Below are 288,358 nucleotides of genomic sequence, written 5' to 3'. Positions count from 1 at the left end.
TGTACCAGCGAAGGCGCACGCGCAGAAAGCCTTAGTTATAGCTGCATTTCGTAGACCTGTATGCGTTCCGCCAGCGTCCATTTATTTCTTTTTATTTTATTTTGTTGTTCTTTGTAACCCGATAAGAAGCTTGGGAGTACTATACTTGGGGTAATACGTTCTGCGGCAATCGAGGGGACGTTACGGCGGCAAAACGCGCACAAGGAACGGCGCTCGTGGAAATATATTTCCAAAGTCTCGCTCGCATCAGTCTTAAGCTGAGGAACAAAAAAAAAAAATCTTAAGATCGTAAGAACCACTTCTCGAATGTCAGTTAACGACGTTACTATTACCGACGCCGCTTTCAATTCCCGATCTATCATGTCGTGTGTCCAAGGGTAGCTTATTATTTAAGAGAAATATAGTATAGAGAACTAGACTGCGTTCATCTTTCTTCCTTTATTATTATTATTTTGCTAACGGGGTCTGGGAACGCAAAAAGAACCCGCGGACAACGCCTACCCAAGCACCAACAGATGTCCAGCGGGAGGCCTAACTGACAAGCCCAAGACCTGCGGACCAGCTACGGCTGGTCAACGAGCCAGGCTATCAGCACAGGGCCACAGCTACCTCGAATAGCGTAGCCGCCCACATTCGGGCATCTAGAGCTTGGTCTCCGAAATAAAGTTTATTCACTCACTTGCTACCAATAGAGAGCTTTAGGTTAGGGGACGCAAGCGACTTGCGTACGCAAGAACTATATATATAGGCGTCACGGAAAGGGGTATTAGAGAGTTTTAGAATAGGGGCCCCAATAGTTTGGGGCCCCAAAGAGCTTTGCAGGTGTTGGCATTGGGGCACCCACGACTGAAGAGTTTTGCGTTTGCGGATAGCGTCTTGCGCTGACAGCGCCACTACGGCGTCAAAAAAAGCTATTAGAAATAGTTAAATAAAATATACCATTTTATGATAGGAATAGTAATTTTGGCTTGCGTGTATTCGCGTTTAATTGCAATTTAGAGGTTATTCTGTAAGCAACAAACAATTAGTTGCGCTTAGTTTTGAGCAAACCAACTTTACGTGCCTCCTTCATCAGCCAAGATTAGCCGTGTTAGGCCTACGAGCCATAAAATCCAGAATCGAATTCGGAATCGGCGGCGTCTAATGAATCAATCTTCATAACACACGCTAGTTGAGAGAAAGCGATAACCACAGTCACTTTTAGCTTGCGAACTTAACGCGTTACCACGAATCGAACGCAATTTGGTGCTAGGTTAGAGCCGTCGCTTCGATGGGTGCCGCCATGTTTTCTAACGCAAAGCTTTTGGGGCCGCTATTTGGGCTCCCGCTGAATCGGTGAAATAGCGTTCCCAACGCAAAACACAAACGCAGTTTGCGTCTCGCGCATGCGCAGTGGCTTCGACGCTATTTCTTTGGGGCCCCAAAACGTTTGGGGCCCCTATTCTAAAACTCTCTATTGACCAAGAAGCAGGCGGTTTTACAAATGCGCGTGCGAGTACGTGTTTTTATTTAATTAAAATCAAATGAAGTCTTTAGAGTTGTGGAGTATGACTGAGATATTTTTAAAAAAGCAGAAATGAGGAGAAAGCTAGGATGAATTTTTCGATAAAATAATTTAAAACAAATAAATGAACTGAAAATAAAAGCGATAGAATATTTCTGAAATTTAGCGAGGTAGCCATTTTGTGTCGCTAATAAAGTCGTGAACTGCAATACAGGCGTCCCTGGGGTTGAAGTCCAGTGTAAACGCCAACGTAGCCCAAGATTTCTGAAAGTTTCCATGATCTTGAAGATCGGTGGCAAGATAGAAACAAATATATATATCGATAGACTCAGGTACGTTCCAGAAAAAAACACAGGCGGGACACAGCCAGATCAGAGATGTGTAAATGGAAATTTAACGGCAAGAATACGGCAGCGCAGTCTCGAAGCAATGGGACGCTGAATATGGCAGATAAGTTCTGCAGAAGTGTATCGAGTTGTCGAATAATCCGCCCTCGCTCTGAGATCTGCCGGACTCCTGGTTAGCTCAAATGGTAGAGCAACCACCCCGGAAAGGAGTTCGTTCCTGGTTCAAATCCCGGACCAGGACGAATGCCTTCCCCGATTCGTTTCCATTAGGGTTCGCATTTTTTCTGACAAGCTCAGACACGCAAATATGGCGGAATCCAGCAATGTCGTGATCTTCCACTGTGTAGCTGGTGTGTCCATCACACAGCACCACAGCCCAGTCTATACGTACAACACGCTAGTAGAGGCTGGAAACGCGAATATCAGGCTGCGTTGCGAGGCTACGGAGATATTCAGCTTGTTTCTCAGATCACGTGGTGCGCAAAATTTTGTGGTTGACTGTACGTTTCACGGAGCAACGTCCTCCAGCGCGCGCTGTCGGCTTGGGACCACTGAGATACGCACGTGGAATCAGCAAGTGGACACTAAAGGAAAATACTAAGTCAAGCTATATTGGAAAGAGTATATAGGCTTCCGTAATAACGAATTCGTCGTTCTTGGCGAGAACGGAGCTTCCGTAAGCGATAAAATGAGAGAAAATGGAAAATAGGAGCGGCGCCAGCCGTTTAAAACTATGGCACATCTCGTGTGACGACAGCACTGGCTGATTCACAGAAATCGGCAGAGAGGGAGGTCACGCGAGGATTACGTCTTCTCGGCCGTTTCGGCGCGGGCAATTCAAATTGAAAAGCAACTGCGAGAACTTCGGTGGAAATTTTATACGCAACAACGTCGTATGCGGTTTGCAACGCAGGAAACGATGATAGACTTCGAAACAAATACTCCAACCATCTATCCCGGATTATTATTTTCATGTAGTGTCCCTTTAAACAAGGGACACCAGAAGAGCAAATCAGTTTAGGCTGATGCTTCCGAAATCCCATTTCCATTAATTTGGAGGAAAATGGTTAATAATGGAGTCAATCAAGGCCAAACTTTATTATTATTATTATTATTATTATTATTATTATTATTATTATTATTATTCCGCGCGATACCTGAGCGACGGTACGTCATACTAAGACTGAACTCGACCCGACTAGTCGCCGTCAAAATCCATGACGTCACGACGAGTTGGTTCCCGAACTTCAGGGTGGCGTCGCCACTGGTTTTTCGTTTTCGCGTTCTTTTAAGGCTGACCAATATCACTCTTTAAAGAGTGCTCGCTTATCTATCGCAGAAGTGTAATTTTCATAACGCAGCTTAACACTAATCTTTATTCTCCCTTTCTAAAGGGGCGTGGACACATTTTGGGAATTGTATAAAAACTGCCCAACAGTATTCTCGCACGTAAACGGGAGACAACTGGCATAGTACGAAGATTGGAAAACACTAGTTTTTTTTTTTTTTTTTAACTAAATTTGATACCAAACTTCGGATCTCGAAATGCCGAATCTGGTGTCATCGACATTGTGGCGACGTCAGGACACAGAGCTAGCAAAATCGGCTGGCGCTATAGGTGTAGCAATAACGCTAGATATGATGACGTTGCTAAAAAAAAGAATAAAGAAGTAGATAGGGAAAGGACAAATGCGCTCCCTTGTGGCAGCGCATGCACGAACGGAGCTAGCCAGTATTTCATGACGTCATGACAACCTCGCGGGTACAGAATCCGAAACTAGTTTCGTAGAAAATTATTACAGCAAACGAGCACAGCAAATCGTTTAGAGAGCTCTGACACTTGCCAACGTGTGTGTGTGTGTGTGTGTGTGTGTGTGTGTGTGTGTGTGTGTGTGTGTGTGTGTGTGTGTGTGTGTGTGTGTGTGTGTGTGTGTGTGTGTGTGTGTGTGTGTGTGTGTGTGTGTGTGTGTGTGTGTGTGTGTGTGTGTGTGTGTGTGTGTGTGTGTGTGTGTGTGTGTGTGTGTGTGTGTGTGTGTGTGTGTGTGTGTGTGTGTGTGTGTGTGTGTGTGTGTGTGTGTGTGTGTGTGTGTGTGTGTGTGTGTGTGTGTGTGTGTGTGTGTGTGTGTGTGTGTGTGTGTGTGTGTGTGTGTGTGTGTGTGTGTGTGTGTGTGTGTGTGTGTGTGTGTGTGTGTGTGTGTGTGTGTGTGTGTGTGTGTGTGTGTGTGTGTGTGTGTGTGTGTGTGTGTGTGTGTGTGTGTTCCTGGCGTGTAGAGAAGCCTTGTACCTGCATAACGGGTGTTAGGAATTTTTTTCAAAATCACCTGCGGCAGGTGGCCCGACTCTAGCCCTCGAACTGGATTACTCGAAGAGATGAAGACTTCGTTTGCACGAGAAATCGAAATGCACAACCGACTAATCAGAGAAATATAACTAAGTTTTACCCGTTACTTTGAGGTACCTATTGCAATTTACGAATAACAACACACAACAAAGCAGCGCGGGGGGGGGGGAGTCAGTTAAAAAAAAAATGTGCCATTGTTTATGCTATATTGAGCGCCACGAAGTACAACGAGCATTGCAGCCGCTTGTCCGTCACATTATGAGCTCGCCCGAGAGTCATTACCGCACCGCACAGCCTGTCAGGCCATTGACCATGAGAGCCACCCGCCGTGCAGCCGAGTGGCCCGTGCTCCGGCAACCCGAAACGCATTAGTGTGTATCCATTCTAGGGCTCTTTTCGAACCATAACCGTTCGTGAGCGCGTTATTTAAGGCGAGACATTAGCGAACGCGGCCAAGGTTGCAGAGCGCTGTCGTCCCTCACTGATGACGCAAATGTGGGCTACTACACACACAAAAGGCGCCTATTGCTGAACAATCACATCGGGCTTTATTCGGAGAAACGGCGCTAAATTCGCTCCCGAAACTGCGTCAAGCAACGAGCGAGAGCATTGCATACGTTGTGCCTACGTCGGTAGCTATACTCCATTGTGACCTCACGCTTCCTGCTAGCTAACGGACTGTTGTTACATTTTTTTTTTTTTCCCACTGAGGGCTCTTTGAGTATTGCATTGTCAGGAACATGGCGACGGTCAAGCAGATGTGGACATTAAGCGAAATCGGTTCAGCATTTATGTAGCAATCGAGCACGTGGAGACTATAGAGTGAAGCACTTGGACTGGACAACGCATTCTTTCGAAACTCTATATTCGTTAATTTCGCGGTAAACGGGTTGAGAGAAAAAGAAGGTCGAACCTCAATTTTTCGAATTTCGTGCAGAAAACCCAGAGCCGGTAGGCCAGGGTGACGTCACGGATTTCAAAGTAAATGGTCGCTTTTGAGACGTTGTGGCTCACTAAAGTTCTTGAAACTTGCAAATTTCAGCCTTTGGTTCTTTTGGAATACATTAGAGTCCTCGTTTAGGGATCAATGATTAACTAGGCCCGAGCTGACATTTCCAAAATCCATGACGTCACGAGAAACTGGCGCGGAAACTTCAAGGTGGTGTCACCACCAGCATTTCGCTCTTCGCGACTTTTCTGGCTCATCAAGGCTGTTCCAACGATAATAGAGGTTATTTAATTTTGGTATTATAGAAGAGTAATGTAGTAATACATCTCAAATTATTTTTGTCTCTAGTGTCCCATAAATGTTATCGAAGTTGTGTTTTATTTGTCCATATTTTTTTTTTCGAGTGACAGAAGCTCGGCACGTGATTTTGGCGCAAGAGAAGCGTATACCCATGACCACGCATGCCACGTTTGCGACAAGAAGCTGGTAGAGCAGAATAAACCCACTTCTCCTTCGCATCAAGTGCCCAGTGATCCTTGACGTCGGCGCACAGATGAAGAAAAAAAGAAAAAGAAAGAAAAAAAAAATACACGGCAAGCTGCCGAAACGTACTCCAGGCCAATACTCCCATTAAAACGGAAAGACGAGAAACGTACGCTCAATAAAACGTATGCGTTTGAGGGGGAGGACGTTGAATTGTAGTTTGCCGGAGAGGGGACAGCGTGCAGTTGTCTGGTGTCTACGTCGCAGATCACGCATTCCAAAGGGTCTTCTGCGAGCGACAGCGCCCAACGAGTAGTACAGCAGAGAAAGTAATCAAAATAAGGAAGAAAAAAAATCGCAATTAGACGCGCACGGTTCACAACCAAAGCGAGGGGACTGTCTCGCACACTTCTGCCTCAGTGCATTCCTAAACCAGTTGCCGGCAGCGTCGCTGTACTTCGCTCGAGTTTGCCGCGACCCAGGCAACAGCAGCAGAAGCAGCCGCTGCGAATTCCAGCGTGCGGACGAAAAGGACCCCGACTGCTGCTATATTTTACGACTGTTGTCGCTGCTTCGCTTCTAGGGTTCGACGCCCAATAGAACAGCGACAAATAAAACCTAAGGACGGGACGCGCGCGCGCTTCCACCGGGAGAGCAAGAAACAAACGCGGCACCGTGGCACAAGAATTCTCTGGCGCGCGAACCACGCGGTTATCGGGTTACGCTTGCTCTCGCTTCGAAAAGCAGGAAGGGAACACGCAAAGCAACAACGCTGCTGGCAGCAGGTAAGCTGCAAGAACGAAAACTGCGTCGCGCTTTCTTGTTTCTTTCTATTTTCATCGTCTGCCTCCGTCCCCCACTTATTTTAGACTCGTGCCGCCGCATCGCGAGCGAGACAGTGCGGCCTCGCCGCTTCACTCGAGCCTGTCCCTCAAAAAAATTTGCGCCGCACGTCGTTTCGGACAAGCTCGCTGGCATTGCCGGCAGGTCGTTCAGTGCGAAACGATCCCTGGAGCGCGGCGGAACATTCTTGCCAGGCAGCCGCCAACTTCAAGGCGAAAAGGCACAAAAGCGAGTCTCGTCGCCGAAAAAGAAAAGGGGGGTACAAGAAAAAAAAGGAAACGAAAATACCGTTAACCTGTGTGCCCCCTTGCAAGCCCAGCGACCCTCATCCTGACAAGGCGCAGAGGAAGGGAGCGCCGACGAAGAAACGAGCCTCGCTCACCGCCGTTCACGTGGGGTGGTGGGGGACACTGCGCAGCGCGCTCGCACGAGCGTATTGATCTACTTTCGAAAACTTTTTTTTTTCTCAACTCTCTAGACAGCCTCTCCGAGCCAACAGCGACTCAGCCAGCGGCGCACGCTGTGGGAACCACGCGTGCACGAACTACACGGCACGGACCGCGCGAGAAGGTACCGCGTTTCCCCTCCACGACATAAAGTCCCCACAAAAGTGGGGTGGGGAACGCATAGTCCCGAAGACGAGTTCGAAAAAAAAAAAAAGACAAGAAAATAAATCAACTCAAAGGCGCACAATTTTAGATACGGCGACGCGTCCGCCGCGTCGCGCGTACGCCTTCACCACACCGACTGACGAGCTCGACCGCGGCGTCCGGTAGTAAGCGGTCGGTACTTTTCTTACCGCACTGCCACTGGGCCGACCACAAGCCAGATCGCCGCGACCCAGTTTATTAAGGCTCCTGGCAGCCGCAGCAGTGCGAGCCAATGAAACCGAAACGTTGAAATCAGTCTCGAAGTGCGCGACGCATACCTACTGCGGCGGCGGCCGTTTCATTCGATCACGTTGACCCGCTTGGACGGCTAGCTGCTGCGGCGGCGCATCGCGTAGTACGGGAACGACCCGGATCGCCTCTTTCGTACTGACGTTTCCTACGTCGGCTAAGTATACTCGCGACAGGGCTGTTGCCGGAGAAACGTCGGGCAGGACGCGGTGTTGTCGGGTATCATCGCAGGGGCCACAAACCGAAAGACGGTCTCCTATTGATCGCGCTTGTCCGCACGATGTGTCAGCCAGCCCCACGGAGTGGTACTGCTCCCTTTTCGTTCGTTCAACGCCGTCGACGAGGCTTACCTTTGGTAAAGGGCTCACGGTGGACTGCATGGCTGGTGTGCGTAATCCCAAGTTGGTCCTTCATATCGAGCGCGGTGAGGATCCGCGGTTCCCAGGGGCCACAAAACCTAAAGGTCAACAAATCTACAAACTGCAGTAACCCGATCGCACAGGTCCGCCATATTTACCCTAGCGCCACTGGAGGCGAGAGTAGTCGAAGGAGTGAGAAAAGAGAGAACGATCTCCTGTGTACTTTCTTTTTGCTTCGTCTCTTTCCTTCCGCCTTCGCCAGCCTTCCCTAGAGCAGCGCTTAGTTGTGGAAGAGGGCACGGGTTTTAAAGAGAGCACAGGGGAGGAGAGTACGCCTTTCAGGACGCGTAGACGGTGTAGAGCCGTAGAGCACGCGACAGTGGCGCCGCTTCCCGTCACTTTTCACAAGTTCAAATCGAAAAACACGGCCGGTGTGGAACATATTTAGAGCAGTCGGGAGTGCACAGCGCGTGTACAGACCGCAATGACAATACTGACTAAAGTACTGACCGGCTGTGCGGAAGGGAAGCTTCACATAACAAGCATCCAGGCAGACCAGTCAAGACATGGAGAACATGGTCAGAAGTAAAACCGCTCTATATGCGCGTGGACGGAAGGGCTTTAGGTTTTAGTCGGAACGATTGTTATGCTCCGCCATACTGTCAGCTCTGATTAGCACACAATGCAGCGACGCCCTGTCTTATTGGTTCAAAATATAACCATAGCGAAACTTGACGATATGACTTTACTGCCGAACAAGACAATTGGTTGTCTTGTAGTTATGTAACAGTTAGATCTCTCCTTGGATGCGTCGTGTTGGGTTACTGAACGAAATTTTTAGGAGGCGCCTCGATCCCTGGGCAGGGATCAAAATCCTTTATCACGAGACCTTAACAGAGGGAGTATAAGAGTGGTGTTGAAGATTAATATGCAGAAGACAAAGATAATGATCAATAGCCGAACAAGGGAACAAGATCGAGTTCAGGATCGCCAGTCAGCCTCTAGATTCTGACAAGGAGTACGTTTACCTCAATTACTCCCAGGGGACCCTGACCGTGAGAAGGAAAGTTACTGAAGAATAAAAATGGGTTGGAACGCATTCTGCAGACATTGTCAGATCCTGACTGGAAGCTTGCCATTATTATTAAAAAGAAAGGTGTACAATTAATGCGATCTACCGATGCTGACATATGGGGCAGGAATTGGGAGACTGACAAAGAAGCTCGAAGACAAGTTGCAAAGAGCGATGTAACGAAGAGTGTTAGGCGTAGCGTCAAGAGACAGGGAGAGAGCGGTGTGTATCAGAGAGCAAACGGGTGTAGCCGAATGTCATGCATACGTTAGATAACCGGTGGACCATCAGGGTTACAGAATGGGTACCAAGAGAAGGGAAGCGCAGTCGATGAAGACAGAATGTGGGGTGATGAAATTAAGAAATTCGCAGGCGCTAGCTGGAATCTGTTGGCGCAGGACAGTGATAATTGGAGATAACAGGTCTTCGTCCTGCAGTGAACATAAAATATGATAATAATGATGATGATGATATTTATGAAAGCGTAGGTTGAATGGCGCTAAATGTAGCATGGCCGTCGAGAGAGTTAGGCCAATGGTTAGACGCACGCCGAGAGCGTGCCAGGCGATGTCGGAGACTCAGAGTCCAAACGCAAGAGGACAGCACGAACGCGAAGGCGCTGTATTCGATTTTATCCGATTTCATCTCCTCAGTGCCAAGTATAGTGCAGAGAAAGCACTGGGATTTAAAAGACGTCACGGAGAGATGTGCAAACAACAAGAACTGGCTGGAGCACGAGTGAATATATATAATGCATGGTGACAGGAAACTGCACATGTTTCACCACTCCGAAACTACAAAAAGAAAAGGAGAAAAAAATCAGTATCCATGTTCCTGTCTCTTTCTTTCGTTTTTTTTCTCTTTTTTTTCTGCGACATATGGGATTTCCTCCATTTCGCTACCCACCCCTTTTCTATTGTATTTCGTACAATGAAGTATCGAAGTGCAGAGGAATTGAACAGGATATAGAGCATAAAGGTTCCTATGATATCAGGCGACCGGTTGCGCGTCTGGGATATCGTCGCCTTGTTGCTGCCTGATGGAAACACGTACGCAGCACTTCCGCATGTTTCCATTGAACCGCCTTGGCCATAAAGTACTACTACGAGGTTCGCTCATGCTAATTAGCCAGGCCTTCTATCATATTCTATGCTGAAAACTTTATCAGCGGTGCAAAGTCTAACTTGAGATATGCACTACAACTAGTAGCGCCCAAGCAAACGTTGGTCCAGGCTGCATCTCCATATGGGAACTTATGTACAACCCTGACCTGGACGCCAACTCGTGAGACGTAGGACAAGCTTATATGTAAAAGCTATAAAAACGTTGCTTTTCTGCGCTGCAGCAACAGCAGGCTCTGAACCCGGGACTGCGGCATGTTAAAACAATGGCCTCCGAAATTACTCCTCTCTGCGCATATTATAATTTAAAAAATTATTATGCACTTACCGCTGCTCTGTTCTTGCTCAAATTTCGCTGCAAGATCGAATATTATGGCCTGCATCGTCCACTATTGCACTTGGAACTCTTAGGTGTCTAATATTCAAGAACAAAAAAATTTGCCTTCGCCTGTGTCTTTGCTAATGGCCACATCACAGCCACCAACGAATAGTGATAGCGAATCTCAAAGGCCATAATAGCATACATTTTAACGAACGCGTGACGTCATAGACGCCTTGTTTGGACATCGATGAATGCAACCTGGCGTTATTTTTCTGGAAAACCATACCAATAACAGGGCCAAGTATTATATTGAACAATCCAAGCCATAAAATGTGAGCTTCACAGAGTTAATATAGCTACTCTTTTCTGCGAGATTTGAGCAAGAACAGAGTAGCGTTAAGTGCGCACGTCTCCTTAAGACTAGCCAACCTAGTAAGGCCGTCTCCGATCTCGGAAGTTACCACAGCCACCGAACACGCAATGTTTTGACAGAGTTGTACTATGTTGGAAAGCGTTTTTCAAAAACATGATGTCTATGTATCGCTTCCTGACACGTTTTACTATTATGACTAAGCAATACGACAGGTCACAGCCACTCCTACCAATGCTCCTACATTTGTTTTTTGTTTTAGTTTTCCCGCTGCTGCCGGCATAGAGTTTCTCACTATAACGTAATGTAGTGAGAAGCTCTATGCGTGCCGGATTGCCCTCAATATGGATCTATACTCAAGCCGGTCGCCTTGAGTATGTTGGTTCATAATCATGTTCATGATGCTCCGAGTGGCTCTGAGTTTCTCTATGCTCTGAGGCATTGCCCTGACTTGGCTCTTGGCTCTGAGCATCTCGTGCAAAATGGAGTAGGCCGTCGTCACACCCACTGCGTCATGCCGATCCGGGGCGTGTAGCTGGTTCATGTAGTGCAAGTTTGTATTTCGCGGCTTCACCACAGGTGTTCTGTGACTTCACGTTTCATACTACAAGCACTACAGATGCCAACTGACAATGAAGTTCCGTCGTGCTTTGCGCTCTTGAAGTTGCATTTATATTCGTCGGACTTGGCTGCGGTTGAAGATCCGCGCCTCGACTGTGCGAGCTTCGCAGATGCCGAAGATGCACCCTTCTCAAGATGATAGCGCGGAAGTCAGAAAATGCGACCGGTGTGTCGAATCACTCATTTCTGTAGACTTGTGGCGCCTCATGTGATTGCACGTGTTCAAATGAACGCCACGGGATGTTCGTTTCAATTATTCGCACCCTACATCAGCGCAACGTCGATTGAAAAATGCCGGTCAAGCTGTAGTCGGCGTACTGGAACGAAAACTAGCGCTATACAGACACAAAAACCAGTTGTGCATACACACCGATAGCGCTCACACAGGCCAGAGACAGCCCACCATGAGCGGTTGGATGAAAATGCCAGAACTACCGTATGTTAACAGTCTTATCCCTTCAAAGCAAAACTGATTTCTTCGTGTGGGGCCATATATACTTCACTGCAGCGGAAAACGGGAAGAAGCTAACATGTACACCAAGCAATGGTGCATTCTCTGGTTCGTCGCGATCACCTATATGATCGGGCTGGCTCTATTCGGGTGTGGCTTCTTCGGTGTTGTAAAGAAACCGGCAGGACACTCGTCCGCAGAGGAAGTAAATTATCCTTATGAATTATGCGGAATATCTGAAGCCGCCAAGCCGGCGACAGCAATTGCCGCTAAACCGAAGCTTAAGTTGGTGTTCGTTCTAATCGACGCGCTCCGGCTAGACTTTGTTGCATCGCGCCCCAACTCCATGCCCTTCGTCGCTTCCCTGCTTCGAAGCAACGGAGCGGCACTGTACCGCTGTCAGGGTTACTCGCCCACTGTGACGCTGCCGCGCATCAAGACGCTGCTGACCGGCACGGTGCCAGGCTTCGGCGACGTTGTGCTCAACCTGAACGCAGCTGTCATCAGCGAGGACAACTGGGTGTACCAGGCGCGCACTGCAGGCCTTCGCGTCGACTTTTACGGCGACGACACCTGGCTAAAGATACTACCTGGCCACTTCGATCGTCATGACGGCACCACGTCCTTCTTCGTCTCGGACTACACCGAGGTGGACTGGAATGTGTCGCGGCACGTGCCATCCGAGATGGAGGCTCGTGACTGGGACGTCCTCGTCCTGCATTATTTGGGACTCGACCACATCGGCCACTCCCACGGCCCGTCGTCACCACTCGTCGACCGCAAGCTCGCCGAGATGGATGATATATTGTCTGTGATACATGCGTCCTTGAGCAAAAGGACAGACGAGAGCCACCTCATTTTGGTTACGGGAGACCACGGCATGACCACAGCGGGAAACCATGGCGGCAGCTCCGAACTTGAAGTTATGACTCCACTTATACTGATCCCAACGCGTGGATGGACGCTTGACCCCTGGCAGACGGCAGCCCCAGAAACAGTGGCTCAGGTAGACGTCGCTCCTACACTGAGCCTTCTCATGGGTCTTCCTATTCCAAAGGGCAGCTTTGGAATCGCCATGCCAGCTGTCCTTGGTGCTGCCAACTACACAACTGCGGAGAGACTGTTTCTCCTACAGTACAATCTGCAGCAGTTGCTTACTGTGTATCAAACAGAGTTTGGAAGTGACAGCAAGCTTTTTGTGCAGGCTAAGGAAGCCTTATGCACATTCCTTAATGTAACTTACAGTAACCAGAACAGCACTCGGGAAGAAGCTGCAGCAAGACAATCATTGTTCTTGAACATTATGTCTGAGATTCAGAGTGCCCTTCTAAGTGCCAGTACCGTGGTTGATATGACGCTTGTGGGGACTGGCATATCCGTCTCACTGAAAGGTTCACTGACATTATTCATGATGATGTTGTCTGTGGTTCAGGGCTATAGCCATCGTATTCCCCAGATACGTCAGACTGCCTTTGTCCTAAGTGCAATGCTAGCCTTCTTCGAGTACTCCACATTGTGTGCCTTCTTCCCATCCAGTCAGAGCTGTAGTAACGGTACCTGGTCAGGCCTTCTGTCACTGCTCTCAGCCACAGTTACGGCCCTGACAACTTCATTCTTATTCTGGCCTTTTCACCGTCTCGAGATTCCAGAGTTCCCACAGCTATTCATTCTTGCTTGTACGATCCTTCATGGAATCAGCTTTGTGTCTTCCAGTTTTATTGAGGAAGAACACCTTACATGGTACTTTGTCACAGCGACTGTTGTCTTGATTCTGTGCTTCTATTACTCTCGCCTCAGTGTACATAGCCCACTGCTCACTTTCAGAAAGGGCTTTAACGTCATGGCTCTTCTCAGGGTACTCCGCTCGTGGAACAGTACTGGTGACAAGTGGGCCCACGTTCCCGACATAGGAGACTGGCTTGGCGAGAGCAGCCGTCGTCACATACTGGCATTTCTCATTCTTGCGGGTATAGTGGCAGTCATCCTGACATCTGTGCGCCAAGGAAAGCAGTTCTCTTCATTCCTCCTCTACCTCGCACTGTTAGACCTGTGCCTGTACAAGATGAAGCTTATATATTACGGTGATGCCGAAGGCGTTGAAAACTTCTACTGGTACCTGCCCCTTCTGGTGGTCCTTGGCGTCTTCCAGCAGTACCGCTCGGGCAACGTCTGCGACTTTCTGATAGCTGTGATTCAGTCATGGGTTCTTCTCTGCCTGCTCCTCCATGTGCCTCAGAATGTCCCCATGTTTGCACTTGTCATTGTCCTGGAGAATGCTGTTAACAATCTGTTAAGCGAGCTTCCCTTGACTGCGATCTACAGAGCACTGCTGTACCTTTGGTTTGGCATGTGCTGCCACTTTCATCAGGGAAACTCCAACAAGCTGTCCACTATAAGCGTTTCAGCTGGCTATGTTGGAGTGGGCAGTTATAATCCACTTCTAGTTGGTCTCCTGATGGTATCTCATACGTACAGTAGTCTCATCTTCTGGTTGCTTATGTTCTGGAAGTGGTTCATGCAGCCCCAAAATCAAGACCTTAAGCGGGACCATGGTAGGACACGGCTACTGGTGTGTTGCATGTTCTTGTTGGCCAAGTTAGCCACCACTGCCTGGTACTTGGTGTTGATGGTGATCCAGAGGTATCACCTCTTTGTGCTGACTGTGTTCAGCCCAAAGCTCATATATGAAGCAGCACATACCATAGTGGTTCTTGTCATTACTTTTGTAACAGCTGTGCTGCTTTGTTGAGCAGAGCTGTCACCGTCTAAGACATGTCAAGGTTTGAAAGTGCTGGCTCTTCAGCCTCTCCACCCGCTGCTACTATTCTAGTCAATCCTGGCACAATATAAGACAAGCTTCCTTCAACTTGTACTATGCACATGTATTTACTAAGGTCCCCAGGATTTACAACTTACGGTCACAAGGCTGTGTAAAGCTTAATCAAACTTATGTGTGCTGATGTGGATCACACCTTTCACGAGTTCTTTCCCATTAGTTTGTTTTACAGAAACATAGTGAGTTGTCAAGATAATGCTAGTTGTTCCAAATGACTCTCACCATTGTCTTGGCTGAAAATTAAGATCTGTGAATTTGAAAGTGTGTTGTCTACTAACCCACTACCCCGAATTTCAGGGGTAATTTAATATCGGGGTTCTGAATCGTGAAATGTTTCTGTAGTGTAGTTACACATACTGCCTATGCAAATTGTGATGATACACAGATAGTGATGACATGCATTTTCTCATGCAATATTTCCTTGTTAGTGATTCTGCCTTGCATTTGACAGATTTAGAAGCCCTTGGAAGGAAAATATATGAATAAAAGCTTCCACAAACATCCTTGTCTTCAATGAAGCGCACTCCACATTTGTACACAAAGTATATGCCTCAACAAGAACACCTTAGTTTCCATAGGAAAATGAGTTAAATGAACATAAATTGTGCCAGCAAGTACTGTAGCTTTATGGGTAGGTGCACTACGTTAACTCTGTCTTTATCCCCAAAAAATGTGCTCATTTCATTGCTTTTAATGTGTTGTCGTTTTATTTAGAGAAATGAGTTGCAACATGTACTGTGATACATGAAACCTTATCTTAATCACTTGCATTTTTAGTACAAGCAATGAAAACGTTGCTTGTACTAAATAGGCTCAGAATTTTTGATAAATTTTATATGAAATTGTGAAGCATCCGAAAAGCATGAACAAAAGAATTTGCTTGCACTGAAATGGAAAAAAATCCGAAATATAAAAATATCTGCCTTTTGTTTTTTACTCCTCTTGAAGTTATACCACACTAAAGAAATTATTGTAAAGTTTGCTGGTGCTGAGGTCAGCAGCAATGATGGCCACGCTACATGGGAAAACCATCACTCTGTAAACATGAAGCAAAGGTACAATCTAACCTCATTACAATGAAGTCGTATGCAGCACAAAAATGCAGTTTGCTTGATTCTAATGCACTCTCAGTGGTAATGTGCACCCAACTTTCCACGACGAGAAATGGAAAATGCAATGCCCTGAATTGTTCCCTCACCAGATTTTCATTCCGAGGGAATGAAACGGCAATTTGTGCCCAATTGGAAAAAGAAAATTTCAGAACGAGGTGCAATCTGGACACCAGCTTGGATGGCATCCAATGAAAACTTGCGGTGCTTGCAGGAGCTTCTGGCACCTATGTTTGGCAATGCATGGCCTTTGAAAGTGAGGGTGCGGGATTTCAATACCACCTATTGTATTTTTGGCTTCTTACTCTATTCTAACACGCATGTCACATTTTGGTTAATTTTTACGGGAAAAAAGTGTGTTAGAATTGAGTGAATGTGGTACTTCTGTTATAAACAATAATCATTGCATGCGCACATTCTTCGCTTGCTGATGTTGCCAAGAATCATTTTGGATTTCCTGTGTTATGTCGAGGTTTGATTGTATGCATCACTGGTAACGAAGTGCGACTTCAAGTAGCCAAACTGCTATTTCCTCTCTGCATCCTTTTTGGTTTTTGAAGCAATGACTGTCAAGGCAGGGAACATTTGATACATTCCTCGTTCTTGATTGAACATGCTCGATCAGTTTCTTTCTGAAAGAAAAGAACCTAGCCATGCACCTTAAACAAGTGCCAAAGCCTCTGCACGCTATGTCCAGTATTCGCAGTAAAGAATAAGCACAGTTACACAGGCTGTATTAAAGTACCAAAAGATTGGTCAACAGGGAAAACTTCAAAAGGCCAGGCTGGAGACATGCAGTGGCATGGGGCATGTCTACTGTCTACAAGAGGAAGCACTGAAAGCAAATTGTGGCACTCTGCACTCTCGAAGCAAGTGGCCCCACAAGGAACATTATTGCTGGAAGGTGCTGGTTCCAATGCGGGAACCGATTGGAATGGCTAATTAGTGTGCAACTTGTGTAAAATTGTGTAACCATGCAGTTGAGCAATATTGTATAAGCATGCAAACAGCTTCATTCTAGACAACAATGTATATTTGCAAACATGCAAAAAGCCACATTTTTTTTCTTTTTCCGGTAACCACTTTCCAATGCCGTCCCGCTATCTGTTAAAAACCATGCTACAAATGTGCAACTTTCTCTTTTCTTCTTTTATGCACCGGGTTTCACAACTGGACTTCAAAGATATGGAAGAAAGCAAACCCTAAACCAAATTGTTTGCAGTACTGCCCTTTGAAGGTTCGAGGCGCACACAAGTAATATCCTTGCACAGCGGAATATAGTTTCGGGCATAACTGTCCGACTATTGATGGGATTAGAGAGTTCTATTTTCGCTTGGTAGATGATACGTTACAGTGATACGCGACATGTTAGTACCTTTGCACATGTTTGTCATATACTGCGAATTGCTGAGCCATTCAGCAGATGACGCGGTGCAGGCGAACACGTCTCGCGGGGTATTCGGCCTTCCTTTTGGCTAAAGAGTCCTGCAGCTTCCGCAGTCCTGCAAACAACTTGTAAGTTAATCAAAAAGTTGACTTCCCCACACACCTATAATGCGCAGTGGCACAGCGCATAGGATGGCACCAACACGAGTATTTTGTAAGGTAGTGCTGTAAGCAGGCATCAAGAGTGTGGCATATGTAGTGCATGTGACTCGCTACTCTATGACAGGTAGGCCATTGTTTTACAAGTATTTCAATGAATCACTTCCATCTGCCAGAGCTGTGGTTTCAGTTTACAGCATAACGTCACATTAAAATAGTAATAATTAATGTGGTTTCTTCTTTTTCCTTGACGTTTAATCTGTTTCATACTTAGCAGGCAATGTTGTAGAAGCTGTGCAAGCATAGAGTGGTCATAGGAGTCTCACTCCATGCGTTTCGCAATGCAGTTTTTAATGTGCAATGCTTTTTACAAATAACTGGCTTCATGTCCTACATCTATGACTTATGGACGTATGGTCACCTAAAATTACACATTTCTGCACCTTTGTGCTTCCAGTATGCAGCGCGCTCCACTTCCGTTACAAGCGGTGCTCTGCGGCCGCTGGTCACAGAAATGTACTTGACATTCTGCTCACTTGGTGGTAATTAGGCTCAGATCTGCTATGCTTTTTTTATGTAATAAACACGCCATATTTTGTGACTAAATGTATTAGACTTCGTGTTACACTGAATTATGTGGCTTATACCTCCATCTCTCTTTCTTTTTTTTAATGTGTGACTGCAAGTGGCTGCATGTGGCTGCAAGTGTCGAGCAGTGAGAGAAGTCTTCTGTATAATTCATAACATTGACTGCTGTGTACAGAACAGAAAATAGAAAGTCAGCGCCTATGGACATGGTCAGTCGTCATGAAATTTCGAACAAAAATTCTGAACCTAGGGCAAACAAATTTTTTTGCAAACTACATGAATGTGCAGCGATGAGCAACCACATTTTAACAAACGTGCAGTGCTTAATCACACTGCACATTTAATCATTGGTATTGCATAGGGGAGCGTCACAAGAGCCTTCCATATGGGTGGCAACAGTCACCCTTTCAAGCCATGTCTGCTGATGCAACTGCACGCCTTCCTATTTGCTCTTCCAACACCTAAAGCATGTCTCATATGTTTGGGTTAATCAAAAGTGTTGTTACAGTCTTATAGTTCTAAGGTAGCACTTTTTTTCAAGTCATAGTGTGTCTCCAACAGCACCTTTCAGTCACACTAGTGCCAACAGGCAAAAGGACAACTTACAGCAAGCGGCTGTTAAAGGGCCCCCCGCCATGCCTGGGCATTGCAAACAAACAAGTACTGCACCTAGATCAATGGTGGCGATCGTGTCTGCGAAGCATGAAGCAGCTGTGAGGCACGAAAATGGTTGATATTTCAAAAGAAGGCCCATGCTTTCAGTGAGAGCCAAGGTCACATACACAAATGCCTATATGCAATACACACTGCTTGCAAGATCATGAACCACAGCAAGTAACTGCGGTTAATCATCCAATGCAGAACATGCAATACTGCCACTGGTGATGCGTCATGCAGCATAAAAAAAAAAAGGAGGCATGGCTGGTCACGTGACCATGAACATGAGCAGTCCCTCGGCTCTGGTATGGGAGAAGACAGGGAAGGAATGCCGCTTGAGGACGCTAGTTGAGGCAAAGAGGGAGAGTGCGTCTGTTTACAGTAACGCTTGCCTCCTGGTAGCATGGTAACAGGGCAGTTCAATTTCTTCAATCTCCTCCAATAATGAACAGATTTGAAAAATTATTCAACTATAACATTCCCTAGACGGTGGATTATAAAGCTATATAACAAAAATTAGCAATGGAGGTTTGCGAGGGGCCCTTTAAAGGGCTCCTTATGAGGTCTGGCCATCTTGAGCTGACAAGTGCAGTGCATACAATGCGTGCTAACAATCATGTCTGCTAAGCATTACATCGCTATGTGCCATGGAAAGAGCCGAAATTTCAAACCAAATGCCATTTGCCCTTCTCGTGGGTGCCGCGCTCCTAGCCAGAGAGGTGACGTATATGCGCAAGTGCGCCTATATATGTGTCTGTGCTGTGATGTCGCTCATAGCAACACGCGACTTCGAAAATTATTCAAGGCAACATCTGTTATTTGTGTAATCTGTTGCTTCAATAGACAAATTAAGTTTAGAGAAATAAAAGAAACCGAATGTCTGCGTGTTTTTATTTTACTTCGTACCGCACCAAGAGAGATGTAATACCGTTTCGCCTGCTTGTTTCCATATCGTTCAGTCACGCGCTCCGACAGCAAAACTATTACTTTCTACCATGTTCCAGCACACGATCATGCTTTGTGATCAGTTTGCGTCTGCCTCATTGTTCGAGTAGCACTGATTTATACCGCTAGCCAGGGGTTCTCATGCACAGCGTGCAAAATCGTGTGCTGCACGAAACGAAACTAATGCAACAGCTTGCATACGACACCGTCAGCGGAAATGTGGCGTGCAGCAAATAAGCAAGAGAGAGGAAAAAAAAAGAAGGCAGAGCCTGTGACATATGCGTCACGCGATCCTCGAGCTCCTGTATGGGAGAACGCAGGAAAGTAATTTCACTACTGGAGGCTGATGGGGCAAGTAGAGAGAGTGCCTATGTTGGCGATGGTGCTCGCCTCCTGAAATCATGGGTTCGCAGCACTGAAATATTTTTGTTTCGGCTATTAATGAACCAATTTGAAAAATTCTTGTGGTAGAACGCTCCCAAGAGGGCACGTAACAACTTCCAGCATATAACTAAAATTTTCTATGTGTCATGGTGACGAGCTCATTAAAGGTTTACGACACAGCTTTTACGTTCTCCATGCGTAACCAATGGACCGTTCTAGACACTACATATACATTTTTACATTTTTGCAATACTGCTTTAGCAGAACACTGGCATGGAAACACGAAAAACAGTGCTCCTGGCGACGTTTGGTGACACAATGCTCAAATGAACCACTTAGGATTGTTATTGCTTCCTATGGCTCTGTACTTGCATCAAACAATGTGAAAGTTTTCATTGTGGCATGAACTCCCTAGTGTCCGACGTTTACCTGCCAGGATGTTTTGCATGACGAAAACATTCTACTACATTCTGGCTTGAACAAGGCATTACAAGAAGTCCCTACAAGCACAGAGATTTGCATTTCGTAGCTGGTATTTCGTAAATATGCAGTAATGTCAAAACACATATGCACCAGCTAAACCTTTCTTGTATTCAACTGCCTTTGGTGTTAACTTTTTGCAAAGCCTGCATGAGAATGCAGGATGTGAAGGTATTAGATTACAGGCACACACCACCAGCAAACCTATTTTCCAAAATTTTCTCATGCATTAAGCTGCTTATTATTTATTGAAGAAATGTTTCGACAAAGGAATGCAAAACAGGTAGAGCACAAATGATTTTTATATTATAGCATACTGGAGCACTGCACCTTTAGCTCCCCACAGAACTGCACAGGATTACAAAGCATTGAAAGGTAAAACAGTGATGCAATATGCATGACTCTGTGCAGCACCAACACATGCGCACAGGTTTCGGGTGCTTCTTAGTGTGTCATGAGAAAAAACACTTGTACTGTACATACAATACATTGCTATTAGAGCTTTTATGCCTATCGTAATTTATGATGAAATTTATCTTCTTTTTTTGTATTTCTGTACATGTATGGTGAAACTGTAATAGTGCAAATGAAACTTGCAAATTATAAGAGGCTTGCTTGTCAAAATCAATTTTTATTATGATTCCCATTAATTACTGTCGAATACTATAGATGTTTGCTTTGTGAAACAATGGTGATGAGGTACACAATAAGCTAGTAATTTTAAAAAACGAATGCTCAGTGAAGTATGCTTATTAAAACCGACTATGTACAACAGGACTGCACACAATGATGCTAGCGTGGATACCTGATGAGCCAGTCTAAACGTCATGTCCCAAATGGGTAAAGCATGTTACTGCTCCTACTTAAAACAAGCCAAAAATGATCAGCATCCAAACAGCAGTCAGATGCAAGCTATAAGCACATATACATTAAAACGAAAAGAGAGGGGGCAAAGAAAAAAAAAGGGGCCGTAAGATGGCCATAAGCAAAATAATTACAAAATAACCTAGAAAGAATGGCACAGATGTGCATGCATGTGTACAAAAGAGCACGCTGCCATGCATGCCATGTCTGTGGCACAGCGAAACCTAAGACAAGAGACTATCACTTGCAGCATAAACAGTTTTGCTCAGTAAAAACAAGCGAGAAGTTTCTCTTCTTATGTACACATGTTGACAATGTAGCAGTAAGTCACGTGCACGCAATGTCATGTGCCGCTGAGGCTTCCGCACTCTTATGTGCAAACACCAAAGCACCATGGCAATGTCACACGGTCGATGTGGGACAGGGCCACAGGTCACACCACTGAGTAGTCTGTTTGCTTGCCGTCGCCCCTCTTGTGTTCGCAAGGTACACCCTAGAACATACGTTGTCATGGCAATGGCAGTCCATCCACGACATTTGCCTCCAGAGGAAGCATGTCGCAGCACTCGGGGGGGGGGCCATGCCGTCGTTCCATGACTTGTCATCCCTGTTCGAAGACTGGAGAGATGGAGGCAGCGGATGCTGCGCAGCTGCCCTCTTAGGTCATATCACAGCACATAGTCTGTCCTTGGGTTTTCTACGGGTACAGCTGCTATCACTTCTTGTTTTTCAGCTGTGAGTACACCCATTCCAGCCCCTGGTATAAGCTGCAAGGAAGCAAGCAGAAGATATCATAACATGACTATCTCCACATAGTTTACAATCACGACTGTTGATAAAAGTAAAGTCTCTGTGCTTGTTCAGAATGCATAACAGAACCATAGCAGAGAAACAAGGAGCAAGGCAATGATCACTGTTCCCCTGCACGTGTCCTATGACGAATTCTGAACTGATGCATAACCAGACTACTACTCTCTGCTAATGCTGTTACGTTCTGTTATTCTAGCTGACTTTCATTAATTTGATGCTGGCCAGACAGACAAAACTGATCGAATTACCCAGCACCACTGCTTCATTTCAACACACCACATTTTCATTTGGCAGTATTTACCTGATTTGTATGCGCCCCGGAATCAAATGCACTCCCAAATTAAATGCTCATCACATTTTTTAACACATAAAAATGTAGCTTGCCTCCAATTCTGGCAGTCACAAATAAGATCAAATCTGTAGAGCAATTAGTAGAGCTTTTTATCACTGTATAGTACCAGGTCGTCGAAACTAAAAGTTTTCAGGTTCGGTTCAGGTTCATAACAGTTCAGAATAAAGAAGAATTAAATGTTCTAAAAAATAATCTTTTTCAGCCTTGCCCACAAATTTATTTCGACGAACAGTAGTTTATTTCTACCCTAATGTGGCACGCGCCGTTGTATGTCTGGTGTCCTTAATATTATGCATGAAATAGCATACACGGTGACCCAAGGCACACAGACATACTGTAATTTGCTTTTGAAGGCCACAGTGCTAAATGCCTTGCAAACAGATTTAATACCATTTAGTTGTGCCGGTAGGCTGCTTTACATGTGTGCACACCTTGCCTGTTGAGGTTTGAGAGTCCAGTGAGGGACTAATATATACAGGCCGATACGATACACACCTGTGTGACACGCATTGCCCTTACAAAGGATGTTGTTTTGTACAGCCTGCAACAGAGTTCTAGCGACACACACATGCAAGTTCCGTTACTTAGAAGGGCTAAAGTTAGACCCTGTCACATGTTTCTTGCTCATGTGTTTGCATTATGCCAGTACACCTCTCCTACTGACGTGTCACAGTCCGGTGGCGAGCGTGCAGACGCCAGTGACAATGGATGCCTACGTCCTAGCCACCTCAAAAGGTACTGAACCATGACGACATACCGGCAAGCAGGACAGTACATGTGTGCTTAGGCATGTTGAAATTATAGACATTCTAGACTATTACTGTTATCTTATTGTTCAGTTATTTGTCGAGTGTAACATATCGTGCCTCTGCAATATAGACTGTGTTGTCTGTACAAAGCACCAAAATGCCGTGTCAGCTTTGAAGGGGCCCTGAGCCACTTTCTATCGAAGTCGAGAAATGGATTTGATGTTAAATTAGACTATTTCAGAAACACTTTGCCACAAAAAGATCTTCAATGCGTTCAGCAGAAGCAAAGTTATTGGCAATCAAACATACTGTTTGTGGTTCTTCTGCTCCATCTTCAATGATTTGCACTGCGAAGGCTACGTCGGTGCGGGGTATGCCGACAACGCTCTGCCTACTGAACATCACCATGGTACACAGTTCAAATTTGATTTTGGATGTTCATGCAGATGCAACGATTTTAGATTAGGGCACCTACAATGCGCCAAACACTGCAGTGCACTCAGCCAATGGACTCGTCGCAACCATGGAACCTATGCTACGTAGCAGACCACAAGCTACATGCAACTGCAGCGTTTGCTTTGTGCACGACAGGGCTAGAGTGCGTGCTGCGCTCATGTGCTCCTGTCTGACTGTGCTATGTGGTATGGACTGGCTTTGTCCTGCACCAGCTTGACAGACAGATAGTAGCCACATACATCTTGTGCATTTTGAAGCGCTCTCATCATGAAGTCTACGTAGGCGTACCCAGGAGCAGCCAGGAGTGAGTGCGCTGGCAAGTGTGCTCGTGGTCTGACTAAGTTTTGTGTGGTTCAAGGTTTCTTTAGTGTTCAAAACTAGTTGAAATTAGCAAGACCCGATGGCTACAACAACAATAAACAGGGCAGTTGTGGCTGAGCGTGAGCAGATGATAGTCGGATTTTTCTGGAAGAACGTAATTATTATTAAAATTCGAAAGGAGATTTCCGTTTACTTCAGCCTGTTCATTAAACTAGGTCAATAAATATGCACAGTAACTGTAGTAAGAAGTGCACTGATGCAAACACCCTCCTTGATTGATGCTACTGGCCAAAAGCAGCCATGTATGGGAATCTTCTATATTATGAAATAAAGTGTCCAGAAAAGAGTGAGAAGCAGGCTTCTGTTTAAAAGAGAGCGTTTAAGAGAAAGGTGACTCTGCACTTCTCTTGCAGGATCCACACACCGCGCACTACAGCAAAATTTGGCTGAGATGTTCCCAGCAGCGTATGCTATGCGTGGATTGTTTTCTTTCAGCAAACTCAAGGGGTGGTTCAGGGCACCTTTGAATGATACTGAGCGGACATCATTTATATCTTATCAAACGTGCTTATCACATTAGGAGTTCTTGAACTAATTTGTAGTTTGGTGCACAGTTGATGGAGAGGAATTATTTCATGGCCATGTCACAGTGCACCCGAAAAGCAGCTAATGAGGCTGTGTTTTCTTCTAGTTACAGTTACATGAACCTACACCGATGGGCCTCGTACCACTCCATGTACCAGTACGAAGTAGAGCAAACTTGTACCACACCGACTTTCTTTCAGTTCTAAATAAACATATTTATTAATTATGCACATAACTGGGCCCATATTCAAAAAAAAAAAGTTTGTGTGCTAGAGACGTTTGTAAGAGCAGCTGCCAACCAGTCGTGATATGAGTGGCCAGCCTATGGCAAACATCACTTATGAATTAAAAGCTTCGTGAATTCGGCCCCTGGTTTGTAGATTCAACAGAGGGATTTCCCTCCCTCTTTCAATGTCGTCACATGAAGCATTGCCTCGTCACAAACGACACCAAGCACAACCGAAAAGAATGTCAGGAGTTTCAACGCTATAGGTTTTTTGTGAGTACAGTGCGATTACAACTGCAGCTGAGCCGACCGTGCACAGCATGAAAAAACAGAACAGGTAGTGCTGCAGAAGAATTTGCAAGCACATGCAACACCCTGCTGTATACAGACTGCAGCACATCATCTTCCGCGTGGGCCACTGTTTTATATTCTGCATTTCTATAATATTCCTCAACCATCACAAACACGGTGATGGCCTATGCCTAGGCCGTTGAACCCTCCCATTTTGCCAGTTTGTCCTGCGATGCAAGCGTTTCTTTGGAGTCGCAAAAACTTGTGATGTGACTCTTCTGCAACTACCTTAGCACATGAAATAAATGTTCTTTTGAATAAGCCTGCACCCACCGTGATAGATAGGCCAGTGTTTACGGCGTTGCACTGCTGAGCTCAAGGTGACAGATTCGATGCTGGCCGCATTTTGATAGGGTGTAACGTAAAAATGCTCATGCACATAGATGTAGTTGCATGTTAAAAAACCCCAGGTGATCAACATCTGGAGTCCTGAGAATTTGATTCATTTTTAATTAAAGTCTGAAGGCTGCACGTTGTTACTGCCACCATAAGCAGAAACTTGTTGTGTCGCCATCTTGTGATAACACTGGCGACAGCGCTGGCAATACAGAAAGTGTTACTGTATTCACAAGCAAGGTGCAGCTCTGGGAGCAATGGTTCAGTATGGTGGCAAACCAGTGAACATTAACTTACAGGACACAAGAAGGTGCAGAGCAGTGGTGAACCTCAATAAATTTTATTGACAATTGAGTATGTTTTGTGCATCGCTTAAATAGCACACTGAATGTGTAACTTCACCCTCTTTTCACTCCAAGGAACCGCCCTGATGGCCGCACTAAATATGCCTCGACGCGTACGCCTTTTAACTGCAGATGTCGCTAACGAAAAAACAAATCAAAATGTAAAATAACAAGGAGCAAGAGAACGAAACCAGGAATACGACAAAGAATGCACCAACAAGACATAAGACTTACCCAGTGATTGCAGCCTGTCAGAAATGTAGAAGAAACTACAGCCAGAAAAGGAGTTCAGCTGTCTTTTATGTGTCGGTAGGCTGCAGTCACTTGGGCTTGTTACGTCTATCTGGTTGCCTTCTTTACCAGGTTTCTGGTTTAGTTTTCTTGTTCACTTTGTTCTCTAGTTGTTGCTCTGTTTTCTTATTATCTGTAATAGGCCATACATAAATGTACTGAGATAAAATTTTGGTGTATGTTCAGCGCTTGTGTGCGTTCTGCCAAGTCCTCTGCTAAGCTGATACAAACTGGCTTACCATAATGCGTCTGCAAATTAAAATGCACAAGTCACACTAGGCCAAAGACCATTTGCTGTACCACACAAAGGACTTGGTCATCATTCATAAACAGATACTAAAGGACATTTGGTGGCAGCTTCCAGTTACAATTAAATGCCAGCCCTAAGAATGCAATAATGCAAACAACCTCATGTTTCTGTACACCTGCTGTATTTATTCGATTATAAGGCGAGGGTGCCAGATAGAGGACCCAACAATAAATGAATTAAGTATGCATTCTAATAAAGGGTGATACAGAGTAGCCGCCGAATTAGTCAAACTCGGCAGGGATTGCCCAACATAACCAATAATCAGAAGCTCCCGGAATAAGCAGACTAATCGGTGCGGGTTATTTGTGGATTTTGCCTTGAGGTGCAACTTCACGGCAATGCAAACTTCACCTTACGATATGGCTTTACAGCAGCACAAGCGGCGTTGCAACGAAGCCACACCATAAGGTGAAATTCGCACTGCCATGAAACTGCTGTTCCACTGGAGCCATATGAGAAAGTCTGCTTTGCAGCAATGGCCAAATGAATTGTGTAAATTGCCTCTTGAAGTCAGCATCTGTTATTGAGGTTCAAACACTGACAACACTTTGTTGAGTAACACTCATTCCCCACTTCTGCCCGACAGCGGCACCATAACATTTGCTGCCCAGATGGCCTCTAGAAAAATATGTCCCTATACCCATACATTCGTTTTTATAAGGTTTGTTTCCTAATGTGTTAAATGAGCCGCTCCAGAAATCTCTGGCTAACCCTGCCCAATTTTCGTCAAAAGGACACATTTTTCCTTGGAGCCTAATACAAAGGATTCATCAACATTGGAGGCAACACCAACTTCCCTTGTTCGGTTATCCAAATCACATATTCAAAGTTTAGCGCAAGAGCCTTGCAAATATATGTATCACAACTATTTGCACAAGTAGCTAGTGTGAAGAATCCCATTCACGACAACCAGCTGCGCCAAAGTTAATGCTATATTTACCTTTCACCACACTTCAGAAAATAATCTCTCAGGCCACACTACGGTTGCCAACTCTCGAGTGGACCAAGCCTCGACAGGAAGGGGAGGGGAAGGCAGCAGCTGGCGACGATTGATCCTGTCAGTGATAGGAGCCGCCAGTCCGTATGTGCAACGAAGTTTCACAATTTCTTTTGACCTATCATGTTGCAATTAAAAACAAGAAAGATGCTTCATCTTGTCTTGTCCGTCCTCGTTTTCTGTTCCCGCCGTTGAATTCAGTAAGAAAGGTGCAGTAGTTGCCTGGCTAACACGACTACCTATACATATAGAGGTACTGTGAATAATAAGGGCCAACGACAAAAGTAAAAGCATGACAAAACGGTTACTGCCATTAAGTTAGTTATAATGCAACAGAAGATGAAACAGAGTGTGCAACTGGGCTGTCAGACATTATAAATTATTGATTGTTATCCAGAAGGAAAAACGCAGAAGTTGGGACATTCAGGCTTCCTCACTGGGTCAGGTCAGGACTTGGGATGTTTGGCAACTCTAGTCCACTCAAATGCGTGGTTGATTGCGCATGCTGGCATGAGATTTTAGAAACCTTGGTACTGTGCACTATATTTGCAACTCACATAGTCAAGAACTCAGCACCTTTACAACCAGCTCACATCGATTTCAATGAAGCCCTCACAGCTTTTCTCTATACCCTGGCTCAGTCAATTACTTCACTGAGATACACACATAACCACCTAAATTAAATCTCGCATTTCCTTGTGCCCTGTAGGGAACCAGCGCTGGCCAGGAGGCGCTACGGCAGTTTGAGTGCGCAATTAACGCCAAAAATGACAGAACATTTTGAACGATAACAAATGCACACCCTGTATCAAGGCTTGCTTACGCCCAATGCATCTAGCCAAGCTCTCTTTGTGGCCATGCACATTCCGAGGAGTGCGTGCACTCCTACGTTCTAGCACGCCGGTGCCCAGTCAGACAAGACACTGGACATGTGTGCCTCAACATTAGCGGTGAATTTGCTGACATGAAATTAAAGCATGTTCTACTAAAAAATGTTTTCTCTGCCTGCTAGGCTGTATCTTATGGTGCTGCTGTAAGGATGCAAAGTTTAAGTGCTGGATGCCCATAAGGAAAAGATGTCATCACTTATATACCCCTCAGTGTTTATGCACACGGCAGGGAGCAGCAAACTACAGCAAAATAACATGAAACTCTCGCATTTTTACTTGGAGATGCAAATGCAGCCTGATCCAAGCTATACTAAGCCAGGGACTGGAAGAAAGCTTGCATCTCAGACATGTGCACAAAACGAAATTGTATTGTATTGTATTGGGTTTTATGGCGCATAAGCAACTAAGGCTATCATGCGCCAAACACATGGTATAATTTATTTCAAAAATTGGGTATCCTCAGCGAAGGTCCTTGTCCGGACTAGGACTCTGAGGAGCCCAACAAACCAAATGAAGACCTCAGCCTTCTTCTCAGGACTGAGAAAATGGGCGAGGTCCATCATAAGATGCGTGAAAAAACTGGGTAATAATTTTTAGAATTAGTAGTTCTGTGATATATTTCTTTTAGGATCGCTGCGTCTTTCAAAAAACTAAAAACAGATGAGGTTCCTACAAGTGGGTTATCTCCTAAAAGTAGACTGGGATGGAAGGGAATGTGCTCATTGTAAAATAAAGTAAAATATTTTTTCGTTAGCCGTTCGAGTTGTGTGCACGAGAATAAAATGTGATTTACAGTGAGTTCATCTCCACATTTCTCACATAAGGGTTTGTCTTGTTTTGTCAGTAGAAAGTTATGTGTTAGGTGTGTGTGTCCGATGCGCAGGCGGCATAAAATTACTTCTATAAAACGTTCCTGACGCCTGCATGATCTCCATTCTCCTATAACAGGTTTTACTAAATGTAGTTTGTTATTTTCTTCGCTATTCCATGTACACTGCCATTTTTCTTTAAGCTTGTTTTTTACTAACTTCATGCAATCTGCATAGGGTATATTTACAGTACTGACATCCTTATGGCAGGCTTGAGCGGCGCACGCGTCAGCTCTTTCGTTGCCTCTAATTCCGTGATGGCTTGGTATCCAACAGAGCTTAATTTCGTGTCCTTGTGTTTGAGCAGTTATTATGTTATGAATTATATTTCCTATTAAAGGTTCCCTTACGTTTCTGGCTTTCAGTACTGTGATTGCACTCAGCAAGTCCGTGTAGATAATGCTCTTTTGAATGTTCATCTCGACTATTTTTGATACAGCCACCGAAATGGCATGACATTCGGCTGAGAAAATTGACGCGCACTGAGGCAACCTGACTACCTTTTCCCATTTATCTTGCACTACAGCACTTCCGACGTAAAGTGATGTTTTAGAACCGTCAGTATAAAATGCTGTGTGTTCTTTGTACTTTTCGTCTAGCGCCAAAAATTCTTGTATTATATGTTCACGTGGAGTTTGCTTTTTATGAAATTGTGTCAGTGTGTAGTCACCTACACTGGGAAAGGTGTGCCAAGGTGGCAGTGGTTCAGGTCTCTGGGCAACATCAGGCAGTGTGTCTAGAATACCTAATTCCTCGCAAATTTCTTCAAATCGGAGAATAAGGGGTCTCATCGCATTCGGTTTGTTGTTAAAAAGCTGCTTAGACGGGCACTTCGTAACTATGGAGTAGCAGAGATGTTTTGGTAGTGAACGGGTTTTTAGGACATATGCACATGTGAGCATGGCTTTTCTATCTGCGAGGGCTGGTTCGTTACATTCGACATATAGGCTGTTTATGGGTGATGTCCTGTATGCCCCACTTGCAAGGCGCAGACCTGAGTTATGAACTGGATCTAATTGCTTCAGGTAGGACGGTCGAGCTGAGTTGTATACTATGCACCCATAATCGAGGCAAGAGCGAACTATACTGCGGTAGATGTGTAAAAGGCAGGTCCTATCAGCCCCCCAGCGTTTATGTGAAAGCACTTTTTAATGATTGGGAGGTTTTCTTCTTCAGGTTCTTTATGTGTGGCAAGAAGGTCAGTTTTCTGTCAAAAGTTATGCCCAGAAACTTGTGTTCACTTTTTACCGGCAATTCCGCTTCATTCAGGTATAGTATAGGATCTGTCTGTAGGCCACGTTTGAGTGAGAAAAGGATGGCCATTGTTTTCTGTGGGGAGAACCGGAAACCATTTCGGTCAGCCCACGTTGAAAGTTTATTTATTGTTAACTGCACTTGTCTTTCGCATGTTGCTATGTTTGTGGACGTGCAAGCTATCTGAAGATCGTCGACATAGATTGAATACATAATTGACCTTGGAATTATTTTACTGATTGAATTCATTTTAACAACAAAGAGGGTCGTGCTTAAAACACTCCCTTGGGGCACTCCATTTTCTTGAATGAAAATTCTCGACAGGGTTGAACCGAGGCGTACATGGAATGAACGGTTTGACAGGAAGTCTTTTAGGCAGTTCAGCATCCTGCCACGAATGCCAAGTTCAGCCAAATCATGAAGAATTCCGTACCTCCAGGTTGTGTCATAAGCTTTCCCTAAATCGAAAAAAACAGCAAGGCATTGTTGTTTGTGTATAAAGGCTTCACGGACAGTATTTTCAAGACGAACCAGGTGGTCTGTTGTGGAGCATGCCTTTTTGAAACCGCACTGATGGACATCGAGAAGCTCACGGGCTTCTAGCACGAATGTTAATCTCATATTCACGATACTTTTTAAAGGATTTTGCGAGGCAGCTGGTGAGCGCTATGGGCCTGCAACTACTGGGAGAGGTTGGTGGTTTTTCGGGCTTTAAAAATGGAACGATGATGGCCTTCTTCCAGGCTTCGGGTAGTCTACCTGATACCCAAACCTTATTAAAAAAAAACTTAAGAGTGCCTCCACGGCAGGTTCAGAGAGGTGGGACAGCATTTGATAGCGTATGTACCCACACAAAATATTTCTATGCTTACGGTTCACAGCATTCCTGAATAGAAAATTCAGTGAAGCAAAGCTTCTTCAAACGAAATTGGAACTGGCTGGCACAGCTAAAACTAACCCTTCGCCTGTCAGCGCACAGCAGGCTTGAATCTGCCACCGGTTCTTCTTGATGGAGGTCAGGTTGAGCTGCTCGGAGATCTCTCGCGGTGACATGCAGCCCTTGATGTCCTGCTTGTTGGCGAATATGAGCACTGCTGCCTTGGTCAGGTCCTACAAGCACATAAAGCAGGTGATGAGAGTGAGTGACATGTTAATCTTGAAGAGGACAAATGGAGATGTGACACACTAAAAATACAAAAGAAATTCTTTCCACAAAAGCCTGCCTCTGCATACCTACCAGCCTGTGGACTCAAATTCTCATGGTCACAACACTAGAAGATGGGAGGAGGTAAATAGCAGACATTAAAAAAGAAATATTGCCCTCGGCATGCACTTCTTGCAGGATATATATACAATTTATTGATGATAATCCGCCTTTAGATGCAGCACACAAGCAGCAACAATCTTGGAACAGCATCGTTGGTTACAGTAACTTTTTTAGTGAATTTACTGTAGCTGATTTCACCTCCTTCAGAAAGTGTTTGCTCGAAACACGTACCCCTCTGGTGTCCTTTCACAATCAGAAAGAAGACTCAAGAGTGTGGCCAGACATTCAAGAGCAAAACATTTTCGCGAGCAGAATTAATTCTTCATAATACTTGAAGAACCACTTGCAAAACTGTAGCAATACAGCTAGGTTTAGCGTTGTGCTGAACATCCTTGGACAGTGTTTTTAACTAACTGCATGGATGTGTGACATGATGCTGCAACACAGCAGCTAAGGCAACGCCTGCTGGACAGAAGGAACAGCACCCTGGCAGCTACCAGGCATCTCATAATGCTGCTGTGATGAGTGCTGCCAGTGGTGTTGCAGGCATTGCACCTCAATGGTGCACAAGACGAAACCGAGGGGAAATTGTCCGCATTAGTCAGCACCTTGTGAAATATCAGATAATATTAGCTTGATGTTCCTGCTATGGCCAGCACATGCAGACGGCAGCTCAGTACAAATTCTAGCGTGCTTATAGCGTGTGTTCACGCAACACTGCCCTAGCTCCGCCACCACAGCAACTGTGGGTGGCCCTGATGGTGCATCCACTTCGCTTCGCCACTTTCATAGTCAAATGCACTCCACGCTTGTGCCGTCAGCAGGATAGAACAACGTTGTGGTGGTGGTGCTGATGGCGCACAAGCGACTCGAGCGTCCATATAATTGCTAAAGCAATAAAATTATCCTGACCTCGTGTCCAAGGATCCTCCAAATCAAGTGCCAGAGAGAAGGCGCACCACAAAAAGACTTAAGCTGATCCCTTCGCAAAAACGTGGCTACCATTTATACCTTGCAAAACAAGCAACTTTCTTCTTTTAAGCAAGTACCAAATAGTGCAACAATATGTCCTCTGGAAGCAACGCTTTCCTGAGACATCCCCAAGCTGAGGTGGTTTGTGCTTACTGTGGAAGACAAGGCTAACAGAGAGATGTAGACAATAAGAAAAGAAAAAGAGAGGGATAAATAGACATAGCAATTAACTGGCACTAGTATATATTGTACCTTTGAAGGGCATTGGCCAATGCACTCTTGAGCTGCCACCACCTACATGTGGCTACAACATACACTTCAGCAGCAAATTAGTTCATTTACAGAAAGCACAGCTTTGTTGTGCCAGAAAATAGCCCCCATGTTCAAGATGGGGAAGCAGTGATGCCACTTATAAGATGCTGTAGCAGTTCGCTGTGCCTGTACAGCTTGTGGGAAAGCGTTGCTGAGACTAAGTAAATGTTATTTAGATTTTAAAAAAGGCAGATCGAACTTGACATGACAAAAGTTCTAGCCTAGCAGCTATTGAAGGTTTATTTTACCAGCAAAAAAAAAAAAAAAAAAGAGAGAGAGAGAGAGAAAAAGAAAAAAATAATATCTCCAAAGAAGATCCAGAAATCTCTAGGTAGAACTTTGTAAAATTTCAGTTTCAAATTTAAAATACCATGTTGAGCGTAATTAAATTTTTTAATGCAAATCAATGGTGTAAACAAACACCATAATACATCATAACGAGGTATTTGTACCTTGCATTATATATAAATGTCTGATTTGGTGCAATTTTCCCCCCAGCACACCACTGCACTCAAATTTCTGATAAGGCAACTGAATGTGACTGCACATGCTCCCGAGGTTGAGGATGAGACAACTTGCATGCAAAAAGCCACAAGCACTTCAAAGACAACCCTGCTCATGCAACGTGCACTAAATAAGTGCTTATTCAAATTCCATAATGTTTAAATCAACGAGCATGTCAACTACTACACAAGTGTTTCAAACCAAATGAAAATTTTCAACATCAATTTACTGTTCCACTGATGAAGACTGTCAGCGGGACTTGTTATTAGAGTATTGAATGTCTAATGACAACACTGTAGCCTACATGGAATTTGCCACATGCTCCATTAATTGAATATCAACATAATGACAAGTCAGACTATGACTGCTTATATTAAGACCACATTTTGCAACCTCTGCTATCACTTTAAAAGTTTACGAACAGAATCACCTACTGCTTGGAAAGGCATGTTTTAGACATGCTTGCAGAAAAAACTTCTTTGTAGTCGCACTACTGCTGCTGTCCCCATCCTTAAAATGCTCTGTTGCTGGTGACCAATAACTGGCAACTGATTGCTAAAAAAGGTAACTGATTTGCTGCTACCTCTACTGCTTAAAAATGATTATTGATCACAAGTAATCAATGGCATTGTGTTCATTACTTATAAATTAGGCTAAATTAACAAAACTCAACTGCGCAACAGCAGAGGACATATAAGATTACCTCATGTGAAAGCATCTTCCAGAGCTCCTCTTTCGTCAATGGTAGCCGCTCCCGATCCATGCTGTCCACCACCACTATGAGGAACTGCAGAAGACGAGGAAAGGTAAGCACTTGTTTCAATATGTATAAAAGTGACATGAAATTCAAGAGTGGGCAGGCTAATTTTATGGGTTCTAGGTGCTGCATAGAGCAAGATCCACTGCCATGGCTGGGGATTCTGTACCGCAATCCCACACAGCACAACTTCAAGTTGCAAGCATTTGCAAAAGTCGCCTTTTTATGCTATCTGTGATTCTATTATGAAGCAGTCTCATCCTTCCGATGGAAATAAAATGCTATCATTCTATTGTATAGTACTGTGATAGCGCACCAAGAATGACTGAATTAGTGACACCTCTCACACTAAATACCACAATAATCTTCCCTCAAATAGGCAAACAATGAAGAAGAAGGAAAAAAAAAAGGTGACCGAGGATAACTGCTTTGCTTTTAAGAAGCATAGTCGAAATGTTGTTCAGATATATTTTGTTTCATTTAGGTAAAAAATGCGGCAGCCAGCCTACACATTTCAAGACAATGTTTTATTATTATGTAGGAGACTGGTAAAGCTGTGGGAATAAAAAGTGCAAGGAGATGCACAACAGTGGTATGCTACTAAGTGGCTAATCAATCACAGAAGAAGAGATCTGCAGCGACTCAATTTGTTCAGTATTTGACTATTAAAGTGGACGTAAGTGTTTCACATGTATCAGCATTTCGAGGATGCACATGTGTTTTACACTGCAGCAGCAGATAAAAAATAAGTGTGTGGGAATTTTTGTGAGACATTCAGTCTCTTCTGGCCCTGGCTGCCATCTTCAGTACGAAGGCGTCCCAGAGGGCCAACTTTTAAAAGGACACACTGTAATTGTCTTCTTTCTTTTTCTCATTATCAATTATGACACATAAATGTTTTGTTTCACTGTAATACTGCTTTTCTGTTGTGAAATGACACTTTCTGGACTTACTTCCGCATGGCACACACTGCAGCAAATACCAGGCCAATGAAGCATACATGCATAATTTCTTTGCACCACGGCAGTGCAGCGCAATGTGACGCAAGAGCCGAGTTTTCAGCGGTTACACACCTTTTGTGAGTGTGTTTGTCTGTGTCGAAAGGCATATATTAAGACGCGTATGTATGTATGTATGTATGTATGTATGTATGTATGTATGTATGTGTATATAGATAGATAGATACAGACACACACACACACACACACACACACACACCATACTTATTCGAATCTAAGTAGATAACTTTCCTACAGAGAAGCTGTATATGGCTAGGGGGGGGGGGGGGGGGGGGAATAAACTTTCATTGTAGAAACAGCACTTTATGATGGCCGGGCCTAAGGCTCCTATGAGGGAATGTCGAGGGCTTGCCTCGCTGCCGCCTCACGGGCGTGCTGAGTCGCCCAGGTTTGGTCGTCGAGGGCAGAGCTCGAAAGGCATATTAAGAAGACGCATATGTATGTATGTATGTATGTGTGTATGTGTGTATGTATGTGTGTATGTATGTATGTGTGTGTGTGTGTGTGTGTGTGTGTGTGTATTGATACAAGGCAGAAACAGTTAAACAACGCGCGCAGGTTTGTGCGCCCCCTCATGAGGACAACGGCGTATTGGAGGAAAAGACGACGAAATATTGGCACGTGTTTTTGCCGCACGCACTCGCATCACAGGTGGTCGTTGTCGGCGTCTACAAGAAGAAGACGAGGTGAAGCGACGCTCGAGAGAGAAGAAGAAGACCTTCCTGATCTCCCGTTTAGAACGCGGCAGTGCTTTTTATTTACCCCCAGGGCACAAGTTAGCCCACAATAAATAGTTGTATCTGGACTCCCTTAACTGTCCGTTACAATTCTGGTGGAGGTGCGGGGTAATGATTTCCAGCCCAATTCGAGTTAGAGAAAGCAGCCCGGAACCATGCCATTTCAGACCCAACGAGCTTACGCCTGTCCACGAGCGCACGTGCCGTCGCCTACCTGGTGAGCCGCCCGAGTTTCCTCTTTTGCCGGAGCAGACTATAATAGCAGCAGCAGACAATACTGAAATGACATCGCAGACAGCCTCAACCCGCATCGTTGTTGATCAGCCGCGAACGCCCGAGCCTTTTCACGGCGACACCTTCGAAGACGCCGAGGACTGGTTGGAAGGCTTCGAGCGCATCGCTGACTATAATGGATGGGACGAAAACCGGAAGCTCCGCAACGTTTACTTCGCGTTGCAAGACTGTGCGCGAACATGGTTTCAAAACCACGAAGCTGTCCTCCGGTCGTGGGATGACTTCCGACAGGAGCTGTTGGCCACGTATCCGAGCACAGACCGCCGGGAAAGAGCTGAAGCCATTTTGCAAGCAAGAAGCCAGCGAAACAACGAAAGCGTGGCAATGTATCTCGAAGATATGTCCCGCTTATTCCACCGAGCCGACCCGAGCATGAGTGAGGACAAGAAGCTTCGGCACCTGATGCGCGGTGTGAAGCAGGAGCTTTTTGCTGGTTTGGTTCGCAGCCCTCCACGCACCGTCACCGAATTCCGCTCCGAGGCGATAACTATGGAAAGGACTCTTCAACAGCGTGCGAGACTCTACAACCGCGATATGAACGTCACCTCAATGGATGCGATGTCGGCAATGTTCGGGAACAGCGTCGAGGTCTTAAGAGAACTCGTAAGATCTGTGGTTCAAGAAGAGCTCCAGAGGCAACAGCTGAACAACGGCCCCACAGCGGTCTCTTCATTAGCAGAAGTGGTTCGCGAAGAAGTGAGACAAGCAGTCCGCGAACAGCACCCGTCACGTTATATATATATATATATAGAGAGAGAGAGAGAGAGAGAGAGACACACACACCATACTTTTTCGAATCTAAGTAGATAGCTTTCCTACAGAGAAGCTGTATATGGCTAGGGGGGGGGGGGGGAATAAACTCATTGTAGAACCAGCACTTTATGATGGCCGGGCCTAAGGCTCCCATGAACGTCGAGGGCTTGCCTCGCTGCCGCCTTACGGGCGTGCTGGGTCGCCCAGGTTTGGTTTTCGAGGGTGGAGCTCCGCAGAGCCTCATGCAGCCTCGACGAAAGGGTCGTGGTGTTAATATGTGTGTACTGTGCTGGGCACTCCCACAGCATATGCGGAAGCGTAGCCAGGTGAATGCCACAGCACCGGCAGTTGGGGGTAGGGTTCCATGCATTTTTCTTCTCCATGAACAAAAACTATCATCATCCATGGCTCATACCCCCATAAGCATTCATGCTCCCGTAAGCAAGCAAGAAATGCAATGGCTCATAGCTCTGTAAGGCAGAGGCTACAAGCCCTCAGCAAAGTGAAGCGAACTGTGCTTAAATTCTTTCTAATCATGCATGCAACATACAGAACAGCACGTTGAAAACTGTCATCATTACCGGCTTGTACCCCTGTGAGCAATGGCTCATACCCCTGTAACCAAGCAAAAAATGCAATGACTCATAGTCCCGACAGGTTCATGGCAACTCACTTTGCGTGAATTAGGTGCGATGACACTACCCCTGTTGTCGTTGTCAGTGATTTCAATGTGGATGTGTCGTTACCGAAAAGGTAGCGTTGCGCTCTGTGTTGCCTACATATCCCTTGCAATGCCACACCAATCTGGCCCAACCGACCACGCAGCAGCGTACGTGCATAGATTTGACATTATCAAAGCACGTGTTTGCAGTTGCAAGCGAAATAATGACCTCTGATCAAGCCGATCACCCAAAAACCTTGCGCCGTTTCTTCTTTCTCTTCCACGCTCCTCCGATGCGGCGTCACATTTTCCTCCAGGGCAGACGAAGCTCACCAAGCGAGTCAGAGTGCACATTGATGGTACGGTTTTAATCGTGCAACGTGTACAACTTGCGCATTGCGTGAACGGCAGTTATCAGCCGTCACTTTAGCGATGACATAGGTCACTTCACTAAAACGTCTGACATGACAAACGGGCCCGAATACATACTCGGAGAGAAGCTTTCGGCAAAGTGCCCTTTTCCGAACCGGTGTCCACAGCCACACGAAGTCACCGGTGGCGAATCTGACAGGCAGATGTGTGTCGTAGCGAGCCTTAGCATTAACATACGATGATAGGTTTCAGAGCCGGGCAAATCGATGTGTTTCTTTGGCAAGACACAATACCTGCATGACAGAAACATCGTCGTTATGTGAAAAAGGAAGTATGGTGTCAAGAAAACTTTGAGGATGGCGAGCGTAGAGGAGAAAGAAAAGTGCGTATCTTGTGACTTCATGCTTGGCTGTGTTGAAGGCATACGTGATGAACGGTAATATGGCATCCAGTTCTTATGATAAGCTGAGACATACATTGAAAGCGTGTTGACGAGGGTACGATTGGTGCGCTTGGTTAGACAATTGGTTTGCGGGTGGTAAGGCGTGGAATAACGATACCGAGTTCCACAAAGGCGTAGCAACTTTTCCACAATGTCAGCGGTGAACTGCTGGCCGGAATCATTTATCACCACACGAGGAGCTTCGTGGTGCAGGATAATCAAATGCAGAAGAAACCCAGAAACATCGAATGCTGTAGCTGAGACAAGTGGAATTGTTTCTGTATAACGTATAATCCACGCACACGATTATCCAACGGCAGCCAATGGAAGACTTGGGGAAGGGACCGAGTAAATGTATACCCACTTACTCAAAAAGGTGAAGTCGGCAGTCTAACCGGTTGCAGAGTTCCTGCAGGAGCTGTAGTCGGTTGTTTGTGGCATTGGCAGAGATCGCAGCTGGCAACATACTGTTTGGTTGTCTTCCATGATTGAGGCCAATAGAAACGTTGTCGGAGGTGGTGGAGCGTTCGAGCGAATCCAGGGTGACCGGATGTAAGGTCGTCGTGCATGGCCCAAAGTACAGCAAGGCGCAGGCATTTTGGGACAACGAGCAGCAGTAGAGCACCGTTGTTTGAATGATTCTTGTGGGAAAGCATACCGTCACGGATCACAAATGGTGTAGCCCATTCAGATCTGTGGGTCGCATCAATAATCGGCTTTAGTTAAGGGTCCGGTTGTTTGTTCTAGAAGATGGCAAAGTCAGGAAAGTCCAATGAGATTGTAGTTAAGTAGTCGTCGAAATCGTCATCATCAGTACCATTGCTCTGAGAGGGAAGACGAGATAAGCAGGCGGCATCTATGTGGCACCGACCGCTTTTATAAGCAACAGAAAAGTCGTATACTAGAAGACGCAAGGCCCACCGAGCCAATCGCCCAGCTGGGTAATGCAGTCCAACGAGCCAGCGGAGAGAATGGTGGTCGGTGACAATCTTGAAATGGCAGCCATACAAATAAGATCTGAACTTGTGGGTGGCAAAAACAATGGCTATTCCGATTCTGTGACTGTGTAATTGCTCTCTGCTTTCGTCAAAGTACAGCTTGCATATGCAACAACGTGTTGGCGTCTGTCATGAAACTGGACAAGCACAGCACCAACACCCACACCACTTGCATCAGTATGCAGTTCGGTGAATGCCTCCTGATCGAAATGGTACAGAAATGGCCCAGAGGTGAGCAAAAACTTCAGCTGTTGGAAAGCAGTCTCGCACTGAGCAGACCATACGTAGGGAGTGTCCTTGCTGAGCAGGTCAGTCAGAGGACAAGCAATCTAGGTGAAGTCTTTAATAAACCTGTGAAAATAAGAACAAAGGCCCAGGAAACTTCTGAGGTCTTTCACTGTCTTCGGCTGCTTAAAGTTGTGAACAGCAGAAATCTTTTGAGGATCTGGCCGTATACAGTCCTTGTCAACGAGATATCCTAGCACAAGGGCTTGACGCTCATCGAAACGACACTTCTTAAGAGTTTAAAACGAGGCCAGCCTGTTGGATGCAGTCTAAAACAACGCCGACCCACTGGTTGTGCTCACGGAAAGTTTGGCCGAAAATAATCGCATCATCTAAATAACACATGCAAATCTCCCGTTTGAAACCACGGAAACTGGAGTCCATAAATCGCTTGAAGGTTGCTGGGCACTACATAAACCAAACGGCATGACATTAAACTCATAGAGTCCGTCAGGTGTAACAAAAGCGGTCTTTCCTATGTCAGACGGATGCATAGGTATCTGCCAGTACCCGGACCGGACGTCAACTGACAAAAAGTATGACGCAGAGTGAGGGCAGTCAACACCATCGTCAATGCGTGGTAAGGCATACAGGTCTTTCTTTGTGACGGCATTCAGGTGGCGGTAGTCGACACAAAATCTCCACGAGTTGGCTTTCTTCTTCACTAGTGAGCAAAACAAGAACAAGGTGAAGAGAGAGAGAGAGAAACAACTTTATTTGCCACTGCAGGGTAGGAAGTTAGGGCAGGTAGGCCTAGAGTGGCTCCCAGGTGGGGGCGACGTCTTGGGCCCACGAGACGAGTGCGAGTTGCGTTTTCTTGTCTGCTCTTGTCAGCAGCTGGTTTCGACAAGTGGACTTGTCTTCTTCAAGGCAACATGTGCTTTCCTTGCCACAGTATGTATAGGTGGGGTTCTTCTAAAGGGCCCTCTAGTGAGCAAAACGAGAACAAGGTGAAAGCTGGAGCGAACATTTCGACAAGTTGACTTGTCTTCTTCAATGTGACATATGCTTTCCTCTCCACAGTATATATAGGTGGGGTTCTTCTAAGGGGAGAGGGCCCTTTAGAACTCCACCTATATGTACTGTGGCGAGGAAAGCACATGTCGCCTTTAAGAAGACAAATCCACTTGTCGAAACGTTGGCTCCAGCTTTCACCTTGTTCTCGTTTTGCTCATCGTTTTGAATTTCAATCTTCCAACTTCCCCCTGTTTCCCCGTTTTTCACTAGTATAACAGCAGCTGCCCAGGGACTGCAAGACTCCTGAATAACCCCTTTCTGCAGCATGTCGTCGACCTGTTCGGCGATCACCTTTCTTTCCATGGGAGATACACAATAGGGTTTCTGACGTATCGGAGTCGCTTGCCCTGTGTTGATGTGGTGGTACATGCAGGATTCCAGCAACATCTGAGAACGCTCGCCTTGAGTAAAATCAAATACTGACGTGTAGCAGGCAAGCACTTGTTAGAGTACAGCCTGCTCGGAAGACGATGACGACTTGTTTATCATACGTCGCAAGTGATCCGAATAGATGGGCAATAGTCGACTGAAAGACGCTGCAACTGTTCATACATCAATTGTGGCTTGCTCCTTAAATGTTGCCAATTTAAGGCCAACTGGCAGGGTAACAGACTCCGTAGAAGCGCTCACTGTCCACAAGAAAGCATGCTCATCGATGGCTTGAACGAGAGATTGAGGGATCAACACATTCTTCTTAACTGCGTTATGATTTGGCTCGACAAAAGCGCTACATTATCCCATCCGGACACGTGAAGAACTCACAGGAACAAACATGGCTGTCCAACCAGGCAGTAACACATCTTCAGACAGCGAAAACACATCGGCTTGATCAGTCTGCAAATCATCAAGTATGGCGATTGGCAACGTGCTCCTTAGTAATATCTCACCAGTCTCACAGTCAAGTGTAGGGCTGCATTCACATAGAAAATCTATGCCTAAAATAGCATCATGAGTTGTGTGGACCAATGCAGTGTATTCGACTCTAAAGTTCTGTCTTCCGAACGCAACCAAAACCAAACAAACACCCACAGGGTGCAACATTTCACCTCCAACTCCACAAAAAGTTTCTTTGCGATCCCACGCCAACATAACTTTGTCCTAAGCGATCTTTGAAGCAAAGGCTCATAACAGAAAGAGTGGCACCCATATCGACAAGAGCAGTAGTATTTACACCGTCTACACACCCACACACATTATTCTTCAGCATAACAGACGGAGGAATTGGCGAGTCTGACCGTCCCACGACCGCACCTCCATTGGCAGCACCAGCTAGTTTCCCAGCTGCTGCGGGAAAGGCGACCGAACGGCGCAGTTGGGTCGGCGGTGGTATAATGCTGCACTCAGAGACAGGGGACTCATCACGCAATTGGTACGACCACTGTTGCCACAGAGGATGACTCCAAATGGCGCAGCGGCATGTCTTTGTCCACGTGACCTGTGCACGCCGAAAAACATGGCGCTCGCTGCGGGTAGCGACGAGAAAAGCACGCAGCGTGTTCTTGGGAACCACAGGCGTAACAGAGGGGTAGGTCGCGGTTGAAACTAAATGGAGCAAATACACGTGGTGCTGGGTATAATTCCACGGGAGCATGTCGTGGCACTGAGTATTCCGCAGGAACATGTCGTGTCGTTGGGTAGTACTACGTAGTGTCACAACGGACTGATGAGGACTGGCGGCGACTGAGATTCGCTGGGAGAGACTGAAAGCTTGTGTTATGTTTTTTCAGAAGGCGCTCGGCGCTCAATGAGATGTTCTCGCAACCACAATGGTGGTTCGGGAATGCACTTGTCAAATGGACACTGATAACCAGCGTCTACTCCCTGAAGTCGTGCTAGCTTTTCTTGAACCACTTGAAGCACAATCGAGGCCATGTCATTGCAGGCAGCGACGTCCATACGTCCAACTGTGGTGACGTTGTCCAAGCACCCGAACTTCGGTAAGATCCTTTGGGTCTTCAGAGCTTCGATTGTGCAACATTGCTGCCTGAATTCGGAAGGAGTGTTCAAGTTTTCTTTCATTATAAAAAATTGTAGACGTCTTCAGCAATGCCTTTTAACAGATGTCCTACTTTACCTTCATCCGACATATTCGCGTTTACAATTCGGCATAGCTTCAATATTTCTTCAATATACATTGTACATGTTTCACCAGGCAATTGGGCTCTGCGCAAAAGCATGTGTTCCGCTTTCTTAATTTTTTGTAATTGGAGTCGCAAAAGTAGGCTTTCAATTCCTGGACAAATGCTTCCCAAGTGGTCAGCTCGCGTTCACGATTGTCAAACTAAAGTAAAGCGGTACCAGCAAGAAAAAATGCAATGTTCAGAAGCTGCGTTGACGTACTACTCCCCGTTATGCCGGCTTACTCTTTCGTAGTGTCTCAGCCAGTCATCCACATCTTCATCTGTTTTACCTGAGAATATGCGTGGTTCCGGCGTCCAGTAGCTACGTTGCCTTGGTCGCTGGCTGGCTTGAACGATGCCTTCTTCAATGGTGTTCGTTGACCGGCCTGCTTGGGTCTCGGCCATGCTTGTTGGCTCTGGTGGTAGTCCAGCCAGGCGTCTGCTTCTTCAAAGATCTTGTAGGACTGGGTTGTCCAGGGCATCCAGCATCCAGCGCTTGTTACAGATGTAGAATAGATTTATTTACCGTGAAAAGGGTAGAGAAGACACGGGACAGTCCGTAACAGCCGATCACCCAAAAACCTTGCTTCTTCTTTCTCTTCCACGCTCCTCCGATGTGGAGAAGAAGCCAACAAACACTGACACCAAGGACAACATAGGAGAAATTACTTGTGCTTAATAAATGAAATAAAGAAACAATAAATTCGTGGAAATTAAAGTGGATGAAAAAACAACTTGCCGCAGGTGGGAACCGAACCCACAACCTTCGCATTTCGCATGCGATGCTCTACTAATTGAGCTACCGCAGCGCCGTTTCCCCATCCACTTTCTTGGGTATTTATGTGTCCTAGTAGAACCCTGGGAGTGTTAGCCAGCGCCACCACTCACAGACCTTGGCGGCGGCCGTGGAACGTCCTTTTCTGCCGCAGGCATCACGAGAATGTGATCCTTTTGGGTGAAGGCAACTGGTCAATAAACCCACACATGCTACCTGAAGGCATCAATGTTGCCGGATTCGAGACCCTTGTTACGTAATAAACAAGAAGATAGGGAGTTAACCGAGGGGCCCGATTTTGTGATATGACTAATAAAAATTGGGCCCCTAGGTTAACCCCCTATCTTCTCGTTTAATATATTTATATAGACACACACACATGCACAAAGTATGTGTCTTTCAAGTATATGCCTGTTGATAGCCTGTGCTCATGTTCTTCTAGCCTTGTCCCATTTTCTCACTCAGTTTCCAAGAAGTCAAGTCATAACACAATCATAACCATCGGAATTAGTGAAGCTGATATTGAGTCACAAGAGTTACAAGAACTTCGACAGAGTAAGTCTAAATGTCCTTACATGGCAACAAGTATCACATGAAAAATTAACCCCAAATTCCATGGATGGTTGGAAACAACTTCACTGAAAATCTGGCTAAGTTAAATTAATACCGTAGCAATCGCGCACCAGAGCCAAGACCGTTAAATAGTTACTTGGAGAAGATTACTTCAAGCAGTGATGTCCAATCTGGGCTTAACAAAGCTCTAAATACACTTTAGAACAACAACAAAGCATCCGTGAAATTTCATTGCGCCAGGCTGACATAGTGGCAAGTGTGGAAAACGTGCCTTTTCCTTCTTTTTCTTCTTCTTCTGGCATGCTAAGATGACCTGATTCCCCGTTATGCATGTTCAATGCTGATGATGATCGTATCAGTGTGCAGAAGCTGGGTAGATGTGTCACAATTAACTCCATGAGAACACACATGAAAGGCTGCATGTCTCAACGGTCTCAAATGTGTAAGCGTAACAACATCCATATGAAATAGTCCAGATGAATTGGAGTTTCTTTTCTTATCTCACGAGTGAAACAAATTTTGAACAATGAATTAGTTTAGTCTTGCAGTTGCTGTGGCCAAAAAACATAAAAAACAAACTTGTGCAGCACAACAACAACGATACGTTGAACAAGAGAGCATAATAAATTGTAACAATAAAATGGAAAGAATGTGCCCTAATTATTTACGATGTGAGGACAAGTTCAGTAAAAGAATTTTTTTGTCGAATGGGAAGAATACAGATCCATCTTACAGAGTACATTTTTCTTGGCACATCAGTTTATAAAATGTGTAAAATTGTTAAAAGTATAAGCTTATTCCAGCACTTATAATTTTAATTTGGCTAATCACAATGAAACAGTTCTTGGCAATCACATAGGAGAGGTTTTGATCAGTGCAATGAACAAAAACTAATGAGATTTGAAGAATCCTGTGGGCATAATGATGATTAAAAATTTTTTTAAAGAAAACATGCTCTTCCGATAGATATGCCTTTAAATGGAGCCATATCAAAAGTATTTGAACAATTTTATTTACCATTATTCTCTGCAAATCCAACTATGTGAGGAACTGCATGTATCTGAAGTTTCATTTGAAGATATTTACTAGAAAAATTGTACGTAGAGTATCCACAGTGAGTTATCTGAATTATGCGCAAGCATTTCGTAGTAACGACTTGGTGTTGAGTGGCCATGCCCTGATGTGTCTGGTATAATTGTAACAACGACCGTGAAAGAATTGTGAAACGGAGAAGCGCGGTTTCAATACCGAACTGTTAAGTGAGACCTGTACGAGAGGACATAGAAGAGATGAGTAGAAGCAATGTTCACTCATGTTATAGAGAGCCCGCAGCGGATGTGGGTTGAAATGACGAGCAAGATATAGGAAATGACGGAAATGTATGCAGCTTTCCTTGGATAGGTACCAGGCGGCATCGGTACCATGTCGTTCCTCTTGTTTGTTGCATTCGGCAGTGTGTTAATGTAGTTCCCTGCTCTGCAAAGTGTCGTTCATTTGTTTCTGGCGTAATCTGTATTCAAGCTGATACTCTGCATTCCTGTGTTTCCATTCTTCTTCACAAAGTGGATGCGGTTGTCTTAGCGCCATTACAATGAATGCGACAGTGCTGCGGCGACATCAACTGCTGCGGAAGGCGGTGCAATGTGAACTGATGAGGCAAGCAAACTACTGCACGTGGTAGTGCCAGCTGTGCTGATGACGTTCCGATCCGAAGCTGTGGCTGCTCCACAGTTCTGGTGCGTGCCCAATTGTACACGTCACATGGTCACACAGATCTTCGTCTTCTTCGACAGCTGGCTGGCTCTATCTTGAAAGCGATCGTCTTACACGAACGAGGCACAGAGGAACAGTTTTCTCGTTGGGTAACCATAGGAATGCTTACACATTTAAAAGTTTTGCTTCTTGGCATACTGAAGAATTGCGAAAATATAGGCGTTGAGACAATCAACAAGTACGATCTTAAAACTGCGCAATGTGCTCAAAAACACTCAAGAAAGCTAGAATTCAGCCAATTTTGTAGCTTATATTCTCCAGATTCTTGTTTTTGTCTAATTTTAGCCATGAGGAACCTGAGCTTTTTTTCTAGCTTGCTTTGCAGCATCAGTAATGTAATGGGAGGCCTTCGCACTGAGCGGCCGGTGAATCGTGAGACAAGTTTTGATTGTGTAATGGCCAAGTACTTTTCTAGCTGGTTTCAGAATATCTAGTATGCCTCTTGACGTTGCTGAAATGACCGAAAGTGTAAGATACAGTAAACATGAGAGACAGAAAGTTTACGTAGGTGTCTTTGGCTCCACATTGCCGAATCGTACCACTGAAGTGCTCATTCAGCGCAAGACAACGCTCAATAGAAAGTAAAGATTGTGATTGTTTCATTCTAGTATAGAGCTTGACTCCACAATACTGCAGCCACCCTCCACACTACCAAGTTTCAATACACTTTCTAAACAACTCCCGTTGCCGGGTCTATCACACACTATGGCTTTTGTGAATTGATTTTCGGTAAACTTTCACTTCCCTCACCTTTGCACTTGGAAGTTCACCCTTCTTTGGCCTAATACAAGTATAAATGAAAAAACTGCAGTGTATAAAAACAATTAAGAAAAGCAAATTGCTGTTCCTTCGATGCGTAGAAAGCCTGCAGAGTGTATGTAAACAATGTGTTTTAAACATTGTGCATCCCCATTGTGAGAGTTTGTTTCTTAGACATGGAAACATGCTAAAAAATACCCTTGAACTCCTAAAACTTGTTTAAGATTAATAACAACATTAAAAAGCAAGAAGAATGCTATACACTTAAGGCACCTTTATTTTACACATGAAAGCGCTATATTCAGTTTCAGTTTCAGAGGCACTAGGTGCAGTTACAACTTTTGCTATATCTAAACAAATAAACAATGCAGGTACATAATTTCATCTGCAAAACTGGCAAATTATACATCTAAGAAAAAAAATATATATATATACTTTGAAAAAAAAAAATTGAGTTTTCAACTTGGTCTCATACCTTAACATAACTGAATTCATATGTAAAAAAAAAAATTACCTGGAAAACAAATTTCAGCAATACTAACCAGTTTCGTTTGAACCGGAACCTGCTTTTTTTCATGGCCTTTTACCTTTATCATACACAGAGTGATTGCCACTTCATTCTGTGCAATGCCACGCATCCTCTGACAATAATATCAGTTCTTCGTCATATACAAATACTGAACTTATGATGCTGTGATGCAAACAAAATACTAAGAAAATCTACCACCTAACGAGCAACATGGTTCAGCAATACAGTGCTTCAGGTTTCAGCCCTCTGAGCATTTTTCACAGTGCATTTCTTGTACAAAGTGCCAAACCGTTTGCACTTTCCTTTTTGCTATATCTTTTAATGACACTCGGGACTCAACAGGCTCAGCCACATTCAAGCTCAGCTTCATCAGTGACAAGAAAAGGGAGACCTAATGTGGCCACACCTTGACACAGGCAGCTGTAGCCGAGCCCCAGAGAGGCACGAGCATATAAATCATGCCCGCGTTTGCGCAAGGACCAGCTGTCAAGCGCTAACAGTCTTGCGAGGAGTGACACGGGTGCGCAACTAAGCCTCCAGGCAAGCCAGGTGTTAATGTTAATTATGGTGCTGTAAAGAAGTACATGAAGCGCTGAATGGCAACTGGAGAGATGAGGCATACTTACAGTCTTGGACAAATGAAATGTAAACAAGACACTAAAAAGAACACCTTTTGCAAGTAATAAATAAAGAGCAAGATCTTGCAGCACTACTTAATCTGACCACTAAAGATGGTACAGGCCTCAAACTATGCGTACAAACTGAGCTCATGCTGATATTAAAGATACTGTTGGCAAACGTAGAAATGAAAGAACACTTTATAGTTAGCCCTAACTTGTTCATATTCATATTGTTCATATAAAAGAGCCAAGACAGTAGCTGCACAGAGAACTGTCCCCAAAAACTGTTGCATGACATAACAAAAATGCCACTAATATTTTTTCTCTATCCCTGTGCTTCCAAGTTTTTGTATGGCCTCGTACCAGAATCTGTTAGTTTCCTGGTTAGCTCAGATAGTAGAGCAACCGCCCCCAGAAAGATGTCGATCTCAGATTTATTCCTCGAACCAGGACGAGTTTTCTTCAACTGTGAAGCTTTCTCTCCGAGAAATCTTTACGAGTTTCCCTTATAGCTTCATGCTAAATAAAGTTGGGCAGCTCACAATTTTTCCTTTCATGGCTTACTAGAATTGTAACTCATGGCAGCTAAAGCTGACCTGAGTTATCTACCCACCTAATTCACAAAGCTGTCAGCATGATTGTTTTCAGAACGGTCAGCTACAGGACGGTGCCTTACCTGTTGCGTCACTGGGGAACAACTGCCCAACACATTAGTTGTTGGTCAGTGGCAGCATCGTGCAATTCTAACAAAAAACAGTTACGAGGACAAATGCACACTAGTGAACCTAGCAACCCAGCTGGGAAAAAAAACTTTTTTTTTTTCATGATTTGTACAATGCACTAATCAAATTTCCCCCGCATCATTTGAGTACTAATACTGCACTAATACACAAATAGATTTTTTTGCTTCACAATGAACATCTTCAGCTCCTCTGTGGCTGTAATTAAGAAACTGGAAATGCACATTGTTGAAGCAGTATCTTGATAATTTGTGATATCATTTCATGCAACTACTTACTCCAGCCAAATAAAACTTTTTGTCATTCTGCTCTTTATGCAGATGACATGTCTTTACAGATTATACTCATTGGTACACAGATATACCAACCGGGCAACAAGACTGCCATGTTAATCTTTATCCTGACAATGCATAACCATGTATGTGTATGCTGCTCAGAAAGATACTTATTAGGCAAACAAACTGCTTATATTTTTTTAATGCTGCATTTATACTTTGAATAAAGCATGCTTCATGTAATGCAGCATAATGACAATAACATGAAAATGTGAATACTACAATATTAAGGTATTTTCCTATTACTGATAAAAAAGACTGCCCATTATTCAAAAACTGTCTGAGAAGCATTCAACATTCGATTTGATTCACTTCCAGCACTACTACTCAATTTGCATTTGACTCAGTTTCAAAAATTACTGTTCACAAAACCTTAGTTCCAGCAGTTTATGCACAGAGAACTGAGATTCCACTTTTATCTGGTGCCTTTTGGATGGTTCAGAGAAACACAGAGTAAACTGAATAGGCAGCCACAGGCCCTCTGGTCTGTTCATATTCTACACAGCTCCATGCAGCAAGACAGCAGTGAGTCAGTCCACTCAAACCTTTGGTCGACAGCAACACAAGACCACTGGGACAGCACCCAGCCTCTCATTCAATGCAGTGCACAGGCGAGGTATCCACCCTCACACAAGCCACAACAGATAGCAGTCCTCTGGCACTGCATACACTCTTTTCCTGTTACTAAGCAATTACACACCGATGCACACTTACACAGTCAGTACAACCGGAAATTGACAGGATGTTGCCCACATAAAGTAAACTGTAGAGTTTGCCCTGCTCACCTCAGCATTGCTGTAATACGTGTTCCAGGTGGCCCGTAGAGACTCCTGGCCACCCAAGTCCCACATGATGAAGTGAACATTCTTCCAGACCACCTCCTCCACATTGCTCCCTATGGTGGGTGATGTGTGCACTACCTCGTTCATCAGGCTGCGCCACAGAGACAAAAAAAAATGGAAAGGCACTCAGTGGTCGTTCAGCTTCACCCTACGCTACAGCAACATGCAAATGACAGCGTAAACATCCCCTTCAGTTACATGTTGCACTCAAATCTTACTCAATTCATTTCACCCCTCCTGCACATTCACTGTCTGCTGACAAAAGATGTGTAACAAGTGGAAAGCATTCAAATCCAGAATGAGTCAGCACTATTATCAGTGTCACTATAAAACCACATCTACAAACAAAAAGGGATTACACACTGCTCACATATTAAAGTGTCCACTTGCTTCATGCACTCTTCAAGCAGTATATAGCAAGTAAGTTATTGTTTTTTTTAATGCCAATTGACCGATTCCAAAAATCTTTCTGTGCATGTGCCAAGCCGGCGCGGCGTGAGTCCCCCTTGCAATGGTTATCGTAACTAGACATGGTTGGAAAACAACGCGAGGCAAGGCGGCCACGCGGCTACTCTGGACGGTGTTGCTACAGAAATACTGATGGTTGCTCTTGTGGTTTTTTTCGGGTATGCCAGTGAATTCTGTTGCCTTTGGGTGCACAAACTACTACTGTGGAAACGGAAACTTGACATTCTTCCGATTTTCATCTGCAAAAATGTATGTGAAGAGGGCTCTGTGGATATCTGCAGCGAGGCATGCAAACCTGGACGGCTCAATGTGGCAGCCAGCAGAGCATTCTAGAATCTGAAGTGCGCACTTCATCACCGGCAAGTTTCCTTTAAAAAAAAAAAAAAAAAACTCCGAGTGACCATCGTCTCGTAACCTCCCTCTCTCAAACGTATGCCGGCCGCTGAAGCTGATAAATCATCCGGACTATGTTCCAACAGCGACTGATTTGAAGCCAGGGCTGGGATAATGCAACAATTACAATGCTATTTCCTTTCATGATTCATCAATGGTCCGAGCACTGCACAACCAACATCAGCCAGATCAACAGGATCAGCCAGCTGTGAGTGGCGGGTGATAAGAGAGAAATAGAATTAAGCAAAAGGTATCTTTATATTATATCAGCCTGGAGTGCATCTTATTATCTGCAATGAGGAAGGCCTGTTTGTATACACACTATCATGAATGACAGGTGGCTGTAGCAGATGATGCCTGAAAGTCGGAAAGACAATGACAAAACACATGGAGTCTTTGAAGACTGGCAACCAAGGATGAAGAAAAGGGGGCAGACAAAGACAATCATATAAGAAGTGGACAGGCACTAGCAGAGTTTTCTGCAGGGGCTGTGACCTTAAGGTGCTAACTTCCCCAGGGCTTCTATCATTAAAGCTGTACCCAGATGAACATTACTCTCAGAGGGTGACCCCAACAATTTTCAGTGACTGACACTGAATGCAAGACGGGTGCTGCATGTGGCCAGAAAGTGGAAACAATGTAATTTGACAATGTAATTTGACAAGCAGTGTGGATTCCAAAGCAAAACGACCAGTGCCAAAACAGAATAATGAAGGGGTTGCTTCATACCATACAATGTCATGTAAATTGACATGACATTGAATGCTAAGGTCAGAGTAGCAGCACAGAAGACGGAAATATGGTGTGACAAGGGCAGGGCAAGCACTCACAACTGTTGCAAAATGTCAAAGGCACTAGAAAAATTACAGAAGCTCGCTGAATAGCTATGCACTATGGCATGCACATCAGCCCAATGTCAACCAGGCTTTTAAACGTGCCAAAACCACAATTTGATTATGAGACACGCCATAGTGTGAGACTCCAGATTAATTTTGACCACCTGGGGATCTTCAAAACGTGCCCCCAATGCACAGGACACAGGCATTCTTCGCCCACATCGAAATGCAGTCACCACAGCCAGGATTCGATCCCACGACCTCGTACTTAGCAGCGCAACACCATAGCCACTAAGCCACCATGGCAGGTCCTTTAAAAAAATAGGATTTCAACCTTGTCTGGCCAGTCTCCTTAAAGGGGTCCTGAATCACCACTTGAGCTACGTGAAAAAACAGTCTGCGGATAGCATGTGCTGCTGTGAACATCTCGGCCACATTTCGTAGTCGTGCCTGACACATGGAGCTTGCAAGCAGAGCGCGAAGTAATTTTTTTCTCAAATGCTCTCCTTTCAACAGAAGCCTGCTGCTCACTCTTTTCTGGATGCTTTATTTCATAATGTAGCAGAATGCCATACACAGCTGTTATTGGCCAATAGCTTGCATCAATCAAGAAGGGTGTTTGGATCGGTGTGTTCCTTCCTACTGTACTTTGTATATTTATTGATGCAGTTTAATAAACACACTGAAGTAAGCAAAAATCTCCTTTCTAATTTTAATAATAATTACATACTTCTAGAAGAAGCTGACTACCGTCTGCACGCTTGGCTGCCAACGTAGGAATTAAACTTTGGCCACCCTGCTTATCGGTGTTGTTGCTGTTGGGTGTCAATAGTTTCGACTAGCTTTGAACAATCAACAAGCCTCGAACCATGCAAAACTTAAGGTCAGACCCCACACACACTTGCCAGCATGTGCTCACTCCTGGCCACTCCTGGCTAGAAACTTTGCTTCATAATGAGCTCCAAAATGTACAAGTTGGATGTGGCTACTATCTATCAATCAAGCTGGTGCAAGACAAAGCTGGTCCACACCACATAGCACAGCCAAACTGGACCATATGAGCACGAGAACACACTCAAGCCCTGTCGTGCTGTCATGCACAAAGCTAATGCTGTGCATATGCCCTACAGTTGCATGTAGTTGCGGTCTGCTATGTAGCGACGATACCATGGCTGCCATGGGTTGTCGTGACGAGTCTGCTGGCTGAGTGCACTGCGGCTTGCTGAGAACAACTGTGTGTGGCGCGTTGCAGATGCCAAAATCGGAAATAGCGGCTTCTACGTGAACATCCAAAATCAAATGAACTGCACGCCATGGTGACGTTCAGTAGGCGGAGTATTGTGGGCATGCCTCGCTTGGCATGTAGCCTTCGCAGCACAAGACACTGAAGAAGGAGCGAGAGCACTGGAAAGGGGATGATTGCTTGCCAATAACTCTGCTTCTGCTGAACGCATTGAAATACTTTTTGTGGTTAAGTATTTCTGAAACAAGCTATTTTAACTCCTGACTTTGATAAAAAGTGATTCAGGGCCCCTTTCAAAATGTCATTGTATTTTGTTTCCTTTTGCTTTTACAAGTACAGGTTATAAGGTATCATTCTATTATTTAGCAGCTTCTCTACGTAAGTATATAGCTCATGCAGTTTCAATAAAATTTTTAGTTGTTGACAGGCACTTGTTGCATATGTATGTCTGTCATTGCACTTTTGTTTTTCATGCTGCATCTACATTAGCAAAGAACCATTACTAATGCAGTCAACCTTCCGTGCTCCTGAATTAACTTTACTGATTTGTAAGAGTGCCTCATGTACCCTTAGATGCTGTAAATTTGTGCAATTGCAAAGGGCAAGTTTTTTGCATGTCATGTGCTGTGAACCAATTCGATGCAATAACCAAGGGAGAAGTAGATAACAACAAAGGTTTCACACCACTCTTTTCTGTCTTCTCTGTCCATTTTTGCATGCATTACACACACAATAAAATAAAATGCAGACCTTCTTCCTGAAGACCATCCTTTAAGATTCGTATTATAGAGCCATAGCATGCAAGAGGAGGTTACGAAGCAAGAATATCAGCGAAACACACACCTGTCTGGTTGATTCCCAACAAAAACTGACAGATGTCATATAATCTTTACAGTTCTACGAGTAGCTTTGCAGTACACAAGAATTCCAACTCCTTGAAACTGCTAAAGCCAGGCACAAGAGGGAGTTGCTAACTTGAACAGTCACGCATCACAAGATTATTGCGTTGTAGCTGATTTAAAGTACCAACATTTGAACTAAGCCCAAAAATGCATGCGGTGATAGCATACCAATTAGAGCTTAGCTAGAAGCAAGGAAGCTTATTTCTTTAACACAATGGCTCCTTTTACCCTAGAGCATTTGCAAGGAACATTCAAGGAAATAGAGTGCCAAGGCACCAATCTTTCCCGATCACCAAAATCATAAAATTAGGAGAGCAGTAAACAATATTCAACCAACTGAAACCTGCAAAGTGAGCCCACTGTATCAGAGGGCACTGCACATATGTGCCTACTTCAGACACAGCCTCACTCTATATTGTATATGAAACTGGAAGGAGCGTCAAAGTTATATCATAAAATGGTCCACAATATTTGCACTTTGAACGCAAGAAAAATATTGAATGGCTAGAGCTCCTCGTTTTTCCAAGGCTGCTTACCCACGTCTTAAAGGCAACGACAACTGCCCAGAACATGCCATGAGATGTTGGTGGAAATTCATGCAAACAATTTATAGCAATAAAATCAAGCATGCTGTACACAATTTAAATAGGAATTATAATTTTAAATTGGCACAGAAAGACATAAAAAAACGATGTGACACACCAACATACGGTGAAACCTTTGTACTACACTATGGATGCACTCAAATTACTCTATGTAAGCTGGCTGTTATTTAGTGCACCATACTTCTTGTTTAAAAAAAATGCAGTCTTTATATTATATAGGCATTTACACTTTATTCTAGGTGTATTATGAGCTAAAAAAAGTTCACGCTAGCAAGCGGCACTGCCTACGCAGCAACGAGTGAAAGTGCAGACACATGGTGCGCCAGGATGTCCCCGACTGCATGGCAGTGCACTTGAGCACATGCGTATGCCCACGAGTTTTCAAGCGAGTATCCAAAATTCTGCAGTCTCCCTGCGAGATACAATGAAATCGACTAATTGTGCTAAAAATGGGTGCCGGCACTACATGAATAGCACTACTGGCGTACAATCATTGTTTTCCTTTTGAAAACTTAGCTTGGCTTTGCTAAAAAGAACTCCTTGACTTGTATATGACCAAAGCATTTGGACAGGAAACCCCGAAAGCATGCAGCTATTATTGTAGAAATAATTCAACACTTTGGAAAACGTGAACTGCATGAACATCGGCTTGATAAACAAAATATTACTTTCTTACTGCTACGGCTGCACTTCTCTGTTTCCCGCCAATGCCAGTGTACAATAGCTATGGCATTCACTAATTGCTGTTTCCAGCATGCTTCCAGTGTACAACTTCACCATCACAATAGCAACTGCAGATCAGAAAATTCTAATAAAGAAATGTTCCACGCCATTTTTCGTGTTACCGCAGTAGAGTTGGACAGTTTAATGAGAAAATTTTCCTACTGCACTAAAAAAATTCAGTGCCCTTCCACTCTGTGAAGGAGGATGACCAGCGAAGCTGTACTGTGTGATAACTATATTGATTGAATAAAGACACATACACATAAATTTGTTGTTCTCGTCTTTTATTTCTACCATTGCTTTGTGATCACTGTGATAAACTGAAATCACTTGCACTTGCACACTAGCCATGTTCTTGCTGAATACCAAATCGATACACAACCGGTGACATGTGGTCAACACGTTCACTTAAGTGTAAGACCTCACTCCAAGCCTTTCCAACACAAAGGAGATTAACTGCTTTCCATCAGGTCTGGTTATGTCTACATTAAAATCTCCTAAAATGACGATGGATGTAGCGTCATTGAGAGTCACCCAACCAAACACATCCGCCAGGAACGTTTCGATGTCGCTCTTGGACGTAGCCAGAAGGTTGTAGACAGTCAATACCACGGTGCTATCTTCCATCCTGATGGCACAAACATCAGCACAATGGTAGACGGTGGTTTCGTTCACGATGGACAGTGTGTACGGTGTGACTGTCACGTAGTCATTCTTCACGTAAATTGCAATGCCGCCAGCTCGGCATTCCACACTCTTAGTTTTTGTTCGCATTGCCGCTTCATGAGGGCCCGTTCTTCTTCTTTGAAGCGAACAAGGTGTGCCTTGCCCATAGTGTGGTGTTACGGCTGGCATCTAGCACTTCGTGCAGAAAGGACTTTCACCCACCATGCCTCGTCGAAATGAAGCGCGACTTCTGTTACGGCTGGCATCTAGCACCTCGTGCAGAAAGGACTTTCACCCGCCATGCCTCGTTGAAATGAAGCGTGACTTCCTAATTCGCCATGGTCATCTCGAGTGTCTGCCGGTCTGGCGGAAGCTCCGCAGTCTTTACAGGCCTCTTTTGTGTGTGTGTGTGTGTGTGTGTGTGTGTGTGTGTGCGTGTGTGTGTGTGTGTGTGACTTTAGAGGGCCCCTTCCCTCGAACTGTCAAGCTCTACAGGGGAACTTTCACGAACCAGCAACGGCCAAAAGAGAAGGACAAGCGTCTGCAATTCCTGGACCTGAGGCTTGGTATAACCGGAGGCGGGACGTCCTCCTCCTTGCAGCAGACTCAGTATAACCAGAGGCTCAGTATAACCGAAGGAGGAGGGGCCCTCTTTCCGCGAATTAGACTCTGTGCCGGTCCCTCCCACAATTGTAGAGAGCCTATTTAAGGGGCTCCGAAATGTACTTTTGATCACTTCATTCTCTTCTCTTCATCTTTCATCAACCTTTCAATAAACCGTGCAAGTTTCGCACTAGAAATCGTCTCGTCCTTGCCATGGTCTACGGGTTGCCTGCAGCCCGCCGACAACGCCACGCTACCCAATAGTAACGTTGGTCGAGCTTCAATAGGCAGGTGTCGCTACAACTCGGCAGCAGTATGATACGCTACCCTGGAGTACGCAACAGTGGCCGGTATGCAACTGCTGATAACATCGCTAGGTGATGTTGATGTCACAGTAAAGAGGCGCACACATAACATCGGACTATAAACGAGCTTTAGCGTTCATAGTCCGACATTATTGATGCGCGAGCAAGCGTCGCTCAATGCCGGGCGCGCCGGAGACGGACAGATATCCTACAAGGAGAATTCTCATTCAACACGGCTCAATAGACACAAACAACTTTTTCCAGAACCTAGCCATATACAGCTTCGCTGTAAAATATGGATGCCATAAAAATTGGTCGTCAGTAACCTCTAAGCCTCGATTTCGTTGTACAGCTCACAAGAGATATACACGTGGTGACTAATAATCATTTAATAAGTTATTATCAGAATTAACCAAAATGCCAGAAACGTGAAGTAGTTTTTGCTAGGCTGTACAATAACCATGTGCTTGACTCTTCACATTTCACCAAAGTTGTGCACTGGACTAGTTGGTGCTGCATAATTGATGTTTCCCAGCACATTAGATAAGGATGACATTAATTGGATGAACATGAACTGCATGAAGATTGGCTTGATAAACAAAATATTACTTTCTAATTGTGTAACATTAATTGTAAATATTACCTTAAAAATTGTGATGGTTTACTGAATGCCTGTGCCCTCTTGTAACCATAGAGACACTGCAGGAGGACTGCCTAAGATTTTTATATCTTGAGTTGCAGTTTATTCAGTCGCATGTATGTTGGTCGTATGCTCCGTGAGGCAACACAGCACTTTTGCCATTTAATTTGGCTCACTTGAAGTTAGTGAAATGGAGCGCCACTGGTTTGTGTTTTAAGAGCGCTTACTAAATCCTGTATTCACACTATTCAGTCAAGTTTCATGACCCTGACTGAGCATTCGGCACCTGCTGGTTACCCACTCCCATGTCCCGAGATCTGTTGCAAAAGAAACACTGGAGTCCCTTAAGAAAGCCAGCCAAGCTGGTGCCAATTCCTGAGATGCCACACAAAAGCAAGAGACAAGAGTTGCAGTTATTCTCTACTAGCATCAGATTAGCCACAACATAAGGTGCATTGGTGAATGAATGGGTGTAAAGGTTGCATTTTTGGCAGCTGATATAATCTAAAAAAATGTGCCTTCAAGTCAATGCTAGCTCCGGCCCTAGACGTGGCAAAAGTGTGGTTTACTATATCCCGCTGTTGTGCAGGAGTATGTAGGTTAAACCGGGCAGTGCCTAAATGAGCGTCTTCGAGAACACAGGTGTACTATCAAAAGGAGTATTACCGAGTGCCTAGGTAATTGTCACGACTGTGGTTGCCAGCCTCTTTTTGATCAAGCTCGTGCAATCCCAAAAGGCAAAGATGCGTGGCAGGTGGTCTACTGCAGGTTACAATTTTCGGACCTCACCTGTGTTGCTGTTTCCCATTTCCCTGGTGAAAAATACATTTATAACTGCACCCAGGAAAATAAAGTGCAGCTGAAAGTTCGACACTGTGTTGTCTTTATATATTGTGCTGAGAAACAACCGAGTTTGCATTTCATTTGGTTCTAATGGCCCTTCAAAAGCAGAAGTTCTGCATAAACTAACAGCTTTAGCAAACAGAAATTGTTTAGCACAGCATCCACTAGAGCGAATTTCATCGAGTTTTGTTGCAGTTAAGATAAAAGCGGAAAGTCTACCAACTGTTGGGTGCATTTTTTTTACGTATGTCATAAAAAATTATGTAAATATTGCCAAAAATTTCAAAACGGAACTGAAGTATGAAGTTTTGATTATATATTTTTAATTAAAGAAGAATATGACAATTCTGTAAAGTACATCTATTTGGAGATCTAAAGCAGACAAAATGGCATAATATGCACCACTTCAAGATATACCATGAATTTGTGAACTTTTTTAAAACTCCTGTAAACAATTTCATGTAAGCTTTAAGCTAGTGCATCATACTTGTCTGCTTCAGGTGCTCTGACAAATACAGTTTATGGAATTGTCAAACCTGCTTTTGGTGCAGAGTTCTCAAGCTGAAAACATTGTGCTTTCATTTTATTTAAATTTTTATTTACAGATTTCAGCAATTAAAGAAATAAACTAAATGCGAACCTCAATATCTAAATTAAAATTCTTTTCCCAACATTCAGTAGCTTTCTTTCTTGAAGGAGTACCGACATGATATTTTCGACTCGTCATTTGCTTTTTTTATAAATTAAAGTCCAAACCCCCAAAACATTAGCAAAAATACTGGAAAGCGCCAGAGTGCCTTTAACAATTTGCCATCCTCCTCAGACCCAACACAATTCAAGCGACACAACAGCTTTTAAAGTCAGTTCTTATTGGCAACCAGTCTGTTGTGAACCTGAAAAGCTAATTCTCTGATCAGGTGGTACGAATGCACGCTAGAAGCAGCATCTCCATATATGTAGACAAAGAGGCCATTTCTCCAGCTTGTTGAGATAAAAGCATCTTTTTGTAGGCTACAAAAACATACAAAATGTCTCAACAGCACATGATGGTTCATTGTCTTTGAAGGGTTGTACACTAATTTTTTCTTGTCGGTGATGGTGCAGTGGCACATGCCACACCAAGTATCAGCTTTCTCGAAACCCGACGCAACGAAGAAATTAAACGATAGAAATATAGTGCCACCTACGCCTAGCTTTACAATAGACCAGAGTAGAGAGCTTTAGCGTGTCCAGTATTCCGGTATGTGCAATGGCATTTGCATAATACCACATTACTGGATGCTGGTAGCAACACCTTAAGATGCTTCATCTAAGCACGATGCCTTACAGAGACGTCTTCATATTATACAAGTGCTCTTGTCGAAAAGTCATTTAAAAAGGCAATATGTTCATGATTACACCACCGCAAAAAGTTTAAACCAGCAGCGAAGCAGAATACACCTGGTTACAGCAATAATAGCATGGTGTCTGTCTGGTAGAGCTATGAGCCACCAATTCAGCTGCTCACATTTATACCTCCGGTAACACGGTAATCCGCAAATGCCATTACGTATGCCAGAACACCAGACACATTAACCCTCTCTATTATTGTAGTTTGTCTTCTCTGACCTAATCTTGAAAAAGATGAAAACCAATGTCTATGAGGATGGACACTGTATTTGAGGCGGCTATAAAAGGTACTTGTTTTTATAAACCAGTTTTGTTTACGGTACACAGGAGGTGAATGCGTCATTATGTCAAAACACACTGATTCGCGCCATTCCCGTGATCACTCGGTTTGCCATATGCCAAGCAGACAGAAGAAACACGTGGAGCACTCTTTCTCATTTTTTTAATGATTCCTGCCATCATATCGAGCCTTAAGAGGAAGCTTTAGCTCGGGTGCTCCTATCTAAATACATGTAAAAGGAGAATTCGTTTTTCTCGGCAACCAGTGCACCAAAATTGACGGGGTTTGCTGCATTTAAAAGAAAAGCTTAAAATCTAGTGACTGTTGGTCTTGAATTTTCGATTTAGGTCGTCAAATTTTTATAAAAATTTGGCGAAAATCGCAAATTTTCAGAAAACGAAACTATCAAGTTTACAGCTCCGTAACTCAGCAAGAAAAAATGATATCGCAATTCTGTGAATTGTACCTGATAGCACATCTAAAGCGGACAAAACTGATATGTTACACATGAACCTCAAAAAATGGAGTAATGTGTAATTACAACTTTTGCAGAACCTTCGTAAACAACGTAACGAATTCACGTAAGATGCAAACTGACACATCAAATTTGTCCGCTTTGAATGGTCTAATGGATGCCGTTTACAGAATCGCGATATCTGTTCTTGATGCAGAGCTATTAGCTTGTAAACTTCGTGCTTCTATTTTTTTCAAACGTCTGAATTTTTGAAAATCCTTTTAACAAAATTAAAGCGCTAAATCAAAATTCCGCTTCCAACAGTCACTAGAATTTAACTTTCTCTCTCAAATGCAACAAATTTCATTAAAATCGGTCCAGGGGTTATCTCAGAAAAACGTTTTTGCGTTTTTACATGTATTTGAATAGGCCGCGTCGGTGTTGGGCCCGAGCTAAAGCTTCCTCTTAATGATACACGTACTCACCAAATTTCTTTTTCAGGAAAAAGCCTTTCTTCTTTGTATATTCATTCAGCATTAGTGCACTTATACTGCATCATGATGGCACAATAATGTTTATGACGCCATGTCAGGCATTTCGAGACAGCTTTCATATCATATTTAAATATTAGTGTTTGCCAACATTCATACTTGCTAACTGTGATTCTTTTATGTCCAAAAAGTTCTTGGTAGATTGTACAACTCCAAAAATGTGTGTTAGTAAGTCTTCAAAATGATACAGATTTACTTCACATACACTCAGTAGTTGGCTAATAGGTGCATTTCTGTGTCTCATGTGCATTTGAACAGGGAAATTGGAGTTTCCCCTCAGCTAATGCTTCCTCTTAAATAATTCAGTGCCTTGTGAAACTACCTTTACCAGTAATGACTTCCCAGGAAAGCTTTTGTGAATGACACTAGTGATGTTTCACATTGTACATATTATTACCCAAACTTTTTTTTTCTGCGATATCTAGATAATGATGTGGTGTGAGGGTTATGCATTATCTGAAATGGCACTTGCCTATATAATAAGTCCTGCTAAGAATAATACAACTGAATCATATGGTTCTTTCTGCATTATAAATCAAGATTTGTGCTTCCTTTTTATATTTTTCACAGCTGTGTTTATTAAGTTCACATTTTCGTTTAGGTCCTAGCAATCTCATCAATTACTTCATTTCACATCAGTAAAACAAATAGTTATTCATAAGAAATAATTAGCTATTATTTCACTGAACAGCCTGTCACAATAAAGTAAGGGTCAGTCACCCATTGCCAAGTGACCTTCGCTTTGTTGCAATAAGCTGTGCATTTGAACTCTGCTCTATGCATCAATAAAAACTGTGCTGTACCTCAATTCTCTAGCAAAACAACAACAAAACAAATACTGGGATGACAACTGCACTGACAGATATGCAATAGCGCATGCATACACACACTGAAAGCTTGTCAATTCAAGAAACTGTCAATTCCTCACATGTGTAAAATATGTGGTCGTTGTGTTCACAACACGTCTAAACCCAGGGCAAGAGAATTAGGAAAAGTGTTTGGACAATGCTTCACCATCAATTAATCTATGCTTTTATGCTGCCTCCTCTGTAAGTCCTGCAACCAAGTTATTAATTAGGGAGCAAAGAGCTCTCTGTTCAAAAGGCAGCAGCACTCACAACTGGTAGAGTATTGTTGTCTTGCCAGCATTGTTGAGGCCGACGATGACAACCTTGTGTTCTGAAAGGCAAACACAGGATCATGGTAAGCCCAAATATTGTAAAATATCAGCACACACAGACAAACTGCAAAGCTGGAGCTTAAAGGCCAACTGCAATAAAATATTACTTTGGCCAAATTGGTTATAAGTGAATAGTATATACTCCTGAATGAATCTTGGCAAACAGCACCTAAGCAGACAACACATGTGCCTGGTGATTAGCAGACATGGAGCAAATCCCAGCGCCCCGCCAAGGAGATCTACAGCACTTTGTGGCCGCTGTCCAATTTTAGAGAGGAGTCAAACTGGTTCTCAATATTCCGCGTTCTGTGTCGTTTTTGGGGAGCGATAATGGTGGTGTTTTTTTATGTTTTGGCATCAGAAATTTATATTTTTGTGAGCCTTTTGTGACACATCCTTTCATACTTCAGTAAAATTTTGCACGCACATTACACCATATCTACACTATTTGAGGGTACACTTTTTATGAGGTCAAAAATTTTGCTGCAGTTGCCTTTAAGGACAGCAACAAAAGACCTGTATGAAATATGCGACACTGTAACACCGTAGTACCTCTAAGTACTGTGAACTCAAGTGAATTCCACTCCAGCTATCTCCACTAATCTTATCTAAACTAGTTCCACCTATAGGCATTACTAAGCTTGCCTAATTACAATGAATGCTTTTTTTCTTCCATGTTCCTTTAAACGGATGACCTGGCTAATCCGGTTTCAAGAGGTACAAAGATAATAAAACGGTGTTTGGCTCTAACAGCTCAAGGTAAGCATGCATGCAATTCCCGCTGTCTGTCCAGAACAGTTAAAACAGTACAACACATTAATGCAAAGAAATTCATGCCAAGGTAAGCAGCAGTTTTCTTTACCTCTTCTTAATGTGAAATGGGCTAACTGCACAAATAGTTGCACAGTGGGAAGCCACTTAACTAGTACTTGCCTACTGAACTGCACTAGATCGGATTACAGAACGTAGAAAGGCAAACACTCAAATTCCATTCCACTAGCCTATGCTACCAAGTTATTAAAAAAAAAAAAAAAAGCTTGTTCATTTTGCCATGCCAGTGCAACTGTCTCTGGCCAAAAAAAAAAAAAAAAAGTGAATTCAAATGCTGACACATTCTGCAAGCAAAACGCTTCAGTGCAAAGGGCCCACCGCTGCGTACAGCTCAAATCTAATCATGAATGCAACTCGAGTATGCAATGCGAGCCCATTGAAACTGAACAGTATAGCAAGAAAAAAACATTCTCAAGCTCATCAAGAGAACTGTTCTCAAATTACATCTCTGCTGGCTGCTGTGGGGCACGCGGATGGCACGTGTCTGAGGTCTGAGTCACGAGGGCTTGACGTGCCATGCCCATGCACCTATGTGGAGTGTGGATGCTGCAAGTTTAAAAGCCACTTGTTCCCGCACATATCATGTTAGCCATGGCAACACGCCTGTTGTGAGAGGCATAAAAGTCAGTAAATTAGTTATACATGCCAATTCCATCCCCCCCCCCCTCAATGAATAAAGTGAGTAAGTGAAACAGCAGCTGCATTTTTGAAGCACAAGCCTCTGCAGCAACTTGGCTTTTTTAACTTTTTCCCTACCCCGTTTTAGCACTGGGGAATCCCACTGATACAAGAATACTGGAGTGTGCCCAATGTGAAACTACCCCACAGAAACCAGAGGGGAAAAAAAGAAACCAGGAGAATGCAAATGAAGAATCCATGGCTTTTTCTTTTTCACTTTCTTGCTACAAAAGGAAAAATTTTGATATTTGAAGGAAACACAATCGTTCAATGTCACACGATTACACATGCCTGCCTTGGTAGTACACTACACATTACACATGCCGGGCCTCAATGGTACTACATGATAGAGAACTTTGTTAGCTATAAAAAGATTGAACTGGTTTTGTTTTTGTTTTCCAGCACATTTTATCTAACATTTGCTAGGGATAGTGAAGGAGATGTCTGGGGTGATGCAGTGCACTATCTTTTTATGTTGCTTATGTGGTTTCGATTGTTACAGTAAATGCTCATCTGTAGTCTGCCCATGTGCCTTGTCTCCCTTTTTTGCATCGTCCCTCATTTTAAAGCTTTTTAAAGATGAATTCCAAAGATGAAATTTTCAGATGGAAATTGGTAGACAAATAATCTGCTATACTTTGCCACAAGTTCTCGACACAGTAAGAACCAACAATCTTGTTGTAAAAGACTGCAGCATAAGAGATATTAAACACCATTTTTATTTTTGTGATTTTCAAATTTCAGACAACAGATATATGTGCATGTCTACATAATATATATATTTTGTCTGTATTTGATATGTTATATGCATTGAACTATTGATGAAGTCTGTAGCACGTGTGTTTAAGAATGTTTTTTTTTTTCTACTTCTTTTGTGTGCTCAGTGCTGCACACATTTTTGTTATATAGATATATTCGAGCATTTGCTGTATGCCATGTACAAGGGGGCCTCAGGTTTCCTTCAGGCAAATTTGACACTCTTTGCCTGGGCTATCCTGCATTTTTGCAAGCACGCAAGCAACCTTGCAAAAGTTCATCTGACGGCATTTTCTTATGGCAGTGGAATACGGTAAGCGGTTGTTTACAATGGCACCATGCAGACCATCTGAGTTTCCAGCCATCAGTAGCAATGGACTGTTAATAGGAGCACAACCACACAGTTGAAGATATCTGAGCCAGGATAACGTAATAGTGAAATATCATTCATCTCTATACAACTATGTTACTATACGTAAACTGGACCCCAGCATTGTGGCTTGGAGGTGCAGTGGGACCTGGCTATGTAGGTTTTGGTAAGAGATATATGTCACACGCACAAAGGAGGCCAGCCTGTGTTTCCCGACAAATACATTTTCGGCGCCTAAACTGCGTGCCGTAACGGCCAATCCTTTTCTTTTTGTACTGCAATTTGATATTACGCATTGGGAACACGTTTTGAAGCCTGCGTATGTATCGACGACGCAGTGGAACCGCAAACAGCCGGTCTGGAATGCAGCAGGAACCTACACAAGGACGCCGAGGCGCTCGACCCGACGCACCGACAAAGGCGCGGCGCATGGTCGCGCGATCGGTTAGCGAGCCAGCTGACTGAAGACATTCGAGGTGTTCAAGGTCTTGCTATACTAAAACCAGTTCTGGAGCGACGACGTGACGAAATCATCTCTGTCCAACGAAGCAGATTTAAAATTATCCCCTGGCAACACACCAGCCAGAGTTTTGCTATCGAAGCCAGCAAAACAATTGTTGACGCCTGCGTGACATAATACCAGCGCATTCAAGACGGGCTATTAACAGAAACTGGACCGAGCGATTCGATTCGGCAACGAATTACCCCAACTGACTCGAATTACATAAGACGCGGATATCAGCGCCGTTCCATGGCCGTTCCGTTGACCCTTGCCACGGTTCATGACGAAAACAACCAAACGTTACGGCCGATTGTTTCTGCAACAGGTGCACCGTTCCTGAAAGTCTGACGTCGGCAGGCCTTTGTGCCGCGCATGTCGATCGTCCGGTGCTGACGCCAGACGACCGGGGCTTATCTCGCCACGACTGGCAGCGGAATCCATAAACCGTAGCAGCGCAGGCTCGCCCGTTCCGCACAAGAGCCGAGTCGCGATCAGGTAAACAATGCCTCAAAGTGGGATCGCTCTTGACGCGCTTTCCTGACCTCTGACGGGGTAAAACGAGCGATCTCCCGAGAACTACACAGACGTCAGAGGCCGAACGAATGCGCCTCGGGGCAAATCGCCGCGTCTGCGTCACGGCGCGATAACGGCTTACGAAAAGATGCGCCCCTTCAGCAGCTGTAGCAGCGTTCTGCTGCTGGTCAGCAGCAGCTAGCGAGGCTCTCTTGCCCGCTGGGGAAACTGGGTCAGGCGGAAACCATCTCACCGGCCTGAGAACTGGCGCTTTCACAAGCAGTACTTTCTTTTGTCGATACACAGCTGGGAGTACATAGATACACGCGAGTCATCACTCGCTGTCACGCTTAGCTAGTTTCTTCCGGGGCTTGGAAAGGGTTAACCCCAGGAGGAGCCAAGAAAAGTTGAGAACCTGATTAATAGAAAACAGCGTCGGCGAACCAAGATGAGCAACCGAGTACCCAAAAGACCAAAATATGCTACATAAAAAGCGGGCCGCATTGTTACCTAGGGCGATCTAGAATAAAATAACGTAAGTCTAACTGACAACCACTGCACGTGAGACGGTAAGCAAGGCAACAGACAAGCTCGGTCCGACGCAGGAGCTTCCCGACAAGGCGGAAAGAAACATGCGCGATATCGCGGGACCAAGTTTTGAGTCACCCACCAGACAAGAGCACTCACCTTCGTTTGTGAACAAGCTCCACAACTTTGCAAACAGTATCCCCATTTCAACACGTCCGAAGCACAGCAACCAGATGACGGCGAACCTTATCAAACGTCGTGAACTTCCATTCAGCGAAGCGGAAACTAACTCACGAAGCAATCAAAGCGATCTCCTGTGTGCCGTAAGGAGTGGTGTAGCGGAGCACACAGAGCATTGCTTGTGGCGCCGTGGCGCTTGCGGCGGCAGTGGCTCACTGCTAGATGGCATAAACAAAGGAGCACTGAAGCCGCTGCCCTAATGTTTTCGTAAAAGTCGTATAGCGGCGCTGACTACCATGCTACTTCTAGATGAACATTAAATAATTTAAGTGATTTTGTCCAGGAATGCCAAGGAAAGGCAACGCAAACGACGCGTGTTCGTTGAATTGCGTGAAATAAATATTGGCTAGTACAAATTAGAGTATGTAATCTTATGACGTTTTTAATACCAGCTTTACGTAAGCAATGAAAATGACTTCTTCAGGAAATTCGGAAGACACCTCTCAAGCGGATCTCTCAGCGTATCCTTGATCAGAAGCCTGTACAGTCAATCATACTTTCTGTTTTTTCTGAAGTGGCTCAGTTGCAATGTAGACATTTATATAACCAAGAACAACGTCAATGATTCTAAGGTTTCTGTTTACTCCGTGCTTCTGTTGGAAATGCGGCTTGTACCAACCAACTCACAACTCATTCCTTATCGTCAAATTCTCAGTCGTGTTTCTGTGCCATTTCCGTCGGAGAGAGACGCAGAGATAGTGTACAACTCGCTCCGAATTGACTCTGACCCAAAGAGATCTGGCTGCTCCAAGAAACTGACCTTGGAAGGACGCGTGCTCGCAGCGTAAGTTTGCAGCGTTTTATTGCAAAAGCTGTTTTTAGTCGGACTAAATTTTACGGCTAAACAAGCCTGTTTAAGATTAAGCCTCTACCTCTCATTTCCTAAGCAGAGTCGTTTGGCCATGTGAATTGCTGTCACAAGGAAAGCAAATTTATTTACGCAATCTAGACAGCACGTTTAGAGACATACCTGCTGGGAGAGTAGGTAGAATGAAATATGTGACAGAAAATGAACCTTTGATTTCGGCGGACAAAAAAACAATACAAAAAACAAATACGCCCAAAAAGGAAACCTTTTCTGAAACTATGTAGAAAGTGCTAAGTGAACACTGACAATTTGTACACCACATTTATCTGCTATCAACTGCAACAGGCATCACTCATGTGGCCTCCCCTTCTGTACTTAAACAGCGTGTTAGAAGCAATTCAGAATGTGGCAGCTAGCATTACTTGACACATGCCACCGTCACCAAGTACATCCATCACCCAAGACTGCATGGACTACTGTTTTGTGACATCGTACGATATTTTTCAAAACCTGCAGCAGGTTATGCATATGCAGCACAATTGCCAACAGAACGTTGTTCACTTCTTTTCTCTGCTATCCTTGTTCTTCAAATTTTTCTGCACTACATTTCGCTAACTGGCTCGAAAATACTCTTCCAAACAACAAGGGTAGCCATGTGGGCTTGTTGGTACATCTTGACTAAAGGGGAGTTAAGTGCAGAGAAACTAGAAGAAAAAGAAAGCACAGTGGAGGCACAGTTGACTGTGTGTCCACTGTGCCTTCTTTTTTTGTCCTCGTGTTACTCTGCACTTTCCTTTACTCTTCCAAAGCCTATTTCTGCATTGCATAACCAGCTATGGCAAAGTTTGGCACATGTGTAATTTCAGTATTTGCTGCCTTCTAGCTGCTGAAACTTCTGTGGGCTGGGTACAGGTTTAGACGTTCAACACGTTGCAAGAGTCTCAAAGAGAGATTTATTCACAGCAGCATCAGTTGCCAAGAGATGGAAGCATTCTAACATTGAATGCCAGAATTCTGAAGCAATACCAACTATCCAAGCAGGTCTGGTTTCCTGTTACCTTGCTTGTTCCAGTTTAAACTTTCATATGAAACATCAGTCTCCATCATGTTGCAATTTATACTAAATCTGGCCGTACTTCAAATTTTTGAGAGGCATTCATAAAGGTCCAAGATTGTCTACAATTAAACTTCCCACAAGCATGGATTGCTGTAGGCTTTTTCTTTCTTTTCTTCCTGATTTTCTTTTTCCAGTAAAAGCTTAAGAGATAATGTAGGAAAGGTTACCCAGCAAAGTAACTTGTCTGATAAGCAATTGCGTTGTGAAGGTCTCCTATAGTTGAGCAGGTACATAACAAAAAATGCTTGCTTCTTCAATAACACTATGGAGCCCTGTGCGATGGGAGAGCCAGTCAACATTCTTTACTTTACTGGGCTCAAATAGCTTGTTGTCACTTCTGTAAAGCTTCTTTAGTGTGGTGCATTTACATGATACCCAAATAACAGTACATATATTAGCCTGCGGAATGTCCGCAAGTAATATTAGGCTTGCTTACAGCTGTACCGAGTTTGCAATACTTTCTATTTCATGCTACCTGACCTCCAACATGAAATCGGCCACCGTAACAAACATTCATTTGCTAGGAAATGAATGTGAAGTATTAAATAAATTTCACAGTTCTCTTGCTGCCTGTGCTGTCCGTGCGGCCCACTGTCTTGGAGCACATTCCGATTTAAGTTATGCGAAAATACTGTTGACAGGCCTGCCCACAAATTTCTGTTCTCTCATTTGCCCCAGCTGACTTAGCAATCTGTTGCACATTGAAGGTGATATGCATTCAAAATATGGTTCCTGTGTCATCAGCTTTGCCAGTGACTACTGCGTCTGTGCAACATGCTATGCAAGGTATGCAGCCAACAGCAAGAGAACTAAATGAACCTCTTTTTCTTTTTTTTTGCTCTTGCAGGAGCTTCACTGCTAAGGAAGCAAAACAGTTGAGGGTCAGTGTCAACTCCTTTTTTGACCTTCTATTGCTTGCCATCAACACAGTTCACCGATTTGGCCCTGCCTCCTGAGCCATTTTGCTGTGACAGCTTGAGTAGGCCACTGCAGCAGACATTCCTGACATGGCCATCAAGACACCGGCGCCTTTGGCCAGCCGGGCGATCTATGGCTATGTTTTGTATGTGTCGTGCCACTTGGGACTTGCTCTTTATGTGCTTTGGGCATACATCCCAAGTTCTTGGCTGAAGGCAATGGGCATCACCTACTTTCCTGACAAGGTGTGGGCCATTGCCGTGCCTCTGGCTGGTGTCGTGGCCATATTGGTGTTTGGCTTCTTCCTCTATCCCGCCATCATCGCCTTTGCTACAGCCCCAATGGACTCTCCATCCACCATTTGTGATAAGTACTCTGTTTATGACTACAGAAAGCCACCCATCGATGGTGCCATACCACCAATCAAGGACATCCACATTTCACAGGTGTGCAATGAACTGTACCGAAGTGATTGCCAGAATTAAAAGCTCCTGTTACTGCTTTTTAAAAGCAAATGGCTTTCAAGCTGTAGTTTCGCAGTCAACAGAAATGAAGAAGGCATGAATTATAGGTAGTTAAGGGGACACTGAAGAGGAACACAGAATGAGTTTTGTCTGGTAAAGTATTGTTTTCATTCGTTTGTTAATGTAAGGTTAATTACTTGACAAAATGAAGCCCAAGCTTCCGTTTCATGAATTTTGTGCCTATACACAAGCACCAGTATGTCACTGTGACATTGTGAATGTAAAAGTATTTTGCTCATTTTACTAGCAGTAAAATTCTTAAGACTTGCGAAGTGGCTTTTCTTCTTTTTTTTAACAGACTTATGCAACCGATACTTGCTGAAAGCAGCTATTAGTCATAATTTCAGTGTTACATAAAGTAACCACTCCTGCGAAAACCCTGTGCACTTCCAGTTTTCAATTTTACCGGCATGACATTGCCATAGTGCCCAGTAATGAGTGTCCGGGATGTCTACACACAGATTTAAGAAGAGGCTACATGGATTGAAAAATTCTAGTTCAGAAATTTCTACTCACTTTCCATAGAACCCCTGCGCGTTTAGACACTTAGAATGGTTGACTTTCTATTGCGCTACAAAATAAGAGGTCCTTGAATGGTATACAGTCCCTTTAATTTAGCTCAACTTGGTACTCCTCTTTAGAGTCTCTTTAGTACGAGCACGGTGGTGAGAAGCACTGTCTTTGAATTGTAGACAGCAAAAGAGCCAGACTTGCTTTATAGTTTTTATGCATCTTGCTTTAATTTTCTTAAGGTACATCCGACTGCATGGTTCCTACAGCACTCCAACTCGGTTTGCAGCGATGCGGAGCCCTTTCGGGTTATAGAGGCAGAGAAACATTTAGTTCCTCCCAGAACAATCGATGTCGACATGTGATCAAGATTGTGTTAGACATTGCTCAGCGCTCCCAGCTCAAAGGTGAGAGCTCCTTCAAGCACATTGAGCTACAGTACGATACTCTGAATGAACCAGGCGAGTGTGTTTTAAGCACTCGATTTCAGACCAGCTCAGTGTCAGACTGATCCAAAGACTGAACTTGGCAAGTTCCTGAAACATTTTTCTGAGTCACAATGTCTCAAATATGAGAATATTATGAAACTCTTAAAGTCACACTGACGTATCAGCACTGGGGTTATGACGCTAACATAAAATAATGGAATGTCGACCTTCATTTTCTCTTAATCATCAACCTACAGCTCCAAAATTAACGTGGATAGAATTTTGAAGTAATATTTTATTAGTCTAAACTGATTTAGTATTTCTCTTTAGTGTCCCTTGGAAGGGAAATTAAAGAGCATGTAGAGCTGTGTCAGTAACTTACCCTTCTATAATACCAAAACATATAAACATCCGACTGAGAGGAGGCTTGATAAGGCAAAAGAAGAAAATGCAAAGATTAAATGTGGGTGGCAGTGCCGCCTGTAAAGTTTTTGTACCAGCTCATCCTGACGTCATGGATTTTGACAGTGTCTGTTCAGGGCCCTTACTCTGTTCGCCAGTGTTCGGGTTTTGAAACATGGGGCCTATGGGGAGTTCCACGGCTAGAACGCGTGAAGAGCTCTGGGCACATGCATGCACAATGCCAGAGACAAAACTCTTGCAGATTTCTTCTAGAAGCTTTATTGATTGTAGAGACAAGCCTTCTTCAGCCATTTGGTTGCCATTTCAAATTGTAGAGCCATTGACAAGCGCTCGGCTTATTCAGGGTCAGGACTCTCCACGAGACCATACCGGAGGACGGTGAATAGTAATGAACCCTTCCAACTTATTAGAAAGAAAGCGTGAAGTAAAATATAGACGACGATGGCAGAAAGCATATGAAAAATATTTCCGACACCGGTAATCAAAGCCGGGCCTCCTGGTTGAGGGCCAGGTATCCTAGATAAGCCAAGCGTTGTCAAGTGGCCCTGAATGGCATTTACTGCTTCCTGGGCTACTCGTGCAAGGCGACGATGCTGGTAGCCGGAGACCCATATGCAGATATCATCGGCATATGTAGACTGCACTGGTGTTCGATGGTTTAGCATTCTTCGAAGAGTCGCCATAGCATCTTGAATAATAAGGGAGATATAACTAAAGAGAAGTGCAGTGGTCAACTGTACCAGGGATCAGTTAAGAGGCTAAGCCTTGCTACTATTTGTGGCAAGAAACTTTTGTGTTATTGGCATCGCACCTCTGTCACCGTCTATTGCTCCGCATCGTTGCCTTGGCGAGCACTGGATGGCTGTGATCGGGATTGCGGATGCGTCTTTAAAATTGCTCTAAGAAGGTACACACACACGCATAACTCTCAGCCATGACGTTTGCCACAGTTGGCCTTGATGCCCGGTAGTAGGTAGTGAAAGTTCCATGAGGGTTGTTTAGGTAATCGCAGGAAAGTGCATGCGCCTCCTTGTTGTCCGCTGAGTGCGAACTGTATTTGAGTCTTGGACGTATTGCAGGAAGGCTTACGAGAGCGTGCATGTTAATGGGGAATGCGAACGCTGCGTGGTGTGTACCTAACGCGATTTTTCTGTAATACCCTGTTTCGAATCATAATGCTAGCTATTCAGTGAGCGCAGGCCTTTTGCCCTTTGTTATCCGGGAGGTATTCCTCCAAAAGATCGGAGGTACAAACCAACACCACGTGGTCACGTAACTTCCCAGACTGCCCTTGATCGAAGCACTGTGACCGTGCGCTTCCACCATCCACTTGTTTTCCGGCTGCAGTGGCCACATTTGGATGGATGCGAAGTGCGAAGAAAAAAAAAATGTACAGAAAACGTTATGATGATTCGGCTGTTCAATGAGCAAATAGCCAGTTGTTTCAAGAAAGTTACTCGCTTTATTAAAGGAATGGCCTGCTTGGCGACGTACGTTTGTTGCAGTGAGTTGCTGCATATGGCTGTGTAGAGCAACTCCAAATGCACACCTTCTTGCGACGGCATTGCTCCAACCTCCGACCGTCAAACGCTGACCACAAATACAGGTGAAAGAGCAAAATAAATCTATTTGTTTAAAAACCTTGTATGCTTATAAGTTTATGTGCACACTAAGAACTCCATTGTGGTGGGTCAAAATTAGTCTGAAGCTTTGCTTAGTGGCGTCAAACCCAATATATGAAACAGTCCCAACTCCCCCGGTACTGGAAAACAGTGTAAGCAAGCACATACAGCGCAATAACTTGAACTAAGCATGCAGCTAGGTATTTATGTGGGTCGCTGGACAGTATTCCACCACCTGGCAAAGTTGACAACGGGTGACTGATAAGTCAGTGGCCTTATTGTTTCATTCAAGGGCAGATGAAAAATCGATGCTTCTGACAGTGCAGCTATGCACATCCAGCCATTGTGGCATTCTGGGTGACAACTAATCGCCAGATACGGGACAAAATTAACTGATGCGATAAGAATAACTATTATGTGACAGGGATGTGTCTTTCATCTGCCATGCCTCTAAATATGAACTCGCCCTGAACTGGTCCCGACGGTTATAAGAACTTTCTTGTTACATTACGCATTTGGCAAAGCCGTAGTTCTGGCCTCCACTCCCTGTCGAAATTATCTGATTAGTGGTTTATGGTGTCTTGTGTTTGGTATATTATAGGTGGTATGCACAGTACATATATTGTCACCTGTATAGTATTGAGAAGCTGCTTGGCCACATTGTAGTCTGCCTATTAATGCTACGTTTGCGTGACTTTTGCTAGAATCAATATATTAAAAGCATGGAGTACTTGCAGCAGCAGCAAAATATGTATAATGTTGTGATAGTGATCACTGATATTGGCCTCGTGCTTTGGGCAGTATCAGTTGCAGTAAACATTCGCTGCCACACCAGAACAATGGGAGCATTACTCGGCCACGTGCGGAAGGATATGTATATATAAACAGTAGAGGACAGGCTTTATCACTGCTTAAATTCTGAATTATTTAGAAAAAGAACGAAGTATACAGTAGCTTGGAGAAGACACGACTGTAGTGCAAGTAGCAAAGATAGCATGCTGCAAGCTGGTTGTCACTGCAAGGTGTTTAGTTATGCCATCTTCACATCACGTATGTGTCTGGGGACAACTCTAAGAGTGATGTAGCACCAAGCCGCAATATTTCTTAAAATGAAAATTTTAACGCAAATGATTCTTAGCCTCATTCGAGACACTTTGCGTTAGGTAGGTAGGTTCCTGTCTCACCTCATTTTAATTAAAAGAAAATTAATGTGTGAACAAATATGAAATGGAATAGCACCACAGCCTGGTGCTCTAACACATAGGTTGCACGCCTACCTCTCTTGTTCCAAGGCCAGCCAGCTCTAAAATATATAGATGGGTAGATGTAGAACTTTGTGATCTACTGGCACATACCTACTCTGAGGCATTGGTCAAAAATCGGGTAGGTTAAAGTAAAGCGTATAAAATTATTAGCTCTGAAACATTTGGCGCTTGCACACCGTGCCTCTTTCTTGTCTTCTTTCCTCGTTAAAACTCGCATTTTGGGGCACTGTGTTAAGTGGCACATCTCCAGGATCGGCCCACATTCCACGGTATACTTACCTCATAGCAGCTAACGCCACATAGAAACTGTGTGGCATTGTGCCGACTTCATGATCAGCATAAGTTAATCATGCTTCAATGTTTATTTTCCAGAGTCAAATGCCATCATAGTTTTAACAGATAATGTACATGGCATGATAACCTTAGGTGCTCTCTTGAGCAAAAGTATGCGGACCACTGATTCCGTGATAAATACGATTTTCCAACCTTTGCATAGCAAACTTTCCAGTGCACTAGCCAATTTGTTTGGTCGTCTTAATTACAAATAAATTAAGTTTTTCTTTTTTTTTTGTGAGCGTGTAGTCCATACTCTTTTGCTCACGGATGTACGTGCTGTTGTATAACATGTAGTCACTGACGACTTCACAATCTGCGTTTCCCTTGCTAAAATGAGTACTGTGTGTACCGTCTAATAGCCTGCATGTATATAAGTTAACGTCAAGCGGCCACCGTAGAAGTAATGTCGTTGCCACTTTATGATCGTCCGCAACATGGTCGTCTTCGCACTGCTTGTAAAGGTGAGGGCCTGCTGTGCGACTGCAGTAGTCACACACGCAGTTACCCTATTTACCGAAATGCATTAAAAGTTCAATTATGGGGTTTTACATGCCAAAACCACGATCCGATTATGAGGCACGTAGTCGTAGGGGACTCCGGAAATTTGGACTACCTGGAGTGAGAAACACGTTGGTCCACCCAGTAACGCTCTGCTGAACTCCAAACAATGTTTGATAGGTACCTGCAAAATGCTATGCATAACATTGATTGTCACACTGCCTTGGATCTGCACAATTCTTTTTTTGTTTTTTATTTTTTTTACTACCTCTTCGGCGTTTAGCGTGGCTGGTCGGTGCTCATTCTCGTCGAGCAAATTCTGCCGATACCGGAGACTGCAATCAACCATAGGTGGGCCGATCCTGACACCAATGATCGGATTGCGTCATCGCAAGAGTTTAATACCGATGTCACACGGCGCACTTTTGATCGCGATCAAGCCCGATGCGGATCGAATTTCTCTGTCCTGATTGGCTCCTTTGCGCGATGGAGCCAATCGCAGTAGCGAGTTTCGATCCGGATCGGGCTTCATCGCGATCAAAAGTGCGCCGTGTGATGCCGGTATTAATGTGGCTGGTAACGCGAGCCGATCCTGGAGTCAGCGCAATCTTGATAATACTGTATCATCTCGGGCGTAGCATGCCTTTGCCTTTTTCTCCGGGTAGTAGCGGTGCACATGCTTATCTGCGGTGCGTGTAAATAAAGTGGAAATAAAATGCAATTGCGACCCATCACTATGTCTCTTTGCATATCTAGCTTCGCTTAACCTAAATTCGAGCAAGTGCGTTGGATCTGCCCTCCTTTTCTCTATTTTTATTTTCTTATTCGCATGCTCAGTGTGGGTATGTCACATTCACTGCGTATTGTGTAAGTTAATTGTCCCTAGCCTAGGTACAACGTGGCCACACGCGGGGCCTTATATGCTGTGAAGCATGAGTTGCGCCGCACGACGACTTGCCGCATTCCAGCGTCATGCCGTCACTATATAGTAGGTCGCGTATACGTAACGCTCTTGCTGGCGTGCCCTTTGCGTCGCGAAGCCCTTAGAGACGGCACTCTACGGCAGTCACGAAGAATGAGGCTGTGAATCACCCCGACCGCGCGCGCATGCAGTGTCGCCGATTGCACTGCATCGTGACTCGACAGGCAAGGTATATACGCACGGGCGACGTTTGCGCGAGATAAACGTTGTAAAAAAAAAAAAAAATACTGCGCAACGACTTTTACGTCGAAACAGATGTTCGCGGGACACAGACAGCCGGCTCTTGGGTGTTGTTTTTCTGGAATTCCAGCGGTTCTGTTTTACGAGTGAAACGATGGCGCGCGAGTGGCTTTTCGCGAGATGTCATCTTGCTTCAAATCGTCAAGTCGAACGCCGATACCTCGACATAAGGATAATTTCATGCACTTAAAAAAAAAAAGAAAAGCAGGCGTACATGTACAAAATCGTATATCGGGTAAATAATTAAGCGATTTCATTTTACAGGTCCGGCATACAATCTAAAACAATAAGTCCAGGTTATTGAAGAAGTATTTACGCAGTTAAACTGGGAAAGAGTAAAGATCAACGGCAAATATCTCGGCAACCGTCGGTTTGCAGATCACATTGTGCTGTTCAGCAACACTACAGACGAGTTACAACAAATGATTGAGGACCTTAACAGAGAGAGTGTAAAGGTGGGGTTGAAGATTAATATGCAGAATTCGACAAAGATAATGATGAATAGCCGGGCAAGGGAACAAGAGTTCAGGATCAGAGTCTGTGGAGGAGTACGTTTACCTAGGTCAATTACTCATGGGGAACCCTGATCATGAGAAGGAAATTCAAAGAATAAAAATGGGTTAGAACGCATTCCGCAGACATTGTCAGATCCTGACGGGAAGCTTAATTACCATTATGATTGAAAAGGAAGGTGTGTAATCAGTGCATTTTACCTGTGCTGACATATGGGGCAGAAACTTGGAGACTGACAAAAAAACTTGAGAACAATTAAGAGGAAGCTTTAGCTCGGGCCAAACTCCGACGCGGCCTATTCAAATACATGTAAAACGCAAAAACATTTTTCTGAGATAGCCCCTGGACCGATTTTAATGAAATTTGTTGCATTTAAGAGAGAAATTTAAATTCTGGAAGCATAATTTCGATTTAGGTCCTGAATTTTGTTACAAGAATTCCAAAATATTCCAAAGGTTGAAAAAAAAAAAAAAATAGGAACACGAAGTTTACAAATTCATAGCTCTGCATCAAGAGCAGATATGTGGTTCTGTAAACAGCATCCATTAGACCACTGAAAGCGGACAGATTCGGTATGTCATTTTATATCTTACGTGAATTTGTTACGTTCTTTACAAGGGTTCTGCAAAAGCTGTATTTACATATCACTAAATTTTTTGAGATTCATGTGTAACGTATGACTTTTGTCCGCTTTAAATGTACTATTAGATGCAATTCACAGAATTGTATTATCATTTTTCGTTGCTGAGTTACAGAGTTGTAAACTTGATAGTTTCGTTTATGAAAGTTTTCGATTTTTGTCATTCTTTAATAAAAAATTGATGACCTAAATAAAAAATTCGAAACCAACAGTCACTAGATTTTAAGTTTTCTTTTTAAATGCAACAAACCTCGTCAAATTTGGTGCAGTGGTTGGCGATAAAAACGAATTCTCCTTTTACATGTATTTAGATAGGGCACCCGAGCTAAAGACCGCGCTAAGATCGCTGGAACGATGAATAACGTTAAGAGACAGAAAGAGAGCGGTTAGGATCAGAGAGCAAACGGGTATAGTCAATATTCTAATTGACATTGAGAGAAAAAAATGGAGCTGGGCAGGTCATTTAATGCGTAAGTTAGATAACCGGTGGACCATTAGAGTTACAGAGCGGGTGCCAAGAGAAGGGAAGCGCAGTCGAGGACGGCAGAATTAAGACTAGGTAGGGCGATGAAATGAGAAAATTCGCTGGCGCTAGTTGGAATCGGTTGGCGCAGGACAGGGGTAATTGCAGATCTCAGGCAGAGTCCTTCGTCCCGCAATGGAAATAAAACAGGCTGATGATGATGATGATGATGATGATGAAAAATTTGTTATAGTTTTTTTTCGCCAATAGTGTCATGCATTCGATCCTATTGCAATATAAACTGTTGAGGCCCAACGTCTGAACAGTTACAATTGTAACTTCAGGCGTTGGGCCTCAACAATTCCCAGTCTGGAAGCGGTTAACCGCTTCCAGACTGGGAAAATTCCGACAATTTTGCCCAAAATATTTACCCTGATAGTCGCGCTCTTCGCCATTTCAGCTTCGCTTTTCTGTGTGAAAACTGGTCGGAACTAATTATTACGCAGAAATTACCAGCATCATCAATTTTCCAAGCCTGGAAGCGGTTGTGAACTCTCCGGACGCCGCGATTCAGATCCTAAAATGTTGGTCAACTTTTTATTATTATTATTATTATTATTATTATTATTATTATTATTATTATTACTTGCCTAATTACTACCTCGATATATGCTTTGCAGTGTCACCGCTGTTGTAAAAACAATCTCGGGGAAACTGCCTAATTATCTCGTCTTTCTTCAGGAAGTTCGAGGAGGCGCTTTCTGGACGAGTCACGGAGCAGTGGGATATTCTGTAATATATGGCGGCGTTTTGAGCCTGTGAAATAGGCTGTATCCTGGATTTGGGCCAATCCGAGCAGACGAGACAGCTAATTCGACAATATTTTTGACAAATTAATTTTACAATGTCCTGATCGAATATCATTCCTAGAGACGACAATGCTTTGAGAAGCGCTTGCGCAGTGCGTTCCACGCATGCTGACGTCGTGCAGTAAGTAGGTCGTGGAGTTCGATTGATGTACGAGACTCCGTATACCTGGAACAAAATAAAAGTTTACCTCTCTATCTCTATCTCTCCCGATGTACGCGCCAGCGTTCAACGCAAGATGCTCGGAGCGCCTGGACGTGACCACCAAGTGACGGTAAAGCAAAGGCGCAGCCGATAGACATTTACCGACGAAGCACTGCTCCAGGCTCCAGCTTCATGCGCCCGTGGACGGCACAAAACATGGTAAGCGTGAAATTACATGCAAATCCAAGGAGGAGGAGGAAAGAAAGCGAGAAGGCAAGGGTATTAACCAGAATGAAATGCGTCTAGTCGGCTGGCCTACGGCGTCGGTGGAAGGGAAAGGGGAATAGAAAGATGACAGTGAGAGAGCGACAGAGAGTATAAGCAAATCCAAATGTTACAGAGAGAACGTATGTAAGAACTCGACTGCGGATTGAACGATTGCCGTAAGCTTGCAGAAACCGACCGCAGATTTTTCGCGGGAAGCGAGCCTTCGGGCATGAGAAGTGGTTGCTTTGCAATTAATACGCGCGGATGGAGTTCGATAAGGCTTTCACGGCCAGAGCTGAACTCTGGGTACATTGACCCACGGTATACAAGTGTGTGAATTTCCAGAGAATATAATCAGGTGAAAATAAACGTAATCGTGGTGTTTATCTTCTTGTCCTTGATTGGGACATGCTGGGTCATTCAGCACATCCCAGACCCCAAATGAATCGTGCGTTCTCCGATTCCCCTTTTTTGTATAAACATCGTTAACGTTTCAGCCACAGTACACGTGACCTTTCTTCCCCGTTGCTATAGCTTATGCTATAGATAATGTTCAATTATGAAATAAAGTACTTTTCCAGAAAATTACTTCCGAATTTTTGACGATGGCCCTCCAGATAAAGATACGTAAGATAACTCTAATGTACCTATACCTTTCAGCTTAATTGTGCTCGAGCATTCTTAACTCGAGTAAATTTTGTTTGACTCGAGAAGAAAAAATTGAATTTCACAATCAATCTCACCGGTAGGCACACATAACTCTTTGTGCCTAAAATATGGGCGTATGCTTTTGTTGCGATAGCAATTATATGGACACTCCAGGCGCGCGTATTTCCAATTGCTAGTAGCTACAACGAGGCGTGGCACTTGCGGAGACGACGGACATTTGAGCGCACGCGCGAGTAAGAGCGGGTACGAGAGAGGAAATGTGGGGACTTTTGCTCCTTGAATATACGACTCTGCCTAGGCACTACGGAGGAGTTTCTTAGCGCGTGTTGTATGCGCTTGTCCCGAGGCGCGCCGGCAGAAGTCGCGGGGCGCGCCAGTGCTGAACCTCGCATCGCAATTTGGCGGCTCGACGCAATTATATTTATTCAATCGTGTCGCTTCCTAATTAAAACGACGTGTCACTATTTCGCATTATTGGCGGCGCCTCCAGGACACCAAAGCGGCAACGGGGACATCAAAGCTAAAAGCCGGACTGGTCCGTGGGTTGGGGCTCGCAGAGGCCTGCGAGTGCCAAGGGAGTATAAGATCGGCTTTCCGCTATCGCGTACAGCCGCTTTTTTATGCGAACACCTCCTGGCACGCTTCGGCCTCCGCAACTCCAACCTACGGGCCGCCCTGCTTCCAGCTTTGATCCCCGGCTGCCGCTTGGGTGCCCCGGAGATCCTGCGCCGCCTGCTTTATCATAACCTCAGGTGCTCTCCTGAGGCCTGCGTTTGCCGGTGACATGTGCCCTCCTGGAGCAGTGCTTGTAAAAAATGCAATCTATCGTCGCGACTAACAAAGTGACCCGCGACTTATACAACACCAGTCAGAACATTGCCCCTTCAGAGACAGTGATCACCAAACGGGGCGTCCGTGCCCACTGCCTCACCGCGCGGGCAGTCAGCGGCGGAGCGTAAACAAAATCGACGCCCCTCCGCCATGCCGGCACGCCTAGGGACAAACGCACGCTACACGCGCAAAGCAACTTCTCCACCGTAGTGCCTAGGCAGAGACACATTCAAGGAGCAAAGGCTCGCAGATTTTCTCTCTCGCACCCGCTCTTACTCGCGCCTGCGCAGAAACGTCGAGCGCCGTCAAAAGCGCCATACCCCGCTGTACCTACTAGCAATTGTAAAACGCGGCCCGGGCGCGTATTTCCAACTGCTCGTAGGTACAACGGGGCGTGGAACTTGCGGAGACGACGGACGTTTGCGCGCATGCGCGAATGAGAGCGGGTGCGAGAGAGGAAATGTGGGGAGTTTTGCTCCTTGAAAATACGACTCTGCCTAGGTACTACGGAGGAGTTTCTTGGCGCGCGGTGTATGCGCTTGTCCCTAGGCGTGCCGGCAGACGTCGCGGGGCGCGGTTGTGCTGAACATAGCATCGCAAGTTGGCGCTCGACGCAATCATATTTAATCGATCATGTTTTTACTAATGAAAACAACGTGTCATTATTTCGCATTATTGGCGGCGCCTCCAGGACACCAAAGCGGCAACGGGGATATCAAAGCTAGAAGCCGGACTGGTCCGTGGGTTGGGGCTCGCAGAGGCCTGCGCATGCCAGGGGAGTATAAGATCGGCTGTCCGCTATCGCGGACAGCCAATGTTTTATGCGAACACCCCCAGGCACGCTTCGGCCTCTGCGGCCCCAACCCACTGGCCGCCCAGCTTCCAGCTTTGATCCCCCCGCTGCCGCTTGGGTGCCCCGGAGATCCTGCGCCGCCTGCTTTAATATAACCTCAGGTGCTCTCCTGAGGCCTCCGTTTGCCGGTTACATGTGCCCTCCTGGAGCAGTGCTTGTAAAAAATCCGATCTATCGTCACGACGAAAAAAGCGACCCGCGACTTATAAAACACCAGTCAGAACATTGTCCCTTCAGACACAGCGATCACCAAGCGGCGTCCGCGCCCACTGCCTCACCGCGCGGGCAGCCAGCGGCGGAGCGTATAAACCAACTCGACCGAACTCCGCAATGCCGGCATGTCTAGGGGACAAACGAATACAACGCGCTCTAAGAAACCTCCTCCGTAGTGCCTAGGCTGTCATATATTCAAGGAGCAAAAGCCCCCAGATCTTCTCTCTCGCGCCCGCTCTTACTCGCGCCTGCGCAGAAACGTCGAGCTCCGTCAAAAGTGGCACGCCCCGTTGTACCTACGAGCAATTCTAAATACGCGGCCCGCAACGTCTGGACTCGTAATCAAAATGGCGGGCACAGGTGTTTGTGGCGTGCTTCAATGGAACTGTAGAGGGCTCTCCACGAAAGTGGGGGAGCTTAAATCCCGTCTACGTATGAACAAGTTGCAGGTGTGGGCCCTGTTACTACAGGAGACCAACGCCTTGCCTGCCATTCCGGGCTTCAGTGGATACGTGTCTCCTTCGATGAGTGACCATCGCGTGCACACAGCTGCCCCTCCAGGAAAGGCGGCAGTGTATGTGGATACGCGCTATCCTCAGGTCTGCCTTTCTCTTGAAAACTGGTGTAACTCATATCAGGAGGTAGTGGCAGTAGCTGTGAAGTTACCCAAGGCAACTGTTGTGGTAGTGTCATACTACATAAGACCAGCCGGTGGCTCTTCTTCAAGAATTAATCTGGGCTGGTTGGTGAATGTCCGTCGCCAATACCCAGCGTGTCCTATTTTAGTTGGTGGTGATTTCAACGCCCCTCACCCAGATTGGGGGTACCCTACTTCTAGCCCTCGAGGTAGGCGTGTGCGGGACGCCTTCGCGGATGCGTTGTTTGTACTACTGAACCATCCCGATTCAGCAACGCGAGCTGTGCCTCAAGCTCGACGTACAACATACGCACCGGATCTTACGTGGTGGTCGGGTCCCGGCTCTCCCACTTGGCACCTGGAGCCCGACTGCTGGGGTAGTGACCATCACCCTATCATCATCGGCCTTCATCCGTCGCAGGCCCGCCGATTGCGCCGCAAGTGTTCTGTGGTCAACTGGGACAAATTTCGCACCGTTCTCCAAGATACCTCTGTGGACTCGTCACCACTACTTGTTGACCGCATACAAAGCGCGCTCAATGAAGCTACAACCATCAGCTGGGTAGACGTCGATCGACCGGCACCGGATATCGGCCTGCTCAACTTGTGGGCTGCTCGCAGACAAGCTGAGCTGGCAGCATCCCGAGACCCCACTTCTGTACAAGCACGTACAAGACTGAATTTCCTTACTGCGAAGGCCCGCAGATATGAACGCGACCTCTCGCGGAGGCACTGGCATACGTGGTGCGAGCGTTTTTCATCCAAGACATCGAATGCTTCTCTCTGGCGAACCTTCCGTGCCATGGAACACGGTGGTCGCCGTCCAGACGCGGCAGCCACAGCCTGCTTCGCTGCTGGCTTGTCGCCGGATGATTTCGCCAGAGAAGCAGCCCGGAAGTTTTTCCCGCAGTACGACGTGTTGCCTCAAACAGCCAATGGTGCTCCCTTGGCAGGCATTCCGACACATATCGACAGGTTACCATCTACAGCAGACTCCGAGGGGATTGCAAGCCCTTTCACCATGCCTGAGTTGCTTGCAGCGATAGATGGTACCAGTCGCAAGACAGCACCAGGTCCAGACTCTATAACTTATGAGGCCTACAAGAACCTGAGTTCCGCTGTGCTGCCTCAACTCCTCGACACCATTAACAAGGTATGGCTAGATGGCGTTGTCCCTCCAGGCTGGAAGTCAGCTATTGTGATCCCGATTCCGAAACCAAGCAAGCCGCCGACTGACCTTGGCAACTTCCGACCCATTTCCCTAACGTCAACGTTGTGCAAGCTTGCTGAGAAAATGCTAGCCACACGAATGTCGTGGTGGCTAGAGCACCACGGTTTCTACCACCCTGCTCAAATTGGCTTCCGTCCATCCATAGGTACTGAAGATGGGCTGGCTGTCTTGGCATCCTCGGTTTTATCGTCAACTCGTAGCCACAGTGTCCGTACTGTCCTCGCTATGGACGTCGAAAAGGCGTACGATAACATCAGTCATGCTGCCATCTTGGCTTCAATTGACATACTGCATTTTCCCCCTAGAGTACGGAATTTTGTGAAATCTTTCCTTGAAGACCGACATTTTGCGATTCGCCTCAGTGGTAACGCCGTCGGCTCATTTGTCCCTCTTCGTGGCGTACCCCAGGGATCTGTATTGTAACCTACGTTATTCAATATTGCTTTCATCCCGCTTGCATGGCGCTTGCACGATGTACCCGACATAAAGTTCTTGTTGTACGCTGATGACATCACGGTATGGAGCACTCATCAGGACCTGCAGACTCAAGCCGCTGCCCTTCAATCAGCTTTAGATATCACGGCAACTTACGCCTCTTCGGTCGGCCTTAGGCTTTCCGTCAGCAAATCTGCTTACATGTCAGTCGCCAATCGCTGGGGCCGGCGTAAACTCTCTGGAACACCCATTCGTCTTCATCTGTCCGGAACCCCTCTTCAACAATGTTCAGCTATAAAAATTCTGGGTCTGATGGTACACGAGTCGGGAACCGGAACTGCTTGGCTCTCCAGCGCTAAAAAGCAGGCAATTCAGACGTTGGGTCTGATTAGGCGCATTGCTCCTAAAATGGGCGGCGCCCGCTCATATGTTGCGCGACAATTGGTGAAGGCGGTAGTGCAACCACGCCTTATTTATCAAGCCCAATTCCAGCATTTGACGAGGGCACAATGGGATCGCCTTGAGGCTGTTAATCGCGAGGCAATGAGGGTCATCACTTGCCTTCCCCGCATCACCCCGATCGTGGCTCTCCAAGAAAATGCACAGCTCAACACACTAGATGAGCTGGTGCAGCAGCGACGTGATGCTCGCAAGCTTAAGACCAGCCTTTCACACGCACCGTGTGCTCTCAGGGCTTACGCTTTCTCGAACTCGCTTCTACCACCACCATCGCCAGTTCTTCCTCCCTGGAGTTTTGTACAACTGAGTGATAACAAGCCAACTGATATACATCGCCCGACATCAACTCACGCGGCGGCGTCGCTTCGTGACCGAATTGTAGCTCAAGATGCCCACCTGCCGCTTGGCTCCATCGTCCTTTACGTGGATGCAAGCATTAAGGGCTGTGAAACAACCACTGCAATTTATTGCCCATGCGCACCTGCCCTTAATAAGACGACCCGGTTTCAAGTCCAAGAACCTCCTTCCTCCTTTTGTGCTGAGCTCCTTGCTATCCGAGAAGCGTTGTGCTCTGTAGCCGCCTTTCCCATGGTCCCCACGGCCCGCATCGTCATCCGCACTGATGCCCTCCAGGCGACGCGGCTTCTGCGACGCGTCAGTCGCAGCCCTGACATATGCCAAGAGATCCATCTTCTGGCGGCACGCATCCCGCAGCCAATATCTGTCGAGTGGATCCCACGCGACCTTCTAAGCTTCCAAAGCCGTGCGGATTCTGCGACCCGTCTAGCGACCTCTCCATCGTCACTGCCTCAACTCTTTCACCTAGATGATGCCACCCTCCTTTTAACAAGAAAGGAGCACCTCCGGCGCCGCACACGTGCTCTCATACCTCCGTGTGCGGTAAACCTCCCCCGCGGTCTTACCCGTGCAGAGGAGGTTGCGCTTCGGAGGATACGGGTCGGGGTAGCCCTCACTCCTGCCGTGACTAGGAAGTGGCCGCACTTTCGCCCGCTATATCCTCGTCCTGAGTGTCCACTCTGCAAGTCGCGAAATGTTGAAGCCGACATCCACCACCTGCTGTGGGTTTGCCCTGCACTCAAACCGACGAGGCTCCGGCACCTCGCAGCAGCGGGACTCTCGCCGCATAATCTGAGCCATTACGCTGCTTGGACGCAGGGACCGCATTATCGGTCCCTCTTGGACTTCATTAAGTCAGCAAATCTTTTTTCATTCATTTAATCATCCTTATTCACCCCCATCACATACCCTTGTATGCCCTGAGGCATTTATCCTCGCATTAAAAAAAAAAAAAAAAAAAAAAATACGCGGCCCGGGCGGCCGCGCGCGCCCACTCGGGCCGCTGTACCTTGAAAGCCACCTGACACGGGGTCAGCCTTGGGTAGGGGGGAAAAAGCGGGGGCATTCTACTCCGCGGGCCGCCATATCTTAAAAGCCATCTACGAAGAGGACACAGTCCGCCGCGCGCTGTGTTTTTAGTTTGCGTTGATGCGAGATCCAGCATGAAGGTCAGTTCGCTCGTGCTACTGCCGCGCTTCCTCACTCCAGCGTTGTCACAGCCAGTTTCCGCGGTCATCATCATCATCATCATCAGCCTGATTACGTCCACTGCAGGGCAAAGGCCTCTCCCATACTTCTCCAACTACCCCGGTCATGTACTAATTGTGGCCATGTTGACCCTCCAAACTTCCTAATCTCATCTGCCCACCTAACTTTCTGTCGCCCCCTGCTACGCTTCCCTTCCCTCGGAATCCAGTCCGTAACCCTTAATGACCATCGGTTATCTTCCCTCCTCATTACATGTCCTGCCCATGCCCATTTCTTTTTCTTGATTTCAACTAAGATGTCATTAACGCGCGTTTGTTCCCTCACCCAATCTGCTCTTTTCTTATCCCTTAACGTTACACCTATCATTTTTCTTTCCATAGCTCGTTGCGTCGTCCTCAATTTAAGTAGAACCCTTTTCGTAAGCCTCCAGGTTTCTGCCCCGTACGTGAGTACTGGTAAGACACAGCTGTTATACACTTTTCTCTTGAGGGATAATGGCAACCTGCTGTTCATGATCTGCGAATGCCTGCCAAACGCACCCCAGCCCATTCTTATTCTTCTGATTATTTCACTCTCATGATCTGGATCAGCAGTCACTACCTGTCCTAAGTAGATGTATTCTCTTACCACTTCCAGTGCCTCGCTACCTATCGTAAACTGCTGTTCCCTTCCGAGACTGTTAAACATTACTTTAGTTTTCTGCAGATTCATTTTTAGTCCCACCCTTCTGCTCTGCCTCTCCAGATCAGTGAGCATGCATTGCAGTTGGTCCCCTGAGTTACTAAGCAAGGCAATATCATCAGCGAAGCGCAAGTTACTAAGGTATTCTCCATTTACTCTTATCCCCAATTCTTCCCAATCCAGGTCTCTGAATACCTCCTGTAAACACGCTGTGAATAGCATTGGAGAGATCGTATCTCCCTGCCTGACGCCTTTCTTTATTGGGATTTTGTTGCTTTCTTTATGGAGGAGTACAGTGGCTGTGGAGCCGCTATAGATATCTTTCAGTATTTTTACATACGGCTCGTCTACACCCTGATTCCGCAATGCCTCCATGACTGCTGAGGTTTCGACTGAATCAAACGCTTTCTCGTAATCAATGAAAGCTATATATAATGGTTGGTTATATTCCGCACATTTCTCTATCACCTGATTGATAGTGTGAATATGATCTATTGTTGAGTAGCCTTTACGGAATCCTGCCTGGTCCTTTGGTTGACGGAAGTCTAAGGTGTTCCGGATTCTATTTGCAATTACCTTAGTAAATACTTTGTAGGCAACGGACAGTAAGCTGATCGGTCTATAATTTTTCAAGTCTTTGGCGTCGCCTTTCTTATGGATTAGGATTATGTTAGCGTTCTTCCAAGATTCCGGTACGCTCGAGGTCTTGAGGCATTGCGTATAGAGGCTGGCCAGTTTTTCTAGAACAATCTGCCCACCATCCTTCAGCAAATCTGCTGTTACCTGATCCTCCCCAGCTGCCTTCCCCCTTTGCATAGCTCCCAAGGCTTTCTTTACTTCTTCCGGCGTTACTTCTGGGATATCGAATTCCTCTAGATTATTCTCTCTTCCATTATCATCGTGGGTGCCACTCGTACTGTATAAATCTCTATAGAACTCCTCAGCCACTTGAACTATCTCATCCATATTAGTAATGATATTGCCGGCTTTGTCTCTTAGCGCATACATCTGATTCTCGCCAATTCCTAGTTTCTTCTTCACTGCTTTTAGGCTTCCTCCGTTCCTGAGAGCTTGTTCAATTCTATCCATGTTATACTTCCTTATGTCATCCGCGGTCATCGAGTGAGATATGGTCATGTGTGCTTGAGCGCGCGTGACACCATGCTTGTTAATTTATTAAGTATGCCTATGTTTACAAGTTTAAACGACCGATAAAACTTCTATTCTTACTTCGTATAGCTGTCCACTAATTTGTTATTGCATGTTTCGCCTTTGGGGCGAAACTGCGCCTTTCTTGTGTGCGGTAAGTGGCGGTAAAGTATCCTTCACATATTTGTGTGATGAAAGTGAACCGTGGCTGCTTCGAGATCGTTGTCAGTATTGGATAGTCATCGGACACGAGAACTCGTACACGGCGTTGATTCATTGTTTTGTGCTGAGCGGTGAGAATACAGCACTCGAAGAGCTGTGAGCCGTCGGCCCACCTATAGACTCTGCCCCCAAAGCAGATCGATTTCAAGATAAAGCCCGCGCAACCGCGCGCAGCCACGACATTCACACCAGTGACATTCCAACACCAGTGTTGCGGAATGGTCGCCCCCATTCCATTCTGGGGAATTTGAACTTGCCGCAGTTCCATTCCTTTCAATTCCTAGGAATGAAAAAACTTAGCCCATTCCCACTCAGGCAATGGCCGGGCAGTTCAATTCCATTCCTGTAGTTCCTCAACGTACGAAATGCATCTTGGTAGTTCTATCGAGTTACCGATGAACGCGCACCATAAAGCTGATGTCATCAGACGCGTTAAGGACTGCAAAAATACGCAAAACACGTTACCAAGGTCGAGGAATAGTAGCTTGGTGATATATCTCATGCAGTACAACCACCCTACTAATTCCCATAAGGGCAGTTCTCCTGCTACCTGCAGTATTTGCATGGTCATCATGTTTTAACGGCTTGTGATGTTTAAGTATTGTTTAAGATTAAATGTGTTAATGCTAAAATGACGACGTAGCGTATTTTTGCTTAGGTGTCCCCGTGGTTTTTAAATGCTGCAATAAAGGTCGCAAGCACTGCAGGGTACAAAAAGAAGCTTTATTTTGGTTTTATTCATCGAAATCTTGCAACATGAAAACCCGTAGTGTAAATAACGGCTGCTCCAACTGTTATTTTTAAAAACAAAAAGGTGAGATAAAACAATTGCCTTCTACCTATGTGTTGGGCTTCACAAACATGGGCTGCATGAAAGAGGTGCTTGAACCGATTTCGCTTCGCTGTCATTATCAGGGATGCTGTAGGAAACACGCGTTCCACGTCAGCTGACGTCGCATTCACAGTGAAAACTGCACTCGCGAGCCGGGAAAGCGGCCATGGCGTTCGCTTTCCAACAGGCCAGGGACTTAACCGTGTCTGCGCAAGTTCCCTGTGTAAGGTAAAGAGAAATTTCCCCATGCAATGGATCCAGGCATATTGTCTTGGTTGACATTTTCATTTTGCCTGATATTTTTAAACATCAGCCTGCTTGGCCTTACTTCAGAGCCTGCATTCGCGACGGTGCTGGCGCTGTCCCGCCCTAAGAAAAGAGGCCCCCTCCCCAGCACAGCAGAACGCATAACACCAAGAAGACTTAAACCGTTGGTCTATAGGAGGGCACCCATTTAAAAAAAAAAAAAAAAAAAAAAAAGAAACAGTCAGTCCACGTGCTTGCGAACCGCTTCTCCAGGCTACGGTAGGCCTTTGGTCCGAAGCAAGTTTCTGGCGCGAAATATAGCTGCGCGCGCACTCTGTCGATGCGGTGCGAGCAAAGCCAGGATTTTGAAACATGCTATGCCTATTACATTGCTTTTCGGGTTTCGTACGTGGTCAGAGCAGCGCTTTGGCCGCGTTGTCAAGGGGCTTTTCTTATCAGTGTGATCAGTCGGCATTGAGAGACGGGGCGCTATTCTCGACACGCATGGCGGCTGCACGGCCGCCATTATCCGCCATGTTGACTCTCTGATTGGCTGTGGAGAGTTCACGTGCCTTGAAATTTTTGCCGGGAAACGGAAGTTTTGCAAAATGCAATTTTGCGTTTTCATCAAGATGACCAAAAAAAAATTAAATTATGGGGTTTTACGTGCCAAAACTACTTTCTGATTATGATGCACGCCGTAGTGGAGGACTCCGGAAATTTAGACCACCTGGGGTTCTTTAACGTGCACCTAAATCTAAGTACACGGGTGTTTTCGCCCCCATCGAAATGCGGACGCCGTGGCCGGGATTCGATCCCGCGACCTCGTGCTCAGCAGCCTAACACCATAGCCACTGAGCAACCACGGCGGGTAAGATGACGAAATGTGACGTGGAGCTGCAAATTTTAAGTGGGGAAACGACAAAAAACGGAGACGTACAAAAGCACAGTGCGCAATAGGGGATCAGAAAATTTGGTTGTGGGAGTTCATAGTGTTTTTTTTTCTTCTTTTTTTATTGTTTAACCTAGGTGGGACATTTGACAGTATAATAGCAAGAGCTTGGTGGCGCAACCCACCGCCCCGTTCCAAAGGGGACGCTCATAACATCCATCCATCCATCGCGCAAACGGATGCCTCTGGCGCGCGCAGCGCTATCGGTGATATTCGGCGGTTTCTGAGCCAGCCAAGTCGGGCTGAGTCACTTGCGTTTCGCGAAATAGCGATAACGTGGCCTAGAACGTGCGCTCATCACCACTGGTAGATCACGTATGTTGTCTCAAGGTAGAAAACAAGCGCGTTGGCGCTAACGTATGATGACTCATTCCGTTTGCCGTGTGCACCCATAGTTAATGAAGCAGACGACGGCTTGTACGCAGCAGACGACGGAAGCGAGAAGCGTTTTCGATAAAGTAATCGTAGGCTTTGAGATAGCTGCTTTATTTTTTACTCAGGAGTAAAAATGTTTTGCTTTACGAAGAACGTTAGGTTCGGGGCTTTCATTTCTGTTTCTTAGGCGAAACGTCAAGTTTGCGTCACGTTACGAAAGCAAAACGGGGCCATCAGCGCCATATTGTATGCGTCGCGCCGACGCCTCGAAGAAAATGGCGGAATGTCCAGAATAGCGCCCACAGATATTAAAGGGACACTAAAGCGAAACAATAAATCAGTTTAGACTAATGAAGCATTATTTGAGAACCCTGCAGGCAGTCATTTCAGAAAGATAGTTTGATTATTAGATAAGAAAATGAAGGTCCAAGTATCAATATTTGAATTTCGCGCCGAAACCCCAGCGCCGGTACGTCAGCTTGACGTCAGGGATTCCAAAGTATGTTTTCGCATTTGGGCCGCGTTGGCTAAATAAAGGTTCCCGAAACTTGCTCTGTTTAATATTTGGTTCCTTTAGAACACAATGTAGTCAATCTGTACCGCTATATATAATTAGTAGGCCCTAGAAGATGCCATCAAAATCCAAGACGTCACAGCTCCGAGGTGCGGGAACTTAAGTAGGCGTCGCCACCCGTATTTCGTTCTTGCGTTTTTTCTGGCTTTATGGTTGTAAGAGTGGTGTTTTTGGTGATGTAGAACGGTGATTTACTGATGCAGAAGAAATCATTTTTCACTTTAATGCCCCTTTAAGTGTGACGTAGAAATGAGAGGAAGGAATAGCTACAAATCCGCGAAACCTGCTGTTGGTGATTCTTCCGTACCATTATCGATGTGATGCGCTGTCTCTTCGGGTTTGTGACAGGCAGTGCAGTTGCTTTAAATCAGCTTATTTGAGGGCGCTGCTTTATGATGCGGGTTAGAGTTACTGTATATGCTACCTGCGGTAGCACATACAGTAACTCTAATGCGGGTGGGAGCGGAGTGCACGTGGTATTTTTCATATTTCGTGAGGTTTGTTTGCCAGTCAGAAAAAGATGCACGCAATTGGTACGTCGCTGAAAACGCAGCAGTTAGATGTTAGTTAGGGGTGCCTGGGGGTGCCTATACAAATGCCTCATTGACACTTTGATAATTATTGAAGTACTTCTCCTATTAGATAATTAATTGCAATTGTCGAATTAAATTTTAGGAACCAAACAATTACTGGCGGCTACTCCAGTGTACTGGAAACAATATGCACTAGGTTTTCATCGAGTAACGCAACTGCTCTTTTTTATAACTCTTGGTGCATGATAGTTGGCGCACCCTGTATGGTTCACTCAGTAACCGAAATGAGGCCAACCCGGATTCATTCGAAATCGAAATCAGAATGGCAAGCACACCACCCTAAACACCCGACTCTCAAACACTGTACACCACACCATACGCCTCATACGCCGCGTTGCGAACCATCACCACGGCATGCGCGAACGCGACCTCTGCCGCCTGGTCCAGGCCTTTGTTCTCAGCCGCTTCATTTATTCTCTTCTCTACCTTTCTCGTACCGCGAGGAAGACAAAGTCAACAGCCTCATTCGCCAGACGTATAAGTCGGCCCTGTCCCTTCCCATATCTACCTCGACGGCTCGGTTACTGTCGATGGGCGTCCACGACTACCTTAGGAGCTGACGGATAGTGATTTAAAGAAAGACGCTTGATTCTGCAACCCGTGAGGGAACACGGCGAAGCGTCGTCATCGCATGGCCCAGCTCCTCCTTCTCTCCCGCACCGGCCCATGTCGCACACCTCTCTCCACTTTAAACTCTCCCCTCTTATTCCTCTTCCCACATCACTGCCCATCCCTTCCCATGTTTCCTCCCTCCCAACTGTTAATCCCCTCCCTAAAAATTGGAGGATGCTTAAGCTTCGCCTTCAAGAGTGGAACGCGATAGCGTTATCGCACCCCGTTCGCACTGCCCACTCATTCGCTCGGCATGCTTTTGGCGAGACGAAGGGGAGAAGCGGGCGAGTGGCGCGCCACCTGTCGGGGCAGCGCCGTACATTGCGAGGAGGTGGTCTTCTGTGTTTGCCACAAGATGGCTCTGCGTGTGCGCCAAGCGCAGAAGAAATGTAGCGGAAACGTACTTCGCTACTCGTTTAACTGCGACTTCTGTAATTTACATGCTCATAATTACCGATATACACCGCAGTATAACTTTCTACGACACGTTTCTAAGGCAACACCGCATTCACTAGAGGCGCTTTCGTCCCGTTTAGAACTATCGAACGCATGGATGAGTGGTTGCGTCTCACACTCCGGAGACCCTGGTTCGATTCCCACCCAGCACATCTTGCAAGTTGTTTTTATTTATGAATTGCCTTCCGGGATTTTTCGCTCACGGCCAACACCGACGACGACACCGGCTTTTCTGCTACACGAGCTCCTTAACGCTGTCGCGTTAAAAAAGCGCGTGACGGCGTTCGGCCAATGGGAGGGCCGAGCGTCGAGAGAAAGCGCAGGGGAGGAGGATGGCAACAATATTCAAAGGATGACGCTACTTTTTTTTATTGAGGGGTTTTAGCGCCAGCGCCGCGGCGGCGCCGCCCGGACCGCCCCCCTCCCCCCCGCCCCACCCTAAAACAGAGCTCCCTATAAAACATAGCGAACGTGGGTTTTCTTCGGCGGGGAGGCGCCGCCGTGGCCGCAGTTACGTGGGCTCTCCTGCTTCGGCTGGCTTTCAGAACCAATGCTTTCAAAAGTTCATTCTCTCTCTTTATGTACGGAGGGAGAGGGTGCAGTTCATCGTGTACGACTGCGTGCTGCGCTGACCTGCAGACCTTCGTTGACAGTTTCGGGCAAAGGTGTCTGTGTGTTGTTAGAGTTGTGGTCGGGGTTGTAGGGAGGATCTGGCTCTTCGTCAGGAACTAGGAGTACAGGGTTTAATTACAATATTTACATTAAAACATGAGATACATTTCAACAGTCTAGCATGACTCCGAAATGGAGCACGCAAGACGAAGCACACGGCACACGAGCTCCAAGCACACCGCTGCTTAAAGACATTCTGTACTCCCTAGATCCCTGGGTGAGGGAAAACTGCTGTCCAACCTTCGTCCAATCGGACCGTCCACAGTCGTTGGAGGCGTAGTCGACCCGCATTTGAGGGGGAGGGCTCACACACTCACATACGCACTTTGGATTCCCAGAACCCACCGAGTTGTTGCGGGACCTCACGCTTGACCCCAGCCGGCGCCTCTTAATTCCAGAGCTGACTTCTCCGGTAGCCGCCACGACTGTCAGCAGACTGTGACGAATTCCGGGGCCCGCGAAAACGCACCGCAAAAATCCCTTTTCCGAGAAGCTCTCGCTGCAAATAGACCATGAAGGCGACAGCGAACCAGGTAACAATACACGGTGCGCCAAACGTGGCTTGACTTGCAGGCGCCGTCGACTCGACGAAGGAGGCGCATGGTTGAATAACTTTACTGTGGTCTCCAGTTCTCCGAAGGAAGTGCATGGTCAGTTAGCGTTGCCGGCGTCGCCGGTTTTCTGAAGGACGCTACCCCCGCGGGTCGATCGAAACAACTGCAGCGGGCTGAGATAGCTTTGCAGAGCACCCCTGCATGCCGATCGTAACAGTGTCTGGACAGGGGGCACAGTATTCCAAAAGGGTTGGGAGGGGAGGGGGGTGGTACGAGGTGAGACGGCACGCAAGCTGGTATGCGAAAGCTGGCAGTGAACACAAGCATCGTGCCAGCGTCAATACGCATCACAACTTAGAAAAGAGCTTCTTCGAATATGCGTCCGAGTCGCCGATGGCGACAGACACAAAGTGAAGGGTGGGAAAACAGCAGGCGGCCGGGGACGAAGGCGTAAAAGGGGGCAGGAGGGGAAGTATGCCGCCGCCGTATGTCCGCATGACGGATACCAGCTGCATAGAGCCGTCGTTACGCGAAGAATCGATACAAACTTCGGAGCAACTCAGTCTATAAGGACAGAAGTGTAGTAGGCGCATTGCTTACAAATGTACGGTGCTTGTAATCAGCCAAGCCATTTTAAAAATACTGCTTTATTGTTAAATTCGAGGCTCTGATTTGCTAATGTTTGAATGTGGGCTGGTTGGCTCCTCGGCATATTTTGACAAAAAACAGCGCTAGACGAAAAAGCGCTCTATTTTCAGAAAAAGCACGTAATTGCATTCCCATTCCCTTCCTACAAGCATTGTCGCCATTCATTTCACATTCCATTCCGGGGTCGCGAAAATGTGGAATTATGCCGGAGTAGTAACTCTGCAACACTGGTCCTATACCTGACGGTTCCTTGCGCACGACGGAAGACGGTGCGCCTAGTCTCCGTTTTCCTCCCTTGCGCACGCGAGATTGAGCCGCGATTGCCGGCTCGCTAACAGCTTACCCTCGCACGCACAGCATGCGGCGCGCGGCAACGGTACGGAACATCACGGCGACGGCACAAATGCGCCTAGAGTATCCATATAATTGCTGTCGCAATAAAAGGACGGTTCCTTTCGCGACATGCCGTCACTGGTGGCGACCACGGGGTGACGCGTGTTACGTGGTAATTAGTCACTAATTAAAAAAAGCTTCATTCATGAACGTTTAACCTTTAGTTTCAGCGGCCTTATCGTAATTAGTAAATTGAAGCGAGCTTTCCGTACAAGCCATGTCAACTTTTGGATCTGGAAAAATTCGATGACCTGCGCAACTGTGGCACGGCGAATATCGGCGATCAGAGTGCGTGAAACTAAGGTTAAAGCGAGTGCAAAGCTGCGCTCGCTACATTACAGGCATGTAGGTAACTTTGGAGACTTCCAGGCTCGCGAGGTGCAACGAGCCGAGCACATGGCCGAGCAGATGACGCGAGCGCCGGACCAATGGCGAACCGCGCTGGAGTCACGTGGCAGGCGCGGCCAATCGCAGACTCCGGCACGACCTTCAATCATTTGCTTTTTGTGTGCTTGTTTCTGTATGGAGGAGATAGCTCAAGCGGCACATTTGAAGACTGGGAAATGCGCTTTCCAACGCGACCAACATGGCGGCGCTCGGTTGCGCCGTTCCAGCGATATTGTGGCTTCAAAAACGCAGTTTTTTCTCGAATTCCGCGAATTTTTTCGCCACCTTTGCTGATAAATCAAATTTTTTGAAGTGCTTCTACGTGGTTTATCGGGATGATATTTCGCAATCAGATAGAAAAATAGTTACAGAAACTATAAATGTGATCTTCAAAAAATATATCTTTTGGCCATTTCTTGCGATGCGAAAGCCCTTAAGCATTATCGAGGTTCTTATTCTTTCTGCCAGTTCCCGCAGTCAACCAGCAAGAGATGGCTGCTCCCTAGAGGCACAGCAAAATTCTGGTTGTGCCACAGCACAACCTTCATATGAGTAGTGATATGTTATGGAATCCTTAAGCACAGCTGCGCAGCTTCAGTATCCTTGCCTTATTACACAAAGCGAAGTGTGCCAAGCAACAATTAATTCTCACTTTGGCCATTTCCTTACAATGTGGTGCACAATTCTAACAAAAGCGAAAATTACAATGTGGATGGAATGTAAAAAAGGGCTTGTGTACTCAAATTTAGGTGTATGCTAAATAACACCAAGTGGTCACAATTAATCATGGATACTCTATGCTGTCCCTCACAGCCAGCCTAGTAGCTTTGATACATATTACACAAGTTCTCTGAATGGACACAAGCTTACAAGTCTTCCAATGCTAAGTCTTCCTTGACTGCAAAACGAACAGAGAGAAAACACTATGAAAGCACACACATGTGCCAAATTACCACCAGAAAACAAAACTTTTATTAAGCCACATACAGTACAGTACTTTTTTTTTCATAAATTACTTTAATGCTTGACTTCCCATGGACATATTGCAAAAACGCAATAAAAAGGAGATAAAAGGTGGTTTAGGTGCGGATGCAACCCCGCCTGCAAGAAACATTACAAGCAAACCGCCTCACAAAAGCCCCAATGTGTGTGTGTGTGTGTTTTTAGCATGCACTAATTGCACTAGCCCACCATGATGCTGCACAAGATGCTGACAATGAGCCTACACTGTGGTTTCCAGAGGAGGCAACGTACCACCTATTACATGCACCAAATAAAGTGCTTATTTTTGGAGACAAAAAGTAAATGTGAAATCACACAAGTTAAGACAAATGAAAAGCAACAATCAGCCCAGAGGTTGTACGTCCGAGAAATGAACAGAAAAATACATTTTCAAGCCTACACAGTTCCCCTAGCAGCAGAGAAGCCAGGCCTGTTTCGATTGCAACTACACTATTTTTTTTTAAACAGAAGTGCATTCCACTGAAACAATAAAAATAGTACAGCTATTTAACTCTGTAACAATAGCCTCAAAGCACACTTTATATATAAATAATTGTTACATGCTACAAAATAGGAAGAAGGGAAATATATCAGGAGAGGTCATCGCTATTGCAAGCTGCTATGGCAGCTGTTTCAAAGTCAACTGTACCCCCCTCCTGCCTTGCAATGCTCACAGCAGCCATAAAGCAGGTGATATACAAAAAAACAGCAAATGACAACCCTTACCAACCTGAAAACATCACAACAGAGGGCTGAAAAGCATACTCTATTGGCATTGAGTAAATAATTGGGTTAAAAAAACAGACTACTATTCTTTTTTTGGTCCAGATGACGACACAAGATACACACTAAGAAAAAGAAAGTTACTGTGGAGAAAAAAAAAGCACTAAGGGGACTTCCAAGAACGCTTATCACACCAATGCTCTCTCTCTCACAACGGCATTCATACCCCAGATTTGTTTTCATGTCCAAGCTTTGTGTTTAACTGTCTGTGTGTGGCTGTTGTGTGTGTCCACATGTGTCGAGTGCATGTTTCTCTGTTGTGCGCTGCTTGTGTTGGTCATGAAAAAGGCACAACAAACCTCAAGGACGTCACCTGCAGCACTGCATCAAAAATATATACGCACGACTCTCCCATTTCCCTTCTTGCCATCGTTCCATTTTGGGGGAAGGATTATGGGAAGGCCGGTTTGGGAAGGGGCCCAACAACCACTCCAAAAGGAACAACGCAAACAATACGCCAAGAAAAATTAAAATGCAAGAGCATGGACAGATGCTTGGAGACAGGTTTGCAAACAATTTTAAAGTGGCAACTCGCACCTTCCCACAGCTGTCTCGTTGGAAATTAGCAAATGTAATTGGGATGCTTGACAAATACATTGGAAGGCTTCGGTACAAAGAAAGGCCATGAACCCCGCAACAGACAGCTTATGTGACATCTGGTGTGAGCATTCCTTTGGCAATGTATGTACAAGCAGTTGGGAAAAGGAACGAGCCTCGGGAACAGGGGCTACATTAAGAGAGAGAGAGAGAGAGACTCTGCTTCACATAGGAGCAGGTTTGATCTCTTCAACGAGGTTGACGTCGCACTTGATCGGTAGCATCTGCAGGGTGCAGATTTCCTCTGTACCGCAACAGTGGACGCTCCCTCGGCAAAAAATCAAAACCCAGGAGCAAAATGCCGAACAGAGGAAAGAACTCTGGTGAAAGGGCGAGCTTAGAAAAGTCAACGAAAAGCCAAACAGGACTTATGTTTTTACTCTCAGTACAGGACGGCATAAAAGCGAGATGGGTGCAAGAGCACGGCTACGACAGGAGAAAAATTAAGCATGACAAAAGGTTTTGCAGCAGACCAGATGCCACATGGTACTATGGTTTCATAGTCACTTCGATGTCTTTTCAACACCAGAAAACTCAGGCACCCATCATGCATGACAAACCCAGTGATCACCATTTTCTGAACCTACTCTTAATTGGATAGCACACTTCTGTGCAAGAGAGAAATTGCCAAACAGTAACCGAGGTACATAAAGGAAATAAAGAAAACCAGTGCTGCTTCTTCAGACAATACACGTTCAATCCCATCAGTGAAACACACCCGTGTCAATTTCATTTAGCACCTGCCTACGTAGACCGCGGCTGCTGGCGTGCAATAGGTTGTAGAGCACGCCGTGTACAAGAGATGAGTAACTTCCAACCAAAGATCCAAGACCCCATACACAAGTATGTTACAACCATTCAACAGGCTGAAAGGTATGTGATCACTGCTGCCACAGTCACTTTATACCCAAACGATCGCCACATAAAAGAACAGTCAAGTAAAAGACATAATGAGAGAAGAAAATACAGAGCACATTGATGCTCAATGAACTTGCAAGGCTGAGTCATGCAGGTACCTTTCTCATAAAAACAATCCACTGTCTACACACCCAACCCAACCAGCTTTCTTTTTTTTTTTTTCGCTTTCTTTTATTTGCAATTTGCTGAGCATGCGTTATTAAAAGATGAACTATGACATAAATTGACAATCGAAAAAGGTCTTTCAGAAGCTGCAAGTGCATGAAGAACCTTTAATGCAATGTTTAAACCATATCACAACAGTCCCTACCACATAAAAAAAAGAAAAAAAAAGGAAGCAACAATCAAGGCAAAACTAGGCGTATGCACTGAGCAACATTTTTGGTGCATGGTCATGAGTTATCACCAGTTTCACAGGGAGACGAGAGCGAGCATCTGACAAAGAGAGAGAGAGGGAGAATGGGAAGTGCAGATCAGAAAGCAGTTTGATCCTCTAAAGCGCTTTTCATTTTCATTGCTGCCATCTTTGGAAAGAAGCTGCATGCCGTTGGCTGCACTACAAACTGCTGTCTGCTGCTGCTGCTGCTTGGAAAGACAATGTACGCACAACAGATCCCGAAGGATCGAAACCCGAGGGCAAGGTAGGGCGCAAAAACGGAAAACAAAAAGACATAACAGAGAGAACAACGGAGGGAGGAAGTGTGGGTAAACCCTGAAGGAACGTGTGATGCCCCGCAGCACGAGACACCAAACAAGCAAGGCCCAGTGTTGGTCTTCACTGCTTCCTTCCTCCTCTCGCCTTCCTTCTCTCCTCGACCTCTCGTGAGTGCTGGCAGCTGCAGTTGCGTGCACTTCGCGGCTGTGTGTTTTCGTGTATCCATGATCTGCAACAGGGAAAAGCAAGGAAGAGAAGAAAAAGAATGACTTAGCATCACCAGCACATTTGTGTAAAGGCAATAAGTGGGCAATAAAGAAGTGCTCCAACATTCTAAAAGGCAGCACTAGCTGCTAGACCACAGGAAGACAGACAGCCATTTTTACATCATTAAACAAAACCTTTTCCAAATTTGCAAGTGCACTTCTTTACACTGCATGTTTGCTCAGCTAATGGTGGCACATGTAATGGTTCAAATGAAGACAGTGGCTAGCTGCACATGCTGTAGGGCTTGTCTCTTGTGCATGGTTTCATCACATGAGCCACATCTACAGTTCCCACATCATAACATACAATGGTACCCAGGTCAAAGGTCCCCTGGTTTTACGACGACCCAAGTTTTACGATGAATGAGTGTAGTCCCAGCAAAGTCCCCATAGAAGCAATGCATTGAAAACCTCGGTTATCCGACACGATTTTATGGCACCTCTTTCTTAGTGCCGTCTCTCCTAAAGGAGGGGGCCCCCCCTTTGCATGTGGAACGTTTGGCCCTGCTCGAATGGTTCACTCCGGTGCAGTGTTGTTCGTTTCTCTACCCATCCTCCAAGCGGAACTGACGCCACCCGCTCTGCTGAAACTGCCTCTTTTCATCTCCACAATCGCTTTCTCCCTCATTTCTCGTTGGTATTGCCTCTCGTCGCGCTGGAGAAGCGTTTCTCTTTCTAAGTTCCCATTCTCACAGCAGCAGATTGCCAACAAGGTTGTGCCAAGAGGCTTAGGTTTTCACACGTGTGCTTCGTCATGATGCAGTAAAAAGCATTCAGTTAAGAAGTTTTGGGTCGTGTCGAACAATGGCACTGCGTGATGTCCCAAAAGCGAACAGTTCTGTCGCTCAACAAATAAGGTGGATATCATTGAGGGGGTGGAAAAGCCCCCTCAATGATATCCGAAATCTAGCATTGCCCGGGACCTGAAGATACCTGAATTTTTGCTTAATACGGTCCTGGGGAACAAAGCTACAATACTGCAGAAAGCAAACAAGTTTGGGGTCAAATGGCAGGCAGCAAAACAAAGTCTCGAGAAAGTCGTATTTTCGGGGTTCCAATGTGCAAGCAAACTGTGCGTGTACACTCCTTTGGCAAAAGTGACTGCACCACCATGAGCTGGGCAAACTGCCTCGCAAGAAAGCTAGCTTTAAAATGACAAAAAGGGCCTATTGCACTCTTTAACATCCTGAAACTTCACAGTGAGCTATGAGGGACACTGTAGTGCAGGACTATGGATTCATTTCAATCACCTAGGTTTCTTTACAGGCATGACAGTTGGGAATCAAACCCACGGCCTCGTGCTCAGGCACATGACATCATAGCCACTGCAATGGGTGAACAACTTTGTGCGGTCCAGTAGCTAGCACTGCAACTCTGAACGTTTATGCTCAGCCAACTTGCTCAATTTCACACTATCGTAGTAAAGTGCTAGTAATGTTGAATACGATCATTTCGCTTAAATTCAAATGCCTTGAGACCACAAACTTTCAAGTTAACCATGCAAAGTTGGAAGTGTTTAAAATTTACCAAACACAGATAAGCCAAGTCACATTCATGTGAACAGATACACATAAGAAGCATTCTTAAAATTGAGCGAAAGTATGCATAAGATCAATCGAACACGGAAACCTAATGAAAGCTCCACAAAAGAGGTCCATTACCATTAGTTGCTCACATCTTGCAAAATAGTTCTCTATAGCAAACAGCTTCATCCACGCTTGAAATCAGAAGAACGAATTCTGAACGTGTGCCACATTTCTGTCATTAAGTGCTCTATAATACCACTTTTTTTTCTTGAGCCACTGTTGGCCACAGTACAGGTATCCCTCTTGTATTAAAGTGGGAAGCCGTACTGTACAGCTTACATCTGCGCAACCATCAAGACCTGGTGCTGTGGGTCTGGAAGACAGCCAAGGCGCAGGAGCCCTGGACTGAGGGTCCCTCCCCGGAACGGGAGCCCCAGCTCCCCGTGTTGACTTTTTTGTTTTCATTAAAGTTATTTCTCTCTGTCAAGGGATCAAGTATGGTTTGTCTGGAAGCACCATTTAAATTACACTGCTTTAACCCTTTCGCTGTCACGGACGTATCGGTATGTCTTCGCGCTTCCCCCCCACAGTGTCACTGACGTACCGGTACGTTCTTTATCGCGTGTTCAAATTTTTGCGCCTGAGTGCAAAGCTGGCACTCCTGGACTGGCCACGTCATCTGTTGAATCTTTCTACAAGTTAGTATTTTCGCCCCGCACTGTGTTGGCACATGTATTGAAGAGTACGATACGGCTGCCACTCGCCCCTCTCTCTTTGCTGAGCGGCGCGGTGGCTCCGCATTCGCTGGATCATGCGTCGCGCCCGCGTGGTTATGGGTTCAAGGGTTGTTCCGCCATCTCCGCTCGTTTGAAGGTTTTTATTTTTCTTCTGTTGGTGTGTCTGCTACGGCGTGTCAAGTTCAGGCGCACATGCCGTTGCCTCTCCGAAAAGAGTGACTCGATTGCTGCTTTCGCTCTCTCACCGCACCCTCGCTTCCGACTTGCAGCAGTAAACGTAAAGCCCTTTGAACTTTGTTTTAGCCTTTTTCCATTTCCCTCTGTCTTCTTGATCACACAACGTCCCATTTCTCTCCGTTGTGCGGGCGACTGAAAGCGCATCCTCCCTGCGCGCAGTTACTTTCGGATGGCTGAGCGCGCGGGACCTTTGTCTGCTCATTGGAGAGGTGGCTCTTCTGATTCAGAATAAGAGCCGAGCTCAGATTCGAACTCGGGTAGTGTCTCATGCGAGGAAGAGGTGAATTCCACATTGTCAGATTCGGATGTTGAATGGATGTCATAGTCAGGCTGATGATGATGATGATGTTTACTAACAACAGCTGCCGAACACTGAAATGTGCATATTGCATTGACCATGTTATTTGTATACCAATCATAATCAAAAATAAATTGCTATGTTCATTCCCTGTTATGCTCGTCCCCTAAAACCAAGCCGACACTAGGGGTACGTCACGGCCAGAAAGGTCCGACAGTGAAAGGGTTAAGGAGGGGACGGTAGGCACATATAGGACATAAGAGATCTTTGCGATTTTCTTAGATTCCTCTGAACTGAAGATTCTTTTCAGGGACACAGACCTTCAGAAAAAGCTTCTCACCAGGGTCACATTTCTTTATTGCAGGTTTAGATTATTTAGAGCGAGTTATTTCGAGAAAAAAAAACAAGCAAGTAAGTGTTTAGGTGACAATAAAGCAACTAAAGATATAAATAAAATACATGTGCAGTTTAAACATGTTTTTTTGTTGAAAACGTAGATAAAGCAACATAATCATTTTTTTACAAATGTAATCACATTCACACAACCTATATTTAAGTTTTAGACTGGTTTTCCATAGTTAGCCACAAGTGAAGAGTTGAGACGTAGCATACGTCATCACCGCCCTTTACTGTCGTGGCAGAGTCAAACAGTGCCCGACAGCTGGCGCCATGCTGTTTTGCCTAAAACGTGACAACACGGACATAAACCAAGCGAGGACACAGCTGACAGCATTCCAAGACATCACATGGACACAGCATTTCTTGCTGCTTGCAGAAATATCGCTTGTCGTACATAAGTCCATGTGGTAACCCACCTGCTACCTCGTGATCACGTAACATGACAGCAACCAGTGTGCCCGCTTCAATCCGAATTCGCTCTTGCTATTTGCTCTCCTCAATGAAAGCAAGAAATAAACAGTAAAATGAGCCTTCGATTCATTTCATCTCACACTAAGTACATCGCCAAGATTGTCGTGTGAGCACAATCTCGGAGGCTACGGAGTCACAGAAATGCTTTGATTTCTAGCTTTAAGATGGCACCACAGCAATTGCCAGTGGTGACATGGAATGCTTGTACTGGCAATGACGACATATAAAGCTAGACCTAGTGCCCTGTGGTTAAAACGTTGGCTTTGCAACACACTTGAGATTTTTTTATGGGTTTACGATTGTATTGATTCAGACAACACTGAAAGTTTGTCGCTACTTTATTTCGTGATGTTGCACCCATCTATGTAGTTGTCCCACAACAAGATGCAACGGCGTTCTGTTGCTGTCGCTTGAATATTGTGTGCTTCGCAAGCCAGTGTGAGCTCCGTGAGCCAGCAAAACAAGTGCAGCTCTATGCCATAAAGAAACTACCAACCAAAACACGACAGCACGGACAGCGCGGGATTGAACGAAAACTAAACCTTTTGACCACCTGCCGCGTTGTTGCTAATGGTAATGTCAATGAGTTTTTTATTTCTAAGAATCGAATAGAAGTATACAAATAGCATTTTCTTCTCCCTTGTAATCTAATGCAACAATCGTTTTAATATCAGTGGCTGAATACTAGTGACATAATTACAATGAGGAGATATGACACCCTTGGGCTGGTCCTAGAATGTCCCGATAGAGTCTCAAATAGAGCCTTACATTACCTAAATTTCTTGCTTGCTAAAGCTCTCTTCTCAATAATACTGGCGCCTTAGATGTTCTTGAATATTAATCAGTTTAGCTTTACTACACATTTGCCTTTAGTGTCCCTTTAAATCATCCACAATCACATATTATACGAAATTGATTTCTCACAAGTTTACTGCAACCTACATGAACAGAATGCTCGAGTGAAAAAGCTCCAGCTTGTTACAGTGCTAGTATAATGTAAGGGCTTCCTCCACTGGATGCTTTTTTATCTGCTGTTCACGGCCGGTTGATTCTAGTGGTAACATGGTTGGAGTGCTACGCACACCACCAACTAATTGGGAAAAGGAACAGCATTGGAATAGAATGGTTACATTAACCCAGCCCAGAATATGATAAAAATAGGTAACATCTGGTAACATAAGAGAAAGAATTTTGTTTTCGTCTTTTAACCTTCTCAGCAAAGTCAACTCACTATCCGCCATGTGCAAAAGACTTTATTCCTATACTTGTAAATGCATTAAAACAAATGCTTGAAATCTGGACAATCCAAAAAAGGAATGTGTGCAATACCAAATGACCCTTACAATTCCATGACTCCCAACACAGTGTATTTTCGCGCGTGTAACCTGTACCAAAATTTCAGAACATTTAACAGTAAAGTTTGAGTGCAGGTTATATGCGAATTTCGTCTTGAGGTGTGGCTTCACAGCAAAGGTCTACACCACTCAAAGTTTCGCTACCTCCTAGGGAACCCCACCCTCTCCCCACCCCAGAGTGTTGAAGCTTCCTTCTCTTTCCTTCACAGTGGCCCATTCTCCTCCTCTTAACGGGTTAGCATTTTGTGTTTAGTAGTTGACGACTAGTGCACACGGCACCAGAAAACTCTGTTCCTGCAGTGTTCTCTTGGCCTTGCGCTTTGCGATACAGTGAAGTCACATCACTGCTGAAATTTTCAGCTCGGTCGCTTTGCTCTGTTGCCATTGCCAATGTGAAGGCAGCTCCATCCGCACTGCCATCCTCTGTCGTGTGAATGCTAGCTGCGAAGTTATCCGATTCACGTCACATGTCACGTGACTGATTTGTCCACTATCACGTCCACCGTGTGATTCCAGCTTTATCAGCATCGCTGAAAGGGGGGGGGGGGGGGGAGAGGACGGTGTTGCTGGTCGAAGATACAACATGGGTGAGTCGTGCACATGCGAATGCAAACTTTTTTTTGCAAAAATATGAACGATGTATGCAGTTATTTTCCTGGGTTACGCACGTGGATTTCGTTTTTCTTTCTAGGCTGTTGTAATTGTGGGTGCAGGTTATACACGGAAAAATATGGTACACTGGCTCGCCAGACACACCGTGGACTTACATACCTAAGCCTTTTCCGCAGCTGCATTTGGCGGCTGGTAGACCATGCCACCACCTCGGATTGCAGCACCCACAGGGACATGGGGCTGGCCGGCTCGAATTGGCTTGGCTGCACAAAAAAATTGAAAAACACTCAAGGTAACCACAGAAGAAACAGGCCAGCATCAGCTGCAATCAGTCCTGTGACGTGAGCTAAATGTGTGACAGAAGGGAGAACTGTTAGCAGTGGCCCTCAGTTTTAGCTTGCGGAGCATACAGAAACAGCGTGGGAACACAAGTGGTGATTACTGTTATCACCGCAGAGCTCTCTTGTTAGCAGATTGAAGATAAGGTTGTTTACTGACGTTCCTTGAAAAGATCAGTACAACATTCACAGTACAGAGTGTGTGCTATAGTCCAACAGGCATGATTTGACCACAGTATAAGCTGATGCTGCAACATGAGAGGGAGCTGGTGATGTAGATGTGAGGATGACTTGCATTAATAATAAGGGATTACACGGTGCAGCAACATTGAAAGCAATATGTCTGACAGAGGAAGAGATGGCTTTACCATGCCAGTATATCTGCACACATCACCCAGCATAATCCAGCCCATGTGAAAAGGGCCTAGTGGATGCAATTTCCCGCCCACACTTATGCAGAACTCATCAACGTAGTGCAAGGAAGCAGCCAGGTGTAGGGAATCTTTGGAGCATCATTGGAGTAAGGCACGAAGCCAGCACGTGTTTACTGAACAGACATGATGACATCCACAGCCCGCACAGACCACGGATGTTCAGCAGATTGCATTACACGGGAACACTGCCATTGGTGTGGGCAGATTTGCAAGGCAAGTTGCTGATAGGCACACTGAGCCTGCAGCGGGGTGTGGCCTTGTGGCTCTCAAGAACCCTTTCACCAGTAGACTGTGACAGCCAAGCTAATGTGTACATAGTGCACATACTTTGTACTTTGCACAGAGGGGTAAAGGATCCACTGCAACATCAAATAGTCATGTAGTGATGAAATGTGCACGCACAGCCAAGCAGAATCAACACAGCCACTTGCACCCACCTATTTGTGCCATGTGCGTCCTCCTGGCCAGGTTCTTCTGCCTGACAGCCTCCTTGATGCGATCCACCTCATACTGGTAGCTGAAATGTTGCATGCGTGCATAATGTAGCCATGGCACCAATAGTATACAAGATGGCATGAAGGGCAAGCAAGAGATGTTTTCACATTTACAGGGCAAAACAAAGCAACAGCAAACATTTACACGAACCTGACTCCTTCTTATCTTTGAAAGCAAGTAACAGTTTCAAACTGACCACTATATTATCTCTCATCCATGCCTCAGCCATATATATAATTACCCACAATTGGAAGTGACATTTGTTAATGCTTGCTCGCATTGTAACAGATAAAAAAATGTTGCCCATAGCTCGCTTTTGCCTGCAATGTCCATCGCATCTTGAGTTGCTCCTGAAACATATACTGGCTACTCATATGAGTTACCAAGCAGCTGCTTGCTGTGCATGTCTAAGCTCAGCCTAAACATACAGAAATTTCTGCCCAGGGTGTGTACCACACATTTCCACATTTTTCAAATATTGCCAGGTTTTAACCGATGTTCTGGATGGAAATTCCCAAATGGTCCACAACACTTATGTTTCCAAGAAAGGTGACTTGTGCTTTTTACAGCACCTGTGTTGATCAAATATTTGTAAGAGTTACTTTCTACCAGCTGTGATTAGGTTGCACATGGCGTCCATAACTAAATGCTACACTGAACCATGTATCTCACCTGTTCTAGCTACTTGGCCAGATCTAGCATTTTCAAATCCCAGAGACCAGACCGAGCTGCAGATCTTTTTTTCTTTAATTCAGCAGCCTATTTTTTCTATTTTTCCTGTTAGCTGCTAGCCTCCCTATAAATGCATAGATGAATTTTCCTGGCAGAAACCAAGGTGACCTTCCAATTGGCTTTTCCAAACATGCTAAAATATACTGACGATTCAAGTTTTCCGTAATCCACAATAATAATATTGAGTCCTGTGCATATCAGCCAGCAATTATTATTTCTGCTCGGAAATAATAAGAATACCCGAATGTTGACTTACACTGTGCACGGCATCTCCAATTAACCACGAGTGACATCTGTGTTCATACATACCAATGCCACGTCTCAAACAGTGCAATACGTCAAAGATAGTGCTCGTGTGCATCCACTCTATCTGCCGCCTTTGTATTGCACCTGAACGTACAGAAGCGCACTGCATCAAATACGAGCCTAGCACATTCTAAAAAATTTTGTATTTTCCTAGGGAGTGTTGGCAAGGTTTCTCTGAAACGCAGTTGGTCATGCAAGCTGCACCTGCCAGGCAAGTGCTTGAGACCAGCTGTTCTCCAGCTCCGTCATACATGCCGATGTGTGAAGACCTTTAGAAAAGCTGCGCTATATAAGGGGAAGAAAAAAGCAACCAGGCACCCACCGCTTTCTGTCGCGCATGGCACTTTCCTTCGCTTCTTTCAGAGCACTCTCCAGAGCCTTAACTCGCTCCATGGTTGCTCGCAAGCGCTTCTCCAGCTTAGGCAGTTCACAGCGCAAGTCGGCGTTGTCACGCACCAACTGCAACAAAGAGGACCGAGAAGGGAAGTGACCACAATGCGCGAGATTTTAGACAAAGGCACAAGAAAACTCTGCTCCCATGAGAAAAAACTTCTATGACAAGCTTTCCTCACACCTAGCACCCATGTCTCATGTGGCGTGTGCAGTCAAATTGAGAAGTATCAATTGACGACTACAGTTGAACCATGTTACTGCAAACTTCTAGGGACAGGAGATGTTTGTGTGAATTATTCAAAGCCAAAAAGAATGTTGTACAAGACAAAATTACTGTATTTACTCATGTAAAGCCTGCACTTTCCAGATATTTAACAGGGTGCAGGCCTTACACAAGGCAGGCCAATGGCTACTTGCTGAAGCCTCAAACTGCACTATGACTGCTATGCAGAATGTCACAACCACTAGCACTTTGAACTTCATCTTTCAACTGTCAACTTCAACTTTCAACTGTCATCATTGTTTGGTGAGCTTGCCTCATTGGCACTCTCCTAAAGCTAGTTGTCCTCCATGCCATCTATTGCTGTTTGAGATTCCCAAAATGCAACAGGAGACCTGTTGCTGGCCCATCAGAGCATCATATTTGAATTTCTTCCTCACATTACCAATAGCAGGCTTTACATGCCACAGCTGCAGTGTTGGCCATGAGGGAAAAGCTCCAGGTTAACATTTATCACTGGGCATGATCACCTAAGACCATGTATGCAAGTATTCCCGGATTCAGCCGCCACTAAAATTTAACCAATGCATACCTGCAAACCTGTGCCCTTCAAAATTGGTAAAAAAATTCTGTGGATCCAGCGAGGGAGGGTAGCACATATTTTAAGCTTGCCCTGATTGCACATTTTTGTGGGACACATACTCAATTTATTAATGATGATTTACCTTTAGATGTTGTGGGGAGCACACGCGCCCATCTTCCCCCGCGCCGTCGCGTCGAGAGCCGGCATAGACGGGGGAGAGGCGCACTAAGCGACTGCGTGGGGCTAGATCCGGAGCTCGCCTTCAGCCCTAGCCGCACGCAGAGTGGAACCCCCACAATGTAGCACACAAGCAACAGCAATCTTGAAACAGCAGACCTTGACAAGCAATACACTGTTTCTAGATCAAAGCGACTTCTTCAACTTTACTGTTGCTAATTTTTACCTGCTTCTGGAAGTATGTCTGAATAAACTCGCTCACAGCAAGTACTGCTATGCCATCTTCACATCATCAGAAGACCTACAATGGAATGTTCCTATACTGATGAGCGAAACGTTTTCACAAACAGAACTAATTTTTCATGAAACTTCATGCAGCATTCATAAAATAGTAAAATCAGACCAAATTCGTAAACCTTACAGAACAGTTGTGAGAGATGGCAGATATGCCACAGTAACTGAAAATTGAACGAACCTGTGACCTCATATTTCGCAGCAGCAGCATCATCAGCAAATTGGAGCCACTCAGTCACCACGACGAGCATCAACTAAGTTTTTGAACGAGACCCATGGAGAGAAGCGCATCAGAAATGTGCAGCACAAACCTGTTTGTGGACCTTGGTGAGCTGGTCCAAGTTGTTCTCGAGGAAGGCAATCTTCTGCTTCTGGGCTAGGGAGCCGCCACCGCCGGAGTCGTCAGCGTCCTCCCCCTGGTTGGCCTTCTTGACCCGGCTCTGCAGGTCCTGCACGAAGAGCTTGCGCAAGTTGTGCAGCGTCTGCAGCTCTTTGGAGACTGTCTCCTCGAGACCCTTCAGGTCCTGGCGCGCCTGTTCGCGACGTGCGTTGAGGAACTGCAGCTCCTGCAACTTGTGGCTCTTCTCCTGCTCCTCCTGCTTGAGCCGGTCGTACTCCTGCTGCAGCCGCTCCTGTGCCAGCGACAACTTCTGGTTGGTGTCCTTCAGTGCGTCGATGTGGCCGATCTTGTCGGCAATCTCGTCTCGCAGTGAGCTCAGCTGCTTCTGGTGGGCGTCGCGGTGCTTCTCGATCTGCTGCTCGAGGGCCTCCTTCATCTTCTCGGCAGAGTCCTTCTCCTTCTCTTTCTCCCGAGAGGTCATGATGTGCATCTCCTCTGCAACAGAATGTGGCATCAAATGCATAACGCGCACAGGGTACCAACGTTTACAAGCTCTTGTTTGTGGTATTAGTACAGCTGAAACTCAATACAGTAGAGCCTCGATATGCTGAACACGGATACAACAAATTAATGAATACAATAACGTAAACAAAATGTTTCTCATTAAAATACGTTTATATCAAATATTGGATATAACAATGGTATCCTTATGACGGAAGTGGCGGTTATAACGAATTATTGGATACAACGAAATGAACCAAGAATCTGGCTGGCTGCTCTTCAGTGAGTAATTTGTGGTAGCAAAGGCAAAATTGCAAGACCCAAGACTATATAACTTATAGCAAATAGTATATTTGTTTGCTGACAGTTCAATATATATATGTATTCTGGTATCAATAATGACAAATACTCAGCAAAGGCAACTCGAAATGGCCCATTCTGAACTTGCACGCGAGGTTCAGTCGATGGATCCCGCATTTTTGGTTTTGTTATAACAGGGAAATATTTCACTGAATTAAAGCATGGCCAAGCAAATGTTAAATTTAATTATTTATATCTGCATTTGTTATACCCAGTGTGTCAAACCAAAAAAACACTGGTTTGGTGCGGTTTCAACATGCTCCGATCTCATTCCAGTTCAGTTCCAGTTTGGAAAAGTAAAAATTTGAAATGGTTTGCAAACCGTTTCACTCACAACCCTGAATGGGTTCAGCACAGGAAACGTTATCTTGTCCTACGATGGTGATACACTACACAGTGCTACTGGCTTGTCATTATGGCACATATGCAGGTTTTGTCAGGAGGTGGAAGGAATGGGCTCCCTGGACCATGACCACAGTAGAAATTTATGTGGAGGTGTTCCAATAGCGACACTTTCTAACAGAATCGAATATGAATAGTTGAGAAGACTGACTGTTGAATATCGAATCAAATATCGAACACTAACAATCTTTAAAAAGAAGAGTGAAATGAAATGTTTTGTGGTCTCTTCGGCAATAAAGGGCTTGTTTACATTATTTGATACTTATACACCAGATGTCATACAAAACAACCACATCTGATACGCAATAACAATAAAAGTAATGAATAAGAGTAATGCATTTATTAGAGTGCAGTGCTCGTGAAAAGAACTAAAGGCAATACTACGACAGTCATTTACAACTATACTACATAATTTTGAAGGAATCCAAACATGCTGAGATCGGTCAAATAATAAATTGCTTTGTCTAAATAGAGACAGCGAATACATAGGCTGCCTAAGATGAGACATGCTTACTCAATAGTTGGTAACTATTGCACAGCAGAGACCTCCTCCGAGTGTTTACCCAGGAACCTGATTGTCTGCGCAACGACTGTGGTTCTGCTAAACCAGAATCCTTCGGACGAGCCTCCATTTGCATCAACGTTTTTCCCTATAGACTGCAAGGACTGTTGCTGTCCCTTATAGTATTTGAATGAAACTACTATAAGATTTGGGCGTTGAGATGCAGACAACGTGAACAGCAGCCACATGGTTCAGAGCTCGCAGCCCCCCCTCTCTCTTTTTTAAGCGAGAGAATTCCCACATTCACATTGTGTTACATATATTGCAACTCCAAGCAGTACAACTACCAATGAAACAAGCTAGCAATTGACATCTCACTTAGTTTTTTGCATTCTTATTTATTAAATTTTTTTTAAAATGAAAGCATGCGAGGCCCACTGGTATTTCTGAATGACGAGCAAGAACAGTTTGTGATAAATACTGCAGCAGTCTTGCTGCACATGGCATGAAGTCTTGCATTGACTTAAGTACAGACAAGAAAGTCCAACTCATGCATGTTATACCACGGGAAAGATCTGAAAAATGGAAGAGCATTGCAGTCTGCTACGAGGCAGCAAACATACATTAAACCAAGACACGCAACAGAAGGCCCATTTCCCGTGCCGTTAAGTGCCGTTGTTGCAGCGCACCAAGATGGTGAGGACATTCATATTAGCAACCGCAGTGTTATTGTTACAAGAAGATGTACTGATGAACCTGTTGGTTTTCCTATTTTACCTTTTCAAGAACATCGTCACTTTTGCTCTCCTATACTGGGGCGTGACCGGAGACCTTTGATCGATACACATTCTGTTTGGTTGCTGCAATGTCACGAAGTGGGCAGTATGCAAAGTTTGTGAGAACGAAAGGGAGAGAGCAGCCAATCGGCAAGTGGTGAACTCCCTGGAAGTTTACTTGCCTTGTTTGTCATCTGCTTTCAGACAATATACTACAAAATGAAATATTTCTCGTCTTCCAATGAATGATATCCTTGTATTAAAAAATGTACTTTTTTCTTCTCAAGCTTAAACACATTCTCTAATAGTAATATGTATGACTACTACAATTTATAACTATTAGTTTCCTTGCGTGATCCCTAGGTGGTGTCGCACACAGCGAGGAGAAAAAAGAGAAAAGAAATGAAAAGAAACGACAGGAACAGTGGCGCACATTTCAAGAGGCAACAACAACATTCCACTGACTCGCTGGCACCCAATTATGGGGTCGAGTTCGCTGCACAACCAACGCACTGTTGTTTCAGGAAATGAAAGCAACGCTGGAATTCACTTTCTGTCATGTCTTCAAACGCGTTTCGCACCTCCAACCACTCTCCTTCCTCTTCGGGCAATGCCAACGCAACAACCAAAGTTCCTATCACAAGCATCACAAGTATTTTCTCGAATTAAACTATAGATTGGATCCGAATATGCCATTCCGCGGCCCCAGCTGCCGCTTCTATCCAATCCAATCTACCAGACGTACGATGCGAAGCTGGTCTTGTAACAAGCGTATGAAAGCTCCAACTTCACAACTCCTATTGTGTTCGGCTCCTAGCAGACGACGTGCTCGATTTCAAGATGATCAACAGGAGCGTGTCGTCATTTTGATGTCGCCAAAAATGTGGCCGCGCCCCGCGGCTCGCGACATCAGCCAATCACGTGCGCCAGAAACCGAACGAACGCACCGAACAATGATCTGCGATCGCGCCCCTGGTGTGTGCATTTTACTGTTTATCTAGTAATGTTAGCAAACGACGAATAACTGCCAAATTGGTAGTTTAAACAGAAACGGTGATTCTGCGGAATCCTTGGAACAAAGTTTCGACCGTGGGACAGAGCTGGCACGGCCGAGTTCAGAAGTGCAAGCATTTCTGCCTAGATCTGCCTCCATTCTTGCACACAATGCAACTCGCGAGTCGTAACAATCTGCTAGTGAGATATGCCAACTAAAGAAGTAATTATTTTGAAGAATCACTTATCTATTGAGCACCAATATATGCTACTGACCATCCTATATACTGGAACCATCTCATGTTACACTGGTAAACATTATAATTATTTTTTTTCTGAGGTTTGGTTTCAGTTCAGGCGCGTTCTAAAAATATCGGTTCAGTTTCAGATTCAGTCTCAGCTAAATTCCCAGTTTGGGTTTGGTTGACATCTTTGTTGTGTCAAGGTTCCACTGTATAAAATATAACAAAAGGTAAACAAAAGGTATTCTGTGTTGGATGCGACTTCATGACTTCAGGTATGACTGTGCCAAGAGTTGAGGGAAGCCACTTTAAGGCTTCTAATGATGTTTCTCAGTGGGAATTCGCATCCACGCTGTCCTCAAGTGCAACCACAAGTTTAACATGCCCAGTGCAACAATATAGCACAACTATTGACTCTGATTACAGAACCATGCTTAATTCACATATGGTGCAAGCAGCATGCCTGCATCTCTTCCACAAGGATAACTTCAAGCCAACATGATCAACGCATAATTATTATCAGCGCAGCGTGGGCACAGTAGCACTCACTGCTTGGTTGTGTAAGAGAACTCCAGCATTACACAATCAATGCACCAGGAGCAGTGTATAATCAAGTCAGACTATTGCTTTTTGGCTTTAGTACTACTCTACTCATTAGACCGTTTAACTAGAAATTCCAAAGGAGCCACCTCGAATGCAACTCGCATTCTACTAACTGTTCTGGCGCCGCTGTTTAATGGATGCTTATACAGCAGCTCAGCTGATCTATTTGCAAGCATGGTTTTGTTGCTAGTCTAGACCGCAAGTTCACTGCACTTTGCAGAGAACTTGGTCACGCAAATGGGCATGTCACCTATTACTTTGCAAATATTTCTGAACCTTACCAGCTGCCTTGAGTTTGGCGCACTCCTCATTGAGCTCATCAAGCGACTCCTCCAAGGCACGCTTCTTGTTCTCAATGTCCTTCATCGACTCCTGCAGAGACTTCATCTTGGCTTCATACTGACTAATCAGGAGACGGCATTCAGCCAAATCCTTCTCGTTGGACTCTATCTTCTTGTTACAGTCTGACTGGAATGACTCCAGCTGGTGGCAGCGCTGAAGGGATACGGAAAATATCACAGTGAATTACCTTTAAGGCATAAAAAACAAAGTATGCCAATGTATCTAGGCGGTAAGACAACGGAGGAAAGCAACAAACATGTTTTACGGCTACTTTAACATGGCAGTCAAATAGACGGCTCTTGAAGCTCCCAAGTTCAATCAAATTTACAGAAATGCTGTGTCACAGCTACATGAGTAAGCTGATCTCCACTAAGAAGTCTAAATAATTTTATGCCAAGCCACTGGTTCACTGCTTTACTTAAACAATGCAACTAATTATTGTCGTGAAGTGTATTTAATTTTAACGGTTCATAAACTTATATTTTTTCATCCCTCTTATAATGGCACTCAAATGATTCTTCACAAGCCAGGGTGAGAATTTTTTTTTTTTTACATTTAGGCAACACTGATCCTGCTGATTGCAGCCTTTTAGCCAGCACCATACAGCAAGGCACTCTTTCTTGGTTCAGCAAGTTTGTTAATTTATAAAGACTGTGCAATGTATATCTTGCTTCTGAAATTTACAGTGGATAAGTGTGAATGCACTGCGTACGAGAGTGCATGCTTCCTCAACTTGTGTGGCAGCCAGTGAGCAGTTCAGTTGATAGATTATGATCAGTCTTTAGCTTGTGCAGTGCGAGTATGTGGCAGGGATGGAATGGGTATAGCCGACTGAGTACTGCAATCAATGCTGTTTGCTTCATGCACTCACCTGAGCCAGTGCCTTCACCTCCGACTTCATCTTGCTAATGTATAACCGAGCCACAGTGAACTCTTCTTCGATCTTGCCGTTAACATCAGTGGCTGGCTGTAAGGACAAAACGTGAAAAATGTCACATTACAGTGTCAGTCAGCGGCGCGCGCAGGAAAATGTGAAGTGATAGAACTTAGATATATAAAGAAAAAGGGAGGGAGGGAACAGTTTTGGGGGCACAGAGACAGGGCTTTTATGTTAGCTTTCAGTATGTAGGTCTTGTATGTGAAGAGTAAATAAAATTGGAATTATGGCAAAGAAGTCCGACATGGCTGTGGACAACATGAAGGACGCCAACAGGAAGACGCAACAGCATAAGCTTAGCCAGTCACACCAGGAACAGCGTCTAGCCCGAGCCCCACTTCAGTAGCGCTGGCGATGCGGCTGTGGAGCTATGCACGGCGCACTTCTTCCTTACAGAATAAATGTTTGGAATGGTGTTGAATGAAATCTTTTTTTATCTGTGTATGTTTCTTAACCCCTTTCCACACAGTCAGGCATCGTGGTAGGCGCGAACACCGTTCGAAGTCAAAGAAAATTAGAACTTGTTCACTTTTATTTCTGGCCACCGAAAGTACATTCATACAGAAAAAGAAACACAAATTAAATACAATTTCAGATAAAAATTTATTTGTAATGTAAATTAATTAATACAGTCAACTTTCAATAATTTGACCCTGACTATACACCCCTGAATTGAACTCACCTACTTTTTATGGTTTCATAGTATAAAACTAACATAAAGATGACAGAGCTCCCAAATAAAGCAGAAATCGAACATGCACTCGATTCTAGCAAGGAAAACATAGCGTATCCTTGACTCTGACAAAGAAGGAAAAAAGAAAAAGGAGATAGCAGCAAGCTTTACCTTAACAGAATGGAGCTTTATTTACATAACGTCATTCGCCATCTCTCTCAGACAAAACTTTATTGCTGTCAATGAAGAACCACAACATCTCATCCTCCATACAGAAATCACACAAAACAAATCTGCAACAATTGCACATGGGAGGGTGGCCCACACCTAGACTATCCACTTCGTTAGTTTGCACGCGACGCATGCAATTCTCCGGAATGCCAAGAACATGCGACACAACTTGTCGCTGCTAGCTGAACATGTAGAATAACCTATCTTTTAATGTGCTTTTGTAATGAGACTAAAAGCAGCGCATTGTTATCGCCTCACTACATGTGAGCTAATTCTCTTGCCATCCATGGTCACGATCACGATCTCCTGATGGCAATGGCAATGACGCTGGCTAGGCTGGCTCTGACAGTAGGTGGTTGCAAATGCAGCAAGCATGGTGTTGGTTTAGTATTAGATGATTGCACCGCTCAAGCAATTTCCAGACCAATTTTCATAGGAAGAAAAAAATGGTGTGCATTAAAATCAAGTAAATATTGAAATAATTCATTGTGAGCCACTGATATAACTTAAAAGTCTTCCTAAGGCAACAGCAAATTGTAAATGCGTGTTTTCAACGAGAGATGACACCTGTTTGACACACTCCCTGTACCATCCCTGTACCCTAACCACCGCCAAAAAGAATGCTGCCACTAAAGTCGCCACTGCAGTGACCATTGGGATCAGGTGTGTGCATAATGACCAACCAAGTTAAAGCTATCCAGCCAATGTTAACTTCAGGATCGAAATAACCGAAAAGTCTAATTAACTGGAGTCGAATTCATGGAAGTCAACTGTAAAAAGCTGCCATCCTGAACCTACAGAAGCACAAAAATCCCACAGCAGGAATCCTTTCGAGAATCGTTCCGGCATTGCACTATCTTCGGGATCGGCCCACGTATGGGGAGTGCTTAACGCCTGCTTCACCTCCGCCGCGGGTCGGCCTGGCAATGCACTAATCTTTGGAATCAGCCCATGTATCGGGAGTTTTGTGTCTACACATGCGCACAATCCTGGGGGAACTACCCCTTAACAGTTTCACTGTAAAGAACTTAGTGCCGATTCTACCGCGCACATCAAGTAACGGAACCTGAGTTGACCCATACCATGGTGAAACAATCTTATGGTGAACAAAGCTAAATGTTAGTGGCTAGTCGCTGTTGAAGACCCATGACACCTCCTCTTCTCTGTCTATCGACTACAGAAAGTCATCTCCAGTTCCATCTAATGCAGGAGAAGTTCCTCTGTCACCGCCAGTTCTGGATGCAAATCTCGCAAACGCGTAACACATGCGACCCTACCCGGGTACTCTGTTCTGCCAGAAGGATCATCTTATGCTTGAAGGATGCCTTACAATTAAAATGGCTTTCTTTCCCATCCTGCCACTGGACTACCTCCACAAAATGCAGCTTAGCAGAAGCACTACGACAGGCGAACAGCAAACTGTAAAATGGCAATTGCAAACCAAGGTATAAAACAACAGTGTCCGTTCGATGGCAGCGTGGCTAGCTACTTCGCAATGAGCTTTTTTTTAGTAAGTGTATGTTTCGTTTTTGATTTTAAGTAGGAATAGTTACAATTGTAATGCGCATGCAAACTTAAACGTACTGGTTATTAAAGAAGGTGCACATTAGAATCAAGCAAATACGGTATGTGCTTGTTTAAACTTTAGATGAGCACTCATTTTATTTTGACCAAGCAGGAATCTGAAGTTCCACATTTTACTTTGTCTTACACTAAAATTACTGTTGGTATGGTATGAATCTGTAGCCTCCTCAATTTATGCCTTGGCATTGCAATTCAGTTGCCAGATATGCTGCAAGAGCGCAAGCACATGCAGAGATGACTTGTACAGCGTATCATGTAGACTGAAACAAGTGGCCCCAATGTGAGTGGAAAGAAATAGAATGAATCAAAAGCTGACATATACCGTATTTACTCGCATAATGATCGCACTTTTTTTGTCAGAAAAATTGACGCAAATTCAGGGGTGCGATCATTACGCGGGTTAAATTTCCCAAGGAAAAAGAAATTTTTTTTTTTCACCTCGCGTTTGCTGCGGGATGCGAGATTGCGGGTGCGGGACACCAAAACAAAAATGGCGGCCGGCGGAGCAAGCCGAACGCGCCGAACGCGATTTTTTTTTCTTCTCGTGAGTACATTACGGGTATTGAAACAGTTTCTTCCGTATCAGTGATGAATTATATCATTAATATCGGCAAGTTTGCGGCAGTAACGTAGCCATGTCTACTTGGAGGGGACAGAAACAGGTGGGCGCGCTTAACTGCCAGTGACATAGAAATGCATGGCCGACGTGCTGCAGAAACTGCGGCATCTGTTTTCACTACTATCCTAATACGGCACGTTTCCGCTAAGGGTGGGCGAATATCTTAGCTGTGTTACAAGCGTCGGCGTATGAATAGGGTACACTTTTAACGTATCAGAGTAAACGTGGCTACTATCATTGCCGCGCGCGATTTGTTGCGTGCTCACGAGTGCAAAAGCAGATGAAAAAAATCGAAATGCGTCTTTATTGTTTTTGTTCACATCAACCATTATAAAGCCAACCCATAATAAAGGCGATTTTGGTTGTACCTCGGCGATTTTGGTTGTACCTCGGCGATTTTGGTTGTACCTCATTTTGTCATGGAAGTGCGGAAAGTGATGAAAGTAATGAAATGAGGCATCTACTTAAGAATGTTTGGTGCGTGCAGGCCGCTTGGCTTGTCTTGAAGAGTCGTTCGCGTAGCATTCGACAGATGGTAAGCGCGATCATTATTAGCTAGACTTAGCACACGACATATCGCTGCGGCAAGTTCGGGGTGCGATCATTACGCGGGAAATAAAAGAAATCGAATTTTGACGACAAAATTTAGGGGTGCGATCATTACGCGAGTGCGACCATTATGCGAGTAAATACGGTACCAGGAAAAAATTCTCTATTGTGCTCTTTCAGAGAAGAATACACAACACGCTACACATTCAAGACCCAGCTACACTTTTCAGATTAGTTCTGTGAAGCCTGCAAGGTGGAGGAAGAATCATGAAATCATGATTTGCAATGTTCTGTGTTCCTGCGCTTAGTGCTTTCGATTAATCCAGCCTCGCTCTGTAATCTACTAGCCTCCCGATTAGCTCAGATGGTAGAGAGACAGCTCCGGAAAGGCACTGGTCCCGAGTTTGGTCCCCAGACCAGGACAAATTGTTCAACTGCAGACCTTTCTTTTGAAGAAACTCGTGTGGCTTTCCTTTATAACTTTGGTTACTGGTGGGTGGATGATGAGACTTTCCCTTTCATTTAGCTACACTTGTTGAACTGCATATACACATTAACTGATGGTTCCATTGTTGTTTTTTGCTGTTCCAGGCATTTTAGGAATCAAGTCACATTACAAGCAATGACGACACACAATAATGACGGCTGGTTGCAGTTACTGGCACCTAAATATAGATTCACACAGGATAAAGTCTGGATGCACGAAAACTGTACGTATCATCATACACAATAAAAGCAATCAATGAATATTGAAGTCAAAGAGCTGTCACTGACCTTGGCTTCTCCGGCGGGCCCACCCAGGACGATGCCGATTTCGGCAAGGTCCTTGAGCAGCGAGGTCAACATTTCGTTGGTGCGCTTCTTCTGGTGCACCGAGTGGTCCTTCATCTGCTGCAGCTCGTTCTGGGCCGAGTTGAGCTGGCAAAGCTTCTGGTTGAGCTCCTCACTGAGGGACTCGCACTCGCGGTTTTTGGAATCCACCTCCTGTGACTTCTGGTCGTAGTTGACGGCCAGCTCCTCCAGGGCCTGAAGCACCTCCTTCACCTCCTCCTTGGCCGACTCATTCTCCTGCTGGATGCGCAGCATCTCCTGTTGAAGACCGCTGTAGTCCCGCCGTGTGGTCGTGATCAGCTGCAAGGCAAATTGAAACGGGGTTGTCACCGAGGAAGAATACTGCCCCTTACTGTACAAAATCTTGAGCCCGCTACTGCCAGCACAGTTACTGCAATGATCAATGCAGTCTCCTTTCAACTAACGTTTGAGCCATAGTATCAGACGTTGCAGCTCGTGATGTGCACCGCACATTCAAAAGTACTGTATACTGAAAACCATAATTGGAGTGGCTGCAGTCACACATCAGTGGTGTGCTTAGTGTTAGCATAGCTAGAGAGAGCAAAGCAGGCTGTATCTTGCCCTGTCAAGTTGAGCAATACAGTTAAACCTCTATATAACAAAGTTGGTAAAACCGGCAATTTGCTTTGTTGTATCGAAATTTTCGTTATATTGAAATTCGACCTTTTATGCAAATAAGTACTGTCGTCGATCGATTTTACACGGAAAGGGGCCGCAGAATTTCCCGAATCATCGGGCAATCGGAAAATGCAAATTTGAATGAGAAAACAATTTGATCAATTTGGGAGTCGGCGACGAATGACACGTTTTCATGGCGCACTGACGATATCTTCACATAGGCTGTATGAATTAAGCGAAGCCGGCCATGCTTTCGTGTGCGCTCCACCCCCGCGGTTGATAGCGTCGCCCGCACTGGGACAACGCTATCATGAAAAGCGCCGGCAGCGGGGAGCGAATGCTTCGTCTGCCTCTCCCTCCGACGAGTCGCCGAAACTCGAGATTACATAACCTTCAATACAAAACGCACAGAAGGACAGCTTACATGATGCCACACCGTTTCGGCACACCCACTCTTTGTACAAGTGGCAGATTACCCCTAAAGCAGGGTGCGCGGCTGCGCATGCGCTCAGCCGCGCTTACAGCAATGCGCAGCCACGGCCAAGACACGCACCGGAAATCCCGATGCGCGCCAACTTATCCCGCCCCAACCCATGCGCACGCTTGATCGCATTACAGCAAGCGAAATCCGAAGCCACAATCTTTCTTTTTCATCTTCGCACACTTTTAGTCGGGCCTAAAGCACAAAGTGCAAGAAAAAGGGGGGGGGGGGGGAGAGATACGATCTTATCGCACTTGCACTTTATACAAAACATGATGCGGCTCCACTTTGGCGGTCGCGCTTTTCGTGCCGTGTCCGATTTGAGTGGTGTGTTTGTAAGCAGCCACTTGTAATTCAATCATTTGACCATCTGCGTCTGCGGAAGCTCCCATTATTTATCGGCATTCCTTTTCTGCGGAAGCGAAATCTCATTATACAGTGAAACCTCGTTAAGGGGGGACATGGCAATGAAAATGTTCTTTTTTTATTTATGGAAATAAATTGGTGAAATTTGGCATACAGGTGTGATTTGTTATGCTGGTATCCTAAATGAAATTATAGGTTTGTGTTATCATAGTTTTCGAGTTAAAACAATTGACAGCCTCTAATGGTCATCCCCAAATTAAGTAATTAATTACACATAAGTTGGCCAAGATTTGCACATCTGCATGTTCACAAAGGCCCATTCTGCGCAATAAAGCTATTGGCTTATTTTTTAAATGCCAAAATGAGCATGAAAATATTTTTTCAGCTTTCCTTTGCATATTGTCTTACTACTTTTCCAAAAAAACCCATCATAAATTTTTTTATGAGGTGCAGTTAAAAATGGACAGCTTTATTGCACTCGCCAATGCTTCAGGATCTAAGTGCGAAAGACAGAATTATTTTGTCTTCAATCGTTGTAAAATGGCACTGGGATGACTGAAAGCAACTGCACAAAAAAATGAAAGCTGAGAAAACAAAGCTCAAAGTTTCACTTGTTGTAAACATTTAAATCTTTATTTTGAGCACCTAAAACCCGCCTGGGATGTATTTCTTTGCCAGTGGGGACACATTTGCTTTCCATTTTCATGTAGTTTTTTGCGTTCTTGCAGCCGTTTCGTGCACCTTAGTTGCCTTTTTTGGTCATCGTGCAGAGGCAGGCGCACTCAAAACGTCCGCTCTTGTCTCTCGTTGCGCAATCTGTTTATTAATGGAGTTGGAGCTGAAATCCACAGCTGAATATTTGGCGCGAAAGCTTCTGCTCCACCGATGTCGCGTTGCTGTTACGACCACACGCGGACATAACGTCACCATCGCTCGCGGTCGCGCCTTCACCGTCGCTCGCGGACGCGCCGTCACTAGCGGTCGCACCTTAATCACCGCTCGTAAATTGAGGGGCTTTAACCGCTCGCGGTCTCGTAGGTGTTCTGTGGTCGCATCGTCAGCAGCGTACCATAGAATAAGGAACCAACATGAGCACACGCAGGCGCGCTTTCCCAGTCACCCACGTGCGCCGGTCGTGCCTCGTCAACAAGCTCGGCGGCATCTGCTTCTACCAGTAGTTTTCTCCCTCTTTCCGTACACGTGGGCCGTTCGGAATTTCATTCCTTTGGGGCTAATCGCAGAAAACGTGCGTAAGCTGCCACGATCGTCAATCACGTCCACAGGAACGCGCAGCTCGCTGCTGCGCGCCAGAGTTTCGTCAGCAATTCAAATCTACAACGGCAAATAGGAGCGCGCCCTGTGCCCCACGTGACTGCTGAGCCCAATCGCAATGCCGCGTTTGTCTTTTTTTTTTTTTTCCGCTTGCGCTTGCTGGTTTATTTTTCGGTGGAGAAATGCGTCGCTCCGGCTATCTTTAGCTCCGATCTCTTCTCTTTACGATGATACCAAGATGGCGACGGTGCGTCAACTGATAACCGGGCGATCCGCGGTGCGACGGGGCCTTCCGAAGCCAGATTTTTTTTTTCCGCAATTTTTGATGACAGCACTCTACGAAAGTGCCGTTTTCTCGATTTCTACCGCGTATTTTGTTATAATATTTCACTACGAGGTAAATAAAGGTCCGTGGATCGCGAAAAAATAAATAAATCAGGAAATCGAAAATTTTGACAATTTGACCACTTCAATTGCCGCGTCCCCCCCCCTTAAATCGTAGTTGACCGGAGTTCGGAAAAAGTGCGTACTAAACGGTAGTACTGCTTACCCAAAACAGCATCAGATCGTCCACTAACCTGTCAAAAACGGAACTCGGAGCGAGTGCGATGAAAGGGGAAAAAAACGTGCAGTATTTATTCACTTCGCGCGACAAAACTTATTTTCGTTTGATGCCGCGGCGGCCTAGCAGCGACGACAGCGGCCTCAAACTTGCTGAAGCTGCGAGCCAGCTTTTCAGCCAGCCCCCTCTTCTCGGCCATCACTCGCATGGCAGATTCCTCGTTGGCGTTACGTATTCTCCGTGCACGCGCGCGGTAGCGCTGCAGAAGTCGCGGGGCGCCGTTTTCATTGCGACGATTGCATTCGTGAGGCTGACGTAACGCGCAGCTTCTGCCACTGTCGGGCCTGAATCGCCCGTGCTGTCGCTTTCCGTGTCGTCCTCATCACTGCCGCTAGTCGACACTTCGGCAACGATGGCGAAAAGTCGAACTTCGTAGCCGACATCTCTTCGCGATCGCAGCAGTGCTGCCAAGCAACTTCTTCGCATTCCAAATGCCATACACCGTAGTCAACAGCAGATACCTGTTGCGTGGCAGCGCCGACTTCTTAGTGTCGCGTTCGATAGCATGAACAGGGCACGAACGATGTCTAATTTTTCTTATATGTTGAGCACCCGGCGTCTTTTTTATCCGGGCTTTGGCATGACGCGAGTCCTTGGTTGCACGACACCACAACGCTCTCTGGCACGGCCATAGAGGCACGGCGCCGAAATGATGTTGATGTGGCTTCACGCGCCAACGCACAGGACGCTTGGAGGCTGTTGTTCCGATCTTTAAGGCTTGCTGTTCTGCTGGGCCACCCGATGGAGATGACGCACCGCCGTGTTTGCGCAACGAAAAGTGGAAACACTACGTGCTAACTGATACGTACGCAATAAGCTGGTATGGTTTATGCGGATACAGAATACATTATTTTCAATGGCCGCCGAGTCGGGGATTTGACTTTACTACTTTTAAAACGAAACTACTGTTTAAGCGGGTACGGTTTAATGAGGTTTTACTGTACTGAAATCGAATGCAAACACACTTTGTTATATTGAGGTTCTAATTACATCGTGTTCTAGGGACAAGAGGTTATGAAAAGTTAAATACGTTGTTATATCGAGAATTTCGTCATATTGAAGTTCGTTATATTGAGGTTTAAATGTAGCTAGTTTAGTATTCAATTCTCTGTCCATTTAGGCCGAGTGAAGCTGCGCCCCAATATTTGTAATGCTGTGAAAGAAAAACATTGCACCGCACTTGTAGTTATGTTTGTGCACGGGCATGAACAGCATTTTACAGGCTTTACTCCGCCCAATGAGAACATAAGCAGTGTTATGTTATGCAAAGCATCCTTTGACTGATGAACATTGCTATTGATTAAATGGCCAAAACTACAGTTGTTTGCAACATTAATTTGTGTGTTGCTCTATCCTAACAAGTGCTAATCTTCTTGTCTGACAAACATGGTCAAGAAGTTTACAAGCATTTCAAGTTGATGAACAGCACAATGTACATTCATGTTAATTTACAGAAGCCAAACCACACACAGTAGGCTTCCGTTAATTCCACTACAGTTAATTCGATCCCAACCAAAGATCCTGGTCGGCATCTATGCATTTCTATGGGCCCAAATTTAAACACACCACCGATTCATTTGACAGTATTTAATGAAAAATTAAATTATGGGGTTTTACGTGCCAAAACCACTTTCTGATGATGAGACACGCCGTAGTGGAGGACTCCGCAAATTTCGACCACCTGGGGTTCTTTAACGTGCACCTAAATCTAAGTACACGGGTGTTTTCGCATTTCGCACCCATCGAAATGCGGCCGCCGTGGCCGGGATTCGATCCCGCAACCTAATTGACAGTATTTGCCCTACTCTATAATGCCCCTGAATTATATGCATGTCCACTATCTGAGTGTCCGAAGCAGAAAACTAATGTAGAAGTGACCTTAAAGGGACACTAAAGCAAAACAATAAATCAGTTTAGACTAATGAAACATTGTCTGAGAACCCTGCAGGCAGTCATTTAAAAAAGATAGTTTGATTATTAGATGAGAAAATGAAGGTCCAAGTATCAGTATGTGAATTTCGCGCCGAAACCCCAGCGCCTGTACGTCAGCGTGACGTCAGGGATTCCAAAGTATGTTTTCGTATTTGGGCCGCGTTGGCTGAACAAAGGTTCCCGAAACTTGCCATGTTTAATATTTGGTTCCTTTAGAACACAATGTAGTCAATCTATACCGCTATATATAATTAGTAGGCCCTAGAAGATGCCATCAAAATCCAAGACGTCACAACCCCCAGGCGCGAGAACTTAAGTAGGCGTCGCCACCCGTATTTCGTTCTTGCGCTTTTTCTGGATTACCAAACGTCTTATCGTTGTAAGAGTGGTGTTTTTAATGTTGTAGAACGGTAATTTACTGATGCAGAAGAAATCATTTTTCCCTTTAGTGTCCCTTTAAAGCTTCTAAACAAAGTATAAGTCTAAAGCGCACCCGAAGGGGCAATGATTTAATATGTTTGTTGCACATTGGCGGCCGGTTTTCTGAAGTCGGCTTAACCGCAATACATCCGTGATATGCGGCAAAGCATATAAAAGTTGCAAAGGCAATTTTGGTTGCGTGTACAATTTGTGGCCCAATTTTCTTGAAAAAAAGAAAAAAGAACGCGTTAGATTCTAAAATTGGTCTTCGCCAAATAACTCAAAGTTAATCAGTCAGCACGCACACACCTGACCTCTATGGTGACCCAAATAGTGACCCTTTTAGTGGCAGTGTCCGTCTCGGTGAAGCTTAGGGGATGGTGAATGCTTTAAACACACCTCATCTCCCGTCTAAAACATCTATTTTTGGCTTGCCCTATGAGGATTTTCATGCAGTAACCGTAGCTCAATATGTCTGATTATGGTATTTACCCGATTCTAATGCACGCCTTTCCTTTCTTTTTTTTTTCAAGAAATTTGCATATGCATATACCGCATATATTGCATAATTGAATATACTGCATGTGCAAACTACATATACGTATACACACCTCCTCCTGCTCCATTATCTGCTCCTTGAGCTTTTCAATGAGCTGGCTCTGGCGGTCGATCTCGTCGTCCTTCTCGTCCAACTGGGCGTACAGGCGCGTGCGCTCCTCCCCAGCCAGGGGGTCTGCCTTGGCGGCTGCGGCGGCCGCGGCCGTGGTGGGGGTAGTGCCTCCCACCGATAGTGTGCTGGCTGAGAGGTTGGTTGTCGATGCTGTCTCAGACAGGCTCATGGTGCTGGTCTCCAGGTCCTTCAGCTGCTCGTCCGTTGGTACATTTTCACCTGTCGGAGCAGGCAGATGTTTGCATGGACGCGCGAGAGCAACACAATGATTAAATGAGAACTTGTCCCTGTACTTTGGAAACTGTACTCTGCTTCAACTGCGAGCTTTGTACTATCGGCGTCAAAGAACATCCAAACAGTGAGGGCATGCCCGAAGCATTGCTTACTGAAGGTGTGCGCTGTTGGTTAGTCGTCACCAAAGACAGGCACGCACATATACGGTTTGTCCCCAGTACGCAAGAATGCTCACGTCCTTGCACAGTGCGGCTAAAGTGTATGTGCTCGTGATGACTGACTGACAGGAAGCACTGTGCCTTTACTTATGCTTAAAGCATGCTTGCTCTGCTGTTCGCACTTCATTTGGCAGCAATAGTATCTGTAACCATTGCAAATTTCCTCCAAAAGAATTTCAAGCAGCACTGAACGAAACCCTAAACAACAATTACATGTGGAGACTGTGTCAGCACAGATACATATGTCTCCTGGTGTTAGCATTACCAGTTGTTGAGCCACTAGAATAAGGAACTATTGCCAGTGGCTTCTTTAATAATAATAATAATAATAATAATAATAATAATAATAATAATAATAATAATAATAATAATAATAATAATAATAATAATAACAACAACAACAACAACAACAACAACCAGTCATTTATTTACTTATTCATTTATTTACCGTGCCCAGAAACACCCATGAAGTGTGAGTGCTGGTGCACGCATACACTAAAAACAAAAGAAGTAGAGGGGAATATAAGTAAAAACAATCAATAAAAAAAAATGTGAAAAGAGTGTACACACAACAATGCTCAAGATGAATACGAAGGAAAAAGAGGAAAGGCAGTTGAACAATGTGCGTAACTATGACAACAATGCAAAGCTTGGAAAAGAACAATGACAACAAGTTATAAGAAATGTCGAGATCATGAAAACAAACATTATAAAGACTTGTTATTCTGTAGACGGTCGAGTGATACAGATGGGGACATGGAGAGGTCTATGTTTTCTGGTGGTCTCGCGCAGAATGCGAAACATGATACAACTGAGGAGTTTTGGGTAGGTAAGGATACTGTGAAGGTGTTTAAAAAGAAACAGAAGGTCAACGCAATTACGTCGACAGCGAAGTAAAGGCAACGACAATAATCCAAAATTGCTAGAACAAGGTCCAGTGTCTGTGTTAGCAAAGTGGTGACTGTATATGCTTAGAAACTTTTTCTGGACCCCATCTATAATGCAATGCCACTGCTGGATCTAGAAATGCCTTTCCAGATGACCGACGCATATTCGAATTGAGGAACACGGATTGTTGTGTACAACTTGTAAAACTGTGCAAAGTGCATAATGATCGCACTTTTCTGAATATCTTAGCTGTGTTACAAGCGTCGGCGTATGAATAGGGTACACTTTTAATGTATCAGTGTAAACGTGGCTACTATCGTAGCCGCTCGCAATTTGTTGCGTGCCCGCGAGTGCAGATGAGAAGAATCGAAAGGCGTCTTTTTTGTTGTTGACCACAACCATTATAAAGCCTACACATACTAAAGGCAAGTTTGGTTGCAGCTTTTTTTAGTCATGGAAGTGCGGAAAGTGATGAAAGTAATGAAATAAAGCATCTACTTAAGAATGTTTGGTGCGTGCAGACCGCTTGATTTGTCTTGAAGAGTCGTTCGCGTAGCATTTGACAGATGGTAAGTGCGATCAATATTAGCTAGACTTGGCACACGACATATAGCTGCGGAAAGTTCGGGGTACAATCATTACGCGAGTGCGATCATTATGCGAGTAAATACAGTAATTTAATTCCCTCAAGAGTCTGCAAACACAGCCAAGAGAGCACATACCCAGCATTGCAATGTGTTTAGTGTGAGCAGAAAGGTGTAAGGTAGTATCAAAAGGAACACCGAGATCATTGATTTGACACACCTTACACAATGGCACAAAATCTACAAAACCAGAATCTACAAAACAAGAAAAAAAATGCTTGCTGTTCTGCATGTGAAAGTGATGACTTTAGTCTTAGCAGCATTCAAGGTGAGCTTAGTATCTTTGCACAATTTGGAAAAGGAAAGTTTCACCTAATAATTTGCTAATCAAACACCAGATGTATTCCTTTCTTAGCCCTGCCTTTCTTGTCCTCCAGTGATTAAGTACATGATTATGCAATGGTACATTTGTGTTCCTTGCAATTTGTGTAATCGCACAAGGAAAAGATTCTATTTTCGATTTGCATTTCTGGGCATTTTATATGTATGCTCCCCTGAAGATATGTATATAGTATGTTGCATTTTCCTCTATGAATTTATTGTGCATTATCATGACCACCCCGGCAGAACTGTTTAAAAAGCAGGACTTAATATTTCATTTCAGTATTTCATTATTGAAATACTGCACAGCAGGTTCACCTAATCCACATCCGGCCCACAACACTCTGACAAATGTAGAATGTGGTGCCTGGACCAACAGGTTTTGGGCCCCCTGCTCTAAATGAATACGAAGATGGGATGAGCTTCAAGACAATCACATGACACGTTACCCCCCCCCCCCCCCCCCCCCCCCCCCCCCCCGATAAAAGCACGAACAAGCAGGCCAGGCACTCACCATTGCGCCAGCGGCTGAGCTCAAACTCTGCTCGGCTCAGCTGGCCTTTAAGCTTGGTCACTTTCTCACGCTCCTTGTCGAATCGCCGTTTCCATTCCTCGGCGGTCAGCTCCTCATTGACAATCACAGTGTTCTTGATGGTCTTGGCCCTGCGTGCCAGCAGCCACAAAGGCCACAAAGGCCACACAAGCGCTTGAGTTTCATCGAGATATTTGTGAAACACCGGGTACAACATGGATGGCAGGAAGCGAGCAAGATTGGACAAGAGTACTTTTCCAGGGTAAAGTCAAGCACTATGTAAGCAAATTCACAAATACAGTTGAGTTGATTCATTCTCAAAGGGGTCCCAGATTTTCATTATAATTATAAAAGCTAAGTTACCTTAAGCTGAATAAAATTTGGTCCAGCACAGAATTGCAATTTATTATACGAAATCGCGCACACACAAAACAAAGTGCAATGGAGAGCAACTGTCCAAGTTGCATCAAAGAGAGAAGAATGAGGGCAACTAAAGAGGTAGATTTTTTATAGCTACAACCACATAAAGCCAACAGACAATGAAGGAAAGTATATGACAAATAAATTGTTCATTTTAACTGAAAATGCACAATACAAGGAAAAGGGAAATGAAGCTGGATGAAATGACATCTAGCCGCAGGTGGTAGCCAAACCCACATCATCCCCATTGCGAATGCAGTTTAGAAGAACTTGTAGCTGGGCTAGCTGGTAACCTAGCTTGGTAACAGCATCAGAGCACATGAAAACACACTTGCATACACACAAACACCAAAGAAAACGGCATCCTTTCTTGGGCATTTGTGTGTGTGAGTGCGTGCATGTATGGTGTGTATTGCATGCAATTCTCTCCCACCAAGCTACTGCAAAGGCCATCCTCCTGTCCACTTTTTGTGTATGTATACTAGATTTAGCTATGCGAGAGAGCTGCTGTTATAGGCACATCCAGAATGTCAGAGCCACCAATAAGCAACTGGGTTGGTGATGCCTACACCTTAGTGGTGTGCATCAACATATGTGGTAACTGGAATATTAATGTCTAATGGTTGTCCTCTTGCATGCTGTATTTGACCATGTTGTTTTGCCCTGGGATTCCAGTAAGTTAGAACTGAAAGCCTTGTTTGAATTAAGCAGCATCAAAATACACTGAAGAACGGGTGGGCTTACAAAAATTTTGACACTTTTCTAATTTCAGCAAAACTTAGTGGAGGAGCTTAAATTATCATGAGTAGACTGTACATACACTTATGCAGAGATTGAAGTAGGACATTCACCCATGATGCAGCATAACTAATGCTGCCTAGAGGAGTTCAGCACATGATGCAACTTTTTCGGCCACAAAATAAAAAAAAAAATTTCAGGCACGCATTTGACACATTCTACCTCTCAAGATCGATGCTCCGTGAAGCAGTGGAACTGTCAGTGGCCCATACTCATTTTGCCAACAGTTAAAACGAGTGGTTCTTTTTCTTTTTTCCCATTAACTAAATGTACCTCCCACAAAATTGGAGATGTTACATTAATGGTGATTTATGCTAATCGTAAGCAAGCACCTTTGGCCAATCAATACAAAAACATGTGACGTTGCAATCCCTTTTACGCTTTTTTAACACTTACGTTCAATTATATGCCTTCACTGTAAAACCTAAGAGGCAGGTGCAAAAAAGAGAAGTGCACAAATAGGTATGTCTTTGATATGACGGGGCCATTTTGTCAGTTGTGCTTGAGACAATGAACCACCAATCAGACAGACTTGTGCTTACCTCTTGCCAAACTCTAGCGTAGACTTGGTTTCACACTCATTGAAAGATGCCGGTGAGCAGCAAATGATAATTGTTGTCCGGGAGTTACCTCCAAGACTCTCCTGCAGGATTCTCGTTAGCTTGCTGTCTCGGTAAGGGATGTGCGATTTCTGCAAAGAAAAAACAGGAATTGATGATTGCAAAAAAAAAAGAACAAAAAATTGTCCATCATTTAACACGATGCAGTTGTATCCAGTAGTAGAGCAAGTCATGAAATTTTCACCAGAAGCAGAAGTCTGGTGCGGATTGCACTATGAGAGAAAGTACCCCAGTAGATGGTTCTCAGGTTAAGTAGTTAACATTAGGGAGATTTAGAAGTAGTACACCCAAACGGACCCAAATCATGACACCCTGCTTGTGTTCTTTCGTACTCCTTTCATATACCTTTTCTGCAATCTTTTGTATGCCTGGCAGATTGTGTCCCCTAACTTCGGGTGCACAAAACCTAAACTCCCTATTATGCCACTAAAGGAGCACTCCAGCTCACTAATACTAAACACCTTCCATGAGTTGCTTTCACTGTGCTGACCCCAAACAATCAGACATTCATGCAAAGAAGTCCACAGCTAAGCTGTTGAAGCCATGGCTTTGTATGTAGCAGTTTCATTAAACTGAGATGGCAGAGGCAGTAACAATTGCAAAAAGAGCCAGATGCAGGCTGGCAAGTGCCTTTGGAACGGACACAACGCTTGCCTGCCTGAAAGTTTAGGGTATAAGATGAGCACAGAAAAGGAAGACAACCGAATCACAAATGACAGGAGAAGATATAAGAAATGAAGGCGCTAATGGGCCTGCTTGCGGTGTAGGAAAAGAATGGATCCAGCTTGCGCGCACTCGACTCTAGCTAAAGCACATGAAAGAACCCAAAGCCTATAACAATCAGTAGACAGATGGACTGCACCCCCATAGAGAAGCACATCTCAAGGACTTGTTCATGAATGGCTTTCTCTCAGTTGAAGAATTAAAAATTCAAGAAAGACGCATGCTTGGGCTTGTTAGAGAATTAAATTTGCCTGTTGCACCAAGATTTGCACAGAAAGCTTTCCTACTGACACATGTTCCAGAAAGCACACAACCCTATAGATGCAAGTGTTACAATTAAAATATCCAGCTTCCTAACTGGCCTTGACTTATGCATTATGCAGATGTGGTACTTAGCATAAATGAACAAAAATATCATGTTGCTATCCAACATTGAACTGCGAGCCAGTCACAATGATAGTGTTATATCACACACATGAGGTGACATTTTTCCAGGGTCAAAAGTGTCTGAAAACTGTCATGCGATTTTTTAACTGATCTGATCTTTTCTTGTTTTTACTTGACAAATCGTTTTCAATGTTCTTCCAAAACCCAAGAACCAATGTATGAACAAAAACACAAGCACTTTGTTTGCAGATCATTAATGGAAAGATGAATAAGAAGCATTACAATCTATCAACAGAAAATTACTGTGGGGTTTTCAGCATGACATTGTGGTTTTTCCACCAAACGTTCCAAAGCCATGTTGTTCATTTTAGCAGAGTGCGGGAGTACGCAAAGGGCACTGCAGTAAACCAGTCTCTGCCACAGCGACAGAGAAGAAGGACAAAAAGTAGTCCGAGGAGAGCGAGCAACCGTTATGAAGAACTTACGTTTCCATCGGCAAGTGCTGCAATCACATTGCCCAGTGCAGACAAAGATTTGTTGATGTTCTTTGCTTCGTCTAGAACCATTCCCTCAGCTCCAGTTTTGCTGACCTGAAAGAGCAGAAGTGACATACTCAGTGGTCCATACACATAGAACATTGTGCATTATTGCTTCATTGCAGTTACAAGGGCAAGTAAGGGCAATCTTATTCAAGAGTGTGTTCGCACAGCAAATATTTGCCCTGGAATAGTCAAGAGCTTTGCCCATAACAGTATGTGAGCACCTTGCTAACAGCAGCTGCTCTCTTGCCGGGAGAGTCGAAGAAAAAGAAAAGTTGTAGTTGCCAAGCAAGACATGGTTCCACAAGGGTGCAGCAATCCCACTGGTGACAACAGCATCATGCTTACAAAACTTATGAGGTCCAGGGAATGTACTATCTCTACAAACTCTGCGTGTGCCAAGAAGCAAAAGCTGGTTCAAGCTACCTGATGATGATGATATTTGATGTTTTATGGCGCAAGGGCCAGGTATGGCCAAAGAGCGCCATGTCTGTGGTAGTGGGTGTGCAGTGTAACTATGATTGCTATGAAATTGGTGTGACGTGGCTGTAAAGGGGCCTTAAAATATACGCTCTAAAGTGCGTAAAATATGTGTAATAAAATTATGGCGATGACGTATGACTTGTACTATGAACATATAGATGCATATAAAAAGAATGATGCGATAGGTGAAATATATCAGATTATAAGAAATGCCAGAGCACTACTACCTCCTTAGAGCCCTTGAAGCACAAGGGCCTGGAGGCATGTGCTATTCAAAACAGTTATCGCAGTGGCATCCTCTCGAGAGAGGAGGCGCTACGAATTCATGGGACTAATAACATGTAAGACCACATCTCTAATATAATGTAGGACTGTGTCTGTATTAAAAAGCGGTTCTGGACCAAGGAGCATTGCAGGATGAAGAGGAATGTGCTGTCGGTATGCTAATGAAAAATGTCTCTTTCTCTCAGATTCGGCTTCCCGACACTCCAGGAGGACGTGGAGTACGGTCAGCCTCTGCCCGCATCTACCACAGGTTGGAGGCTCACTTCCGGTGAGTAGAAAATTATGGGTGCCAAACGTGTGTCCTATTCTGAGACGACAGAATAGGACATCTGTTCGGCGCGATTTTGTAGTAGGGGGCCAGGATCCTAACTGCGGTTTTATCAGGTGGAGCTTATTATCCGTTTCCGCGTCCCACATGCGTTGCCAGTGGTCTCGCAATCTCCTTCGCAAGAAAGGTCTCAGATCTGTGACAGGCACCGCAGCGGTAGGGTTAACAGCTTGCGATGCGATTGACGTGGCCATCTCGTCCGCCAGAACGTTACCCTCGATGCTCCTATGGCCAGGCACCCAGCATATAATGATATGCTGGTTAGATCTGTACGCTTTACACAAGACGGAATATAGTTCATTAAGTACTGGATTTTTGTGTGTATAAAGTGACATCAGGCCCTTCACGACACTTAGGGAGTCTGTGTATATCGCTGACTTTTGGAGTTTTGATTTTCTTATATGTTTCACGGCAGACAGTAATGCGTAAGCCTCGGCAGTAAATATACTTGTTTCCGGGTGTAGTACATCGGATTCTGAGAAGGATGGGCCGACAGCAGCATACGACACCCCGGCATTAGACTTCGAAGCGTCTGTGTAGAACTCTGCGCAGGAGTGCTTGTGCTGGAGTTCTAGGAAATGAGTTCGTATTTCGATCTCTGGTGCGTGTTTTGTTATTTCTAAAAAGGATATGTCACATTCTACGACCTGCCACTCCCAAGGCGGTAACACCTTGGTTGGATGCATTAGGCGAAGCTCGAGGAGTGGGACATGTATCTGATCACTAAGCTCCTTCACTCGAAGTGAGAAAGGCTTTCTTACAGAAGGACGATTATGGAATAGTGTAGAGCAGGTCATATCGTTAACAGTGTTAAAACATGGATGTTGACGATTGGAGTGTATCTTTAGGAAATATGTAAGGCTGATGTAAGTTCTCTGTAGATGGAGCGACCATTCATTTGATTCCGCGTATAAGCTTTCAATCGGGCTTGTTCTGAAAGCACCAGTGGCTAAGCGGATACCTAGATGGTGGATAGGATCTAGGATCTTTAGTGCGCTCGGAGCGGCAGAGTTGTATACGACGGCACCATAGTCCAATCGTGATCGAATTAGGCTCTTATAAACATTCATCAGACACTTCCTGTCGCTACCCCATGTTGAGTGGGATAGAATTTTAAGTAAGTTCATTGTCCTTAGACATTTTTCTTTAAGATATTTAATGTGCTGTATAAAAGTAAGCTTGCAGTCTAGTATAATACCTAAAAATTTGTGTTCTTTGTTTATGGGTATTTGATGTCCACACAGTTGAACACAAGGATCGGGAACCAGGCCTCTCTTTCTAGTAAAAAGAACACAAGAGCTTTTGTGGGGGTTGATCTTAAATCCGTTTTCGTCAGCCCACTTGGAAACCTTGTTCAGGCCCTGCTGTACCTGTCTCTCGCATACTGCGAGGTTGCAGGATTTAAAGCCTATTTGTAAATCGTCGACGTATACGGAATAAAAAATGGCCGGTGGCAGTGAAGCACGTAGTGTGTTCATCTTAACAATAAAAAGAGTGCAGCTGAGCACACCTCCCTGGGGTACACCGGTTTCCTGCGTAAAAGGACGTGACAGTGCATTACCGACTTTTACTCGGAAGGTGCGGTTGGACAAATAACTTTCTATTAGGGCGAGCATATTGCCACGGATGCCCATGCCCGACAAGCTACCTGTCACTGGTGAAAAGGTAGCATATTTACTCTATTTTATCACGTGTAGTTTTCAGGAAAATTCACCAAAATATGACATGCGTGTTAGGATTAACATTGAAACAAAAAATGCAATAGGTGGTGTCACACCTATTGCATTGAATGTTGAATCTTCGATCCCACATTCCTGCTGTGAAAGTCACATGTTGCTGTGCCATGGCTGCTGGAAGTTCCTTCAAGCACTGGAATCTTATCATTGGGCACCACCTAGAGCTGGTCTCTAATTGCATGTCCCTTTGCCCTGGAGCTAAATTACTTTTCCAATTTGTATTTTTCTTGCCTACCATGAAAATCAGGTAAAGAAACCATCGCAAACAATGCATTTTTGCATTTCCATAAAACTAAAAATTGGGGTGCACACTACAATAAAGGGTGCCTTAGATTCAACTAAATACAGCAAGTGGCACGCAAGCGCATTCTCAATGTTTAGTTTAACCTTCATCTTTACAGTAACCTAATGCAGCATTCTTGGTAATTCGCATGCACTATACCAAGCTACAACCTATGCGCTTCCATTAGACTGTGCCCCTGTACATGCCAAATAATTTTTTTTTTATCATTCGATGAAGCAAACTGGGAAGGTTTTATTAAAGCAAAGAAAGGCAGGCTGTAGATGCCTGCATACCTTTTCACTGCCAGCAAGATCTACTAGGTAGAGCTTGCCACTGAGCTTTTTCTGATCGTCCAGGTTCTCCTGTTTGACGTTGATTAGGAACACACTGTGGCTTCTGGAACTGTGCTCATTCATGTCTGCAAGAAGAGGAGCACATAAACAGCAAGTGACGCCATAGATCCACCTTATGATTCAGCGTTCACAATATCCTGCCCCCAAAGTACACAAAGTACCTCAAGGAACACTAAATAACCTCATTGGAATCACTAACTAGCATAAGCCTTTTTTTTTTAATTTTCTGGTTCAGAACTTTGACAAATGTTCAAAATATTGACAACCTGAATTTTAACGCCTGTGAATGAGTTAATCAGACAGAAATTGAACTCGTTGCACTTCATAAAAACCTTCGACACACAGTGGGCAGAAATGCCTGAATCACTCTGCACACATCCTCCTCACTGTACTTGACAAAACAACAATGTTGACAAATGTCCAGCAGTGCACTAGATGGCCTTGTCCCACAGAGTGTCACCACAATCACACAGCCGACAAAGGAAATAATTTTCCTTGTCCAGAAGCAGACAGATTAGCACCAACATTTTTTTTTTTCCTAAGCTTGCAACGAAATCCCTTTGTACACCTTACTTGCACAGCTGCCGGTGATTTAGCAGGCTATGCAGCATTTTTGCACAACACTCTGTGTCCTTGCTTCACAGCTCCAGCTAGCACCGCAACCCATCTTTCTAATGGTGTGCTTCACTTCATTTGTTTTACATGTATCCTTGTTCCTACTCGCTTATAAAAAATGGTGTTTGAATACAATATTTTCCTTTAACAAATGATAGTTTGCACCTCCTCTGTAGGCAGTATATTATAATTTTAAAAAACATGGTTCACGTGGGCACAGGATTGCTTAAGCTATGCTGAACTTGTGTAACAGACATCTTTTGTAAACATAGTCCCTTTGCAAATCCCAATTCAGTGCTGTTGCAGACCAATAGTTACAACTTTTAAATGTGTTGCCTCACTCTAGAGAAGTGACCGCACAAGGAATAACTGTCCTGTGATCTCCAACTTGCACAATTTTTGTCATAGGCAAGAACCCTGTGCTACTCGTGGCACGCCATCATATTGTGCTGTAAGCTTTGTAAGCAAGCCCCACTTTTGCCCCATTTTTTATCTGAAGCAACGTAATTCTGGTGTATTGTCATGTAAGACAGCTGAGTGATATGCTATTTGTTTCAGCTTCAAAGATGATAAAAAGATAACTTCAGCTTTAACTCATCTGCCCTGCTCTAAGTATACACCAACTACATCACTGACTGATCACATTTTTGTAATGTACAGCAGCAAAAATGCAAGTACACAAACATACACACACAAAAATGGTAAGCGAACCTTGCAGGAAGCGTAAAGCAGAGAGTGAGTGGCTTACTTGTTACAGCAATGTGTCGGTTTGCTTTGCCCTCATCAATGACTTCCATCACTTCTTCGGGACTGGTCACAAACCTCTCAGTAGCACCCTGATGAAGAAAAAAAAGCAGGTAAAAAAAAACACCTGCCTGAACACAGAATGTGTTTGCGTAATCAGACTTTTTAACACCACGCCGTTTAGGCATTACCAAAACCCACTTTTGAAAGAACACATGCCTCTTTAATGTTGTTACTTCAATTCTTCATGTTGCCTACATCATCGACCAATCGTGATGTTACTTTTTCACCTACTCTAACCCAGGAACTATCAACACGCCATCTGTTTGTACCTAATGTAGTAATCTATGTCACAATAAGTACCATTTTTATTCCTTGTTGCCTTTTGCCTGAATGTTGCACCAGCCCTCACAGTGCGGAGCTTTTGCACTTACCCTTGCTTTAGCCTGTGTCAACATAGCAAGCATTTTCAAGATTTGTGGTAGAGTACATCAAAGGACAATAGAAATACATTACTCACCTTGACGAATGGTACTCTGTTTTTGTCCTCATGCACGGACAAGTTTGTCTTCGTTACTGAAAACGAAAAGGAAGTCAGAAGGCTTCTTAGTTTTAAACACATGGACAAATTTTATTTACTCCTGAACAAAACAACCCTGTCTCTCAAAAAGTATACCCAAGAAAGAGAAAACCAGCTCCATACAACTTAAGATAAGCGAGACAACAGTGGCTCACCATCGAGGAGATCACGAATCTTGTCAAGATAAATTTCAAAGTAAGACACCTGCAGGAAAGCAAGAGATGGGAGCGCATGAGCTTATTGCTTCTCAGTAGCATAAAAGCATAGTTGGCTAAATGCACGTTCCATTAAATGCAAAGTTGCTCACAAGCTGCAAAGTAATAATTCAGAAATTCACAACCAAAGCTCTTGCACAGCCAAGGCTAATTTAGGCATTCATAGCAAAAAGTGTCACACCCTTTTGCATGCAAAACTAAGCATGTCAGGAATGTGCATAACCAAACTCACTACAAAAGGTAAACATGTATATTTCTTTCAATCCTCGCAGGAAATATATGTTTTAGCACAATTTCTCAACGTAGTCAAATAAGCGGCATCATTTTATTTTATGTATTTGTGTACATGTCATGCCAGCATGGTATGCGAATGTGAGAAGAAGAAAGAAAGCTACAAAGTGCACTTCGATTACCAAATTTGCAATTGTGTGTAACACTGGACATACACTATATGCTCTATTACTGAAGCTAAGCACCTGAGAAAATGAATGTTTGGCAGATGCTTAGTTTTTGGTCTAGATCAGGTTTAGCTGAGGTATACTAAAATGTACAAGTTCAAGTAATTAAGCTTAAGAGGTGTTTCACTTTGTTTCTTTCAATTCCCATTTTATTCTAGCATGATTGTAGAGTTCTGAATGGGGACATACTGATGTCACTGTCAAAGAAATGTCTCGTCATTGCTTCACAAGGCAGCAGTAACGTTTTGCATGTGCATGCACTACCATTAAGTTACGTAATGCTTTCTTGAAGTTCGCATGCTGTTGATTAAGTGATGCTATGGGAATCATAATCCAGTGTGACATAAAAGTAGAAATTCACAGAAATTCTGTGACAACTACAGTCGAGCATTGTTATAACAAAGTTGAACTCGACACAAAAATGCCTTCACTATACATATTCAATATTTATTAAAAACATACGCATCGGCATTGGTGAAAGATTCAGCAAATTTTAGAGTTTGTTCGTTGCATCAGATAATTCACTATACCAGTGTTAATTATATACAGGTTCAACTGTACCCCTATGACGTGACGCCAGAACTGTGGCATGTAGGAAAAATGCAGCAAATACTAACCTTTATATGGAACTCAATATTTTCATCCATTGAATAAATGTGATTAAAAATATCATTAATGATCCGGGGTATGATGCCTTGGCTGTAGGAATCTCCCAGGACGCCCTGCAAACATAAGTAACGGACATTATTGTCATTTTCTTTTCAGACTTGCATTAAAAAAAAGAAAGAAATGAAGGAAGGAAGGAAGGAAGGAAGGAAGAAAACTTGAGTGCACTAGCTTCTACGTCTAAATGTTACATTCACTTTGCACCTATTAATGCTTCTATCACTTCAACGACATGCTGTCAGAAGCAAGACCTCCTCATGTGGGCATCTGGCCAGCACTGCTATGAACAGGCCAGCAACAGAAACCCAGAAGCACTGCATCACCAGATGCAGACAGTGCACTGTGACGCTGAATGCGGTAGGGCCACTGTCCTCTAGAAGCTGTGCAACCAGTATAAAAAAAAACGAGGTCATTCAATAAATCTACAGTATCATTACTACACAGCCTGGCTGCATCCTTTTCCAAGAAAGACGTATATTTAATTTCACGATACTGTAAACAGCACTTGGCAGGCACTACGAGGAGCTTAGATAGGGCTATTAGGGGCCCGAGTAAAGGAACAATGTTTTAGGTCCCATGCGAGGAGCACCCAAGCACTCTCCCCCACTAAAGGACTTTAAGAATAAGAACAGTTAAACTAAAAGCCTAATCAACCCTTGCTAACATGTGTTTCTTGCCTTTCCTGGCTTGGCACCAGTCATTGGCCGCTGCACAAACTGAAATAACAGCAAGTAAACTAAGTTTGTAAAAAGATAAGTACAGGAATGGCCATCTTGAAAATCAAATATTTATCAAACTGAGAAAGTGCTGTTGGCCTGCTTCCTTGTGAGCTCAACAACTCCCAGATGTTGGACTAGAAAGGAAAACATATTTTGCCTTGCATGCAAATGCAGCCAGGCTAAAATAATCACTTTAACTTGATATTATCCCTTCTTTAGCATTTACATTTTGTGACTGGTTGATCTTTGTAATACCATAGAGTGCCAGTCAGACTCCCGACGAAGTGCAAAAAAAGAGAAAGAAAAAAAAATGAAAGAATTGTTACATTAATGTGGCCCTTTTTGCCTATATAAAGGTTATTATAAATGTAACAATATTCTGGTCTGCTTTGAACTTAGGCAATTATTTATGCAGATTAAGCAACTGTCTGTCTCTTGTTTGTGTACATGTTTATGGATTAAAGGGACACTAAAGGTTACCAGAAACTCAAGTTAAAGTGGTAGAGCAATGTTCTAGAACGTCTAAGGCGTCAATATAATCGTGAACAGAGCTTTAGTAACCGAGAAATTGAGGTAAATGCATGACACGATTTGAGACCCCCCAGCGACATTCCGGTACTAGCCCGATGACGAAAGCACTCCTCATAATTTGTGTTACTAATACTCTACTCGTACTAAAAATATCATTTCATTCGATTATAAGACGAAAAAAAATGCTACTTGTCTACGTCTATTCGATTCTAAGAAAAAATAACATTTTGACGTTACCCTTCAGTAATATGGCTGTTCGAAAGGTTTCGTTTTCGCGCGACTCTGCGCCGCGCACGCTTTGGAGTTTCAGTAGTTTCGTTATCGCGTCGTGCTGTGAGGGTTCTGCTGGCTCGCGAAACTTTCATTTGGAACAAGCAGCGAGAATGCCACGTCCATGTGATGTCGTGGGAAGCCCTCGTTGCTTTCCCGCTCCGGAGAGCCGGTGTCAAGGCCGCCGTCGTAGTACGCAACGACGCCGGCAGCGCGAGCCCTCAGCAGCAGGTCGCATTCGTCGGTGCTCAAATCGCTGAAGTTGAGCCCACCCTCGCGAGCCAATCTGTCGGTGTCAGGGTCCATTGCGACAAGCGTCGAAGTTTGCGTCATAGAATGAAATACCAGCTTATGGGCGTCTTGCGCTGGAGTTTGAGGTATAGTAGCAGCGCCTGGTGGCGGCGCGGGAAACGACATCTGGGTCGTGCCAGCTTGGGTCGTATTGAGCCCTGGCTGTGGCAAAGCACGTTTCTAGGCCGAGTTTTGCGTCGATTCGCACTTTTTTCTGCCCTCTTGCGAGTGTGAAAAGGCTCGTCACTTCTCACAGACCACGCCGACCACGCTGCGAGCTCGCCGCAGCCAATAGTTTAACGAAAACGGACTCTCCGTGTGCCGTGGGACGTAATGCTGGGAGCAGAAGGAATCGGTGATGCCGATCCGGAGAGACCTAGCCCAGCCTCGAAAAGGCATCACCGTCATTACTTCTGCGTCGTGGGCTGCCATGAACAAGAACGCCTGAATCCCAACATCAGATTCTACCGTTTTCCTTCAAGGCCTCAGGAAGTGGAGCGTCGGGCGCGCTGCATAGCTGCAGTTCGTCGCGCTGAGTAAGCGAAACTTCGTGCCATGCTGACTGCTTCGCCTGTCTTTAAGCTTGCTTGATTATCTGCGTTCGAAATTTCGGTCTTTTGCACCTACAGTACCGACAGCAGACCGACATAGCAGCAGGCATGGCTGGTAATTCACGATTCGAGACCCGGCCACAGCGACAATTAACAATTCGACCGATGCGAAGTGGTGAAGTGTGTGCAAATGAGCACAAATGGTCGGGCTCATTCGATGACAATTCACTACTACTCTACGAGCAGCACAGGTTAAGAGTTAAATGCGCTCATCCTTGATCGCAAGCCAGCACGTTGAGGCAGCGCAGCAGGGCAATATTGATTGCAGCACATCGATGTTCGAGCGCTGTCATTAAAAGCTAGATCAAGCGAGCAGCGCACGAGCTCGCGCTGCAGCGCGATTCGCACGTACGTGCGAGCTCACATGCATTGCATCAGTTTAGTGGCATGCAGTCAACAACGATTGCAGGAGGCCCGCCGTTTGGCGGCATGTCGAAAGACCGCTGCCATCGCGGCGCGTACGATCGTGCGCTCGAGCAGTTTGTACATCGCGGCGCGTACCGTCATGTGCTCGAGCAGTTCCGTACACATGATGTCTGCTTATCGCTGCTGTGGATTCATTTATAGCACGCATTTCCTTGCGTTTGCGCGCCTGAATCTAGCAGGTAGCGTGCAAACCTTACCTGTAGTTCCACTTCGTACGCGACTCGCTTCACTTGAGATTGACACCGTGCTAAAACTTCGCCGCCTAATTCTTGAACGGCGTACACGTATTCGGCACTGCATAATTTCTTGCCTTTACGCAGCGTGCCACTCCTGAAAAAATCTTCGGCGCCCGATATACGCAGCAGGCCGTGCTACAACACAAACGAAAGTGGCGGGTCCATATTGTAAACGTGCTTTCCGAAGCAGACGACCGAGCTTGGTACGACCCATTTTAGGACAGAGGGTGCTTTTTAGCACCTTTCTCGCAGCGTCCCCTGGGCAATGCAAGAGCCCCATGGTCGCGCGTTTCTCCTTCCGCTAGCCACCATACTCCCGCTTTCGCTCTGCTGTCGGCTCTGTCTTGGCTCTGTTTCTGGCCGCGCGTTTGCATTTTGCGCAGAAAAGCTGTAGCGCCGTCTGCGGACGCCGTCCTACTCACCGATGGCGCAACGTCAATATGAGACCATGATGTCAGTACTCCTCGATCGGAGGGCGGGCGATTTGAACTGCGCTAGAGGTACGCGGACGCTTCAGAACGCATTTTCTCTTAAAATAAGCCTCTCCTTGGCATGAAACAAGCATTTCGAGGTTTCTGTGATGGTATTTCAACAGTCCACATTGACTTAATAGTGACCTTTAGTGTCCCTTTAAAGAACATACATGTGTATCCATATACGCTGCAGCAAACTAAATTTGGAAAAAGGTACTGTGAATACTGCAACATACAAAAAATAAGATGCCCCTACACCACTATTAGAATGGAATGCATGCTTGAAGATTCACCCAGTACAGCCATCAGCAAAGGCATGTGAATAAAGCGCATAGCCTGAATATGTTGCCAGGCCTGCAGTGAATGGGGCGCTTGTAACCCTACCTGCACGGTGCATCAAAACTACACAGGGAATGTCATGCATAGGCTAGTATCAAAAGAGGCCAGCAACAATTTCCATGAAAGGTGTGCAACGTTTCTACCATCGAAGCTTTAGCTTGGAGCTAACTTTGATATCCCCATTCAAATGCAAGTTATTACAGAAATATTCTTACGAAGCAACCGCTGGAGCAATTTGAATGTAATCTGTTGCATCTGACAGACAAAATTACACTATAGTGACTCTATGAAGCAAAATTTTGATTTAAGGCCTGGACGTCTTTGCAAGAATTCAAGAAAATTGTAAAAAGAAAACAAGAAAACTGAAGCATGAAGTTCACAATTACGCGACTCTTCACCAAAAGACATTGCAGTTTTGTAAACTGCATTTGTTAGATGCATCTAAAGCAGACAAATTTCATTCATGAATTTACCGCTTATGTGAAAGTGTCACAATGTTTACGAGCATTTTGCAAGAGTCATTCTCACAATTTAGTGGTATATTTCAAACCAGTGCACAGCGCATCAATTTTAACATTATTTGCTACTGAGTTACACGATTTTTGCAATCTTTTACAATTAAAGAAAGATGTCTGCCTAAATAAAAAGTGTTTCCCACATTCCCACTAGATTTTTAATTCTTTTTTTTTTTAATGCAACAGACCTCACCCAAATCGGCGCAGTGGTTGTCAAAAAAAGCGATTTTTACATTTTCATGTATATAGATAAGAGCTCCCGAGCTGAAGCTTCATCTTAAAGGGCATTACCCCATGAATCTTTTCTAACAAAGCCTTTGATTGCACCTTGTACAAATAGAATCACTGTCAATCAAATACTACTACTGCCATGACCTCGTGGCCTTCCCCTACTCTCTGTCATTCTTATTGCACTCGAAGTGGTGCCATGGTGTCTCTGAAAATGGCCTCAGTGCTCTGTCGTACTTACACTAAAGCTTTGGTATCGGCACAGCCTTTGAAATCTTGTGGTGTGACCATTCGTTACCTTCATCACACTATTTTATCCCAGAAGCCACGGCGTCTGCGCAAAGTTTGTGCCCCCCCCCCCCCTCCCCAAGACAGTGTACACTCGATACAAAGATCTTAGCTCATCACCAGGACCATATTTTAGTCTTTGCTTCTAGTGGAGGCACTGTCGAGTTGCGACGTCCAAAGAAATTCAGCCAATAGTCAATAGTATGAAGCAATATAGACTAAAAGTGGCGACGATTTCATGAAGGACGAAAGAGCAGATGGCCTCCTGAGCAAAATTATAGGTTCCTACTGCTTGTACAGGAATATTACCGAGTGCAGATGTTCGTGACAGTGTTCAGTACTGGCTATGCAGGCTTATTTATGTAATAAAGTACTCTGCAGGAACTTCGCAGTTACAAGCTATGTGACCCAAGTATTTTTGGCAGGTACTGCTTCTGGCAAGCACGCTGCATCCATGCACTTCAATTCTCAGATGCATGCGACAAGCATATCAGTTTGGAGTAGTGACCAGCTACTCGCCGAAGCCTAAGTTGCTCTTGCACAAAATAAACTCAATTTAGCTAACATCTTGCATATACAAAATTCACTGTATTTTACTTAGCACTCACCTGTATCAACTTTTACATTTGCTCTGTTGTAGACCCTGTTTATTTTCAGTTTTTTTATGCCACAGTATACGATAATCAGTTCTTCATTTTGCTCCAATGTTTTTCTAGTGTACAAGTATATTATGAAGGTTTTTCTTGATTTCATTTACTCCTGGCACCTTGCAATAATTATTTGATGTTTAAAGTGAATGTGTGACATAATGGTACTAATTTTGTAATTAAATTGCCACCCTCTCCACTCTCCCCTCTTACCTCCTTATCTAATACTCTCATATGAGGGCCTTTAGGGGTACCTCTGAATAAATTAATCGTGCAAATAAGTCAACTCCCCTGGTAACCAAAATACGCTACAAAGTGGTCTGAACGCAGGTAGTTTTATATCGTAACTCGCCAGACGACCAACGAAAGCTTTCTTTTTCTTTAATGATGTTTAAGAATAGAACGCTCGAAAAACCAGACACAAAAATATCAGCTTCATCGCCCTACGTGCACACGCCATCGCGATGTCACGCGGCAGGGTGGGCCAAGCTTCCTGTCCAAATTCGCGCTGCTCAATCCATGCTGGCGAGTCACCCATGAGCGCCCACGGAGGTCCGAGCCCGCCCCGTCCCGCGCAACGGGGCGCCGTGCGTAAACGCAACACCACCGCAACGCGTGCGGCGCAGACAAGGAAGCCCACCTCCATTGTGTGCGTCTTCCCGCTGGACGTCTGGCCGTAGGCGAATATTGTTCCGTTGTACCCCATGAGCACATCTGCAAAGAGAGAAACAATCGACAAATGGAGGGGACGCGCATTGCATACCACGTCGGCGACATCGCCGCTGCTCCTTTAAACCTGTATACAGAGGAGCAATTACGGGACAACAAAAGGACCATTCGCGAGACACGACAAAAAAAAAAACAAAAGGGTAAAAAAAAAAAAGGAACTCGCGCTCCACCGTTATGTGTACCGCTTCTTGATGACGAGGGTCTAAACGGACGTGAGGGGATAAAGAGGAAGAGAGAAAAATGACAAAGAAAAAAAAAAAACAATGAATGCGTGTCCGGCCAGTGTAGCGTGCCCTCCACTGTCCATCAACCAGCGTGCGCGCGTCTTGAGACCCGAGCTATCACTACCGCCTGTCCCCGCATTCATCTCGCGGAAGACGAAGGAAGAAAGAAAGAAAGCCATGGCAACGGAAATCGTGTAACGGCGCGGACTTGACGAAAAATTCCGGGAGGGAGTCAGGGACCGCATAATAAAAGCCGATCGATTCCCGCGCGTCCTTCAAAATGTGGTCGACTCGGGGTCTCTACATCAAAGGCCATCGTCATTCAAGCATGGCTGAGAGTTTTCTGCGCGCGACGGACGTGCAGACAACAGCCGGCACGATATTGCACTCTTGGGCATTTAATTTTTTTTCGATAAATTCGTATAATGCCAAACATTGCGAAGGTAGTCAAACGATCAGACGCAGTTTAGGATTGTTTAAATTCACGCATATATAGGTTGAGCATTCTTATGTTTTATAGAATTTTTAAAAAATAGCCTGTTGCAGATAACTTAATTCTAGTCATTGAGCTCTCGGAAAGGCGACAATTAATTGCACGAGAAATCGAAACGCACAGTCAACTAATTAACAAAAATATTAAATATCGCTTGAATTGTTTGCTGTACGGTACATATTGCAATTTACGAATTGTAGCCGGTGAGTTTGCAAGGCGTATCCTCTTGGAATGGGTTTCCAGAATGACGCCAGTTTGCAGACATGCGCCATCAAATTTCCCGTAAAAATGCACTGTTGTTCCACTTACCTTTAAAAAAAAAAAAAAAAAAAAAACGCTCTTTTATGGATTTAAGCACAAAAATAACTAAAACGTCCATGCATTTCGTTCCATACTTTGGGAAATAATACCTTAAAACTGGAGTCATCCTGCTCAGCACATCCTAATGAAATGCGAATGGATTCACACGGTGAGAACCGTAGGTAACGTACATCTTCCAAAAACGCTTGCGTTTGAAGTGGACGGAAACGTCAACCGATCAGCATTAAGATAAGCAAGAGACGTTTAGAGTATTGGTGGAAAAACAGCACGGAAGAGATTGATACGACCGGATCTCTGACAGTCGCAGTTAGCAGTTCAAAGTAGATTTTGAAGGGAAAAACAGCAATAAGGAGGCTTATACAATAACGCTAGACAAAAAAAAAAAAGTATAGCATACCTGATTAGAACAAGCAGGCTAGGTGACTATTTGCCACCGGCCCCGTTGCAAAGAGGGTGCCATTAAATCATCGTCACCATCATCATAGGAGAGCAGGCACGTGGCAAATAAACCGTCGCATGCTATCTAATGACAACAAGGCTGCCAGATTCGAGACCCTCGCTACTGTTAATCATGACCACATAAAGCCAGCAGACAATGAAGCCAAGGAAAGCATCGGGGAACTTAACTGTGGTTGAAATTGGAATGTACAAAATAATAAAAATGGAAGTGAACGAAAAGGTAACATGTCGCCGGTGGGAGCCGCACCCACAACCTCCGCATTACGCGAGCGTTGCACTACGAATTGTGCTACGGCTACAGATTTGTCCACTAACTTGGGTATTTATGCTGACTAGATCTAGCTCCTTTTTTTTTTTTTTTTTTTCGATGGCGTCACCTATAACACTTCGGGATAAACTTGACTCTACGTTCACAGCAGACATCACAGAAGGGTGCGGGTTCGGTGCGGCAACCGAGAAATACACTGTCAAGTAATTCGATTACTATTATTATTGTTATTTATTATTCAGCCCCTATGACTCGTGTGTCAACTTGGAGACGAATAACGAACGGCAAAACAATTAAGTTGCCACGCAGCGCAGCGTTCTTACTATAATTACGTTTTGTTCCAAACAGTCTGCTCAGGGTGGAGTCACGTCACGTCTGTATGGCGTCGCTGTTAGTGGACCTGCCGGCAGTATTTGCAGACGCATAGGTCCGCCTGCCGTGCACCAACACACAATTAGGTTAGCTAGCTGGCCCTTGCTAACAGGGCACACCCAGCAGCACAATCTACGATGTAGCGAACGAACACAGCGAGTACACACAGCTGCACGTGCAGCGGCTGCCAGCTCTTTCGCGCACGAAAGAAAAACAAAAGAGCACATCGTACACGGTAACCGCCAAAACGTGCATGGCACCATCGTCGTTCCAATCAAACGTCGTTTCCACGTGCATGCACAAGCATACACCCAGAGATACCGTACAAAATTCACCGCCAAGTAGCTCAAGGCTTATTGCTATGCAACAGAAGGTCGCTGTCGCTTTTGGTCACGACTGCTGAAAACTCGGTGAAGAGTGTCGGCACCCTTTGCAGACGCGGTGCGCCTTTTCACGGCACGCTCACTAACCACACTTCCATGACACTTCCCTCTCACGAGCGAGCGCATGCACCAAGCGGCGAGTAGATGAGAAATCAAAGAACAGCCTGTAAAGACACCGCCCGTTCAAGCACCGAGCCGGGCGAAATAAAAACGCCACCTGGCCCGTGAGCCAGTGGCAAAACGTATCGTTCATCAAGCCGAGACGTAGAGAAAGCGACGCCGTTCGTACATAAACCATGAACGATTACATCGGCTCCTCGTTACGCCGCCACGACAGCTCGGCCAACAACCATTTCTCACCCCTCACAAAGTTGGGGCCGGCCGTGTATCAACAAATGGCTTCGTTCGCCGGCCTCCTTTCTTTTTCTCGCTTGGCTCGAAATTAGCCAAGCGATCGCATGCGCATGGCCGTGGCGCAGAGCCTTGCCCTAAGCTCCCCACCTACTCCTCCGACCAAGAAAGAAGCGACGTCTTTATAAAAAACACGAGGCGAGCTCGTACACGCGATAGCGTTGCGAAAGCTACAGCCGCCTCTCTTTGGAGGCAAGAGCGCTCGGCCTGAAATGCGCCGACGACCAGCGCCAATCAGAGCGTGCAGACGCGCGGCATTTTTCTCTACGCGCGCGGACGCTCGACAGAAAACACAAGGCGCCGCCGCTCGCTCGCACGTGTGCATGCGACCACGATGCAAGTGTGTGTGTGTGTGTGTGTGTGTGTGTGTGTGTGTGTGTGTGTGTGTGTGTGTGTGTGTGTGTGTGAGTGTGTGTGAGAGTGTCAGTGTGTGTGAGAGTGTCAGTGTGTGTGTGTGAGTGAGTGTGTGTGTGTGTGTGTGTGTGTGTGTGTGTGTGTGTGTGTGTGCTGCATCAATGCGTACACATTCACAAGCAAAAGGGGGGCGCACTCGCACACGGTGAGGACGTCGTATGACTACGCGCCGCCGCCGAAAAGCGGATCAGATTAGAGAGCGCAAACACAATGGGGGAAAACGGCGCGCTCCACGAGAGAGGAAAGACGTGTTTTGAAGGCCCGTTTACAGGCACAGCACACGGAGGGTGCAACCAAATGTAGGAGTGAGCATCGTTTCAGCAACTGTCAGTTAATTCACTTCCGCGTAATAAAAGCCGCCGCTTGATACACTGCACTCCGTCGCACGTAGCTACGCCAGCGATGACGATCGCTCCGACTGAAAGCTGCCCAGCGTACAAGGAACGCGATGACTGAAGGATACGGTGAAAGCATGGCCGAAACGATACTCGAGAGAATGCAGCGGACTTCACGTCTGCATGCACGTACGACTGACTGTGTATGCCGCACCCGCGCGTAGCACGGATGTGCACGTATACCGTAACTCGAGACCACGGTTAACACATTCAAGCCGCGGGCATGCCGTACAACCTTAATATTTGGACAAAGCTCGCTTTAAACTGGAATCCGCCACCACGTGACGGACTATCTGCTTCGAGTTCAGAAAGGTGAGAGAGAGAAAAAAACATTTGTGCGCGTGGTACGTTAGTGCACGCATGCTTTGCTTTTTTTTTTTTTTTCATTTCACTCCCTTTCTTTCATTTCTCACTTGGAGTAGCATGCAAGACAAGCCACTAGACTAACTTATTCCACTCAAGTTCAGACCTTCTCAGAGAGAACATGAAATGGTTCACATTCATAAGGACTGCCAGTATCGTTTAGTTATACGTAACTTGTGTCATAATTTGTTTTGTGAGCACGCCGAACAGAGGCCGTCAGCCAATTATAGCACTTCATTCAGCGCCAGCCCCAGGAGCGCAGCTCCGGCACAACGCGCAGCTGGAACCACCGACCTCGCCGCGGGACGCATTACGAAACCCGTGCCGAGGGGAGAGAGACGCGCTCAGGTACGGTACGACCAGACTGATCGGCACGCCCGAACCTTCGTCTGCGGCATGGAGGAAGGTTCCCCCGTGCTGTGTGGCAATGACAATGGGCGCCAAAACGGAGAGCTTCGTTACGGCGAGGGGAGGAGGGCGGAAGGGACACTACGCTCGGGTAAAAAAGAGAGACAGCAGTTCGACATCGCGACGAAGAACCTCTCTCGAGTTGCGAAAGCGGTGAAAGCGGTCTCCGCTTTCGCCGCCTGCCAGCAGCAGCACGTGTTCTGCTAACTGGTGGGCGAACGAGACGGATTCCGGTCGTTAAAAAAGCAGCAACCCGCGCACGCTCTCCTCTCTCATAGTCGCACAGACAGGCTTGGGGCGACCACCACGAGCAGCCACTACTCGTCACGCGAAGCGCCCTGCACAAACTACGTAATCGCGGTTGCGCAAGCAGACGACCTGCCGCCACCACGCCGGCAGAGGAAGGCGGGAACATGGTCCCTTCGCGCATGCTGCACCTTTTGGCTAGCGGACGCGGGAGGGGGGACCGACGGCTCGAAGCCTGGACAAGCGAGCAGGCGCGGTAGGAGAAACTGAACCATCGAGTAACAACAAATCAGCTCAGACAGGTGACGTATTTTCGCAAAGCTCTAATTTCCTTCCTGTGAGGCAAAAACGTTGCATTACTAGTGGAGAAAAGGACAAAACTGTCTCAAATTTCATGCCAAACCGTAGCACCGCTACATCGGTTTGACGTCATGTTTTCACATTGTTTCCTCCTCTCTGAGCATACCATGCTACTATACTGACTCTATAGTGTGCTAGAATAATGGCATTATTCTAGGGGAAAGTCTGAGCGACAAAAAAAAGTGGCAATCGCAAGGACGCCGCTATGTTGCTACCTCTCATTTTTGTAATGCTAAATATAATCAAAATATGACGCAAGAACAAGCATTTACACGTATCACGTACATATGGACAACGTGTAAAGTTTATTTCTAAATTTTAAGGTCTGATGGTTATTTATATAAAAGTTGATGAAAAATTGATGGCACGTGAAAAGACGCGTTTCCTGTTGCCTAAACTAGATGGCGCCACCATACTGAGGTAAAGCTTGGTGGCGCAACCCACCGCCCCGTTCTAAAGGGGATGCTCATAACATCTATCCATCCAGACTCGGAATTGCGTCGATTGCCTGTATCGTCTGAACCGTATCTCCCCGTCTACACCCTTGTGGTTACCGTTTGCAATGTATGGACGCTGTAGGAGGCTTTTCCTCTAGAGTTGGTTATATCAACTCAATTTATCTGAGCTATTCTAACGCTGAAAAAAAGTTATCCAAAATTCCCGGTTGCTTCAGAGTTCAACGTAAACCTCAGTGTGACGTCACGGGAAGCTGGATGCGGGGACTTCAAGGAAACTTCGCTACAATATTTTGCTTCATGCGTTCGCATTTTAGAAGTGCATATGTACAGTATATAATCATGTGCAAAGTAGTTTCCTATTCTCGAAAAACTTTCTCATTTCTTATCATTTGGATTTTAACACAGTTGACCATACCACAGCGCATAAGTACTTAGGAGTGCTCCTTACGCACAATCTTTCATGGTCTAATCACATCACCTCCATTTCAGCTAACGCCTACAGATCATTAGGATTTCTGCGCCGCAACTTAAGAACTGCGCCTTCACCACTAAGAAAGCTAGCCTACATAACTATCGTGCGGCCGCAAATTGAGTATGCCTCTTGTATATGGTGTCCTCATCAAAAACACCTCATCGAACTCCCGGAGAGCATCCAGAATAGAGCGAGCGGTCTCATTCCAAAAAAATTATAGTAACCGATCAAACGTAACCCAAATAAAAGTCGATCTTTCGTTGCAACCACTAACTACTCGCCCTGATATTTCCCTTCTATTATTATTTCATAGGTTCATTCATACAGTTGGCCTATCCTTATCAACCCTGAATAAAACATCCTCGACATCACAAAGACTGAACAATCAGCTCAGCTACACCCGAATTTATGACAATACACACGGTTTTAATTTTTCACCTTTGCCCCGTGCGGTCCGTTTATGGAACGCTCTAGCAGATAACATCGCTTGCCAATCGAAACACAGTGCATTTCGTTCAATAATCGATCAATATGCCGTTTCAACCGCTTAACACGTCTTGTCTTCTTTTAACTTCTTTCCTGCATTTCTCTACACGCTAATAAAGGAATTTCAGCGATCCTAATTTGGCGTATTAATTTTCTATGTTGCGTGAATATTCCTTTCGTTGAACTGATGTTTTTTTTTTCTTTTTTTACCCCGATTCCATACGAATATGTTACCATATTTCCCCCGTTACAATATGCCTTCACGAAGGCCTGTAAGCTACTTGTAAATAAATATAAAGCCAACAAGCAATGAGACCATGGAAAGCATCGGGGAAACTAGCTCTCCTTGAAATTGAGATATAGAAAATAAAGAAAAAAAGAGAAATGGAACTGGACGAAAAAATAACTTATCGCCGGTGGGACTCGAACCCACACCCTTCGCATTACGCGTGCGTCGCACTACCAATTGTGCTACGGCGACGGTTGTTTTTTTTTCTTTCTTTCATGGTATTTATTATAGTAGCATTCAACCCGACATTCACCAGTTCTGCGTAGTCAGAGAGTGAAGGGTTTATGATGGACTCGATCAGTGACTCGATACAACCGGACGGGTACCCTATTTTGGTGAGGTGCTTATCCTTACCACCATTCTAAAGTGTGCTACGGCGACGTTTATCAATCCGTCCACTAAACTTGGGTATTTCATGTTTACTAGATCTAACCCGTGGTAGTGTTAAGCTAGGTTCACATGCTGCGACTGGAACTGGGGAAAAAGAAAGAAAATCGGTGCAGTCGCAATGCGATTTTTATAGGGCAATTTCACACGATTGTGATTTCAACAACGCCGCTGGTGTGACGCCCAGGGTTGCTTGGTGCCAGATTTTGTGGCATACGCCGCATAATTTTTCAAGGGTAATGAAAAAAACCGAAGTTCAGGGCGAAAAAAGTCAAGTTCAGTGCGAGGAGATATGGCGGACGTAAACGGCTGTTTATGGCTGTTCATTCAGCGCTGTGTGCTGCCTCGTGTGCCTTCTAGGCTTTTTTTTTTTTTCACAGGCTTGGGCAACATAGTGTGAGTGATAAAAGGCGCGATTGGACGTGGGCGTGAACGGGAGTGAGTGCCGGTTAACGTGAGCACGAGCGTCAGTAAATGTTGGCTTAGTGTGTGTGGACGTGCGTATCGCCATCAGTGGGTTCCGGTAATCCTCAATGAAAGCGAGTATGAACGCGAGTGAGTGTTGGCGAATGTGTGTGCGGCCCGAGTACGAGGGCGTGAGTGACTGCCAATGAGTGTATAGCCCGAAAAAAACAGTGAGTGAGCTATGACGGAAGATCCCTAACGCACAGATCGTCTGTCTGCGGCGGCGGACGACACACCGTGAGCCTCGCCAAGCCGAGGCCGACTACACACCTCCGTCCAACAACCTCGCCCGAGCCTCTTCGCCGTCCGTTCCAGAGTTCGCGCCGCTCTACGCGCGGGGAGTCCAAGGAGAGAGAGCCAAAAAAGACGCAGACGGCGGCGGGACAGCCGCCGGGGAGCGCGAAGCAGAGAGAGGAGCCAAGGGCGCACCACCCCGTTCCACTCGACATCGATCGTTGAGCCGGCGGCACGGGACGCCCAGGGTCCCGACGGCCTCCGCAGGGTGCGGTTGGAACCCGACGCGCCGGCGGCAGCTGTAGCGGCAGCCCGAACCGGCGGTCGATGCACCAACGCACGTTCCCTCCGCGCCTGAATCCCCTTCTCTACCCAGTATAGCATACCGGGGGGCATGGGACGCCCATCAGCAGACTCGCATGCAGCTGTTCTCTGGTGTGAAGTGCGGACGCAGCCCCGAAAAAAAAAAAAAACAAGAAAAAGGAGGGTCCCGTCAGTGCAAAGCAGACGACACCGCGCCCAAGTGCAGAAGCCGCAATGCAGTGCGAGCCGCAAAGCTGGTACATGCATCAAACAAAAAACCCGCTCGAGTTTTACTCTCCGGCACCCGCTCGCGTCTGCTGCTCGGAAGTCGCCCGCTTGCGCACACGTTAGCGCGCACCTGTACAGCGCTCGCATCTCGGCGCCCGTGTAACGACGACGACAAAACGGGGCCAGCCACTACAGCGCGCGTTGCCCTGACCCCACTGTCACTGCAGACGTGCTCGGGATCTAAGAAAACGAGACAAAACATATAAAATCCATTTAATCACGAAAAACGTACGATGACATCAAAGCGAAGCCATGTGCGCACCGCGCCCAATTTCATTTCAGCCGCTGCACGTTGACCGGAAACTGTGTCGCCATTTACTGAGGGTATATATTTATATATAATGGCTGTTTTCCGTTCTTTGTCTGCTGACGACTACGTTTCGTTTCGGCCTTCTCGCTTCGTGCTTAAAACACGCGCACTGCGCTGAAACGCTTCATTCCAGGCTTCAGTCCTGCCTAATGTGTCCAACCATTCTCGCTCTATTCAACCGAATCGAGGTAATCACTAACAAGGTGACTACGTTTTTTTCCATTATTTTCATTTCAACAAAAAATAAAGGCGTACGTTCGTCGCCGGCAAACCCTGCGAGAATGCCCGCGACGGAAACTGCCAGCTGCGCGAAGCGTACAGCTAGATAGCGCCGACCACGGATGCGCGCGAAACAAAACAAGACGTCAGCGCGCGCGCATACATGTTGTTGTAATCGCACCGCTGGCACGAGTTGTTGGGGTCTCGGTGCTGACGCCCGTTATTGCCAATGGGTCGCAAGCCCCAAGGGTAGCGTTGGCCTGGCGGCCTGGGGCACTGGAAGCATCCGAAGGTCCCGGCAAAGCAAGAGAAGACTGGTAACAGAACAACTTGTTTATTCTAACATAGCAACAGAGCGGCCGGTCAGTTCGACCGAAGTGGAGAGACGGGAGAGCACGTAACTCAACAGTACAAATCGGAGCCTCTCTCCTGGCGTCCGGGGGCAGCTGCTCTTATACTCTCGGCGTCGCGGTCCAAAAGGGAAGGTCACGGGAAGAGCCCACGCGACGGCGGAGCATGAGCCCACGACGGCGCGCACGGTCGAGCCGAGAGACATGGCGAACCGAGTGCAGTGACGCATCGCCAACCCGCCCACACGACGGCGCGCACGGTTGAGCCGAGAGACCTCCTGGCTCCTCATTTGGGGAACTCCGCTCCCCGGCTGCCGCGCTTTGACAAGCGAGGGCACACACACACACACGCACACACGAAGACACGTGGCACTGAAACACGCCTGGACACGCTTGGCGGGGAAGCGTTGCGGCGGCGTCGCACGGGCCAAAATGTCCGCCGCTTTGAACGAAGCCCCGGCGTCCGTTGCATCCGCGCCGGCATTACCGCGCGTTGTAGGCGAAACGTAACAATGTATATATAACGCGCGCGAGCAGCCTTGGAGTGACGGCCCGCAAAGGCGCGCCGTCGAGGCCCTCGCAGCAGGAACGCCGCTGCATCTAAATTGTTTATACGAGCAGGTATTACATGATACACGCGCCTGAACGCTTACCATAAGCGTTCATAGGGTTTATAAGCTTATGCCGTATAAGGTATACCTCAACCAGCTAAACCAATATTGCTTTTAGATATAAAGACTACAAACACTCCCAATGAAGCGAAATGGTGCATGCGGGTCGGATTGTCCACCATAGTGTGCGAGATGCAAGTAGACAAACGTGTTAAGGACAGTTCATTTGTGGGTTCGCTTACGAAATGACCAAGTAATTACAAAAAAGGCCACTGGAAATTAAACGTGTTCTGTGGAACTATAAGAGATAGCACTTCGAGGTGTAATATATATATATATATAGAGCGGCAGAACAGCATTTCCATATATGTGCGTGTGCACAACCACAGAAGCGGTACCTTTCGAAGCGGTCTACGAGAAGAAAACCTCGCTTACAAATGCATCTTCAAAAACAGAATTTTTTGTGAATGGGCGACCGAATAATGTGTACAGCTGGCTTTCTGGCTCCAGCGCCTATTCAGCGTTGGCTGGCATTATCCGCATTATCAAGCAAACTATGCTTCTTCGGGCTCGCGGTTTTGGCTATCGTGCCAACGATAGCCCCGGAGAAAAGTAATAAGCGCGTGACATTATAAAAACTTTGGCGATCACTAATTCGGTACAACGTCACACAATTTCTACGTAGCGTGCTACGAGGAAAGTACCGAGGAAAGCAGGCCGCAGTCCCGCAGATAGTGCACGGCGCCTCAAACCTGTCACGAGGAAAGAAGACGAGGGAATAGCACAGGGAGCACGCGCCGAGCTTTTTCAAAGAGCTAGCTGGCTGCATAGCTTTGGAAGGAGAGAAGAACGCGTGCGATCGTGACCCAATGGTTAGAGCATCGCGGACACTGTTGTGCTCGAAGGCTCGAGGTTCGAATGCACCGTCGGTCACACAATGTTTTTATTAAAGCGAGGCCAGAAAGGAACCTACCTCTGCCTACATACCCGAACAAGGTGCCAAGAATGAGGCAAAGAACGCTTCGCACTTAAAAAAAAAAGAAAAAACCCATCACTGTGCACGCGAGCGGCCGAGGTTATGCGACGACGCAATGACATAGCGGACTATACAACGCGCTACTAAAACCCTGATTTCAGCCCGCCGGCTGCCCACTGAAGTTGCGATTCGTGCAGACAACGGCGCGCGGCTGCAGGACACGACGTCGAGTAAAATCAATCGAACAGAACACTCGCAGTCGCGGTTCGCGAACGTATCGCCGGTCGCGCATTTTACGCATGCATGGATGGGTGTTATGAGCGTCCCCTTTGGAACGGGGCGGTGGGTTGTGCCACCAAGCTCTTGCTACTATACTGCCTAATGTCCTACCTAGGTTAAACAATACAAAAAGAAACACTACGGCGCTGGGTGGTGGTGCGCTGTCAGCGGAGGGGGAACGAAGCGCGCTCGCGGTACTAAACGCAACGACCGTTCGACGCGCTCTGATGCGCGCTCGAACCTGCCAGACCGGCGCCCAACGCGCGGCACGTCGCCGTCGCTCACGCCGTGCAGTCCACAAAATGTCCCCGCGCAGTGCGACTGCCTGCGCATATAGACCGCCAAAATCTACGACCAACCCGCCCTACCGGAGGATGAGATTTCGACATGCACTACGCGTGCACCGCTTCGCTACACAGTCACCGGGGTCACGCGACGGGAACGGCGCTGCACAACTGCGCTTGGAGAAGTGAACGACGACGCACCAAGCAGCAATCGGAAAAGGCAAAACGAAACCGAAAACAAATGTAAGTGAAAAGCCCGAAAATAACGTTCGGGAACGGGCTGCCCAGCGAGCTTAGGAGAGTCCCGCGGTGCTTTCGCCCTCTCCCGCCCTTCCTTCCATCCGTCCGTCCGTCCGTACACACCGCGCGGATTCGATTTCTTCGATCACGATGCGAACGCACGAGCGTGTGTGTCTGCTGGCGTCGACGTTCAGTCAGCTGGGTCGACGGCACGCCACGCAAAGCTGCAGCAGCGAAACCGAACCCACCGCGCGAGGCGGAAGAGGGGACGGACAATGTGGGACGGTGCAAGCGGGGGGGCCTCGAAGAACGCGGCGACTGCTGCTGCTGCTGCCGCACGGTTTGGAAACAAACGTACGCCGCTACGGCTTGCGCACGCTCTGCAATTTCGAACGGGGTGGAGCCCGCCGTGTCTTCCGCGAGGCCCACAGAGCGCATGAAACAACGCGGAAAAAGAAGGGGCAGCCCACCAAGAATGGCCGGCTAACGGATTTCTCGAACTCGGCAGGCGCGCTCAGGAGGGAGAGCCGACGAACGGGACTTGCGCGGCCGAACGCGTTCGAGGGAGACGGCACAACCTACCGCGCCCCTGTGTACTTTCTGGGAATGGCTCTCTTTTTTTCATGGTCGGGCACGCGGCCTCCACGCCCCAACCTTGTTCATCCCTCGGACACGGTCGCTGCTCCTAAAGGTGCCTTCCGGGTTCCCCTTATTACATCTCCCGTACTGCTCGCAGATAGAAATAAAGAAGGAGAGAGAGAGCATATCGCTCTTCGATGGTTACTGAGTGACCGATCAGTCAATATATACGCGACGGCAGATCTGTATTGAGCGATAGGCTAAGCATATGTAGTCACCGCGTTAATTGATCGATGGGTCGCGAAGTGCAGGACAAGAACGTTCGCTGATCGATCGAGATATCCATGCGTGGCACACTATATGAATCGGAAACCGCACGCTGCGCGCTGATGCTTTTTGTTTTTTGAAACGATGCCATCAACATAGCAAAACACGAAGAGGGAAAGAGGATACGAAAGAAACGGATTAACGCACGGCCCGATTGCACGTCCTTCGCTTAGGTGCGCGCCTATACACCGTACACACAAAAAACTGCAACCAGGCGATGGTCTTTTAAAGACTGCCAAATCCTCGGAAAAGGGCTCTCACGGCACATTCAGGCGGGAAAAGAATCCGCAATTACAAGACATTGATTTCCTATACATACACACGCTATATCATCTCCTGCGGAAAACCGCGCGAACGTGAACAGCCCTTTCCAATCCAATTACGCGCGAACCGTGTCGTGATATCTACAAGCCGGTGGTTCCCAACGAAAGCGGCACACGCACGCGGTGTGTAATAGCCGCGAATGCAGATGGTGTGATGCAGAGGCGCGCTCCACTTCGACATCCGATCGCGGCGGCAATTGCGGGACCGCGGGCCTTCTTGTTTTTTTTTCTTCGCGCTGCATGCCGTCATCTATATACAGGGGGCCGCGTCTGCAGAGCTGTGGATGACCATTGTCGGTCGCATGCAGCGGGCTATAGATGCGGGCGGCGGCGGGAGCGCAGTCACGGAGAGTCCATCAGCACGGGACGGAGTCGTTCCTCGATCGCACGAGAGACGACGGCGGCGACGCGGAAGAGAATCGGCGGCGACCGCGTCACACGAACGAGCGAGAAGTGACGGGTGTATACGGTCGTTCGCAAACGTCCACGACGAGCGGTCCGTGCGGAGAACCCCGCATTTAATACGCGTTCGACCAACTCGCGTCTTGCGGAGCCGAATCCTCGCTCGCAAATGACGCTCCCAGAGGCCGTCACGCAAGCGTTCCAGAAACATGGGTGCAGTGGTGCATATACATATACGGCGACTCGTTCCAGAAAGCTTACCAAGAAGAGGCGTCGTTGTTCTCGCCAGTTTACAGTGAAGCTGGATAAGAATGCTGTATGATACCGCTGAGTTTCAGAGATCGGTCTGCTATACTATACACGGCCAGTAAGAGAGCACGGTTCGCGCTTTGCTGGTGGGCCTTTTATCACATGAAAAGAAGTGGTAAGAGCCGCAGTCCTCCATTTTTCCGCGCCGCGTACACCGAACGGCTTGTATATAGTCGGTGTCACGTGGTTCCAGTTCTACAACTTTACATATGGTCAGTGCTCCTCTCAGGTGGCGTTTAGAATTATTACGTACGTACAGCGTTTCCATATGACCGAAGAACTGAAATTCCGGCTAGCTGGTATAGATTCACTGCAGTGTTCTATAGGCGCCAAGCAAGAACACAAAAGAAGAGGAAGGACATGACCGCCGACTGTACCGCCGCTGCATGTCCACCTCTTTACGTTCTTGCTTAGTGGCCCAGACACCCCGACGAATCTACGTAAGAATCGTAAGGGCAGTCCAGAACGCCACCTGGAGGTACTCCCGCTCGGCAAGACTTTCGTTCATATATGCAATAGTACAACACTGTTTCCTCGAGCTCAAACACATGCGCGCACCGAATCCGGGTTTCCAGAAGAGACACGTCTGGGTTTTTTTTTCGCCGCCATCGCGTTTCTGAGAGGTTGAAAGCGAACACATAACCTCTAACGTGTCGGGGCGGTCAGGGCACGCGCGGCGCTGTCGCGGTCAAAAAACGTGCCGCGGCCGGGAAGGCCGACGTTTCCACTCGACGTCCGAATCGATCGGCGCGCGCGGCGTTCGTATAAATGCGCAATGACGTTCGCTGACGAACGAGACGCTAGGAGAGAAGTATCCATTAGGTCGTCATCCAGCGCGCTGCCCCCGGAGGGCGCGTGTGTATACGCTGTGCTCAATCTGCCAAATGGACCGCAAAGTTGCAGCGCGTACGTGTGCCGCCGCAATGCGGGAACGCAATCCTGTCAAGGCCGTCGCATGCACTGCATGAACATGCTGCGGGCACATAAAGGGGGGGAGGGGGGGGGGGTCACAAGCGAGACGCCTGCCAATCAGAACAAGGATCAAAGGCGGTGCTCTGTCAAACACATGCTTGTTTTCCTCTCTCGTTCTTGCGCAGTGCAGACAAGAAATACAGGGCGATCATTTTCTTTGTTTTACTGATTTTTAAAATATCGCCTGTGGCAGATATCATAATTCTTGTCCTTGAGCTGGATCATTCGAAGAGGCTGTCATTGCTAGCACGATAAATCTAAGCACATGTTCCAACTAATTAACAAAGATTCCCTAAGCAACTTCCTAATTACTAAGTAACTTACTAATTACCTTACGCCACACACTGCAATTTAAGAATCGTATCCAGAGAGCTTGCAAGACGTATCCACTTGAAATGAATTTCCAGCATGACACCAATCTATAGATTTTATTTCCGAAAGTGTGAAGCGGAATACATGGGGGTTCCAGTTACTTTCGTTCTTCAATGCTCACAAGAGCGTTTTGTTAAAGTAACTTGGAACCAACAGTGTATTTTTCGGGCAAGTTTGAAGGCGCATATCTCCAAATTGGCGTCATCCTGAAAATTTATTCCACGAGTATGCGCCTTGCAAACTTTCGTAAATTGCAATAAGTTCCGTAGAGTAATTACAGCTGAAACTCGATATAACGAAGTGACGACCACACTCAAATTATTTCGTCAAATAGGGAAGTTCGTAAAGTTATAACACAGCAACACGCAAAGGCTAGCGCGGCATTGCATTTTCCACTAATATAGCCATCTGTCGCATAAACCATGAACAAACGAAAGCAACCACCGCCGACCCTACCGAGGCGGTGCTGAGTCGGCTATACCGTGCATGGGGCGGCGTGCAGACTCGTAAAAATAAAGCCAGGGATGTGACCATTGCGCTAGATGTTTTAACGCGATAGCTTTAGAGCGCACGCTTGAAGAAGAACCCGTCTGTGTCAAAATTAGAAAGAAATCACCGATTTTTTTTTTTACACATTTACTGCAGGAAAAACTTCGTTAAATCGAGTTCGGCCAAGTTTTTTTTCGTTAATTCGGGTTGATGATAACACTGAACCCTATTGAGTACCTGCCGGGGATGTAAATTTCTTCGTTATATCGGAAACTTCGTAAAATTGGGTTTCGTTAGATAGAGCTTTAACTGTAATTCAAAAGATAATTAGTGCATTTTTTTGTTAAGTAGTTGAATATGTGTTTCGATTCCTCGTGCAATTAATGTCGGCATCTTCGAATAATCCTACTCAAGGACTACAATTGTGTTATCTGCAACAGGCTATTTTTAAAAATTCTATAGAACATAAAAATGATCACCCTGAATGAAGCGTCGAAGGTAACACCGTAGACGCGGCAACTTTTATAAACATTAACAATTTCCAATTTCTGCAAACGCACCGGCACTATACTCTCCCTAATTAATGACAATACGAGGCTAACAGTAATGCGGAGCCTAAAGTTTATACACCAATTGCAGTGCAATTTACAGTAGCCAACCAATGAGTCATTAATTACAGCCACTATAAATTTACTTGCGCTGTGTGACCCAAGTACAGAGGCGCATCGCGACACAAACCCAACTGGACCTACAGGGCCTCAAAGCGAATTCTTTTCTCGCTTTGAAGTGTACAGCCATCTAGCTCCAACCTATATACACGCCAAGCAACCGCGAGGGACGAGCCGCACCGGCAGCAACAAAGGGACACCGTTTCCACTACAGCTGGTCGATCGGTTCAAAACATGCTCCGAGCACTCGGCCGTTTCCACCTGTACACCGCTCTCCTAAATGTCGCGCAACAAATTTCACTGCGCGGCTAAAAATAATCTCCTCCGAACCCGAAGGAAAACAGCTCCGTCAACGACATACGGGACTCCGTAGATCGAGCCGTAGCGCGAAGAATATATTCCCTTCGGAATCCGCCTCGCCATAGGGGGGTTCCCAGTTCGGCCTCGTATATAGCTTCGCTTTGCCTATACTTTTTCGAGAGCCACAGCGACATCTACCTCGGCTCAAGAAAAGCGTTCCAGCCTTCTCGGTTCGCGACCCCGAACGGCTTCACCGTTTCCACCCCGTCGAGGTGCACGGGGTCAGCAGCGCTCGATACACGTCGTGTGTATACGCGTCGTCGCCGCCGCCGCGGCCACAGCAACAGCAGCGCTACGTAGCCTGCCGTTTCAGCCAGTTTCAGCGGCGAAGCGAAAGCGACCAGACCCTCGCGCCGCAGAGAGTCCCCGCCCCCCGCGGCGCGGACAACGGTGCGCTGCGCCGCGTGCCGCACGCCCGCCTCGGCGCGGCAACAGCTGTCCCACGGCTGATGTCTTCCTTGCCCTCTTTTGTTCCGCGCTAAGCGAGAGACACGCTTGCCGCCGCCGGCGCTCGCCGCCGCAGCCTAATATCCAGAAAATGATATCAGCGAGGATCCCCGCCGCCTCGCGGCCCGTGTAATGTACCAAAGGTAAAGTAACGCGCGCGCTGACACAGAAAGCGAGATCAACAAACGCACCTTGGGACATATAAGGAGAGAGTTCTCCCTTATGAAAAGCAGCACTCGCGCGTACATAGAAAGCGAAATGACCAAAACACTTTATACGTGGTGGGGACAAAAAAAAAAAAAAAGTAATATAACGTATGCCGGTACGTGGGTATAGTGCGTGTGTGTCTTCGCGTTTCGTCGTCCCACCGCACTGGTTTCTCCATGATATGCCGCTTATTGTCAAGTTTTCACACATACTCCCCCCCCCCCCCCCCCCCCTTCTCCGGGACCCGTGTCCCTTGCATCTCCACCCCACTCGGCGCATAAATTAGGGACGCGAGCACCGCACGCAGCTCACGAGTAGTACACCCCCCCACTGTGTGTGTGCACACGTGCGTGTGTGCGCGTCTGTCATCAGCAGCTGGACCGAATGATAAGCCTGCATAGAGATGAAAAAAAAGAAAAAAAAAGCGGCGCGGAGCACACCTACGATTGGCAGTTTCACTGGGCCAACTTAGTGTTGGATTAGTTCGTAACTCGTCATATTAAAGTAATTGGGCGCAGCTTAGCATTCACACATACGCGTGTTGAGCTCGAGTGTATGCGTTAATTGTGCGAGTGCGCGTGCGTGAATGCGGGAGTGCTAAATTGCGGTCAATTACTTTAATGCGAAGTCTACACGTGTGCAGACACGCAAGATGGGGACTCGTTCCGAAGAGCGAACGCGCGGATCGGGTTGTTCGGCGCGGTACCGTTGCCTTGGAAAAAAACAAAAACAAACATTAAGCGGTCGCTCTCAGAGTCACTGCCGCAGTTTGTTTGCGTTGACTCGTCAATCACGCACAGCCGCGTGATTAAAGGGGCGCTGAAGAGAAACAAATCAGTTTGCACATACAACATACTCTTTCAAAGCAATTTTCGTTCATTTCGCGGCAATAGGTTCATTATTACACGAAACAATAAAGGTGAAAGTTCAATTTTGCGAATATCGCGCGGGAATCCCAGCGACGCTATACGTCAATGTCACGTCACGAATTTCGAAGTACATACTGTCTAGCGGCTGGACTAATGTTCTCGAAACTTGCTAAGTTCAGTCTTTGTCTTTTTTTTAATATACGATGTAGTCCATCTTTACCGGTAAAGAATTACCCAAGCCCAAGCAGACGCGTTAAAAAAAAATTACAGAGTTACATGTTATCCCTAAGACGACTTGAAGGCGAAAGCCCAAGTGCCGATGCATTAAACACGGACACATAACGTACACATCCCACTTGATTCGCTTAGTCTACTTCGCTTAGTCATCCCTCTTACTTCACTTATTCATCCTCTTTATTCGCTTGCTCACCCTCTAAATTCGGTTATAGCCATTCGCCTTAATTCGCGTAGTGTGCTTCGCTTAGCCATATTCCTCTTAATCCCAAAGGTCAAGGGTTCAGTTCCGACACAAGCTCGTGGGTTCGAGTGTCTTAACTCTTCCTTAATTAACTTCGCCTTCATTAACACCACATGACGTGGGTTCGACTCCCACCGAAGGTCCGAGGTTTCGTAGCTTTCTTGCACCTTCCATGCCGACGACGGGTTTTCGCTCAATATCGACCGACTGATGAGACATATAAGGCTTTTGCCTTAGTAACGTCACGGCGAGTGCGGAATTTCCAAGGCGGCGTCGGTCATCCGTCTTTCGTTCCCGCGTCCTTCCTGATTTACCAAGCTTCCCTCGCGTTATGACGAGTGGCCTTTCTAATATTCTAAAAGTGCAATTGGCTAATACAGGTTAAACAAGTTTCCCTTTCAATTTCCCCGTAAGACCGTACACTCTCACGGCTACGTATAACGTCATACCATCTTCTGCACCGAGCTTCCCTCGTGCTCTGACAAACGCACTCGACCGGCGTGTGTCGAGGCAGACTTGTTTCAAGTGATTGAAGTGTGTGTCGAAGCCAAAGACACATGTAACCATACACGTGAATGACCTCGCGCTGTCTCGCAGCAAGCAGGTTGTGGACGGCAGCAGGCGCAGTACAGGCGACAAAACGGTCGTCGAAAGCGCGACTCGGGACACTTCGCGGTGGAACTCCACGCGCGCCGCCCTTCATCTTCCACACGTCGCTACAGCACAGCGCGCGCATGCTCATAAAGCAGAATACACACGCAGACCTCGTGCCTCGCACTAATGCCAGACTGCGTCTGTCAAAAGTGTCCGGGCAATTAAGGGCAGACACCATTACGTCTCCGTCGGCAGCGCATGCAGCGGAGAACAACGAAGAAAAACGCTTTCGCAATGATGACAAGGCGCTCCTGCGGTCTCCACTATTGTAACCCGAGTGCCCGTGACACCCAAACTCAATTCGCTTCCGTGCCGCGTGCGATTTAGCCACGCCCATCGCCGAACGCGCGCCGGCTTCTCGCGCGCTATTGAGGGCGACGTGCTGCAGTGCAGAAGAGAAGCCGCTCTGCCCGCAACGCGCGCTCCAATCGGCGAACCGAACGCAAATTGCCTGCCTGTCGAACACTGTCATCGAGACTCGCTCGAGCGTTACACGACGGCAGCCACGATTTAGTCGCGCGGTGTATCATCCATAATATATACACGACACCTCGGTGACGTAAGGCGTCCTCCAGACGCGTCCCACGAGGGGCGAGCCGATTGCCACACGACCGAGAGGCGAGCAAAGCCACGCAACTTTAATGATGTCCGGAAGTTAACCACTCTCATCAACTCTCTCATAATATGCAGAATCACAAATCGATTTAGGCGCTACATACGAAGGTGGTCCATCTTTATGGCGTCGTAAAATGATACACAGTCTATTATAGTCTTGCCCATACAGGTGCCCGCAACTGTTGTTGTACAGCCTCCGAAAGTTTCGGCAGGAACACCGCGTTAGATTGAGCGTGGCGCCCTCGGTTGATCTGCGGAACGGTTTACTGCTGGGAAGCGACGAGAGCACACTAAGGGCCGATTTACGCTCGAGCCGCCCATCGCCGCAAGCCGCACCGCACGCTTGCGGTCGCGCGAAAAATTGCACGTATCCAGCACTTGTGCACAAATGACCGTTTACATTGTGTACACAGTGTATACCTTACACATTGCAAACCGAAATTTGTGCACAAGTTTTTGATACGTGCAATCATTCGCGCGACCGCACGCTTGCGGTGCGGCTTGCGGCGATGGGCGGCTCGAGCGTAAACGGCCCTTAAGGGCCCGTACATGGTCGCTCCGCACGTCCGTTCCGCCCTCGTCCGGTCGCGTGCGGAAGCCTCTCTACTGGTGAGCGAGGAGCGAACGCAAGTTTCCCGTGCGGCCGCCTGCTCGTCTCTCATTGGCTGGTCCGAGGCGGACAGTTCGGCTGTCGTCACAGCAAACATGGCGCTTGCTCGAAGCGAAGCGAAGCGGGGACGTAAGGCTTAAGCTACAGCCGCGTCAGAAACAGTCTATTTTTTCTCCTTTTTGTGATTTTTACTAGTTATCTGGCACCCACGGAGATAGTCATCGAAAGCAGCAAGCCGGCGTACCCTTCCAGACCTCATCAGTGCGTGCGATCGCCTACAGAAACAGACGGAGCGCAGGAAGTGTGTGTTGTGTTTACGAGAGCATCGGAAGAAATATTTGAAGCCGTCGACTTCGTGATTTTTTGTTCCATGCTTCGCGTGCGTGTCGCAAACGAGAAGTCCATCACATACACGTGCATTCTGAGCAGCAGGACACATGTTCAGTGCGTGGCAAAATAACTAGCGTCCGATTGGCGCACCCAGCGTACACGTTTGGTTTCTGCTCTGTGTATGCGGATCGTTGCCGCGAAGTGGTGAACGCCAGCCCTTCGCAACTTTCAGAAGTAATGATACGATCAGTAGCGATAAATTTTTATCGCCTTGTTATCGCTGCCATTCCGCGTGTGCTATACTGCGCGTGAGCCGTTTGGCGGCTGCGACGCGCCGAGGTGACCGCGACGTTCGAGCTTTGTTGTTGTTCTGAAGTGTGTCCTATACTGCGTGTGAGCCGTTTTGCCGGCTGCGACGCGTCGAAGTGACCGCGACGTTCTACCTGTGTTCTTGCTGTTATGAAGTGTGTTTGCAAGCTACAAACCGTGATTATGTATGCGCGATGTGTCGCAGCGTTGCTGGGTGTAGAAGTGCTCGTTCTACGCGATGTGCGTTTGCTCAGAAGTGAACTGTGCAGATGTGTTGCCGATCGCGTTTTCATATTTAGTACCCTTACAGATAAGCCCTATCACACCGGCCTTTTCTGCTTCGTACATCTATCTTTTCTTTCAAAAGTTGTTACTGCATGGTTGAAGATGCTTCTATCGGTGGGGGGAAATTAGGGAACATCATAATAATTGCATACGTCAAGACGGTCAGCGCTGTCGTGAAATGTGGACGCGCCTGAGAGCACTAATGTCATGAATGCAAATTTCTGGCAGCCTTGATTTTCATAATGTGGACACTAGTGTGAAGATCAAGAATTTCTAGATTTCACGAAGTAAATTGCTTTATATTTTGTGGTGCAAGCGGCTTACATAGCCAAAAATCTGAGCTGCTTGTTTTTGACTAGTGACTAAGCACAGCGTCTGTTTATGAAGACACCGGTGGCATGGTAGATGAATATGTTATAGGTAAGAACTGGATACTACCTTCTTATTAACTAAAAATTTTACGCTTGCTGACAAAAAGCAATATAAATGTAAAAATGAACACGTAGGATGAGTAGTAACAAGTAAGTGTCACAGGTATGGTGTTATATAATATTCTGCTAGCAGCCAGCAGAACTGCGTGAAATAAATTTTGCCCAGAGTTCTTCCTCACTAGCCAGCCATGGCCACGTTACTAATGCAGGCAGAATTGGGTAAGCGAAAGTTTGTGGTTACTTTGTTTATTCACCCTATTTGATTATCTGGTTCGTGTCGCCTGTTTTGGCACGAGCCTTCAGTTTAAAGCGAACAATAGCACAAGTACCAGCATTATATGCCTGATAAGTGCTTTATTTTCTTTCCTCGTGTTCATTCTGCCAACAGTCATTAGCAAATAATGTGCATTAAACTGACTTGGGCCTGTAAAGTATGTCCATTAAATGTTTTTCCAGTGCACTTTCATCTGTGAGTAAATTTACTGCTACCTATCATTCGTGGGTGTGGGATGTTGGACGCTATAAGTGGCTATCTGACTGATCTTTATTTTGAATAGGCCACGGTTCCACTCATTAACTGAACCGTTTTCAGCTGCGCTGCCACACTATAGAAAGGGGGACCTCACCTCTTGTCATTCTTTAGCATGTTCATGGCCACAGTGCATTGTCCATGAGAAGTCAGCTGCTATCACAATATAAAACGTGCCTATTGGCTGCTATGAGTTTATCCTGAACACGAATTTTCACAGTTATGTAAGCATTAGTTATGTGACCGAAGCCAGCCAATGAGCACGAACTGCTGGCAAAATTTTCAAGCGACTCTGCAGGCAGAGTGTCTGTTCCCTATATTATGTTAGCCACACTGCTTTGTCAGTATGCTGAATTGTTCTTTTTTTTGACAGAAATTAACTACCCAGCCAGACAAGATATTGCCAAACCATCAATTTTAGGCCCGTACACATGGTCACTTCTTTATTTTATAATTTTCTGGGCATGACAGCCATGGCTTAACTTATGCACGGAGTTGAGTTGCTGCATGTGAGAAAAAAAATCACTGCGTAGCTAATAGGAATTACACTGGTACAAAAAAATTATTTATCTTTATGGCTTGTAGTATAAGTGGTGCTGTTCATTTGATGCACACAGTAACATGTGAACACAAATGTATGTGTACCTTGCATTTATGTGCATGTGTGTGTGAATAAAACAGCACAACTTCTAATATCAAGGCACGTTGTACCAACTATACCCATTAAAGATGTTCTATGTGGTATTCAGCTAATCGTATTGAAATTTTATCACATGGTGCAGTTACAACATTTCATACCTGTATGTAAACCTATTTAAGAACTGTATTCACTGCATGCGAGAATCCATATTTTAGGCCAATGCAGTACCTGGGGTAGCAGCTTTTTAGTTAGCTTTTGCCACAGCTCATTAGAGGGATCGTGTTGACTATGCCATCCAAACAACTCATATAAATGTTTGTGTTTAGTATACCAGCAGTGAAATACTGAATGTAGCTGCGATTCTTTGTATACTAGTGAGATTAATTCCACTGCTCATCGTTCTGTAACGTATTGTTCTTCAGTCACACATGGTGACAGTATTTGGCGTCACGAGTTCTAGGCTATTTTTCACATGGGCCTTTTGATGAAGTGAAATCTGCCTCTTCAACAGTAAGTTTAGTGGAAAGCCACCATTGAACCAATACCTCAAAGGCCAATTCCTGCATGCTTTTCGCCAATTGGGTAGTGCGCGGAAACTATGTGTGATACATCACTTCAGCTACACCAATAATCACACAGCTAAACCTGCCACATATAGTTAAGTCAGTGATATAGGCAGAAGAAGATGATTTACGTATGTAACAGTTACTCATCCCTTGAAATGTGAATGACCCAAACCTTCGCGAGCATATCAGTCACAACCATCCAGCAGCACAAGTGGGAACACTTGTGCTATCACAAACGAAAACAAGTAGAATAGTACCACCGTCTCAGCTGGTTTGTTGTGATTACCTTGCCTGCAAGTTTCTTGTTTATATTGGATAGGCTTCCTACTTCTTACAAATAGCTTGTATACATTTTTGACCTGCACCGCAAAGAGCTGATGTGACAAAAAAATGTGTACACCTTAGTGTTACGTTGCTTTTCATGGTGTCTCAGTTTACTTAATACAGTTTTGAATTTACAGATTGCTTCACATGTTTATAGCTAAAAACCACTGAAAACTACTTGCATTGTGACTGCAAGGCCACAACGCGAGGATTTGTGTGGTATCCTTCCTGTTCATCGGTGTGTCCTTGCACTATAAATGTAAAATGTCACACCTGCAAACCTGAGCATCTACCCTTACATCTCAAACACTTTTTTGAATGCTCGGCAGTTATGCTTACAAGCACATTGTGACAGCAAATCTACACCACCTTAATTTAAGTGCGATGTAAAGGGTTGCTTGTGCATATCCAAGCTGTTCTAGCGTGCCTGCAGGGATACAGCATTGTCCAGTGGCACCGTATAGTTCAGGCATAACAGTGAACTAGTAAACAAAGCGGCTGATAATACTAAGCTGACCCATATGTAGGAGCATCATATTATCTAACCCGCACGCAAAGTTGCTTTCAGTGTACTGAATAACCGCAGCTTTGATTTACCAAGTTATATTACTGCACACACAGAGCGCTGAAACAAAGTCTGTACAATGGTGAGATATGTGCCAAGGAATGAAAGATAACTTGTGATGTGTGGATTTGAGTAGTAGATGTGAATGCATACCCAATTCACCAGTATGCATGTTTTCTTTTCGAACAATTTTACATTTGGCACAGAGGCTGAGCCACTACGGCCTCTTGACTGCAAATTTCTGTGCTCTCACAGTGCTAATGGGAGTATCGTTCATTTGGCTACCCAAATAGTGAATAGGTAATAGAGCACTACAATCTTTCAGTTTTACGCAGAACACCTTGTGCATTATTCACAAAACTGAACCTAAGGAACTATTCGCTGGTTTGTTATGGAAATAAAAAAATGACAATGAATGTCTCCTCGCTTTTTGTGTGGCCCTGTCTTCTGCCCTACGCACCTTCATTTCATTGTCATGTGCATGTTAAAACAGCAACTAAGTAAGAAAGACAAACACAAAACTAATAACTACATCAACCTTTTCACACCACAAGAGGCCACTGAACTGACTGCTAAGCTACACTTGATAATGTTGGTTTGCTTTCAAATAAATACAGGCACTGGCCAGCTGTTTATGTTATGCTATGCATTTTTCATTTTCCTAAATATATGGCTGTGCATGAGCTAGCAAGGTTGTTACTACATAAATACATAAAGAACATGCAGCCCATGCCCAACTAACTCATATAGCCTGAGTATAGCTTATTTTTTATATGTAGAGCAATCAAAATAGAACACGCATGTATGATGCCGACAGTATCAAACAATCTCAAGTCGAACATCCTTGTTTGGTGCCATGGGTGAGAGAGGGAGCATGCCTGTCAAGGTACTGCTTAATTTTGTGCGCTTTGGTAATGTTTGTGCATTGTTGAAATGTTAAATTAGGTATGTTAAGTAGTAAGGTGGCAACATATTGGGTAGCCAGGCTGGCAAGAAAGAATGCAATTGTTTGATTTCACTCAAAATAAGTTTTCTTATCAGCAATGTAAATTATATGCTTTCAAATAAGTACTCCCCTTGGAAACATATCTCATGAGTATGCATATATCTGCATAAGGTCACCGCTATACATATATATTGCTTTAAGCCAGTCATAATGAATTGTACATTCACTGCTTAACCTTCAATTTCTTGCTGCATGAAGTTAACCACTTATGCATAACTTTTTTTTTGCACACGGTGAGAACTTCAGTCATCGCTGAGCAAATAATTTAAGGAAAAGGCATTCCATGAATCCAACTGCTTTAAGCACTCTCTTAAAATTGGCAGAGTGAAAAAAAAAAAAGCACGAGCGAGCGTATCAGCAAGCTGTACTCGGAGCCTCACACGCGTGCTCAGTGGTAAAAAGGTGCGTCTTGGCGACCTACGCAAATGCATTCCGCGACAGATGTGCATGTGTTCCGTATTCTTGCAAGCTGTCACTAGCACTACAGAAACCGCGCTTCCGGCGACACTATCAGTCTCGCGTGACGCAGAACGCAGCACGTTGGATAATTAGAGAGGTTTTGTTCAACCAGCCAAGGCAGCGCGCACTGAAAGTAATCATCCGAGAATACGTCGCGTGCTGCGACGTGATGCGATTGCAATACATCTGTAAAAGGTGGCGCAGATAAGACGACTGTGCAATGTTTCGAAGGATGACGGTGCCAATGCAACACATACGGCTGCAGAACAGAATGTGGCAGCCTAGAGTCGCATTTTCACCGGAACGCGGAAACTTGAAATCAGATCTGCAAAAATATGCCAGTGTCGTCTGCTGTCAAAGGTCGTTGCCAACCTTGAACACCTTTGCTCCGCCGAACGGTTGCCAGCTGTCAACAGGCCGCGTCGCCCAATAGGAGTACGCGTGCGTTCCGCTCGTGCGGATTGAGCGTGCATCGAATTTTGCGACACCGTCCGCCTTTCGGGCTTCCGCACGCGGCCGGGCGAGGGCGGAACGGACGGGCGGAGCGACCATGTACGGGCCCTAACATGTCGGGAACCTGTCGCACCATTTCAAGCGTCCTCCGCGGTCTGCGTAAACCGTTATCACCGTCTGCTATCGCCTGCACGACAGAGGCCATATTCACCTCCTATATCCTAAAATAAAGTTTGGTTTATCTAAACCCACAGATTCCGCATCATTACGCGTGCGTTGCACTATACCACTTGTGCTATTGCTGCGGCGGCGGCGGCTAGATTCCTGGGTATTTACGCGTGTGTACAGTATCTACAACAGTGGGAGTAGCGCCACTCAAGGCCGTGTCGGCTGATGTGGAACATCATTTTGACCGATGGCGTCACTAGCGCGCCGCTGACCGATAAACTCGCGCATCGACCGTCGAATCCATCATATCCACCAGTCGGACCCCGCCGACGGCAAGCTGTTTCTTACGTCCACTTTTATTTCCCTTCAACTTATCATGTCTGCACTGCAATTAGAAAAAAAAAGAGGAAAAACAACGTCAGGCAACTTCATTATCTGTTAGGCTGATTCACAAAAATCCGGCGCCTCGGTTTCCTTTCTTCCCATACACCAGCGAATAATATACATGTCTACTCTACAGTCACGAATTATGGTGGCCTTTCGACGGAATTATTCAAAGTAGCTTTATATTCCAAGGCACTGCAGACTTCAGTGAACCAAATGCAATGGGATTATGCTTTATACATTTCCTAGTCAACACTGCCATATGCAAGAGTATTTTAAGAGTAATTAAATATCGATATACTGCACAGTCGGTAAAGTACGTAGGAATACTCGGCGCGCTGAGCCGAAATGCACCCACGTTAAACACGCAGCGGGTTCCATTTACAGACAGAGTACCGTATTAAGTTTCTTTCTTCTTTTTTTTTTTTTTTGTCCACCAGAGGAATGAATTCGCAACAACAAACTGCGTACAGGACTGTGTACTGCAACGTCACCGAAGGGGACATAATAGGAAATAATGAACCTGTTTTGCCATGAATTCGAACAGGGAGCGTGGATATGTACGAAGTATCTCTCTCTCTTGCCCGACATTCCGTCTTCGTGGAACAATTCTACAACATTATATAGACGTGTTCCCAACGCATTTTTAGAGTTAACCCGCCGTCCCGCAGAGCTGTTCATGCGTGAACAGCTGTGCCGCGTAAGTTCCTGCAGAACCTTACCAAAACGTCGGAAGCCACGAGGAACAAACAGTCAAACTACATTCAAACTACATTTCCACGCGGCGTGGCATACGAGACGGAGGCGCAATGGGTACATAGCTGACGCGCATGAGCGCACAGCGGCCGTTCGAGTCAAAGGAGAAGCTGAACTTCGTCCTCACTGCATCGCTGTTTGCCATTTAATCTTCCCAGGTTCTTCAGACAGCCATTAATTTCAGAACGCCATCTTAACACGTCACCGAATAATCGCCCAACTTCAAAGCAGCACATTGCTCGTGCGAAATTCTTGCAATCTCCTCGGGACTTCGCTTTTATACCACGGGTCGTCGTTCTCTTTAACTCCGGCACACGGAGCCTTATTTCACGGCACATAAGTTTCCCGACAAGGGGTACGTGCAGCCGAGCGAGAGCGCCTTTTCGTCGCTGCCCCAGCGGAGGTCGCTCGAGCGGTTTGATTAATTAACGCTGCTCTTGGAACTCATTACGCCTGCGACGTTCCATTAGTCTCACTTCATCCGGCTGAACTAAAAAGAAAGACAAGGATGCAAGGATTCTAACAAGCTGCAGACGTCTAACTCACGGCCAATGTAAAGGGGAAGACCGCGGCTCCTCACTAGAATTCTCTCCCAAGCAAATACAGACCTCGTCAGGATGCCAGGCGTCGGTTGTGTATAATTTCGCTGCCTTAAATGTGACTGCAGAGATCGACGAACGCTGCTAGTCTATTCGCTGCACACTCGGCTACAAAGAAGTGCGCAACTTTTACAACGACAAAAGAAAACCCGTTGCCTTGTATATTGTTACTCGACGATGTCACGTTTTTTTTTTCTTTTTTTTTCTTTTTTTTTTCCTAGCAGGCGGGGGACGCGGCGGGGAGGGCTGGAAATTGATTGTTTGGGGGCAAGCGATGAAATACGAGGGTGCATCGCTGTACAAAATTGAAGCAAGAAAAAGTAGGCCCAACAGGGCATCGTGTCACGGTAAGCTTCAGTGTATTCCACTACGAAATATATATATAAATATAAGAGAGAGGGGTATGGCTGAGGGTACCGTTACTTGAAATTAAATTACTTCGGTTTTATGTGCCAAAATCACGATCTGATTACGGGGCACGCCGCAGTGGGGGACTCCGACTTAATTCTGACAACCTGCGGCTACCTAGCGGGCACTTAAATCTAAGTATACACGATCGTTACAGCTCCTCCCTCCAAGAAGCGCAAAAAGTGGTCGCCTGACTAAAACACACAACAAATGACCGCTTCGCCGGGCGAAACCCGTGCCCACTGAGAATACGAGGAGGACGACGACCGCGGTGGGCAGAAAAAAAGGAACCGCTTTTTCAACCGGCGCGCGAAGCGACGCCGCCGCCGCAGAGCGGCTTCTTTCAGTGGATTCCCAGAAGAGAAACACAGCGCCGACTGGCCTCGAAACGCTTCCACGGGACGCGCGATAGCAAGCGCGAAGTGGGGACGACGACGCCCCCGAAGCTCCACGGAGGCAGCTCCGAGATGCATCGTATCGCACCGTGAACCGCTGAACCCTAGACGTAGTTGGAAGAGCGACGTGAGAACAAGATGGCCCGCGTGTCCCGAAGCACTCTTCACCTTGCCTCTATATTTCCATTTTCGGCTTCGTCCTTGTCCTCCGCTGCATTCGCTCTTATAGCGCAGGCGAAAAGAGGGAGCCACAAACCATCATGGGTGCTTTGCGGTACGTTTTTCTCTGGCCCCAGGATACGGCGCAGTCTGCTGACACTCGTGGCGACTACAGGAGAAAGGCAGCTCTGGAATTTAGAGACGCCGGCTGTGGTCAGGCGTGACCACCTGGCTACGAGGACGCGCTCAACTCGGGTTCCGGGAAGCCAAAGTGCGTACGTGTGTGAGTCAACAAAGGCGGGTCAACTTCGATGACGTTGGACGCTACGAATTGGCGGTGAACTGCCGTTTCTCTCACCTACTGATCTAGACAGTACGGAGTGTTTATAAGCGGCTGTTTGTCGGCTGCTAAGGTGTGCTCGTCATCGTGCTCGTCAGTGTGCTCGTGAGCTGTGTGCTCTGTGATCCTGCTCGTGAGCAGTGTGTTTGGAGCTCCGTGCTCGCATGCTGTACGCTTCGTCTTGCGTGCTCCGTTTGGGAGTCACGCTAGGCTTTCGAATGTATCACTTGTTCAAATATTAATAGGTAAATAAATACTGCTCCTCCCTACGGCACGACCGCCAACTCCGACAGTCCCTACCTACGGTCACGCCCCTTCAACACAATGCAAGTGCCTTCCGGAGCGAATGTATACGCAGGGTGATAATTTTTAAGTGTTATGGCATTTTTTAATATCGTCTGTGGCCGATAGCATAATTCTTGTCTTTGAGCTGCATTATTCAGAGGCGGATATTACTAGCGCGAGAAATTGAAGCACATGATAAAATAATTAACAAAGAACATTAATTAATTTCGTAATTATGTTTCGTCACATATTGCAATTTACGAATTGTAGCAGGTGAGCTTGCAGGACGAATCCACTTGTAATGAATTTCCACGATGGAGTCACTTTTTATATATTATTTCCCAAAGTATCGGACGTAATACATGGCGTTCCAGTTTCGTGCTTCAATGCATAAAAGAGCGTTTTGTTAAAAAAGTTGAACAACCGTGCATTTTTTTGGCAAGTTTGATGACGCATATATCCAAACTGGCGTCATACTGGAAATTCATTCCAAGTGGATACGCCTTGCAATCTCGCCGCATAGAATTCGTAAATTGCAATACGTGCCTTAAGGTAACTAATTCAAAAGAGAATTAGTAGTTTCTGTTAATTAATAGAATATGTGTTTCGACTTATCGTGCAAGTAATAACCGCCTCTCTGAATCATCATCATGATCACCAGCACATTTTATGTCCACTGCAAGGACGAAGGCCTCTGCCTGCGATCTCCAATTACGCCTGTCCTGCGCCAGCAAATTTTCTAATTTCATCTAGTTTTCTGTCGTCCTCGACTGCGCTTCCATTCTCTCGGCACCTATTCTGTAACCCAAATGGTCCACCGGTTACCTGTCCTACGCATTACATGGCCTGCCAAGGTTCATTTCTTTTCTCTTAATTAGAATATCGGCAATCCCCGTTTGCTCTCTGATCCACAGCGCTGTCTTCCTGCCTACTTAACGTTACCGCCTAACCTTTTATTTTTCCATCGCTCTTTGCGCGGTCCTTGTTCTCGAGCTTCTTTGTCATTCTCCGAGTTTCTGCCCCGTATGTTAGCAACAGTAGAGTGCAGTTGAATAACGTATGGATAATCCGGCTCAAGGAGTAGAATTATGTTATCTGCAACAGGCTTTTTTAAAAATTAATAAAACTTACAAATGATCACCCTGAATACTGTGCTGGGTTACAAAAATACATATATAAAAAACAAGAAAGAAAGAAAGAAGGAAAGAAAGAAAAACGCAGAAAATCCCAGACTCTAGCCACTATTTGATTCCCTTAACCAAACTACTCAAACAATCGTCGTCGGAGAACCTAAACTTCGGTGTCCTATAGTGTCATAGGTGGCGCATTACGACAGCAGTACGCGCGCATGCGCCTACTACTGTCGCTGTATTACCTGTATTACTCGAGAAAATAAAGTTGCCGTTGAAAAGAGAAGCCGTTCGCTTATCAGCTTTCTCGAGTCGGCGAGATGCCCTCGCACAGACACTACTCGAGACCCAAGAGGTGCGCGCATTCTTTCAACGCGTCGCGTGAGTCTCCATGGTTGATCGTGGCATATTCGCGGCCGCTGTCGCCAGCTATAGGCAGTTCCGTTCGAGCCGTTTTGCTGTTCTTGATTTTGTAAAGCTCGATGACCGCCTGCCAAGAAAGTTGCACCGCGAAATTTTTAGGAGCATGAAAGCTAGCAATAAAGAAAGAAGTGTTTCCTGGAACGCTCGTTACCTGGATTGGGATGCGCACAGTCAAAAAAAGAAAGAAAACGTTATAGGACAGTGAACGCGGGAACTCGTGTGCACAGCACAAGCAGAGCGCTCTATAGCAAGAAGCCGGCGCGCTCTGTGCACAAACGAGAGTGCGCCGTCCCCTCGATATATAGACATGCTTTGCTCGTATACCCAGCGGCACGCGCTGCCGCGTTCACCGTCATAAACATCTCGACTGTACGCTGGTGCGGCACGCTGCATGGCACACCGATACAGCTCTGATTGTTGTCCACCTGAGTGAAACATTGAGTTCAAGGCTAGACATACAATAATAACACGCTACATGTATGTTACGTATCGACAATGTTCAGACTTGACTCGCCTCCTATTCCGATTGCGGGCAAAGCTGTGGCAGCACCATTGCCGTTGTTTGTTTGTTTGTTCGTTCGTTTGTTTGTTTCCTTGAGTAAGTGAGTGAGTGAGCGAGCCAGCGAGCATGTTCGCATAGCCTCATCATTCTGCAGTTTCCTCTCTACTGATACTTACTGCACACACGCCGTGCCTATCGCGCCTGCGCAGTTGGAGGTAAGCGGTAGCGGTAACACGGGACATTCCACTGTCGGGCCAGTTTGCGTCACAGCAACCGTTAGCAGCAGCTGGAGAAACAACTACCATTGTCTCGGCGATCACTGGCGTTCGCGATATACTCGTAAAGCGATTTTCCTTATTTTTTTTTTCGTCCCCGCAAATCGTTCCCCTTTGTCGGCGGTACCGACGAGGTCAAGCGATACGTTCGAGTTGTTACGCTTAACTGCAACCACCATGCATCGTTGCACCTTTAGGCCAGTTTCTTCATTTGAAGAAAAGGGGAGGGTGGAGGAAACGGCAGAACTCGACCCACTAATAGAACAGGAAAGACCAATGCGCATACCTTTGACGATGGCCTTGGCTGCCTCGCTGTAGACCTTCTCTTGCGTGGCGTTCGGCTTGAACACCTTGTCGTACACGTACACCTTGCCCTGCACAACCGGGATAAGCAACGTATAAATAAAGAAACGTCGCTTCTGGTCCTGACACAGGAACACGTTGCGCAATACGGGAGAAATGACGAATGCCGCGTCAAGCACGCCCACCGCTGCAGATCAATCGCCCGCCGTTGGGAGGACACACGTGCTACAGAGAGTTGTCACGGCTCGTCGCACTTTTGATGCCAACGAAGAATAGCGACGGGAAAGACGCGAAGACATTGTGACAGCGCTTCATAAGTTTGACAACGCTGCACAGCGCAACCTATGACACACATATCACGCGCATAACCAAAGTCGTTACATACAACGCAGCCTGCATGATAAGGTGTTTGCAGATGTACAATGTATCGGCCAAGCACCTGCGCATGCACATATATAATCATCTGGGCGAGCACGTGTTGTGGGTGAACGTTCTGCTCGGGTACTAGCCGAAGACCTGCGCCAAACCTCTGGTGCGCCACGTCCTGCGGATACCACTCATCGCCCATTCACTGCCGGGGAGAGCCACCTCCACAAACAAAGCCTACTCAGACTATAGAGTCGTCGTACCATACAGTTGCATTCTATTTCTTCATATACGGTTTACGAGTTTCTTCGCTGCTCGGTTGACGGGCGTTGCTCGTCTGGTTATAGCTGCACCATTTTAGTTGTCCCATTTCCACTGGTCCGTCCGTCCGTACTTTCCGTTACGTCGTCGAAGTCAGGCGACCTCTTGTTGTTGTTCCTTCAAGACACGGCACGTGCCCACATGGGGAATGGACCAAGAATCGGGTAATTTTACGTTCAGTTAACAGCTAGTAATAAAGCTCCTTCATCTTGAGCTTCATCCTCACCATATGGCGAAAAAAAAAAAAACTTGCCCACAAATGTCACTACAGGGATCGCACCTGAACCCCTGCAGCACAATTTCTGAATTCGTAGGCCATTTCTGAAATCCGCCCGATTTTTGGGCACACACCCGATTGGGTAGGTGTCGCTCTCTCTAAGATCATAATAATTACAATTGCGCAAAGTGCAGTTTGGAGAGCCGGGGGCACTAAACAACGCGCAGATTTGCCACAGTTAAATTAGCGCGGGGTTTTGTGCACCTCGCAGACTCCGAGAGCGGTGGCATTCAGTTCGGAGGGCCCCGGCGCAGGCAATTAATGGTGTCCAAAACATGGCGACCACGACGTGTTTTCGAGTACGGAAAAGTATGGCCTTTGAGACTTTCCTTCCGTTACGCCGAGGTAGTCGTCGTCGCTGCGGGTGCTACTAGGACACCACCTGTATAGCTGTTACAGAACAGAACGACGTCCTGCGCGTAGCAGAGAAGTTCTTCAGCGGATGTGACAGCTTCCACTGCGAGCGTCATGCCGCTGTCGCAGCAGACGAGTTCGGGGCCAGAATAATCGCCGACGTCCGCTCCTTTATTTTTAGAAACGCTTTCGCTTAAAAGCACTAAGCTCGAGAGAGCAATTACGGAAATTGGGTAAGTGAGCCTGAAACGTCGCACTACGCCGAGGACGACCATTACGGCGACAATTAAGTACGCACTCTAAACGGCTAAGGCCAGTAACAGCGCAAAGCGAATGTAAATTGCAACGCCAACATTTAGCACCGTACAGAGGAAGGGGCGAAGAAGAAAAAAAGGACGCAGAGAACTACGCCGGAAGTTCTTTACGGACTTCCGGTAGACAATTTTGCGGCTAAGCAAGTGTCGATCTCGACCGCGGTTTTCCTGCGCACATACAATTGACTCCGTCGGGGGTTATGGGCAACGGTGCGCCTTGTGGTTCAGGAACACTTGCGATTGCGTGTCTCGGGTAATTGAATTTGTCGAAAGGAAAAGAAATATTAACGCTTTTCACCCAGGACAATACCTTCGACTGATCACTTACTCGAGGATACCCCTTGCATGCATGGTGTGGCAAAGCCAATGGGCGGGGGAGTGGGGGGGGTGCCTTCGTCGCACCATTGAAGCGTTGCGCAGGACGCTGCGACGCACAGGAACAAAAGTATCTCCGAAACCGATCGACCGAGAATGCGCGCCTGTGACTTTTTTTGACATGCTCAAATTAAAAAAAAAAAAAAAAAAAAAGAAATGCGGCTCGCGCATTGAGCTCGTGTATGTATGATTTCTTTTTAGATAGCGTTTATTTTTTTCTTGTTTCTTATACAGTGCTAATCAGGCTGTTTGTTTACAAGCTTTTCTTTTTTTTTTGTTTACGACCAACACCTCGTAAAATTGTGACGTCACCAGGGAAAGTCGACAGTGGGGCAAAAGCGTGGCAGTTTGGGCGAGTTGGTATGTCATTACATTTTTAGGCTTGTAGCGCAGCTCACAAAGAGCAAAAAGGAATGTGGAAGGGGTAAAGAAAGGGAACGGAGAACAGAGGGGGAGTGAGCATCCCATATCTTCTAAAAGCAGGGTCTCCTAGTGGCAGCGTATAGATTGCCCTTCCGGATAACGTCGCGGACAGAGCCAGCATAGATGCCTTCTGCTATCTATGCAGGATACAGAACCGCCGGGGAGTGTTGTACAACTCGGGCTATTTCGCCCCGAGCTGATTCACGCATTCGCGCAAAGGGATTCCGACGCTGACGCACGCGGCTACCACCGGATCCGCCGATGCTCGGCGCGCTAGCTCTGGCAGACTCGATCGCTCCACTTGCTCAGCAGAGCTCGACTTCGCGTGCCAGCGGGAACTACTGGTCGGGGAAAAAAGAAAACAAGAACCGCGGCAATCAGCGCGTGCGAAGCTTCGTAATTTCCTAACCAGGGCAGGTCACTTACGCTGTCTGCATACGCTATTAAGAAGGAGAAAAACAAAAAAAAACTGTACAGCATATCCCGAGCCACCACGGTTTCCGTGTTCCACCTCTTATATTCCTCATGCTTTTATTTGTGTTTTCCCAGCACCGGTTACCATGGACCTAACTTCACGTAATCCAGACGAATACTGGAAACACTGTATATACGAACACTCAAGGTGACCTATATGCCGCCGCACGCACCTTTAGCTATGCACCTACGCCGAGCACTGAATCAGTCGGCACGAACACGTTCCCCCATTTTCAAACTGCACGCTGTTTGTTTGCGCTCGCGTGAATGTCCAGCGCGACGAGTTCGGGGCCAACAACAACAACGCGCTGTTGTTATCCTGTGCCTCCCCCCGGCCAACTTCTTATTGCGGATTGCCCTCAAAAAAGAATTTCAAAGGCGAGGAACGTCAATAAATAATTCCTTCACCACCACACGTCCCTCCGTCCACAACAACGGCTCGTGGCACGGCAGCACGCGACGGCTTCGAGTCGCCGCCGCCTCTGTTTGCCCGCTCCCATTCCAGATCCTGTATACACACACGCAGGCGCTAACGCAAAACACAAGGCCAACGTCTGTCTTACTTCCTGTTAGCAAAGGAAGCAAGAACAGAGGAAGTGCAAGGCACAGAGGGGGTTGCGTCAGCCGGCGCGCACTGCTCGCATTCGCGTGTAACTGAAGGTGACACGCACTAAAGCGAAACGCCATATATACTTCAGCCTGCGCATACCTGTAAACTATTATTTCGAAACTCTCGTGTTCGTTAGTTTCACGTTTGCAGCTCGGTTATCAGAAGAGAAAAGGAAAGCCACAAAAGAAGAGTTTCTGAACTTCGCGCCGGAATTTTCCCAGCGCCGGTAGGTCAGTGTGACGTACGCCACGAATTTCTAACGATCTTTCCGAATTGGGGCACGCGTTGTGGCTTCGCAAAAGTTCTAAGCTCTTCCGTAAAAGTCACCGACGCTTACTAAGCTTAGTCTCTGGCTCTTTTTTTTTAATACGATGCTGTCCATCTGTAATGAGGAGACGCCGCCGAAATCCATGAAGTCGGGGCAATCTTGAGCGGCAACTTCAAGGGGACGCGTCATCCCTCGTCTTTTTGTTGCGCCTTTTCAGGCTTACTGGCATTTATTTTTTCTTCCTCGGGGATGGAGAAAGAGGGGGGAGGGGGTATCGTATAGGGGAATTCGCCAATACGGTTAGAATAACTCGTTTTTCTCTTTAGTGTCCCTTTAAGGCTCGTCTTTCTTTCATCTCTTCAGCATGGCGAGACAGAAGCATAATCGTCCACGCCGTCTTACATGCACCTCGGCCAAGAAACCACAACTCTCACGGGGAAGAAGAAAAAAAAAGAGGGGAGTTGAGAACGCGAGGGAACGGATATCCTTCGCAGAACGGGTTTATATTCGCGTTCGGCATACACAATGGGGCACCACTCGGTGCCAATCGCACGCAGTTGTGTCGACACCAGCGGCGACGTCACAGCGCTCGAGGTTATGCAAACAGCGAAGAGCGCCACACACCGACATTGTGCAGGCCGCCGTGACGACCGACGGCGGCGACATTTATTCGGTGGTCGCACAAGGCAGAGAGACGGCGACGGAGCAGCGCCGGCCGCGATCAGCCCGAGACGTGCAAGCAGTTGCTGCTGTTGCCCTCAGGAGCAGTGCCACGTATACCAACTATGAGGGGATCGCGCCGAAAGCCATCCACGTAATTTTCGGTTGTGTGCCTTGCGGAGTGTACACTATGCAAACGACCAAGAGTTGCGCTCGGAGTTCAGTTGAAGCACGCGGTGCTTCACTGAACCCACGGGCGGGCTTGAAGATCTAATTACGCAAAATTAAATACCGCAATACAAGCGACTCACGCGTAGACGCGGGACCTCCGCTAAGCCTCAAAAGATAAATCCCTAACAAGCATTATTTTCTATAACGATCCCCCCTTTAAGAGGCCGCGATCACAGCAAACGACTCAATAAACATCAGATGCAAGCTACTTCCGTATTATATGCTGAAGCGGCACAGCACAAAAGCTACGCTTACGTGAACCCGATGAAGGCGGGTAGACTCGCGAGGCTTGTCGGGCCGAATTCCGGTCGTCGAGTTCGTGCATAAAATATAACCCCTATCGTGTCGGAACAAGCGGGCGACGAGGCGACTGTTGTCAAACTGCGAACAAGGGGCTGGTGGCCTCGGCCAGCCCGCTTGACAAGGTCGGAACGATCAACTCGGCAGACTCGGCAAACGAAGCTATGCGCGCAGAGAGCTCCATTTTTTGCATACGCAGAGTCGATGGCGATCGCTAAAGTTCTGAGTCCGCTAGCGCGATCCTACAGAGTCGGCTTCGGTTCACTTCTTCCGTTGCACGAACGCGGCGCCGATCTCACTGCCGCCAAAGGAGCCCGCGTCAAGGTGAAGGACGCGCTCCCGCGAACGTGCCACACCCATACTCGCAGAGGAGGGAACCAAGCTAGCCGCGCGGCTGCTCTATACCGCACAGGAGGTGCACCATGACGCGCGTGGGCCGGAGGTCTATAACCCGCACCGACAGCATCGCGAGAACGCGCGCAAAGAGGTTGCGAAACCTTTGAAGTTGCGTGCAACCTGGAGGCGAAGACGTGCAGTGGCAGGCCAAGGTGGAAGGGGGGGGGGGAGGGGAGGATCGCGGCCGGAGTTACCAACCGAGTAGCCCCCCCCCCCCCCTCTCCCCCTCCCACCGCCCTCTTATTTCCGCACTTCAGACACCTCTGAGAGCAGCGGGGGGGGGGGGGGGGGGCGACAATGCGGTCATGCCGGAAGCGAAGACCGCGGGCTCCCTCCACCTGCCGCCTCATCAACGGGCCGCTCCCCTTCTTTATTCATTTTTCTTTTCCCCCAATGCGGCTGAGCGTCTTATCTCGGCGCGATGGCCGTTCACTCTGGCGAGTGACGGCGTTGATCGAACGCATAGAGTTTATGATCGAACAGACGCTCGACTACCATAGTGTGTTACATTCAGCAAGGAACGAAAGAACAACGTAACCAGGCTGCGCTCGGAGAGAGAGACGGAGCAGCGGCGTCTTCACTGCTCCCAGGCTGTTTACTCAAGGCCTCTTTCTCTTTTCGTGATCAGCTACAAACAGCGTCGCTGCCACGGAACCCCGGGAAAGCTCCCCGAGGCGTGCAGCGTACCAAAGGCCGCGTTTTGCAACGCGCGAGCGACGTTGACTTCGCCGCACCCAATTGCCATGGTAAATGCGGGCATTTGTAAACGAATTCTTGATAAGCGGTGGACTTGCGTACTGTTTCCCAAAGAATATAAAGAGAACTCGATTTACGCACGTCCGTGCATACGCCTCATGCATATTTGCTTTCCAAAGCGGGTACCAGAATAAGAAAAATTATTCGGGCTCCTGCGCACGCCAATGCAAAGTTGCGCACTAAAACTATGTATATTAGCTTGTTCCGTATGAGGCAGGTACACGTAGCACCACCGCACATTTGCATAATACGGGGCAACACGTGCACATCCAACATCCTGCCAACATCCTATACAGTATAGGAGGTCAAGGCCAAAAAATCGATTATGCAAAAGAAAAAAAAAACGACACTATAGCTGCAAGCTTTCAGAACAATGCGAGATGACACGTAACACCAAATTTTCCTCGTAGTGGCAGTGGACTATATGAATTTTCCAATCACCAGCAGAAAGCGTTACACTGGCCAAACGAAACGCTGTGTGAACGCACCATAAACGAGCACGAAAGGCCACCGTTCGGGAAGCAAATGAAAGGGTTTAGTCGTTTACTGTGTTCTTAATTTCCATTGAGTGGCTGCAGTCCGCATCTTGTACAAGAAGCAATCGTCGCAGAAGTAAAAATGCACGGCTTGTTATTGCGGCACGCCACACGAGAAAGAAGCGTGCGACTTAGGAAATCATCATTACAGTCTTGCACGACCAAGACATTACGGGCAACAACGCAACTCACGCATTCTCGTATTTTTTTTTTTTTCACATGGGTATAGGGGGCGGGGGGAAGCTGCACCAAGCGCACTACGTAATTTCCTGTATTACTACATTCGCTGTCTTTCCAATATAAAGTTTATTTGCCAATCCGCGCCCTCCATTGTGGTTTGCCACTGTGCAGTTCGTTTGCAGAGGCGCCAATCATCGCCCAGGGGGCGCTTCTGTTGACTCTGCGCCTGAAAAGGTGTACACAGATTGGATGAAGAAGTAAAGAAAATTGGCAACCAAGTAGAGGGTAACTGGAAGTGTAAATAGACAACCAGGAATCATCAAACAGTAAGCGCGAGATACAGAGACAGCGAGTATAGGATGCAAAGAATGGAAACAAAAAACGACCATGGACGTTTAGAAGAATGGGAAGAAAGAACTCAGAAGGGACAATCTGTACGATAACACAAAGGACAGTGCCTCGCTATTTGAGGCTCGAGCAGGTCGCGTGTATGCTGTGTATGCTGCAGCAAAATTTTGGAGACCACTCAGCACATCCTAATGGAATGCGAAGGGATTCATCCAGTGAGACCCGTCGTTGTGAATACGTGGTGGTGTATTGTCGCCATTTCGTTCTTTTTTCTTCTTTTTTTTTTAACCGTACCAGTTGTTGCCGTGCGCCTATTGCCTGCGCATTGAACATGCCGTCTCCACCCCTTGTGTATTTTACATTTTTGCGTTATCGCGCCTTTGCAAACCAAAACCTCTTTGTAACTATAGTGCACTTGTTTCATGTTAACCTTTTGTTTATTTGTACAATGTAGCCGCATTGTATTGTTTGATACTGCGTTGCTTCTGTTAAACTTGTGTTAGATTCAATCGCCCCCCTTACTCAATGTTCCTGACGGAACCTGTAAGGAAACATAAATAAATAAATAAATAAATAACGTAAAACCTTCCGGAAGCACTTGAATTCAAAGTGGATGGAAGCATCAACCGGTCAGCAGTCGAGATAAGCAAGAGACGTTGAGTATTTATGGGGAAAAAAGCGGGGAAGAGATTGGATACGACCGGACCCGTTACAGGCATGACAGCGATAGGCGGTAGGTAGAAAAGGTTTGAGAAAAAAAAAAAAAGATTACGGAGATATATACAGAAATGCTAGGCCGAAAAAACATGCAAAGCTTACCTGATTATACTCAAGCTCTATAGTATGCTATACGAAAAACGCCGGTGATGCCGCCGTTCAAGTACGCGCAAAAGAAATCTGCGCGCGTACTTGCGATATCACGCTCTTGCGGTATCTCCCAACACGCGAGCGGCGAAAAAAAAAAAAAAAAAACAGCAGCCATATGCAAGCGCGCACGCGGGGAATTCCACCCACACACGACACTGAGGGGAAGCCCGATCTTCAGCGTCCATGCAGACATGCGGTCAGCACACGTACGCCAGCTCATATACGCGCCGCCCTGAAATGCGTGCCCAAGAGCACGTAGTCAAGAACAGGTACAGGAAAGAAACAACCATGCTGGTCGTTTGCGAAGACGACGCTGGGGACTTAACGGCGCGTGTGCGCGTGCGTGCTATGGGCCACTGTAACGTAACGAGGATTCCTCTCGTTCGATTCAGTTTTCCTGCCATCCACCGTACGCGATAGGCCGATGTTGACGTTATAAAGGTACAGCTACAGCTGGGAAGGAGGGAGGGGCTCAGAATGTTGACGAAACACGACAAAGAACAGCATTTGAATATAATAGTTACATTATTTCAGTTATTTTTAACAAATAGAGAGAGAGAGATAGAGATAGAGAAATGTTTTATAAAGGCCTTAAATTCGAAATCATGGACGCTTGTTTCGGCAATCTACGAAATCTGGAGTGCTTTCAGTTGAATAATTCCACTGCTGCCGTCACCAGGGGTTACTCACGTGACGTCATGTACATCATCTTTTTTTTTTCTCTTATTCACGGCTTAATTCAACTGTGCTGCTGGAGATGATCGGATAGAGATAAAGCGCAGCCAATTTCATCGCGCGTGCTGCAAAACAATATGGCGGCCTCCATGACGTCAACCGCATACTGCCCTCCAGACCACGTTACTAGGTCGAGTTCCCCGCCAATCTCGTAAACGTTACCTCCGCGAGACAGCTGCTGTGCGTACTTAAGACAAGTGGGGAAGCAACCAACGAATCCCCTTACCGCCTGTTTGATACTAACTATAAGTCCACCAAGACATTTTCACCAAAATCTGAATTCGCTGTTTGTCCCAAAGTTCCCAACACCGCAGTTCACGTATATATGCGCGCATAAATAACGTAACTCCGAGGAACATACACTAACGCGCGCGTGCTTCGCTTCATTATTTACAATGTCATTGTCTCTATACGCCTAATTACTATGCAATGAAAACGCCGCCGACGCTCTTCAAGGCGGCGAACAACTCAAAGAAAGAAAGAAGAAACCAAAAGATCCACTGAGTGACTGGAAGTTTACCTATTCGAGAAACAGGGAATCCCCGTTAGGGGTACTCTCCGGTGAAAGTGCACGGCAGCGGGGAACTCGGCAGCAAAGAGCGCGCCCGGTCTCCGAAATAGCGCCGACGAAATAGGCCCGGAGAATGGATGGACTGCGAAACAGAAAGACATCGAAGAGTGGCCCGCACTCACAGGGTCGCGGTGCGGCGGGGAGTTTCCACACGCAGCGCGTTTTCGAATTCCCCGTGCTCATTCTAGGTAACACACACACACACCCATACACGCACGCGCACAAGCACGTGAAATGCCGTGAGACCAGCAACAAATGTGAAGAGACGAACAGACAGCGAAAGATTCGAAGGAGCCCTGCACGGACCGAAATTAAGGAAGTAAGTACAAGAAGAGCCCAGAGTAAAGCCGCAACAGCTGCAGCGGCGCCGCGTAGAAGGTCACGCACACACACACGCCCGCGCCGTGCCACAAACGGAAAGCTCGCTCTTCTAAAAGGGGCAAGTTCAAGAAGGAGAAGGGTTGACAGGGGAGCGCGGAAGGAGCGGCGACAAGCACCCGCCGTGTGTGCACCCACAGCGTCGGGCGCCGGCGGCAGCTGCAGCAGCAACCCCGGGGGCAGGAACCTCTTAAAGGAGTCGGGGCCCCGGAGTTGATGGCCTTCTTAGCGCGGGGCTGCGCGGCCGAAGGCTACGCCGACGGGGAGACCGGAAATAGAAGCCGCCGCCCTCCTTTGTACGGCCCCCTTAGAACGCAGTCGAGAGACGCGGTTATAATTCTACCGGCTGCGTGCCGTGCTCTCTCTCACTCTCTCTCTCTAGCTGTTGAGGAACTAAACCTCTCGGGGATTCACGGGGCGGCTACGTGCATACTCTCCGAACGGCACGAGGAAGCCACAACGGGCGCGCGAGCTATCCACACATTTGCTCCAAATAATGTCTCACCGTGTGGGCCGAGTAATGTCTAATAATGAACGAGCAATCTCAACATGTCAACGGGACAAGGATAGTCGAACAAACATGCAGCGCTGCATGCACTATCAGTACATAAATTTAAACGCAAACAATTCCGAAGATACTCCAATATGTTTTGTTCCGTTTCTATACAAGTTCTCGTGCATTTCTAGCAGCTGCCTAATTCAGACTCCAAAACGCACACATGGGACTACTGCACGCCTATAGAAGCCAGCTACAGAGATATTACACGTCGCACTATAGCTTCCACGTAATCACGCGTAACAGGCGTTTTGATCAGTCGTTTCGCGTGCGAGTTTCAATTTACGCTAATGGTACGCGTGTCTCTCACTGGCCCGCTGGCATGTGCTGCAGGTTGACGTCATTAATCAAAAAGGCCGGCAGTCTGCTCCAGTAATGCCTAGCTAGGTTACATAGAGATTGCACTTAAGAGGGAGCTTTAGCTCGGGTGGTCCTATCTAAAACCACGTAAAAGGAGAATTCGTTTTTCTCGGCAACCACTGCACCAAATTTGACGAGGTTCGTCACATTTAAAAGAAGAACTTAAAATCTAGTGACTGTTGGTGTCGAATTTATTATTTAGGTCGTCAATTCTTTATTAAATATTGGCAAAAATTGACAATTTTCAGAAAACGAAACTATCAAGTTAAGAACTCTGTAACTCAGCAATGAAATATGATATCGCAATTCTGTGAAATGCATATAATAGTACATCTAAAGCGGACAAAATTGATGTGTTGCACATGAATCTAAAAAAAATATTTAGTAATATGGAAATACAGCTCTTGCAGAACTCTTGTACACAACGTAAGAAATTCACGGAAGATATAAAATGATGTCGAATTTGCCCGCTTTAAATGATCTAACAGATGCCGTTTACAGAACCACGATATCTGTTTTTGACGCAGAGCTATTTGTAAACTTGGTGCTCCTTTCTTTCTTTTTTCCAAACTTTCGAATTTTTGAAAATCCTTTTAACAAAATTCAGGCCCTAAATTGAAATTCCGCTTCCAACTGTCACTAGAATTTAACTTTCTCTCTCAAAAGCAACATTCATTGAAATCGGTCCAGGTGTTATCTCAGAAAAGCGTTTCTGCGTTTTACATGCATTTGAATAGGCCGCGTGGGAGTTGGGCCCGAGCTAAAGCTCCCCTCAAGGAATGCTCTTTAGGAGCCGACCTCTCAGAGGAACCCACCGCAACGCCCTTGGCGCATTATAATGTGAAATAAACGTAGTTTCGTTCATTCATTCATTCATTCATTCATTCATTCATTCATTCATTCATTCATTCTCTCAAATAAACGCGAGCCGCGTCGTTCTGACCGTCCACATCGCCACTTCTGTACACTGCGCGCCGGCCGGCACAGCATAACTGTTGGAGATCGCGGTCCGCTATGGAGCCGCGAAGGACTGCTTCTTCATAAAAATGTCCAAAAATAATGCGACCCATTCTCCAAGTGTCGTGCGGTGCGCAGCAGGAGTCGGGGGAACTCGTGGTGTTGTTCCCTGAGTACGAGACATCCTTTGCACAGCGTATTTCGAACGCTACGTATAGTACCAAGCGGCAAGCAAGTAACCACCGTATATACGTAGTAAAATGACGATTTCGCAGAGTACCGAGGAAACGGCAGGATGGCCGAAAACAGCCGGGCACGCCACGGGAACGCCCACCGACCTCGTCCGCCGTCGAAGTCGATCGTGTGCGCGCAGAACACACGACACGCAAAAAAAAAAAAAAAAAGCCATGCGGGCAGGCCTCACAAGGACACGTCTAGACCTCCATCGACCTCCATCGTTCAGACCTCCATCGGTGCTCTCGACGGTGAAGAACGCGGCTTCGACGCAGCGGCGAAGGTGTATGCATGACGCACGCGCCGTTCTCCGGCTTCCATCAATCAGCGATCGGCTCAGGCAAGGGAGGCTGATTAGCGCTCGCTGCTTCGTTAATGGTCCCGTACGTACGGCGCTGCAGGTAGCTCCGCTGAAGACGTCGCTCGTGGAGGGAAGCTAATTGCCGCAGAGCGCCACGCTCAATCACGATCTCGCTAGGAGTCCCGACCGGCGGACCACGTTCCCGCACCCTTATTCCATTTATTCCTACTATCCAATAACTGACCGCGCTCACGCTCCTTCGACGACGCCCATTCGCGTTAAGATGAGCTCGTAAACAAACAAACAAGTGATTTCGTGCTCACTGGGACGCGGACTCCGCAAGAACCGATGTGTCTGAATGGAGCTCGTAGAAACGCGCCTTCTCTGCGTGGTGCCGCCCTCAGACTCGTAACGCTTGTTTTCCTTTAGACTAAGATCCAATTCCGACGACGCCTATAACTCCTGCTCGTTTCGGAGACGAGCGCAAGCTGATAAACGCAATGTCGACAAAGGAGAGCGCTCGCTTAAAGGTAGGTGACGTCATGGTCTTTCGGCGAGAAAGACGGCAAGCCGACTGATGTAGTTGCCCCACTCGCGTGGAGCGACCGTTGTAGCGTCGACAAATTATACGACGCGTGAACTGCACCAGATAAATATTTAAAGACAGTGAAAGCAACGAATGAGGGCGCTTTTCCCAAGAGCTCGTTCCTTCAGAGGCGAGTGCGGTTGGGCCGTGGACACGGAATTTAGGGTGAATGCTTTATAGAGCACGAGTTGCTCTGCATGGATGACATGCATCCTCGGGTTTGGCCGCGCTGATCCCCTGTCCCTCGTCTCCCCATTCTCCCTCCCACCCCGGCCACCTCCTACCACTCTGGCCATAGTGCAAACTTTGTGATACTAAATGCTGTGTTCATTTAAAGCCTAGTATACAGGGTGTTTCAGCTAACTTTAGCCAGGGTTTAAAAATATGCCGATGCACTCTGAGACGACGCGACCAAATGCACGTTGCTCACTTCAGTGTGTAGTGTGTCACGCTATTTCGTATTTTGCTTAATTACATAATTTGTCAAGATTAATTAACCAACTTCTGAAGCAACGAAGCTATGAAAAAAATTTCAATTAAAAAGTTGCAGAGCGGTTTGCAAACCGTCCGATTAGGAAGTTCCTAACTTTCTATCTATTACGTATTAGTGTTTTTCAGCTTACTGCGGATGCCCGCGAAAGACAATAATATACCACGTGACATGCCCACTTGCACGCCGTGACTGCAGCGCTCCCAAACTGTCCGCATACGGACGAACATAGCATCCAGCAGGGGTGCGATCGGAGATGGTTGTTCGGCGCGTTCGTTCGGTTACCGGCCGCGCGATTGGCCTACTCCGCGCCGATGTCGCCAGCCGCGGGGCACCACCCCGTTTTTGGTGACGTCAAAATGACGACACGCTCCTGTCAATCATCCGCCCACCGAGCATTTCGTCCGAACGCGACGGGAGTTGAGAAGTTTGGAGCGATCATACGGCTTCGCATGGCGCGTCTGGTGGATTGGATTGGATCCAACAGGCGGCCTTTTCGGCTGCGGAATAGCACGTTTGAATCTAATCCATAGTTTAATTCGAGAAAATGGCGCTTCCGTTGGGAACTTAGGTTGTTGCGCTGGCGTTTCTAGAGGAAGGAGGAGAGCGGGTGGCGGTGCGAAACGCGTTTGAAGAAATGGCAGAAAGTGAATTCCGGCGTCGTTTTTGTTTCTCGAAACAAATAATTCGTTGGTTGTACAGATAAATCGACAACATCATTGGTGCCAGCGAGCCACTAGAATGTTGTCGCTGCCCCTTGAAAAGTGCGCCACTCCTCCCGTCGTTTTCTTTTTCTTTTTTCTTCTCGCTGTGCGCGACACCACCTAGGGACGACGCAAAGAACCTAATAGTTATAAATTGCAGTAGTCACACGTACTACTATTTGAAAACGTGTTTGGGCAACTTGAGAAGAAAAAATACATTTTTTTAGATAAAGATTTAATTCATTTGGAAGACGAGAAACATTTGGTTTTGTAGTATACCGTTTGCAAGCAGACGACAAACGACGGAAGTAAACTTCCGGGGAGGTCACCGCTTCCTGATTGGCTGCTCTCTCCGCCCCGCTGTCACAAATTTTGCATACTGCAACTTTGTGACGTTGCAGCAACTGAACAGAACGCGTATCGAACAGAATATCTCCGATCGCGCCCCAGGGCGTGCTGCCACTTCAAAGGCGACAGGGCAGCGGCGAAGACGTTGGCTGTGCGATTTACGCCAGCGATGTGCTTCCTTCGTGACGGTTCATGACAGCGATAAGCAGACGCAGCAGCAGCACACTCGGCTAAATGATATGTCCGTTTGTGCGCGGAACGCTTGGGAGCAGCGCAAACACGGCGCGCAAGTGGCCATGCCACGTGGGGTGTTTTTTCTTTTCTTTTTTCCACGGACATCCGCAGTAAGCTAAAAAACACTAATACTTAATAGATAGAAAGACAAAAACTGTTTATTGAGACGTTTTGCAAACCGATCTGCAACTTTCTAATTGCATTTTTTTTTCCTAGCCACGTTGGAAGTTGGTTAACTAATCTAGACGAATTATCTAATTAAGCAAAATACGAAATATAGCGTGACACACTACATACAAAATTGAGCAACATGCATTTGGTCGAGTCGTCTTAAGAGTGCATCGGTATACTTTTAAACTCCCGCTAAAGTTAGCTGAAACACCCTACAGGGTGTGTACAGGGTGTATATAGCATGTTTAAGACCCCCCCAGAACGCAATAAAAAGAATCTAAGATAAGAGGTATGGGTACGGTGAGAACAGCCACTGCTCCGCTTAAAATGAGACGTTTCTAATATACATCCATAGCTCCCAAGTTTAAACAGTGAATGTGTGCTTACACACGAAGACACAATACCATTCGAGCGCAGCACCTCGGGCAAGCTTAATATTCATGAGCAAGCACCCTCTCCCACCCGTCCTTCCGAGCCAGCGGTATATTATGTCCGAATATATATATATATATATATATATATATAAAAACTGGCGCATGTTCGCACGAAATCATCGCGACAGCGTAACGCCGCCGCGCCAGACTACCAAATGCCAATCGGGCAATGTTAGCACAGAGCGCGTTAACCTAGCGCAGACTGTTCTTTTTTTTAGCAAGCTAAATGAATTCTCGGCACAGCTACAGCGTTTGCTTTAGTAATGCCCGACGGAGGTTTATAAGCACACTTTCGGGGTGTCATATATAGGAAAGGACGCAACGCTCAATGCGTGAATTATGCCTGCGGATGACCTGCTTTTGTCGACAATCACCATTTCGCAAGCACTGTAGATATTGTAAAAAAAAAAAAAAGAAGAGAGAGAAAGGAACTGCACGAAAAGACACGAGCCATCCGAAAAGTCAGGCTAATGACGCCGGCGCATCGGCTTTTCGCAACTACAAGTGACGGTCCGAAAGGAAGAAAGAAGTACTCCCGGTCTGGACCAAGTGTTCCTGCGTGCAGCGCAGGCGCCACCGCCTATACCGCAGAAACAAAAATTCCGCCGTTTATATTTGGCGGCACCAAAAACGAAGCAGCAGCGCAGCTTGCACTCTGTCCGCAGAAGAAACGGTCAGGCACGTAAAGGCGCTCGAAAAGTTTACGATACTCAGTATCGCGAAAGCCTCGCTCAAGCGAACTTCCAGGAATTCCTACATACGGTGACGTCACGAAGTATGACGTGGCACGGTCTTGGTACCGCACTGCCACGCACTGCCTGCCACCCAGCAATGCGGTGCGGAATGTAGTACGGAGAAAGCGTTCTTTCCCTGTCGATCTTCTCGCAGGGGGGCGCACGCGCTTGCGCAATAGGGTGTACCGTGCTATCCCATCTCGGTCGCCCGCAAACACCGACATGCGCGCACTTGCGGCTATAAAGAAGGGGAACCTGAAGGCGAGGGGGATAAGGATCGAGCACAGCCGACGCCGCACCCTGCCGACCGACCGGCGGTTGCCGCGATCTCGTTGAGGCAGATGCGCGAAAGCGGGTGCTCTGGACTGCTTCAAGTGCCGTGGGTCTCCCGATAAACAGGCGCACCAAGACGTGAGCCGCGAAAGAACATAACCAAAGTGCCACCCGCCATTCGCAGTCAAATTAAGTGTATTAAAGAGGGGGAGGGGGGGATGCCCCATGCCTCTTTCTATTCAGTTTATCACTGTCTACGGAGAGAGAGAGAGAGAGAGAGAACAAGTGTTGCTGCAAGGCGGACCATGTGCAGCGTAACCACACCGAGAATCCGTGTACACTTCGTATACTCTCGAACCTAAGGATGCGCCCCAGTTCAGGCATTCCTCTCTCGATCGCTTATGTGATTCACACGAGTGATTCCCATTTTATTTAAGGCTTTCTTTCGGTAAACATCTCGCTCAGTGGCGATCGCTTTGTTATAGCGCAGTTACACAGCCTTAAGAAGCAGACCGTGCGAAGCGCGCTAGAACATGCTAAAACGTCAAGGCACGAACATGCACATCAAGCGTGTGGTGCGCCGCAATGTATATGGAGGCCGAGCAAGTTCAGAGGGGGGCCACACATATACGTTCCCCCTAAAACCCTCACCCCCTACCCGCCACCCTCTGATTCGCACGCGCACGAGGAAGTGCTCTATCCTGTCTCGTCCACAAAGAAGCACCGCTCGTGTCCGCGAACACATCCGGCGGGTATACCATTATTCAGGAGCGACGTCATCCAGCCAGCAAGGGAGCTTTCTTTATATAGTCTAACCGGCCTGCATAATGGGCCTCGCAACTAAACCACTCAGGCTCGCGGTCGGATAAGATGCAAGAGGCGCGGATATAAGTGCACATCACGTAATGCGTACCCCCCGCACGACTGTATCATTTCCTGCTGGAAGCGCGTGCTCAGCTATACGTTAGCGGATAAGCACCGCTCGGAGGATAGCGCTTTATGCGTTAGCAGCATGCGCGCAAGAATGCACGTGTTCCTGGCCACTTCGCCATTACATGTAATTCTTTTCAGACCCACACGACGGCATCGGCGAAGAGGGCGCCATCCATGTAGGGTAGAGTGAATAGAGAACGGGTTCTTCGTAACCAGGCAGTTATTACCGCGTTGGCGGATCTTGAGAGCTAATTCCTCATAAAAGACAGATTTGTCTCAATTCGCAGATTCGTAAGACGCCAGGCACGTATTCGCTTCCTGTCCTCTTTATTCGCCCGCGGCTAATCGATGACGACTCTGAAAATGGAGCGCGCAGGCGTGCATCACCACTCTCAAGTTTACTATTGAATTTTATTCTTTTAACGTTACCCTTTTGCGCGAGTTCCACTCGTGAAAAAAAAATAATTGCGTATAGGCTTCCCTATCATCTTGAAGCCCCTAGACCGCTATTTTTAGTGCACCTGCCGTGGTCATTAAAACGCGCTCCTGGAGGCATTCGTTTGTGCCGATTATGCGCCCTTGCTGTCTGTTCCTTCCGTATATGCGCGCTGGTTTGAGCACATATATTCCATTATGTAGTGTTAAAGGCGTTACGTGATTTGTGCGTTTACGGAAAGCCTCTATAGAATCCCCCTTTTCCCTAAACCACCCGCACCATGTAACGAGCGAGGACCCTTCGGCAATGAATGATTGAATGGTGGCTTCATCACCATCACCAGAGTACTTGTCTCCACAGCAGTATGAAGGCCTCTCCCGGCCATTTTTATAGTTACAATTGTCTACCGCCAGCAGCCTTTGTCGTACTCATTCACATTTCCGGCAACTTACACCCAGCTTACACAACTGCAATAGTAATTGTCTCTTCCCCGCGATGCGCATATTATAGACTTTTCCCCCACGCAAAGAACGTACAGAACATAACTCGCAGAACATTCAGCGGAACTGGGCTGCCGATATACGTGGGGGGAAAAATGGGGGGGTTGTCGCCTGCTCATGCGCGCCAGGAAGGCGGCTCTGGCGGTGGTGGGAGCCCGATCGAACACGCGTTCGGAAAGAGTGCCACACACCGGCGACGCGGCTTGGTTCGGGCGAGGGGTTCAACGACACCGCCGTCTGAACACGCGACCGCGCACGCAACGCCCGTAAAGTGGAAGAAGAGGCGGCGACGGCGGCACGCACGCGTACACAAGGCGATTCCCGCGAGCAGCAACAAGGCCTCGAGAAGTAAGGGAGAGCGCCACCTGCGCACTGCCTCGCCTTGCCCTCAAGGCAGGAGCAGGAAGTGCGGGGGAGCAGAGGAAAAACTGCGGCTTCTCTCTCTCTCTCTTGACGTGTGCATGCCTGGGTATTAGAGCCAGATGACCGGAACCCTCTCCCTCCCCCGCCATGGCGGACGCCCCCGACGGAAGACAAAAGGCGTACCGCCGACGCCACCCAGCTCGGTACGAAGTATACCGCGGCGACGAGGAAAAAAAGTCTCGTTGGCGATAGCCGTCAACGGCTGCTCCACGGAAGAACGGGCCAGCTATAACGTCGATTCCCGTCGTCGGGAGATGGAACAGTGTCGCGCGACGACTGTCAGCTTTGGAATATGACGCCGCGAGAGGGGCAAGTCTATCGAAAAGAACGAGATGCTTGAGACTCTTTGGCATACGTGTTTTGAGCCTGTGGAACTGCGACGAGCAAGCTTCGGTATAAGCCAGCGACAGAAAAATAAAATGCTGCACCGGCGTCAACTTCATGGCGATAACAGAGTGAGAAAGAGCGGGAGGTAGGGAATACCACCCACCGGGACCACAAGAAATGCAGCTTTAGAAAACTAAGCGCTGGACCTGCTGCGGCTCGCACTGCGAACGAAACCCCGCAGTGAATGGCCACGGCGTCGGACCGACGCTGTGGGCCACGCCCAAAATTGGAGCAAGGTGTATATTAAAGTGGATTAAGGTTGGTGCAAATTAGATTAAGGTGGATTAAGGTTGCCACAAATTAGAGCAAGGTAGATTAAGGTGGAGTTTTAATTTAAGGTGACAACTTAGAAAAGTCCTAATCCTTTTGCATTCGAATCACGTAAGGATACCTAAGTGACTTTCAATTTTTTCACAGTTATTTCACTCCCAAAGACGCATTAATTACGGCGGACGATATGCGAATGAGTGCTGCATGCTGCTACGACCCGCGCGCCTTTCGCCCGAAAGTTGGCCACAAAGTAGTGGCGTTTCTCCACGTTTTTGGCATTAGAACGATTTGCATCCAAAATTACCGAGGTTCCACAGTGCACGGCTCCCCCGGGATGAAGCTTCGGCAATAACCCGAGAGTGAAAGAATAGAGACAGAGGGTCGGCCAGCAAGCGTGACGTCGGCAGCCCGCGATAACAGGACCACTCGTGCAAATTCATCTCAATAGCCGAGCGTAGTACATACCGAAGGCTTCGTGCAATTCCTCCCCACCCCTGCGTCCCTTGCACGCGTAGCAGCGGATTATATAAAGAAAGACGCGGAAACTCAACTCGGAGGAGCGCGTAAATTACACGGTTACGCGGCGGCGTTACGCCGTGCGCACGACGCACGCACGAAAACACCTCGCGACCTCGAATAAGCCTCGGGCGCGTAGAGCGCCCCGGACGTCCTCTCGTCGGCGCACCCAGCACCACCCCGGGGAGAAGGAGACGTACAGGCAGCTTCCGAGAACGCTATCACGAACAGAAATATAATTCCAGCACTGATGCGGCACGATCGAGCGAATCACCACCGTGGTGAGCCCGGAGGCGCATCAAGCATACACGCACACTGGGTGCGGCTAGGCGCGACCGAGGAGAGAGAGAGAGAGATACTCGAAGACGAATGCGTTTCGCATCTAAAGCGGAGCGAATTAGCCGTGTTCGTTACTCGCGGCGCATGCAGTGGTTTACAAATCCGAAGGTTGCGCGCGCCGTTATCTGCCACTATGCAAAAACTTGAGAAAGGAGAGGAACGCCGAAGGGCGATCAGGGTGGCCGCATAAAGCAAACTGGCCACCTCGGTAGCGAACTAATGGCAAAAGCTGTGCACAGCTACACGTCTCGCTACGCTATAGGTTGCTCTGCCGATGCGCGCCGGCAGCTCTTTCGCGGCACACGTAATAGGCGCCCAGTTGCCCGTTCTATGGGCCTGCATAATAAATCGCGCCGGTCGCACATATACGTGCACGCAGCGGTGCATGCCCGCCGAGCACCCCGCCGGATAAGAAGACAGACTCTACCGTGCCCAAGGTCACGCTGCTCCTCCTGACACACGTGGCCAATACGACGGACGGAGGCTATAGCCCCGCGGCAGTCATTCGAAGCGCTGGGCTGCAGCTGCACTACAATGACAGTACGCGACACGTCTACTAACTTCGAAGGGCAATGGAGCTTCACCGTACCCCCGTTCGACGCCACCACCGATGCTTTTCACTAAACTGCGCAGCGTATCATTTATGCAATACGCGCGAGTTCGGCGTCTTAAGAGCGGAAATTTAACACATATCCACAGTATAGCGTTCCTGATACGCTGGAACGAGTTTTCTGTGGTAGATAGTTCGGCAGACCATTTACTGGTTAATTATTCTACTATAAGTTTTTACGGAAATACAATTTCGCTTTATTTTTGCACAATTGTACTAACAGCCAGAAATAAATCTGAAGAAGTTGTCCTAATTTTCCTTCATGTGGAACTGCGTTTGAGGCATCAAAGCGTTAACTGCCTGTGGACAGTGTTAAGGCAATCATCATCCGTGGGCGAACAGGAGAAATCCAGGGTCGCACCTGCTCGGAGAACACCATTTCGCGAGAACACTTTCGCGACTAAACTGCAGTGCGCCCAAGGTTGACAGACGCCAGCCCCTCGGTGTCTTGTTTGTGTCCGTGTCTCCGTGCGAGTTTAGTCATGGACCTGTATATACCAACTCGTGTCTAGGCGTCTTTCGATTCTTTAATGAGTGGCTCCTGCTTTTATTTCTCGCCGCGCTGACAGCGAGGCAACGGATTCGAATCCATGGCGCACAGCGGCCGTGAGACGGAATGGGGGAGAAAAAACAGAAAAGAAACTTCGTGTGCGTATTGCGCCTTTCCGCTTATTGTAAACTGCCGCTTTATTCTTACTGCCAGAGACTGGAGTGCCAAAAGAAAACTTTGGTATATATATATATATATATATATATATATATATATATATATATATATATATATATATATATATATATATATATATATATATACCGTATAAAGTTCGACGGATATGATTAGATAACTTCCGTTAGTGGAAACCGAAACAGCATCCCTTGAATATACCGGCGTCCCCGGCAACCAAACAGTAAATTTTTTTTCGCGGACGTGTACGCAACCTGATGCTCCCATTCGCCGACGATAAGGCACCACAAACACGTGCACGTAAGTGAGAACGAGGCGACGAGCGACACAGCCGAACTGTATCATAAAACTCGCAAACAGACATGCACGTCCGAGGCGCAGTGCGTTCTGGCGGATAATTACACGTGCGATTGGACAGGGGTAATTGGAGATCGCCTTCATTCTGCAGTGGACATAATTATGGGCCGCTGACGATGAACGGAGGCAATGAGGTTCAAGAAGGTTGACCCGCGAGGTGGCATGACTGACACAGTGAGAGTCGAGAAGGTTATAAGCAAGGTGGCGATGAAGATTGATTCATATGAAAACAAGAAACAAGGTCGGCCTAAGTAGACGCCGCAAGGCGGTACGAAGGATGGGCCATTTCGGGTGGAGAAGCCGATTAAAGGTCGGGAAATAACGTGGCGAAATCAAAAATAAATGATGATTACGGATAATGGCCTCGGGTATATAAAATCGCGGCTGACAGAATAACAATGCGGCGATCTGGCTGCCGCCGTCTTTCGTGTTCACAATGAACGCGACAAAACTGCGTCAGTTCCGATTTGCAGGTCGTGCGTCTGTTAACGCTCGCGAGGAAGCGCATCGTATTGTGCACTGGCAACGGGATCGGCCCACCCAGCCTCCGGGATCGGTCTGCTTTATTTTACGCAGGAACCGCTGAGCGTCTTTTAAAACACCGTCGCAATAAAATGTCCTCGCATTGATTAATACAGTACTATCACCAACTGTAACGCTCATCTGCAAATATAGGCTCACGTCCAAGATCTTATGTCGATTCTTGTAGAACCGATTACAAACGCCAAACTGCGGTTTTCCACTCTGCTAGCAACCTTTGATATTACACCTAGCATTTGTTATTGCGTTGTGTTATTTGCTACGCCGATACTTCTCTTTCTGGCGCAAAGTGCATGCTACATTATTTTAGAACCCCGTATTCGTTACCCACTCTTGTCTAAGGCTCGAAGTGCAGGTCGGCAATGCTTTATTAAAGAATAAATAGGAACAAGTTTTCTCCGTCGCCGCCGGACAAGAAAGAAAGAAAGCCTGTCCTTCCAAAGTGAGAATGGACCGAGACAACGAGACCGCTCCACGTAAAACGACCAACTAAGGTGGAAAGGGGATGGCACAATGCAATTCTTAGTCTATAAAGCCTGTATAAAACAAATACGACACAGATTCGCCCACAGCGAAGAAGAGACCGTGCGGCGCTCCACGGACCTTGCCGACGGAGGCCGCAGACCCGGAAGCGTGACGATCCCGTCTGCCTCCTCCACTCTCATGCTCGCGCCTCCTACGCAACTTCCTGCCTAACGTGCACTCCGGCTCCGTCCATACGCGCCGGTCTCAACGCGTCTTTTCTTTTTAATTTTTTTAAACCTGCAAACCTGTTTCTCGAAACGGAAACCGGGCCGATTGTGCGCAGACTACGATGATGACGCGGCAGCGACCGGACAATGACGACGGCGGCAGCAGCAGTCTCTCTCTTTTTCTTTCTTTCCGCCTGCAGGGTTCAGTATAAATAGACCCGTCAGTCGCTACGCCTGCGAGAGGTGGAAGCAGAGGCAAAGAAAGGGGGCCCGATTTCCGGTGGCCATGCATACGTTTCCCATTCGGCCGGAAAAAAAAAAGGAATACATCGCATAGTTTTGCACAAAAGCGCGTTATAAAGCGAAATAGGAACACCGCTTTGCGTAGTATCAGTTGCGGAAGAAATTGTCAGCGGACGGCAAACAACTTGCTTTGCAGCAACTTGATGATGACGACGATCCTCAAACACAGCGCGTGAACCTGCAACTATGACAGGCCTACAGTGAAGGGGTTGAAGAAACGTAATTTAAAAAAAAAATAGAAAGAAAGATAGAGAGAATCTTGAAATACAAAATGTCATGAAAAGGTATAAAATGAAGAAAAAAATAAAAAAGCAAGAAAAATTATACCGCATAACGAGCGTAAGCGTACCAAATAGACGAATAAGCAATTAAACTTTCGTGCGGATGGAAAGCAACGACCTTTGCACACTCTTCTCCCCTGTCCTTCAATCCACTTCAAAACGATAACGCGCACGCCGCAAGCAAGAAACGCTCTTGGCGGTAGCACAGTCGGTTACAGCGTCCATTTTCTTTTTTTGAAAGTGAAAGTCTCTAATGGTTACGAGAAAAAGAGAGAGAGAGAGAGGAAATGAGAGAAAGGCAGGGAGGTTAACCAGAGTTCAAGCTTCCAGTTTGCTACCCTGTACTAGGGGAAGGCAAAGGGGAAGTAAAGACGAAAAGATGAGCGGGGACAAAAAGGAAGGCGTGCAAAAAAAGGACGGGATCATTATAGTCTTTCTAAGAAGGTCAACAAAGCCTTGAGCGGCTTAACCTGAACTCGAACGCCGGCATGACGACGTGATGGTGTCACTGCGATGTGCAGCGCAACCCGGGCGCCAGACGACAGAGAAGACGCAGACGCGGCACTTCTCCGCCTTCCCTGCTGTCTCGCTTGCACTGTTCGCGGTATACGTACACATCACGCGATGCAATACAAACTAGCCCATTACTCATAGCGTGATGACGATTGTCAGCCGCTGCGAATCAAAGCCTTGGAAACGTGCACATCAATATCGACTCAAGATGGCACGTGGTCGGCCAGCACTGCTACGAATACATAGCCCTCCCATGTTTTCATCTACAACGAAAGAATCTCTTCAGCTCCATCAAATCTACACCTCCACCAAATGCAAGCACACGGTATACATATGATGTAGTCGTGATTTATCGCAGTGATCAAGGGAAACGAAAGCGCTCGGATCAATGGCGAAGCAGGCCGAGCGCGAGCATCGGCCTGCTTAAGAAATTACAAAGCGGTACACCTTTCGCATGCGATATAACTCGAGAGCACGATCTCTCGCGGCTACTTATTCGGTCACCACCAAACGAGGGGCACAAACTGAAGATACGGTGGCGAAGTTCAGATACGACGAGCACCGCTACGAACTGGGGAATGTTGAAAGACTCTACAAAAAGAAAAGAAACTTGGTAGAGGAATTCGTCCTGTGTACTTCACCGGAGTATGTCGTAATTCGTGCCCCATAGTCTGGTAGCTGTGTATCACCAACTATCCCAACAAGATGCACTCCAATACGATTCCTATCTGGTCGCCCAAGATGCTAGAGACATCACACTATACGTGTAGGCCATGCATGCCGACACTGCGCGGATTGGAGAAAGCGGAAGCGAAAGGACGCAACTTCTTGGCGTTTGAAATTGCCCACGACGGCGCACATGCACCTTCGAGATTCGCATTTCGCACGCTGCCCATCTCCGCCCGATCCAGCACACAATCTTAAGGAAATTGGCTTGGTTTGGTCTGGTTTGGCGCGTACGGATATGGCTCAACCCACTACGGGGAATCGGCCGTGCATCGGGCGGCAGTAGGTAAAAAAGGGAAGAATATAATTTTGTAATTTAGGAATGATATTAAATGAATACTAATCGTTAATATCAATTTCCAGGCGGCATCATTTTAAAATTTGAAGTTAGTATTTTTGTGTTTATACCGAGGAAACTAAAACGATAAAGTTAACATGGCAGTCTCTTCGTTTCACTAACCGAAAGAAAATTGGCTGCCAGGACCACTCCACCAAATCTCATCTTCGTCTATAGCTCCTCTTACGCACTGAAGCGCGAACACTTGCAGCTCTTCGTAAAACGCTCAGCGTTTATCAAACCCACGTCATGGCTTGAAACGCAAGACGGAAGCGTCCAGAGATAATTCGACACCAGCACGGAGGTCGACGACGACGTCTGTGGGAAGATGGGTCTTCCGCCATCGCCATTAAAGTCAAATGAGAGAGCGCTGTGCCCCAACACAGAGAGATAAAAAGAGAGAGCTCAAGTGGAAGCGATCCGTCTGACGGGCATGAACCCGCCAGTTAACGGGTTGCAAGCACACTGCAGCGGCGGCGGCTTAGGGCAGAGGGGTGGCCGCAGTACGTATATATGTATATATAAAGCCCTCGCCTCACGCGGTAGTCGCCGGGGCAACGGCAGTGGCCTAGATCCAGCCGGGCTGCAGGCAGGCCGGCGCCCAGCTATAACGCCCGGGTGCGAGGAAAGGGGGGGGGGGGGGGGGGGAGAGAAGACGGACAACCCGTTTTATCCGGATGACGGACAAGCCCGAAAAAAAAAAAATAAACACGGCCGCCCTGACGGAAAGGCGACCGCCTGGGCCACCGCAGCGGTCCCTCGTTTTCACTCGGACTTCCACGGGCAACGCCAACTCGGAACGAAAAGGTGGCCGCCGTGAGAACCACGGGGCGACGCGGAACAAGGACAGGCATGCGAGTAGTGGCCGACCCCGCCGAGTACCACCATGCGGCCTGCGAGGCCATGGCCGCTGGAACCCAAGGGCGGTCGATCGGCTGCGCTGGTGCAGCGACATTCGTTATTACATAATTGAATAATAGAATCTTTAAAAAAAGAAAAAGAAAACTACAGGCACCTTTACAACTAGCTTTTTCAGATTCGTGCCTAATGCTAAACGAAATAAAATGTTCACAAATAAAAATGAGACGTGTTAAAATAAGAAGATGAAGAAGCAGACAGCAGCAGCAAATTTACCCGTTTTATCGACTGGTTAATTGATTTAAACGCATACCAAAACAACACAGGGGCTATGAGAGACTTCGTAGTCAAGGACTCAGGATTAATCTGGCCACCTTAACGTTGTGCTGTCATAGACACAGCAAGACCGCATCCTGCAGGAACTGGAAGGTATTCGTCCCTCCTCATAAGTTTCCAACCTTTCTGCGAAGATTGTAGGCACTAAAGTAAGCTGCCAGAAAAAAATTTGCTTGCGTATATAATATGTTGAACAGCAGAGCGCATTGAAATGAAAAAATAACAATACGGTTCCTGCTGATTGTTCCTGTAAAAAAAAAAGGAAAAGAAAGAAAGAAAGAAGGAAGAAAGAAAAAACGTAAGCCCCAGATCCAATAATTACATATATGAACATACAGGGGTCCCACATAAAGAAATGTGTATGCTCCCATGTATCATACGTGGGACGATCCCACGGGATTACATGAACATGTGTAGATAGCATACAAAAAACTTGATGTCCCTATATGTAGCATATGTTAGACAACGAGAATTCATGACCGGCAGTCAGCATTCTAGAATCTACAAGAGTCTGCAATTTATCTAGGCCAATTGCTGATAGGGGACCCTAATCACGAGAAGAAAACTTACCGAAGAATTTTTGTCAAAAAAGGGTTGGAGCGTATACGTAAGGCATTAGCAAATCATGACTGGCAGCTTACCGCTACTAGAGGACTCTGCCACTCTCCTTGAAAAGTAAAGTGCGCTATCATTGCATTCTACCGGTATGTGTGTATATGGCTGAAACTTGGAGGTTAAAAAAGAAACTTGAGAAGTAAAGGACCGCGCAAAGAGCGATGAAACAAAACATGTTAGGCGTAAGTTTACAACACAGGAAGACAGCGGTGCGGATTTAGAGTTAACAGCCGGGGTAGTCGATATTCTAGTTGACATTATGAGAGAAAAAAACGTACTCCGGAAGACGTGTAATGCGCAGGACAGATTCCGTAACTCCCATTCGGGTTACGGAATGGGAGCCGCGAATTAAGGGAAGGGAAGCGCAGTCGAGGGAGGACGGCAGAGAATCCGGTAGTGTGACGGAATAAGGTAGTTTGCAGGCGTGAGATGGAATGAGCTGGCGCAATGCAGGGACATAAGGACAATTGAAGATCGCTGGGAGACGCATTTGTCCTGCAGTGCGCATTATGATGATGATGATGATACTGTGGCGTGCTAAATCAGTGATGACGATGAGCCACAGTAAACGGGAGTATATTTTTACTGAGCAGAAGGCCGTAGCTGATGGGCATTCGCCTCGGCGGAACAATCTCTCAGCCGGCTCCTACAATACCATATATGGGGCATGACCCCATATGATATATGGGAGCACTCAATACGGGTTTTTACAAGGGACCCCCATATGTTCATATAGGGTTGATGGACATAGGGCGGTCGTGGTTTTTTTTTTTTTTTTCTTTTTTTCCGATGGGGGCACTTCTGAGATGTTACTACTGCGGTCGGCGCGAACGAACGGTCTGCCAAGTGATTACAATCGCTCGTGCCTCGGTCCGGCTTGCTCGTTATATCGTGCACCGTGAACCAATCGACGAACAGCGGAGTGGACCGCAAGCGAGAACCGAGCCCAGACTCGGGGGAAGTGCAGCGCACCCGCCCGGACGTGACCACCCAATCGATGCAGTCGGCCGTCCTTTTTGTCCTTCGTGGTAAAAAAAAGAACGACGGCCGTGCAATGAAGCGACGCAAACAGGACCAGCAGCGATACATCATTGTCTTTGATTCATTTGCGTGTTGTGCGAGTTCCGGACGCTCCTGAGGTCTCCGGTGACAAGTGAATTTTAGAATAGATGGTGTGCACTGACGTCCTCGTGGCCGCCATGTTTGATTGCTATATCGAGTTAACGAACTGCGTGAACAAGGAACATGACGGCACAACAGGAGTGTACTGCGCCGAGCGATAAATCGGTAACAATGATAATACGGTAAAAAAAAAAAAACAGTCACCGTCAAAAGCCAACGCAATGTGTACGCGTGATGGTAATACTGTCGCGTTGTAATGACAGTGAACAATGTGCACGTGATATGGTGCACCGATGCGTCATCGTGGCCGCCATGTTCCGAGTACATACTAGCACGGCGAGAGCTGCGCACGTGACGTCACGTGAAAACTGCATATAGGATGTAACTATATATGTGTATAGTGACGTCCAGCTACCATCCAAATAGGGTAGCGAGTGATTGGCCCAGCTGGTATACGTACGCAGAGAGGAGAAATAAGACGTCTGAAGTCTTGCGTTTGCACAGTACGCAGACTCACGCAAGTACTACATGTCCAGCGCCACACCAGAGATGCGCAGGTGGAACCACATACAGGTGTATCGAACGCGCGAGCTGTTCCTTCTTGCGAATGTGCACTCGCCCAGATTTGTAGCCGACAAGTGATTGAGCGATTTCTTTGGATGAAGTTGGAAGTGTTGACAACCATGAGTCAGCGGCTTCTCCCTAAACAACGAAGAATAATTAAAGAATGAAAGCGTGAGCTGATACGAAAACCGTTCCGGTAATAAAGCACATTTTGCAAACGTGCTCGAACAGCCAAAACAGAAATATAAGGGGGGGGGGGGGGGGGGACGAATAAAAACGGCACGCTCTGCAGTTTCGTCAACCGAAAAACGGGACTTCTTATCGCCAGCGCTGGCACCTTTCTACGCACATGTGCAGTGCGTCGACGTGTATATTTAGATTCAGCCCGCATTTGCAGCTAGCGCGCAAGCAAAGTGAGCAAAGTTCCTTTTAACAGAAGTGCGACTTCGGCCGGCCCAAGGAATTCGCGCGAGCCACGACGAAAGAGATAACAGCCGCGAATGCTAATCGGAGACCTCGGCGTACAAGAGCACCAAGCCTGAACGTAACGCGCACAGTCATGAGCATGCACATCCCAGAAAAAGGCAAACACCGGCTTGGGTGTATACGGACAGATGTATCCCCACCATTCGGTGCGTGCTATAGCGAAAAGCGCCATAGCAATCGCGACATCCATCGGTGTAGTCTTAGTTTAGCACCCGAACTGCGCGCTTGCGCAACCACGATGCTGCGGCACGACGTATACGTTATCAGGGCGTAGGGGGAGTAGATTTAGTCAGTATAAGACAGATTTAGTTATTGACCGTATCGCAAAAGGAAATGTGGACTGCCCGGAGCTTGCTTCCGTTGTTTCACCGCGCCAGCCAAAGCCGAACAAGGGGACTATACGATAGCCATCACAAGTCGACACAAACACAGCGTATTGTTGTACTTTCCCGGCTCGCCATCTTCTTTTCCGCGTAATATGCGAACAGGAACTCGGTTCGCTCGCGCTCGCACAAATTACGAGCGTTAAATGGCATCCCTGCCGGTTCCTACATCTTAGATGTCCGCTGCACAGGGTACCCGACTGGATTAAAGTTCCTTACACGGACAAAGAGCTTAGCTCTAAATTCAGTGCAAACGCGAAATTTACCCGATATTTGTATCCAGCTGCCACTTTTAAGTCATATTCCTGCTGCTGTCCGTGGCCATCTCGTTTGTTTGCTCTCTACAGAACCGAGATCTCGCCAGAGAACCACGCAAGGCCTACAACCCCCTTGAGAGCACGTACTCCCCTTACGTTTAGTGCATGCGCAGTCTGATCCCCCACGTAGCGTCTGGCGTACAGGCTCTTGGTAGAGCACGACGCCCGCTTCCTTTTCGCGAAAAAAAAGTAAACACTCCATCGACGAAGCCAGACAGCGCCAGCTGCAGCGCGCATCTCGGAGAAGTAGGCGCTGCTCAGCGCAGTGCGACAGGCCGGAGCGCGCGCCTCGAGTAGCCTCGCGGCCTCAATAACGCGCTTTCTGCCATACCGTGACTATCTATACGCCAACGGCGAGATGAAAGCTGCGAGAAAACAACCCGCTGACAGAAGCAGCAGCAGCAGGGCTCCTCGACCGCGGCGAGAGAAACAAACAAGCGAGAAAGGGGCCCCGGCTCGGCGACGACCGCAGGCGCGCAATCGTGCAGCCGCTGGGACACCGGCCAAGGTCAGTGCGCGCGCACCGCTCCTCCTCGCATGCATGCATGCATCTCAGCGAGCGGCCGAGGAAAGGCTTGCCGAGGAAGGGGCAAGGCATCACGTAACAGTGCTTCCCGTGGAAGAAGGCACGCGCTAGAACAATAATACAGCGCGTGGTTGGCGGAAGTTCATGCCGAGTTCCCAGCGCGGTCCGCTGGCTATTTAGCGACAGACGCGAGCTATATGCACTCGGAAGAAGGATGCGGCTGCCACGACGCGAGCGCCAAATTAGCGAAACGCCCAGTGCGCGGCGCGCGCCGAGTCGACGGTGAAAGGCGTACGCGCGCCACTGCCAGTGCTAAACAATGGGCTGGAGGAGCAGGCAGGGGACCACCGCGCGCGTTTGTTGCAGCAACAATAAGCGCTGTCGGCTAGGGCAAAAGTGAGGCCCGGCTGTGCTCGTCGAGCGCGTTTGTGCGCTGCGTACACCGCACTCGGCAGAAACGCGCGCGTTGCGAAACAAGGATTAACCCCACTGACAGACGGACTGTGCATGCAGCGAGTCTGCACGATCGTGAGACCAGTATAGCGCGACCCTTAGGTTGCACCCGCTGTAGGAAACTGTATCGATAGCGTCCTCCAACTTGTTCCCTATTTGTAAAGATCCCTAGAAGATGTTTACTTTCTTCTCCTTTGACAAATTCGGTAAAACGTATAAGCGCCCCAGTATACACGTGCGATGTGGAATGACGAGACGTTGCCACGGTCTGCGCTGAGCAATCATGTCCCGTCGAACTCGGTTGTAGGCCTGCGCGCATACTTACGAGAACCCTCCTCCTCCATTCCCCTTCCTGGGTCACGAAACTCGTTCCACACTTTAAAAGGCGAGCGCAGAACCGCGCATCCCGTACACAAAGGGGCGCTACACAGCGTCTATAATTAGCAGCGTGCATACCGAGTGACGCCGCAAAGCGGCCGCACGCGGGACCGAGCCCACACACAGGTGCATGTGCGCGAAGAACAGCGTGCGGCCGACACTGCATCACCCGTCGCGGGCAAAAGCAAAGCAAGCAGTCGGAGGAAGACCCGTCAAAGTCGACGGCAGACAGGCGCCGGAGAGGAGACGGCCAGCTGACCGCTGCCGCCGCGCAGCCAAGTTCAGAACGAACGGACTCGCAGTGCAGCGTGACGTAGCCATCCGGACCGCGAAGAAAGGGGATACAACAGGCGCGCAAGGTGTGGAGCCGCACGCATGCAGTGCTCAAGGTGTGGGCCAGATGGAATGCGCGGGAGAAAGAAAGGAACAACAAAGGACCGCGGCGAGTGAAGAAGCATTCGCGGGCCCCGAGAACAAAAGGGTTCTGCGCCGGTTACAAGCGCTAATGATGCATGGATTTCGAAAAACATTTCTGCCGGACCATTCTTTATTAAAGTTTCTTCTTCTTCTTTCGACACCTTACCGGCCGAAGAGGGAGAAAACCAAATGGCCTTTGTCTATACACCCGAACGCGCGTCTCCTGAAGCGTCAAAACAACGGCGAAATTTATACAGACGCGGGGCTTCTCGCATGCGCCGGTTTTGGATCGGCGCATTCGAGATCGACATCAGAGCTCCAATTCGTGACAATTCGATTTTCTGTTGCTAATCGCAGAACTGAGGTTCCAGTGCAGCGGCCGAATGTGTATGCATGGCATTTCGCCCCACTATTTTGACACGAGCGATTCGAGCTCCGGTGCTATATCCTTTGGGGGGGGGGGGGGGGGGGGGGGGGCATCGACATTTTCGGACTACGCAGGCCGATTAATGGCCCTCTCGACCGCTCGATTTCAGAACGATAAGGTCGGCGCTACAAAGGTCGCGTAAGGGAGCAAATCAGCTTTACTATAGTACGAGGATATGTGCGTGACACATGCGCTCCCAATGGTCAGTAAAAGGTACTCCCGTATAACTTGGTCGCATTCGTTATAAGGGCGATAAAGAGCAAGTTACAAAGCCGAAGGAGAGCGGGTCATTCTATGTGGGTGCCAAATCAATGTCCATTATTCACTGTCGATTAGAGGTTCCTCTAACCGACATGGCTTTCAAAACCTCAGCCGCGATAGCGCTTATTGAAAAGGGCCGATCTGCGATGTGTCTAACGTGGCTCAAGCTAATTATCGCTATTCACGACCGCTTACTATCGACCGACAAGTTGCCTTAATCGATGTTGTATGTACAGCGCTGCCGGAGCGCCAAGTCGAAGGTGCCATAAACAAAATGCCGCTTTGCGGGACGAAAACGCTCTCTCTCTCTCTCTCTCTCTCTCTCTCTCTCTCTCTCTCTCTCTCTCTCTCTCTACCACCTGCAAGCAGGCGCGCCGTTTAGGAAACTCATCTCGGGGGGCAATTTTTATACCTGTCACTCAAGCCCGCAACAACCACGGCGGACAGGACGGGGAAAAATAGAGAATGGGAAGGATGCACAGCAGCCACACAAAAGTCAAGCAGCGGGACGCGCGAGCAGCCAAGGCACGTACAGTACGCACACAAACGCGCGCAAACGCACAGTCGCAGTTAGCTCTCGCCGGTTCCTTTTAAATACCCTTCCAAAAATACCCCGCACAGCGATAAGCGCACGCACGGAGAAGCGGAAGGCGGTCCGACCGTCCGTCCGTCCATTTGCAACACAAAGGAGACGTGCGACCGAAACCTCATGCGCGCAGAGGCGCGCCTGGTCGAAACGAGAAAGAGGAGGGGTGGGGGGGAGGAACCAGGTATATAGGTGAAGCGAGGCTACCATGGTGCCGCCACGTGTGCCGCGTCATCGGCGTGGTGCCCGTTAGTGCCGCGCTATAGAGCAGGTGACGACGAGCGGTCGGGCGAGTAACGTGCGACGCCTTGCGTGTGGCGGAGAATCGTACATTCCCGTATAGGGCGCCACACAATGAAAAAGGAACGTACGAACAAATTACACTGGAGAGCAACGGTAGTTTGTCCCGCAACAAACTGTTCGATGGGCTCCAGTAGCATTGGCCGCGCGTTTCTTTTCTCGCTACACCCCGAATCGCATAGCGGCAAGAAGTCGTGGAATTGAAGAGCAATGAAAGTGGTCCCGTTCGTCGCCTCGTGGAGAGAGGGCCGCAACGCGATGCGATACGACGTAGCCCGCCGTGGTATATCCACACTGGACGGAGAAAGCAGGGTAGAGGTGTATGCGTTTATCAAGTTCATTAAGAAACTACGCGGTGAGGTACAGGTATCGGTGTGGTCATATCGGTCACAACGGGAGGAAGGACGAAGGGGATATGAGAAAATGGGGGAAAATTATTTCGCCAGTACTGTCCCGCGACATGGTGCAAGCTGAAATAAAAGAAAAGTCGGGTGAAGCATAGACAAGAAGCTGTAGCCGTTGCAAAAGAAGCCGAAATCGGAGATGCGCCTTGTCCAAAAGAAACAAAGAAGGTGACCCGAGTCAAGTTAAAGGCCTGTTACATTAATAATACGTCATAACACGGTAATAATGGCAGTTCAAAAAGAAAGAAGAAGGATGCACCTACAGCTATCTAGTATTTGTATTGAAGCAACAACATGTGTCAACCTTGTACTAAGTAGAGAAAACATCCGGGGATGTTTAAGATCATGGTTCAACCATTTAAATTCGGGCCCCATCAATGATCCTAACAATGAATGGGAGAAGCATACCGTTCCGCGTCCCCCTGACAAACATTTGACTTCCCTGCAAAGGATGGTGCGTGCTCACACGAAATGATGGCCAAACATATCGAGCGAACGGACGCAAAGTACTAGAATATACGCCAAATCAATGCTACAGAAGCACGGCGATATACTATGTAGTGTATATCAATTCACTAAATCCACATAAAGACAACGATACACACAGAAATAATATTACACAATGACGACTATACACATAGAGTTACAACGAACGTAACTAGGACAATGCTAGAAGATCTTGAGAAGACGGCAGGCCTAAATCTGCTCACGACAAGCGGGATTAACTGTCCGCCCTGGATGTGAGACGAAGCAGAAGCAGCGCGAAAAGGAGCAGCACGAGGAAGAAACGCTGCGTGTCGCCTGTCAGGCACACAAGGCGAGAAGAAAGGTCAAACAGAAGAAAAGAAAAAAAAGATAGAGGGCGGAGGGGTAGAGCAACACACCACCTACAGACCAAGTTCTAGGTGGTGCTGTGTAGCGAGACCGAACGGGTAGAGACGAAGAAGGTCTGCGGGTGCAACAATGGCACGATATTATATACCGCGCCACGGCAGCAGCTACACGCCGTGGCCGTCGAGCGGTGCGGAGGTGTGCTTGGGGGACGACGGGGGCAGTGACGAAGTAGGGGGGCCGCGCTTTAGGAGAGGAAAAAAGAAGTAAATAAAAGAAACAAACATGCGAATCCTGCATGCATTCATGCAAGCCCTTTCTGTTTTGCCGCGGAACGCTCCAGATACGCTCCGAATGTGGGTTAACTCACAACGACGGCGACGGGAGCTCGCTTCTCGTCGGCGCTGCGGCTCGTGGCCGGGCCACGATACAGCGGCGCGCCGAAGGAAGGACGCCGCCGAAAGGCTCACCTCGGCGAGGGATCATCAAAACAGCGCGGCAAGGAGACCACAACGTACACGCCTCTGACCGTGAATGACCTAACCAGACGAGACCAGACAGGGCTTATCTCTGTTTCAACGCTCCCCGGGCCGCGCTATACAAAGGCGTGCGCGCTCTTCTTGGGGGATGCGCAGTGCGCGTTCGTCTTCCAGGCCGGCGCCGCTATGTAGACGACGTCCTGTCCACAAGAAAAAAAAAGAAAAAAGATACAGATCGTATCATACGGTATACACGAGCAGGCAACGAAGGCGCCGCGTCTCGGGTCAGGAAGCCGCGAGCTAGATAACGACGAGGCGCGCTGCACGTGCGAGTCTGATTCGGCTTCTCTCCCGGCAGAAGACGACGACGCAGCGCTGACCTTTCGCCCGCACCCGTTCTACAATGCTTCAACCCGACCCTGCTTCGACGATCGAGGGAGGGCGGAACGATCGCTCTCCGCTGGGGGGGGGGGGGGGGGGCTTCATTTTACTGGAGCCTGTGTGCACTGTAATTAGCGTTTCGCCTCGTTCTTATCGCCGGTCCCGAGCGAAACGGCGCAAACATGCACACATGCGGGATAGTCAAAGAGGAAAGGTCGAGGAGGTCGGCCTGAGGTGCATTATCTGTCCGGCCTACGTTATTATACTCTTCGTGTCGAACGGGCGTAGAAAGGGGTCGGTACAACTTACAATGGGAATTGGAGAAGCATTAAACGGAACACGGGTCAACTGGCTGCAGGCGGAAGAGGGATTATCGTGATCACTAAATATAATTTAATAATTTAAACAAAAGCAATGCGGAAATTGGAGTTGGAAGCTTTGACTTGGCCACCCAGGATGAACGGTAGCCGGGAGAGACGCACGCTTTGTGCCAAATCGACATGCCCCCCTCCTTTTTTTCTTTTTTCTTATATGAACAAACCAACTGATGATAATGCGAATATGAATGACACTTCTCGCCCTATACTGAGAGAGAGAGAGAGAGAAAGAAACGACCACTTATTGACAGTAACCTGAGAAAGGCGGTGTGCGCTGAAGGTCTCATTATCTCGTGCCGCAACAACCGCTTTCGGCTGAGCAACCTGGTGGCTCGCGGTCAGATGGAGACGATACGGCTATGTCTCAACTAATTACGTCGCGCATCAATTTCACGCGGAGCATCGAGATGCTCGTAACGACCGTAGCACGGCGTCATTCGACCTGCAAGGCTGCCACAGCCACTGCTATTAGTTGGCCTACACAGCCTCGCAATGATGCTCGAAACGATGCTGTTGTCGTATAGGGCGATTGCGGGCAACAGAAATACAGCCACCCGTGGTTCCTTCACATTGGCAGCGGTGCCCACAAGGTTGACCAAAGAATACGTGGCGAACAAAAGTATCCGGTATTTCATCACGTGACAACGCGGGCGGACGCTCCGATGACAAATTTCGCGGCCTTTCTTACGTCGTATGAGAAAGGGATCTCGGAATATCGGTTATTTCTCGATATCCTCCACAACGTTTGCATTGACGCCTTGCCGTTTACGTAAAACCTATTTTCTTTTTCTTTTTTTGCAAAATGAAAAAAGAAATATTGCTACGTGCTACTCAAAGAAGAGTAACAATATGTACTTATGACCAGCAGTGGCGCAGTCAACATCTTTTTTAGGGAGGGGGGAAGCGGGCTCGAACATGACCGGGGGAGTTTGTTCTCCACCTCCCCCGGTGAACACACGACCAGGCGGGTGTTGTCGCGTGTTATGACAGGTATCCTGGTATACAAGTTTCTGTGGGGGACGGGGGTTCGCACGCGCGTGCAGTGAGAAGGCCTTGAAAAATGGTTATTAGCCAGGCTTGTTGGTATGACGACATAATAGGGCCAAAGCGCAAGCACGGACCAACGAAGTGTTGTTAATTTCTATAGACTCGGTTTTGCGCTGTTTACTATGTAGTGACGACAGCTTTCCTTATGCGTAGAACACGACGTTGCGGACAGCCTTCCGACATCTCAACATAGTCATAGCGGTGAGGTACCGGGAGTGCGACACTGCGTATACTAGGCAGCCCCGCGCACGATGAAAAAAGAAAAAGAAAAGAAGACATACGCTTTTGTTCCGGATGTCAGCGACTAGGCATGGCTACATAGTGCGTCATCAAGTCACGCTATTCACGCAATAAAGTGCCTACGCTTTCCTCGCAACGACAAACATAACTTCCTTAATAAATCATACATGCGAACGGTGACGACGCAATAAGGAAGGAAGCACGCGACGTGCAACGTTCCGATGATGGCCGCACTTCTTCCTAGGACACTGTGACGGAATACTTAACCGGCGTCAGTCAGAGAATTTCTTTCCGATGCGTTGTGGAATGACTTCATCTGTCTGTAGAAATCGCAATCGCCATTTTTAATTGTACTCCACGGTTTAGCTTAAAAGTAAGTAATAAATCTAACCGACGAGTTACATCGCTTTCTTGCCTGGATTTTTATCTTAGTTTATTATCTGAAGTATCCGCATGTCCAGACAACAAAAGCGAACATATCAATCAATGAATCAGAGTTTGTTTCTCGAATACGAAAAGAAATACATCGTTAAACTTACAGGCCGTTCAAGTACCGGGCTCCGTATCAAACAAACTTATGAAACTATACTGTACGTAAAATAGTCTACGGCGTTCGTGCCCCTGAAATAGTTTTTCGGAAGTTCAGGCGCGCGCAGTCCACCCAGTTGTGGACGCAAAGAAATAGTTTTTAAAAGATTCCAACGTTTCTGTTTCGATGCCAAGAACGCAGTAAGTATAAGAGCGCGCCCTTCAGCGAACTGCGTCTGAAACGGAATACACAGCTCCTCTAAACCTTGAACATAGCGGGCACGCGCGTCAGGCTTAACGATCGACCGTCGAACAACGCGAAAGCGGCGCGTGAGCGAGGCTTCCGATTTGCGCCGACCTAAATAGGCGGCGCAAATATGTACAAGGGGAGAGAGAGAGGGCAGCCCGTTTATCCCAGCAAGCTGTAAACTATACGGCGGACTGGAGCACACGGCAACAGAACAAATAAAATGGATTAGCCCGTGTCCGCGACATCATACGTCCATCCACTAGCTCTCTCCTCCCTTCCTACTACATCCTTTTTGTCCCCGTCATCGTGATGACGCGGGGGATCCAGAAATAGACACAGCGCGCACGTAGTGCCCCCCCCCTCCCTCCCTCCCTCCCTTTTAGTGTCCCACCAATTCGTTCACCCCCACTGCGCGGGTCAATTGCGTCACAGTTAGGAAATAGATAAGGAAAAGGATGCATACTCGCCAAGACAAAAATAACCAGCGCGCTCGCGCGTCATTCATTTCCGAGGAGTGGTGGGGGGCACTTTTCTCCGGCGGAAACGCTCTTGCCATCAAGCCACGGGCCAGAACGGCGAGGAGAGGGGGCAGGAAAACGCAATCGCGCAAGGGGCGGTCTAGTTGCGCTTTAATTTAAAATGAATGACGCTGAATACTGCGCAGTGTCGACGTGCACAACGTCGCCGCGCTAGCAGAAGAGGCATAGGAAAATTACGAAAGGCGGGGAGGTTAGAAAAGAGATAGTTCGGTTACCCCGGTTATGCACACACACACACACACACACACAAGTGAGCGCGCAGCAGCGTAAAAAGATAGTGCGGAAACCATTGACCATATTTGCCAAGCGAATAGCCGTAGGCTTCTCGTAAAGGAATGATGCCCTCGAAGGCGTAAAACTGTTGCAGTGAGGATATTTTAGCAGCGTTTCTTGTTTCGTTGCGTAAGAGAACAAGGCCGGTAACGAGCACATATGTAGTAGCAGTATATGGGTGGCGAACAGTCATGTGTGCGCTTCCTCCAACGGCGCGAGCGCTGGCGTGGAAGGCAAATAAATGTCCTCCTCCTCTCCGTAACCAGAGCCCTCTCGAGCAGCCGCCACGAGGAGGAGGGAGGAGGGGGGAACGGGGGAGAGAGCGGCGGCCGGCAGCCAGTCCGCTGCACGACAGTATTTAGGCGACGCAAAGAAATATCGGCTGCTGCTTTTCGAGAACGGCTGTCGACATCTCAGAGGTGCTTTAGATATATCGAAGTACATTTGTAGCTCAAAAACGTGGTAACCTTATCGCAGAGAGAGGACAACGTAAGAGAGCACCACTAAAGTGTATAACGACCCGAAGCAAAAGCTATCGCAAAGGCTTCGCCTTCAATTACACAGCTGCAGCTTCTCCAAGTAGCGGATAACGACTAAGTGCAAGCAAGTTAATCACCTCAGCCAACGAAGAAACAAATCGACGCATTCGGACGAATAAGATTTTTTTTTATGAGAGTGCACGATTCAGATGTGGAAAGCCTGAACCATAATGAGGCGTGCCGCGGACACATGGACAAGAAGAACGAAGTCACTTCGTAACGCACTTGCGCTTAAAGCAAATGAGAGATAATCTACATCGCTACCTTCGCTTTTTTCCGCTCTTATCTACACCAGGGGAATCTATTCTGCACACCGTCTAATGCCGCCATATTGCCGAATTCCACCATGTCGGCGTTTTGAGCCAATCAGAGAGATCGTAGTAGCCCTGCGAACCAATCACAGCTGACAAGATGGCGAATTCTACAATATGGCGGAATTCGACAGGGTCCAGAATAGCATCACCACCAAAAAAGATTCGCGCCACCAACCGTCCCCCAAAAGTTCCCCTTCTATTTCCAGCAAACGCCACGCACCTGTTGGCGGTGCCAAGCTTCAGACGCTCGGCGCTCCTGGACGCTGAGTCACCGCCCTTAATCGTAGCAATCAACCTGTTCATGCAGTTACAAACAGTGAACAATCTGCGTAGGCCTTCATGCCGGCGTCGGTTCAACGTTCTCGCCGTCATGTGCGAGGGGGGGGGGGGAGGGGAGCGGCACCATGACGAGCCAGGAGCAAGCGAGAGCCGAGACAAAAGGCGACGAACACGTGCGCTCGTTTAGCTGCCAACAACGAAATGCGAAAAAGCCGAGCTAAGGACCGAGGTTTAATGCAGTCGCTTGCATCCTTTCCCCTTGTAATGTCTAAAGAAAGGGGGGTAATTTTCACGCATCGCCCTATGTTGTCGTCGCGATGGTCCCGCAAGCTCAATCGTGTCGGCGTGTGACTCATTCTAAAGGGTACAGCGGACTCTCCTTACGACGACTATACCAACCCTCCAAACGGAATTTTTTTTTTTTTCACCTGAACTAAAGCTAGCAGTCTTATGCGTCGATTACAGCCGGGGTCACACTCCCCTACAGTCTGTTAGCACGCGTATAAGCCTCGCTTGGTCCCCAGAATACTGCCAACATTCTAGGGACCATAGCCTCCCATCGCAAGCGCCCCGCCGAAGCAGCACGTGCACGCCGACACTTACGAGCTCAGACCGCCTTTAATCACTTGCAACGCTCTCCTTAGCTTGCGTCCTGGCGGATCGCAAATATACCGTTTACGAAGAGCGAGGCCGGTGCCGCTTTTAAGTGTACGACACTACCCACGGCAACGAGGCAAGGACCAAGCGGCGCGCACGAGCGCTGTATTCAAGGTCAATGGCGAAGCGGCAATCTTGAGTCAAGGGGCACGGAATTCATGGTCAATGAGACCCATTCATTCAAAGCGCCGCCTGCAGAACGAACCCGCGAAAGCATGCATAGCGGTAACGGCAGCTCCTTATTGACAGTAACTTCTCCGCAACCGTCTTTTTCACTTCCTTTCTTTTCTTGCTGTTCAGCGGCGCACGTCTGTAAAAGGTTTCCGCGCGCGCAACACGCACTTGTAGCAAGATGTCCAATCACAGTGTATACTGCTGCACCTCCACGCCAACAAGCCTGCAAATACTGCTGGAAGAGTCCATTACAAGTTACCCGGTGCACAAAGAAAGAGATAAAGAAAGAAAAAAAGAAAGAAAGAAAGAAAGAAAGAGCAAGCGGCGGGGCAAACCGAGAAATAGCCACGCGTAGCCTGCGTTAATGAAGCTGAGCGAAGATCATTACACCCCAGGTGATTACGTATGAGCTCATCCGTCTTCCACGTGGTCTGCTGGGCGTGCGCGGAGGGCGTGGTGCGTTTCCTTCGGCGTCAACAAAAACGCACGAACGAATCGGCACGCACAATTAAACACAGCAGAAAATGCGGCTCCCTTTTACTGCTGGCACTTGGCTAGGGAACGTGGCGTTCGGCTTCCGTTCCGGAATTTCGGCTACTGCATCGCAGGTCAACGCAATTGGTCAAAGTCGAAAAGACGTAACGGAGACGATTTCGTAAGAGGCAATGTGTTATGCAATGAAATAGCTCAAAAAATTGGGTTACCCGTCATTCCAGCTAGAGTTATCCTGCGCTAGACGTTATCGTATACTGTACTAAGCAACGTTTTCAAAGTTGCGTTCACTCAATACGTTCTGCTGCCAATGCTACTCGCTGTCGACTCCCTTGCCTATACAGAACGCATTTCGCGGTGCCTGTGTAGACAGCGTTTTCTTTTTAACAATCGAAAGGAGGCAAAACACCCGCAGCAGTGGCGTGGTGGCTATGGCGTTGAGCTGTCAAGCCCGACAGCGTGCAATCAAATACTGGTCGCGGCGGTCGCATTTCGATGGGAGAAAAATGCAAAAAAAAAAGAAAGAAAGAAAACGCCCGTGTACCGCGCATTGGGCGCCCGTTAGAAAACCCTCAGATGGTTAAACCCTCAGGTGGTCAAGGCTTCATAATCATATATCGTGGTTCTGGCACGTAATACCCAGCAATTTAATTTAAATTTAGCGGTGCCAGAACAATGGTAGAGATGATATTTCATACAACTAAAAAAAAAAAACTTTTCTATAAATTTACCTCTACAGGCATTGGTAGGATGGTTAAGCTATACGCTAAAATAGTCACCTGTTGCGCGCGCGAGGCAGGCGTATATGAACTGGTATTTCTCGTTAACGTCCCCTCAAACCGAAGCAGCAATACAACCCAATTACGTACGCAATACGGTTTTTACCTATATTTAGGCCATAAAAGAATTAAACGAAAAATACGGCGCGTGTCTCGACCCTAGGTGCCAGTGTTCGGTGCGAGCACTGCCACGGCGAGGACATACCCACGGGGCGAGATAAAACAGAGGGGCATTCGGTGACGGCATCCGGGGACGTAGGTCGACGCCATGCGTCACAGTGGTGCGGCACATAGACGGTGCGGTGTGCATGCAAAGGGAGATTCGTCTTATCTCCTTATCGCGAGAGCGCCGACAGGACGCTGTCGCCGAAATGCCAGCTATGCGGTAAACGCGTTACCAACGCCGGAAGCTCGAACGGGAGATTATTTGGATCACCTCAGTTCGCTTAACACAGCGCGTTAGAATAGGGGACGCAAGCAGTCTGCGTACAAAAGAACCCAAAATCTGCTTGGCGTTTCAGACTATATATCAGGTATACGCGTATATTAACAATTTAAAAAGCCTCCCAAAGTACGTTCGTTCGGAAGAAGAGGCCACGGAGCCTCCTGACAGATTGGCGTCAAAGTATATGACCTTTTTTTTTTTTTTTTAGCCGAAGAACAAAACTGTTTTAATTACGAATATAAGTGCAAAGTTTCAAAAGGCGCGCAACAATATGCAACAGAAATATAAGCCTACGAGAATACGTGATCGATACGTATATACACCGTCGACAATGCACTGAAAGGGCATATATTATGAACTGCCACCGATGCAAATTGATAATTTAGCGGTCTGTGCTACAACACATTCGCTATCGATGATGCAATATGCTGCCGAAAGGACACGCCGATGCGACAATCCGGGAACTGAGAACTCGCTTCTGCGCCAGTCAAGGATTCGTGTCACACATGTCTGCCTCAAGTCTAGAGGCGTTGATATATCCAGGAGAGATGGAATTCCGTGTAGTCAGGTAAAAGCACGTCGAGTGGAAAATTGGGTCACTGACCAATTGTCAATACGAAAGTTTTGACACTTCGAATTAACTACAACACCCTCGTTCACGAGCTTTCATTGATTGATTGATTGATTGATTGATTCATTCATTCATCGATTAATTGGGTTTTACGTCAACGCAATGGAAGGGCTACGAGAGACGTAGTGAAGGGCACCGAAATTAGTTCGAACAACACGTTCTTTAATATGCACCCAAGGTGCGGTGCTTTTGCACATGCCCCCCCCCCCCCCCCATATGAGAAGGGGGTCGTCGCACCCGGGATTCGAACACGCGACTTCGTGCGCACAACAGCCGAACGCCCCTTCGTAGTGTTCTTGTTCGCAATCTCGTGAGTAGGGGTTCCGCAGATGAAGACGTGATTGTGAGCGAGGGTTCCGTAGAGAACTCGCAACATGAAAAACGTTCATTCTGACTTGGGCGGTTTAAAATTAAATTATGGGGTTTTACGTGCCAAAATCACGATCTGATTATGAGGCACGCCGTAGGGGGTACTCCGCAAATTTGGACCACCTGGGGTTCTTTAACGTGCACCTAAATCTAAGTACACGGGTATTTTCGCATTTCGCCCCCATCGAATTGACTTGGTCGGTGACCCGATTTCCTGTTCAAAGCGCTGTTCGAAAGTCTCGTTTACACGCACTATTCGCATTCGCGTTGTTTCAAATGCTCTACGCCATTGAAGTGGTCGGGGTGCGGTTGATACGTTCCCGCAAAGATGAAATTTCGAAGTGAGCGCACACGAGCGCGCAACACACGCGAACATTTCAGTAGCAGGAGGTATTTTTCGATTCCTCTGTCTGGAATTCTCTCTCTCTTTCTTTCTTGCAACTGTCCGTCAATGTTTACAAAATGGCTGACACGTGAAAGGCGACGCTGGTTCGGAAAGCAAGGCACCAAACGCATCTGCGGCTGCGAGAGGTACACGGGGGGAAGTAGAAGGAACACGCCGAGACGCCGCCGCGTCGGGTGAAGTGCAGACCATTAACCAGCAATGTTCATGACCCAGTCTGCGAATAGAGCAAAGTAGTCGTGCACACGCCTCCGCAGTTCTAAGTAAGCTTTAGTCTTGGCGCCACAGCCAAGCAAAGGCGAACAATGAGATACAGTTCTCCTACGGACGCAAGGCGGCAAGCAAGTGTCGAGAAACCGGCGGGAGAGTCGCTCGACTTTTTCCGAGTCAAGCGGCCCCGTACGTGCTCAACTAGCAAGATTAAACCGTAACTATACGAAGGCAACAGATAAAATGAAGACAAGGAAAGCACAGAGAATGTCGTTTGTAGTTGAAGTGTGGAACTGGTAAGTTAAATAAAGGAAAAGGGACGAAAAAACAACTTGCCGCCGGTGGTGGGCCGAACCCACAACCTCCGCATTACCCGTGCGTTGCACTACCCATGGCCATAGCGGCGGATCAGGCCCACTCGGTTCCCCTTCTCGTTCAGCCATGCATTATACCGAGTGGGTTTTACGATATCGTGTTTACGCGTTAATACCGCGCTTCATATCCGACAATCAACGACGTTAGCCATCAGAGAACAAGTCGAGACGGCCACTCCGCCATTACGCACGGAACGAGCGGAAAATACACTAAAGAAACAAAAACAAATAAATGCTTCGCCCGTGCGCCAGTGAAAGCGCAATGCAGTGCGTGGTGTATTGTGCAGAGCCGCACGCCAGCTTAGCCAGAGTGCGCTATAGGGCCCACGTATGCACGGGATGCAGCCTTCACGCTGCTAAGCTTCCTCACTGTTCTTTCTTAATGTCCGGGCAACGGACCGTGCACATCCTGTCAACAGTACAAGCAGGAGAAAAAAAAAAAAAAGCGCGGCTTCCAAACGACCGACACCCAGTACATGGCGGAGGAAACAATGACTTTCCCCCGCATGCGGGTCTCGACAATAGCGAGCCGCTTCATGCTTCGTCGAAGCCAGCGCTTGCGACAGCTCTCCGATAGAGGAGGGGGGAAAGTATCAAGCAGAAACAGAACACCAAGGACCGGAACGGCAGCAGCAAATAAGCATTCGAAAACTACTTCAAAGAACCAGCCTAACGTTTAAGATAAAAGCGAGACAACCAATAAGGTATAAACAAAAATGATAATGAAGGGAGGCGGCTCGAAGCTCGGCCAGCGAAAAAAAGAAAGAAAAGCCGCGGAAGCTTTCTCTCGCACCGATCGGCGCGGCGGCCAGCGCATTTTCGCTTTCTAATTCAGGGCGCGCGCGCCCTTTGCCGCTTCTCGCAGCCGGAATAATCGGCCGCGATCGGCGACAGCGGCAGAGCGGGCTGCAGCCGCAGCTTGACGAATGACCCGACGACGAAGCGGCAGCCGCCGTGTGTGAGTCATCCGGAACAACAGACAGACACGTAAGCCAGAAGAAAAATAAAGAGATGCAGCCTTGGAAAATGAGGGCCGCTGCTGCGCTGTCGCCGTAGGAAGCAGTGGGGGAGGAGGGCGCCGCCGCTGGAGGAGCAGGTGGAGGTGGCTAAGAGGTGGCAGCGTACGCGGTAGAAAAACAAACAAAAAAGCCTCTCTCTCTCGCTCGTCACACGCAACACAACCACACGGACGGCAGGTGCAGCACAGACAACAGCGTGTCAAGGACGCAAACGCTCGCTGCTCTTGCAACCGAGATGACACGCTGCTGCGACCGATCCAGACAAAAGAAACGGGCGGGCTGGACCACGCTTCTTTGCGTGGTGGCTTACCGACACGAGGCGCCGCACGCGCCGAATCTCCTCTGCACAAAGACAACTCCTCTCGGCCTGCAGCGACGGCAGGCACATCTCTCGTCGCAGCCCACGACGGCAGACACAGCTTACAGATTACAAAAAAAAAAAAAAAAAGAATCCTTTTCGTTTCGCGTAACGCGTAAAACAGCTGTCAAGGTTCGTGGCGCAAGAGGTAAGACATGATGGTGATGATGATAATGAATGTGTGGTTTTCTTTAGTGACGCAAGGGCCAGGTATGGCCAAAGGGCGCCATACCAGTGTTAGTGACTCCGCAGCGGAGTGATGAGTTCTACGAAGTTGATGTCACGTGGCTCTATAAAGGGGCCTAAAAATAGTCGCTGTAAAGTGCGTAAAATCTACGTGCAATAAGATTATGGCGATGACTAATGACGTGTACTATAAGCCTTAAAGTGCATTGCGAAAATTGGCTGCAGGACTACTGCCTCACCACAACCCTTGAAACACGAGGGCCTGGAGGCATGTGCTGTACAGTACTGCTATCGCAGCGGCATCCCCTGAAGAGAGGAAGAGCTACGGATGATGATGATGATGATGATGATGACGCTGTACCACGTGTAACTGGCAACAAATTCGCAGAAAGAGAGCGCATGTGAACGTCGGATGGTCACCCTGGCTGTTAGGCAATGACTGGCCGAATTACGTGCTCTTGGCGAACCCGCAAACTGGTTCACAGTGCTGGGAGGCCCGAGCGTTGCTGTTACCGGGATCCGCATTCGCGGTCTGTCGCCTGCCGGATGTGACGCGAGTGCGGCGTGACGGGCGTCCGCTAAATGCGAGCGAGAACTACGCGACGTGAAACGAAGACGATGGCTCATTCGCCAATAAATGCGCGCCGAAAGCGATAATAGGCCAAAGTGATACAAAATGATCTATCAAGCTTACAGCCGTAATTTTGTCCCCTGCTTCGGGATAGCGGCACTGGTACAATGTACAAGAATAGCACCAAATTACCTTTCTCTTTCAAATGCCACACATTTTATTAAAATCGGTCCTGGGGTTATCTCATAAAAACGTTTGAATAAAACGTTTGAATGTATTTGAATAGGCCGCGTCGGAGTCGGGCCCGAGCTAAAGCTTCCTCTTAAGGAAAGCATCTGACCCGATGGATGGATGGATGTTATGAGCGTCCCCTTTGGAACGGGGCGGTGGCTTGCGCCACCAAGCTCTTGCTACTATGCTGCCTAATATCCTACCTAGGTTAACCGATGAAAAAAAAAAAACACTATGAACTACCACGTCCAAATTTTCTGATCCCCTATTGCGAACTGTGCTTTTGTACGTCTCCATCTTTTGTCGTTTCCCTACTTTTCTTCCACCAATCCTCCAATCGCCTCTTACTAATGTCTATTGCGGACCTGTTTGCTTTACCACTGCTCCCGCTGAACCCAAGGGCTTCAAGGAGGCCAGTGGTGCCTTAATCGACATCGAGCGTCAGACAGCGCCGCCCTGGCCACGGCGGCGGCCATGACTACGATCGGTATATTTTGCGCACACAAATAGCGAAGATAACGTGCATCTGATAACAGTCATCGCCGTATCTCAATCAGTATAGAGCATAGCAGATGAATAATGCGGAAGATATTGGATCGTCTCCCACCGGCGGCACGTTGTTCTGTCATCCACTTTTGTTTTCGCTTTACCTAATCAGTTCAACATTTTAATTAAAACCCCAACTGACTAACACTATGCTTTCCTTGGCTTCACCTTTCTGTTGGCTTCGTGTGGTTTAATCTTCGAGCAGTTTGCGACAATGGCCAGTAAAACAAAATCCACGAACCTGAACAACACTGTGGCTACGTTTACGTGAACCGGACGGGAGCGCGTTCACGGAGGACCCTTGGGATCAAAGGATGAGCCGACAATCTGCTTCAACGAGCAGAACTACGCGCGGAGAAAGGAGGTCTGTCCCGTTACCCGCTTCTACAAAGCCCAAGCACCATTCCCACGCGAAGGAAATTGTTATTCATGAAAAGTGTGCAATCACTGCATTCTGCCGGTGCTAACAACATATGGGGAACACGGAGGTTAACAAAGAAGCTTGGGAACAAGCTGAGGACCGCGCAATGAGCGATGGAACGAAAAATATTAGGCGTAACGTTAAGAGACGGAACAAGAGCGATGTGGATCAGGGAGCAAAGGGCGATAGCCCACATTCTAGTTAACATTAAGGCAGACCACGTAATGCGTAGAGTTGATAGCCGGTGGACTATTATAGATACAGAATGGGCGCCAAGGGTAAGGAGGCGGTGTCGAGGTCGGTAGAAAATTAGGTGGGGTGATGAAATTAGGTAGGAAATTTGCAGGCGCAAGTTGGAATCGGCTAGCGCAACACAGGGGTAATTGGCGATCGCTGGGAAGGGCCTTCAGCGTGCCAGTGGACATAGATATACAGGCGGTGACGATGATGATTTATGTCCACACGGTGTACATTAGTACAAAAAACTACGATATATTTTTTAATTAACTAGTGCAGTAATTAATTATTTCAATTTGTATATATATCCTGAGCTACCCAAACTGAAAACTTACTCAAGCATTAAAAAAAAAGATGAAAAAATGAACTTCTACTAAGGACATTGTGTTAGTACAGTTTGGAGGTCGGATCAAAAGTGATGCGCAGGTCCACGTGAGATTAAAGGATTTCCTTCCATACTACTACAGTTCACAGATATACACCGCCCGTCACGGCGCAGAGGCTTCGAGAATTGACTTGGGCGGGTGTGTGCCCTCTGCAACATGCGATTCGTCTAAACAAAGATGACTGCGAAATCATCAACAGCAGCCCCTCGAGAAAATTTATTTGGAGAGTCGATTAAAAAAAATTGTGCAGAAACCATCGACGACGATTGTCAATGTAAGCGACTAGCCAGAATGAACGAGCAGCCGAACGAGGGGAAAGAGAGAAAAAGAACGTCTTCCTTGCGAGTCTGACCACCGACCAACCACAACATATTTCGCAGAAAGAGCCAAGGATAGCTATTCGCTTTATAAAACTAGACGTTTTTGTGCGTTGTTCACACATTGTCTATGGGCCAAGAGAAATAATAGACCAAAGGCTTAAGTCAGAGGAAATCGACTTTCGTGAGTTAACATGGACTTGCGAAACACCAAGCACATTCGTACAACAACTTTCATGCATTCGAATCGAATGTATACTACACTACCGTGCATTTGGATGTTACAGATGAAAACTGCAGAGTTAACAGCCACAACACGGCGGCACTCAAACGCTTCCGCAGAAATAGACGACCACAAAAAAGGCAATTTAAAGACTGCCTAAACTCGCTCTTACAAGGGCAGAATAAAGTAACATTGAAAACACGCTTAAGACAAAAGGCGCCTAACGTGTTTACAATGCAAAATCCTACACCGCTACAAGTCATGCCATTTCGAAATTAAAGCCTATCTTAATTCTGTCTACGCCAGAATCTCGCAAATCAAACATGACCCCATCACCGCACTTTAACCCAGCTGACAGGCTGCCTATAGTTGAGTGGAAAAGCAGGGATGTGCTGCGATAAGGCATCCCATTATGCGATTAGGAAGGGGCAACCGACAAGCGCTTCCGATTCGATTCGCAGTAACAATACCACAGTCATTTAGCCACAAGATGCTGTATTATCAGGACTACAACGGCACCCAACAGATAACTACGGCGTCCACGATTAGACATACCGACCGTTCGGGTGAACCCCGCGACGAGAGCAAGTCGAGCCGCCTAGTCGGGCTGAATGAAAACTGCAAGTCGGCATCGTGACGATGGTCTTTTCGCTCGAGTGTCGCGTCGGAGCCAGTCGCCGAAGGACACGGAAAGACGCTCAATTAGTGCGCTCTGTTACCACACGTCGACGCCGTCGGTCCAAACAATTGAGTTCGCGACGTGAACGTTGCACTCTACTCTCTCATCCTGGCGTCTTACATCGCGCTGTCGGGTCGTGTTCACGCATACGAACGTCTCACCAACAAGACGACAGAGAAGTGAGCTTAATCGCACTAGCAGCTTCAAACTCAAGGAAGTGACGTGTGGCTTCAGTTCGCTATATTGAGACGAGAAATTCGGTTCGCTATAGTGAGACTAGACAAAGCTGCGCACGGTCCAGTTTACACGTTTGTCTAATGCAAATGGACATCGGGCTACGTCTTCGTTGCGTTTCTTTTCTTTCCCCGGCTTGATATTCCACAATAAAATAAATGAGATAATGTGGAGGTCAAAACGCTAGCAGTGGGATACGGACCTAGGACCTCCGCGTGCGATGCTCCAGAAAGCGAGCTAAGGAGGCGGTTGTATAGCCCACGTCGCTTGCGTCGGTATTTGTGTGTAGTCATCACCAAAAATATCGAAGGCATTACACCTGCGACCAGGCCCGATTATATAGACTCCCCTACTCGCTCTCCGATTCGCGGAAGACTGATGAAAGATACTGTCGCTTTGCCGACGTCGAGTGTCACGAAAACTTTTTGAGAGATACTGCAGACCTCTGGAGCCGCAAGCACCACGCAGAATAACGTGATGAGCCATCAGGTTGGAAACCCTCGCTATGCCCTTCGCGAGATGAATCACGGAAAATGGGCGGCTCTGAATACAGTGAGCCAAATAACCACCAAAAGAGTAGCTGGAAAATTCGCCTACCGCTGACAATATGGCTTTTTGCCATTTTTATCTTTTGCTTCGATTTCTGACAATAAAAAAAAAACGAAAATCATTCTGCAACTAGCGCCGTACGAGTACTCTTTCTTTTTCTTTCCTAAGAGTTCAAGGACTTGGCTTCTTCGGCGCTCAGTAGGTCAACGCCTCACCTCCTTCGACATTCGCAAGAGTATAGCAGGGTGAGTTGTCACCCACCTGTCTTTAAAAACGGCGCAGATATGTACGTATAAGAACGAGGGGAAGGGAGGGTGAAGCAACGAAGAAATAAAGAGTCGAGAGTTAACATGTATCCGCATTTTTTTTTCTTTTTTTTTGCGAGAGAGAAAAAGCGCTGTTGTCAATCGATGTGTAAACGACTGAAATATCGATGCTTCACGTATGTTGTCCCAAAGCTAGTCATAAAATAAACGCGTCATGATTATCTTTTTCATTCTTTCTCTGTTCTTTCTTTCATAGGCCAGCGCAAGATTTGCTGACCGAAAACTCGGTCGTTACACCAACGCAAGCGGAAGAACTCGCGATCTACGCCACCACCGTAGTCGCCGCTGCCTAGACTGTGGCGAGACAGTCTCGGCATTACTAAGCGGGAGCTCAGTTTCGTTTTCCGCACTGACGTTATAAATGCCACCCATGATACCCTAGTCCGTTTATATATATATATATATATGGCGATTCGGGCAAGGCAGGTTTCTTCGTATTTCGCACCTTAAATTATCCACCGCCAGCCTCGAAATATAGAAGTGTCTGCAGGTTCAGGGCGCAGGATAACCGCGCCGATGGTTCGCCTGTCGTATATAATTCGCTGGCATATACAAAAAACACTTTCTAATGCGTTTTGCACCTCGAATTCAACAGCGTATTGCTGGCGCTAGCGATTATGAAAACTTCCTAACTGTATTTCTACTACTACTTACTGCAGAAATGAAAACAGCTGCTGCTGCTGCTGTTTTTGTTTTGCTTTCTTTTCCCAGGAGCCATCTCGCTATCTTGCGACATATCTTCCACGGCATTTACGTGGTGACAACATTGACATGTAGACACCAGGCTCGACAAAACATGTTTAAGGACATAATAAAATCGCTGCAATCATCTCAAGTATAGTGCACACGTGGAATCTGGCATCTCACACTCGATTCCGTCAGTGTTCTAATGGCCTTACGCAATTTCGCTTCAATTACGAAAAGCAGAAAACGGATACCATATGTTCATTCAAGAATTGCTCACGTGCAAACTCTTCTGCGATACAAGCAACAATCTTCATTTGCAGTTTTTGGAATTTACGCAGTCTGGAGGGAGGGGGAGGAAGGTGGGAAGACTATCGCCGGTAAGTCTCGGTCAACAGAGATTTCAGATTGTTAACCTTTATCGTCCTCGCTATCTCGCCAGTACACAGCAGAAAGTTTCCACGGCGGAACGGAGGCTCGAGTTGGAGTTATCGGAAGACAGCGAGCAGCTGAGCTGTCCGTTGCCAACTCAGCTTGCGTCACACGTCACCGATCACAAGCGCGACACAATACGAGGCTCCGCTTGCGACAGTACTGCATACGAAACCCGCCTGCTTGTTTGCTTGCATTGAGGGCGCGGACGCTGTGAAGGTGTCACTATTTCTAAGATAGACCACTGGGGATTTCGATTACACAAACTTACCAACCATTTCATTTTATGTATTTTTCGCACAAAACCCGCGTTTACGATCACTATTGAAGCAACAAAGAAAAAAGAAGAGAGAAGGCGAAAAAAAAAATGGCGCAACGAAGAAAAGTTTCATGAGCGGCGCAGCGGCTGCAAGGACTGACCGTGCTCGAAATATCAGACTAAAACTTGGGCAACGGCGACTGCGCACCTCAAACTGAAGGGGCAGGCATGGGCAGGCACACGCACACATCAGCAATGCCGCCAGCTGTAAATGCGCCCCCGTTCCGCCGAAAACAAACACCAAGATCTGCTGTAACGATGCTGAAGCTGCCACTGTGGCTATTAGATAGGCACGACTATAAACGCACTGACATACCTTTGACAGCGTTTTCGTTGAGTTTTTGCCACATGTGCGAAAGAAGGGCAGCGAGAACAAAAACAAGAAATGAGCAATGCGTCTGCGAGTCCCGTTGCGATCGAGCCGGGGCAACGCCTAGAGGGTACGGGTAAACGATACGGAGAATCAATGAAAAAAATTTTTGCCGCTCGCGCACGACGCGTCTGACCGTCACGAAAGCTCGTGGGGGTCTGTAGAAACGCAAAAAAGTGCACAGAACTTACCGCTATCGAGAGACAATCCTCCGAGCCCGAGGGAAATTTGACGATGAACTTGCTGCCGGCACGCTCTTCGGCATCGTTGAGCGGCCTGAACCGGCAGACGACTTTGATGTTGCACTCCGCCGGAGGTGCCTCCGGCACATTGGGGGCTTGCTGCATGGCGTACTATTTTTTTTTCCCCTACAGATACACACAGCTGAGAGCTAGATAAAGAGCATGACCGCACGATGCTCGCAGCGTATCGATCCCACCAGGTTTAGGCCTACGCGACAGTCTCCATGATCCGCACAGGCTACGCACGTCAGCTGAACATCTGGCCGGTCAGCGGTCGCCCTGGGAGCCCCGAGCAGTCGAGCAGCGGCGAAGCACAATGGCTGAGCACGGCCAAGGGGTTTGTCTTGAGCACGGCATCCAAAGGAGGAAGAACAAAGGGAATGACCACAGCACTCGGCAATCACTGGAAACGTCGACCGGCCATGCTCAGCCAGCCGCGAAGGGTACGACGGGAGTCGCTCGAGATGACGTCAGACCCGTCGGGAGCCTCGTGCGGCGGCCGCCGGGCGCTCGCCGCGCCGACTCAGTGCCATCTCGGCTCGAAAACCCGAGTTAACGGTGGCGCTTCGCTTCGCGGCGGCTACTTCAACGTGAGCGCGACTGAATCGGTTAGGAATGTGCTAATGCCCGGAGGTCTCCAAACTGCGTCAGGATCCACGCCTATGTATTGCGGTACAAACAGCCAGTCGAGCACAAACAGCCAGTCGAAGAAGTGGCTTCGAAGGAATGGGCGGCAGTGATGCAAAAGTGCAAAGCTCGCGCTTCGGTATGCTCGGAAATTCTACAGCTAGCCAACAGCTGCATAGAGTAACAATTATAGCAGTACGCGCCACTCAAAGTGGTAGCAGTTTACTGCACCCGAAGCTGAGACAGCACTTTTGCCGTGATGGATATTTCATCCTCAAATCAAGTGCGTTTTCAAAATTAAAGAAGAAAAAAAGAGTGGGGGCATTAAAATGCGACTGCTTCCATATATACCATACAAACACTGTCTCCAAGGTTCTGATAAAAAGTTAACACAAAAATGTTTAGTTAGTCTTCTGAAACTTACGTTATCAGCGGCAAAGTTAACAGAGTTAATTCTTCCGAGTAACGCCTAGAACCGCTGGTGTCGCCACACGCAAACACGCGTAATAATGCGGTTATTTTCATATTTCAGAATCTGCAGTCATACAACACGTTTCAGTCAAGAGAATTAAAGAACCAGATATATATAGTCACCAAAATAATCGGCTTCACGCGAAAGATGATACACTGTTAAGGTCCATCGAAAATTCGTCTAGAAAAATATATTCAGTAAAGAAAAAACATGAATGTTCAGGTGGAAATAAAGACCGATAACTCTGAATCCTGCGCATATGTTAGGAACAAGTAGGTTATATACCAGAACTTATTAGCATACAACTTCCTTGTTTAGGGATAGCGTGTTTCTCCTGTGGCTCAGTCGCTCGGCGGTAGAAACCAATTTACAGGGGAAATCATTCATTGTTTCGTTGATGTAATCTGATAAATGCCGGGAAATGCTCACCGATTCATATTTTACGAACCTGGGATAAAGCAAAAGCTACCAGAATCGATATTTATTTACTTAAGTGAGTGCTCTGCGATATAAGATACAGAGGGCCCAGTATGCGCCAACTGCGCCGAGAGGCGAACTGTGCTGCATCCTGCTACATTTCAGCAAAATGTGGGAAGTCTGAGCCCACTATGCGCCGAAGGGGTCGCTTGCGCTTTCAAAAAGCGGCACTATACCCTCAAGCGCTCTGAATTGGCATAGCGTGGAGCAGTGGCTGCATTAGCTCGGCGGTGGGCCGAGTCATGTATCGCACTGCTGCTTCTTCCGTGGGTTGCTGTCCGTATACAGTGCCTTCCACCACGACGCGTACGGCTCGCTTAGGCAACGAGACAACCTCGATTTTCTGGCGGCAGCGAGGGAACGCGCTGGCACCGAGCCATAACCCGCGCCCCTGTATAGCCAATGTAAAACGCGGTGAGCGAAGTTTCGGACGCTATATGGTGTTACTCCCTCAATTTTTTCGAATATAACGCACACATCGGCGCAGACATGGCGGCCGTGAACAACTCTACCGCTATCCAATTTGTCACCTATATCCTCCGCTTTTCTTGGCGCGGTGATTTCACGGCGTGAAAATGGCGTGTACGGCCGCTACCAAGATTTTTGGACGGCTCGGCACCGAACAGGGACTTATTTCGCCGCTGGATACTGACGAAACGCTGCTGCAGGGTTAAGCCTTGCTGTATCATGACAAAAAATTCGCTGCCAGCTGACGCGGTGGCGGGCAGGATCGTCGCGGCTGGATGGCTTCCAAATGTATTCGGAACAGTGAAACGGCTTCGTTGATTGGGCTTGAGATCACGGGCTTGGTGGCCGCAAGCCGAGATCGAGTCCGCGGCGGTGACATGCCGGCAACTATACGGCGAACGCTTTCGCGAAGTTTGTTTTTGCGCTTACTGGACGGAATGGCGAAGGCTCGCGTGTCGGCAGAAAGCTCCAACCTCAATTCGCCGATCACGGCCCAATATCTGACAGCACTACACGTGCAGTGAAAGGTCACGCGCGTACGTACGTGTGTCTTCATGCACTTCGCGACTGTGCTCAACGCACATCGATCGAGCTGCGTGACGAGCGAAAGCGAATAGCCCTGGCATTGTCGACCATCGCAGTGCTTCAAGTAGATGGTTGTCAGTGAATCACAGCACAGGCGAAAACAAGTAAATCTTTAATACCGCTGGCAGTACCATTAAAAAAAAAAAGAAAGTGCTCCATCTAAAGGATATATCTATAGGTGTAAGATATATCACGCTGAAGCTTTTCAAAACGCTTCTGAATTCTGCACGTAGCACGTGCAAGTGCTTACGTGATTTTTTTTAAGCACACTTAGGACACCACTGCTTCGTCGCAGTCCACAGTAAGGACTACGATAAAAAAAAAGGGTGGGGGGGGGGGGGGGGGGGAGAGGTGAGTCATTTTTAGTGTTTGAATTTATGAACCAGTGACCACTTACTGCTTTCACATGTATTGCCCACTGTAAGAGCTCAATATAATATAGCTTACGATCGTGTTCATAAACCTGCTCCGAATGTCAATTTTACTACTTCGAAAGGCATTTTTGGCTGCTCCAAAAGCTGCTCTGAAATGGGTTGGGCCAGTATAGCATCAACGAGGGGCCCAACCAGGACTGTTGCGCGCAAAGTCATGCTACCCTCCGCTGCTGGTATACGCGATCGTTTCGTTTACATTCGGAACGCTTAATCGTGAAATATTCTTTCCGAATATTATACAAGCGAGGATACATGGGCTGAATTAACGTTTGCCTTTCCAGCAGCAGTACGAGACGCCGCTGTCTATACGTTAAGCATAGCTGTACGGGAAAGGGTGAACAAACAGCTATCACACAGGACGTACGTCTGTAGCAGCTTGGCGTACGTGATCAAAGATCCACGGAGCCTGTGGATACAGAGTCGCGGAGCCGCGCCACACGCGAACGGTCAAGGTCACGAGGCGTGAGGACGAAAACAGCTCAAAGCCCAAAAACATAGATAAGACAATGAGGTCCCACGAAGACAGATACTTCAATTGACTAGCGGCAGGCGAACCAAGGAATCCGGTCTCATTGTCGAAACGTTGCCTATATGCACACTCATTTATACGGGGTGACCATTGTTAAGTTTTGCGGAATATTAAGAAATGATCTCTGGAAGACAGCATGATCCTTTCCTTGACGTGGATTATATATCTATAGGTTTTGCTGTCAGCGCTCACTGAAAACACCACGCACGAGCTCTCCCGGACATTTCTGTAAGTACTTTCGAAACGAGAGAAGTTTGTTACTGTCTAAATAATAATCATGGGCAAAGTGAAAGCACAGAATCGTTTACAGACGCTATCTCTTTACCGAATACGTACAGTGAACGCCACTGCGCGCGGTCGCCGCGATGGAGTCTCCCGAACCGGCTTCTTGCGTGAAAGATAGGTAAACGCTGAGAGCAAACTATGTGATATATGTTCTTATAGTGTTTGTATAACTGAATGGAGCGTAATAGAATGAAGCCTCAATGCAGCGATCGCACAGATTCGCAGCGACCGACTGCGCGTCTGCATGCTTGTCCGCGCACTGTTTCGCTTTCACCGCGTGCGCGTTTTCGCACCGTGCCACGAGCTTTAGGCCGTAGAATATGAGCATTTGACAATATACATGCAACCATTGTTGCGTGGGCGCTATCAGAGTTGTTCAAAATAATTTCATTGTAGAGACTTCGACGGGGACTGGGATGTGCCGTCGCGACGATTCAATCTTTTTTTTTTTCCTCTTATAAATTCTTGGACGTTTCAATATTATTTCACGAGTTGCATCGCACTGTATGTTTATCGGTGTTCTCAGCGTGCGATTTCCCGCTGCTTCTTTTTTGTAATCAACTGCATTAATTCACAACACAAACATGACCATATGCCATCATTTTTTTAATGTGCTTCTTAGCGCTCCCTTTCCACTCCAGTGAACTTGCCAGCATCTATAGCGTTGACAAGTTCATAGACCAAACCGTCATGACATTAGTCGGGCAGCGGACTCGGGCGAGCGTCTCAGTGCGCGTTTTCCGAACATATATCACAGACCCGGCGCCGTAGCAGAAATCTTCCTCGCGCCTGTGCTTGCTGCATACCTGAGTTGTAGCCGATGGCTGTTTGCCGGTTTTATGTTTCGCGAGCCAAGCTTCACGCAGCTTCTTGTCCTACGGCTACGTGTGAATAATGCTGACCCCGGGCTCCGTTGCGTACGTCCGGCACTGCGGCACCGAGCAGTAGCCTACCATGTTGCGCGCCTTCAAAGGCAGCCACTACTTATTGTGGTGCTTTCAAGCGTTGTAAAGGAGACACTCGAAGCGGGAGAATCTCGCCACTAAACGAGGACCGCAGCGTACGAGGGAATTTAAACTCTCGTTTTCAGCTCGCTTCGGCGCTCGCGAAGCAGCTGACGCGGATGCTATGTCCACGTGATCCCTAATAGCACGTCACGCCGACGGTGGCGCCAGCTTTTCCAGTGGTGGAGCTCGAGGCCAATAGAGGAGTTTCTTAGCGCGTTGTATGCGTTTGTCCCTAGCACGCCGGCAGAAATAACGGGGCGCGGTAGTGCTAAACTTAGCCTCGCAAGTTGGCGGCTGGACGTAATTCTGTTTATTCAATCGTGTTTTTTACTCATTGGAACAACGTGTCATTATTTCGCATTATTGGCGGCGCCTCCAGGACAGCAAAGCGGCAACGGGGACACCAAAGGTAGAATCCGGACTGGTCTGTGGGTTGGGGCCAACACCACCTGGTTGGGGCTCGCTGAGGCCTGCGCGTGCCAGGGGTGTATAAGATCCGGACAGCCAATTTTTTATGCGAGCACTCCCTGGCACGCTTCGGGCACGTGCCCCCCTCCTCACCTTCCCCGTGCCAGGTCAAATGCGTTCCCTGCAGGGAAAAAAATTTGGCTACGTTACTGCTATGCTACTGACGCGTTTAATTTGGGCCACCAGCAGTGGCCATAATGTAGGACGCAGCTGCCCAGCTATCCGGGAAGCGTTTTTACAATTGCTAGTAGGTACAGCGGGGCGTGGCGTTACTCACGGCGCTCGACGTTACTGCGCAGGCGCGAGTAAGAGCGGGTGCGAGAGAGAAAATCTGGGGGCCTTTGCTTCTTGAATATGTGAGTCTGCCTAGGCACAACGGAGGTTTCTTAACGCGTGTTGTATGCATTTGTCCCCTAGACATGCGGGCGTGGCGGAGTACGGTGCAGTTTGTTTACGCTCCGCCGCTGGCTGCCCGCACGGTGAGGCAGTATGCACGAACGCCCCGTTTGGTGATCGCTGTGTCTGAAGGGGCAAGGTTCTCAATGGTGTTGTGTAAGTCACGGGTCGCTTTCTTTAGTCGCGACGATAGATTGCATTTTTTACAAGCACTGCTCCAGGAGGGCACATGTAACTGGCAAACGGAGGCCTCAAGAGAGCACCTGAGGTTATAATGAAGCAGGCGGCGCAGGATCTCCAGGGCACCCAAGCGGTAGTGGGGGGATCAAAGCTGGAAGCAGGGCGGCCCGTGGGTTGGGGCCGCGGAGGCCGAAGCGTGCCAGGGGGTGTTCGCATAAAAAAATTGGCTGTCCGCTATCGCGGACAGCCGATCTTATACTCTTCTGGCAAGCGCAGGCCTCGGCGAGCCCCAAACCACAGACCAGTCCGGGTTCTAGCTTTGATGTCCCCGTCGCCGCTTTGGTGTCCTGGAGGCGCCGGCAATAATGCGAAATAATGACACGTTTTTATTAGTAAAAAACACGATTGAATAAATATAACTAAGTCCAGCCGCCAACTTGCGATGCTAAGTTCAGCACTACCGCGCCCCGCGACTTCTGCCGGCACGCCTAGGGACAAACATACAATGCGCTTATAAACTCCTCTGTAGTGACTAAGCAGAGTTGTAAATTCAAGGAGCAAAAGTCCCCACATTTCCTCTCTCGCACCCGCTCTTACTCGCGCATGCGTGCAAACGTCAGGCATCTCCGCAAGTGCCACGCCTCGCTGTAGCTACCAGCAATTGTAAATACGTCTCCCCGGAGCGGTCCTCCTCCCCCAGGTGAGGGGAAGAGATGGTGTGATGTTCGAGCGAACTAAAAGTATGGGAGAGTGCCCTAGCTGAGGCATACTCAGCAAGTATGGAATGTGTTATGGGCCTATTTACCACGTATGCTTTGACACGCAGGTAAAATTTGTTACTGGGCGAGTTGGTTGTTAAGGGATGCATAGTAGCGCAACAAGGAGACAAAGAATTAGGGAGGAGGGAGTAGAAAGGAACAAAGCGGGCGCTAAACTTGAAACTGTTTACAGAGTCGAAAGAATACAACAAATGCGCATCCGTGCAGTGGCCGCATCAAGAAGTGCAGCAACATGTCAAACAATTAAATTTCGTCCCCCCTCCAAAAAATATTCCGCTAATGTAGTTCGTGCCTATTCTCTTAATATGAAAGGACTCCAGCAACTAGATCTTGCGCCAACGTATATTTTACTCCTGCACAGTATCTGATCCCCCGAAGCAGTGGCTCATACTTCCAGGCAATGCAGTAGCAGGCAAGTGCATCATCTGTTCGTGCTTCAATGATAATTCATGCCCCCGTCAGTCAATGATGTATGCAGCGTTCGGTTTGACCTACATATAGGTATTCCCACACAACAGCGGTATTTCATAGACAACGCTACTTGTGCATTTCACGTAATGTCTGCCGTGCTTCTAATTCTCACATCCGAGCTTCGCGACAACGCGACTGATGTGCCCAGCCAACTTGCGTGGCGCCGAGAAGAGAACAGGCACACCTCATCTATGTAAGACCTTTTTTTTTTCTTTAGATTGCGCATGGGACATAGTTTGTGGATACTTGACACCACCAATGCTTTTAGAAAAACACTGCGACACCACACCAGGCTTTTATCCTCCTTGGACGGAGCTGGTCATATTTTTTTTTTTTGCCACATGCCCTTCATCTTATGGACGAGGGTTTCCAATACCGCTCTTATGGACCAAGCTCGGGTACCCATGGCTAAAATTAGCGTCGCCAATTGGCTATGGCACTACGTATGTGTCTCTCAGATGTATGCATCACAAGGATTTTGTGGATTTTTATAGCGAAGCTGTTTATGGCTAGGGTTCCGTGCATTTTTCTTCCGCCTGTGCAAAAACCGTGGGCTCATCCTGAAGCAGGCTTCAAGCAGTAATATCTTGGGTCCAAATAGAACCTGTATCAGATAACCAGCTGATAAGAACAGATATTATACTTTGACCCGCACTGGTCATGTCTACGTTTGCATCGCCCTCTCTTTGTCGACGTTCCAAACACTTGCATATCTACTTTCCTTCTGCTGTCCTGCGGTGGCAGTCCCGTCGCCGGCTCCTCCGGGCGGCGGTTCCGTCGTCCACGTGAATGCATACAAAAACCACGGTAAACGAGTTCGTACCTTTGTTCAAAATTCTGTGTCACCTCTGTGTCGTGCGTTAAAGAGCTTCGCTGGTCATCCACCTTCACAAAGTGGAACGGCTCGAATTTTTTTTAAGGACGTCACACTCTTCTGTATTGGCATGTGTTTCTAGCCTCTATCATGGATCGATCCTGGTGATAGTGCAATCTAAAGATTTGGCCGTCCTAAAAGAGCAGTCCCGTGCGTATGTGCAGTCTAAAAATGTGGCCAGTGAGAGTGCCGTACGCAGTGACTGCATGGCATATTATCACCCCCAACCAGATCTGTGGAGCGGCCACTCCATAGTTGGAATGATTCTGGAATCATTCTGCATTTTCGTACATTCGGAATGAAATGGGGATGGAATGAGAATTGAATGATTATACCATTTCAGCAGATTGAATGGGAATGAAAGCCCGATATTCCTGAATGGAGTTGGAATGAATTGCACATAGTCTCGGAGTGCTAAGGGTTGATTTTAAGCAAGTCTACAAAACCGGTAAATTTGTCAATTAGACTAAACTGTAGATTTGGCCAATTTATTAAATTTCTCAATTTTTACTTAATGTGGCTGTGGTAGTATGTCCCAGTAAAAAAAAAAAAAGATGCTCAAATCGGAAATTTCCAACTGTGTTTTGGGACACCGATTGGAAAAATCCAACAGGTCCAATTGACCCAATTGGGTATTTTGAAACACAAGTGGACACAATTGGTCACTGAATTGGGACTCATTGGGACCAGCGTAAAAAACAATGGGAAAAAGAAACCTAGATGGGCCCTAACCTTGACATGACGCCGATGTACATGAAAATCCTTTAGATACACATACTCATGCAAGAACACACTACGGCAATTCTCTTCACTGACATAACCAACATTCACCACTTCACTACATATGAGAAATAGATGTCAGGTGCTATATATGTGAACAACATTTGGTTGACCAAGTGGTGCCAGTGGTTCATGAGAAATGGTTAAAATTTCGAGAGATTTTTAACTTGGCAGAAAGCTCAATGCTTCTCTCCGTTGATCACACCAAAATACAAAGATGTTTTACTTGAAAACTTACATTATAAATCTGCTATTATCAACTATTTTGTTGTTTCACGAGATTACTCATTTAGTGACTTACAATTGAATTCAGTTGGGACCAATTGGCATACCAAGCTCCGGTGATGTCCAACTTCTCATGATGCCTAATTTGAACCAACTGGACTTTGCATGAAGCCCAATTGGAACCAGTTGGGTCCCATTCAAAAATCCAACTAATGTTTTTTTTCACTGATATACCTACATAGGCAACTACGTAAATCGCGGTAATTATAAAAAACATGGTATTCTACACATTCTACAGTTCTGATAACCCGAAAACCTTTATTCGTTACAACACTGATGTGTTTTTAATAAAGACAACTCCCCTTAGTTGGTGTCTTCATATTTTACCATCTTGTTCTTTTTATTCCTCTTATTTTCTTATTTACATAAACTTCTGATCGCGATCGAGGCCTATCCGGATCGGGTGCTTCAACGTGGTCATTTTTGATCGCGATCCTGCAGGATCCAGATCTGGGTGATCGCAATCTGAGAATAGCGATCAGGCTGCTTGATCATGATTGCAGGCTGACGTCTGCACCCTCTAGCTGTATTCTGAAAATGCTAAAAACAAGTGAAGGCAGCTAAAGAAAAATAAAACAGATTTAAAAAGCAATAATAAGCTGTGAAATTGAAATATTGTCAAATTCTAACCATATATTGCAAATCTGAATTTGTATGTAATACATTATGCAGTTCTGGAAGTTGCTGATTATCAGCAGACAATAATAACTCGATCCAGATCGTTGGACCGTGCAGCAGCGACCAGTGTTGATCGCAATCAAGAAAACCGATCCGGATCGGCCCCGATCGTGATCAGAAGTGTACGTGTGACACCGGTATTACCTGCAGTCTAGATATTGATGTTCGTTCTCACCGGTTCATAGTGCATCTGAGTGTCACTTGTATTTGTGGGCGCAAGTTCAACCAATAAAAAGTTCAATTCATGACTCAGCTTGGCACTGCGTCTTTCTTCACCGTCACTATGTGAAAACATCACTCAGCCTAACGTGTATGCTTCCATAAATACAGTCAAAGATCGTTAAAACAAAGTCGCATGGGACACGAAAGTCTGCCTGTGTTATATCCAATGTTTTTATAAGCGTACATTAAAATATTGGCAAAAAAAAAAAATCGCCATCAGGTCTATGCAAAAGAAACGCAAGCAGAGTTTCTCCGACAGGCCTGAAAATTGTCTCCTGCGGATTTTGATGACCCATCGACATCTTGCCATGCTGAAACGAGGCAAGGGCACAATAAATTATGTATACGCCTTTTGCACGCCATGAATACACAACCGTGCGATCAGTGTTATTTGTGAGACTGGCACATTGACTTGCCGAAGGTGGTACAACCAAGCCGAGCTGCTGGCCAGAATGTGCATGCTGCTGACCAACTTTTCGAACACGGAGGGCACCAGACGTGGATCCGTACACCACTATACTGCGGCCGCCAGTCTGGACCGTGCGTAGGATCTCACAGTTGATCGCTGATGCTTTAGTGAGAACATAAAAACGTGCACGCTGCCGACAGACTCTTCGGACACGGAGGGGACCGCATGTGTATCCTGCGTGTCTGGTCTCAGGCTCAATCGTTGATAAGGTCTATGAGTATGAACATATTGGTGGCGAGCTTCCCGCGACGGCTTGCCAATAGTCACTTCGCCGGCTGCACTACTAACAGGCCACTAGGCTTAACCAGCCCCACTTTGTCGGGAGTCGTAATCGAAAGTTGCGGTTTCGTGCCAGTAGACATGGTGACAACTTTGTTCACGACCGCCATGGTTACAACATCGCATGCACGGTTCCTGCCTGTAGCAGAACGATCCCAGAATGCTGGCAGCCATCAATGATATTATCTTGCCTTCAATATTAGGTGAGAATGTCTTGGATGTGCAGAAAAGGTGCAGCTGCACGCATGTACTATGCATGTGAAGCAGTAAGCCGGCACATCGGTTGGGGTCAGCAAAGGTCCCAGTTCTGGTGCATGCTAGCTTTGCATCCCTTTCAGCAAGCTGCAGGCACTGGTGGCACTTACATAGAGTTGCGGTATGGAAAACAGATTTTTCTGGTTCCTACTATAGCTGTCCACATTTCATAAAGAAAAATTTGCACTGAACCTTCCCTTTGCTGCCCTACCAGAGCAAACATTTTTTACATGACGTAATGTTTTGTTGGCTGCATTCAGCCGAGCCTGTCGAGAACAGCAGGTGTCGCAGCAAGTCGGTGAATGAATGCGATGGCTCTTGAATGCAAAGTGCGTGATATCCATACAGTATGGGCAGAAAAGAGAAAAAAAATAAAAGGGGGACAGAAATAGAGATGGCCGGGACCAAGGAAGCAATGGAGATCTGAAAAACCTTTAGGATATAGCTATGCATCAGAGGCAATGAACATCTGTATATGCTGCCTGTGTAAGCTGTGGTTTCCAGTGAGACTGCAAACCGAAAAGTATGTGCTTAACTATGCATGCTTTCTGATGATACAATGGAGGTGACAATGCAGTTGGTTAATCTTCTTTTACTATTTCAACTAGTGGCAGCTTGCTAGCTGAGCCAGACGCCGGGCCGCACTCCCCACCTGTATTTCCACCATTATTTCTGTCTATCACCACTGCTGCATGCCAACTGCCAAGTAAATGTTGTGCATGTAAGAGAAAGCATTATTGCCACACGTTATTGAATCACCCATACACTTGAGCACCTTATATTGGAGTGTCCCGCATTCGCCAGACAACGTGCATTGCTAATTAGAGAATATGGACTGACTGGACTCAAGTGTATGACCCTTGACGATTGCCTGTTTCCGAGAGGGAGTGCTGCTCAACGTGACCAGGCCCATAGAGCCTTGCTAACTTTAATGTGGAAAACTGATTTGGCCTCCCGTTTATAGAAATTTTTTTCCGTGTTCTTACTTTCTTTAGTCTGTGTCTCTGTAATTTGTTTATTTCCTTTTTTTTCTCTTTGTTTCCTATTTTCTTCTCCTCTTTTCACTCCCTCCTTCTGACAGAGTAGGCAGGCGTTGTGCCCTCTCGGTGGCAGTTGTCAGCTTGTTCCGTCCCAGTTTCCTTTGTGTTTGTATGTTTCCATATCTAATAATAATAATAATAATAATAATAATAATAATAATAATAATAATAATAATAATAATAATAATAATAATAATAATGTAACCCCAATCACTACTTGTCGGTTGTTCAAACCATTGCTAAAAATGTCAAGTTTAAAAAAAAAATGACCGCAGACCAGAATCTCAAAAAATGCAGAACTAGAAAGCCATAAACACGGATGAATAATAACACATCCATTTCTCAGAAGAGGTATGTACATTTTTATTTGCAAGGACATCATCCCCTGCTTATAGCATGTCATTGTATGTTCAAGCACAGTAACAAGACATTAGCACTAGACACTTACTTGCTGCTTGTAAAATATACATATTCTATATACAATGCGTAGAATTCTCAGCCAAAACCGTACAAGACAAAACCAAGGCAGGCATAAAAAGCTACAAGAAATCTTAAAACTACAACTACACCCTGAAGCTACACCCTGAAGCATTGTCGAGCGCTCTTGAGGAGAAAAGGCACTGACTTCGGAGGTCCCCTCTTTGTTTTTGGCAGCTCTGCACAGATTACGTGCAGTCAGAGTAAGGAACTCGAGTTGATGAAGGCAGAAGAATCCACCCTGCTTAGTGGCAGCAACTGTTTTGCAGAGGGTAAAAAATTTGAGCCTTCCTATTTCCTCTCGGCGCTAGGCTATCTGCATGTATAATCACATATGTAGACAAATGAGCAGTTCGACATTAGGCCCATACATAAAAGCAACCCAATGCATGTTGCACCCTGAAAATAAAAATACCATAGCACATAAAAGGTCATGCACCAGGTAACACATGCACACAAATGTGCACGAGGGTTTCGCAAGCATGGTTTACATTACACCAGAATGTCTCTCGGTTTAATAAAGTCTACAGCATTAAATAAAAAAGGTAGCCACAACACATATTTTAATAAGTTTAAGACTATTTGCTCCTGCGCAAAACTGTTGGGCAGATGCAACTGCAGATATGTGCAGATGCGAAAAACTTTTCAACAACAGCCTTTACCAAAAGGATGCATTTCACTATGCATCCCCTCACACTCAGTCAAGACTAGAAGAGTGCTGAGCATGCCTACACCGGAAGGCGTCAGTTCGAGCATAAATAAACCTTTCCCCACTGCTTGCATAGATTACCCTCCTCGGTAGCGAAAAAGTAGAAAACATAGCAGTCCTTTTTAACAGCAATGCAAAAACTACTCTCAACACGCTAGTTATCTACACGATCCCAAGGAGCAGCTTTCCGGAAAGTTATTCAATCCCTTGTCTGTGCGTTGATGCATTCTTGTTGGGGGGTACAATGAAGTACTGTGAACACTGTCCAACACTGTCGTCAACACCTTCCACCCAGTGGCGGTGTGTCAGCAATGCTGGTCATCACTAAGGCCGAACTGCTTGTGCAAACTGTCCAGCCTCTCCACAAATTCCCTCATGCTTGCAGGCTGACTCTGGGAAGGCCGTGATGGGGTCCTGTGATGGCAAAGACAAGTGGGTGCAGGTTGGATTAGAACTAACAGTTCTAAATGTCTAAGTTTTCAGCACACTGTAGAGGCAACAACAAATTAAATTTTTTTTTTCATACTGCATAAGTGCGAAACCTGCAGGATAGCCGTGGACACTGGCTTTCCTAAACAACAGACGCCTTGCTATAAAAGCATACCATCATTGCAATGTATAGTGCAGTGAAAAATCTGAACACACGCAAGCCACAGTGTGGGCGTCATACACTGAGTGGAACTAGCTGCCTGCTATCCCCTGCAACCTACCTCCGAATACATTGTTCCTTATTTGAACTTGAAGTGGCATGTTAATGCTATTGGCCATATTGCCGAGCTGAAGCATGTTGATATAGCCTTTTAATCTGACCTCTGGAACAGTACTCTTGCTTCGGACTATGGCGGCGCAGCTGCTTCCAAAGGAACCAGTCCTTGGGAGGTGGCATATGGTAGAGGAATAGTCTACCCCTCAAAAGATGTTACATATTTTATTGATGTTGTATAATTGACTTCACCATGACGGCTGCACGTAACTGGCACAGTCCACACTGACACTGCCTCCTTCCCTACTACAGAGGTATGCTTACTAGGTTTAACCTGAAGTTTGTTAGGGCCTACCACAGTTAGGTTCATTTATGTGAAAAACCTAGCTGTATATATTCCGACGCTCCATTTGTTGTGTTTATCAGGATTTTTTTTTCATTTTCCATTCTTTATTTACTTTCATCACTGGCTGGCTTGAAGCCAGGTCTCTGTTGTCACCAGTACCAGATATTCTCTGTGACAGGTGAAAAGAAATGAAACAGAATGAAAGAAAAATAATCCTAAACCAATATGACTCCTACAGACCATCATTCAACTATATATGTAAAATGTGTAAAGATTTTTCTAGCAAGTGATCATAACCGTGGTCAGCTGTAATTTAAGTTACGTCTAGCATTGGCTAATGTATCCATGTATACCGATACCCCTGTCAGACGGACACATTTAGTGTTACATAGAGCAAGCGCACTTGGCTGTTACTCTCATTAGCATGAAAAAGTTTAGTGACATTTGTTGTAGAATGCACTCGCTGAACTTGCTTAATGTGTCGTAGTGTATATTTTCGACAGCAGTGCTTCTAAAGTAAGTAAAATACTTCCCACAACATTTGCACTAATTCCGCAATGCCTTTTCTTTTTCCTTTTCGTTTTTCCTTCACCTTCTTTTCTTTTGCAATTTCATATGTTAGAAGCATCCCTATGCTATCCGCAATGGAAACCACCAGACTTCCTCTGCCCGTCTTGGATGTAATGCTGTCTTGTCTTGGCTCATGATGACTTTGTTTAATCTAAAATTCACGGTCAATACTGTTCTTAAGAGAGGACGTGGCAATGAAAACCTTTTTTATTTATAGAAAAACATTTAATTATATTTGGTAAGCAGATGTCATCTATGCTATGTCTTAAATGAAATCGGCTTTGTCACTTATAGTTTTTAGATACAGCACTTGACAGCCTATAATAGTCATCCCCAATTTATTGAATTAATTAATTAGACATAGGTTCGTGAAAATTTTTATTTTGCCATGTTCACAAAGGCCCATTCTGTGCTATAATGCTATTAGTTTATTTTTTATTATGCAGTTAGGACATTAAAAGAATATTAAACTTTATTATGCTTATTGTGTAACATACGACTACTGCAAGAAGGTGAATTTAAAGAAACATATTTATAGTATGCAGACAAAGATGGACAGCTTTACAGCACTCCTCAATACCTCAGGACTTATATGCAAAAAAATAAAATAAATAAAAATAAATAACTAATAAAATTATACTTTCCACAGTTGCGAAATGGCAAAGGAAGAGTGACAGCAACTGCCCAAAAATTAAAAGCTGACTGAATGTTGCCCAAACAACTTTTTTGTTGGTGACAAAATAATTGAGAGTAAGCTTTAGAAAACCGAAAAAATGCCAACACAGTAGTCCTTAGCTAGTCAGGTCATTCGTATACAAGCAAGCCTCTGTTCTTTTTAGTAGTATCATGCAGCCTGTCAGCCGTTTTTGACTGCCTTGCTACCTCATCAGCAGGTGGCAACCACATGTGAGTGTGCCAGTCATGCCGGATGTTCACACATGTTCACTTATAAGTGAACGCCACGGCATTAATTTTTATGGGTAGCCTTATCTCTGTATTACATCCTTTCCTTTGTCTTTTGCCCCCCGTTCACAATTCAGATCAGATTGGACAACGCTACGATCCCCCCCCCCAAAAAAAGAAACAAAGGAAACACCCAGATCCCCTTATCTTGCACTAATCATCTGCGGATCACCATCGGACAGTTCTTAGAATGGAGCAACTAAAGAAACGCTTGATTACCATGCAGATCTTCAAATATTAGACTCGGAAACATGCAACATATGCAGCTAGCTGCCGCCGAAATGCATGTGAAACAAATGCACCAGTGATTCAAATCTCAGATGATGATGATGACTTACTGGCAGCCCCTTTGGAACGGGGTGCTGAAACACAGTCACCTAGCCTGCTTCAGTCCCTCAGGTATGCTATACATGCTTCTCATTGAAAATTTTTTGTATATATCTCTTTAGTCTTTTTTCTCTTCGTCAAAACTTCTCTATATACCTTGTACCACTACCTGTGCCTGTAACGAGTCTGGTCATATCAATGTCTTCCTCAATTTTTTTCCACCAGTACTCTAAACATCTCTTGCTTATCGCAACTGCTAATCGGTTGATGATTTCGTCCACTTTAAATCCACGTGCTTCTCGAAGGTGTACGTTACCTACGGCCCTCACTGGGTGAATCCCTTCGAATTCCATTAGGATGTGCTGAGTGGTCTCCGGATTTTTGCTGCAGCATACACATGCCTCATTTTGTTGCAAGCATTTGCTCCTGTATTCTTGCCCTGGGTTCTTAAGGAAGTACTGCTATTGCAATTTCTGTCGTTCGTACCTCCAGCTGGGCTTCAAAAGATTTCCTCAAACTTTGACAGATAATTAGAACTTGACCAGTCAGCGTGCATGAACCTGACCCCTATGATGACCCCTATAGCGTTGTGACCCCAATAGCATTGAGACCTTCTTAAAGGCAGGGTCAGTCTCGGCGGAGCTTAGAATACAATGAACGTGTTGAACACACATCATCTCCCATTGAAAATGCCTATTTTCCGCCTACCCTCAGAAGATTTTCAAGCAATAACCATACATCACAATGTCTCATTATGGTATTTACCCAATTCTAACATGCACTTCTTTTTTCGAGATCATTGGGCCAAAAATTGCCTGTGTGTTGCAATCAGATACAAAACCATAACCGCCTTTGCAGCGCTCATATGCTTTACTGCATAACAAGACTGTATTGCGGCTAAGCTAACATTAAAAAACTGGTGCAACACTTATTGTTTACATTTTTCGCTAAAAAATCAGGTGCTCGTTAGATTTCTACATTGTTTAGGAGCTTTTATGTCACTTCTACCATACTTTTCAAATTTGGAGACATGGAAAGGGGGCACATTTCAATGCGGGGCCGTGCTAGATTTGGGCAAATAATGTCAAATGAATTAGCCGTGAGTTCTGCCGTTTCTTTTGCTGTTTCTTGCTTAATTCAACACACCAGATAATTAAACCAATTTCGTCGGTCTCGTCAGGGTCGAATAAACAGAAGTCAACTGTATTTTAACACGAGCTTAGAAATAAATTTGCACTATAGATTTTGTAGTCTGTTCTCATAATAGAATAACAAATTTAAACTGATTAACAACAACATTTCGCAAACATCCACGGAAATCTAGGGAATCTTTTTTGTCCAAGTTGGGAGAAAACTAGCTTCAGAGGTTGGCAGCACTGCTGCCAAGTGATGTTCAACGCCACAGGTGATGCTTGAAGTATCATCAAGAGACGATTAGAGCATTAATGGGGAAAAAAAAAATGCAAGTAAGAGATGGCTACAAGATCATCAGAGACATAAGTAATTTTATGAGGTACGCAGAGTTCTATAATACGACATGGTAAACATGTAAGTACCTCCCAGAGGCTAAGTACCTCCCAGAGGCTAAGTACCTCCCAGAGGCTTGCTGATCATTTGTTGCTGCCCTGATTAAAAAGGGATGCCATCAACCATCATCATCATCATCAGGGTGATGACGGTGCCTACCTGGGTGACGGTGGCTGTGGCAACCTGTGGCACAGCACCGTCGCTGCTGATGCTTGGCTCGTGTTAGCCGAAACCAGTGAAGACTGCGATGACCGTGCCGTGACCATAGAGAGGCCTGAACTGGTGGACGCTCCTAGCCTCCAAGTGCCACCTGAGCACAGGAACACTCACTGCTGTCAGCTGCCTCGATGCAAATAGGCAATGTTTGTTACGAGTGGTGCCCCAAGTATGTATGCTGGCCCCTTACACCATGCAAGGACAAATTTCCATCCACCTGACTGCAGTGAAATGCTACAAAGGGACTCGTTCCTGTCCTTTTGTAGCTGGTGATATCTCCACACAGGCAGTGGACCTACATTTTGATTCCAACACCAAAGCATAAGTGATTTTTCTTCCCATATGATGTTTGTATTTTTGGGGACACTGCAAGAAGATGCCCCATCACCCCTTTTTGTGGAGTTAGACATCTCAAAACTCCACAGCGGGTTTCTCCACAGCAAAAGGAAAGAGGAAGCACTCACCGTGTGGTACTGACCGCACTGCCAGCTCCACCTTGTGCAGAAGTACAGGCGTCGGAGGCACGCATGCCGCCAACCGCCACTTGTGCACCAGATGTTGCATGCGATGCAGTGCTACCACAGCCTGCACTGCTGACCGGAATCGGAATCGTGCGGGCATAGGCGGTGATGATGCTATGCCCGAAGACCCATCAGCTGATGAATGCGAGGATGATCCCGAAGGCAATGGAGCATCGTCCACCGAGTCTTGGTGACCCCTTGACTGGTAAGCCAGCAAGTGCTGGAAGTGGCGACCGCCAGAGGAGTCGGAAGAGTGCAGACGGAAACCCTGCTGCCTTGGGCGCCCGTCATCTTCGCTAGAGGTCCCTATTCCATCGATGTGGTGAAGGGGTGGAGGCGAAGGGGGAGGTCGACGTCTGGAGCCCAATAGCATCCGCAAAGCCACATCCTCAGTCGCCTGGAAGCCCTGAAGGAGGCTGAGCAAGTACTGCTTCTGGTAGATGAGACCCTTGCGCCAGCTCTCTGCCTTGCGGTACTTCCAGTACAGCTTGTGTAGCAGACGACAGATGGCAGGTGACAGGTTGCCATCTGCTGCTGTCTGGCCAAGTAACAGGTCCTGGCTAAGGGTGAGCTGCCTTAGTCTTGATATCTCCTCCTCTGCTTTCAGCAGAGACTGGCTCAATGTCAGCTTCTCTCGTGCACACAGGTAGTGGCCACCGCCGCGAGTGCCCACGTTGTCTCCTTCACAAAGCAGCGAGCTTTCCAAGTGAGCCGTGCTTGATAGAGGACCCCCGCGCATCTTCTCAATGTCGCTCATCTGTGTGTGCCGTGCTGGTGTGGATGGAAGGGATGAGGGCCCTGCTCTGAGCTCATGAATGAGCTGTTGGTCCTGCTCGCGAGTCATGGCTCCACGGCGTCGCTCCAGCTCCAAAGTGGCTTGTAGCTGGTTGAAGTGAGCCCGCTCAGCGTTGACAGCATTCAACATGTTCTGTGCATGAAGTTTCTCGACCTCCAGGGAGCTCCTGTGTGAGGAAGACACAGAACTGTTGGTTTTGTAGACAAGGTGTTCCTACTCCATTCTCTTGATTCTTTTGGTTTGATTAAATAGTGAATATGGCAGAAAAACCCCACTAATTCAATACCAGCTCATCTAAGACCATTTACAACTTTTGAAATTTTGTGACTCATGAAGCAAATTACATTACACTAATCAAGTAGTGAATACACATCGACCAAGTTAATTTGATGGTCTGGGTAGCGGTACTGAGGATCCTCTTGTGAAGCAATACTGCATTCCTTTTACGCCAAACTGTGTGTGGATAGAGGCACACCCCGTCGCCTTTGTGCGGGTGTTTGCCTTCCTCCTTGCCTGTGCCTCGCCCTTTCACACCTGTGATGGTTCGGAGCAACAGCCACCCTGGAAGGGTGAATAGGTAATTTTACTTACCAGTTTTTGAGGGTGGCGCTTTGCACTGCTGGCAATGGCAACAAGTATGATCGGCAGAATGAGTGTGTAGGAGACCTCAAAAGCACAGCATCAGGTGCGCACACGTTTTCCTCTCGTCAGCTGGCCCCCTTTGTTTTTGGGCATCACTTGAGCTCACCTACAGTGCCTTCCTTGCAGCTACGACTTGGTGTTGCTCCCTTTTTGGATGCTACATCAAAGAGCGGTACCTAGTGCCCGTGTTTGGTTGTACAATGCCAGCCACACTTATAGAAGACCTAAGCCGACGGAGATTGCCCAGGCTGTCGTGGGATTGTTTATCGCGAAAGTACGCAGAATAGCCGTGGGGATGCTTTTCTCTTAGTTGCGTGTTGCGGGAAGCCGTCCACCCATAGTGATACGCTTGTGGAGCCTTTTCTGTGTTCCACTCTTCGCCTAGGAGCCTCGTTGCTCCCTGCGTTGCCCCAGCACGGCTATTATGCAGTGTTGGGAGTCGCTGCAGGCAAATAAACCTGTTTCTATTAACTTATGGGAATACTGTGTTTCTTGCATGCACAGTTGAGTGTATGTGCGTAATGGCGTGTTAGGTTACACGAGGCAATGGTTGATGCGGCCCTGAGCTTCCTTAAACCTGAACTCGTGGTATTTGGTACTCAGTGAGATACCAGACCCCCACAACTGTCAACCATGGAGGTTAAAATTACAGTTCACAGAGGGTCTGCTGTATGACATAGCTTGGCAACCTATACAAACATATTTATAAACAGGAAATCTGCACTCTGCAGACAATCTGCAGATTGCAGCTTCTCATATTTTTTTTGGCTCAATTTTGGCACACAGCATTTCTTTAAAGCAGTTTAGTGTTTTACGTTCCCAATTAGTTTTGTCACATAATCACCTGTGTATAAATAAGTTTGTATAGGTTCAATCAATCACAGAGAGACCCATGAGCTACCCCATCATTCATACAATGGTTGAATGACCACAGCACCAGACTTCCTTTCAGAGATCGTAGTGAGGAACTCTATGGAAGCCACTAAGCTGCCACAACAGGCAGCAAAGGACAGGAGTGCAAACTCACTTGCAATGGAGGACTTCTTGCTTGAGGGCAAGTATCTGGCGATTAGCATCGGCAAGGTCGGACCGGCAATTGGCCAGTGCCATCTCCAGTTCCAGACACGAGGACCGCTGGCTATTGAGCTGCGTGAGCAGCTCCAGTGTCTTGGCCTGCTCTGTGTCCAGCCGTTGCTTGAGCTCTTCTGCTCGTGACCGTTCCTGCCGAAGCTGACCCTCCAGTGTATCCACTATAAAAAGAAAAGAAAAGGAAAGAAAGAAACCAGAAATAAAACGGAGTGTTATTTCAGGTGGCTGCCACAGGGCTGCTTGTAAGTATAGTGAGAGAGCCTGTTCTAACCAAAGTGGGTAAAGGAAGGCCGCTGATTGTGAATAAGAGTGACAACAAAAACGTTTTCAAAATGGTATGCCAGCTACAGCCATACATTCTGAGCACAGAACCTCTTGTGCATTGTCATGCATATGTCTTGGCAAGTCACAGCAAAGATACTTTTCTTACATCTGGCTCTTCCAATACAGAATTACACAGACAACAAGTCATGCACTTAGGCTTCTTCCTTACACAGTTAAATGAATAAACGTGTCTATAATGCAACATACCTGGCAGTTCTACTATTTTAAATCGGATTACATAGTGGGGTTTAGCATCACAAATCTGCAGAGTGTTACAAGAGACATCATAGTTGAGAGCTCTGAATTAACTTTGATCACCTGGATTTGTTTAATGTGCAACCAATGTACAGTACACGAACATTATTGCATACCGCCTACATCAAAATGTGGGTGCCGTGGCCAAGTTCGAACCTGTGACCTCACTCTCAGTGATGCAATGCTATAGCCACAAAGGTACAGCGATAGGTGTTTTACTACTTCAGACATAGAAGGCCTGTCTAAAATGCATCCCACCATGCTTTCGGAAAAATGAAAATGTCACTTGGTGTTATTGTCATCCTAATCGCTTCAAAGTAGTTTCCTCCTGCTTCCACATACAGAGTGCCACGCTCTTTCCACTTCTTGAAACAGTCCTGCAAACCCCTCCTTAGGAAGTGCTGCTGGAACAGACGTTGCATTGCACTTGAAGTTCTCTAGTGTTCGAAAGTGCATCCCTTTCAAGTGCCTTTCAATTTTTGTGAACAGCCAAAAGTTGTGTGGGCTTATATCTGCAGGCTAGGAAGCTTGACAAACCACTGAAGTTTGAGCTGCATAAACAGGGGCGCTATTCTATTGCAGTTCCAGGTCTTCGAATTCCTCTGTTGGCAAAATTGACAAAATTTTGCTGGCACTCCTGGCGTACCCAAATTGTCTTTAAAAAGCACTCATAATATTTTTGTTGCTATTCCCAGCTGAGCAACTTCTGACTGTAAGCTGACAGTCTCTCCTTATCGTGGTTCACACTTCATAAAGAAATCGCACCTTATTGAAGGCCTCCCATGGCGCGGCGCACTCCAAAGATGGTTGGCCTTTTTTTGAAGCTGTTGAAGACCATTTTTATCTGCTTCATGACCACACCATCATCTACAAATGCTGTTCTGATTTTCCTGATTGCTTCTGCTTAGATATCACCAAGGTTTGTACATAAGTTCATATGCAGTATATTTGTTAAATTCAGTTTCAGTTTCAGTTTATTACTCCTTAAATACAATGAATGGGTAAGAGACAATATTCGCACAAGGGTCCCAAAGTCAAAGACCGCAACGGGGCTCTCGGTTAATGATAACAATGGAGAGATGTATTAAAGATAAGCAAGCTAATTAAAAAAAAAAAAAAAAAAAAAAAAAAAAAAAAAAACCGTGAAAATACAACATAGAAAAATGAAATTAATGAAAACAAATTGTCTGTATACAAGCCTATACTGCATAAAAAAAAAAAAAAACTGTCAATACATACAAAAAGGCTTAAGGGCATGACTAAATGCATGAAAGGATGAAGATTTACTGTTGGGTAAACCACTTCAAAGTTTTATAGCAGCAAATGATGATGTCATTTTTCCATAGTTAGAATGAACCACAGGCAGTAGAAAATTGGAGTTACGTGCAAACCTGGTAACACTATCATTTTTGCTCACTCAAAACTGCGCTTTCAAAACTGCACTTAGAAAAGATGACAGTACTCAACACAACTGTTCCTACACAACAGCACACACAGCTAAAGGACACGTCACGTGTAGGCTAAAGAGACCACGGAACCTCCGCTCCAATCACTAAGTGTGGCCAACCTGTGTCCTACAGTTCTCTCTAAAATAAACAGGGTCGGATACTTTTCTGATAGTCCTTGTATATGGATAGCTATGGTGGGTATGTGCTGCTTAAGGGTCAGATGTGACACAACATCGCGTCTCCCTTTTTCACAGCAGCTTCTACCTTTGGCCTTGAATTTTAGCTCCTTCTGGTCATGCTGATTCCTGGCAAGGTCCATTTGTTCCTGGAGTTCATCGAGTGCCTTTTTATGAGCCAGGCATTCCTGTTTCAGTGCTTCGTGCAACTGCTGAGCGTCATTTGCCGAGGCTGGAGCAACCTGAGTAGGTGAACATGCATGCAGTAATGAGCATGAGCAACGGTCAAACAAGATAGCACAACCAACACACAGTGCAGTGAACTCTATGCAAGGGAAGTCTCAAAATGCCATTTTTCACCACAAGCAAACAGCCTTTATCATCACTGATACCACGAACAGATAAAGCCAATGTGTAACTCACCCTGCTAGAGAAATAACAAAGTTGGAGAAAATTGGGAAAACACATTCAATCTGCTATATTTTCAAGAAGATTTAGCAATAGCAGGAGAGTTCACAGGTAAAGCAAATTGTGCAATGGCATAATGCAGATCAAACTATTTTAACTTAAGAGATTATTGAATTCTTGATATGCATGTGCAATGCTGCCTTGTTAATAAGGTTACAAACATCGAACTCTCTGGATGAATGAAATCTTGGAATGCTCAATTACCATTGGTAGCATCCTTACTCACTCCAGCAGTCAAAACTGTCAAACGGCTTCGGCATTGCATATTTAGCTTTGTAGACGAGTAAACAATTATGAGCAGAACAGAAGCTAAATTTAGGACATTAGTTAGAAGGCCCGGTGAGTAAACTGGCACTGGGTTCATGGGCCTATATTTCAGTTTATTAGGCAATGAGGCCACGCCTTACTGCTTTGACAGTGGCTGTAGAGTGGTCGGACGCTGCTGTTGTGTTGCCACTGCGTTCGGGTGATGGTGTCAAGTGTCGCTGCAGCAACTGCCGTTCTGTCAGGGACAGCACCTGAGAAGGGTCAGACACAGTGCTGAGAGTGGTGTATCTTGCCATGGGTGACCATGTGTCTCGCACCAAATGCAGCAAGTGTTGCAGGACATTGAAACGTTTGCCAAGAGTGGAGTCTGCTTCTTAGTATTGCTTGTTCACTTAGCTAATGGTGGCACTATGGTCATCTTTCAAATGGAAATGAAGCGTAACTTGTGAATGCTAACAAGGCAATATTTTAGACTAGCTGGCACTTCGTGACTGCAAGTATCACAGCAAGGGCCCAGAGAGACTTAAGCCAGACACACAATGTGTGTTTCCTAAATCTACATGTGCACTACAGTATTTGCCAACATGGTGAATATACAGGTAATATGTATGTTACATGTAATGTCATGACAGCACTTATGGAAGAAACTCACTGTACACCAAGGTCTGAATCCGAGATACTTGGTAAGCAACATCAGCTGGTAAGGCAGCAACAAAGAAGATGAGACAAGGGAATAGCAAGCACAGTGCTCTGTGCTTGTATTTACCATTCGGTTGTCCAGTCTTTCATGCTGTTCCCTTTACAGCTGTACACAATTCACTGTTCCAAAACTGGCTACAATATATCATTACACTGATGTAATCCTTCACAGGAAAGCTTGACTACATAATGGATGAAAGCTGCTGATGTTTTATTTCGCACTTCTGCTAGACGATTTTACATACATTACACTATCTATAAATCAAATTTTTTTTTCATTACTTAAGAGATTTTAGTCCTTTGAGAAAGTTGCATGTGATGAAATGTGAGAGCTGAGAAGTAAATTTCAACATAAAGAAATACAGTTGGGCCAATTATAACAAATTTTTCTGGGCATAGGAACACATTGAAGCTTTCTTTTCATAATGCTATAAGTGGGAGTGTGACTGTGACACTCTCTCTTAGAACGGCCCTGACTCAAAGCAGAGAGTACTAGTACCTGGCAGAGTATGGCCTCTGAAATTGTAAGAGCAACAATAATACATACGTAAGTCGCCTCACTAGTCGCAGGCAAGTTGAATCACGGAAGAATGACGATTTTCTCTGTGACTACTGCCCATGCCAAACTGGTGAGGTCAACGCCATTTTAAGTGTATTGGAACTTAGGCTTCTTCATGCCATTATATATGCAGTTGCTGCTACATTCATATTTTTGATAACGGTAACTGTCACAATGATAAGAGCTGCAGTGAATGCAGTCAGTTTGTTTACAAATCATATTATCTTTAAAAAAATTCTTTTAGCAGGTAAAAGCACAAGAAATGCCGCTAAAACATCTGTAGGCATATCTTATCTACAGCAGCTTTACTTTCCTTCAGAAATGTTTTCTGCATGCTGCCATAATGGAACTAATATGGAGAGAGGAGCTAGGGCACGCACTCAACAGTTGAATGAATTATGAGAAAGCATTAGGCCATTAGGCAGTTAAGGTCATTTTCTGTGCCCGTGTGGCATGGATATAAGTTATTTCTTGGTACAACACAAACCATGCGAGGTGTTCAGAAAGGCAAGCTTTAATAACCTAAATTGCTTAAGTACTAGCCTAAATATAATGTTTCTTTAAAGACCACAGAAGAAATCCCATAAAAATTTTCTCAGTGTTTGTCCATGCAGTTCCATGCCACTGGTAACTTACATGTAGTCCCTCACGATATATCTTTGCTAGCAGGTCACGAAGAGCCGGCGACACCATGGAATCCTGAGAGTTGCTTTCGTCCAGTGTGCTGGCTGAAGCCAAGCTCGAAGCAGTGCTTCCGTTGTCTGAAAGCGGTGTGCTGCCACGAGAGCGCAGCATGGCAGCCATCTTGTGGGCTCGCAGCTTCAGCTTGGTTCCTGGAGGAGTCACAAATGAACAAGTGGGCACACTAACTGCAAGAAGCTTGACTTGCTATATTTGCACGAGCAAGCACTGAATGTGTAAGCTTCAACAAGTCCAAAACTGGCATTCTATGCGACTGACATTTAGAGGGACACCAAAGAGAAACAAAATTTATTAATACAATAGAAGATGAAGGCCAAAGTTCAAATTTTGTAAAATTTGGCGCCGAAACCACAGCACTGATATGCAAGCGTGACATTACAAATTTCAAATTATTTTCTCCTATTTGAGCTGTTGTGGCACAGTAAAAGTTCTCGGAACGTGCTAGGCTCCCTCTTTGGCTCATTTAGAGTTGGTGCAAAAACTTACAAGGCAGCATCGCCCCTTGTCTGTCTTACCAAGCCGCCTCCTCTCACGTTAAGAGTGGATCAATTGATACTGCAGATGTGTAATTTCATTACATACTTTGCTTTGATCAAAACTACGGCTTGCTTTGATCAAAACTATGGCTTGCTTGGATGTTCTGTAATGCCATTCCACTGAAGTCTGCTATATTACGGTACCATGACAATTACACATATGCTCTCATCACAATGCTTCCTCACAGAAGACACTTCCGGCCACTCACGGTCTAGCTCCTCCCGGAGGGTCTCCACTTCACGCAGCTGCTCTGCACGAAGGGCCTGCAACTGCTGCGTGTGCTCCTCCCGCAGCCGCCAGATCAGCTGCTCCTGCTGCAGTGCGAGGCGCCCCTTCTCCGTCTCCAGCTGTGCTCGCAGGGTCGCCTCCATCCTACGCAGCTGCTCTCGGTGAGCAGCATCTTGCTGTGCCGCCTCTGCCTGAGCCCTCCGCAGTGCTTCCGAAAGCTCGTCCCGCTCCCGCTGGAAGCCCGCCTCGGTAGACAGCAGGCGCTGGTCTGCACGGGCTGTCAGCACCTCTTCCTTCTCTTGAAGCATTCTGGCCATCTCGGCACGCAGGTGTGCAATCTCCGCCTGGTGTTCTTGCTGGGGATGTTGCACGTCTTTCGCCTCAGTTGAAGTGCTCACCTCCTTGGCGGTGGTGCCTTCCGTGGCTGAAAGGGCAAAGAAGAAATGCAGGTTACAACAGATGGGAACATAGGGAAGGACACAGATCAAGTATACCCTGGAGCTTGAATACTAATCTGAAGTCCTGGAGGACTGGAAAATTATTCAAATAAAATGGAGTTCAAACTAAAGAGAGCCCTTTTGAATACAGTGTTCACTGATGGATGTGTGCAGTACAGCACACACCCTGCTATTGTAGGCCTTACCAAACATTTTGGAAGTGCTGCCTCAGAAATTATGCGTTATTGAGTCAGTGCAGCTAACTCGAGCTGGGAACACAAAGAAGAAACACAATGGTGCGCATCTGTGTACTGTGTACAGTAATGCCGCTGCCCACAGCCACTGCATGTGAGTGTGTAACAATGTGGCAGTGTCCAGGCTAGCCGTTTTACTTGCTCTCAGTTATGCCAGCAAGAAAATAAAAAAAGAAGGCAAGATCAGACATTGCTTAGTTTCATCTCACACTGAAGACATAGCATTAGCAATGTTTTGTCATTATTGAAATGGACCGTTTGTTTCAACACTGTTAGACCTAAGACTAAGACGCCAGCGAGCCGAGAAAAAGTCTTATTCCTACTTAGATGGTGACACAACATTTGGCATTGGTCATGCGCTTGTGATGCGGAACGCTCTAAAGGCATAATTATTCACTGCATTCTTAATTTAGTTATCCTAAGTGCGGTGTGCAGTAGAAGTAGTATGTGAAAATGTTGAACGCGTGGCATGTTACGTCGGTTCCGAGAGGCGGTGCATGCCCTGTGGGCCTAACATATCACGGTAACATATAATGTACTGTACAAGGCTAAAGTGTTCAACCTCTGCAGTATGCAACGTTACGGTGACTAGCAGCTCATAGAAGCTTGGCCTTTTGCTCTGGTTAGTCGAAAATGTTCCTCACTTTACAAAAATAATTAACAAATTGGACATTCCTGCCTTACAGATGACCACTGCGACATTCCTTGGAGCTTAAATAATATCTGTTGTCAATAAATTGATGTGTAGTACTGCTTTGTCTTTCTGTAATCTGTAGTCTAAAAGTCAGTCCAAGATATTGTTGGAAGAATAAAAAATTCACGCATGATTACGACACTCCTTAATGCAAAATTTGAGCGCAGCTCTAGACGTGTTTTCATTTCACAATAACTTTTGCTGAACCGGAATGAAAACCACAATGAAAAAATTCACCAACAATTACGATACTCCCTAACGCGAAATTTGAGTGCAGCTCTATACGTGTTTTCATTTCGTGTGTCATTATTTTGTATTATGATCATATAGGTACACGGTTTATATTAGGAAGAGTAAGAGAATGCTGTGAGTAGTGTAGCTGGTGCGGACAATCTTGTACAGTACATTGTAAACGGAGCGAAGTGTGGCACAACTACTTTATTAATTGGGAGATCCTAAGAGGCAGTGCGTGGGTGACACCCCCCCCAGTGCACTCTGCGCTCACTCTTTCCTCCTTCATTCAGTTATGCCACCGACGCTGAGGCACGCCGATGCTTGGCGGAGGAATGGGTGCTTAAGAGCTGCACTCTAAAATGCTCCAGTTCTACACTGGCCAAAGCCACAACATGATTATGACGCACGCCGCAATGGGGGACTTCAGAATATTTTGACAACCTGGGGTTCTTTAATGTCCACCAAATGCATGCCACATGAGCGTTTTTGCATTCTGCCCCCATTTGAATGTGGCCACGGTGGCTTTGATTGAACCAGTGACGTCGAGCTCAGAAGTACAACACCATAGCCACTGCGCTACTGTGGCATGTTGTAGGAGGAATCATGCTACCAATATAACACAATAGTCAACAACCGATTTTTCGGACATGCCCATAGAGCCAATGTATAAGAATGTCTGAAATTTCGGATGCTGAAACAATTCCCCATCTAATTTTCCTGACTTTTTGCTTTGATCGCAGGTCTAAAATGGCATTAATTAAAGCCACCACCGCTGCTATTTTTATTATATTGCAGTGCCAAACCAGTGCTATCATGCCCTGATTTGCAGGCAGCCGTAGCCACCATTGCAAAAATGCTAAGCCTAGCTCCGTCGACGCTCACTACGAAGCTTCCTGCTGTTCGGTGCCGTGTTTTTCATTTCACCTTTTAATGAAAGAACTTGGGAGTTAAAGGGTTTAAAGGCATGCGTAACAAACTGTGACGGGAATGGTCGGACACATCAAGCATTGTAGCTGTAGCACTTACCTGATGTCCCAACCCGGTGCTCACTGCCCCACTGCCTTTCCACAGCCTTTTTCAGCTCGGCCACTTCAGCCTCGTGCATCCTGCAGAGTCGGGTGACCTCCTCCGTGATGCGACGACTGACCAGGCTGTGGATCTCTTCCTGGGTCAACAGCTGAGCCGCCTTGCCACCGCTACTGCCCGGCACACTGCTGTCCCTGTTTGCCATCTGTTGCCATGTGTTGCAGGCTGACGACTGTACTTCTGCATTTTGGCACTCCAGCAGAAGTGCTGCCTTTTCGGCTTCGGCTGTTTCCCTGAGCTTGGCCAGCTGTTCCGAGTGCTCTCTGGCAAGATCTGCGCAGAGTTTCTCGAGGCGGCGCTGCATCTCGTCTGCGTACCCCTGCCTCATCTGCTGCTTCTCCTGTTCACACTGTTGTCGAAGTGCCTCCACTGTGTTCTGGTGCCGTGCGTCCAAAGCAGCGGTTTCCTGCAATGCGTTATCAAGGAACCTGTCACCGTCTGGGAAATTCAAGAAGCAGCATAAGAAAAAAGAAAGACGGATAAATAAAGAACCTATGTTCAACTTGTTACACTCCCCATAATATGATTTAAGAGCTGCAACAGTTGGCACACAACAAGTACAAGAGGGGACACAATGGTTGACAGGCTTCACTTGCAACTTAAATTCTTTATTAAAGCCACAAACCAAGCAGTTGCAACAAATCCCACTCAAGCATAGTAGAGCACAGAAAAGCCGGTTACATCAGTAAAGACTGCGAACTTTTTACCTCCTTATGTAGTTTGCGGCTCTAATGAAAAATCTAACTTGTGAGTGATGTGCTGTCTTATTTACCATTGTATCCTTTCTTTTTTGTGTGCATCAGCTGCAGAAATTCAATAATCACCATGGTAAACATTGACTAACTAGCCCGATTAACCACCTTACTGTTTATGTTCACTTACTTTCACTCTGACCTCAGCTGGTGAATTCATTTATGTTCTTGGCAAGTCCACTTCCCCTGCCAAGCAGTTTGGGCCCTTATGCAAAAAACATGGCCAGATCTCAGTTAATTAAGGTGTCTGAAGATGCAACACAATTCTGGCACCAAAGTTGTTGCAACTGCAACTGCCACAACTTTGGCAGCTGTGAGACGCAAGTGGGTGTGGCAACGCTTACAGCTGCAGGATCCACATTACTTTTAGGAAGAGCTTGGGGGCTTGACCGAATGCCGATCATTAAGCCCACATTGCCACATCATTATGTGTTAGCACAATGCTTGCACTTTCATGTGCTTTCAATGCATACAATGCAGACATGAAGTAGCACCTACCAGTACAAAAGGTGCCAGACTGTGTGGTTGTAGTTTTGAAACTGTGAGCAATAACAAAGAGTAACCAAATGCTCTTAGAAGGGATGTGCAGCTCAGTGTTCGAAGGGTTAAAAGCTCTTCTAGGTGTCCAGATCGATGGGATAAATTAAAAAAAGGAAAAGATAAAGAATGTAGTGAATAAAAAATTACAAAGAAATCATCAAAGGTCATTACTGGAGTAAGCAAAGTTTGACTGTCCTGGGTGCTTTTTGCTACCATTGAAATTAAAAAAATTAAATTATGGGGTTTTACGTGCCAAAACCACTTTCTGATTATGAGGCACGCCGTAGTGGAGGGCTCCGGAAATTTCGACCACCTGGGGTTCTTTGACGTGCACCTAAATCTAAGTACACGGGTGTTTTTGCATTTCACCCCCATCGAAATGTGGCCGCCGTGGCCGGGATTCGATCCCGCGACCTCGTGCTCAGCAGCCTAACACCATAGCCACTGAGCAACCACGGCGGGTACTACCGTTGAGCTTCTAGTCTTTTGGCTAAAGCAGCTTGATGTGCTGCATCGCCCTTCTCTTATTGATGAGTCTCTCCATTTCCATGCAACTCAGTGTTACACAATGTGCAAACCCAGAGCACAGGTGTAACACATGCCACTGACGTGCAGCCTTTCCGCCATGCCTGAGTGCAAGTACACATATGCTGCAGCAGAGTTGAAGTCATCACTGATGCAACCAATCAGTTGGTACTGCACACCAGACGCACCCTTTCCTGTCCGCTTCACCCCATCATGATCTCTTCTCCGTCACACCCCTTTTAAACAATCCATTCTCCTACTTGCCATGGTAGCCCTGTGGCTATGGCGTTGCACTGCTGAACTCCAGGTTGCAGTTCTGATCCTGGTTGTGGCAGTTGCACTTTGTTGAGGGTCGAATACAAAAATGCTCGGGTACTTCAATTTAAGTGCACGTTAATGAACCCCAGGTAGTCAAAACTAATCTGGAGTCCCTCACTACGATTTGCCTCATAATCAAATCGTGGTTTTAGCCCATAAAACTTCAGAATTTAATTCGTTTTTAATTCCCTCCTCCTCTTTTGTCAGTCTAGCCACTGCAGCATCTAAGCCCATACTGCTTTTCAAAGGAAGACAAAGGCGAAAAAGAAGATGTGCGTCCAGCATGCCTGCTCAAGATAGGAGGCCATCTCCTTCTCCAGGTCCGTGCGGTTCCAGGTGCGCATGCGCGCATGCAGTTGGCACTGGCGCTCTAGGTCAGCAGTGCGCTGTGCATGCTCCTGCTCTAGCCGCTTGCGCTCAGCCTCCAGGCGTTCCCTCCACGTCTCCTCCAGCAGCCGGATCTCTTCGTGGTGCTTGCTCTGCTGCTGCTCCCGCTCGGCTGACACTGCCTTGTTCAGTGCAGCTGCCGCCTCGTCCTTGGGCACGCTTCGTGACTGCATGTAAGCAGGACGATGGCAGTGGCTGCACTATACTGGGTCTACAGCTCACACTCTATCTGTTGTTAGACCAACTGTCAAAGTCGCAGTGTGAGTGGGACCTTCCACTAGAAGGGCAGCAGAATGCACAGGTACAATTGAGAAGATTACGTGGGGCTCGCGTTGACTTTCTTCAAGCATGTGTAATTTTTTTTTTAATACATTTCATTCTGCATCCCCTTAGTCAGACCAAATGTTTCTTTTAATGCTATTCTTCAACATGCACTGAATAGATGGAAGGGAAAACAAAAACAAACAAACAAAAAGCAATGGACTTGTGACTCATCCCACTCGAAGCTGCACTGAAGGCCAGAGCGTTGGATAAGCTGCCTCACCTTTCTCTGCTAGAGCTTTCTCTCCTAGAGATAAATAAAAACCTGATTGATTAGCTCCGCCACCTTAGACCCCATCAACCAAAACTGCCGGACCATTCTTTTTAATAAAAGTTTATTTTCTTCTTCTTCTTCGATTAGCTGATTGTGTGATTGACTGACACTACAATCATGTAAAAGATGTCTGGAACTGAGTACCAATCTGGTCTGCCCAGCTGAGCTAGCTTTCGAATAGCCAGGCAAAGCAGCGTAGACTGGCATGCAAAGTAAGCCATAGATCTGTCAAACTTACTCCTGATGAAGAGTACTGCAGTAGATTGAAGAGATTTGAGGCTAAGTACAAGACAAAACTGTGGCCAAGCAAGTACGCAAGTTCAGTACAATGTTAGCTTCCTGAGTGTTAGCAACTATCCGAACCTAATAGCCTTCGTCAGGCCTCCAACTAGAATGCCTCTCATCAAAAAGAGTCATACTAGACTAATGCTTCTGGCTTAGTTCGGTTTCCGTTCTATCAGCATTTTTGAAAGTTTGGAAAGTATGGTGCCTAGCTGTGCAGTGTTCAATGTGTCAGACAGGAAAGATAGCGTACCAGGGTGTCCCTGAGTGCAAGCACCTCCGATCGGAGTGCCTCCTGAGCATGAGCGTGCAGTTGTTGGGCTTCATGTAGCCGGAGTTGCAGTCGCCTTGAGCTGGTTTCATGTGCTTCCCGTGCACGAGCCAACTCCTGCTTTAGGCACTCTCGCTGCTCGCTCCAAGCACGTTCCCGACTCACCAGCTCTTCCTCCATTGAGTGCAGCTTTTCACGCAGTGGAGACACCTGGAATGTGCCAGGACTTAGCATTTTTTCATGAAAACAGCATGCCAAAGCTCAGCTACAGTGATAAAAAAAATGAAGAAAAGCACACTAGTCTGAGGGCACAATACCTGCTATCTATATGGTCCTAAGGCATGAATAGCAAAGCTCCCATTCATGATGCAAATACCAGTGAGTTTTCTCTTCACTGCATCCCTTTAAAATCACATCATTTATATGTATTATTTTATAACAGATTTTTTTTTATCCTTTTCTCGTGGGCTGTCACAGCTAGAGGTAACACAAAAAAGCACACAAGAGAATTTTGGTGCCTTAGAGAGAGAGAGAGAGAGAGAGAGAGAGAGAGAGAGAGAGAGAGAGAGAGAGAGAGAGAGAGAGGTGACAGAGTTGTTAGTACTCGTATGCTACATAAATATGAAAATGAGGTCAAATGCATATATTCTTGCAAGGACAACAAGCACATTAAAAGCAAATAGATATACACAATGAATATCACAGCACACACACTTTGTCTGTCACCCACAGTTCTGAGCCTTGTACTGTACTGGATAAGTGTAGCTGTGCAGGAAGAGGGAGAAAGAGGGAAAGGAAACAGGACAGGAAGAAGGAAAAGTTATCACTCAAGCAATCTGTCGATACTGCAAGATATTGTAGACAGGCGATTACTTTTCCACTGTAAATTTTTGTCTTGCAAATTTTGAGTTACCAAGTTGGGGGTGTTCCCCTTAAATGGGTGCGGCCTTTACACAAGTCTACACAGTAGGGTAGATAAAGGCTTGATAAGGGTCCAGGAAAAGTTCAGCTTGTGCACTCGTGCTTCCAGGCTGCTGCTGCAACATTAACGATGCTGTGAAACACTTTTCTAACTAATCGAAGAAGGACCTCACTATAAAGGACATCACCTAATGAATCCCCTGCCCCAATGATTTTTCAAATCCTCCAAGTATAAGCGGAGTTAGACAGTTATTGCACAGAAACACGACTTTCTCCTTTTGTCTCCACTAACGCACTAGGGTGCTACACAGGGAGGATGGCAAAGGGGCAAGGCCCCACCCGAAAGTTGGGCTTCTTTTTTTTTTTTTTCAAGCGAAGCTTGTTTTGCTTCACAAGTGGCGTTGTGGAGGTCACACAAAAACCCAGCAGCTGCGGGAAAGGGCGGTTTGACGAGTTGACAGCTGTGCCGGTGTGGGAGCGTGAGTCATTATCAAGGATTCAGCAACCAATCAGAGCTGTTTGGCTTCCATCGGGGAGGGAAAGGGCAGGAAAGGGCTTTGCGTGCGCTGTGCCGGCTTTGATTCTGTTCAGTTCATTCTCGGAAAATGGATGGGATGGCAACACGTGCGTTCCCCCGAGGAACTGGCAGCGTTCGACGAGCGGCAGCGAGAACTTGCCCGTGAAAGGGCTTGCCGTCGGCGTGCTGATCCAGTCATTAACGCCTAAATATAGTATGACGTAGCATGAACGCTACGTTCATGTTACGCCACGTTACGCCATGTTGGCGAGAACAACAGCGTCTATAGTTCGACTGATGGTTGGACGCACTGGTGTCGCCAACGTAACCAGACACGGCCAACACGCTCCGATGCACCTGGCGTCTAACGATGCTCACCTGCGCGCCGATAACATCGGGCTATAAATGCATTCTTAAAGCCACCCGAGCTCACAGGCAATCCTACAGCAACAAGAAGATCCCGAGCTGAGGGAGTGGGAGGCTGAAGTAATCCGGCACTGCTACCTGTGGGTTACTTAACCGTGACGAAGGTCAGGTGCATGCAGGACAAGCTTCGCTTATCCCTATTTTCCGGTAGGGAAAGAGTTGGTCATTCTTTTCATTACAGTGCTACTTCCAGTTCAAGTGTGTAAGCCTATATATCTCAAAGTAAGATGGTAACTAGAGCTGCCTTGCATTGCCACATCCCTGGAGCTACGCCACCACCCACAGAGACCAATCGGAGCATGTGGATGGCAGCGGTCAGAGCGCTTATCGTGGCACTCTGTGGTGGCCGCTGTATCTACGCTACACAGCACACCAGTGAGTTTTCTGAGGACGCACGCAGCAAATGCAGATATGTGCAAACTGTTGTGAGTATACCAGAAGTGCAAAGATGAAACACCTTCTTGGTAGGGATGGGCGAATATTCGAAGTTTCAAATATGAATATAGTTAAACCTCGATATAACGAACTTTAATATAACGAAATTCTTGATATAATAAAGTATTTAATTTTTTCATAACCTTTTGTCATAAAACACCATGTATTTAGAACCTCAATATAACGAAGTGTGTTTGTATGCGATTACAATATAACGAAATTTCGCTTCCGCCGCGAAGGAATGCCAAGACAATAAACGGAAACTTCCGCGGATTCAGATAGTCATCAAATAATTGAATTACACTATGTAAAACAATGAATGGGGCTAAGTTGGTGGACGTTCATGATTATATTGCGCTTAGTGATGCACTGACGAACATATACTGTGTATAGGCGACCTTCAAACATGTTTTACACGCTAGCAGCGGTGCCCTAACATACAACCCAGGCTCCTTCAGCACCTCGGAGGGGGCTGCTGCAGAAGGTCGTTGTCATCACTAGATGATGCGGATTTATCGTACGTATGTGCCTTTATCGTGTGTGGTTATTCAGCAAGACACTCATCGAAGTACGAGTCATAATCTCCGCTCGTGCCATCACTGTCACTAGAACTAAGAATTGTGCACGGCGCAACATGGCAAAAACAAAACACCGCACAGCCGGTCAGTTTGCCCCGTTGCTACTGAAGGTAGACGTGACGTCAGATCCGCCGACTTGTTGTCGGGAGCGCGTTGTGTGTGGCCTGGTGGCTGCTCATAGAGCGTCAAAAATGAATACACCCACTCAAAAATAACCCAAGCAATGACTAAATACAAGAGCAATCGTGTCTTAGGAATGCAATTGTGGTGCTTTCTCAATTTTCTTGGATTTTTATTCTGTATCCCTTTAACTCGTACCCCCGTTGTGGATATATCGTCGACGTGGCGTCAAACTGTATCATTCGTCGGCGACTCACAAATTCATCAAAATAAATTTTCTCATTCAAATTTGCTTTTTTCGTTTGCCCGATAATTTGGAAACTCCTGCAGCCTCTTTCCGTGTAAGAAAGTCCTTCGGCGACTGTACTTATTTTCATAAAAGGACAAATTTCAATGCTACGAATTTTCGATATAACGAAGCAAATTGCCAACTTTACCTACTTCATTATATCGAGGTTTAACTGTACAAATATATAGTGCGTGGTATTCGATTCATATTCAAAAAGAAACTATTTGGTATTTTCAAATATTCAGAAGTAACCAAATATCTCACAGCAACCAACTGTTTAAGTCTAGTTCTCCATCTGCTAGAAAAAGGTATATATAAAAAGCAGAATTGTGACAAGGACAAGTGCTTTCAAAGCAATGCAGAAACAAAAGGGGTAATGAAAGCTTTGTCTTCAGTTTTGCGACAGAAGCCTAAATGACAACCTGCGACTTATGCTTGTAATCTGTCATATAGTGCTTCTGGCATAAAACTATGTAGCAGTTTGATGTTTTACGCTGCAACCAGTGATCTTTTCCTTGCAACATTCCCCTTTATATGTGTCTAAGGCACACAAGTCATTCGGCAGCTTCTTCTTTTCTTTTAACAACTTCCTTTTTTCTTTTTTTGGCCAGTCATATAGCAGCCACTCTTTCTGAAAGAACTTGTTTGCAACCAGGTTCTAAACTTGTTGACAGACTATTCGCATAAGTTTTTTGATTGATATTAGTGATCTCCTGTTTAAAACTGATGCTTTTTGCCTGATAGCTAGCTGTCTGTTGTGCTCTAGTCAGTATAGGTGTGGTATCTAACTGAACCGAAATAAATATTCCTGCTGTAAATATATGCGTCTGCATGTGACTATTCGATATTCAGTTCAATATTCAATACTTGCTATTCGTATTCAATTCATATTCGAAAAAGTTGTTATTCACCCACCTTTGCTTTTAGACTTTTTGGGTTCGCAGACACACATATTTTTAATTTATTTAAATCAAAATTAGCAACAGTAGTATTACTGAGAATGTCCTTGCGATCATGAAATCCATCAATAAAGTTAGGTTGGCTGCTTGGCTGCTGGCAACGTAGCTGCTGATGACATGGAGAAAGAGGGAGCAAGCAACTTCTTTTAGTGTTTTTGACACGAGGTTTTCAAATTCCCTGCTGCATGCAATAGAAAACATACGGCTCACATGCTCACAGGAGCCTTGTCTACAGATTGGCAACATTTCCTTACTATAATAGGAAGAAAAACAGAACGCCGACCAAAATGGGGTTGTCTAAAAATTCTTTAACATTTTGGCTTCCACACAGAAGCCTTTTTCACGGAAGCCTTGAGTGAACAAGGCTTTTGTGTGGAAGCCGAAACGTAAGAATTTTTAGACAACCCCATTTTGGTCGGCATTCTGTTTTTCTTCCTATTATGCCGTTACTTCCCGACCAGACGAGATTTCGTCAAACTCTTGATTTAGCTTCCTTACTATGTTCAAAAAGTGTTTCAGGGGGCCCCTTTAAGGCTTGCTGTAATAAAATGCTTGTTCTTGAAACCTTGAGGTTTACCCCACTCTCCCTGTTCTAGTAGTTAGTAGTAGTAGTTAGTAATTAGACATCAAGTTATACATCCTGAAATACTGTCATGTCAATTCATTTATCCAACAAGATGCAAAGTGCACTAAAGGTAACTTGGGCTAGTTAATCCTGCAACTTGACGTTAGCACTAGGATGCAAAAAGACAAGTGTTCATCCCATTGCTTTCCTTACTGTGCCCTTTTCTTATTCATATGCTTAGTGCTACAGTTGCTTAATGCCAAGATTGAGTTGGTGTTGCAGAAGAAGGCCATGCGACAGATGTACAGGTCGTACACAGGGCTGAGGGTAACACCAACTGGCCCAACCGTGTTCCTTACTGGAGGTTTAGGTTGTAGCATTTCCACTGTTACTTATAAAAGAAAAAAAAGAAAGAAAAAAAGAGACAGAAAGCATAAGAAGTGGAGTAAAAATGTTATGCCTGTTATAAGGAACAGGCTGCTTACCTGTGCATTGACAGCCTGGTGCAAGGCTTCAATTTCTTCATCTCGTTCCTGCAGCAGTCCTTGCAAGTTGGCAATGTTCTGCTTTTGCTGCATGAGATAGGGAGTGGAACCAAAAATTTATGAGAGAGAGAGAGAGAGAGCATGAATGACGTCATGCAGCATAATTCTACAAATATATCTGAGGCTCCGACTGCACTAACATCTCAACTCCAGTATAGCATCTTCTCTCGCACTACTTTTTGCACTAATTTATTTTGCACCAATTTCTTGCACTACTTTGTTGACATGAAGCTGTGCCAACTAGCTCAGCCTCAGATGTTGGCTGTACATTTCACCTACAACGAGCATGATGCCCCCTCCAGTGTCCTCTTTAAAACCCTTACTGTAATCTTGTTCACACAATTTGCAGCGATCACGGATCAGCACTGCGTCCTTTCTGCTCTTTCACGCTCTGCTTCTTGTGATGTCCTTGCTGACAAGTAGCCAAGGCACTCAATTCTATGACCAGACAAGAAACCTGTTTTGTGGGGAAGGGGGAAAGCTGTAACCTTGCTTCCAGTCTCGTGCTAACAGTGTACACTCTTTCTGCGCTTCACACATGAATGCAGATCTTTTTTTTTGACTGTTTGAGCAACTCACTTCACTGAATGCTTCACACCTGCCCAAGTAGACTATAGATATGAGCGGGAGCCCAGATTTACATACAACAGCTAGGACAAATATATACAAAAAACCACTGTGCGCAGTCATCATGACAGCAATAGTCTGACACACCGTGTACACTCGTATTAGGGTTGCACATTTTTTTTTAATGGTCTTGACGAGGGATGTCTTTTACACGGGGGCAGGCCATTTCGAACCAATTTTTCTGGCTGTGTGTAATCCCCAGAATCCCTTTGTATGAAAAGAGCGAACATCACCGTTTTCTTAATACATCTGTTTCTTCAAGCCTGTACGCTATGCAGGTCTCGTCCTCAAAGCGTGTCGCCAGTGCTCAGACGTGGCTCAGTAGCACACTTGTGGATACAGTAGTCTATCATGCCATCTATGGCGTTAGATATTCCTCCGACTTTAATGCTTCATATCCCCAAAGACACTGCATGTCACGTGCTCAGAGTCCAAGAGCAAACAACTTTTCATTCTTGTCTTCTTTTTTAATACTGGGTTGCCATGTTAAGGGTTCAGCTCTGACTCTAGTGTGTGGCCTTTACTCAAGCTTATACGGTAGCTGTATTAGTAGTCTATAAATGCACTTGTTCAAGGCTACTATGCATTTTGAGCTCCATAAGAACACAACCATACTCATCCCTGCAGAAACTTATCCTCTTAATAAATGTGGGATTAGATTTGGTGCTAAGACAGACATCCATGGGAATATGAAGTCACGAACTAATACTAACGGAGCCTGTTGTTTTAGCTGAATGCTCACTTAGGAAAGTTGTCCGTACTGCATCCCAACACATTGTGGCTGCTATGGCCAGCAGATGAAATAGTATTACAGTCTAAGTTCACATTGTGAAGAAACTATCATACCGAACACAAATAAAATATCTTACTACGGTCGACTTGCTACCATATATAGTAAAGCAGGTAGGTTCCTGTTGCATACATAAATAGCGGCCACTCCGGTATTAGCTTTAATAAGAAATCATTGCAGCCACCCTGGTCTGTTAATAGTATTAGACATTTATAAATGCTTCTTAATACATGGCATTGCAATCAATTCTGTAAATAAAGAAATGATTATACATGTGTGTTAGGTGCTAGGGAATTATCATGACAGCAGACCACTGTTTCCAAGACAGCAGTGTCTAATGACTGGAATTAAAATGACCAAGAGACTGTTAGATTCATGGTTCACTCACAGCTGCATACCTGCCTACCTTCGAGCTTTAATTTTCTTATGTACGCGGACACCTGTGGCAACAAACTTGTAACAGAAGGCTGACAGGCAACACATTGTCTTTAGATAACAGTGACTGCTTTCTGTCACTTTGCTGTTGCCAATTTGGTCTGAATAAATGTGTTTGAAGCAAGTACCCCGCTGCCTTATCGTGACTTAAGCTGCCAGAAAAGGGCAGTGCAGGTACCACCACATTTTCTTTTGTTATACACAGAAGTGGAAGTGGGCATGAGCATTTTGGAGCATTTTGGGGAATTAGGTTTTGGAGCATGTTCCTCGCCGTTAATAATTGCAATTTTCTACTCCTTACATAAAAAAAAAAAAAAAAAAAGCCAGCACAATGTGAATCCTTTTATTTAACATTCAATGCTTTGCTGACTACACATGCATCTCTGACTAGACAAGACAAACGGCCAAAACAAGTACGGGTGTTTCAAATATCGCAGCTGACCTGATCAACACTTCAGAGCAGACTAGCAGAAGAGGAAATGCTTGCCTGTGCACTTCACAACTGGACGCTAAGTTTGACTAATAGCTTTTGCCTATTCTGACTTGAATAGATTCAAGCATGGAGTCTATCACTTCGATGCGCCCAAGCATCGCCAGCACTTTGGAGTTCACATCAACGAGCAGCACATTTCTGCTTGCACTTTGTGCATGTACTTTGATGATACATTTCTGGTGATAAACTCCTGGGCACTGGTCACTTGTGCCTTAAGGGAGGATAGATCGCACTGAAGGCTAGCCTTTTCCTCCTTCAGTTTCTTTACTTTGCTGCCTTCTGCCAGTGGCTCCCCACGTTTTCACTTGAGCAACACTGAGGCTTCCTCAATTTCAACACGTAGGTGATAGGCCTTGTATGACTTTCAAACACACTTGAGAACGTTTCTAGTGATTGGCCCCTTAGTGGTGTAGCATCCAGGCATCCAACGGCAGCAGTGCATAGACGTACCAAACTGACTGCGCTTCTCCAGGTCTCTTATATGCATCAAATCAGATTGAATTTTAGGCAATACAATGGCCCACTGTGTGGCAAGAAGCTGTGTTCCACTACATGTGACGGTAAAATATAGAGGCAGCTGGTGTGAGGAAGTTTCAACGCAATATTGTGTTCTGGAGCAGGACGGCACAAATGGCGCAGCACTTCCACCCCTGTATACATTTTCTGCAAACTTGTGCAGCCTAATTTTATAACACCTTTGAACATTTTTGCAAATAGAACTGATTTTTCATAAATCTTGGTGCAACAATTGTAAAATAATTGATTAACGTTATGAAAAAATAGGGAGGTATGCTAATGCCCAGCTGTGCACAATGGTGCTGAGCTAAAGCACAAGTGCAATTCCAAACATACGTACAACTGCCTTATTGTCTACAAACTGGCTATACACACAGTATGCTGATGGTGCAACAGTCATGGTTTCAGCTCCCGTAGACACTAGAGCCAGAGTTCTCTCTAGTAATTCTCGTAGGAAACTCTGTAGACCAGCAGGGGTCCCTGTTTCCACAAACAGGGGTCCACAAACAGGGGCCCCTGTTTGTGGACCCCTGTTTATGTACATGTGGACACGAATTTATTTTTCCACTACCTAGACGTGCATAACGTGTTCAAATTAAGAACAGCGGCATTGTCTGTGCCACGTTACGTAGCGTGCAAGCGTGCATGCAACTTCTCTTGAAGGAACAAGTTCAGAAATGCTGTGTGAATCTTGACTAACAAATTGTATCCGAAGCTAATACTGATTTCACTCTGGCTTGCTGGTGGATAAGTACTACTGCATCCGGACTGTGTCTTGCAATGGCAGGATCCCATGCATCAAAGGCTGTTGTGTTTTTAGTGATGACTCCTATAAATCAAGGGCTCCAGTGTTCTTAGCGATAAAATCAACGTCTACCTCATTTTGAAATTTGTAACCTTACTTGACTTCCTCCCTCTTTACCTATAGTTTTACACATGTACCTAATTGCATTCCATGTGATCACACACAATAAAAAACTCAGTGCCCTTCCACTCTGTGAAGAAAGGTGACCAGCGAAGCTGTATATGTGGGGTCCCTTAATGGCAAACTGCACCTACGCCACGGGTCGGCCTGGTATTGCACTATCTTTGGGATGGGCTCACGTATGGGGAGTGCTTAATGCCTGCTTCACCTACGCTGCAGGTCAGCCCAGTATTGCACAATCTTTGTGATCAACCCACGTATGGGGAGTGTTTAACGCCTGCTTCACCTCCGCCATGGGTTAGCCCGGTATTGCACTATCTTTGGGATCGGCGCACATATGAAAAATTGTTGGTCTATGGGTGGACGCGATCTGCCAGATCCTAGCCATAGACAGCTTCGCTGTAAAAAAGACCAGATCTTTGCTTATAATTGACAGCAAATGTCCTGCACCTCTCTGTGAGATACCACACATGTTTTTGCAATCTTCAGTGAATGGAAATATGCTGTTCAGCCTCAAAAAACAATTTTACGTTATAGCACATGCCACTTTTGAAGCAAATCAATTGTTTTAAAGCATTGCCTTTGCATCTGCCTTTCCCCCATTTTGAAGTAAAGCTTAGTTATAGCAATGGGAGGAACATTGGACAGTCTGACACACAGATTGCTGAAAGCGAATATAAAAAAAAAGAAAACTTTAAAGGGCCCCTGACCAGGTCTGGCCATTTTGAGCTGACAAGCTCAGAGCATCGAATGCATGCTAACCATTGTGTTTGCACAGAATTAGATCGCTACGTGCCGCGGAAAGGTCTGAAATTTCAATCCAAATACCGTTTTCCCTTTCCCTCGCACAACTGCACTCCAAGCCGGACGGTGATATACTCGTGTCCCTGCGTTTACGTACTCGTGTCCGCAGTATGACGTCACTCGTGGTGACACGTGTCTTCGAGAATTATTCAAGGCAACATCTTTTATTTGTGTGATCTGTTGCTTGAATTGACGAATTGAAGTTTAGAAAAATAATAAAACACACAAACGGAATGTCTGTGTTTTTTGTTTTACTTCGCACCGAAGCAAGAGAGATGTATTTCTGCTTCATCTTCCTATTCCCACGGTCATGCAGTCATGTGCGCAGGTACCGAAACTACGCCATTTTCTACCGTGTTCCAACGCATGATAACGCTCTGCGATCTACTTGTTCAGTCTCATTATTCATGAAGCACTGAATTATACCGCTAGTCATGTGTCCTCGTGCACATCACGCAAAATTGTGCACTGTGCGAAACGAGATATTCACAACAGCTCGAGCGCAATACTGTCAGCAGAAGTGGGCAGTGCCGGGAGAACGCAGGGAAGGAATTTCGCTTGCAGAGGCTAGATGGGTCGAGTGGAGAGAGTGTTTCGCATGGCAGCGGAGCTCGCCTGCTGAAATCATGGGATGGCGGCACTGAAATATTTCTATCTCGGCTATTAATGAGCCAATTTGATTGGATTGGGTTGGAGCAAACTTTATTTGTGCCTGCAGTTGGGCACTCGCACGCCCAGACGAGGGTCTACGTTATCTACGAGGTTGCCGTTACTCGGTGCGGGTCTCCGCTCGTAAAAATTTATGTGGCAGGACACTCCCTAGAGGACACGTAACAACTTCCAGCATATAACCAAAATTTGCTATGAGACCTGTTGGGGGGCTTTTTAAGTTTAATAAGCAAAACAACTTTGAACTAGCATAAAGCAATATAAATTTCCCAGATGCCCATGAAGAGTTATGCAGTGCAAGCATCTTTCTATAAGGGGCACAATGGGTGAGTAGCAAACAAGGAACAGGTACTAACAAATATACTTGGTACACTAAATTTTTCTGAACAATATCAAAATGGAGGGGTTATTTGTGCTAACAGAGCAGATGTAAAAAGGCACTCCAAAAGAGCAACACAAATTCAATGTAAGCAAGACACCGTGTAAACATACATACACATGCAGAAAAACATGTACGCATGTTCACATGAGCAAAACTGCAACAGCCACTCCAGAAAAGTAAGCAAATTAGCATTCCTTGAAGTACAGGTATCATGCGGTGAAATTCGAAGAGCCCTCCACCGAAATGACCCAATGCTTCACAACGTAAGGCACGAAACCACAAGAAGCCAGGTGAAGTGAAGAGAACCCAGAGATAGAGACACGTGACTGCAAAACACTTTATAATCTTACCGTGGGTAACATGACTGCCTCAGCTGTTTCTGCGACAGGCTCGTCCTTTAGAATTCAAGAACAGGTGGGATGAAAGGAAGATGGCCAGTTTATAACAGTAACCGTCAAATTGTATTCAAGTCTGAAGTATCAAATCATGATGATAGCAAAAGTTATTTCATGACACAGGCTAGGGAGCCTTAGATGTTTATTGTAAGAGTGAGAATATTACATCAAATTGATTATAAATTTTTGAAGAAAAAACAAATTACGCTGATCCCACACATTGTGGGAATATATGTTAATGCGAAGCATTTGCTGTACAATGCATGTGATGAAATGTTTTAACGTTTCCATGTACGTGAACTTCACTTTTGCTGTTGCGACTCACTACGGGTAATTTAGAAGCAGTCTGACGTATACATTCTAAGCACCCAGTTAAGTACTGCATGATTGTGACGTAAGCTTCCACAACACGACACGTAGAGCACGTAATGCTATCTTGGGTACAATGCACAACGCATCGGTGCAATGACAATCAGAAAACACCTCCATAAGTATGCACAGCGCCAAACTAGACCTGTCGTCTGTTGTGTACAAGAAAGAACAAGGGAGGGAATGCTTGAAGCCACTTTCAAACATTTGCCTACAATTGGTTTTGCGGGCACAGTGCGCAGGCTGTGATTAGGGGCACGTCTAACTCCACCTGGAGTACAAAGCGTGACACATCACTTCGGAGAGAATGAAAAAATCCTCGCACGCACAATGCATTGCTGAAGTACACACAACAGCTTCTGGGTGTTGCATAAGGTCTGAACTGGACCCATCCAGAAAGTGATACAATCTCACACAACGTCTCAAGGTGCTAGCTGCTGCAAGAAAAAGGCAGAAAAACCTGGCCTGCTCTCATATTTGCAAGTAAATTTTTGCTGTGATATGCGATGCACACTTCCAGCATTTCAATGTGCCAAGCATCTCAAATGGGCGGAGACGACAACGACAACCTAGTGGGCCGCACGGAATACACTTTGACGAGCGGCAGTGGGGCACTAACCTGGCCCACTGGGAAAGAAAATGAGCAAAACCAGACACAACGATCTTGGTGCTCTCGTTGTGCAGTGGATATAAGTAAGCAAGCTGTGGAAGGCTGCAAGAAATAACCATGAAAACTAACACTAGCGAACACGGTGAAGAACAAGCTAAAGCACATAGATGAAGCCTGCATATTCAGCAGGCTACCTTGCATCGATCCAATGGGAGCTGATGGAATAATAAACTTCAGCAAGCGCTTGCCAGTACTTTCCTCACTGCAATGAGCACACCTGTATGTTGCACGTCCGCATTCATATGCATAGTGGCTGGCCAAACTGGGCACAAATGGTTCATAGCCCTTTCTTCTTTTTGTTCTTCAGCAAATTAGGAGAAGCGTTCGTCGCAATGGCTTGTGATTGTTGCGATGAATGCAAGTAGCATAGGAACATCAAAGCGTTGACAGTTCTCACTTGAGAAAAATTTCACATTTTCAGTGGTGTCGCGAGTGGCCACAGTCGCACAGTCTATTGGATGAAGTGTGCAGAAGAAAATGAGCGACGTCTTTCAATAAGTATCTTTTAAATTCATGTTAAATAAACGTGTTTTTTTTGCTGAATGTGCTTAGCCTGCCATACTAAGAGTGGTGCGGTGAACCTTTACAACAAAGTGGCCAGTATAACGAAGAATACTGGAGGTGTCATGCACTTTGTTATAAAGGCACTTGATTGCATTATCATTATTATTATGATCATTAGAATTATTACCGAGGCAGCAAGTGAAGTTACCTGGCCATACAAATGAAGAAAAGCCACAGAGATATGTCCTAATGATTTTTCGCATTAAATGTCCATCTCTTAAGATTCATACTAGAATGCATGAAAATTGGTCTATGCCACAAAACCTGTCAAAGCAAAGCTCTGAAGTAAACAGCAGATTGTAATGTAAAACAGCAAAAATAAGCATGTAACAATAACTAAAGAAAATTAAAGAAAAATAAAGCCTACTACTCGCTGACAGCAAAGAAAGCAGGACTTTATCATAACTACACAAACATAAAAGTAAACATGAGGCACAGAAGCCACTCTCCAAGAACATTAATCTACGTCACGACAGGCAAGCGCTTTCAAAAGACTGCTACCAACTATAAAATTAAACATTTGCCTTTCTCCCCTTCTAAAAAAATGTCGCAGAAATTTCCCTCTCACAACTTCTTCCCAACTCCATTTTTATCTAGACAACCTTAACCAGACATGAAACAATAAATACTAACAAAACAACAAAAACAAAAGAATAAAAGGCCACATATGCAAAAACAGAGACAGAGGAAAGGGACAAACGGCAGATGCAGGCCTGACCTTGTGTCTTGATTTTCTGCGCTGCCCTCGAAACACTTCCATCCAATCACAAAACATATTTCTCCATTCCCTGACTGTCTAGCACATGAATATCCAGTGTGCTAATGCTACCTTATTTAATGTGTTTCTTACGGTGTTAAAACCCGGCAAACTGAGAGGTTTCCAAGAGACATCCACGTGTTGGCTCAGACACACAACAGATAGCAGTCGGGAGCGTGAAAGGCAACCATGGGCCAGACTGATGCAAGGTGAGCTATTTTGGGGCTGCTGGCCCTAAGCCCCTCATCTGCGCCCAATTTAGCCGGTAGGCGGGGGAGGGGGGGTTAAGGTTGGGCGAGGAAGCATAACACGTGCTTCAAGAAGCTGAAGCAAGCCACTGCATGCAGACATTACAAACAAGAAGAATGTGCACATTCCCAGATGATCAATCGTTGAAGCAAGTTACTGAAATTATTTCAAAGATCTCACTTTTTCCAGTCTTTAAGCATGATCAACACGATTCCTGTGACTTTTAAGTCACTGAAGGGTGCCCCTTTCTTACTTCAACATAACATGAATATACATATGCCATGGGTGCTGAATAAGTGATGCAAGAACTATTCTTTCAATGAATGTTGAATTTTATGAAAGTAAAGACTACATTGATACATACATATGACCATGACCACCTGAAAGAAATGCTACTTCTCAATGCAACACACAAAGCGATGTTCCAGGGTGTGCGATGCACTGTTTATCCATCTCTCATATTGGCATATTTTTCTTGCACAGATTCTGCAAAATTAAAGTCACAGATCTGCAAGAACTGGCAAACTATTTTGTGAATTCGCAAAATTTCCGCAAGGACAAAGTGTAACAAGCCATAAAACGAATGTATAATTTAAGTGGGCAGTCTTTAAAGTAGTGCCAGTATCAATTATTGCGGAAATGATGCTGCATGTAAAGAAAGAGATAAAGATACTGTGCTGGAGTGTTTCATGTCTCGAAACTTCACAGTGAATTACGACAAGGGATACCACACGTAGTGGAGGGCTCCGGATTAATTTTGACCACCTGGGCATCTTTAACAGGCACCCAAAGCACAGCATACGAGGTGTTTTTGCGTTTAACCTCCATCGAAGTGCAGCCACCATGGCCGAGATCAACCTGTGTTGCACTGATAAGCTTGTGTTCAACAGCACAATGCCATAGCCACTAGTGTGAGAGCCAGGAAAACGTAACAAAGTGGAACGCATCAATGAGGTCCCCACTCTATTTAGAGGGCTTTACTGGAATGCGATACTGGCTGCCGATCTTGAGAGAAAAAACTGGGGACTGCTGAGCTTGCGCACATTATTACTGGACCGGTCACTGCGGCATGCAGAAGGAATGCAACTATCCTTACCTGGATGGGAAATTTAAAACTTGGTACTATAAAAAAAAAATTGCAGTTGTGCATGATCAACCAATGCTGTTCCATTGCTACAGCCATTGCAGCCTGAACAATTAGTAAGCTTATGCCAAAAGGGCACCATGCGAAGTATCGCTGCAAGATAGGCTCGCGCCCAATGATCACGTAAAATATGCAAATGAATAACATATCAACCAGTCGTCCTCCTAACTTCCTTTTTGCACGCACAAACACTTCAGGTGTGATGAGCTGTAGGTGAACATGAGGCGATGGTATTGTGGAAGCGCAGAACACTTCCTGTCACTGAACTTACTGCCAGTGTGTCGGAATGGTGTCAAGACCTTAGAAAAAGTGCAAGGTATTGAGGTCCTGTGCTAATATATGCAAACAAAGTAATTCATTATGATGAAAGTTGGATGACCTACACAGCCCCTGCTTTATGCTACCTATTAGTATCACAGGCAACTGCAAGAACGAAGGCATGTGCAAAAATTGGTATCATCCAACCAATAGGAATGAGGTGTAGGGACATACGAGTGATGGAGCAGGTGGAGGCGCCACTACTTCTACTACTAGAGCTCAACTTGCGCATCCTACGTGACATTAGAAACTTGGCAAACGTTACCTTATTTTAGTGTAACTTAACAATCGCACATGTACTGCCACATTCTCACCTTGGTGCTGCACGCTGCCTCAAGCTCGGCCGTGTGCTCCAGGGTCCGGACCCTCTGCTGAGCGGCCTCCAGTTCCAGCAGCTGCTGCAGACTCAGCTGAGTCATGGTTCCTCGTGTGCTCGTAAGCTTCTGCAGCTGTGTGCAAACATCCGCATGAAAACATCCCAGGCTCGGTACGATTCAACATCATTGCTGTCGCTGGTGTGGCCAGTTCTGCTTACTACAACTGGATTCAGGCTCATGTGCGTTAGTTTGGTCGTTAAATTTAACACCTCTCGCTGCTCGTCACAGTTTTTTGGGCTTTTTTGGTGTTGATGCTGTTTTGCTCTAGAAATAGTAGTATGACATTTCCGACATTTCTATAGCTTGAGAAACCCCTTTGAACAGGCAAAAGATGACCGCACAGGAGGGTAACAGTAATTTGACATAAATTCTTTTTTTCAAGTCTTGTTGCATGGTCAAATTTTTAGATGGGCTGGATTACAGTGAGAGCATATTACTGGGTGTGCTAGTAACCCATTAGTTTTGCTTGACATATTCCAGAATCGAAAGGATGAAGACCTACGAAGTGACAGAGACAAAGGTTGGATGACCAGCACTTTGTTTGCCCTTATCCTTCTTGAATGTGCCATAGTCTACAGAAAGGACTGGACTAGCATATTTATTTAGATGTGTAACAATCACCAGTAATAAGAAACAAACTAAAGGCTACCACAACTACTGGCCCTTCTTTGTTCACTCGTCTAGCAGGTTTTAATGTGCTTCACTAGGGCTGTTTGCATGCTCCAGTGATGCAATGGTTCACCATTCTGTCAAACCTTCGTGCTGTGGTAACCTGTGGCATCTTTCTTCTGTGGAATCGGTGCATCAGCCAAAAGACACAAATGCCCAATGCAACTACCACAGCATAATCATGGTTGGCAACCAGCTTTCGACAGTTTTCTCCCAATGTTTTCCTTAAACAATCAAGCCAAATTTTCACCAATTGAGGTTCCAGATTTACAACTGTAATTATGCAACAACAACACACATTGCAATTCTGCAACCTGCACCTGACAGACCTTTTAAGACAAACAAGGAATTACGAACATTACTTCTTTCTTAACTTTCTTAAATTCTCATTAAATGATAATGCTCAGTGATAAAAGAGATAATGTAAACTCTTACATGGAGGCTTCAAACAAAGTGCAAGACAGATATTTAGTTATTCCTTGCCTAGATAGTATCTCTGAATATATAATTTAAAAAGCAGAACGGGGGACAGCTGGGCTAGTTTGCAGACATTCATCGTAATGAAGCGTGAACAAAGACAGAGAGACCAAGACAGCATATGTGCTTGCCCCGTCTCGGTCTGTGTCTGTACTTCAATACCGAGAATATAATTTGTCCTAACATAAAGGGGTTGTTTCACAAGAGAAATAAGCACAAATGTAAGTTCTTATTAATTAGGTGAGCACTTTAAACTTCGTTTAAAACGCTCTTAGCTGCTCTTTCTTTTAATATATACTGCACTACGATTGAACATTGTTTTCACAATGTTGATTCTGACGCAAAAAGAGTTTCGGTTTATCCGATATTCATTAGAAGCATATATTTGTTACATGCTAACATTGGTGAGAGGGAACTGGATATTTCCTTCAATATATCCGGTAATCTGTTAAATATATGTTTGTTATATTAAGGTTTGACTGTACAGTACACATTCTTTTGCTGCCAAGGAGACGATAATAGGTAACAGTTTGCTTATTGCCACTGCCACATTTGTGACACTTCATGTTTGCCACAATAAAAGGGCTGTCCGAATTAACCGGTGTGCAGTCGAATACACCTGAATTAATGAGACTTTGATGTCACTGAATAACGCATATGCCAGTCGAGATTAGAGGACAAATCCAAATTATCAGATTTTCCGAATCAACAAGGGCCAAGTTAACTAGGTCTTGCTGTATGTATGCAAAGAAGTAGATGCTGACAAGCACTGTGTCTATTTCCTGTCTGCTTCGAGTTGTTTCTTAATATGAAATGCCATATGAAATATCTGTTTGGAATACTGTCGCATAAATTAACGCAGTCAAATATCATTTGAGGAGGCACTCCTGACAATTCAGGAAATAGAAAAATATGATTAGCACACTCGAACCTCAATATAGTGAACATGGATATGAAGAACTATAGAATATAATGAAATAAATCTGAAACTATTCTTGCCAGTAGTGGCATGTAGCAAATACACAGTTGACTTCCATTAATTCGACTCTGAATAGACTGACGGAACTGACCTAATTATCCGGCGGGTCAAATTAAACGAGATGCAGAAAGAATGACAAAACACAACGCTGATTCATGCGGCAATATTTGCCAGATTTTAACACTTCCCCGAATCAAATGCGTGTCCGCTTTCTATGTGTCCAAAGTGGAAAACTAATAAAGAAATGACATTAAAGCTCATAAACAAAGTCGAAATCTAACACGCATCCGGTTTCTAAGCAAGAAAAATGGGCAATGGCCATACAACCAGCATGCAAGAATAGATGCTTCGAATCTATAGATATGCTGCAATCGACATAAATTCCATGGCTATGTCAAACACACGCTCCAAACCGGCATGAGTACTGAGCACAGTGGCATTGTACAGTGGCATTGCACAAAGGCGGCCGGTATTTTTAAATTAGTGTTGGCGTGCGGTTTTCTATAAGTCAGCTTTGCCGCAATAAACCATGTTATGCGGTAAAGCATATTAATGCCAGGAAGGCAGTTTTAGTTTCACGTCTGAGTGCACCACACGTGCAATTTAACGCATAATTTTCTTGAAGATAAGGCGCGCCTTAGAATTGGGTAAATACCGTAATCAGACATTGTGAGCTATAGTTACTGCTTGAAAATCTTCTTAGGCCAGACCGAAAATAGGCATTTTCGACAGGTGACATTTGTTCACTGAATTCACTGTTCCTTAAGCTCTGCCGAGACAGACGCTGCCACTAAACAGGTCATTATTGTGTGTGACTGATCAAGTTCGAACTATCTGGCAAAGGCCAATCTTAGGATCAAGATATCAAAGGTTTGTGCCAATAGAAACGCATGGGTGTTAGCTGGGACCTTTGGTTGAGAACGAATGAAAAAAAAAAAAAAATGGAATTTATCGGAGTCAGATCGACTATATACGTTTATAACGAATATTGGACATAACAAAGTTACTTTCGTGCCAGATGTGACTGTTATAATGATGTTTGATTGCAAAATGTGAGCTGATGTAATGCCACCGCAGTTGTTGGTTTAAACTACAATGTATGAAAATGAATAATAAAAAAAAGGTGTATTTGGAGCTTGGTTCTGAACAAAATATGGAAATTTTTCAAGCAGCTAATTTCACACATAGAGACATAAACAAGTGCCTTATATTCGAGGAAATATGGTAGGTAAAGTGGATGCATGACATGCAACGTTAACTGTTACCCATAAATTTATTATTCTTTCCCACATAGCTACCAAAATGAATGTTTCTTCACAATTGAGTACACATGAGCTGTTTTTTAAGGAGACTCTAAACAACACTGAATTTTTAAGTTTTCACTAAATTTCACTAGTGTGCTAGGCAATACAGTTAAATCTTGATTTAACGAAGTTGATGGGAGTTGAGAACTATGCTTAAATTGATAACTTCACCAAATAAAAAACACCTAAAACCTTCCTGTGTAAAAAAAGGATGTTAGTTGTGCCTGTGTACACACTTCACAGATTCACTGATCTTTTGTTCAGCCCCCACTTATCACAAGACAGATAGTTTTCTAAGGCCTCTTCGTTTTCAAGGGAGTTCACTTCCCTCAGAAAAGAGAGGCTTGGAATTTGGCTCCCTTTTCCGACAATGTAGTCAGTGGTTAAGCAGCACGTAGCATGCAGCAAAAGAAATGAAGCAAGTGGGAATTTAGTGTAAAGTGACTGAGCCAAGAAAAAATGAGTGCCCAAGCAAACGGAAGCAAGCAATTGAAGAAAAGGTGCACAGATCAGACAGCCACCTTTGCAAAGTGCGGGGTAGGAGGGGAGCGGTTGGCCTCAAGGTCTCGGGTGAGCGTGCCTGCGTGCTGAGACGGCCTGTGTCGTTCTCGCTGTTTGGCGACTAGCTCGCGCTGCTGGTTCAGCTGGCCCCGAAGGCTGGTCACCTGCTCCGTGCTCAGCTGCAACTGCCCATCCCAACCACCATCAACACCACCACCAATGTCAGAGTGGAAGTTGTAGGTGTGACAGGGGAAGAGGGTCAAGTCACCAACAGAAGAGGAGGAAGAAACAACAGAATGTGTGCGTAAGGGCAAAGGAAACAAAACTGTGAATAAAAAGAAATAGAGAAGAAGCAGTGTGCAATCAAGAAAATGGCGCATTCATTTCACTGAGCCAAAAGTGACTGCACTATTGGCATTGAACATGGTTGTTTTCTAATTATAACACACACACACAGACGTGTACAAGCACACCCATCCATCCTCCAAACATGCCATACACACATGCACGCACCACACACACTGCATGGCATTACAAATGAGCAAATGTAAGTTTCTGAATAGAACAACCTTGACCACCTCAAACATTCTTATACAAGAAATATGGCATAATAAAGGGATCATTCGCTCTATTTTCACCACGTTCAGAGCAGAGTGCATGTTGACACAATTGTTTCTACCACGGCGAAGACAAGAAAGCGGAAATTGGTCAGCGTTTGCAATCAGGCAACATGTACCAGGTGCGTGAAGCACTTGAGGATGCCATTAGAGCAAAACAAAAATAACCACCACCTGCCGCATTTATTCAATTATAAGGCAAGGGTGTGGTTGGAGGACACAAGAAAAAAGTTTAAGTAGGCACACTAATATTAGATGATATAGAGTATTCGACATATTATTGAGGCTCGGTGGGAACTGCCTGAAATGCTGAATAACACAGCCAAAACAAAACATGGAAAGGAGGGGAACAGAGCTTCAATGCAAAGTGCAGGTCATATGCGAATTTTGCATTTAGGTGTGGCTTCGCGGCATTGCAGCGAGCGCTGCCATAAAGCCACATTGTAAGGTGAAATTCATGCTGCCCCGAAGCCACACTATAAGGCAATATTCGCAATATAAGGCTAGGGGTGACTTTGAGGCAAAGAATTCTTGGAAGAAACCTTTTCTTATATTCGAATAAATACAGCACACGTAATCTGTTTAATCCATTTCCGTGGTGTGGCAGCCTCAAACCATGGTATCTTAGCTGTCATCAAGCACAGGGACTTGTAGATCAACCCCCTTTACAAATGTGGCCCAGTACTTTGTTTTCAATGCTGCAAAAGGATACCCTGGCTTAAAGTGCAATGTTCCAACTCAGCACATTGCTTATTAAAGGAATACTAAAGAAAGAAAAAAATAATCAGTTCAGACTGATAGAGCATTTTTTTTCAGAAATCACTTTAAAAAAAGCTAACTTTGTGGTAAGTGGTTGATCACTTGTCCATTAATCTGTCTTGTGGTGGTGCTCCCCACAAAAGGCTCTTCCCAATAAAGACATTCCATTCTAAAATGCCTCACGTGCCAGGTGCAAAGCACTGCTCATTAAAGCTAGCAATATTTAATCAAAGGAAGGGCGAGCCAAGACGACAGGTGGCTACGTGTGCCTAATGCTGCTGGAGGCAGCGCTGAGTTTTGGAGACACGTTGAAGTGGCATAAGTTCTCTCCCCTCCACCTGCACTCTTTATCATACCAGCATCGTAAGAGCAAGTGCTCAAGGTCAAAAATTAAATTATGGGGTTTTACGTGCCAAAACCACTTTCTGATTATGAGGCACGCCGTAGTGGAGGACTCCGGAAATTTCGACCACCTGGGGTTCTTTAACGTGCACCTAAATCTAAGTACACGGGTGTTTTCGCATTTCGCCCCCATCGAAATGCGGCCGCCGTGGCCGGGATTCGATCCCGCGACCTCGTGCTCAGCAGCCTAACACCATAGCCACTGAGCAACCACGGCGGGTAAGTGCTCAAGGTCATCGAGTGACATCTGCTCAGGTTTACCTGTGAGCACGCGACACCATGCTTGCTAATTTAGTTAGTAAGAGACTGCTCGTTGCAATTTATGCGACCGGTACTACGACCTTTACTTCGTGCAGTTGCTTAACACTTTGATACTGCTATCAATGCTTTGCCTTTTGGGTGGAACTGCGACTTTCTACTCGTAGAACCAATACTAGAAAAAAAAAATTTATAATGGCTATCGAACTGTCAGACACCGTACCGGATATTGCTCGGTTTCTCTGACATGACACACGTGCGAAATGTCACATATCTACAACAAACATGATCAATAGGTTGTAACCTACCACCTCGCTTTCATGTGATATTAAAGTGAACTTTTCTTTGTGGCATCTGATGGGTTTTGATGCTGCATTGGTCTGACTGCGTGGTATGTGGTCCCACTGCGGGCAACACTATCAGCTGTGGCAGCGGAGCGGATGCAAAAGCTTTGCAGGTTTCACTTTGTGCCACCGATGTGAAGATACCGTTGACACGGCATCTTTGATAACTGACTGTCAAATTCAACAAAATGATTCTTTTTCTGTTTGAAATTATTTTTCTCAGACTGCCCAATAATTACGAAATTTCCATGGCTCCTTCCTTAAAAGAAGAATTGGCCGGTGACTGTACTTATTTACCTAAAAGGTCGAATTTCAATATAATGAAATTCTAATATAACCATGTGAAGTGCAGATTTTACCGACTTCATTATATCAAGGTTTAATTGTACTTAGACTGCTGTGAAAGCTTCACATCACCACCTATTTTGCTCACAAATATTTTTCTCACAAAGCTTGCCAAGCAGTTGGCAAACAACTGCAACCTATGAATGTGGGCTTTAGAAACAGTGCTGCCAGCTAGGCAGGCCAACACAACTATTTTCTTGAAGAATTGGCCTGCTGCGACAACTTCTGGCCACGACTTCTTAACAAATGTGCCAGATTTGTTAATGACAAGTTTCTTATTTCCACTGAACAACCCAGGCAAGTACCAGTGCAAATTAAATCATTACACAAAAGAGGACACAAGTGTGGCACTCAAGCAAGATATCAGTGTTGTCAAGTCGCCAACAGACACAAGATAATGTTTAAAAAGCTTGCTAGCATCAATAAACACATTACTAAAGACCATGCTAGAATTGAAAGCATTTAAAGAATTAACAAAAGAAAAGCTTTAAAGGCAAAGTACCTTAAGATTCATGAAAGTTCCTCGTATATTCATACATTAACAACAGGCCGAAGGGTAGGAAGGCCTCTACTTATTATGGTCGGTGACAACCTAAGAATGCAGTGGAAGATACGCTGCCATTTAACTTTAAAGAGAATTAATGGTGATCTGCCATTTCTGTAACGTCTCGTTGGAGACGAACTTCTTTCGGTATTCACGTCTTTTTGGAACTACATTCTGGAGTGCAGAGACATAGAGGGTTTTGTGGGTGCAGCTTGTAATGACTCTTAGGTTGTCATTGAGTAGAGATGCCACCACAATACCGTGCTGCAGTAAACACAATGGCTTAGTTGAGGTGCGTACAAGTTCACCAACATGCACGACCGATGAGCAATAGGACATACATCAGCAGCACTGAGTGCAATAGAGACCTGAACGTCCTATTGAAAGTCCTTTCAGTAGCAGTTTTATGGGAAGGACTTTTAGTTTTTATTTGCTTAGCTGCACCTTTCAAAGATAAGAGTTGCAAGATCAGTTAGTCAGCCACATAGAAAAAGGAAACCTGCTGTTTTTTTTTTTTAGAATGAAAGACAGCGAAAGCATGAAAGTGGGGACAGAAACAAAGACCCCCCCCTGGACAGCACAGCACTGTGGTGTCGTCTCTGCTTCTATCCCTGTTTTTGTGGGTGTGCTCTTCTTCATCCATCAATGGTGCACGAGCAAGGTAAAAGTTATATCTGCGATTTGCTTCTCTCGTTGTTTCTCAGTGTTCACTCCGCATCAACTCGTGTCCCCTGTAAACATGCGGAGCTGCCGCAGCAGCGTGCGTTGCTGGCGGCAAAAGGAGCTCGCACCTTGTGCTCGGCAACCTCACGGGCTTCTTTCTCGCGAAGCAGGTCCTTCCGGAGCTGGCGCAGCTGCTGGCCCACGGGGCCTCCTCCCTGGCTGCACGATGGGGAGAGCCCCAGCCGGGTGTCCTCTACGTGCGCCTTCAGCGCAGACACCTGCAGCAGCTGCTGCTGGTTCAGCTCCTGGAGAGCCCTCTTCTCACGCTCAAGTTCCTGCACCACAAGCAACAACGTGTTTTTTCCCAATAGACAAATTGCACGTTTGTAAACAAACAGGCATAGTACAGGCACAAAGAGCAGACCACTACGTAGACACTCTTCTGCTTTGCTGTTCATCGCTTTGAGCCACTACCTTTGCAAAGTAAATTTTGGAAACTCGGCCATGTGTAATAATCCCGCCTTTTAAGAAAATTCATGCCAGTAAACTTGTCTTCTTTTTCTTTACACGCAAAATGTGATTGCAGAGCCAGTGCATCTTTGTGATGTAATCGGAAGCTGGCCAACTGCCAAACGCTTAGTGTTTTTAAAAATGTGCACTGTGTAAAAATAAAATACAAGCTGAGGATAAGTAAGCATAAAAATAAATACAAAACACAAAAGAAGAGAAAGATGTGCACTAGCATATAATAAGTTACCTGACAAACCACGTATAGCTACGGTGATGAAATGAGAATTTTGTATTAATTCAAATGGAAAGGGGTGAACGCAGTCATGAGGAACAGATCTTGGTGAAGCTCTAACCAACAAAAGTAGTTGAGTTAGGCTGCTAAAGGGAATCGCACAAGTCTTGCCAGTGGTATAGCGTAGACTTGCGAAGTGATCAGAGGGAGTGAAACGAGTATTTACGACAATGAGTTGGTGTTGTGCATGTTGAAAACGTCAAGCACTGCGGAAGATTCAGTATTGCCATGTATAGTATTGTGGAGAAAATGCAAGTGTTAAATTATGGTGTAAGCGAGTAAACATTACCGCAGCTGACGTCCACTGTGCTACCATGGAAAAATCTAAATATTCAAAATTTTGTATACGAATCAGACAATATTTGCTACTTAATCAAAATTGCAATAGTCAAAATTGTTGAATATTCATTTTTGTTCAAATATAACAGAAAGAAACATATATTGAATTCTACAGAAAGAAATATCGATGCAATTAAAGACTGCACTGCATGATTCTGCTGTTTGAGAGCTGCGATTGCTGCACAGCAGCACGCAAGCAACACAACCAGAAATGCAAACAATGCTCATGTACTTATATACACGTGCATCTTAAAGAATCCCAGATGGTCAAAATTAGTCCAGTGTCCTCCCCTAGAGCGTGCCTGATAATCAGTTCATGGTTTTGGCACTTATAGAACTCCACTCAGTAGCTCGCATAGAAATGATGTGTCAAGCACATTAGGGGAAATCCTGCTTCAACCAAACAAACATGCCTTTAGCACATAGGTCCGAACCATTGAACACTTCACAGGACAGGGCACAAACCAATCGCACACCACTGCTGGCAGACCCTTACATGGTATGCCTGTGCTCGAAGCGCCTTCTTAGGAGCTGCATCAATGTGATAACCTTAACCAGATGGAAAATGCCATCGGAGCACTAAGTAAATGGTCACATAAATGACTGTGCCCTTCCCCAAGGGTCATTCAACAATAT

At 46.2% G+C, this 288,358-nt stretch overlaps 7 protein-coding genes, 1 long non-coding RNA gene and 1 other non-coding gene across 25 annotated transcripts in view; 3 read left to right on the top strand and 6 right to left on the bottom strand.

The window, feature by feature from the left end:
- The window catches only part of LOC126541152 (rho GTPase-activating protein 23-like), a 151,766-nt gene extending 143,843 nt beyond the window's left edge, over positions 1-7,923 (bottom strand). For all 8 annotated transcript variants that reach the window (XR_007601632.3, XM_050187824.3, XM_050187826.3 and 5 more), the window contains exon 1: positions 7,717-7,923. The gene's annotated coding sequence lies outside the window, so the exon portion shown is untranslated. The remainder of the gene's footprint in view (positions 1-7,716) is intronic.
- Positions 7,924-11,022: 3,099 nt separating this feature from the next.
- PIG-G (phosphatidylinositol glycan anchor biosynthesis class G) lies at positions 11,023-15,017 on the top strand. The gene has a single exon (XM_050187837.3). It carries the CDS (start codon positions 11,762-11,764, stop codon positions 14,429-14,431), a length of 2,670 nt encoding a protein of 889 aa, XP_050043794.1. The 5' UTR covers positions 11,023-11,761; the 3' UTR covers positions 14,432-15,017.
- Positions 15,018-20,510: 5,493 nt separating this feature from the next.
- Positions 20,511-66,310, bottom strand: Arl5 (ADP-ribosylation factor-like 5). Its single transcript, XM_050187852.3, has 6 exons — positions 66,106-66,310; positions 61,707-61,767; positions 49,631-49,778; positions 33,990-34,073; positions 31,190-31,341; positions 20,511-21,857 (listed from the first exon to the last, which is right to left on the bottom strand). Exons 1-6 carry the CDS (start codon positions 66,149-66,151, stop codon positions 21,806-21,808), a joined length of 543 nt encoding a protein of 180 aa, XP_050043809.1. The 5' UTR covers positions 66,152-66,310; the 3' UTR covers positions 20,511-21,805.
- Positions 66,311-69,118: 2,808 nt separating this feature from the next.
- Positions 69,119-69,514, top strand: PIG-P (phosphatidylinositol glycan anchor biosynthesis class P). The gene has a single exon (XM_055076619.1). The coding sequence runs from the start codon at positions 69,119-69,121 to the stop codon at positions 69,512-69,514; it is 396 nt and encodes a 131-aa protein (XP_054932594.1).
- Positions 69,515-95,940: 26,426 nt separating this feature from the next.
- On the bottom strand, positions 95,941-230,354 carry Khc (kinesin heavy chain). The gene is made up of 20 exons (XM_050187834.2): positions 229,846-230,354; positions 177,536-177,623; positions 144,991-145,064; positions 138,728-138,832; positions 137,593-137,641; positions 137,378-137,433; positions 136,862-136,949; positions 135,439-135,563; positions 131,977-132,081; positions 130,304-130,452; positions 128,526-128,674; positions 125,648-125,925; positions 119,248-119,604; positions 114,752-114,847; positions 113,820-114,033; positions 109,131-109,654; positions 107,475-107,611; positions 106,057-106,136; positions 105,007-105,110; positions 95,941-99,175 (listed from the first exon to the last, which is right to left on the bottom strand). Exons 1-19 carry the CDS (start codon positions 229,999-230,001, stop codon positions 105,007-105,009), a joined length of 2,934 nt encoding a protein of 977 aa, XP_050043791.1. The 5' UTR covers positions 230,002-230,354; the 3' UTR covers positions 95,941-99,175.
- TRNAT-CGU (transfer RNA threonine (anticodon CGU)) lies at positions 152,021-152,093 on the bottom strand. The gene has a single exon. It is a non-coding gene; the product is annotated as a tRNA-Thr (tRNA).
- LOC140216148 (uncharacterized) lies at positions 207,165-228,684 on the top strand. Its single transcript, XR_011892822.1, has 2 exons — positions 207,165-207,711; positions 228,561-228,684. It is a non-coding gene; the product is annotated as an uncharacterized lncRNA (long non-coding RNA).
- Positions 230,355-242,294: 11,940 nt separating the features above from the next.
- LOC140216147 (uncharacterized) lies at positions 242,295-259,727 on the bottom strand. Of its 2 annotated transcripts, XM_072286535.1 has the most exons (9): positions 259,151-259,725; positions 256,486-256,929; positions 255,675-255,871; positions 253,921-254,031; positions 253,134-253,287; positions 250,781-251,003; positions 248,259-249,277; positions 247,738-247,888; positions 242,295-243,556 (listed from the first exon to the last, which is right to left on the bottom strand). In XM_072286535.1, exons 1-9 carry the CDS (start codon positions 259,536-259,538, stop codon positions 243,448-243,450), a joined length of 2,796 nt encoding a protein of 931 aa, XP_072142636.1. In that variant the 5' UTR covers positions 259,539-259,725; the 3' UTR covers positions 242,295-243,447. The 2 variants fall into 2 exon arrangements, with proteins under 2 accessions (XP_072142636.1, XP_072142637.1); XM_072286536.1 differs by lacking the exon at positions 253,921-254,031 and having other exon boundaries at positions 259,151-259,727.
- Positions 259,728-261,572: 1,845 nt separating this feature from the next.
- The window catches only part of LOC126541179 (uncharacterized), a 283,735-nt gene continuing 256,949 nt past the window's right edge, over positions 261,573-288,358 (bottom strand). For 7 of the 9 annotated variants that reach the window (XM_050187864.3, XM_072286532.1, XM_055076519.2 and 4 more), the window contains 7 exons: positions 286,710-286,916; positions 282,670-282,834; positions 278,657-278,791; positions 274,227-274,271; positions 268,176-268,262; positions 262,863-263,090; positions 261,573-261,899 (listed from right to left, as the gene is read on the bottom strand). In XM_050187864.3, coding sequence (XP_050043821.3) covers positions 261,588-261,899; positions 262,863-263,090; positions 268,176-268,262; positions 274,227-274,271; positions 278,657-278,791; positions 282,670-282,834; positions 286,710-286,916 — 1,179 coding nt within the window. In that variant the 3' untranslated portion in view covers positions 261,573-261,587. The remainder of the gene's footprint in view (positions 261,900-262,862; positions 263,091-268,175; positions 268,263-274,226; positions 274,272-278,656; positions 278,792-282,669; positions 282,835-286,709; positions 286,917-288,358) is intronic. The other 2 variants (XM_072286530.1, XM_072286534.1) reach the window with 2 other exon arrangements.

Source organism: Dermacentor andersoni, chromosome 2 (genome assembly GCF_023375885.2).
Source record: "Dermacentor andersoni chromosome 2, qqDerAnde1_hic_scaffold, whole genome shotgun sequence".
NCBI lineage: Eukaryota > Metazoa > Arthropoda > Arachnida > Ixodida > Ixodidae > Dermacentor > Dermacentor andersoni.
The sequence above is the reverse complement of the archived record's forward strand: the minus strand, read 5'-3'. Positions and strand labels throughout refer to the sequence as shown.

Excerpts from the sequence above, each read along its gene's own strand:
- PIG-G (XM_050187837.3), top strand. The coding sequence starts at position 11,762 with ATGTACACCAAGCAATGGTGCATTCTCTGGTTCGTCGCGATCACCTAT.
- Arl5 (XM_050187852.3), bottom strand. The coding sequence starts at position 66,151 with ATGGGGATACTGTTTGCAAAGTTGTGGAGCTTGTTCACAAACGAAG. Across the intron at positions 61,768-66,105 it reads GAGCTTGTTCACAAACGAAG|AACACAAGGTTGTCATCGTC; the intron begins GTGAGTGCTCTT and ends TTTGCCTTTCAG. Across the intron at positions 34,074-49,630 it reads CGTATTACAGCAATGCTGAG|TTCCTCATAGTGGTGGTGGA; the intron begins GTGAGCAGGGCA and ends CGTCTTCTGCAG.
- PIG-P (XM_055076619.1), top strand. The coding sequence starts at position 69,119 with ATGGCCATCAAGACACCGGCGCCTTTGGCCAGCCGGGCGATCTATGGC.
- Khc (XM_050187834.2), bottom strand. The coding sequence starts at position 230,001 with ATGCAGCAAGCCCCCAATGTGCCGGAGGCACCTCCGGCGGAGTGCAAC. Across the intron at positions 132,082-135,438 it reads ATCTTGCTGGCAGTGAAAAG|GTCAGCAAAACTGGAGCTGA; the intron begins GTATGCAGGCAT and ends CTGCTCTTTCAG. Across the intron at positions 130,453-131,976 it reads CAGCACTTGCCGATGGAAAC|AAATCGCACATCCCTTACCG; the intron begins GTAAGTTCTTCA and ends TTTTCTTTGCAG.
- LOC140216147 (XM_072286535.1), bottom strand. The coding sequence starts at position 259,538 with ATGAGGCAGGGGTACGCAGACGAGATGCAGCGCCGCCTCGAGAAACTC. Across the intron at positions 255,872-256,485 it reads CCTCCGGGAGGAGCTAGACC|GAACCAAGCTGAAGCTGCGA; the intron begins GTGAGTGGCCGG and ends TGACTCCTCCAG. Across the intron at positions 249,278-250,780 it reads CAAGAAGTCCTCCATTGCAA|GAGCTCCCTGGAGGTCGAGA; the intron begins GTGAGTTTGCAC and ends TTCCTCACACAG.